This window comes from Schistocerca cancellata, unplaced genomic scaffold (assembly GCF_023864275.1).
Source record: "Schistocerca cancellata isolate TAMUIC-IGC-003103 unplaced genomic scaffold, iqSchCanc2.1 HiC_scaffold_1096, whole genome shotgun sequence".
Classification (NCBI taxonomy): domain Eukaryota; kingdom Metazoa; phylum Arthropoda; class Insecta; order Orthoptera; family Acrididae; genus Schistocerca; species Schistocerca cancellata.
This window is the reverse complement of record NW_026047095.1, coordinates 351,659-640,016: the sequence shown is the minus strand read 5'-3', so window position 1 is coordinate 640,016 and position 288,358 is coordinate 351,659. Positions and strand designations below refer to the sequence as shown.

Genomic DNA, 288,358 nt, shown 5'->3' with positions numbered 1-288,358 from the left:
ACCGACACTCTGCTGCAATGTGGGCAGTGAAAGAGGTTGGTATTGCTCCGTTAAACAATGGTTTCACCCGGCAAGGTCATTTTTTTCTTCCAGTTTCATTGACTAGTAGCACTTTTAAAAGATACAATAACACAATGTCGAACAAACGGTATGTGTCATTAACAACTAAAGAAAAGATTGACTTAATCGAGGCGAGTGAGAAAGACAAACCCTCTGTGCGCGAAATTATGTTGCATTTCAAATGCAGTAAAACATAAATTTATGAGACTTTAAGAAACAAGGGATGAACATTTCGGGCGAATGGATGAAAGGGAACAGGCAGATGAAAAGAAAGGCGCAGAAGACTGGGAACAAAGAAATTAACGAAATAGTGTGGAAATAGTCGTAAGTGCGCGGGAAAAAAACTTATCTTCATCTGGACCCATGTTGTACAGTGAGGCTCTGAAAGTCGCTAAAGATCTTGCAATTACGGAGTTTAAGGCATCCACAGGATGACGAAATAAATCTCGGGTGAACAGCCTGGTATGAGTGTGCATTTTTTTTTTTTTTTTTGTCATCAGTCTACTGACTGGTTTGATGAGGCCCGCCACAAATTCCTTTCCTGTGCTAACCTCTTCATCTCAGAGTAGCACTTGCAACCTACGTCCTCAATTATTTGCTTGACGTATTCCAATCTCTGTCTTCCTTTACAGTTTTTGCCCTCTACAGCTCCCTCTAGTACCATGGAAGTTGGTTGGTTGGTGTAAGGAGTAAAGGGACCAAACTACAGAGGTCATCGGTCCCACCATGGAAGTCATTCTCTCATGTCTTAGCAGATGACCTAGCATCCTGTCCCTTCTCCTTATCAGTGTTTTCCACATATTCCTTTCCTCTCGGATTCTGCGTAGAATCTCCTCATTCCTTACCTTATCAGTCCACCTAATTTTCAACATTCGTCTATAGCACCACATCTCAAATGCTTCGATTCTCTTCTGTTCTGGTTTTCCCACAGTCCATGTTTCACTACCATACAATGCTGTACTCCAGACGTACATCCTCAGAAATTTCTTCCTCAAATTAAGGTTGCTATTTGATATTAGTAGACTTCTCTTGGCCAGAAATGAATTTTTGCCATAGCGAGTCTGCTTTTGATGTCCTCCTTGCTCCGTCCGACATTGGTTATTTTACTGCCTAGGTAGCAGAATTCCTTAACTTCAATGACTTCGTGACCATCAATCCTGATGTTAAGTTTCTCGCTTTTCTCATTTCTACTACTTCTCATTAACTTCGTCTTTCTCCGATTTACTCTCAAACTATACTGTGTACTCATTAGACGGTTCATTCCGTTCAGCAGATCATTTAACTCTTCTTCACTTTCACTCAGGATAGCAATGTCATCAGTGAATCGTATCATTGATATCCTTTCACCTTGTATTTTAATTCCACTCCTGAACCTTTCTTTTATTTCCATCATTGCTTCCTCGATGTACAGATTGAAGAGTAGGGGCGAAAGGCTACAACCTTGTCTTACACCCATCTTAATACAAGCACTTCGTTCTTGATCGTCCACTCTTATTATTCCCTCTTGGTTGTTGTACATATTGTATATGACCCGTCTCTCTCTATAGCTTACCCCTACTTTTTTCAGAATCTCGAACAGCTTGCACCATTTTATATTGTCGAACGCTTTTTCCAGGTCGACAAATCCTATGAAAGTGTCTTGATTTTTCTTTAGCCTTGCTTCCATTATTAGTCGTAACGTCAGAATTGCCTCTCTCGTCCCTTTACTTTTCCTAAAGCCAAACTGATCGTCTCCTAGCGCATTCTCAATTTTCTTTTCCATTCTTCTGTATATTATTCTTGTAAGCAGCTTCGATGCATGAGCTGTTAAGCTGATTGTGCGATAATTCTCAGCTCTTGCCGTCTTCGGAATTGTGTGTATGATGCTTTTCCGAAAGTCAGATGGTAAATCGCCAGACTCATATATTCTACACACCAACGTGAATAGTCGTTTTATTGCTACTTCCCCCAATGATTTTAGAAATTCTGATGGAATGTTATCTATCCCTTGTGCCCTATTTGACCGTAAGCCCTCCAAAGTTCTTTTAAATTCCGATTCTAATACTGGATCCCTATCTCTTCTAAATCGACTCCTGTCTCTTATTCTATCACATCAGACAAATCTTCACCCTCATAGAGGCTTTCAATGTATTCTTTCCACCTATCTGCTCTCTCCTCTGCATTTAACAGTGGAATTTCCGTTGCACTCTTAATGTTACCACCGTTGCTTTTAATGTCACCAAAGGTTGTTTTGAATTTGCTGTATGCTGAGTCTGTCCTTTCGACAATCATATCTTTTTCGATGTCTTCACATTTTTCCTGCAGCCATTTCGTCTTAGTTTCCCTGCACTTCCTATTTATTTCATTCCTCAGCGACTTTTATTTCTGTATTCCTGATTTTCCCGGAACATGTTTGTACTTCCTCCTTTCATCAATCAACTGAAGTATTTCTTCTGTTACCCATGGTTTCTTCGCAGCTACCTTCTTTGTACCTATGTTTTCCTTCCCAGCTTCTGTGATGGCCCTTTTTAGAGATGTCCATTCCTCTTCAACTGTACTGCCTACTGCGTTATTCCTTATTGCTGTATCTATAGCGTTAGAGAACTTCAAACGTATCTCGTCATTCCTTAGTACTTCCGTATCCCACTTATTTGCGTATTGATTCTTCCTGACTAATGTCTTGAACTTCAGCCTACTCTTCATCACTACTATATTGTGATCTGAGTCTATATCTGCTCCTGGGTACGCCTTACAATCCAGTATCTGATTTCGGAATCTCTGTCTGACCATGATGTAATCTAATTGAAATCTTCCCGTATCTCCCGGCCTTCTCCAAGTATATCTCCTCCTCTTGTGATTCTTGAACAGGGTATTCGCTATAACTAGCTGAAACTTGTTACAGAACTCAATTAGTCCTTCTCCTCTTTCATTCCTTGTCTCAAGCCCATATTCTCCTTCCCCTACAACTGCATTCCAGTCGCCCATGACTATTAGATTTTCGTCCCCCTTTACATACTGCATTACCCTTTCAATATCCTCATACACTTTCTCTATCTGTTCATCTTCAGCTTGCGACGTCGGCATGTGTACCTGAACTATCGTTGTCGGTGTTGGTCTGCTGTCGATTCTGATTAGAACAACCCGGTCACTGAACTGTTCACAGTAACACACCCTCTGCCCTACCTTCCTATTCATAACGAATCCTACACCTGTTATATCATTTTCTGCTGCTGTTGATATTACCCGATACTCATCTGACCAGAAATCCTTGTCTTCCTTCCACTTCATTGACCCATGGTCCATGCTGTGGAGTTCTGACAGGCAATGATCAGCGATTGCCAACTCACTGGGCTCTTGCAATCTAGTGTGCCGTTGATGATCTCGGCATTGGTCCTCAGTGGTACGAATGGTCTGCCCTATGTGTACACTACCGCATTGGCAAGGTATCTGATAAACCCCTGATTTACGTAGACCAAGGCTCTTGGTTTTACTTGGAGGACGGAAGATGGTTTTCACTTTGTATTTATATAAAATGCGTCCAATTTTTCCGGATTAGGCCCCACAAAACGGAATAATAGCCAAGGCCGCCTCCTCCTGAGGTTTATCCTAAGTTTCTTCCGGTGTTGCAGGTGTGGGATGTAGAGCCTACCGAATTCGCCCTTCCTTGTAACTGTTCCTCCGAAACACGGTCTTCAGATGGTCCAATTCTTGTTGGAAGCTGTACCTGTCGGAGATGGTGTGAGCTCTGTGTACAAGAGTTTTGATCACGCCATTATTTTGTGCCGGGTGGTGGCAGCTATCCGCATGTAAGTTAAAATCGGTGTACGTCTTCTTCCTATACAAGCTGTGACCCAAAGTGACGTCAGCTCGTCTTCTAATCAAAACATCTACGAAAGGGAGCATCCCATCCGTTTCGATCCCCATGGTGAACTTAATATTCTCGTGTCTGGAGTTGAGATGTCTGAGGAAGTCTGTCAGTTCATATCTTCCATGTGGCCAGATAACGAAGGTATCATCCACAAATCTGAAGAAACAGGTGAGTTTTAGATGTGCTGATCAAGAGCTTCCTCATCGAAATGTTCCATGTACACATTTGCGACAACTGGTGAGAGTGGACGCCTTTTTTGGAGCCTTATCCAGATAAAAATGGACGCATTTTTCGTAAACACCAAGTGAAAACCATCTTCAGTCCCCCAAGCAAATCCAAGAGCCTTCTTGCTAGTGTCAGGGACAACCTAGGTCTACGTAAATCAGGGGTTTATCAGATACCTTGCCAATGCGGTAGTGTATACATAGTGCAGACCATTCGTATCATTGAGGACCGATGCCGAGAACATCAACGGCATACTAGTCTGCAACAGCCTAGTAAGTCGGCAATCGCTGAGCATTGCCTGTCGGAACTCCACAACATGGATTATCGCCAAACCAAAGTCCTGACAAAGACTTCCAATTACTGGGACTGTGTGATCAAAGAAGCTATAGAGATCAGAGTAAGGGAGCCATAACTAAATCGCGACAGCGGTTACATCCTTAGCAAGGCGTGGGAATCCGCGATCACCTGGATTAAGAAGAAAAAGGATATTTCCCAGAGAGTACCGACTTCGGGGGAGGAGGGAAGAATAACGAGAGCGGTGCCGGCAGACCCTCCCGAACGAGAAGACCTAGGACGCAGCGCCCAGACGGTGGGAGAACGGACGCTGCACCTGAACCGCGCGCGGGGCGCGGACCGCACCGACCGCGCATAGGAAGCGCCTGTGGGGGAGGGGGAGGGGGATTGTCCTATATATAAATGGCGCCGACCCACCGCCGGTCAGTACATCAGCGCACCTGATGATGGCAACGTGGTCGATTGCCGAAATATTGTGTTCTATGCACAATTGAAAAATCACATCCACACTATGGCTGGAGAGTTTCAGAGCTAGGCATAACATTGTGTGGAATGCAGTGTGTGGGGAAGCTAAGGATGTACAAGGAAGTGTGGCAGCAGAATGGAAGACAATACTGTCCAACTTAATTTTGAATTATGACCCTAAAGACGTGTTCTATGCCGATAAAAAGGCACTGTTTTATCGCGCTGTCTTCAAAATCGCTAGTCAAGTAATTCGAGGTAAAAAGTGCATCGACGGAAAAATGTCCAAGGAAAAACTCACTGCACTTCTGCTTAGAAACATGTTAGGGAAAATCGAAAAGCCACTGGTGATTGGAAAGGCGGCAAAACCACGTTGTTTCAAAAACGTAGATGTCAGTAATTTTACAGTCACATGACGATGCAATAAAGAGGCGCGGATGGTGAGTGGTCTCATGGAAGAATGGCTGGGCTCTTTCAATGTCAAAATCAAAAATGGAAATCGTCAAGTTCTCCTTTTCCTAGACAATGCAACCTGCCACCCAAAAGCAATGTTATTAAATGTGAAGTTGGCTTAGTTCCTTCCAGGTTCGACCAGCCTCACACAACCCACGGACCAGGGCGTTATTTACACATTGAGGTGTCATCATGGGTGATTACTGATGCAATCTCTTTCTTTGTGTGTGGAAGAAGACGATAGTGCATTTGCTCTTGCACGGTCAGTTTCTGTCGTCGATGCAGTATATTGGATTGACTTGGCAATAAAGGAAATAAAACCCGAAACTGCCACAAAGTGCTTCAACAAAGTAGGGTTGGGGGGGTCAAGAACTAGACGCTTCTGTGGCCATCGAAGTTCAAGAAAATGGAGCAGCAATTGCTGAATTAATGAAAATGTGAAACATTTCATATTGTGCAGATGATTACATACCAAATGAGGACTTTCTGACAACTCACTCCACTTTCACCTCAGCAACAGATTTAATAGAAATCTGCAACACAGAGGATGATAAAGAAGAAACAAAGGATGACGAAAAGGAGCAAAACGCTGTCCCTAGAAAAATTAATACGCCTGAAGAAGCCATTGCATACATAAACGATGTTATGAAGTTTTCAGCACACACAAATTCTCCCAACTTTTTGGAACTATTGCATAGTGCAAAAAATTGCCTAGAAAAAAACAATTTTGAACGGCATATTAAAACAAGATTCTCTCCTTGATATGTGGCAAATAAAGTGAAATTCAAAGCAAATAAAAATGGGAATATTATGTATGTACATACAATAATAAATGAATTTAAAGTTCGAGTAAAAATATAGAAATGCCATGTTATTTTTCAATTAGGATAATAGTCCAGTGTTGTTTGGTCCAATATACAGTAAATGAACATCTACTGTGCTGGAATGAAGGTACGTGAGTAGAGAACAACCCGGTCACTGAACTGTTCACAGTAACACACCCTCTGCCCTACCTTCCTATTCATAACGAATCCTACACCTGTTATATTTTACTGTTGTTTTGTGCATTGTACCTGACAAATTTTACGTAGCATATTGAGTTTTGTGTGATCCTGAAACTTGTACAATTTGGAAAATTATTTTAGTCCCATGCGATTCCGTTTTGAGCAAGATTTGCTGTATAATTATTAGTAGGGTTATGGGATAGGCAAGTGACTGTCACCTAGAGCCGGCCGCGGTGGTCTATAGGTTCTAGGCGCGCAGTCCGGAACCGCGCGAATGCTACGGTCGCAGGTTCGAATCCTGCCTCGGACATGGATGTGTGTGATGTCTTTAGGTTAGTTAGGTTTAAGTAGTTCTAAGTTCTAGGGGACTGATGACCACAGATGTTAAGTCCCATAGTGCTCAGAGCCATTTGAACCATTTTTTTTTGTCACCTAGAACAATGTAGTCCAGACGTATTAAAATGAGTGGCGTCTGACAAACCCTTCAGCTGCCAGAAATATGTAATAAGCAGCGGTGGCAAGTACGTCGCAAAGAGCCACATCTAATCCACGAATGGGCAACGGACGGCACGTGAGCCAGATCCGGCCAGCGATTGGTTCAGTCCGGCCAGCGGAAAATTAGTGTGTGAGAGAGCGAGGCGCTCTCGCTGTACTCCGCCCTTGACGCATTTTCGGATACGCACCATTCTGTTGTTCAAACTTTTCCAGTATGGCCTCTGTGTAATACAGTCGACATACGCTCAGTTAAAATAATTTAGATTTTTAAACTTGTTTGAACAAAGAAGTGATGGCCTAAATCAGTGTTACAGAAACAGCCCACGGCTGTGCTGTTAGTAATCAAAAGTATTTTTTAGCAAATTTCGTGGGTCTGTTCCTGAACTGGTAGAAATGGAACCCTTATCGGATCACTTTTTTGTCCGTCCGTAAGTTCGCCAGACTGTCCGACTGTTAAAAATTATTTTTCATACGATCTGGTAGATGTATCAAGTTAAAATTTATGTCACATGCTAAAGTGTACAGTCCACTGGCGGTGTACAAAATTGAAGTTTCTAAGTCAATACGGTCAAAATATACGCCCATTTAATTCACGTATTTTGGTACTCGTAAACTCTCTCATCAAAACCTGTAGAATACTTTCCTTTGACATAAATGGTTCAAATGGCTCTGAGCACTATGCGACTTAACTTCTGAGGTCATCAGTCGCCTAGAACTTAGAACTAATTAAACCTAACTAACCTAAGGACATCACACACATCCATGCCCGAGGCAGGATTCGAACCTGTGTACGTAGCGGTCACGCGGTTCCAGACTGAAGCTTCTAAAACCGCATGGCCACACCGGCCGGTCCTTTGACATCGATTCATGGTATTTGGCAAGAAGCAAAGTTTGAAGTGCAGAAAAGGAATTAATCCAAAAGTGTTAATTTATAATTACATCACCTGAAAGAAATTTTTTGTCATTTATTGTCCAACTGTCTGTCTGCCTGTCTGTTAAGACCCCTTATTCTCAAGAACGGCAAGATATATTAGTTGAAATATGTGTCACATTCTAAGGTCTATGGTCCCTTGGCGGTGTAAAAAATGTCCGCTCTTAACTCAAACCAATCAAAAGATGCGACCATTTATGTCGCATATTTTCAGACTCGCAAACCCACTAATCAAAACCCGTAGGGTACTTCTCAATGGCCTGGAATAATGAAATTTGGCAAGAAGAAACGCTTCACAGCACACCAAAATGGAAATATTCGAAACGGTTAATTTGTGATTATGTTACGCGGAACAACTTTTTGTCGTTTGTTATCTGTCCCTATGTCGGTCCATCTCTGAAGTCTCATTATACTCAGGATGGGGCAGACGTATCAAGCTGAAATGTCTGTCACACCATAAGGTCTACGGTCCTTTGGTGCTGTAACGAAGTTAAGTTTTTAAGTAAATGCGATCAAAATATACGGACATTTACTTCACACATTTTGACACTATCAAACTCGCTCCTTAGAATCTATGGGGTAATTCCCGTTTCACAGTATAAGTAACGGAAGATATCAGGAAATTATTAATTTGCAAGCGTATCGCATGGAAACATATTTCGTTTATCGTATGTTATCCGATTTCAAACGCAAAAAAAGTTGTCAATATTGTTGGAAGCTCCCCGAGCGTTATCTGCCAATAACAGGCTAAATACACCTAGATTCTCGATTGGCGGAATCTATAAACTGTCAGTGTACATATATTCGTACGGAATCCTCAAAGCACGATTCCTATGCGTATCTGACCACTTAAGAAGAAAGTTATTGCTGAATATGTTTTTCGTTGATATTATCCCACTAAATTTCAAACTCTTTAATGGTCTGGCTGCGCACAAAAATCGCAAAGTTGACCCTAATAGGTTTTGTTTCTCTGTTCTTTCTCATACTTGTAAAACATAGCAAGTAATGAAACAATATTCACGACGCGTAAATACATGTAAGCATCTGATAATGAGGTGAACATAAAATGAGTGCACTCTCAAAAACGTGGTTTTTGTCGCATTATTTGTTGCCGTGACGTGTCGGGAATGGGGTGCCATTGATAGCGGTGCGTAAACCCCATACACATTACCGTCATGGACGTTGTAGTTCTGACCTTATGTGCTAGGAGCGCTCCTGTCGCGTCGCTGACGAGCCAGCCCGCGAGCTTAGTAACTACGTGAATCAGACCCACAAGTCACCAAATATTCCGTATGAACGATCTAATCTATATGTCAGTTTAGAAATACACCAAAAATGTAGCTGTAACGTAACAGTAACAGAATATGAAAATCGTAAACGACAATGAGGAAAGTTTTGTAGAAATAATTTTAAATCTTCACGGATTCTAACATTCGCCTATAACCTAATGCATCACGTTCTGCTTGTAATTCTATATACGTTCTATGACTGTCAGTACCTAACTGTTTTCTTTTTATGTCGCAATGTGTTTACTGATTTAGTAATAGGCCTATGTTTTTGTATTCCTTGCAAAATTCTCTTTACTTAAGTGGTTTGTCTGTTCATTCGGACACTCTCACTCACACCCACATACAAATAAATATATTGCGTGATGGCCAAAGACGAATTCTTTCAGTGCGGACGCACACCAAGCCTGATCTGTTGCGGCAGTGCAACATGACGAGTGAGGGGTTCACGGATAGGTGACTGTACGCTAAAGTTCGCGTCATGTAAGCAGGCGGCCCAATTTTCAACGGTTGTGCGCATCCTCTTCCACAAGCCACTGGCGGCCAATAATATTCATTCTCTGTCCGAACAGCTAACGGAGAGTTACAGCTAGATAGCAAGAATCTCGCCCCTACATGCTACTCTGTTGCCGAACTTCACGACAACCAAATTATTCATTCAGCTATAAATTTTTTGCTTCCTTTCTTTTCTTGCAGCAATATAGCTGTGAATCTGTATCTTGTAAATGTTTAAGTGCTGTTGAAAGAATATCCAGGTGACAGCAATAAATGTGAAGTGCTTGACAAGCAGGCGAGGCGGAATGTTTACCGCATTTATAACATTTTCAAACGTGAATTTTAAAGCAGTGCTTTTTTTGTTGACATTGGAAAACTCAAGAACAGACTACAGAACCGTGTGGTGTCGGCAAGAGAACTGTAAAGAGAACTGTAAACGAAAGCGTCAGAGCTGTAGGAACTAAAGAGGCAGTTCCTTTCATGTTGCCTGGAAAGAATCGATAACGCAAGGAAACTTGAACACAAATGGATGGTTTGAACAACGATGTTTTAAGGTGCTCCATGTGAATGACGAATGCCCGACATAACAAAAACGTGCTACAGTTATGCAAGCTTCAATGGTAAGCGCTTCGTCAAAGTAAAGAGATTTAAAAGACGTTGGTTCCAGATATCTTAAGAAGAGAGTTTTTAGTTCACAGAAGTGACATAGGTGCAGCACGAACTATGTCCCATATAAAGATTCACGATACAAGAGAAGGAGGTAGTTCCACAGTATATTACCTTGATGAAACATGGATCAATTAGAATCTTTCCAAGAAGATCTTCTGGAAAATGTGTGATGGTGCTGGTGGTTTTAAAGTTCTCATAGGGATAGGTTCTCGAATAATTATTCCGCTAGATGACTCTTCTTCTGGTTTTATTTCTTAGAATAAACTCGTATTTACGTATAAGAAAACAGAAGTGATTACCATTCAGCAATGAACACTGTCAGTTTCGTGACGTGATTTACAATTCTTGTCATACTTTGGTTCGAAGTCATTGTCCGTTGTAATTCAACTGTTACAGAGAAAACATCAAGTACAAACACCAGAAAAGCGGATACTTTTCCCTAAAAATATTAGGCACAGTATAAACCAGTGTCGTGCCGATCTCCTGCAGCTCGTTAATTTATGCTAGTCACGTGACAGAACGTACAAACTTGACTTCCTTTCACGTGTGGGATCACTCCGTTTTGCCTTTACCGACGCGTCACTGTCATTATAGCGCCATGGAATTAATGTGGGCAAAGTTTTTTAAGGCCATGTGGGAGAAAAAAACGAAACATTCAAGAAGCCATATAGTGAATCGCTTGTGCATGAAGCAATACCCGATGAGGTAACAGACAACATCTCACCTGTTGCTTAAGCACAGTCTGTGTGGCGTGCTGAAAAGCTTCAGAGAGAAGAATTTGACAGGGAAGTGATGATTGATGTAAGCCTTGAAACTATCATGGTAGATTTACAATCAGATTGTTCGGAAACAGACTCAAATAGAAGTGGCGATGGTATTACGATGTTAGCTTTGGATCAAAGTAATAATATTTCTTAGTTTTAAAGACTCATGGCTTGAAAAACATGTTATCAACATATTAGTTGGATACAAAATAATGAGAACCTCCTAGCCATTGTGAGTAGGCCATTGTATCCTTCTAATTATGCAGACTATAATGTTCAACATACTGCCCAAGGAGAAGCTAAGCTTGTCCCATCATGTTGTAAGCCTCTGTCATTTTCAAGGCATGAACTGGATAAGACCCTAAAATGACAGTAACTGTTACTTGTCCAGATATAGGTGGTCTTCGATGTTATCGGTCAGATTCACCAGAGTTATTCGCAGATGATGGTTAATTGTTTGCTTGTTCAATGGATTATAGATGCTGTCTCTCACTGTGAAATGGAACATGTTAGTTTACACTGATAATGCCCGTTAATAACTAAAAATATGACAACTTTCTGACCGCTTTTACGATAGTGTTTTACATTAATTTTTTCTGTCACTAATTCTTTTTACGTGAAGTGAATACACTTATCTATAGTCAAACGCACACACACACACACACACATTACACATTTTTTAAAAGTGTATTGAACCGGAGCAGTCGTCAAGCAAATATAATAATTTAGGTTTGTGCTTGAGGTTAATTTTGTTGTGTAATAAATATTTACTTACTACGCAGTTCAAATCGCAATAAATGGTAACTATTGCAAGCAGTTTCAATTTCCTTGTCGTTAGACAATTGTCGTTTTGAGAAAAACTGTACTTCACGTCTTCACAAAGCTGTGTCAGCTGTTATCGCTTCCTGACGACACGCAGATTACATCTGTGGAGCAGTGGACACAACGTCTTCAAGACGTGAATTAATATTTCGCTCATGATGATCGAAATTGATTTTAATACTTATTTTTCCCCTCGTAGATTTGAACGTATAACACTGTGTACCGTAGGCAAACGAGCCTGTTATCTGCAGCAATGCAGTTCGCCAGCTTGAAACTGGCCCTCTCTCTGCGCTACAGTCTGGAGCCGAGAGACCGCTACGGTCGCAGGTTTGAATCCTGCCTCGGTCATGGATGTGAATGTGATATCCTTACGTTAGTTAGGTTTAATTAGTTCTAAGTTCTAGGCGACTGATGACCTCAGAAGTCGCATAGTGCTCAGAGCCATTTGAACCATTTGAACCTCTCTCTGCTGCCGCGCATGCGCAGTTCTCATCTCCTCACGCTTGCTTTCAGCTCCGCCTCTATGCGCGGAAGCGCCGTGCTTGGTGACGCAGGCTAAATTAGAGTGCTGGCAATTTGGATCACAAATTTCAAGCGTGCGGGCATAGCTGAGGCGGTTAAGGTGGCCGCTCGAGTTGATAGGGAGTCATCTCCGTTGCTAGTTCCTCTTCCTTATGGGTGTTTCACGGTCGTGGAAAAAGGGACCGACGGCCTTTGTAGTCTGGTCCCTTCAACCCCCACAAACCATCCAACCTGTACATCCGAATTACCGTCTCCTTTTCCCGCCCTCGACAGTCCATCTCCCGCATCGGCGGCCCGGTTCGGGGCTAACGTTTGTGGTTCGTGTGCCTTCCCTTCTCCCCGAACTAGAGCCCATCCCTTTACCACCTCTATTTGATGTCCTTTCACGTAGCCTCCATGGTGTGCTCCTCGGCCGCAGCTTCGTCTGGACCTCTCACGTGGCCCTACGGACTCCGTCAACCCTGCAGTTCTCCGCTGTTTTCCTCTCGATTCTTCAGGTATTCCGGGGCTCTGAAGTGGTTTACACTGATGGCTAGATGGATGGTCGTCGGGTTGGCTTTGCCTATGCTCACGGCGGTCATATTGAACAGCATTCCTTACACCATGGCTGCAGTGTATTCACTGCAGAGCTGGTGGCCATATCTCGTGCACTTCAGTACGTCCGTCCGTGACCTGGGGCGTCTTTTGTTTTTATGTACTCACTCCTTGAGCAGCCTGAAAGCTTTTTCAGTGCTTCGCTCGTCATCCTTTGGTAGCGTCCATCAAGGAGACCATCTATGCCCTGGAACTGTCCAGTCCTTCAGTGGTGTTCGTCTGGACCGATGGTCACGTCGGAATCCCAGGAAATGAACTCGCCGACAGGCTGGCCAAACAGGCGACACGGAAACCACTTCTGGAGATCGGCATCCCCACAATCGACCTGCTTTCGTTATTACGCTGCAAAGTTTTTCAGCTTTGGTAGGTGGAATGGCAAAATTTCACTACGCACAGCAAACTGCGAGCCATTAAGGGGACCACGAATGTGCGGAGTCCTCGATGAGGACCTCTCGCAGGGACTCCATGGTTCTCTGCCGGTTCCTAATTGGTCATGCCTGGGCGACCCACGGCTAACTCTTGCGCCATGAAGACCCATCTCAATCTCGGTGCGGCACCCCGTTGACAGTGGCCCATATTCTTCTCTTCTGTCCTTCTTTGCGTGCCCTGCAACTTCATCTTCGGTTGCCGGACTCGTTATCTTTGATTTTAGCAGACAAAACCTCATCGGGTGATCTGACTTTACGTTTCATCCGTGAGGGTGGGTTTTATCATTCCATCTCAGTTTTAGAGCATGTCCATTGGTCCTCTGTGTCCTCCACCTTAGTGCTTTTACGGTAGAGGTTTTAATGAGTTGCAGGGTGGCTGGCTGTTCCTTTATATTTTCGTTGTCGGCCAGCTACTGAAATCTGCTTTCTTGTTTTACTCTTTTCAGTTTCTTGCATCTCTCGGTTTTTTCTTATTCTCTTTTGTTCCTATTAGTGTTCGTTGCCTTTCCTTCGTTCTTGTGGTTTCTCCTTTCTTTCCGTTTTGTGTTACATCTATCGTCCGTTTTATTCTCACACTTATGGCATTGTTTTATTAGGAACAAGGGACCGATGACCTCGTAGTTTGGTGCCTTCCCCCTCTACTCTTATTACCCAGCTACTCTCATTACCTACGCTTGCCACATTTATATTATATGGCATATTTTTTTCGTGTTATAATCGCATCGGTTACAAGACTTGTAAGACTGGTGATTAGAGGCGTATTGGTACAGTGTCAAATGGTCCGCAATGAAAACTTTATACGTCGGTGATTTCAGAAACATAATGTATAATTGTTTACAATCCTTGAAATTTTCCGAACAGCTTAGGACCATTGGAAGGAACACTCATTCGAATTACTTCTCCTGTCCATTTTGGCTCAATGTTCAAAAACCACAAACAGCATGCCGTAAAGTGTTACAAAGGCCTATTTGATGCTAATGACATGTTTATGTACTGACTTGCTCCTGACATTTTTAGATGTGATTATAGGTGCAAGGACGAAATCGGTTCTCAGTTTATTGGCTCTGAGTACTATGGGACTTCTGAGGTCATCAGTCCCCTAGAACTTAGAACTACTTAAACCTAACTAACCTAAGGCCTCCCAAACATAAATACTCGAGGCAGGGTTCGAACCTGCGACCGTAGCGGTCGCGCGGCTTCAGACTGTAGAGCCCAGAACTGCTTGGCCACCCCGGCCGGCCTCAGTTTATTTAAGTAGAATGTGACCAAGACACTGACGTGTATAATATATAAAACCATATTCAATATTGTTTCTCTCAATAAAGTTCTTAGGGGTATATGAGCGCATCGTCAACGAGTAAAATTCTGTGACGGTTCATCCACTATTGGATATGGCATCGCAGGACACTCAGCAAGAACATTTGCCACAGTGCTTAAAACGTCGGAGATTTTACGCATTGTCAATGTTGTCACACACCCTTCAAAATTTTATTGATTGTTACATCAACTGCGGAAACTTACCCTTGAAAATAATACTATTAGTCACGGAAAGTAAATCTGTGATTTAGGATTTAGGTTTTCAGCCTTAATTCTGCATTTATGAGAGGGAGTAATGAAAATTCCTTGTGGCAGTGCTTAGCCAGGCTCTAAAATAGCTATAACTTTTAAAATTTTAAAATGTGACGCCTATCTTCTCTTACCTAGTTTGCTAAAACATTAAGACTATCAAGGAAAACTAGAACACTATGTTGTCAGGAGCACAGGCTGTACTTTTGGTGTGGTGTATTGTAAATCGAAAATATTACCTATGAAGTTGTTTACATGTTGTCCACGACACTGTCAAATGTGATTGCTTACTCCATAGTTTAATAACTGACGGTGAAGCTATCCGACAACGTATTACACGGAAAAACCCTAAAAAGCAATGAAGATGGTAACTAAACTACCCTCCACCGGAAGACGACATCAGATAGACGGAAAATTTCGCGATCCCTTCGGATTTTACTTTACTGGAATCCCGTATTACTAATTATAGTTATTCCTGCGAAAACAAACTGTCATATATGCGTTCTTTTTAACTTAACTGATATACCTTTCAGAACTTCTACCAGAGCGAAAGAACTATGCTGCTTTTTCTCTTTGTGGTTCCACCAATGCAGCTTGATAAGTAGCCCATTATACCCATAAGTGCCTCGACTCCGTACTGAATACTAGCGAAGAAAACTCGGATACTGATTACCGATAAGATTTTCAATAATCGCTGTTTAGCTCGGAGACTGTGCTTATGTTTCACAAGGTTCCTAAATTATATTCGTAGTCAGAAATGATAGTTTTCCAATAGCTTTACAAAGAAAAATTTTTGTCTGTGGTCTAAACTGAACATGGATCCTCTGCATGTAGTGGTATACGGTAACAAGCGAGCAAACAAAAGCGGCGGAGGCGGTGGGGGCGGAGGTGCGGCGGCTGCAGCGCGCCAGGATGGCCCTCCACCGCTGCGCCCGCCTCTGCACTCTCCACTTCGGACACGCACTGTTTCTGGCGGTCTTTGGCGACCTCGTCCTCATACCTTGCCTCGCTTATTCCTTGCTAAACATATAGGGTTCGTCTAGAAGCAGTGTTCAGCTAGGGCTGACGTGACTTTGGCTAGCAGTCGCGCTGTGTCGCCACCTGCTGGTCTGCTGGGTGTGTTCCCCGGCGGCCGACCGCTCCGTCAGAGCTGGACTTATTAAGTCCAGGATGCAGCCGATGTTGCACCCCGGAGCGGCTGTGGAGGTCCTTCGGCTCCCAGTCGATACACTGCGCTTCTCCGCCGAGGGATTTTTTGACATAAATCTCCACTTGTTCATGTCTATTGTTAGTACTGCTGTTGCCTATCTCAAAATACTTGTCGCATTTCACAGATACGTGAGTCTATGGGAAGTGTCGCAAATTACCTAACTGCAGACACAGTTCACCTATACAGCGCATGCTGCAGGCCTCATGCTGTCAAGAGCCACACATCGCACTGTATATAGTTCTGCTGGGAAATTAACTACTAGCAACATTTAACCGGGAATAATAGCATTATCTTGAACTGCTGTTATAATTATAATAACAGTGTTTAGGATTATGTGCATTTTAAAAATACAGTGTACTACATTATCTTTTATTAAACTAAAATATAGTAATTCCAAATGGGCACAACTATTTTATTTTAATTTTTTGGCTTATACGCATTATTACAAGTTTACGCCACAATATTATAGGTTATTTGCTAACAAAACTTGCCTCAAAATCGATAACGATGTAAACTCTTAACAAATAACGTCATTCAACAAAATAGTAACACAAGCGGAATATTATCAAAGTCTGACATCCATTCTTTTCAGTTAAGTTTAGTGATAATGTGGCTCACCTAGTCCATGTCATGCTATTCTATATTATGTACCTGAGATTCTTTTTGAATTCAAAGTGTGTCTTTACAGTATATTTCACCACTATGATTCATCTTATTTCTGTAAGTTTAGTGTGTACCCATTCAGTGACACTAGGGTTGTCATACACCCTTGCCGAACGTCGCAGTGTTAGGTTTGTGTATACCACCACCATTTGCTCACAGTACCCTGAAGCAGAGTTACCTAACTATTAATCAGCAGAATTTGGTTGAAAGCGGTCGACTTGGTCCCACTACTGTTTCGTGTCCCACCGATGTCAGCACTGGCTATCCAAAAGTACCTTTACCGTTATGAAGCGACTATACTACTGTAAGAAAACAGTAAGTGGACGTGAAGCGGCAGCACAGCGTGAGGAACGCGCAGTTTGTCCCCCCCCCGCTGCACAGCCACTCTCCCCTCGGCTGACATTGTGCTGAGATTCAGTGGGAGGACCTTCCTTCCACCACTAACTGCTACCTCCGCCCTACCCCCTTCAAATCCCACCCCTGACACCGCCCAACCCGAGAATTCGTTCAGGACATGTGGCTCAGACTTTCCCAATCGGCGGGTAACGACATTTCACTGAATGTCTCTTTATACAGAGTGCTTCACGAAATTTTGTTCTATACGGAGGTCTAACTTTACAAGCTTACAACACAATGAATTTTACTTTTCGGCATGGGATGTGATAATACAGAATCTCTTTCCAGACAATCTGTACATGTCAGCATGAGCTATGGCAGGCCACTGTCAGTTCTGTTTGCTGGTACTTCAAGTTATGACGAAAATCTAGTACAGTTAATACAAGAGAAAAAGGGTCTTGGTCGCTTGGACTATCTCAGAGAAGACACAGCCAACGTAGGCTTATCTGAACTTTATTGTGTAGAGATGTATTATTACTAAATTTCAATTTCTCTGTGTTATATGAATAGAGCTATTAGTAACCGACAGTGATGGTTAATTTTAGTGTCTCGAATAACGTTAGTTATGTTAACAAAATAATGGTTCGAAAAATCAATGCAATAAAATTTTGTTTATCGTCGCTCCTTATATGCAAGTAAACGGAACTATTTTAAAAAATAGGGATGTGTACGCTGAATATGGCCCCGAAGTTCATCAGAGCTACTGGCCCTGTGGCACATAAAAACAACCTTGGCAGGACATGAAGACTGAATTGTACAGCTATCAAACTGTGTAGGTTTCTCAACTGGTTATTGTTTCGTATGTCTTGTTCATTTAATTTTCAGTGGATCTCTGCTACGCTCTTAACACAATTTTCAAATAATTCAACTCAAGTTAGATAATTTTCATTTGAGATATATATATTTCCAGTAGTCACCAGTTGACAATCAGCTTCCAGATAATAAATTGCACAGTAAACACAAATCCACAGACTTCAAGGATTCGATCTTAAATGAAGAAATGGCTGTACTGCAAGATACATATCTAGGGCCAATTCGAAAATATTTTTGCACACAAGCAACAAATACTTTAGCGCCCTTCCTTCCATCACCCACTCCAATCTCTATGCTGGCCGGGGTGGCCGAGCGGTTCTAGGCGCTACAGTCTGGAATCGCGGGACCGCTACCGTCACAGGTTCGAATTCTGCCTCGGGCATGGATGTATGTCATGTCCTTAGGTTAGTTAGGTTTAAGTAGTTCTAAGTTCTAGGGGACTGATGACCTCAGAAGTTAAGTCCCGTAGTGCTCAGAGCCATTTTGAACCAACCTCTACTGCATACTCACTTCATCAAACATTAGTTGCCTTCTTTGGAAATCTCCTCATTTTACTGTTATCATTAATCTAAGTGTCCTCCTCTGAAGCTGAAAGACAGTGGTTATGCTTTCCACACTTGGTGAAATCAACAATTTCAATTGATATATCCTTCAATGAAATAGCGTTGGGTGGAAATATTTGTAACAAAGTGTAAGCCACACAGGACTTATTATTTATTTAATTACTAACTGTGCTGAGCATACGTTGCAAAGTCTGTTTTTGTTTCTAAGGAGGCACACATATGCAATGCAGACACAGTTACATGTACAAAATAAATGAAAGGCAATGATGTTTCGTGCGTGAAATGTCACTCCTTCTCATCATGACCCACAACTCTAGCTGTAGCAGGGTATCTTACTTCTTTTATTCATATAATGTGTGTACTAAATATATTTACCAGATTTGGTTGAAATTGCTCCTAGATTTACTGATTTACGCTTTAATATCACACATTTTTACCCCAAACCCTCATCCAAGGGTGTTCTAGATGTCTTAAAGTTATAGTAAATTGTTCCATATAGCATGTAATACATACGTCAGTTTTAGTAGACGTTCCTTCACGCATTAGATATGATACATCACAGCCATTGCATTCCCCTTCCTCTCCCGAACTCTACGGGTGCCTATCACCAAGAAGCCGAGCGACCCCGAAAACTATTGATTTGATACTTTTAACAGTCGTAATCGAATATTTTTTCACCTGACGTCTTCTCCGTCCAACTACACTCCATCTCTAGGTTTGTTTGGCAAATGTAACCCCACAATATTTTGATACAAATAACTAGTCATTCCCTCTTTCCCCCTCCCTCCCTTCCCAACATTATGGGTGTTAGGTTCTTGTTACCACCACAGGCATGAATACAACAATTCATCAAAGATTCATCATCATCCAATGAAAGGCTTAGATATGCATAGAGGACGATCAAACAGACATTCATTTTTATATGTTTGGTAAATACTTTAATTGAAGTTTTTTGTCATACAGGATATCCCAGGAGGAATGGTCAATATTCAGGGGTATTGCAGGAACTGTCACTTGAAGAAAAAAGGCCTAGTACGCATGGGCTCTAAAAGATATACCTTAAGAACTAAACTGATCTGTTAGAACATTAATAGCCGGTATGTTCACCTTCAGCATGAATAACAAGGGCGACGCATCGTTACATGGAAGCAACGAGGCCTCGGTAGGTCGCTAGATGGATTTAGCACCACGTCGGAAGAAACAAACCACCCAATTCCCGTAAATCCGGGGAGGGAACGATGACCTACGTATGATGCCACGATCAGTCACATCCCAGATGTGTTCGATCATGTTCAGGTGTGGCGATTTGGGCGGCCAGTACATCAACTGGAACTTGTGACTGTATTCCTTGAACCACCAAAACAGGCTCCTGGCCTTGTGACATGGGGTCTTATCTTGTAGAAAAATACCACAGCCACCGGGAAACATGATCGTCTTCAATGGTCTAAGTGCTCTGCACCCAGTGTATCGTATACTCCTAGGCCCTCAAGGTGCTTTGCACGAGCTACGCTGGACCCCTGGTTTTCTATACGAATGTTCCCCATAACATAATGGAACCGCACTACAGATGCAACGAGCTGTTCCCTAGGAAGACGGGGGATTCGCGCCTTCGCATCGGAATGGAATGTTGATGAAGGTATTTGGATTCATTAGTCCACGCAGTGCTTTGCCCTTGCACCAGCGCCCAGTGCCGATGGTCACATGCCCATTTCCGTCACAGTTGCCGGTGTCTTGGTTTTACCATTGGTACATGCATGGCTCGTCGGCTGCCATGGTCCATCGTTAGGAATGTTCGATGCACTGTCTGTTCACATAAGTTTTCACTCTGCCCAGTACTGACGTCTGGTGATAGTTCCGATACAGTCTGTCCTGTTTTACCACTCTCCCCAACCTACGACCTCCGAAATTTGTAATCAGAGGTAGCACCCAACCCCACGAAGTATGACGTGGTATCATCTTGATTTCACCATCCTCACCACACCAGTCCTCGAACACAAGACAATTCGTTCAGTTTACGAAATCTCGTGCCGAGCATCCAGAACACCACAATCTGCCCTCGACCAAACTCAGATAGACAGCACGCCTTTCCCACTCTACACACGGAGAGAACGCTAACTAATACTACATGCACCGTTCGTGTATCTGACTAGCAGTGATTCCTCACCAGGTGACGCAGCTGTAGCCTGGACCGGTTTATATCGATAGCAACTCCGTGGTCTTAACGTTCTGGCTGATCAGAGTATGAGAACTTCTTTATCTTCGATACGGTGAAACAAATCTCTTCAATTGCAAGCTGTTTACTGTAGATGTTTTGAGAGGAGGTACTATAGACCAAAACGAAAAAAAAATCCAATAAACATGAAATATAAATTGCATACCTCAAGAACGTTGAGCACTTGGTCAGTAGAAAAAGCTTGTTTTACAGCAGTGAAGACAAACAAGTGCTGGTAGTTCTGTAGGTATTCACTTTAGAGTTCACGTTTACCGAATATATTTTTCTTGTTTCGTTCCATCCTGTATCATCTGAAAATACGGAAAGCAAAGAGCTTGCCATTGAAGATAGCTATTTCCCACTTTAAAAGATTAAAAAGCGGTCATCGCTCTTAAGGTGTGCATTTAACAGCCCATGTATAGTAGACGTTTTTGCTTCGAGTGATCATTGGGTGGAAATCCATCGTTATAGACAGTTTCAAAATCATATAAAACCTTTGATGCGTATGGAACACTAAATCTGTATCTCGGTCACTATTCACCTGATTCTAAGACATATTGCTTAAAACATTTGTGCAATAGCTATTCTAAACATTGCTGAAATTTCCTTCGAAACATGTACACCGATTCTGGACTTCTAAGCAAAAAGCTTGACATTCGAGGTGCGTTCACATATTCATTTTTATTTTTTGGTAAGAACTTTATTTGTTAATCTCCAGCAGTGTTATCCTCTTCCAAATATTTCCCAATACATACTATACCAGTGCTTTTTCCAATTCCCGAAACACTTTAGGAGCTGTTTCTTCGGGACAGTTTACAGGTCTCTTAACTGTGCATTTTTAATCTCATTCACGCTTGTAAAACCGCCGTCTTTTAAGGCCTGCTATGAAATGTTTATACCGCTTGTCTGCCCTTGGTTTACTCATAACATGCTCACCAAAAGCAATATTTCCTATTTCTAAAAATTTCATAGACATTATTTCATTCTTATAGCAAAATTTAATACAGACTCTCCTATCTAATTTTATACAAAGCAAATAATCGTTGATGCTACCAAAACACATGTAACCTTTCTGACAGCTGACAACAGAGTAAATACCCAATATGCATAACATTGTACACATACTTTTGAGGCGTGTTTATTAAGACAGTAACAAAACAGTAGTGCAAATCGGACTAATACAACACACAAAATTAAAAATTTCTGCTTACTTTTTAAACACTCTTCGTGTTGATGGAATTGTTAAGTTTCAGTGCAGTCCTTGAAAGAAAACTTCTACCTTTTAGTAGAAACACAAAATAAGAACAAGCCTTATATTCTACAGATTGCTTGCATTGTATGGGGTTCGTTTTACGAATAGCAATAGAGGAACATACATTCACATGAACAGGCATTTGGTTGTATGTTTGTAGTAAAATCCTGACTTCCGTTCTTATGTTAATAATATTTACTCTATAATGTTGTGTATCGGAAGAAGCTATCGGATATTGTATTCCTTATACTCTTAATGAATTTGTCTAAAAATAAACCCAGCCGAGACGTATCTGTACACGGCGTCGCCCCAGATTTAAAGCGCGCGCCGCGGCAGGGCTGGCACTACGTTGTGAAACAGCCTGTAGAAGCGCCTTGTGACGTACTGGGATGGCGGAGTGGCGACTCGCTCGCTCGCTCTTCAGTTTACCGACAGACTATATCATGCGATGCCTTGTATATGCACACATAAAACAGATAATTATTTCAGAATTTTACTTGAAAGAGACAGTATGCTTGTTTTAGGTATACTTTAATTTATTGTATTTCAGATACTATTTGAAGTACGTCATCTGAAACGTCCAGGCTGGGAATTTATCAACACCAATGAATTATCTGGGGAGAATTTTCAAGGACAGAAGTAGCTAGTGCCCGTTAACGTTTTAAGTTCTGTATTTGTTTTCCCCTCCTATTTAGGTGTTGTGTCCACACTCTCAGAAATATTTTTGTGTTTAGTGTATGCCTCAATTTCAGTAAACGAGTGGATAGCACCAGGAATTCCACTTCACCGCACTCAGAACAGCGCCACACCCGTGCCGCAGTCCTCGAGAGAAGGCTGTCTTACCACTTACACTTCAGTGAGGTTATACTGGAAGATCGCTTGAAAGACTCATCCGAAAAAAAGATATTGGCGACTGTAACAACGGATACTCTAATTTTTCTTTTACTGGTTACTGAAGCAGCTGTAAGGGCTAAAGTCATGCACGGAGCGGCTCGTGCGTACACGCACGTGTAGCTGCCGCCATCTTGGATTGCTAACCAGCTTGTTGTGTGATGACAAGCGGTCGCCCAGAGGCAAAACGCATCCACAGCTGAGTCGCTGGCAGAACCGCTTAACCAGGGAGGCTGGAACGAGTTGTCAGTCGTTCAGAATGGCGAGTCTCCACATATATGTAATTAAGTGCGGCCACGGTGACGGACACAGTGTAGCGAGTTGGCGTAGCGTTAATGACAATAACACAATGAGATATTCACTCTGCAGCGTAGTGTGCGCTGATATGAAACTTCCTGGCAGATTAAAACTGTGTGCCGGACCGAGAATCGAACCCGGAGCCTTTGCCTTTCGCGGGCAAGTGCTCTACCAACTGAACTACCCAAGTACGACTCACGCCCCGTCCTCACAGCTTTACATCTGCCAGTACCTCGTCTCCTACCTTCCAAACTTTACAGAAGCTCTCCTGCGAATCTTGCAGAACTAGCACTCCTGAAAGAAAGGATATTGCGGAGACATGGTTCAGCCACAGCCTGGGGGATGTATCCAGAATGAAATTTTTCACTCTGCAGTGGAGTGTGCGCTGATATGAAACTTCCTGGCAAATTAAATTTGTGTGAAGGACCGAGACTCGAACTCGGGGCCTTTGTCTTTCGAGTATTTTATGGACGATTGTATTTTACAATCGTACAGGAAATAAAGAAAATGGCAGGTGAAGGCTTCAAGAAATCATTCAAAAAATTCATCGCAGCTGCGCATCCTATCTCATTGAAAAGCTCAACTTTATTTGACACGCTTTTCAATTTCTCAAATCAGATTTGTTGAAACGTAGTTGACTTACACCTTCTAGAGCACGTTGGGTGGCACAAGATACATGCGGATGTGCATTGTTGTGTTGGAACAGCAAGTTCCCTTGCCGGTCTAGGAATGGTAGAACGATGGGTTCGATGACGGTTTGGATGTACCGTGCACTATTCAGTGTCCCCTCGACGATCACCAGTGGTGTACAGCCAGTGTAGGAGATCGCTCCCCACACCATGATGCCGGCTGTTGGCCCTGTGTGCCTCGGTCGTATGCAGTCCTGATTGTGGCGCTCACCTGCACGGCGCCAAACACGCATACGACCATCATTGGCACCAAGGCAGAAGCGACTCTCATCGCTGAAGACGACACGTCTCCATTCGTCCCTCCATTCACGCCTGTCGCGACACCACTGGAGGCGGGCTGCACGATGTTGGGGCGTGAGCGGAAGACGGCCTAACGGTGTGCGGGACCGTAGCCCAGCTTCATGGAGACGGTTGCGAATGGTCCTCGCCGATACCCCAGGAGCAACAGTGTCCCTAATTTGCTGGGAAGTGGCGGTGCGGTCCCCTACGGCACTGCGTAGGATCCTACGGTCTTGGCGTGCATCCGTGCGTCGCTGCGGTCCGGTCCCAGGTCGACGGGCACGTGCACCTTCCGCCGACCACTGGCGACAACATCGATGTACTGTGGAGACCTCACGCCTCACGTGTTGAGCAATTCGGCGGTACGTCCACCCGGCCTCCCGCATGCCCACTATACGCCCTCGCTCAAAGTCCGTCAACTGCACATACGGTTCACGTCCACGCTGTCGCGGCATGCTACCAGTGTTAAAGACTGCGATGGAGCTCCGTATGCCACGGCAAACTGGCTGACACTGACGGCGGCGGTGCACAAATGCTGCGCAGCTAGCGCCATTCGACGGCCAACACCGCGGTTCCTGGTGTGTCCGCTGTGCCGTGCGTGTGATCATTGCTTGTACAGCCCTCTCGCAGTGTCCGGAGCAAGTATGGTGGGTCTGACACACCGGTGTCAATGTGTTCTTTTTTCCATTTCCAGGAGTGTAATATCCGGTCCGTTTGAGAGTGTTCTCACTTACCGAGAATTCTCGTTGCTGCGGCGTGTCTCCTCGTGTATTTTAGTGATGGACATCACCGACATCATCTGGAAATTAATACAGGAAGCTTAGTTGCTTCGCAATACAAGTCAGTTAATAATATATTGGTATCTTATCGAAGAATAGATCCATTTTTAACAATCATATACGGCCTCTTGTTTTGTCTAATGATCCGTATCTAAAGGCTGTAAAATTGTTCGGGTCACACCAACATAGAAGAAATGAAATAGAAGTTGTTGTTGTTGTTGTGGTCTTCAGTCCTGAGATTGGTTTGATGCAGCTCTCAATGCTACTCTATCCTGTGCAAGCTTCTTCATCTCCCAGTACCTACTGCAACCTACATCCTTCTGAATCTGCTTAGTGTATTCATCTCTTGGTCTCCCCCTATGATTTTTACCCTCCACGCTGCCCTCCAATACTAAATTGGTGATTCCTTGATGCCTCAGAACATGTCCCACCAACCGATCCCTTCTTCTGGTCAAGTTGTGCCACAAACTTCTCCCCAATCCTATTCAATACTTCCTCATTAGTTATGTGGTCTACCCATCTAATCTTCTGTTGTAAATAGCCTTTCGCTCCCTGTATTTTACCCCTGCCACCTTTAGAATTTGAAAGAGAGTATTCCAGTCAACATTGTCAAGAGCTTTCTCTAAATCTACAAATGCTAGAAACGTAGGTTTGCCTTTCCTTAATCTTTCTTCTAAGATAAGTCGTAAGGTCAGTATTGCCTCACGTGTTCCAGTATTTCTACGGAATCCAAACTGATCGTCCCCGAGGTCGGCTTCTACTAGTTTTTCCATTCGTCTGTAAAGAATTCGTGTTAGTACTTTGCAGCTGTGGCTTATTAAACTGATTGTTCGGTAATTTTCACATCTGTCAACACCTGCTTTCTTTGGGATTGGAATTATTATATTCTTCTTGAAGTCTGAGGGTATTTCGCCTGTTTCATACATCTTGCTGACCAGATGGTAGAGTTTTGTCAGGACTGGCTCTCCCAAGGCCGTCAGTAGCTCTAATGGAATGTTGTCTACTCCCGGGGCCTTGTTTCGACTTAGGTCTTTCAGTGCTCTGTCAAACTCTTCACGCAGTATCGTATCTCCCATTTCATCTTCATCTACATCCTCTTCCATTTCCATAAAATTGTCCTGAAGTGCATCGCCCTTGTATAGACCCTCTATATACTCCGTCCACCTTTCTGCTTTCCCTTCTTTGCTTAGAACTGGGTTTCCATCTGAGCTCTTGATGTTCATACATGTGGTTCTCTTATCTCCAAAGGTCTCTTTAATTTTCGTGTAGGCAGTATCTATCTTACCCCTAGTGAGATAAGCCTCTACATCCTTACATTTGTCCTCTAGCCATCCCTGCTTAGCCATTTTGCACTTCCTGTCGATCTCATTTTTGAGACGTTTGTATTCCTTTTTGCCTGCTTCATTTACTGCATTTTTATATTTTCTCCTTTCATCAATTAAATTCAATATTTCTTCTGTTACCCAAGGATTTCTACTAACCCTCTTCTTTTTACCTACTTGATCCTCTGCTGCCTTCACTACTTCATCCCTCAGAGCTACCCATTCTTCTTCTACTGTATTTCTTTCCCTCATTCCTTTCAATTGTTCCCTTATGCTCTCCCTGAAAATCTGTACAACCTCTGGTTCTTTCAGTTTATCCAGGTCCCATCTCCTTAAATTCCCACCTTTTTGCAGTTTCTTCAGTTTTAATCTACAGGTCATAACCAATAGATTGTGGTCAGAGTCCACATCTGCCCCTGGAAATGTCTTACAATTTAAAACCTGGTTCCTAAATCTCTGTCTTACCATTATATAATCTATCTGATACCTTTTAGTATCTCCAGGGTTCTTCCATAGATAGAAGTAATCTGTTGAATTATTGAACCATAACACTGACATCGGTTTGTGGTAGGATTATGAAACTATCACGTTCGAACATTACAAAATAACTAGTAGAAAATGCTCTCTTGACAAGCAAAAAGCACAAATTCAGGAAATTTTTTTCTTACGAAACACAGGTGGTTCTTTATTTCCATGAAGTAAAGATGTCTATCGATAGGAGCTTCTAAGTTAAATATCCGTTTTTAGGTTTCCAGAAAGATTTTGACGTCGTTCTTCACAAACGGATTTTATTCAGATGACATGCCCATGGCGTATCGTCTCAGCTGTGAGACATAATTTGTGCTTTCTTTTTAGAAAAGTCATAATTTGTCGTCATAGTCGCGAAGTCGCCCTAGTAAACCAAATTTAGGCCTGAGGTCACGCGCGTTGTAGCTTCTCTATTGTTCTTAATCTATATAGACGATTTAGGAGACAATCTAATCAACCCTGTTAGATTGTTTTCACATGATGCTGTTGCTTACCGCCCGGTAAAGTCAACAGACGATTAAAAAGAGTCGTAATATGGCTAAGACAAGATATCTGAATGGTGCGAGAAGTAGCAATTAACCGCAAGCAATGAAAAGTGTGAGGTTAGGAGTGCTAAAATTTTTGTGTGCTGCACCAACTGTGAATTTGCCGTCTACAAGATATACGGCAATGTACAATACTTTTTTCATCTCAGTAATATTTATTTCACGTAAAACTGCAAAGTGTTTGGAACTGCTTATCAAAGGACGGCCACAATGACGGAAGCAACGAAAGTGTTCAAGATTAGTGGCACTCATCAAATCGAATGCCACGTAATCACATTGGAAGATTTTCTACCTTTGGCCCCTATAAACCAGAGTCACAGTTTCAACACTGTTTTAGTAAGTCCATCCTTTTGGTTGGAGATTTGACAGACTTCGGAACTAGTTGTCGGTGAAGACACAACATTGTTGTTGCAGGTAGTCTGCGAAAATCAGTTTATAGATGCTGACCACTAAGGAATCATGTATACGATTGGCGTTAACCCCTCAGCGTCATTTGAGGGCTCAAGATGGTGTACTGAAGCATCCACAGCTCAAGCTGGATCTCTCCAGAGCCTAAATTCACAATTGTTTACAAATGAACCACAACGAAGACGAAGCACCTACGTTTTCCGAAAAGAAATACTTTCTTTACCTAGAGGAAAAGATTGTTAGAAGGGACAGAAGAAAGGGAAGAAGCCGGAAATAGTATCTGGGACTACATTCAAGAAGCAAGTGTAACCCCAGTTAAGAGAAAAGAAATAAATAAACCAAAGAGGAAACTGATTCTGGTCAAGGAAACAAATGGAATAGAAAGCAAAACTTAAATGTCGACAGATAAAAAATACAGCCTTTTCGCTGTCCAAACTGCTCTGAAAAGTACATTCCATCAACATAAGACTGCATTCATTGTCTAAAGAGCGAGTAGTGCTGGCATGAACACTGCTATTGTTACGTAGGCTCTGGCGGCTTCATTTCTGTTCTCTATTAAACAGAATTCCTTCCGATTGGAATATTATCGCAGGTTTTTGTTCACAAACACCAGAATTATTCATTAAACCATTAAATTAAATATATTGTTTGCTGAGACGCAAGGTACATTACGTGTATGTGTACCGTAAATTAAACTAAGAAGGACAGCTGAACGGCACGTATGTTTTTCCATTTTTAGCGCTCTGTATTTCAGTAAGATCACTATTTTGTCCGTCTGTCTGTCTGTTTGTCCGACTGTTAAAAACTCTTTTTCTCAGCAACGGGTCGACGCATCAAGTTGAAATTAATGCCACGTACTAAGATCTACGATCCCTTGCCAATGTAAAAAGTTGATGCTTCTACGTCATTTACATTATAATATATTTCATTTCTCAGTCGTACGTTTACTATATTTTATTTATTTTTATTGAGTTGTAACACGATCACGTAATGTGCTTGGAATAATAAGGCTTTAGTGATTGGTAGGACAGAGGAGTAAGATGAAATATAAAGCAAAATTGGTCCATTTCCATCAAAATTGATTTTTAATAATGTAATGCGATTGGTGACCTTGAATGACCTCACTGATAAACATGTTGATCTCGTGTTTCAAACTCGGGGAAGGGGATTCAAGCACAGAGTACCCCAAAGCCAATGTAAGACAAGTATTGATCAAGAGACAAAAGATATAACTTTTCAGATTATCAGTGCAGTTATAGAAGCAATTACCAAGTTTTAATACTTAGGACAGTAACGGCAGGGACAGCAGAACAATGTAATAGAGGAAAGAAGTAGCTGAGAGTGCTTTTCACGTGGTAAATAGGGTAATCAAAATTGGGGTTCTTATGAAACAAAAATGCAAATTTTTCAGTTGGTGTGAACAACAAAGTGTCACTTTTGGCAGCATGACGTGAACTTTTAATAAAAAAAAAAAAGTATTTCATAACCTGCGGCCTGTTCAGTGAGCATTAGGCAGATACTTGCTAACAACAACCAGCCGATGTAGTTGAGGCTCTTCTTATTCTTTTTAGTGGTCAAATCGAGGATTGGTTTGCAGTAATTAGGTTGGCGACAGGTAGACTTGACAGGCTCTTAAGCACTATACCAGTGAGATATAGCATAGGAAAAAACCCCAGAGGAAGACGACTTTAGGCTTACAAACGACAAATGAAAATGGATGTTCCCTGTAAGTCCTACACGTGAATGTATAAGAAGGGAGGGAGATGTGAATGTTGAAGGTCTACACCCAATCTAATAACTGCAAAACCAGTCCGCAGAACTGGCCACTACATAGAAGAAAAAGCGTCACAACTAGCACATAGTTATTCCTAAAAAGCATCTCTCAAATGTTCACTGAATAGACTACAGGTTATAAATGATTTTAATGTTAAAAGTTCATGTCTTGCTGCCAAAAGTGACATGTAGTAGTTCATACTGACTGTAAAATTTCTATTTTAGATTCATAAGAACGTCAATTTTGAAAACCGTATTTACCACATAAAGTACTCCAAACCATTTTCTTCCTCTGCTACTTTGTTCTGTCCATCCTTTTACTGCCTTAGGTACTAGGATTTTGTTGTTACTTCTATAAGTGCACTGATAATTCGCTTTTATTTAGCAAGCTTATGGTGGCTTTTCGCCACTGAGTGCTTGCAGCTCTTCTCCTGAACACGAAATGTGACGTCATCATGTTTTCCTGTGGTCCTAAGTCCGCACGCGTGGCACCCATCGTGAGCACACCTTCCGGTGGTTCAATGTTTCCGTTAAAATTATGTGAGCGATGCTTCGGGAAACCTCAGGAACCAACGTGCAGAGACCATCCATGGTAATCCGCCGATCTTCACGCATGCTTTGCTCAACCTTCAACACTGTCTCCTCAGAAATAGACGGTCTCCCGTTCCATTGTTCGTCGTGAATTTCGGTCCGACCAGCTGCAAACTCTTTGCACCACTTACGAACATTTTTGACATCCGTACACGACTCACCATACACTTGCGATGGATTTCAATCGGCCTAGTGCCCTTTGCTTTTAAAAACCGAGTAACTGCATGCAGTTCGCTGTAACAACCAACGGGACCTCCATTCTCAACGGCCGCCAAGCCGAGATTGAGCGCCTCAGCGTGGCGTGCGCACGTTTACACACAGCGTGTGAAGCACTCTTCATAACAGTGTGACCAACTGCCACACAAACAGAGTTCTGTACATATCAAAAAAAATAGGAGACCTTACTTTTGGGATTGAGCGGTTCTAGGCGCTTCAGTCTGGAACCGCGCGACCGCTACGGTCGCAGGTTCGAATCCTGCCTCGGGCATGGATGTGTGTGATGTCCTTAGGTTAGTTAGGTTTAAGTAGTTCTAAGTTCTAGGGGACTGATGACCTGAGATGTTAAGTCTCAAAGTGCTCAGAGCCATTTTTTTACTTTTGGGATTACCCTCGTAAGAGTGTTAGTTGAAAATTAAAATCACCCTCTTCCCTGTCTTGTGTCCAGACAGGCGTAGTACAGTCTGACATTGATGGAAACAGACCAATAATGCATCATACCCTAAGACCCCTACTCCTCTCATCAAAGTGTACCCTTAGTTTAAAGTTGAGGACACTCATTATTTCTCTTAAAGTCACATACACATGACTTGATATTAATATTGAAGTGATGTCAAAGTCAAAGCTACGGATTACATCATTTCATCCTCATCCACTAGCAAGTCGCCGTAGTGGCGTTAAAGAACTTGTGGAGCGGCGGCCGAACCGCCCCGCGAGGGGTCTCATGGCCACAAGTGCCGTACGCTCACTATCACTTCTTCACATACACACACAGACACACACAGGTAGTTCTGCGTTTGCTGTGTCATGATTTTTTTTTCATACTAGTTACAAACGTCTTATCTCTCTGTACGTCATACTTCAAAAATACAATACGCAGCTGTGATCTATGCCTAATGCGAAGTAATCATCCTCTCTCTCTCTTTCTCCCCTCTTTTCTCGTTTGTGCTCAATAATCAATTCTTGTCTATTTTCTGAGAAACTGTAACAAATTTCCCACAAAATAACCCTCTAAAACCTCTCTTCATTTAAATTAAAATGTTTCCCTCATTAAATCTGACCTCACCTCTGTTTCCGCTTGTCATTAAATATCACATGTCCTGAGTCTATGACCGCATCTCGTGGTCGCGCGGTAGCGTTCTCGCTTCCCACGCCCGGGTTCCTGGGTTCGATTCCCCGCGGGGTCAGGGATTTTCTCTGCCTCGTGATGGCTGGGTGTTGTGTGCTGTCCTTAGGTTAGTTAGGTTTAAGTAGTTCTAAGTTCTGGGGGACTGATGACCATAGATGTTAAGTCCCATAGTGCTCAGAGCCATTTGTACCTAAGTCTATACTTCACACCGTACTCGTTACAAACATGTGATCTCCCTGTAAATTTTCATTCTTAATTCAGAAGTGCTATATACAACTCTGCTCTATCCCTCATGAAAGTAATCATTTATTCCCTCCTTCTCTCCCTCTCTTCGTATTTCTCTCTCTATCTCTCACTTAACATGCATACATACATTCATACACACACACACACACACACACACACACACACACGTAACGTATCTGTATTTCACATGCCAAATATAATATCCTCAAAAAGCATATATGTGATCAGTAATCAGTTTTTGTGTATTTTCAAACATTTCTGCATTTAAATTAAAATATTTCCCTCATTAAATCTGATCACACTCATGTATTCGCCCACATCCACTTATGTGTTTCAACCAAATATAATCTCTCAGAGACTATAAGTACTCAGATCTCGCAGGCTCTTACGTTAGTTACTCAGGGACCTGTCAGCGCAGCATTCGCTTGCTGCTGCGAGGCAGGGAGAGAGGTCCAGTCCAGAGAGAGAGGGGGAGGAGGGATATCTCTGCACATCTCAGCAGTAAGACACAGCCCAGCTACAGCCCAGCTAAGGGACAGACACACACTCGCTAACGCGGTGTTGTGTGGCGCAAACAGACGGTGGAGAATGTACTAAGGGTAACAAAAAAGAACTGATACACAAATTATGATAGATATGAAATTTATTGATAGATTTTTCAAATAATGTTATTACATACAATGTATTCAAATTCAGTGGTTTACCTTATGGTAACAGTGATGCCAAGTCAGAAGCTAATCCTTACAGTTTTCTCACGTTTTTTTTTTTTTTTCAAGTAAACGTGCATTTAACTTCTCCTTGGAATACAACAATAATATATTACTGTTTGCTGATGTGAAGAATTCATGCTACTACCTGCAATCGTTAACAAGTTATTTATGTACTCTAATACGCACGACATATATTGGTATTATCAGTGCCCTAGAACATTAATAGATTAACATGTTCTTAATGGAGTGTTTTGTAATATTATGCAGCGGTGGAACTGGGAACACTTGAACTTCACTCTCGTCAGCTACAGTTTTCCATTCATAATCTGTATACTGGATGATGTAGACCTTTAAAAGACATATTAATTCTGTTATTGGAAAACATGAACATATTTGAGCTTTGCAGGTAATGATACATTAGCACAGTAGTTTATTTGCATGTGGAATATATTTACACTACTGGCCATTAAAATTGCTATACCAAGAATAAATGCAGATGATAAACGGCTATTCATTGGACAAATATATTATACTAGAACTGACATCTGATTATATTTTCACGCGATTTGGGGGCATAGATCCTGAGAAATCAGTACCCAGAACAACCACCTCTGGCCGTAATAACGGCCTTGATACGCCTGGGCATTGAGTCAAACAGAGCTTGGGTGGCGTGTACAGGTACAGCTGTCCAAGCAGCTTCAACGAGATACCACAGTTCATCAAGAGTAGTGACTGGCGTATTATGACGAGCCAGTTTCTCGGCTACCATTGAACAGACGTTTTCAATTGGTGAGAAATCTGGAGAATGTGCTGGCCAGGGCAGCAGTCGAACATTTTCTGTATTCAGAAAGGCCCGTACAGGACCAGCAACATGCGGTCGTGCATTATCCTTCTGAAATGTAGGGTTTCGCAGGGATAGAATGAAGGGTAGAGCCACGGGTCGTAACACATCCGAAATGCAACGTCCACTGTTCAAAGTGCCGTCAATGCGAACAAGATGTGACCGAGACGTGTAACCAATGGCACCCCATACCATCACGCCGGGTGATATGCCAGTATGGCGATGACGAATACACGCTTCCAAAGTGCGTTCACCGCGATGTCGCCAAACACGGATGCGACCATCATGATGCTGTAAACAGAACCTGGATTCATCCGAAAAAATGACGTTTTGCCATTCGTGCACCCAGGTTCGACGTTGAGTACAACATCGCAGGCGCTCCTGTCTGTGACGCAGCGTTAAGGGTAACCGCAGCCATGGTCTCCGAGCTGATAGTCCATCCTGCTGCAAACGTCGTCGAACTGTTCGTGCAGATGGTTGTTGTCTTGCAAACGTCCCCATATGTTGACTCAGGGATCGAGACGTGGCTGCAAGATCCGTTACAGCCATGTGGATAAGATGCTTGTCACCTTGACTGCTAGTGATACGAGGCCGTTGGGATCCAGCACGGCGTTCCGTATTACCCTCCTGAACCCACCGATTCCATATTCTGCTAACAGTCATTGTATCTCGACCAACGCGAGCAGCAATGTTGCGATACCATAAACCACAATCGCGATAGGCTACAATCCGACCTTCATCAAAGTCGGAAACGTGATGGTACGCATTTCTCCTCGTTATAAGAGGCATCACAACAACGTTTCGCCAGGCAACGCTTTTTAACTACTGTTTGTGTATGAGAAATCGGTTGGAAACTTTCCTCATGTCAGCACGTTGTAGGTGTCACCACCGGCGCCAACCTTGTGTGATTGCTCTGAAAAGCTAATCATTTGCATATCACAGCATCTTCTTCCTGTCGCTTAAATTTCGCGCCTGTAGCACGTCACCTCCGTGGTGTAGCAATTTTCTACATCTACATCTACATCTACATCTTCATACATACTCTGCAATCCACCATACGGTGCGTGGTGGAGGGTACCTTGTACCACAACTAGCATCTTCTCTCCCTGTTCCACTCCCAAACAGAACGAGGGAAAAATGACTGCCTATGTGCCCCTATACGAGCCCTAATCTCTCTTATTTTATCTTGTGGTTTTTCCGCGAAATGTAAGTTGGCGGCAGTAAACTCGTACTGCAGTCAGCCTCAAATGCTGGTTCTCTAAATTTCCTCAGTAGCGATTCATGAAAAGAACGCCTCCTTTCCTCTAGAGACTCCCACCCGAGTTCCTGAAGAATTCCGTAATAGTCGCGTGATGATCAAACGTACCAGTAACAAATCTAGCAGCCCGCCTCTGAATTGCTTCTATGTGCTCCCTCAATCCGACTTGATAGGGATCCCAAACGCTCGAGCAATACTCAAGAATAGGTCGTATTAGTGTTTTATAAGCGGTCTCCTTTACAGATGAACCACATCTTCCCAAAATTCTACCAATGAACCGAAGATGACTATCCGCCTTCCCCACAACTGCCATTACATGCTTGTCCCACTTTATATCGCTCTGCAATGTTACGCCCAAATATTTAACGTGTCAAGGGCTACACTACTAATGGAGTATACAAACATTACGGGATTCTTTTTTTCGTATTCATCTGCATTAATTTACATTTACCTATATTTAGAGTTAGCTGTCATTATTTACACCAATCACAAATCCTGTCCAAGTTATCTTGTATCCTCCTACAGTCACTCAACGACTACCCCTTCCCGTACACCACAGCATCATCAGCAAACAGCCGCACATTGCTATCCACCCTATCCAAAAGATCATTTATGTAGATAGAAAACAACAGTGGACCTACCACACTTCCCTGGGGCACTCCAGATGATACTCTCACCTCCGATGAACACTCACCATCGAGGACAACGTACAGGTTCTATTACTTAAGAAGTCTTCGAGCCACTCACATATTTTGAAACCAATCCCATATGCTCGTACGTTAGTTAGGAGTCTGCAGTGGGGCACCGAGTCAAACGCTTTCCGGAAGTCAAGGAATATGGCATCCATCTGATACCCTTCATCCATGGTTCGCAAGATATCATGTGAAAAAAGGGCGAGTTGCGTTAAGCAGGAGTGATGCTTTCTAAAGCCGTGCTGATGTATGGACAACAACTTCTCTGTCTCAAGGAAATTTATTATATTCGAACTGAGAATATGTACGAGAATCCTGCAACAAACCGATGTTAAGAGTATTGGTCTGTAATTTTGAGGATCCGTCCTTCTACCCTTCTTATATACAGGCGTAACCTGCGCTTTTTTCCAGTCGCTCGGGACTTTACGTTGGGCAAGAGATTCACGATAAATGCAAGCTAAGTAAGGAGCCAATGCAGTAGAGTACTCTCTGTAAAACCGAATTGAAATCTCATCACGACCTGGCGATTTATTTATTTTCAACCCATTCAGCTGCTTCACAACCCCAGGGATGTCTATCACTATGTCCTCCACACGGGAATCTGTACGAGACTCAAACAGCGGTATGTTTGTACGATCCTCCTCCGTGAAAGATTTCTCAAATGCTAAATTTAAAATTTCAGCTTTCGTTTTGCTGTCTTACGTTGCCAGGCCAGACTGATCAGTGAGCGACTGGATGGAAGCCTTCGACTAGCTTACCGATTTTACGTAATACCAAAATTTCCTTGGGTTTTCAGCAAGATCTTTTGCTAAGGTATGACGATGGTAGTGGTTGAATGCTCCGCGCATCGCTCTTTTTACAGCAGCACGAATCTCTACTAACTTTTGCCTGTCCTCATTCTCCCGATTTTTCTCGTACCGCGAGTGCAACTGCCTTTGCTTCCTGAGCATTCTCCGAATTGCGCTGTTAAACCACGGTGGGTCTTTTCCGGCCGTAACCCACTTTTTCGGCACATACTTGTCCAAAGCTTGATTTACAATGTGTTTAAAATTTGCCCATAATTCTTCCAAATCCATCGTACCGGAAGTAAATGAAGTCGATTCATTTACTAAGTGGGACGCTAACAGCTGCTTATCTGCTCTTTCTAGTAACAATACTCTCCTTGCCTTCTTGGCCCACTTTTTTCGTTTCGTAACCATAGTCGTAATGACAACATTATGATCACTAGTCCCTGTCTCAACACTGACACCGTCGATGAGCTCTGGTCTGTTTGTGGCTACCAGATCTAAAATATTTCCATTACGCATTCGCTGTCGGTTTAGCTGCTCAAGACAATTTTCGGATAATGTGTTCAGAAGTAATTCACACGACAGCTTGTCTGTACCACCTGTAATGAATCCATAGACATCCCAGTCTATACTAGGTAGTTTGAAGTCGCCTCCGACTAATATAGCATGATCCGGGTACTTCTGCGATACAGAATATACACTCCCTTTGAATGATTCTAGAACCGTCGCGGTGGAGCCTGGTGGCCGGTAATAACACCCAACGATTAACTTTATTTCCCCTAGCCCTGTTAAACGTGTCCAGATAACTTCACAATCACACTCTACTTTGACCTCAGTACACATAATATTTTTGTTAACTGCAATGAAGACACCACCTCCTACGGCGTCTAATCTGTCTTTCCGATACACGTTCCAACCCTCACTAAATATTTCAGAATTTCCTATCTCAGGGTTCAGCCAGGTCTCAGTCCCGAGAATAATTTGAGCACCACACGCTTCTTAGAGGGCAGTAAATTCAGGAACTTCATTCCGAACACACTGAAAATTCACTGCTAATATCTTGATAACTGAAGTGTCTTTACACTGAGCACGTCCTGATTTCCCTGCCTGCACGTCGACTGATGAGTGTTCATCAGGACACTTCGCACTACTGCCTAGCCTAAAAAATACCTATGTGCACGCCACAAGTACTCTGCTACCCCGAGTAGCCACTTCTTTTGTATAGTGCACAATGGACAGTAGTGTAGGTACACGTTGTGCATTGCTGTTTACAGGATATAATAATGCTAGTGTAGACCGCTTAAAACAGCCATTGTTATACGACTGAACGGTTATTATAACGCTCTTTTAAAACAAGCACTGTTATATTATTGGACTTTATTATCATAGACTTACATTAGACAGTTTCGTGTGTTTTCCAGCATAACATCCCTTCTTTCCATTAATGTTAACGAACAAAAGTATCTTATTTTGCTGCCCAGACACTATAGTGAGCTTAGAAAGTGGCTGCTCTTTTCAAAAGTCGTTTGGATGAGTACCATTTACTGATGTCATCGGAGAGCGATAGAGGCACGTTCTTATTGTTCACATACATTTCGTATTCTCAATTGTCTTCATCAAAAGGAACGTACAGAGCAGTGAGACATTCATTTTAACAGACTGATTCACCTCTTGCGCGTTGTTGATGAAAACTGTGAGGTATGTGACAAGTAGAAGTATGGGACTCTTAGGGCAGTAAATATTCGCTTTTAAAACCTGAATCCCCACAAACCTATTCTAGACTAGTATCACTGATTTTGAGACGATTTTTAGACAGCTCATCCGTTATTTATAGTCATATAACGTACCACTTTATTGGGACTCATGCTGACAACGACGATGATAACGATGATGATGAAGAAGCTCAGGTGGTTTTCCGCTGCAGAATGTCTGCTGCTTCCCCTTGTTGCAGATTTTTTCGCAGCTGCTCGATCAGGAGACCGGCAGATTAATTAAAATGGAATAAAAGCGAGTATTCAGATATGACGAACAGTTGAAGCACATTGTGCAACAGAAGAAAAGCAAGGAGAGAAGAAGAAAAATAGTTGCGTTTCCCAATTCTGTTCTCTTGCTATTAACTCCTTGCGGAAAATAGATCAGATTCCCAGGAAACGAATCTGCTCACAACTGACCAACGATGTTGAGCGTTCACACGATGAAGGGGAAATGCCTTCTGCGGGTCGGAAGTTCTGCTTTTATAGCCAGAGCATCCTCTTAACTCGGCAGAGATTGTCTGACACTACTGATTATACAGAGCATCAAGTTAAGCCCTAGTTTTTGCATCATACGGTCGTTGAATGAAATACTGCGATCTGATTAATGACATCCACCTTATCATTACCCCAACAACATCCAATTTCTTTACTAGCAGCGTATTTGGGGAAATACTGTTGTCCACTGCGTCATTCATGATGGTGAGCATAGCGGTCTTCTGGTGCCAAGAGGCATAGTGTGGTCGGAAGGACTGATTCACCATACAAGAAAGTCAAAACAACCTTCGGTGAAATGAGAGATAACGGTGTTAACATTAGGAGTCCAACGGTAAATCCACTGTTAAATGTAGAAGAGAGAGTGGGTAGGTGGAAAGTGTACACTGAAGGCCTCTATGAGGCGGAAGATTTGTCTGATGTAATAGCAGAAGGAACAGGAGTCGATTTAGAAGAGATAGGGGATCCACTATTAGAATCAGAACTTAAAAGAGCTTTGGAGGACTTAGGATCTAATAAGATAGAAGTGATAGATAACATTCCACCAGAATTTCCAAAATCATTGCAGGAACTCGGAACAAAACGACTATTCACGTTTGTGTGTAGAATGTATATGGCGATATAGCATCTGAATTTCGGAAAAATATCACCACACAATTCCGAAGACTCCAAGAGCCGACAAGCGCAAGAATCATCGAACAATCAGCTTAACAGTTCGTGCATCCAAGTTGCTGAAAAGAATGATATACAGAATGATGGAAGAGAAAATTGAGGATGTGTTACATGACGATTAGTCTGGCTTTAGCAAAGGTAAGGGCACCAGAGAGGAAATACTGATATTGCGGTTGATGGTGGAAGCGAGAAGAAAGAAAAATCAATACACTTTCATAGGATTTATCGACTTGTAAAAAGTGTTCGACAATGTAAAATGGTGCAAGACGTTTAAAATTCTTAGAAAAATAGGGGTATGCTATAGTGAGTGTGGTGTCACCGCCAGACACCACACTTGCTGGGTGGTAGCCTTTAAATCGGCCGCGGTCCGTCAGTATACGTCGGACCCGCGTGTCGCCACTATCAGTGATTGCAGACCGAGCGCCGCCACACGGCAGGTATAGAGAGACTTCCTAGCACTCGCCCCAGTTGTACAACCTACTTTGCTAGCGATGGTTCACTGACAAAATACGCTGTCATTTGCCGAGACGATAGTTAGCATAGCCTTCAGCTACGTCATTTGCTACGACCTAGCAAGGCGCCATTACCATTTACTATTGATACTGTAATCATGTACCGTCAAGAGCGACGCTCATCATTTATGGATTAAAGTTAAGTATTCCACCAGCTACATCCGTTTTTCTAAAGTCTAATTTCCTTGTCCTGTTCCAGACCTCACGCCAGCCTGCATGAGCTAAAACGCGTGCCTTTCGGCATCCTCTAATAATACGGTGTTGGCTCTCCTGCCAACCCACAACAGTGAGAGATGTGTAATATACAATATGTAAAATAGCCAAGAGGGATTAATAATAAGAGTGGACGACCAAGACAAAGTGCTCAGAATTAAAAGGGTGTAATACAGGGATGTAGTCTTTTACCCTTACTGTTCAGTCTGTACATCGAAGAAGCAATGACGGAAATAAATGGAAGGTCCACGAGTGGCATTAACAATCAAGGTGAAAGAATACTAGTGACACGATTCGCTGATGACGTTGCTAACCTGAGTGAAAGTGAAGGAGAATTACATGATGTGTTGAATGGCATGAATACTAGAGTACATAATTTGGATTGAGAGTAAATCGAAGAAAGACAGAAGTAATGAGAAGTAGCAGAAATGAGAAAAGCGAGAAATTTAACAACGGGTTTCATTGTCACGGAATGGATGAATTTAAGGTATTGTACTACGTTGGTAGTAAAACAACCAATGAAGGAAAGAGCCAAGAGGGCAGTGCAAACTAACACTGGTAAAAGGGCATTTATGGCCAAGAGAAGTCTACTACTTACAAATACAGGCCTGTATTATGACCTTCTGATGAAGAATTTAAAATATTAGTCAAGTAATGGACCCGGTTTTACATACACAGTGTACAGCATGAGACAGGCAAACAGGTGAGTGAGGTAACGTATCTCTCACAAGGCCGCAGCGAGTGCTGAGAGGGCTCTCATTATCCTTGCTTCACAATAAAAGCAAACTACTTCTCTAATAATTATGTGCGCGCATTAAAATGCCGTTAAGACAGTGTTTCCATAGCAATTTCGTTCCTTTACGCGAAGTTCTCACATACAGAAGCGAAATCTATATATTCGTCTCAAAGAGATCCAGGTACCTCGAGAGATTCGGTTGCCGGAAAATCTCACGGAGCTTGTGCTCTGGGGCGGGGTGGGAGCTCAGATAAAACCAGAGAGATAAGAAACCTCCTCAGAAATGCTTACTGATCACATTTGGCATATTTATCATACTCTTACCTGCTGATTCAGTTGGTAGCCAGACTATAGAACTTAAGAATGTGACGGTAGTAACATTTTAGTTAATGCTGAACTACTGGAGGTGCTGTTTTTGCAAAAGATGTACCACAGACACTGTTCCTAACATGCGTCTACATATTTTGCTTGTCATTTAGTTGCTATAATACATTAAAGGAGGGATTCCGTCTTAAATACTTTGATGAGTTGGGAAAGCACATTGGGCCCTGTAAGATTATCCGGTACCACCAATATTTTGACAGTAACACTGAACTCGACTCCCTCGACAGCGGTAATGTGTACATAATATATTGTAAAAGACTGAATAACATACATAGTCGACCTGGAAAATATTGGTACGTAATTGTTTGTGTATATCAAAATGTCAGTTTCTATTCACAAAGTACCATACAGTTGAGGATTCAACATTAGATCTCTAAAAGAAGACTGTCCTACGGTTTTATTGAGAGAATATTTCTGATATAAAAGAGATTTCACATTTAAATCTGACAGGTGATCTATAAGCTTTTACAGAACTGAACGAGATAGTAACAACTAGCTAGAGAAAGAGAGAGAGAGAAAGAGTGTGCTTCACAAGTTCCGAGTACTACTTTTTTTAATCGTACCACTGGTAAAAATTATTTGCTCTTTGATACTATTTATAAGATAGACCGAGAAATATCTAGCCACAGAGTACATACGCGTCGAAATGTTTCTGGGTTAACAAACCTCTCAAATTAAAGAGTCATTAGTCTTAATGATTCATTACTGGTGTTCGCGAAATTACGTTTCGATCGTTATTCCATTAACGAAATTGGAATAATCATTTTGTGCTCTGACAGCTGGCTGGCCTCTTAGTCTTGAGAACTGTTCGCTAACGCGAGTGTAACTCGTTGAATAATGAGAAGTACGTACAGCTTTGCCTCTCAAATGAGTGCCCACAGCTTCCAAAATGCTGTTAGGCCCTTTTATCTCATATTCCAAACCTTTGGTCTGGCTCCCGTCATCACTGATCATAAAGATACTGTATCACGTAGCTTCAGACTTTCATTAAATAGATTCTCGGGCTTCATCATATCTTTAATATGGCTTATTGGTATTAGTGCCTCTGGTCTTTATACCTGTTATATATGGATGGATACGTTAACGACTAGTACGTGGTCCCCTGTGACGATGCGTTTTGTGCTTGTGTTATTTCCATTACTGTCTTTGTTAGAGCCGGCTGCAGTGTTATGCAGATGTATATACACAGGTCACCATATAGTCAGTGGCATCATGGAACTGTTGGAACATATTGATGCATTGCTTACCATGCGAGATTACACTTACAGGTCGGAAATGTATCGCAAAACTCACCATACGGCAGTTGTACTTTTGCTTGCAGTCTTTATATATATTGCTGCACCAGTTAGCTTGTTAGCAGCGTATTTCCTCACACGCGATAAAACAACTGCCATCCATGTGTGTCTACAAGGCTTCGTTACGATCTGGCGAGCTCAGTTCTTTGGCGTTGTTCTGGTACTCAGGAACAGGATGGGGATCGTCTGTGGGCAACTGCTGAGGAGTACCCGGCCCACGGCGAGCACCGAGTCTGAACTGGAGGAGCTGGCGACGCGCGCAGGACAGCCGGGGGCGGCGGGGGCTGCTGGGGCGGCGGGGGCGGAGGTGCGGCGGCTGCAGCGCGCCAGGATGGCCCTCCACCGCTGCGCCCGCCTCTGCAGCCTTCACTTTGGACCCACACTTCTGCTGTCCGTCTTGGGCGATTTCGTCGCCATGACTTGCTGTGCCTACTTGCTCATACTTAGGAGAACTGATGTACATTTCCAGTCAATGGACTGGAGTGTGACAGTACTCCCTAACTGTTGGTGCCTCGCTAACGTCCTGTGTCGCCATCTGTTGGTGTGCTGGGTGTGTTCCTCGGCGGCCGAGCGCGCCGACAGAGCTGGTCTGCTGCTGACCAGGCTGCGGCCGCTGCTGCGTCCCGGGCCAGCAGTGGACGTCCTTCAGCTTCCGGTGGACAGACTGCGAGTTTCCGCCATGGGGTTCTGCGACATCGACCTCAAGATCTTCATAAAAACCATCAGCACAGCCGTCGCCTATCTCGTGATACTTTTACAATTTGATGAATAAGGTAAAATACATGGTCTTCATCTTCGCAGTCTGCCCTCGAGGTGCTGTTTCCGGAAACTGCTCCTAGGCAAGCTTCTTTTTGCAAATAAATTGAGTCATATATTACCTAGAGGTTGTTCTTTAATGACTTGTAACGTTTGTATTATACAGAGGGTTGAGTGAATTATGTGTTTCAAGAGACAGATACCAATAAATGGGGCCCCAAATGTTACGTCTTAAACTTGTGTATTTATAATATTTCCGTCTACAGCTGGTTAATGAATGGAGCTATAACTTTGTTTGCCGGCTGGTGTGGCCGAGCGGTTCTAGCGCTTCAGCCTGAAACCGCGAGACCGCTACATTCGCAGGTTCGAATCCTGCCTCGGACATGGATGTGTGTGATGCCCTTAGGTTAGTTAGGTTTAAGTAGGGCTAAGTATAGAGACTGATGACCTCAGATGTTAAGTCCCATAGCGCTTAGAGCCATTTGAACCATTTTTTGAATTACATTTTCCTGGAGACATATGTCTCAACTTTATCTTAATTAATTGAATATGTTCTGTAACAATTAAAATTAAGTGTTACAGAAAGCACAGAATGCATTAAATGAATAGAAATGTATATATTACCATACTTAAACCTGAAGTGAGCTTTTGTATTAAAGGACAAATCAGAGCTACATTATCCTATTATTGAAGTGTAACCATCTCTGTAACCATAGCTGTTACCGCTCACTTGTGCATTGGGTTTTATCGCTACGCTTGCAGGTAAGCCTGTTCAAATTCCGGTAGAGCGAACTCTTTATTTTGCTGGGAGAGGGAGAAGAGATGCTGGAGTAAAGTTCCAGAGTCCTGTATTAAATTCCAAACCTCTTCGTAGCTCTTCATGGAGTGATGGCACGTGACGCTGTTGATGCTGATCCGCCTTGCGTGTGAGGACGTAAAACTCGGTGGAACCCTTGATGCTTTTCGGATGAGGTGAGTTTCATCGCCTTCCTTCTCTTCATCGATAACCGCACAAACGTAGCAGTATACCATTTAACCACTCATCTCAGTCATCCACATGACACACATACACTGCTGACGCTTCACAACAGGTAGGAGGAAGGCAATGGAAAGACGCCTGCACTAGGACGTTGCCATGAGCGGCTATGCAGGATTCCTGTACTCGCTCCACTGCATTCACTCCCTGAGTATGGAAAGACTTTGACTTTTTTCATTATCCAAGTATGCACTAACTATAAAATGTTACTCCCCAGCTGCTATTAGTCACAATCTCATACACTTCCTCTTTGATATTACGTGTTACTGACGGCACCTTTAATGCAGCAGATGTGAAGAGATGAAGCATATTCATTCACAAAACATCAAATGACATCCAGACAGCATTGAGACACATAATAAATAGTTTAAACAAGTTTCTCTGAGTACTGCAGCATGATACGTCACTTGAATAAAACGTACACAGCACCATCTTCAGAACCCGCTTTGTGCACGCAGTCCCCACTTCTCCTTCCTGTAAGGTGTTGATTATTCGACACACCTACTTCGGATCCGAGCGTGACGACACCACGCCAGGGGATGGCCTGAGGATAGTACTGTCTACCAAAACCGCTAGCCAGCAGGAAAAAATTAAAAAATATAAAAAAAAATGTTGCTGTACACTAGAACATATATTATTCGTAAAGTAAAAACATTGAAAACAACGTTCAAATGATGTTCTCTAATGAGTTAAATTGTGTCAAGTTTACAGTTTCAACCACGAATAAAGCTGCTCTACACTGGGCAGATTCTTATCGTTCTTCTTAAGCATACGAGTAATCATGAGTAAAGACAACTTCTAGGATGCAGCAAGACTTTCAATAAGTTTGGCACAAAATGGGATCCCACTTCGACAAAAGCGATAGCAACTTGAAAAGCTTCACTTTGAAAGGATTTCTTGTAACGACTGTAATGTGATTGTAGCGGTTGGCTCATACTGTGATTATCGCCAGGATTGTACAGCACGTATTCCAAGATATTTACCAGCAGTGAGAATTCCTGTGGTACTGGTTTCACTGTTTGCAGCAGACAGAGTCAGCTGCAGTGGTAATAAAGTGTTTCGTTATTGGGAATCGGCACCTACGTGAAACTTTTGAGCTGCTGGAAAGAATGGATAAATTACTTTTGCGAGTGCCATTCACGAACAGCAAGATTTTACGGAAAACAAAAATAGTGGCTTTTGTAATCATCTTCGGGTTGAAGCTCTTTTCTTCCGTGTTTGCTTTCACAATACGTATGTTTTTGGATAGGGTCCGCTAATACCAAAACACAATTTTTTTGTAACCCAAACATGTTTCACTGCAGTTGCAACATCTTCAGTGGGCTTTATTTTTCATGTGTTAAAGATAAAGAGTGTTCTTTGCTGTTTGTGTACATGTAGCTATTAATTTTTAAAACGTAATTACAGATATTTGAAAAAACACATAAATTACGAATTCATACCTTTTTACAACATGGTGTGGTTTTTCTGATGTGTTGTGTTTCTACAACGACCGTTTTGTTCCACAGTTTGTCATCTGCAACCACTTATATCTTAAAGTAGATAAATTGTCTAAGCCAAAATTACGATTTGAAAACTTGTTATTTCTATGCCTGAAATCATTTAATTTTCTGTGTGTGTGTGTGTGTGTGTGTATTTACACAATGTTTCACTTACATTTTCCTATTAATCATCTTCACCACTGTCTAACACTATATACTTAGTTGCCACTATCACTGTCACTGTAACAGTTTCACTGCTTTACCAGCTGTAAAAACAAACATGGCGGGCAGTGAAACAATTCAGTGTGTAAAAACAAGATATCTGACAGTGGAACAGTTGAAGGTGTTCCTGGCACTTATTCTGAATCTTTCAGAGGTGTCTGTGAGTTTTATTCATTTGTGTGTGTGTGTGTGTGTGTGTGTGTGTGTGTGTGAAAAGGGAGGGAGGGAGGGAGGGAGAGAGGGAGAGAGAGAGAGAGAGAGACAGTAGGTCTTAGAATTTGCGTGCGTGTGTGTGTGTGTGTGTGTGTGTGTGTGTGTGTGTGTGTTTGTGTGTGGGTGGGGGGGGGGCTGGGATGCCGGGGGGTGGGGGGAAGTGAGAGCTCTGTTGGTTGGTCTTGTCTAATAATTCTTTGAGGGCAGAGAACAGAGTGCCATTGCAGAGAGCAGTGTATTCATTTATCACTTGTTTGCCTTCCACTATCGCTTTTTGTATCTGATAGTTTTCTCCAATTATTAGTTTTTATGGGGGACTGTTGCTGCATTTCAGAATTTTCAAATTCGTACTGATGTTTGTTGGGTTATGTTTCTTGTCCATGAGATGTTCAGCAAAAGTGGAATGACAGTTGTTACTTTTTAATGGTCTTCTGTGTTCTGTGTATCTGGTATTAAAGTTTCTACTTGTCTGCCCTATAGAAACTGCTTTGCAGTCCTGGCATCACACAAACACAATAGATGTACTGAACGACAAAATTAAAAACGACACCCAACACACAAAAACGAAAGCCTCCTCATCAACTTAAAAACGCACAGAACCCCCTCATGAGCACACATGGAGAGGAAACACCCACAATGACAAACAGGTGGTTCACTCTCACCTATAACAACAAATCAGTCCACGGAATAGGTAACATTCTCAAAAAACAAGGGGTAAAAATAGCCTACAGGACAGACAACCCAATACAGAGAAAACTAAGGACCACCAACACAATCATAGACAAACACAACACAAGTGGTATTTACCAACTACCATGCCAGGACTGATAAGCAGTTTATATAGGGCATACAAGCAGAAACCCAAAATGGCATCGCACTGATAGTAGTTAAGGCCTGTCCACATAGCGGCTAACTCCATCTTCTCGACTGACGATCGTGGCAATCAGTCGTGTTTACTGAATAACAAACAACATTGCAAGATGTTCCTCCAGTGATCCGTCAGCGGACAAAGTTAGCTTTGCTGCCAAAGGTGTGGCACAATGGCGGTCGGCGGTGTCTGTAACTAAACGCTTGGATAATGTTTTCGGATACTTGGTCGTATCCTCAGTTTATTCCTTAAAATACTCTCTATATTCCTTGGAAGTTTGTCGCAACACTTCTGGGACATATTGTATATTTATATGCAGCACACAGTCGCAATTAAAAACACAAAAAGGTATGAGCAAGTAATCCTAATATTAGCTTATAAAAACGTACAGGTCATATCAGTATGAAAGTGACTACTCTATAGACTGCTATGTTATATGGGCTAAATAGCTGGTGAATGTGATTACTCCACGGAGAACATCACATTAATATCATAAAAATGATATTCATCCAGACTATATTTAACAAATCTGGACTCTTTCCTGTCTACGACTCCTTTTATGTCCATTCAGTCTAGTAGTTATAGCAGTTACTTATTTACCAGACAAATTTTCGGGAACCCTCTTCATAAGTTTGAATCTCTTCTTTACTGTTGTAAGAACATGCACTGCGTTTTCAGGCCACAAATCACCCATCGGGACCATCTGACCGCCGTATCATCCTCAGCTGAGGATGGGGACAGGAGGGGCGCGTGGTCAGCACACCGCTCTCCCGGTCGTTATGATGGTTTTCTTTGACCGGAGTCGGTCGAGTAGCTCCTCAATTGGCATCACGAGGCTGAGTGCACCCCGAAAAATGGCAACAACTCATGGCGGCCCGTATGGTCACCCATCCAGGTGCAGGCCACGCCCGACGATTAACTTCGGCGATCTGACGGGAACCGGTGTATCCACTGCGGCAAGGCCGTTACCCAACCTTGTAAGAACAAGGCGAACAGATATCTGCTATAAAAAGCTGCTGCATATTTCCTGGGCTTTAATTTTCCGGCAAGTGCACGTGAAGTCCTACCCTATACAGCAGGGGCGGGCAGGAATTCTGCACGTGTGCAGTTAACAGGTGTTCTGCGTGCACACAGGGGCAAGCTGGCCACCCGCTTCTCACCCGTCCCCAACATACCGTCTCTCCGCTTCTTCCCCTGTAATGCGTTTTGTTTCCTGGCCTGCTTTATTAAATGAAGGAATAAGGTTAGTAGGAGTGTTTGAAAGTAATCATGGTTTGAAAGAGTACCTATTACCTACGATACGTTCTGTTTAATTATCACAGGTGGAGTTTACAATATGTTTAATGTCTGGAACAAAATTTCTACATACAGACAAACGCAAACAGTTACGTAAAATTTCATTACTGATGTTTGCTCTTAACCGAGACTTATTAATTTTCATAACAGAAAAAAATCTCTCACAAAATTATGTCGAGCCCAACATTGACTATCTTCATGGCTTCACAATGGAGACGTGGAAACTCTTGCTGTGGAAAGTCGTGATAAAAATCTATTACACGTCTTGCCAAAAGGAACTTGTCCCTCAGACGAAAATTACACTGTAGATCTATTAATTCCATTTGCAAACTGAGATGAATATCATCTACAGAAACCAGATTCTCTCGAGAACTATTCAAAACCTTGGGATAAGTAAGATATATCCCCAAATCGCTTGAGAAATTCCTCTTTTATTGCACTAAGAACGGCAACATACTGAAATTTATTATAATGGCGTTCAAAATTAAACTTCCTCTCATCAGCGAGAATACTGTCACATATTATAAATTTCCAATTTTCACGTTTTTCCACAGGGAACAAATGATTCTCCCATTCCTTTTTAAAAGATAGCAAATCTTCAATTCTCCGTTTCCTTGATTCACTCTGCATTTTCCGGTTATTGAAATACAACGTTCACTACGTAGTGGTCGCTTCGCTTCAACGTCCGCAGCTTAAGGTACGTTGTCCAAGACGCGACGCACACTAGCGACTGCGACGGGTCGCTACGTGACGTCAGAAGTTGCTTGCTGGCGTATGCGCAGTTCGAGTTTGGGATGCGACTCGCGACTGCTGCGGCAGCTGCCGCAGCACTGCACCAGTGAGCAGTGTTGCGACGGAAGTCGCACGACACAAAGACGTACGGCTGCCAGAAAGATGTCGAGCCAGTCAAGGAAAACTGAAATGAGCCACTCATAGGATGTGATTCTCTGTGAGCTGGTCTCGCAACATCCTTGCCTTTACGATTTGAAGAACCCTAAATATAGAGACTCTATGTTCAGAGACAGAATTTGGGAAGAAATTGGTGCACAGTTGAAACTGGCAGGTGAGTGAAATATATAATTTTTTCCCATTAATGCAAATTTTTCAGGCCTGTTATGAAAATCAGTATAATCCATGCAGATGTAGAATTAGAATGATGAAAATGAACTTGAAGGTCAATTTTCGCATTACTCTTTTTTGTGACGATAAAAATTGAAAACGGCAAGTACATTATAAAATGAACAATCTAAAGTACAACGAGAAAGTTGCATTTTACAATACCTTCACTTTGAAAGTAAACGGTAGATTGGTGTCTTGATGATACCTTCTAGTTGTGAAAAACCACCACCAGATTGTTGTACAGCTTTCTGTAATCAATAGATGCTCGTTTTTGAGGAAGGCGTTTCTCAACAGATTGCGCAAACAGTATGCTGCAATAAGTAATTTGTCACATTCACTTCAATTCATTGGTAGAAGATGGTGCTCAAAAAACTTGTGCCAAAAGTGCACTACTGTTTTACAAGGCCCTTCTGGTCTGACACAGTTCACAATTGAAATTCGTCTTTTGTAAATCCTCGAGTCATCTTTTGAGTGCAGCTTGGCAAGATTAAATGTTCATGTCATCCATAACGATGTATGCTGTCAGAATATAAGAATATGGAAGTTCATTTGGATGGGAATAAAGACTCAGTCGGCTATGAAAGTTGCCTTAGCTTGTTCCAAAAGTGTCTGCATGGGAGAAACTGACAAGTATAATTTGGGGAAATTTTGTGAACAAGCACGGACATTATTTCTTCCACATTTCTACCAGTGTATACTGTAGACGTTCAGAATGAAAATTCTAGAGATGTTTAAGGTGTAACCCTATCTTGTTGTCAAGAACTTGAAACAATGCAATGATGCAAGCATGCGCTTATTGTTAATAAACTTAGCTTTCATTGGAATTTTAGGTGAAATGTGCAAAAACAGATGGAGGAATATTCGGGACTCGTATCAGAGAAATAAACGAGAAAGAAAGCTTGGAACAGGTTCAGTTGCCTCAGCAAAACCACGAAAATGGGTTCTGCTTGATCACTTGGGTTTAAGAAACCTATATTTCGTGGCATTTTAAATGAAATTGTCAAGAGCATATTGAGAAATATTAGTAACTCACACCGGAGAAATATGACATAAAATGGTTTCATTAGGTCCAAATGTGTCAGCGAAACAAAACAAATGCATTCTCTATCGTGTGATGACCACACGATTCTCGTTGCACGTCGACAGAACTGGCGGCTAGTCGCGACGCTCCCGGAGATATATGAGCCCAAATCTCGGTAACGGAGTTCGATATCATTCTGATCTCAACTTTAAAAATAATTTCGATATGTTAGCTTCTTTTCATTGGCAACGATGTATGACCTAACGTAAACCATACGTAAAGTAGCCAGCGACCACATTTTTCACTGTACACAATTCAAATTTTATGCAGTAGGTTACTTGTAAATTAAGTATCTGGATAACTGTGACGAATATCGGAAAAATAGACACCTCATTATCAAGCTGTGATGTGAAACTGTAAGATACGCAAACATCAATTTTTTGTGCCTTTTACTTTCCTCACAATTGATAGAGAAGTAATATACAGCGAAAAAAACACGCAAAACCGGAAGAGATACTTTTCAATTTTTTAAAGTAAAAGGAGAATCTGTATCGACAAACTAACTCTGGGAGCCGATGTAACTTTGTTGCATTAACATACAGTATTTTTTACAGCAAGAAAATCGGAATTCTTATTTTTCTTATGTATTTGAATCCGCCGCCGCCGACCAGAGCTTGGGAAACGGCGACGACTCCAGTCGTGTTGCGGCCGTGTCGCCGTCTGCCAGGGTGGGAAAAGAGGAGGGGGCAGCGTCGCAATCGCAGCCAACTGTCGCGTCTTGCACAACGTAACTTTAGCCTGGTACTACACTGCCGCAGCCTGCAGGCTGTCGGCACTGTCCCGTTCGACGACTGCACGCGAGCAGCACACGTGCAGCGCTGTGTGCTCATGAGCCGCGTGCAACGTTTGCCCGCCCCTGATATACAGCATGGGGGCACAATTGTTGTGTGTGTGATTTCATACCGTCTGTGGAGGTTGCTGAGGTACTGTTTTCTTCTATGTCTCTTTCTACTAAGTATTTTATCAATTGGTGGAGGACTGAAGCCATTAATGTATGCAGTTTCCTTTCTATTTTTAATTCATTTTCGAAACATGATTTGTTTAGTGGGATAGATATCACGACGAAGTCTACGTCTATGTGCGTGTTATAGGGCGCTGGTTATTGCCAGGTCTTACGTTGTCTGTAAAGCTACTTTCCTGTGCTTTTTAAGTAAATGCTTTTGCTTGCTGGTATTAATAACAAGGATTATGTAATTGACTGAATCTTCTATTAACGTCACTGAAAAATTTAATTTTACTGTAGCCCCAATTTAAATGTTGGAAAATTTGTTTACCTGTCTTGTAGTATCTCTGCACAAACACAGTATATCACCTATTATTATGTCTGCTAGTTGTACTCGCCATTTTTACGGCACGTGAACATGATTAAAAATACGCTGACAAGAAGATAAAGACACCATAGTTACATTTCAGACCATGAAAAGGAGCCAAGGATATCAGTCACATACCGCGAAGAAAGCACTAAAGATATACTATCATTTGCTGAAACGTTTGCTCCAGTATCTTGAACCATTACGTTTGGCCCAATGAATAGTAAATTTCTGCATTACGTTTGGTCCAATGAATAGCAAATATATCCCAGAATACACCAGAATACATTTGAAAATAGACATCATTATCTTTAACTAATTGGAAAAAATATATTGCAAAAAATTTATTCAGTGTATTTTGAAATGCTTCACGTAATTATGAGTAATGCTCAACATTGCACCAAACCTGTAGCAGGTAACTAGCAGGGAGAAGATTGGGCTTCTCAATACAGCGGATCTTATCTCACCGGATGACGTAACTGAGTGATCTTCATACGAGTCATTGAGCGTCAAGGGACAGTTTTGAGTCTCCAAATTGCACTCTCTCAAAGAGTATTCGTCACATAATGGACGTTTCAAGAACAAGATGGTACTGTATTGCAAAATCCACACTTTGGAAGTGAAAAAACTCACTTTCGAAATTTCATTTATAGGTTAGTAGCAGTCGCAAAATAAAACTTGTCTTAAACCACACAAGTTGCCAGTGTACTCGGCTGAATAAAGGAATTTCATTACACAACTGATTAGCAAGTATTGACCGATTGAAGTAGCGCAGCGTATACTGCTGAAGCCAGCCAGGAGGATGCAGCGTGGCGGCGACATCAAACGGAAGACGAGCACTGTAGAGTTGAGGCGGGGCTACCTGGTGGTTTTAATTAAAGTGCAGCTACTCACAGAAGGCCAGTGTGAGTTGTAATTATCCTATGGTCGCGAAACTTAGTCGATATACTAATGCGTTAATGCCGAACCGATTTACGCTGAAAAAATTGTTCACAATTTGGCCACTAGCTGTAAATCAAGCGCTGTGAATACAAGAAAGACGTCAACTTTTTCATATGTGTTGGATTATCAGCGGGTTGTGAGCAGCGAGCGTCAAACAAGTGAAAATGGTGTGAATGTCATAACGTTGACTTCATTACTAACCGCTGCATTTACGATATGTTCATTATAAGCACCCGAGGCGTCGAAGAGTTGCTACACAGTGCGAAGTTTGCACCTGTTGGCCAAAACTGGTATACTTGTTTTCCAGTGAACGTCGTAGAAACTTTAATGTATTAGCATATTTACCAACTTTTGCTGCCATGCGATAATTACAGCCCTTATTGTACCTCCGTGAGTACCAACTCTCCAGCTGCAATTACCAGGTACAAGGTTCTCAACTGCACAGATAGAGCCAGCTTCCTCGTCAATTCGATCGCCTCACGGCAAGAATAACGTCTGGAAAGCTGAAAAGAACACACCAGTAAACAATGGAGCGTGCGCGGAACCGGGCTGCCGAAAATGAAACTCCTCCACCACGACAGTTGCCAATATGACTCACAGGGATGATCCATACATTGACCGTTGCCGCGCTACTCGCTCACTTAGTACTATATAGCGACGCAATTCCTGTGTTAAATCGCCAATGTGAGGGTGGGGGCATACACTAAACTGGCAGTTGTGCACCGGGGAAGAGCTACATGACTCACAGGGAGGATAGATGCGTGGCCAATAGCCGTGTTACTCGCTTGGGCAGAAATCAGCATCGATCCTTTACTATTGAATGGTGACGCAGTTTCCGTGTTAAGTCGTCAGTGTGAGGTTGCGAAGGATACAGTAAACTGACAGTGGTGCACCGGAAAAAAGCTACATGACTAACAGGACGTGATCCATATGTTCACCGTAGCCACATTACTCGCTCAGGTAGAAGTCCGTATCGATCTTTAGTATTGACCAACGACGCAAATTGTATTCAATCGCCAATGTGTGGGTGTGAGGGATACGGTAAAGTTGCGTTGGTGCACCGGGAAAAAGCAACATGACTCATTCACCATAACCGAGTTACTTGCTAGGGGAGAAGACGGCACAGTTCCTTTAGTGTTGAATAGTGACTCAAATTTTGTGTTAAATGGGCAATGTTAGGGTGCGAGGCATACAGTAAACTGGCAGTGGTGAACCGGAAAAAAGGTACATGACTCCCAGGAGAAAATCCATACGTAGACCGTTGCTTCCTTACTCGCTCAGGGAAAAGTCGGCATCGATACTTTAGTATTGAATTGCGATGCAATTTCTGTGTTAAATCCTCATTGTGTGGTTGCTTTAATTTGAGGAAGAAGTTTCTGAGAATGGACATTTGGAGCACAGCATTGTATGGTAGTGAAACATGGAGTGTGAGAAAACCAGAACAGAATAGACTCGAAGTATTTGAGATGTGGTGCTACTGACGTATGTTGAAAATTAAGTGGACTGATAAGGTAAGGAACGAGGAGTTTCTGCATAGAATCGGAGAGGAAAGGAATATGTGGAAAACACTGACAGGGAAAAGGGACAGGATGCTAAGACATCGATTAAGACATTAGGTAATGACTTTCACGGTACTAGAGGGAGCTGTAGAGGCACATTGTGTAGAGGAAGACAGAGATTGAAATACATCCAGCAAATCATTGAGGATATGGGTTGCAACTGCTGCTTTCAGATGAAGTGGTTGACACAGGAGACGAATTTGTGGCTGGCCGCATCAAATGAGTCAGAAGACAGATGACTGAAAAAACAAAAGAGATCTTCAGAATTTCAAAAAGAGAGTGTTGCAGTCAACTCTGTCAAAAGTATTCTCTAAGCATACAAACGCTCTAAACGTAGATTTCCCCTTCCTTAACCTATCTTTTAAGAGATGTTGTGGCGTTAGTATTGACTTGCATGTGCTCAAAGTTCTCCAGAATCCGAACTGATTTTCACCGCGGTCAGCTTTTACCAGTTTTTTCATTCGTTTGTAAAGTTTTAGTTGATCACGATCATGATTTACTGAACAGATAGTTCGGTGATATTCCCACCATGAGCACCTGCTTTCCTCGGTATTGGAATTGTTACGTTTTTCTTCAAGTCTGTGGGTATTTCCGCTGTCTTATATATATCTTGCATAGAAGATGGAAGAGTTTTGTCATGGCTCTCCTAACGTTACCATCAGGTCAGACGAAAAGTCATTTACTCTGGGAAATCGTTTCGGCTTAGGTCCTTCGTTGCTCTCTCAAATTGTTCTTGCAGTATCATGTCTCCCATCTCCTCTTCATCTACATCCTCTTCCATTTCCATAACACTGCCTTCAAGATCATTTACCTCGTATAGAACGTCCATGTACTCCTTGAACCATTCAGCCTTCCCTCTTTTGCTTAGGACTAGTTTTCCTTTGGAGCTCTTGATATTCAGACAATTGCTTTTCTGTTCTCCAAAGGCCTCTTTAATTTCCCTGTAGGCAGTATCTGTGTTTTGCCTAGTGATATATGCTACCAGATCCTCACATTTTTTTCCTTTAGCTTTCCCTGCCTAGCCATTTTATACTTCCTTTCAGTCTGATCTTTTAGACGTTTGTATTTTCTTTCGCCTGCTTCATTTGCTGCATTTTTATATTTTCTCCTTTCATTAGTTGAATTTAATCTATCCTGTGTTATCCAAATATTTCTACTAGTCTTTATCCTTTTACCTATTTGATTCTCTGCTGCCTTCACCATTTCACCTCTTAAAGCTATCTATTCGTCTTCTACTGTAATCCTTTCCCCTGTTCTAGACAGTAGTAGCTCTATGCTCCCTCTGAAACTCGCGACGACCTCCGGTTCATTCAACGTACGCTCCTTAATTTCCTATCTTTTTGGAATTTCTTTAGATTTAATCTATAATTCATAGCCAATAAATTGTGATTAGGCTCCACATCAGCCCCTGGAAATGTCTTATTACTTAAAATCTGGTTAGTTGCTCTATGCTCCCTCTGAAACTCGCGATGACCTCAGGTTTATTCAATGTACGCTGCTTAATTTCCTACCTTTTTTGGAATTTATTTAGATTTAATCTATAATTCATAGCCAATAAATTGTGATTAGGCTCCACATCAGCCCCTGGAAATGTCTTACTACTTAAAATCGGGTTCCAAAATCTCTGTCTCTACATAACAGAATCAAACTGAAACCTTCTGGTGTTTCCAAGTCTCTTCCACAAGTACGACATTCTTTCATGCTCCTTAAAGCTATTATTGGTGATATTTAAATTATGCCCTGTCCAAAATTGTACCAGGCCGCGTGCGCTTAAGACTGTGAAATCGATATCATGTTGGTTTCAGATTTATCAGTACGGCTAAATCGACAAAGAAATCGGAAAAAAAATGCAGGAATAATAACTATTTTTCTCCGTGAATTCTTGATCAGCTAATAACTCCATCGTTGTGCATCAGTATGGAAGCTTGCAGCATCTTGGTTCACACTAAGACATTCTTTATTGTCCTCGTCTACTGCTAGTATTAGTAGCCATACATTTCAGAAGTTTTAAAATACGTGTAAGCTCTAAAAATATTTCATACTCTGTGTATTTTCTAAGCTGCTCCAACACTGTTCTCACCCGTATAAGCTAGTTTTACATAGCTTTTCCACATTTTATTAGGTTCTATTAGGCGATGATGAGATCACGTTCTACATAAGAAGTGAGGTCTAAGGATATCTAAATGTTCTATCATTTAGCTAGTATACAATCCTAGTTGTGTCCTCTGCTATCTGCAAATGAAATATAAGTGAATTTCTTTCATAAGACAATTGTGACTTCTACAGAACTTCTAAAAAATTCCGGCAGGATTCCGTGTAACTACGATTAATATCATTCAAAACAAAGATTAAAAATGTAACAGCTTTCAGTTTACACACAATACTGGTAAAAATAGAAAGACTAGTTAAATCAACTGAAACACTAAAAATTAAGGAGTAAGACATCAGTCCAAGGCTAAACTTATTGCAACCTTTCAGATGAACGACATATATTCGATACCTTGAAAAAAAAAATTAAAACCAAATAGCTGTAAAGTGTGAAGAAATGCTAATGGGACATCACACAACGTACTGGGGGGCGGGGGGGGGGGGGGGGGAAGTTGGCATCGATCTTTTAGTATTGAATAGCGACGCAATTTCTGTGTTAAAAACTCAGTAAGAAGGTATGAGAGATACAGTTAACTGACAGTGGTGCACCGGAAAATAGGTCCATGACTCCCAATAGAAGAATCATAAGTTGACTGTAGCTGCATTACTCGCTCAGGCAGAAGTGGGCATCGATCTTTAGTATTGAGTAGCAACGTAATTTCTATGTTAATTCGTCAGTGTGAGGGGTGAGGGATACAGTAAACTGTCAACGGCCACCGGAAAGAAGCTACATGATGCATATGGAAGATCCATACGTTGACCACAGCCGCGTTACTCGATTGGTGAGAAGTCGGCATCGATCCTTTAGTACTGAATAGCGACGCAATTTCTGTGTTAAATCGTCATTGTGAGGTTACGAGGTATACAGAAAACTGGCTGTTGTGCAAGGGAAAAAGCTACATGACTCCCAGGAGAAGCTCCATACGTAGACCAGAGCCGCGTTACTCGCTCGGGGATGAGTCGGCATCGATCTTTTACCATTGAATAGCGGCCCAATTTATGTGTTAAAACAGCATTGTGGGGGTGCGGGGATACAGCAAACGGTCAGTGGTGCACCAGAAAAGAGGTACAAGAATCCAAAGCGAAAATCCATACGTAGACCGTAGTGGCGTTACTCGCTTGAGGAGAAGTCAGCATCGATCCTGTACTACTGAATAGCGACGCAATTTCTGTGTTTAAACGTCAATGTGAGGGTTCGAGGTATACAGTAAACGGGCAGTTTTGCACAGGAAAAGAGACTCCCAGTAGAATAACCATAAGTTGACTGTAGCTCCGTTACTCGCTCGGGAAGAAGTCGGCATCGATCTTTAGTATTGAATAGCGACGCAGTTCCTGTATTAAATCGTCATTGTGATGGTGCGAGTTACACACTAAACTGGCTGTGGTGTACCGGAGGAAAGCTACATGACTCACATGGAAGATCCATTCGTTGGCCATAGCCACATTACTTGCTCAGGGAGAAGACAGCATCGATCATTTAGTACTGGATAGCGACACCATTACTCTGTTCAACCGTCAGTGTGGGACTACGAGGGACACAGTAATCTGCCAGTGGTGCAAAGGAAAAAAGCAACATGACTCCCAGGAGAAGATCAATACATTGATAGTAGCTGCTTTCCTCGCTCCGGGAAGAAGCCGTTATCGATCCTTTAGTATTGAATAGCGACGCCATTTCTGTGTGAAATCGTTAATGTGAGGGTACGAGGGATATATCGAACTTTCAGTTGTCCACCGGAAAGGAAGGTACATGACTCCCAGGAGATGATCTATACGTAGACCGTATCCGCGTTACTTGCTCTGTGAGAAATCGGCATCGTTCCATTGATATTGAATGGCGACGCAATTACTGTGCTAAATCGTCAATGTGATGGTGCGAAGGATACAGTAAACTGGCAGTTGTAAACAAGAAAAAAGCTACATGACTTAAATGGAAGGCCACTACATTGACTAAAGCCACGTATCTCGCTCAGAGAGAAGTCGGCATTAATCCTTTAGTATTGCATAGCGACGCATTTTCTGTGTGAAATCGTCAATGTATCGGTTCGAGTGATATATCGAACTTTCAGTTGTCCACCGGAAAAAAAGGTACATGACTCCCAGGAGAAGATCTATACGTAGACCGTACCCGCGTTACTTGCTCGGTGAGAAGTCGGCATCGATCCATTAGTATTGAATGGCGACGCTATTTCTGTGTTACATCCTCAATGTGATGGTGCGATGGATAGAGTATACTGTCAGTGGTCAACGTGAAAATTGCTACGTGACTCGCAGGAGAAGGTACATACTGGACCATAGCCGCGTTACTTTCTCGGGTTGAATTCGACATCGATCCTTTAGTATTGAATAGGGTCGCAATGTCTGTGTTAATTCGCCAATATGAGGGTTCGAGGGATACAGAAAACTGAAAGTGTGCACCGGAAGAACGCTACATGTCTCTCAATGAAGATCCACACGTTGATCGTAGAAGCGTTACTCGCTTGGGGAGATGTCGCCATCGATCCTTTACTGTTGAATAGCTACGTAATTTCTGTGTTAAATCATCCATGTGATTGGGCTAGAGCTACTGATAACTGGGAATGGTGCACCGGAAAAAGGTATATGTCCCCCAGGAGAAGATACATATGTTGACCGTTTCAGCAGTTCTCGCTCGGTGATAAGTCGCCATCGATCTTTTAGTACTGAATAGGGAAGCAATTTCTGTGTTAGATCGTTAGTGTGTGATTGTGACGGATACAGTAAACTGGCAGTGCTGCATCTGAAAACAGGTTCATAACTCTCATGGAAGATACATTCATTGAATGTAGCCGCGATACTCGCTCGTGGAGTTGTCGGCATCGATCCTTTAGTAATGAACAGCGACACAATTTCTGTGTTAAATCTTCGATGTGAGGTTTCGCGGAATACAGTAACCTGACAGCCCTGTACCGGAAACCTAAATGACTCCCAGGAGAAGATCGATACATTGACGGTAGCTGCTTTGCTCGCTCGGGGAGAAGTCGGCATCTGTCATTTAGTACTGAATCGCGACGCAATTTCTGTGTTACATCGTCAATGTGAGGTTGCAAAAAATACAGTAAATTGGCGGTGCTGAACCACAGAATTGCTACGTGACTGTAAGGAGAAGTTCAATACTTGACCATAGCCGCATTACATTTACGGTTAGAACACGAAATCCATCATTTAGTGTTGTATAGCGACGCAATTACTGTGTTAAATCGTCAATGTATAGTTACGAGGCATACAGTAAACTGGCATTGGTGCACTGGAAAAACGATACGAAGTGATGTTCCATACTTAGACGGTATCCGCGTTACTCGCTTGGAGACGAGTCGACATCGATCATTTAGTATTCAATAGCGATGCCATTTCTGTGTTAAATCGTCAGTGTGAGTGTTCTAGGTAAACAGTTAACTGGGAGTGGTGTACCAGAAGAAAAGTACATGACTCCCAGGAGGAGATCCATACGTAGAACGTTGCCACGTTATTCGCTCAGGGACAAGTCGCCTTCGATCCTTTAGTATTGAAAGCGAAGCAATCTCTGTGTTAAATCGTCGAAGTGAGGGTGTGTGGGATACAGTAAATTGGCAGTAGGGCACCGGAGAAAAGGTACATGATCCAGAAGGGAAGATCCATACGTAGACCATAGCCGCAGTACTCGCTAAGGCAGATGTCTGAATTGATCCGTAAGTACTTAATAACAAGGCCATTCTAGTGATAAATCATCAATGTGATGGTGTGAGGGATACAGTAAACTGGCAGTGGTGCATGGGAAAAAGGCTACATGACTTACATCGAACATCTATACATTGACTACAGCCATGTATTTCGTTCAGGGAGAAGTCCTAATCGATCCTTATGTATTGAATAGCAACGCAGTTACTGTGTTAAATCGTCAGTGTGAGGCTACGAGGGATAAAGTTAACTGGCGGTGGTGCTCCGGAAAAGAACTACCGGACTCCCAGAAGAAGAGCCATATGTAAACCGTGGCCCCGTTACTCGCTCGAAGAGAAATCGCCATCGATCCTTCACTATTGAATAGCGACGCAATTTCCGTGTTAAATCGTTCATGTGAGGGTGCTGGGGATACAATAAACTGGCAGTGGTGCACCGGAGAAAAGCTACATGAATCTCATGGAAGATCCATACGTTGACTTGCTCAGTGAGATGTCAGCATCAAACCTTAAGTATTGAATAGCGACGGAGTTTCTGTGTTAAATCGTCAATGTGAGGCTGCGAGGGATACAGTAAACTGGCTGTGGTGCACTGGAAAAAGAGCTTCATGACTCCCTGGAGAAAATCCATACATAGACTGTACCCACATTAGTCGCATGGGGAGAGGTCGTCATTGATCCTTTAGTACTGAATAGCGAAGCAAATTCTATGTTAAATCGCCATTGTGAGGGTGTGATGGATACAGTAAACTGGCAGTATTGCACAGGAAAGACGGTACATGACTCACATGGTAGATCTTAGATTGACTGTAGCCACGTTACTCGCTCAGAGAGAAGACGGCATCGATTCTTGTACTGAATAGCGACGCAAATTTTGTATTAAATAGTCACTGTGAGGATGCTAGGCCTACAGCAAACCGGCAGTGGTGCACCGGAAAATAGCAACATGACACACAGTGAACATCCATAGGTGGCCCCCAGCCGCACTACTCGTTCGGTTAGAAGTCGGCGTCGATAGGTTAGTATGGGTAACGACGCAATTTCTGTGTAAATGTGGGTGTGCGAGGGATGCAGTAAACTGGCAGTGGTGCAACGGAAAAAAAACCTACATGACTCTAATGGAAGAGCCATACGTTGTCCGTAGCCACGTATCTCGATCAGTGAGAAGTTAGTATCAAACCTTAAGTATTTAATAGCGACACAGTTAGTGTGTTAAGTTGTCAATGTGAGTGTGCAAGACCTACAGTAAACTGGCAGTGGTGCACTGGAAAAAAGCTACGAAACTCACAGGGAAGATCCATACGTTGAACGCAGCCGTCGTACACCATCGTGGAGAAGTTAGCATCGATTCCTTAGTACTGAAATGCGGTGCAAATTCTGGTTTACATCGTCAATGTGAGGGGGCGAGGGTACACTAAACTGTTAGTGGTGCACCAAAAAAAAAAGGTACATGACTCCCAGTATCAGATCCATACGTAGAACGTAGACATGTTACTCGCTTGTGGAGAAGTCAGCATCGATTCATTAGTATTGAATATCTACGCACTCTCTGTGTTAAATCGGCAATGTGATGATGCGTGGGGTGCAATAAACTGGCAGTGGTGCATTGGAAAACAGCTGTATGACTCCCAGGCGAAGATTAATACGTTGCCTATTGCTTGGTTTCTCGCTCGGAGGGAGTTGTCGTCATCGATGTTTCAGTAATAAATAGCGATGATATTTCTGTGTCAAATCGTTAATGTGAGGGTAAGTGTGATACAATAAACCGGCAGTGGTGCACCGGAAAAACGGAACATGACTCCCAGGAGAAGATCCATACGTTCACTAAAGCCACCTCATTCGCTCTGTGAGAAGTCGACATCGATCCTCTATTATTCAATAGCTAAGTTATTTCGGTTTTAAACCGTCAGTGTGATGATGCGTGGTGTGCAGTAAACTAGCAGTGGTCAATCGGAAAAAAACTACATGACTCCCAGTTGAAGATCCATATGCGTTACTCGCTCGGGAAGAAGACAGCATCGATCCTTTATTGTTGAATAGCGACGCAATTTCTGTATTAAATAGACAATGTGAGGGTGCGATGACACAGTAAAAGTGCAGTGGTTCACCGGAAAAAAAACTACATGACTCTCAGGACAAGATCCATACATTGATCGTAGCTGCTTCAATAGCTTGGGCGAGAATTCAGCATCGATCCTTTATATTTAATAGCGGCGCAATTTCTGTGTTAAATTGCCAATGTGATTGTGCTATGGCTACAGTTAACTGGCAGTGGTGGAACCGGAAATAAGTTATATGAATCCCTGGTGAAGCTACATACGTTGCCTATTGCCGTGGTTCTCGCTCGGTGATAAGTCGGCATCGATCCGTTAGTACTGAATAGTGACGCAATTTTTGAGTTAAATTATCAATGTGAGTGTGTGGTGGTACAGTTAACTGGTTAACTGGGAGTGGTGCACCGAAAGGAAAATGCTTGACTCCCAGGAGAAGATCCTTACATTGATCCTAGCAGAATTACTCGCTCGGGGAGAAGTCGGCATCAATCCTATAGTATTGAATAGCGACACAATATCTGTGTTACATCGTCAATGTGAGAGTGCTAGGGATACAGTAGCCTAGGAGTGGTGCACCAGAAATATGTACATGGCACGCAGGACAAGATCCATACGTTGACAGTAGCCGCGGTTCTTTCTCAGAGATAAGTTTGCATCGATCCTTTAGGGTTGAACGGCAAAGCAATCTCTTTGTTAAATCGTCAATGTGAGGGTCCGAGGGATACAGTAAAGTGGCAGTTGTAAACTGGAAAAATGGTACATGACCCAAATTAGCAGATCAATACATTGACCGTAGCTGCGTAACTAGCTGGGTGGAAGTCTGAATTGATCCTTTAGTATATAATAGCGATGAAATTTATGTGTTTAATCATCAATGTAAGTGGGCGAGGCCAACAGTATATTGGCAGTGGTGCACCCGAAAACAGCTACATGACTATCAGGGGCCGGCCGCGGTGGTCTAGCGGTTCTGGCGCTGCAGTCTGGAGCCGCGGGACTGCTACGGTCGCAGGTTCGAATCCTGCCTCGGGCATGGGTGTGTGTGATGTCCTTAGGTTAGTTAGGTTTAAGTAGTTCTAAGTTCTAGGGGACTTATGACCTAAGATGTTGAGTCCCATAGTGCTCAGAGCCATTTGAACCATTTTGACTATCAGGGAAGATCCATTTGTAGACCGAAATCACATTACTCGATCGGGGAGCCGTCGGCATAGGTCATTTAGAATTTAATGGGGATACTGTGAACTTGAAGTGGAGCACCAGAAAAGAAATACACGACTGTCAAGAGAAGATCAATACGTTGACCATTACCGCATTCCTCGCTATTGGAGCAGTCGGTATTGATCCTATAGAATTTAATAGCCACGCAATTTCTGTGTTAAATCGTCAATGTGGGAGTTCAAGGAATATAGTAAATCGATAGTGGTGCACCAGATAAAAGGTACATGTCTCCAAGGAGAAGATCCATACCTTGACCGTAAACCGCGGTACTTGCGCCGGGAGAGGTCGGCATCGAACCATTAGTAATGAAATGAGACACAATTTCCATGTTAAATCGTCAAAGTGAGGTTTCGGGGGATACAGTAAACTGACAGTTCTGTACATGACTCCCAGGGTATAATCCATAGAAAGACCAAAGTCGCGTTACTTGATTGGTGAGAAATCTCACTCGATCCTTTAGTACTGAATAGCGACGCCATTTCTGCGTTAAATCGTCAATGGGGGGTCGCGAGGGATACAGTAAACTGGCAGTGGTACACCGGAAAGCAGCTACATGACTCCCAGGAGAAGATCCATACGATGACCATAGCCGCGTTTCTCGCTTGGGATATGTCGGCAACATTCCTACAGTATTGAATAGCTACGCAATTTATGTGATAAATCATCGATGTGTGGGTGCGAAGGATGCAGTAAACTGACAGTGGTGCACCGGAAAATAGATACATGTCTCCCAGCAGAAGATCCATACTTTGACCCTAGCCGCTTTACTCGCTCGGGAAGACATCGGCATCAATTCTTTAGTATTGAAGAGCGACGCAATATCTGTGTGAAATAGAGAATGTGAGGGTGTGAGGGATACAGTAAACTCGCAGTGGTGCACCGGAAAAAAGGATACGTGCCTCCCAGGAGAAGATCCACTCATTGATCGATGCTGTTTCATTCTGTCAGGGAGAAGTAAGCATCGATCCTTTAGAATTGAATAGTGACGCAATATCTGTGTTATATTATCAATGTGAGGGTGCGAGGAATGCCGTAACTAGGACTGGTGCGCCGAAAAAAAGAACATGAATTCCAGGAGAAGACCCATACATTGACCGTAGCCGCGGTTCTCGCTCGATGATAAGTTTGAATCGATCCCTTAGTGTAGAGTACCGACGCAATTTCTGTGTTAAATCGTAAATGTGAGGATGTGTGGGATACAGTAAACAGGCAGTGGAGAACCGGAAAAATTACGTGACTCCCAGGAAAAGATAAATATGTTGAGAATGGCCGCGTTATTCGCGCTGGTTTAGGTCGCCTTCGATCCTTTAGTATTGAATAGGCAAGCAACCTCTGTGTTGAATCGTTAATGTGAGGGTGCGAGGGAGACAGTAAACTGGCTGTGGTGCACCGGAAAAACGGTACATGACACCCGAGAGATGTTCCATACTTAGACCGTAGCCACGTCACTCAATGGGGCAGAGGTCTGAATTGATCCCTTAGTATTTATTAACGACGCTCTTTCTGTGATAAATCGTCAATGTGATAGTGCGAGGGATACAGTAAACTGGGAGTGGTGCATGGGAAAAAGGCTACATGACTAACACGGAAGATCCATACATTCACTGTATCCACGATACTCGCTCCAGCAGAAGTCGGTATCGATCCTTTAATGTTGAACAGCGGAGCGATTTCTGTGTTCAATCGTCAATGTGAGGGTGTCAGGGATACAAGAAACTAGCGGTGGACCGCCGGAAAAAAGCTACATGTCTTACATGGAACATCCATACATTAACTATAGGCACGTATTTCGCTCAGGGAGAAGTCGGATTCGATCCTTAAGTGTTGAATAGCGACACCATTTCTGTGTTAAATCGGCAATTGAGCGTGCAAGGCCTACATTAAACTGTCAGTTTTACACCGAATGAAATCTACATGACCAACAGGGAGGATCCATACCTTCAGCAGATCCGCTTAATTCGATTGGGGAGAAGTCGACATCGATCCTTTAGTATCGAATAGCGACGCGATTTTTGTGTTAAATCGTCAATGTGAGGGTGCAGTGATACAGTAAACTGGCAGTGGCGCACCGGAAAAGAACTACATGACTCCCAGGAGAAGATACATACATTGATTCTAGCTGCTTTACTCGCTCGGCAAGAAGTCGGCATCGAGCCTTTAGTATTGAATAGCGACTCAATATCTGTGTTATATCATCAATGTGAAGTTGCAAGGGATAGAGCAAATTGGCAGTGGTGAACCAGAAAATGGCTTGGTGTCTCGCAGGAGAAGATCCATAGTTGACCATAGCCGCGTTACTTTCTCATGTAAAAATCGACATCAATCCTTAGGGGTTGTATAGCGACGGAATAACTGTGTTGAATAGTCAATGGGGCGTTACAAGGCATGCAGTAAACTGGCAGTGGTGCACCGGAAAAACGGTACATGACTCCCAGGATGTAATCCATTCGTGGACTGTAGCCATGTTACATGCTCAGGGCGAAGTCAGCATCGATCCTTTACTATTGCAAAGAGACGAAATTTCTGTTACATCGTCAATGTAAGGATTCGAGGGGTTCAGTAAACTGTTGTGCACCGGAAAATAGGTACTCCCAGGAGAAGAACCATACGTAGACCATAGCCACGCTACTCGCTCAGGGACAAGTCGGCATCGATCCTTTAGAATTGAATAGCGACGCTATTTCTGTGATAAACCGTCAATGTGATGGTGCGAGGGATACAGTAAACTAGCAGTGGAGCACCAGAAGAAGTACATGACTCCCAGAAGCAGAAGCGATGTTGAGCATGGCCACGTATTTCGCTCAGCAAGAAGTCGTCTTCGGTGCTTTAGTATTGAATAGTGAAGCAATGTCTCTGTTAAATCGTTAGTGTGAGGATGCGATGGACACAGTAAATTGGCAGTGGTGCACCGGAAAATAGGTACATGACTCGAAATAGAAGTCTACACCTAGACCGTAGCCACGTTACTCGCTGGGGCAGAAGTCTGAATTGTTCCTTTACTATTTATTAGCGACTCTATTTCTGTGATTAGTCGTCTACAATATTATGATTATTATCCCGAGCGACATGAAAGAAAAATATATAGACCAAGATATTATTACATAAACTGTTATAGTTTAATAAAATGTAAAGTATTGGCTCCTAGAGGATTGTATCACCCTGTTTCGCCTGTACGCACGAAAATCGATAAAAACGAAAAACTATTATTTTTACGAGCGCGCAATGTTCCCCACGCATTGCGTGATGAGGTTGCAAAAACATTACACGATTTGGAATCACAAGGTGTAATCGAACATGTGCAGGCTTCTCTCTGGGCACCACCCTTAGTAATTTTGCCAAAACCTTCTGGAAAATTGAGACTTTGTGTGGACTTCAAGGCAACAGTGAATCCACAACTAATGATTGCAACATTTCCTTTACCCCGCCCGGAAGATCTTTTTGACAAACTGTGCCCAAGCACATATTTTTCGAAGTTGGACCTAGCAAATGCGTACTTGCAAAGAGCGGTGGACGAAGAGTGTGTGTGTGTGTTTGAAGTTTACGGGCGCTAAACAGCGTGGTCATCAGCGCCCAAACGCATAAAAACAGGAACACAGGCAGTGAAGGGACTAAGACAAACAGCGAACAAGGAGAACGGCTAAAAGACACAGACCTGACGCAGCTCCAAATCCTCACATACAGAGGCAAAACAAGAGGAGAAGGAACACACCAAAATGGAAAGGAAACACAAGGAAACGACAACAGAACCCGAAGGGAAACAAGGAGATAATCGTGACTGGCTGACCTCTTACCTAAAACCTGGGTGAGCCAGTCACCCAGCAGCACATTATAACCCTCTCCCTAAAATCCGAGGCAACAAATTGGACAGAACATAAAACGTAAGACCTTAACTACAGTCGTTGCGTCATCTTGTAAAATACAGGGCAAATCCTGTGGCACGGAAACCACCATCCTCTGGTCAGAGAATAAAAGACATTCAAGTAAAATGTGGCGGACAGTAATCTGGACGCCACAAGGACTGCAGATTGGGGGGTCCTCCCGCCGGAGTAAAAAAACCATGCGTTAAGGGACTGTGCCCGATGCGGAGGCGAGTGAGGAGAACCACATCCCGCCTGCATGACTGGTAGGACGTACGCCATGGCCGCGTGGTAACCTTGACCAGACGCAACTTATTTTCACCGACTGCCAGCCACTCCTCTTCCCACTGACGCATAACGCGAAAACGCAGGAGAGAGGCAACAGCATGGAGGGGGACGGCACATTCAACAACGTGAGGGACGGAACATGCATCTTTGGCAGCCACATCCGCCAGTTCGTTTCCCCTAATACCCACGTGCCCCGGCACCCAGCAGAAGGAAACCTCCTTCCCTTGCCGTTGCAGGTGGAGGAGGGCATCATGGATGTTCTGGACGACCGTAGCCGCTGGGTACAAGTGTTGCATAGTCTGAAGGGCACTCAGGGAGTCAGAACAGATGAGGAACTTAAGACTGGGAACACACCTCATCTGCTCCAATGCCCGCAAGATCGCAAACAATTCGGCATGAAAGATGGTAAACGCCGCAGGAAGCCGTAACTTGACGACTCGATCAGGGAAAACAACAGCACAACCAACAGAGTCCCCCAGTTTAGAGCCATCCGTAAATACTGGTACATGGTCGGGATGCTGGTTTTAAATACCATAAAATAAGGAGGTAAAAACAAACGCAGGAGTGCAGCTCCTCCGGTACTCCGACAAGTCTAAAAGGACGCTGGGCCTCTGGAGCAACCAGGGAGGCAGGCGAGTAAAACCTTGTCGTTGGGGTGCCACACGCTCCACACCAAGGGACTCAAGCAAATGCTTGGCACGAATCCCAAATGGTCTCGTTGCCCTGGGACGACTGGAAAAGAGACGTTCCATAGGCGGTCGGGCAACGGTAGGATACGCAGGGGAGGTAGGACAGGCAAGGAATTGACACACCTGTCGCACCATGAGGAGTTTCCGCCAGATGGCGAGCGGCGGTTCCCCTGCCTCAGCACCCAGGCTGGGGATGGGACTGGTACGGAAGGCACCAGTGGCCAGCCTGATACCCTCATGGTGTACTGCATCAAGAATCTTCAGATACGAAGGCCTTGCTGACCCATACACGGTGCAACCATAGTCAAGACGCGATCGGACGAAAGCCCTATAGAACTGCAGCAGACGCGCCCAATCTGCTCCCCAGGACCGATGGCACAGACACTTCAAAATATTCAGTGCCTTCAGGGCCCACACCTTGAGGTCTTTAAGGTGAGGCAACCACGTCAACTTGGAATCAAAAGTGAGGCCCAGGAACCGCACAGTGTCGCAAAAAGGAAGAATGGTGTCCCTCAGACGCAATTCAGGGGAGGTAAAAAGACGTCGAGAACGATTAAAATGAACACACACACATTTGTCTGCAGAAAAGGTAAAACCCATCTGCGCAGTCCATGCCTCTAATCGCTGTATCGTAGGCTGCAACTGCCGACGAGCAGTGACAAGACTGGAGGAAGAACAGAAAACAGCAAAATCGTCCACAAACAAGGAGCATTGGACAGGACTCCGGATAGTGGACGTGATACTGTTAACGGCGATGGCAAAGAGGGTGACACTTAAAACGCTTCCCTGAGGAACACCATTCTCCTGCACATACAAATCAGATAGCACATTACCAACCCTATAACGAAAGAGGCGGTGGGAAAGAAAGGACCGAATGAAGATGGGGAGACGGCCACGAAAGCCCCACTCATGGAGTTGATTGAGGATATGGCGGCGCCAAGTAGTGTCATACGCCTTATGAATGTCAAAGAAGACACCAAGACAATGCTGGTTACGTAGGAAGGCCTGCTGGATGGCCGCTTCCAGCAGGGTCAAGTTGTCTACCGTCGAACGACATCTCCGAAAGCCACACTGAGAGGGGCTAAGGAGCTGCCTGGTCTCGAGCAGCCAAACCAGGCGACGGTTGACCATGCGTTCCAACGTCTTCCCGACACAGCTCGTCAAAGCAATACTGCGATAACTGCTGGGATGCGTTCGGTCCTTCCCCGGTTTGAGGAGAGGAATCAAAATCGCCTCCCTCCACGAGTCAGGGTATGTGCCGGATAACCATATCATATTAAAACAATGCAGGAGAACTTCCTTGGATGGCAGCAACAAGTGCTGCAGCATGCTGTACCGGATTTGATCATGACCAGGCGCAGTATCATGAGCCACAGACAGCGCCGAATCCAGTTCCCACATTGGGAAGGGGCAGTTGTAGGGTTCAGAATTTGGAGACCGGAAGTCCAAGTGACCCCTCTCGATGGCAGTTCGGTAGCGGCAGAAATCTGGATCACAGTTAATAGTGGCGGTATATTCCGCAAAGGGCATGGCCAGTGTCTGGGCAATGTCTCTCGGCGCCGTGAGGAGACATCCCTGATGCAGCAATGCCGTGACAGGCAGTTGGCTGCGTTTCCCGGAAATCCTCCTGAAGGCTTCCCATACTTTCGTAGAATTAGTGGAGCGGGAGATGGAGTTCAAGAACAATTGCCATGACCGTCGTTTGCTCTCTTTAATCACTCGCCGCGCTTTGGCCCTTGCCACCCGAAAGGCCGCAAGATTGTCAGCTGAGGGACGGCACTTGAAGCAGCGCAGAGCTGCACGGCGGGCTCGGATGGCGGAGCGGCACTCAGTGGTCCACCAGGGGACAGGACGCCTCTTGGGATTACCGGATGACCGTGGAATGGACAATTCAGCAGCATGGGAGATCACGGCTGTAACATGGTCTACCCATTCGTGGACGCTGGCACGGTGTTCCAAAACAGCCAGTTGGCTGAAAAGTGTCAGCTCTGCAGAGGTGCCACCGAGGCGGCACTGATAATGCCACAGCCTCATCCAGGAGGCGAATCCAAAGGGGGAAGTGGTCACTAGAATGGAGGTCAGCAACAACCTCTCACAGAGCAGAATCCGTGAGCGCTGGAGAGCAAAAGGAAAGGTCAATAGCCGATGACGACCCGGAAGCAGTACAGAAATGAGTGGGAGCACCAGAGTTGAGGATGCACAGTTCTTCAGACATCATGAGGCTTTCCAGAATGCGACCCCTGGGGCAAGTAGTCGGAGAGCCCCATAAGACATTATGAGCATTGAAGTCCCCCAGCAGAAGAAATGGGCGGGGGAGTTGGCTAATAAGGTCTGTGAGAGCCTCAGAGCCTATCACATCCTGAGGTGGTAAGTAGACTGAACAGACTGTGAGCCTCCGACCCACAAGAAGGTCAACTGCAACTGCTTGCAAGTCTGTAACGAGAGGGAGCTCAGATGAGGGGTGCATGTCACGGACAAAAACCGCAACACCACCCTTTGCCCTTTGCCCCGTCAGATCATCTTTCCGATATACGGTATAGCCGCATAAAGAAGGAGCATCAGTGGCCCGAAAATGTGTCTCTTGGAGACATAAGCACAAAGGGCACTCTCGTACAAGGAGTTGTAATTCGGCCAAATACGTCCTGAACCCATTCAGGTTCCACTGTAATATGGGAGCCAGTGATTAGGGTGTCTGAACTTTCACCCTTCCTCTGTGCTTCGGAGGAGAGCCCGTACCCGCCAGAGGTTTATTCCTGGGGCGAGAAGATCGCCCCCGGTCGACATCAATGTCCATCAGCTCTGATGACGACCCACGGGAGATGTCAGACAGTACAATGGCCTTGTCATTGGACCGACCCTGACTAGTCTCCTCAGGTGGCAAAACCTTCACCTTCGGCGTCTTTGTCTTGGTGGGCTTAGAATGCAGAGCCTTGTCAACAGGGGAGCTTTACTCGCCTGGGCAGAAGGCGCCATAGGGGGAGAGGCAGGAAGTACCCCAATGTCAGCAACCACAGCCTTGTCCGACGTTGCAGGGAGAGCCGCAGGTTGCAAAACAACCGCAGCAGCACAAGTGCAGTGGCAAACGCAGGTATTAGTGCTAACACTAGCAACCTCCGTTTGCGTAGCAACAGTGGCCATTGGTACCGGTTTCTTCAGAGCGGAAGCGAAAGATGTTGTAAACACAGGAGGTTGCATGGCCTTAAAGAGCTTCTTGGCCTCACCATAGGGGATGCGCTTAGATGTTTTAATCTCCTGTATCTTCCGTTCTTCGAGATAGATGGGGCAGACCCGGCTCCAGACAGGGTGACTCCCAGAGCAATTCACGCACTTCACAGGCGATGAACAATCGGCTCCTTCATGGGCAGGCTGACCACATTTACCACAAGTGGCTATCCCATTGCACCCCAACGCAGTATGCCCAAAGCGCTGACATTTAAAACAGCGCATTGGGTTGGGGAAATATGGCCTTACTGCCAGATGTAAGAACCCTGCTTTAACATGCTCTGGGAGTCTCGGGCAACTGAACGTGAGAATAAACGAGTCGGATTTGACTAGGTCCCCATCGACTCGTTTCATAATATGCTGCACGTCAACAATACCGTCATCAGCCCATCAGATTTTAACTCATCTGTGGGGATATCCACCAAGTCCCTACATGTCACAACACCCTTACTATAGTTCAGAGTGGAGTGGAGCTCGGCCTCGATAGCGTACTCTCCGAGACAGGTTGCTTTCCTAAGAGAAGCGACTTGACGGGAACTAGAAGTCTCAACTAACAGAGTCCCATTGCGAAGTCGCTTCACAGATTTAAGTGTTCCTGGAATCCCCTCAAGACCCTTGTGGATGTAAAAGGGAGAAACCCTCTCAAAGCTACCCTCCTTCCGTTTAATAATCAAAAACACGTTCTGATTATCAGCATGTGCTCTGTTACGACAGTCTGATAAATCTCGATCAACACCAAGCGCTGGAGAACTCGCAGCACGAAGTCGCTTCTTCGATGGGGTGTGTTTTCCTACCAGTGGCCCACCAAGCCACTGGTAGGGGGAAATGTAGAGGTCAAAGGGTCCATTGCGGTCCCACGAGCAGCTTGGGAACTAAAGGTCCGCTCAGACAGAGCCCCGCGTGCCTGAGTAAGCCTGATACAACTGGGGTGCGGCAGGTGCCCCAGAGGTTGCACGCTTGCGACTGTTCCATCCCAACAGTCATGCATCTCATAGGCGCGCAGCACACCGTAAGATTGAGGGGTTTTTATAGAGGTTGTCCTTCCTCGCAATCCAGGCGGTCAAGCCAAGATTACCATTCCCCGCAGCACACAACATATCACCGCCGCGCCATACAGTGGTCGCTGAAGCATGTCCGGGGGTTACGGTGACAGGAGACTGGCGGCGCCGACCAGTCCCCAGCTCAGGACCCCGGGGTCGCCAAGCCCGTACTCAGCAAACGAATGCTGAGCCCCTGGGGGGGTGGACGAAGAATCCCAGCACGTTTTGGTGATTAACACACATCTTGGTTTGTATCAATTCAAACGACTGCAATTCGGGTGTGCATCCGCCTCTGCATTGTTTCAGCAATATCTACAAACTGTTTGTGCGTCGGTCCCTACTGCAGCAAACTATCTGGACGATATTGTGATCTCCGGAAAGACGGACGAAGAACATTTAGCCAATCTCAGAATATTACTTGAGGTCTTGCGACAAAATGGTCTTCGCTTACGGAAGGACAAATGTGTGTTTTAGCTCGTGGCTTGTCATACCTGGGACATGTCCTCAATGCCCAAGGCATACATCCCAGTCCCACACACTTCCGTGCCATACAAGACTTGTCTTCGCCGCAGAATTTGAAGCAGCTACAGAGTGTGCTGGGAAAAATCAACTATTATCATAAATATATCCCACACGCCTCTTCCATTTCAGCTCCACTTCAGCGCTTACGCCGTAAAGGTGTTCCGTTCGTCTGGAAGACGGAATGCGAACGCGCCTTTCGTTGGTTGAAATCGGCGTTGCTTTCCAATACTTGCCTTACGCCATTCGATCCCCAGAAGCCCCTTCTGTTCATGGTGGATGCATCGGATTTCGTGATCGGTGCTGTGCTTGCGCACAAAGATGGCTCGCACGATCGCCCTATTGCCTTTGCGTCCAAATTGCTCTTGTCTGCGCAAAGAAATTATTCACAGATCTAGAAAGAAGCATTAGCGTATTTGGCTGTACAAAGTTTCATGACTTCTGGTATGGTCGTCACTTTACCACAATTACAGACCACAAACCTTTGACATCACTTATTTCATCCGAACAAGCCTGTACCTCCACGTACAGCGGAGAAATTCATTCGCTGGTCTATTTTCCTCTCGCAGTACTGCTACGATATCTTGTAACATCGGTCCACTGCTAAGCACGGAAACGCCGACGCGTTGTCCCGTTTGCCTGTTGCTGAGGATAGGGCATTCGATTCCTCCGAAATTGCTTGCATGTTCATTCATTCGGAAACCGATAACTTGGTCGAATCGTTTCCGATTGATTTTCGTCGTGTAGCTACAGCCACAACTGCCGAGCCGGTCCTTGCTACCGTTCTGCGTTTTGTTGCTACGCAACAGCCCTTGTCAAAGTCACGGATTGGGGACCCGTTGGTTCGCCGATGTTTTGTTCACAAGGAGAGACTGTTTTTTTGGCGTGGTGTTTTGCTGTTGCGTTCTGATAATGATCGGTCCAGGGTCGTGGTACCACGTTCGTTACAGTCCACTGTCTTAAAGCTTCTCCACCAAGGACATTGGGGTATAGTGAGAACGAAACAACTTGCTCATCAGCACTGTACTTGGTTCGGAATCGATGCCGCGATTACGGATATGTGCTCTTCTTGCATGGTGTGTGACGAACAACAATCAACACCACCACGGAAATTCTTCGCATGGCCAAAAGACCACTTCCCCTTGGCAACGCTTACACATCGATTTTGCTGGTCCATTCTGGAATGCTCGATGGTTGGTTGTGATAGATTCATTCAGTAATTTTCCTTTTGTTGTCCGGATGTCTTCCTGGACATCATCTGCCACCATACAAGATATATTTTGCATTGAAGGTCTTCCACAGACTATTGTTTCCGACAATGGCCCACAAATCATGCCCACAGAATTTTAGTCATTCTGCAAGGCCAATGATATTCAACATCTGACGTCCGCGCCGTTTTCGCCTCAGTCGAACAGTGCCGCTGAAGGATTGATCAGGACTTTGTAATGGTCGCCTGGTCGTAGATATTGCTAATTGCTATAATCGCACTATTCCACTCCCATTTACGGAGCTTGTTAGCACTTGATGTTAGGTTGGCGCCATTACAATGCATTGTAGTAATCACTGCTGCTTGCTGGATCGCTGCTGTGTCTCGATGTTGATGCTGGCTCTAAATCTGGTTGTCTAGGGTTGAAAACATGAGGTCCCGTGTTTTTTATGTGCTTTTTATGATAAAGAATGAACGAAACCAACAAATATGTAAACTTCAAATATTTATTACTCTCGTGGCCATCTTAATTCCACTGTCCACCAAAGACTATGACACAACACAACTTCCTTTACATGTTATTTGCATTGTTTATCCACCTCAAACAATAACACACTAACACACTGTACCAAAGTGACATTCCGACTGCCTCTCGACCCTTCTTGCTGCTCGTATTTATAACATTGTCAAAGAACTACTAAAAAGAGATATAGTTTACAAGTCACATGTACATCTGTTATCATAATTTGTGCAGAAAGTTATTAATTTGCATCGAGTGACATAATTTAACATGTTATTAAAATGGCAGACAGATTTGTTGACTTGACAGAATAATTCTTTGTTACAAAAAGTCCGTTTTCTGGCAGTTTGTCAATTGACTCCTCTAATTTGCATAAATAAGTAATTAACATGAATTATTAAGAAATACATTGGTTTTCGTCTAAAACAGGATTGATTTCGTGAATACTAAGTGAAACCGCTCCTAGTGAACAAATAGGTTTCACTGGGTGATTTTTATTTAAGGAGATCCAAAATACCTAAGTTGTACACTATTTTTCGTACTTCATATTAATTATTTAAGATGAACTCAGTGTTTTTACATGATGACATTTGCTGTATCAGTGATCAAGTGATATTAACTTTTGTGTGGGTTAGTTATTCAGTATAATTTAATGGGTTGACTGTTTATGGAGACATGTTACGCAATCATTGTTAACATACACAATAACTTTTCTATAATCATAAATACTCGTTAAACTGGTTGAATTTGGAGGGTATCGCATACTTCGGTACAGTAAAGCCTTTAATATGTTCTGTTACAATACCCCCCTCGGGTAATATCATTTACAGAATGTTAATGATATTAGCAGACTAGGACAAATGTGTCAAATTGTTAAAATTTGGGAAAGTACTACTTTAATAATTTTTTTGTTTTACTATGCATAATGTGTATGTATGCAATGACCGTTACACCGTTTCAAAATGACTTTTTCCTGCAAATATTTTAGTTGTGTTGTTTCAAATGCACTTTGTGTTATGTCATTCAGTATGACAGCATAATAAAAATAATTAGTAATATATGAAAGTAAAAAAAAATGTTAATCTTTGCTCCCAGTGAGCGACATGGAAAATGATTAAAAACAGACACAAATATATCACATGCGATTTTAAGATATATCAAAAATATATGTAAATTATTTCAAAGTCAGTTCTCATTGTGTCACAGATTAATCAAGATAATAGAAGGAACATAAATATATTACATAGATGGACAGGTCATATGTCCATAGGAAAATATTGCAACTGTCTGCTCTTTTTGAGCCACATAAAAGAAATGAAAACAAAGAACATAAATATAAGTATGGACATGATATATAAACACAAACGCAAGAGAAGTCACATGTATGAATATAATATGCACTTGCAAAAAAAAGGAAATATTTAAAAAACTTGTCTCCCATTGAGACGCATAGTCAAGACAGTACAAGAACGTATTAATACTAAAATTGGACACTTAAATTGGTCACAACGTAACACAAACATCAAACTTGGTGAACATCTGATTAACTGTAGAAAATTGTACACAAATCTTATGCCTAAGAACACAATAGTCACAAAATGATGGGTCTTGCACAACCATTTTTTCATTGTCTTTTATTTGGTGCAAGTATGTCCCATTTTCAACAATACAAAAGGAAAGTAATAAATGTTTGTCACCTTCTTGCCCGTTGCAAGTAAAGAAGATGTCTCAAAATTTAATATTCAATAGTGACAATATAAATATAAAAACATTCTCTCAGAGATCTGGAACTTCTCCAGGGTCTGTAGGATGAGTGGTAGTTGCTATTAGACACACCCAGTAAAAAACTTTGCTGATAACATGCTTTATGGAAAATGGGTAAGTAACTGTATTCAAACAGGGAAATGTGCTTAACCATGTTTATATGGTTTCAATTCAGTGATGTTTCTTAATCCAAATAACCTTCTTGATCTGGGAAAGATAAGTCTATACGAATTAGGATGTGGGCTTTCTTTTATTTCAAATGGACAAATGTCAATGTTTACTTTAACATATGGACAACCTAGCTCAACATCTTTGTCTATTTCTGTATTTTCAAACAATAGATCATTTTCAATTTCCTTAGTACCTAAGTCTAATGTCTCTTTCCTACACTTAGACGCATCCCTCTCTGTTTGCAAAGCATTGACATTTAAACATAAACCTTTGTTTTCATCTGTTCCTTTTAACACTGTGTTGTCACTTAAACTACTGTTTTCACCCGCTTTTTTATAAAGTCCACTACGGATTCTTGTCCACCATGTAGGATACAAGGTTGCACTTACCTTTGCTAATTCTTTCCAAAAGGCATCTTTGTTTATACAGTATCCATAGTTGTTCCACAAAACTTCTAAAAACTTTTCCCCTTTCTCTTGAAAACACACATTTACATTCCATCCCTTTATAATTTCTTTAATATTATTATTATTACCATTCTCATAGATTAGTGTTTCATAGTTCCCAATAGGCAATAGCTTGTCCTCAGATACACATTCCCTAGTCTGCAGTTCACTTACATTAACCTCATTATGACCCATGTTTGTCACACCACTTACCTTTACCTCATCATCACTTTTCAATTCTACAAATACTTTTATTTCTTCCTCCACACTCTCATCAACAACATCACTTGATTTAGGATCATTATTTAAATGTCCCTCTATTACTTCTTCCTCCTCCTCCGCAACAACCCCATCTTCAGTTTCCCCCCTATGTATCTGAATCTCAGCAATTGAGTCTTTGGCTCCATTAAACACTTCGTCATCCCCCTTCTTATCAAATAAACCCCCCAAAATAGATTCTATTTGTGGTGTGTCTGACTTGATATTAACACCAGTATCTTTTTCAGCCCAACTATGGAACTCTGCAATACCTTCAACTTCTGCACTTTCACTAACTACCTGTGCTTGAACACTGTTTTTATTAACTGTATCACTTTTACTCATAGTATCCCAAACCCTTTTATTAAATTCTAATTTATTCATTCTAACAACATCAGTGTTTTCATGGTACTTACTCTTTACATTGTATCCTCTCCTTTTCCAGTTTCGGTTATGTGTTGTCCTATCATAATATTGTCTAGCCCCAAAACTACGGACATCTAGTGGGACTGTCCACCGTTTCCCGGCTGGTTCCCTCGGTCTGTCCGTTTGTAGTTGTCGTTTTGTTCACCAGTTTCAGCAAACCCCCTTCTATCTTGTTCTCTTACCCAATACCTACTTCTATCATTCCTGTTATCTCTCCTCCATCCTCCCTCCTGTGTATTGTTTCTGAAATCATTTTCATATCTCCTATCTCCCCTATTTGGAGCATTATTTCCAGAATTTTCAACGTCTCTCCTCCCATAATAATCTCTATTTACATTCCTGTTCCACCCCCCATACTGGTTGTTGCCAGAGCCAAAACTTTGGTTATTTTCTCTTTCCAAGGCCCTATCTAATCTATCTACAAATTTCAGGAACTCTTCCATTGAATCGTCTGGTCCATGGACCAATTCCCACTGCAGTCTCTCTGGTAACCTTCTTTTTAAAACATCAATTTGTGTCATAATATCAAAAGAGTTATTCAAGTGAGCAAGCTTTTTCAAAGATCTCTGCAAAATTTTCGCATTCCCACTACTTTCCCTCTATACACTGGTCCATTTAAAAATTCTGACTTTAATCTGGCTTGTATTGATGGTGACCAAAATTTGCAAATAAATTTAGCTTCAAACTCTTCAAAAGTACTCCAAGAATCATTATTCTCATTTGCCCAGGATAGGGCCTCCCCTTCTAGAAACCGTTTTACTAACTTGATTTTTATGTTATCTGACATTCCTACCACAAACATATCCTTACATTGGTGAATAAAGTCAATAGGGTGCAGATTTTCACCAGGAAAGCATTTCACTTGGATGTGCCCATACATTGTATTTTGAGTGTAAATCGTTTGTTTGGACATCAATGCGTCCTCCAATTGTGTACATTTAGTGTGCATATTTTCTACTTTTGTATCTACATTAATGGTATACAGGTTGTATTCTTGTTTAAGGTTTTCTGAAGTTTTGTCTATTCTCTGATCTAATCTTTCAACTTCAGTATCTACTCTGTTGTAGATGACAGCAATGCTGTCTGTGTTAGCTTGTATGTTTTCATTTAAACTTTCAACTTTAACTTGAAATTCTTTTCTGAAGTGTATCAACTGTTCTCTAGTGTCCTTACTGAGGGTAGTTTTAATTTCCTCACACTTCTCATTGAGATGACTACTTAATACATCAAAATTGAACCTTAACTTATCCAGTCTATCTGTGTTTTCTTTCAGTTTCACACTTATTTCTTCACTGGATTGTTTAAGTTGCGAGCTTATTTGAGTTGCAAACCCTGCTAGCCACTGTGTTAAGTTTAATTGTTCACCATCCCCTGGTTCAATTTTTACATTTCCTACGATCTCATCACTCTCAGGTAGAGACATGTTAACTATTAATTATTTTAAATGACAACAACAACAAAATACCTTGCTATATGCTATGATGTCGTGATCGGTGTTCCTGTTGGTTTCTTCACTTCTATTCGGTTTTATTGAAGCTGAGGTCTTGATTGATGACTTCTGTTGACATAATCCAGACGTTAACATTCCGAGCGGTGTGATGATGGTTTTTGGTAGTCGCACAAACACACTTTATTTATTTATTTAATTTTGACATATTTTCACTGTTGCCACACTGCACGAAAAAACTTTTTTTGGAATGCTAAGCACTTACGAAATTTATCGCGGCACTATTATCATCGACGCACCTAAAGATCACGGACAGGCCCCCACTTTTGTAATGGTCGCCTGGTCGCAGATATTGCTAATTGCTATAATCGCACTATTCCACTCCCATTTACGGAGCTTGTTAGCACTTGATATTAGGTTGGCGCCATTACAATGCATTGTAGTAATCACTGCTGCTTGCTGGATCGCTGCTGTGTCTCGATGTTGATGCTGGCTCTAAATCTGGTTGTCTAGGGTTGAAAACATGAGGTCCCGTGTTTTTTATGTGCTTTTGATGATAAAGAATGAACGAAACCAACAAATATGTAAACTTCAAATATTTATTACTCTCGTGGCCATCTTAATTCCACTGTCCACCAAAGACTATGACACAACACAACTTCCTTTACATGTTATTTGCATTGTTTATCCACCTCAAACAATAACACACTAACACACTGTACCAAAGTGACATTCCGACTGCCTCTCGACCCTTCTTGCTGCTCGTATTTATAACATTGTCAAAGAACTACTAAAAAGAGATATAGTTTACAAGTCACATGTACATCTGTTATCATAATTTGTGCAGAAAGTTATTAATTTGCATCGAGTGACATAATTTAACATGTTATTAAAATGGCAGACAGATTTGTTGACTTGACAGAATAATTCTTTGTTACAAAAAGTCCGTTTTCTGGCAGTTTGTCAATTGACTTCTCTAATTTGCATAAATAAGTAATTAACATGAATTATTAAGAAATACATTGGTTTTCGTCTAAAACAGGATTGATTTCGTGAATACTAAGTGAAACCGCTCCTAGTGAACAAATAGGTTTCACTGGGTGATTTTTATTTAAGGAGATCCCAAATTCCTAAGTTGTACACTATTTTTCGTACTTCATATTAATTATTTAAGATGAACTCAGTGTTTTTACATGATGACATTTGCTGTATCAGTGATCAAGTGATATTAACTTTTGTGTGGGTTAGTTATTCAGTATAATTTAATGGGTTGACTGTTTATGGAGACATGTTACGCAATCATTGTTAACATACACAATAACTTTTCTATAATCATAAATACTCGTTAAACTGGTTGAATTTGGAGGGTATCGCATACTTCGGTACAGTAAAGCCTTTAATATGTTCCGTTACAACTTCCAAGTCACAGATTTTGAAGTTGAAAGAGTCGCATTCTCGGGAGGACGCGTTATTGCTCTTTTTGTCCTCGTATCGCTCTCAGCCCCGAGATGGTAGCTCGCCGGCTGAGTTGCTCCACGGTCGCCATCATCGAACCATGATGACTTTGCTACAGTCGCCGCATCCGGTTCCTGTGCAGCGGCAGACACCTGCTTTTGCCCCAGGCGACGTTGTCTACAACCGCCACCATCGAGGTTCACGGCGTTGGCTCGAAGGGCGCACTCTTCGCTGCCTCGGACGCGCTGTGTCTCTGGTTTTGGGGGCCTCTGGTGAGGTGCGCCGGCATCTCAATCAGCTGGGCCTCTGTGGTCGCACGGGATCTGCCGCTCGCCGTCTGGTTTCAGAGACGGTGCTGTCCGGTCAGCGCCCCGGGGACCCATCTACTGGCTCGCCTCAGCACCAGGTATTACCGACGCTGCCGTCCATTTTCCCCATGGCGACGCGCCGCCGACGCCGACGCCGACGCCGCCGCCTGTTCTCCCGCCGGCGACGCCCGTAGTGGACGCGTCGCTGCAGCCGCCGGGCGCCCCATGAGTCACGCGCCGCCGATCGCTCCCCGTGACCAATTGTCCTCCGACATGGAACTCTTGCTCGCTCCGGACCATATGTCGTCTTCGCCAGTCGGGTGCCCCGGCCAGATGGAGGTCAACCCTTCGACCCCTCCTGTCTCTCTACGGGCGCATACATCGCATGTTGGCGTGCACCCTGGAGTAGGTTTTCAGGTGTTCCCTAGCTCCCCGCGGTCCGAATGGCAGGGTGCGAGTGACACAGCCTCGCCTGTTGTTGGGCTTCCCACCTCGTCGCATACGTCAACATGGGGTCCTCCCCACGGCGGGCGGAGACATTATACCACAACCGTCCGCCGATTTGCGGGGGTGGAATGTGGTGTCACCGCCAGACACCACACTTGCTTAGTGGTAGCCTTTAAATCGGCCGCGGTCCGTTAGTATACGTCGGACCCGCGTGTCGCCACTATCAGTGATTGCAGACCGAGCGCCGCCACACGGCAGGTCTAGTCTAGAGAGACTCACTAGCACTCGCCCAGTTGTACAGCCGACTGTGCTAGCGATGGTTCACTGACTAAATACGCTCTCATTTGCAGAGACGACAGTTTAACGTAGCCTTCAGCTACGTCATTTGCTACGAGCTAGCACCGATCCATATTCAGTTACTACGTATCATGAAAGGGTATCTGTGGTCGAGGGGCAGCGTCTTTGATTAATAATCAAAACGTCTTCGTTCCCGGGTTCGATCCCCACCACTGCCAAAATTTGGTAAATAATCAGTATTGGCGGCCGAAGACTTCCGGCATAAGAAGTCAACCTCATTCTGCCAACGGCCTTGTCAAAGAAGGTGGAGGAGCGGATAGAGGTTCAGGGCACTCTCTTGTCCTAGGGATGGGAAATTGTCCCTAAAGGCGGAAGAATCAGCAATGATCAACGACATGAGGATGCAGAAGGCAATGGAAACCACTGCATTAAAGACACGTAACGTGTATCCACAGGACATGTGGCCTGTAATTGAAGAAGTGTCATGATCATCTCTCCATTGGTACAAGATTCCGGAATAGTCCCCCATTCGGATCTCGGGGAGGGGACTGCTAAGAGGGAGGTTACCAAGAGAAAAAGATTGAATAATCTACGAAAGGATAACGTTCGACGAGTCGGGGCGTGGAATGTCAGAAGCTTGAACGTGGTAGGGAAACTAGAAAATCTGAAAAGGAAATGCAAAGGCCCAATCTAGATGTAGTAGGGGTCAGTGAAGTGAAGCGGAAGGAAGACAAGGATTTCTGGTCAGATGAGTATCGGGTAGTATCAACAGCAGCAGAAAATGGTATAACAGGTATAGGATTCGTTATGAATAGGAAGTTAGGGCAGAGGGTGTTTTACTGTGAACAGTTCAGTGACCGGGTTGTTCTCATCAGAATCGACAGCAGACCAACACCGACAACGATAGTTCAGGTATACATGCCGACGTCGCAAGCTGAAGATGAACAGATGGAGAAAGTGTATCAGGATATTGAAAGGGTAACGCAGTATGTAAAGGGGGACGAAAATCTAATAGTCATGGGCGACTGGAATGCCGTTGTAGGGGAAGGAGTAGAAGAAAAGGTTACAGTAGAATATGGACTTGGGTCAAGGAATGAAAGAGGACAAAGACTAATTGAGTTCTGTAACAAGTTTCAGCTAGTAATAGCGAATGCCCTGTTCAAGAATCACAAGAGGAGGAGGTTTACTTGGAAAAGGCCGGGAGATACGGGATGATATCAATTAGATTACATCATGGTCAGACAGAGATTCCGAAATCAGATATTGGATTGTAAGGCGTACCCAGGAGCAGATATAGACTCAGATCACAATATACACTCCTGGAAATGGAAAAAAGAACACATTGACACCGGTGTGTCAGGCCCACCATACTTGCTCCGGACACTGCGAGAGGGCTGTACAAGCAATGATCACACGCACGGCACAGCGGACACACCAGGAACCGCGGTGTTGGCCGTCGAATGGCGCTAGCTGCGCAGCATTTGTGCACCGCCGCCGTCAGTGTCAGCCAGTTTGCCGTGGCATACGGAGCTCCATCGCAGTCTTTAACACTGGTAGCATGCCGCGACAGCGTGGACGTGAACCGTATGTGCAGTTGACGGACTTTGAGCGAAAGCGTATAGTGGGCATGCGGGAGGCCGGGTGGACGTACCGCCGAATTGCTCAACACGTGGGGCGTGAGGTCTCCACAGTACATCGATGTTGCCAGTGGTCGGCGGAAGGTGCACGTGCCCGTCGACCTGGGACCGGACCGCAGCGACGCAGGGATGCACGCCAAGACCGTAGGATCCTACGCAGTGCCGTAGGGGACCGCACCGCCAGTTCACAGCAAATTAGGGACACTGTTGCTTCTGGGGTATCGGCGAGGACCATTCGCAACCGTCTCCATGAAGCTGGGCTACGGTCCCGCACACCGTTAGGCCGTCTTCCGCTCACGCCCCAACATCGTGCAGCCCGCCTCCAGTGGTGTCGCGACAGGCGTGAATGGAGGGACGAATGGAGACGTGTCGTCTTCAGCGATGAGAGTCGCTTCTGCCTTGGTGCCAATGATGGTCGTATGCGTGTTTGGCGCCGTGCAGGTGAGCGCCACAATCAGGACTGCATACGACCGAGGCACACAGGGCCAACACCCGGCATCATGGTGTGGGGAGCGATCTCCTACACTGGCCGTACACCACTGGTGATCGTCGAGGGGACACTGAATAGTGCACGGTACATCCAAACCGTCATCGAACCCATCGTTCTACCATTCCTAGACCGGCAAGGGAACTTGCTGTTCCAACAGGACAATGCACGTCCGCATGTATCCCGTGCCACCCAACGTGCTCTAGAAGGTGTAAGTCAACTACCCTGGCCAGCAAGATCTCCAGATCTGTCCCCCATTGAGCATGTTTGGGACTGGATGAAGCGTCGTCTCACGCGGTCTGCACGTCCAGCACAAACGCTGGTCCAACTGAGGCGCCAGGTGGAAATGGCATGGCAAGCCGTTCAACAGGACTACATCCAGCATCTCTACGATCGTCTCCATGGGAGAATAGCAGCCTGCATTGCTGCGAAAGGTGGATATACACTGTACTAGTGCCGACATTGTGCATGCTCTGTTGCCTGTGTCTATGTGCCTGTGGTTCTGTCAGTGTGATCATGTGATGTATCTGACACCAGGAATGTGTCAATAAAGTTTCCCCTTCCTGGGACAATGAATTCACGGTGTTCTAATGCAATTTCCAGGAGTGTAGTAGTGATGAAGAGTAGGCTGAAGTTCAAGACAAATGGTTCAAATGGCTCTGAGCACTATGGGACTCAACTGCTGTGGTCATAAGTCCCCTAGAACTTAGAACAACTTAAACCTAACTAACCCAAAGACATCACACACAACCATGCCCGAGGCAGGATTCGAACCTGCGACCGTAGCGGTCGCGCGGTTCCAGACTGGAGCGCCGGCAAGTTCAAGACATTAGTCAGGAAGAATCAATAAGCAAGGAAGTGGGATACAGAAGTACTAAGGAATGACGAGATACGTTTGAAGTTCTCTAACGCTGTAGATACAGCAATAAGGAATAGCGCAGTAGGCAGTACAGTTGAAGAGGAATGGACATCTCTAAAAAGACCCATCACAGAAGCTGGGAAGGAAAACATAGGTACAAAGAAGGTAGCTGCGAAGAAACCATGGGTAACAGAAGAAATACTTCAGTTGATTGATGAAAGGAGGAAGTACAAACATGTTCCCGGAAAATCAGGAATACAGAAATATAAGTCGCTGAGGAATGAAATAAATAGGAAGTGCAAGGAAGCTAAGACGAAATGGCTGCAGGAAAAATGTGAAGACATCGAAGATATGGACAGACTCAGCATACAGGAAAGTCAAAACAACCTTTGGTGACATTAAAAGCAACGGTGGTAACATTAAGAGTGCAATGCGAAATCCACTGTTACATGCAGAGGAGGGAGCAGATAGGTGGACAGAATACATTGAAAGGCTCTATGAGGGTGAATATTTGTCTGATGTGATGGAAGAAGAAACAGGAGTCGATTTAGAAGAGATGGGCGATCCAGTATTAGAATCGGAATTTAAAAGAACTTTGGAGGTCTTACGGTCAAATAAGGCAGAAGGGATAGATAACATTCCATCAGAATTTCTAAAATCATTGGGGGAAGTGGCAACAAAACGACTATTCACGTTGGTGTGTAGAATATATGAGCCTGGCGATATACCATCTGACTTTCGGAAAAGCATTATCCACACAATTCCGAAGACGGCAAGAGCTGACAAGTGCGAGAATTATCGCACAATCAGCTTAACAGCTCATGCATCGAAGCTGCTTACAAGAATAATATACAGAAGAATGGAAAAGAAAATAGAGAATGCACTAGGTGACGATCAGTTTGGCTTTAGGAAAAGTAAAGGGACGAGAGAGGCAATTCTGACGTTACGGCTAATAATGGAAGCAAGGCTAAAGAAAAATCAAGACACTTTCATAGGATTTGTCGACCTGGAAAAAGCGTTCGACAATATAAAATGGTGCAAGCTGTTCGAGATTCTGAAACAAGTAGGGGTAAGCTATAGGGAGAGACGGGTCATACACAATATGTACAACAACCAAGAGGGAATGATAAGAGTGGACGATCAAGAACGATGTGCTCGTATTAAGAAGGGTGTAAGACAAGGCTGTAGCCTTTCGCCCGTACTCTTCAATCTGTACATCGAGGAGGCAATGATGGAAATAAAAAAAAGGTTCAGGAGTGGAATTACAATACAAGGTGAAAGGATATCAATGATACGATTCGCTGATGACATTGGTATCCTGAGTGAAAGTGAAGAAGAATTAAATGATCTGCTGAACGGAATGAACAGTCTAATGAGTACACAGTATGGTTTGAGAGTAAATCGGAGAAAGACGAAGGTAATGAGAAGTAGTAGAATTGAGAACAACGAGAAACTTAACATCAGGATTGATGGTCATGAAGTCAATGAAGTTAAGGAATTCTGCTACCTAGGCAGTAAAATAACCAATGACGGACGGAGCAAGGAGGACATCAAAAGCATACTCGCTATGGCAAAAAAGGCATTTCTGGCCAAGAGAAGTCTACTAATATCAAATACCGGCCTTAATTTGAGGAAGAAATTTCTGAGGATGTACGTCTGGAGCACAGCATTGTATGGTAGTGAAACATGGACTGTGGGAAAACCGGAACAGAAGAGAATCGAAGCATTTGAGATGTGGTGCTATAGACGAATGTTGAAAATTAGGTGGACTGATAAGGTAAGGAATGAGGAGGTTCTACGCACAATCGGAGAGGAAAGGAATATGTGGAAAACACTGATAAGCATAAGGGACAGGATGATAGGACATCTGCTAAGACATGAGGGAATGACTTCCATGGTACTACAGGGAGCTGTAGAGGGCGAAAACTGTAGAGGAAGACAGAGATTGGAATACGTCAAGCAAATAATTGAGGACGTAGGTTGCAAGTGCTACTCTGAGATGAAGAGGTTAGCACAGGAAAGGAATTCGTGGCGGGCCGCATCAAACTAGTCAGTAGACCGATGACAAAAAAAAAAAAAAAAAAAAAAAAAAAAAAAGTGTCATGAACAGATAATATTGTGAATCATGTACCGTCAAGAGCGACGTTCATCATTAATGGATTAAAGTTAAGTATCAAACTAGCTACGTCCGCTTTCTGAATTCTAATTCCTTGTATGTTCCAGACCTCACGTCAGTATAGTTCTTCCCTCCTCACGCCAGCGTGCGTGCGCTGAAACGCGTGCATTTCGGCCTCCTTTAGTAACACGGTGTTGGATCTTCTGCCAGCCCAACACTATATATCGATTTTCGGATTGATCAGTTCCAAAAGTTGATTGACTCAGAGCCGGCGCCGTGTGAGGCTTCATGAAAGCCAAGGTGTATCTAACGAAATATTGATTTTGTTACTAAGGTAGACGATAATTATAGAATAAAAAAGGCTTTTTAACAATGTCAAAATACATTTGCTCCTCCATTGTTCTCATTAAAAAAAATTACACTCTATTATGTTGCGGCCGGCCGGTGTGGGCGTGCGGTTCTAAGAGCGTGACCGCTACGGTCGCAGGTTCGAATCCTGCCTTGGGCATGGATGTGTGTGATGTCCTTAGGTTAGTTAGGTTTAAGTAGTTCTAAGTTCTAGGGGACTGATGACCTCAGTAGTTAAGTCCCATAGTGCTCAGAGCCATTTGAACCCTATTATGTCGCGAACAAGGGCTAATTGGTGACTATCCTTTATAACACTGAATGTCTATCAATGAAATAAATTACTGATTTTCATGTTCCATATTTACTTTTAATTAATCCGATTAATTTTTTTGTCAAAATACTTCTGACCGCTGCTATATAATGGTTCAAATGGCTCTGAGCACTATGGGACTCAACTGCTGTGGTCAGAAGTCCCCTAGAACTTAGAAATACTTAAACCTACCTAACTAACCTAAGGACAGCACACACATCCATGCCCGAGGCAGGATTCGAACCTGCGACCGTAGCGGTCGTGCGGTTCCAGACTGTAGCGCCTTTAACCGCTCGGCCACTCCGGCCGGCTGCTATATAATGTACAGGTATCTTATACGGCGCATACTACTGAACACTATAGTTCTATATTGTTGACGTTAGTGGAACAAAGCGGAAGAGGTTATAGTATGCAGACGGTTTTATGATGGAACTGCACTAAGGCGCCTGTAAATGTAATTATGTGTTGGAAATAAAGCGATGGTGCAGTCCACTGTCACGCTCATTTAGGCAACCAAAATTTTATAACATCTGAGATCCCTCCTTATAAAATTTTCCCTAGGGGGAGGGAAGTGTCGCAAATGTAAGGAAGATTCCAACCAATCCATTAACTCAGTCACAAGAAGTTCTCGATCAAGAGCCGGCCGCCTGCTTGGCATGACTTCAGGAGGGACGAGCTAATATTTGAAGTCGACAACGAGCCTCGGACGGTCAACAGCGGCAAGTGAACAGCCTCTCGGTTGCAGGATCCAAAGATGTCAGGCGAGAAAGTAACAGGTGTACCAAATATGGAGGGCGTCACGCGTTAATCGCGTAAACAACAACGCACAGGACACGGGGCAGTTTCATCGCACCTTCCAATAGTAGTGCTGAGTGCCACTAGAAAGAGCGGGACCAGTTACGAGCATATAACGCCGTCTCCACGACAATGTGGTTAGGACTTAGTTTATTTAGCTAGTCTCGGCTGTGGTGGAACGCATTTTGGACTTGGAGAATGTTGAGGTAAGACATCATAGTTTGGGTCTTGTATATAACGGAATGTGCCAGGGGTACTTCCGTGTAATAAAATCACACTGATAGATATTTATGCCCTCCTCCGTTAGCAGCCCTACTGCGTTCCGTGCTCCGTATCGCTCAAAGCTTCGTTTCCAGCCGCGATTGGGGAATCAGCAGGCGGCCCACCACGGTTAAACCCAGCGAGTTCCACCTCACGGGGTGAGCTCTTCTGTCGCGCTAACAACAATAGTCCTTCTTACTCCCTCTCAGGCACGACAACATGTATCTGCCCTTAGTTCAACACTTGTGACAGTTTTTCTGACGCAATAGCTCTATGTGCAGATTTGTGTCCGTTATCACCGAAAGAATGCGGAATAGAAAAAATAAATACTTGTTGGAGGAATGTTTCACTATATTTTCGCTTTGTGGGTGTAAGGGCTATTGTAATTTTATCTTCGTGCACTTATCGCTTATCGTTGGATGGTCCCATTGCTGCAGGATCTATAGCTTCAACACTATCTCCTGACTCGGCTTTTGACAGATGTACTCTTTTACCTGTTGCTACGATCTTATGGATTTTCTTGCTTCTGAAACAATGTAATCTATCATTCAGTTTGTCGTTTCCTACTTTGTAGGTGGTGGTGGTGGGTAGTGTTTAACGTCCCGTCGACAACGGGGTCATTAGAGACGGAGCGCAAGCTCGGGTTAGGGAAGGATTGGGAAGGAAATCGGCCGTGCCCTTTCAAAGGAACCATCCCGGCATTTGAAACGATTTAGGGAAATCACGGATAATCTAAATCAGGATGGCTGGAGACGGGATTGAACCGTCGTCCTCCCGAATGCGAGTCCAGTGTGCTAACCACTGCGCCACCTCGCTCGGTCCTACTTTGTACCCCAAAGCACTGTAGAAATATAGGGCTACGTTGGAAGTTACCTATTAGAACTGTCTATTTTCATTTTCTCGTGTGTTGGTGTTCTGTGAACTCGAGATCAGTTTTTTCCTGTGATAATCTGTGCCCACTGGTCAATACTGTGGAGTAACCACTCCTGGCTCAGATGCAGTGGTTTCTCTTAGCGACGCTACTTGTGGCAGACGGCGGCTTGACCAATAAGAGTTTAACGCGGCTCCTGTGACAAGCATGAACTGTTTTGAAGAAAGAACAAAGGTTCTGAGGAGATCTACTCCGTTTTTGTCTCTGCTGTGGTGTAGAATTCTGGCTGCGCTGCTCCACATAAGTTGAGAGAGAGAGAGGGAAATGTTATGTTGGTGATGACGGTCTGGGTTTGTAGAGGAAAACTTATGAGAAATGCTATCTGCATTTCTCGGCGTACGAGCATCGGAAGATAAGTTTTTACTGGGTGCAAAATCGTAACTTGGCGTCTCACAGTGATCAAAGATGGTCAGGTATGTACTGAGCGTTTGTGAGTATTGAGATGGGACACGCAGATTCGATTAACGTGGACCAGAATCTGTTGTACATGCGGTGTATTCGATTCGTTACAGACTTCTACAAATTCGTTCTCCATTCAGCTAATGATGTGTTTCATTTTCATGAAGACTTTGTGATCCACATTTTTGTCTGGTTTTCATACGGTTCTTGTAACGTTAATTATGATCTTCCATGCGAAATTTTTGTATTTTGGGCACCAATAATTTTATATCTTTCTATATTACTCATGCACCTTTCCATTATTTATTTGTGACTACTTACACATAACAGACCTTTTCAACAAATAATGTGGCTGTGGTCAAATAAATTATTCAGTAATAGCGGTCCTACTGTGATCATATACCTTCAGCACAGCTACTTGCTCGGTACGAATTATTTATTGTTTGAAGAATTTATTCAACCAATGCGAGATTAATTGCACAATTCTTATTAGTAATCTTACTGGTTCCAGAAAGTAACCTTTCCTCGAGATCTTCGTTGCAGCAACTGCTACGCCCCCTTATAATGTTGTTGGAGTATTCACTATTTCCAAGTTCTTCAAGAAATATACTTAAGATCATGTCTATAGCTCAGGCATGCTCAGTGCACATGTTTTGCTTACCAGGTGATATATGTTGAATGTTTACAGCGTTAAATGATAGTTCTCCTATTAGGAAGATTAGTCATTAAAGTGGACAAACCATCCCTTACGCACAGTATAACCACTGCGCGACGTGGTAACGCTGTAACAGTACTTTCGCGGGTCAACATTCGTAGAGACAAAAGAGAGTATTAGTTAGGGCAACTGTCAGTAGGTATTTTTATGAGTTTCAGATGAGTTATTATCTCAAGCACCTTCGAAAGTATTGCAGAATTCTATACATCGTGCAAAACATCTAAACAGATAGAAACTGTGATTGAAACACAGCCACCTGCAAGATGGCCGACCACAGCAGGCTACACCGTTCGCACATTGCTGCAGCGAAGATCGACGCAGAGAGTCAGCTGGGGCGACTTTTCGAGTCCAGCGCGAGTTTCCCCACCCACCAGCATTCAAAAGTTGGCCAAAGCAGAGGTAACAGAGTGTCGAAACACCAATAACGAACAAATCTGGAAGGTTATCATTATTGACAATGCAAACTGTAAGTAATGGCTGTAACCAGCAAGAAGGTAGAGTTCTTCATTTCTACAGCACAACTAGCAATGTTGACATTCCTGTCGAAAGTGAGTCAGAGACAATCATGCGAAGAGAAAAGTAGATTGCGTTGGTAGATTCTTGCTGAGTTCTGGGTCACTAGCTCACTCATGTAGTTCCATCGATTTCGAGCCAAAACGTACCCAGAAACTACCAAAGAAATCTACTATAATCCAATTTTCAGGCCTAACTCACTTTTTTCTCACAAAATATGAACATAAGAAATTGAAATTTAATAATTTTTATAAAAGGTGAACGTAAGAAAATAAATAAAATGAATTATGGAGAACGTAATAAATGCTGATATAATATGTATAAAAACAGCTATTCATAAAAATGAGAATTGGATCCATTTTTTAATTGACTAATTAAATTTTTCATTTCTCATTTTCTCTTTCCTTCTAAAAATACTTAAAAATGAAATGCCAGCCACCTGCAAAGATTTCTGTAACTTTTTAAATTTTTTATTCAATTATAGTTAAAAATATTCAGTAAGTATTCTGTGCTGTGCATCATAATTTAAATTTTTCTTACCACACATCGTTACACTGACTACAGTATCTGTAGGAATTTTTTTCATTAAAAGATGCACGAAGTTTCATAGTCGTTTTCTGTGAACTTACAGTATTCTTTCTACGAGTCATGTTAATCACATACATAGGATTGTTCGTTATGAAATCATATGCAGTTATTTCAGTGTCTGATTTGAGTAGTGTAACTCGTTTAAAATAGAGACACGCATTGTATGTTTTGGGAAAATTATTTGCAGGATTAATATTCCACATATCCTGTAGGAAAATTTCATTTCTTCCATTTTTCTAGTATATATTCTGTAGACCAACGTGATCGATTATTAAAGAGTCAAGTAAGTGCTTAATTTTACGATTTGTCTGAAATGTAACAAATACAAAATATGTTATACTAAATTCTGCTAACCTATAGAAATTCGTGATATATAGTTCCAATTTTTCTTTCCACTTAATCAAGCAGCTTCTACAGTTAATAGTTCATAAAAAGATATCGTAATTTTCCGATTATACTGAATATTTTATCGTTGTCCTAACTCATAATTTCGTTCATATTTAACAATTCGTACACGAAATTCCACCGATAATATTATAGTTCTTCTTTCCTTAGGAAATGTACCTTTAATTCCCACTAAAGGATCATTATAATCTTGCCATCTCTCTGTCAGTCCTACCTGGTAAGGATCCCACAATGATCAACAGTCCTCAAGCATCGGTCGAACAAGCGCGTTGTGGATGAAATACGTTTCCTTAAGATTCATTCTATGAATATATGGCTCTCAACTCCTTTTCCAACTATTTGTTTGTGTGAGCGTTGCATTTAAATTCGTTCCGGAGAAATATTGCAAGATATTTTACTGTGGCTGCTATTTCCAGCAATCTCTCATAAGTACTGCAGTTCTACGTAGTGGATTGCTTTTCTTATGTATGCACAATGTGTTACATTTATTTGCATCCAGGGATAACTGCCAGAGCCAGCACCATCCATCAATTCTCTGTACGTCATTCTGCAAATCGTTACAGTCTCCTGGGATTGCTACCTTCTTCTAGGCAACTGCATCATTTGCAAAACCTTTGGACAGCTTTTGACTCGTTCTGCTATATCATTTAATATACCGTACATTGTAGACAGTAGTGGCCCTATTACACTTCCTTGGAGATTCTGTTCCGTTAAGAGCTACGTGTTAAGTTTTGTATGGAAAAAAAATTTAATTATAGTCGCAAATATGGTTCTGTACTCGGCAAGCTGCTATCATTTTTCACTTACCTGCAGTGCTGGACAGTGTAAAATGCTTCCCTAAAGTCAAGGAACACGGCATCAACCTCAACACTATTGACTACAGCGCCGTGGATCTCATGGAGGGACAGAGCGAACTGGGCTCCACTAGGTCTCTGTTTGCGGAACCCTTATTGTTTTTATAGAGGAGATTTGTATTCTCCAAAACGTCATAAAACATGAGTATGTAACGTTTTCCGTAATTCTGAAACATGTTAACATCAATTATATCCATACACATCACAAAATGTGTGCACTCTCCTCTATAAGTTTCTCTGTGTCTACCTACGTTCCTCATGTCCTCCTCAAGTACTGCATCAATTCCTACCAAACTTGTTACATGTATTGGGTACTGTCAGGTGACAATCCCTGTGGGTGTAAGAGCCACTCACCTATCACAGTTCTAGAGATATGACGTCGTAGATAATGGGGTGATTGAAAAACTGTCGGATTATATGTGACCTTTAAATGTGTCACTACTGTACTACAAATTGTATTGACAATAAATTTCGTGGGCTGTATCCATGTATACTGGGAATGCACCTACATAGTTATATCAGGATACCACAAACAGTTCAGTACATATGAACATTACAAACACTGAGATGCGCGAAAAATGTTTAAATTTATTACTTCTTGTTTTACTTACTCCATTCGCAGCACATTTTGCAGACTGTATCTACATATGCCGCTGATGTACCTACACAATTGTATCTCTTTACGACACATAGTTCAAGAGATATGACATAAAAACATTGAGATACATGAAAAAACTCCGCGTCACGTATGAAGTCTTAATGCATTTATTCTTTACGACTAAGACACAACTGCAGTCGAGTTAAGGATATCCATGACATCTGGCAGCGCTTTTGACAGTTTTCAGCTCCAAAGAGCAAACGGCTGGAGGAGTCAACGATAGAGATATGAAATGGCGCTACCGTACAGATGTTTGCAAGATCGCCTTGTAGACATGCGAAGCAGCTGCACCCAGCCTACAGGGACTGTCCGGGGCACTGCAGTTAAACATCTGTTCAATGTACATATTTCTTTATATGGCTGTCTCATTATTTCAAAGGTGTTTTGATGAATACATGGAAATGAAATTTCTTCGATACTTCACTACAAACATAGTTCAGGTTTTGTTTGCGTTTTCATAGAAAATTGGCAGAAGAAGTACCCGGGCAGTGCGGCATTCGTCAGCTACTAGGCTTATAATTATGTGTGTCTGTCCTAAAACAGTTCTTCAATACGGGAATGACTGCCCTTTTTTCCAGGCACTAGTTATCCTCCATCGGTCGAGCGACTTACGATAAAATGCTACAAGTTCTGTGAATCTCAAGCCTTTCCACTACAAAGCAATTCCACTTGAGAGGTCCACGTAAAACGTCCCCTTTGAAAAATTTATACAAGACTGTGCTTAACCTGACAGACTGTGCTTAACCTGACACACAATATTTTTAGCGCAACGCAATCTGACTTCCAATAATCCCTACAAAAGAATGGCCCTGACTAACATTAACCTATACCTTTCACAAATCACTTACTTCACCAAAAATCTTCGTTCCTCGAACTACTGCAATACAGCGAGCGCCACTACTGCCAGCTAAATAAAAGATTCAAACTACGGAAGGCACTAACTACTGATAGGCATAGTTAGCAAATGAAAGATTTTAATAGAGAACAAACAATGTATTTACCTTAATAGTGTTGAAAAATCATAATATACATAGCAGTTCATGACATCCAGTATTGGAAATTTCAAAACTCCGCCATCTCTCTCCCCACATCCACCACTGCTGGCGGCTCACCTCCAACTGCGCAACGCTACGCGCTGTTCACGTCCAGCTGCCTAACACTACAATGGCAGACAACAATGCAAACTAGCACACAGAGCGCTACGTAACGTTGCCAATAAGAAAACATAAAAAGCCTACTTACATAGCCCCCATGCTCCCCACAAAAAATTTTACAAATTGTTTTGGGCAGTGGCCAATACAGATTTGAAAAAATTTTTCATAATTACAGTAAGAAAGATATCAAATGCACACACTTATTGAAACAATGTTGGTCAAAAGCTAAAATTTTCTCACAGTCCATAAAGGCAGTCCAGATTGTTCATCACAGTAAAATTTCAGTGCTTTTTTTTTTTTTTCAAAGTCTGAGCAGTAAAAGACAATGCACACAGAAGTAGTGGATTTCCATGCAGTCTTGAAGAAGTAGTGTTGTCCTTCCAACGGAAAGACAGTACTGACTCTTGACATGCAGACAGGTAATGGGCCACAACTGAGCAAACCCACAGCAGAGTCATTCGACGTTTTGAAGAAGATTGGTAGGTAGGTCATCACAGAGTAGACCCACTTTAATCCTGGTAGAGATTACTGTAATGGTGGGCCACCAAAGGTGCAGACCCACTGCAGTCCTTGTAGAAATAATGGTATTGGTGAGTCAGCAAAGGTGTAGACCCACTGTAGTCCTTGTAGAAATAATGGTATTGGTGGATCATCAAAGGTGCAGACCCACTGTAGTCCATGTAGAGATGGCCAGCAGCCATCTGCTGTGGCTGTGCAGGTGCACAATCACCATCGAAGAGTCTTGCAGAGAAGATAGCAAGTCCATAAATCACCACTTGTGCTCGCACAAAGTTTTTGGAATTGTCCTTAGAAGTCTTGCAGACTATATAGCAAGTCCATAAACCACCACTTGTACACTCACGAAGTTTTTGGAATTGTCCTTAGAACCAGCAATGCTGTTATCCAGTCCCTTGCTGAATTATTAACACACATGCAAACACTAACAGTCCCTACTTCTCACATATTGTCCATATATTATGACCAACAGAAACGTGTGCAGTGAAATGGAACTTACAAGTTACTTAATTTGATGAACTGGTGTCAATTACTATTTTATAACATAAAAATACAATAACAAAGGCACAAAATACATCATTAAAGAACATAACAATACAGATAACATTTGTAGTAATACAGGCTTTGCAAAAGAATAGAAATAGACAAATACATCAGTGTTACAGGAATTATGACATAAGTAAATACATAAAAGATCAGAATAATTATTGAAACATCAACTTCACACATGAGCATTAAAACAAAACAGAATAAATAATGTCTAAGCATATTTACAAGGTAAATAACATATTATTAATGCCAATTATATTTGACGAGAACAGTATTCCTCATCATAGTGAATGTAGCTTAATATTAAAAGAAGAAAAAATTCTATGAAACTACACAGAGACAGGAAGAAAACAAATACGCAAGGGTACACAAACACATAGTGGGATAACACAAAAGGAAAGGACAGGGTTCGTTTTCAGTGTAACATTTGGTACTGCAGTCCAACCCAAAACTTCATTCCATATGTCGTCCCTCTTATTTCAACATTTGCTCCAGCCAAAAAAACATCCTATCCAAGCATGCTTTCTGTATTCTGTTCACATCCTCTTTCAAAAATAGTTTTTCTCCACTGTGCACTACTTTTTTGGCCAAACTATTTTCTTATAGCTTCTTAATGTCTTTCTTCCAATTCATCTTAGTTAGTTTCTTATATAGTCTACCCCTTCTTAAGCTAACTTAAATCTACTGAGCTCAGATGCTAAACTAAGGGACGAGGCAATGCAGCAACACAAAACAATTAACACAAACAGCAATGCAAGCAGCAGTAAAGCTAAATTAACAGATAAAATGCAAAATTACAACTAATATGAGCCAATGTGCAGCAACAAGAAAAATAAATCAGTAGTAAAACTGGCTTAACAGCGTAATACAAAGTCAAATTCAGTAACACTATGCCTGGCAAACAGCAGCAGCAACTGATACCTAAACATGACATAGCTCAAGCAGAAAAAATATTACAGTAAAACCAACAATGCAGATAAGGAAAATGTATATTCACATCTTAATGTCTATGTAATTAAAGTGGTGCAACACAAATTATTCTACAAAAAATTACCAAGTACTTGAAGAGAAAATTATAGATGCAGTTACTGTTATTAGTCCCTTCTTATTGTTCTCTCCATTCCAAGAGCTCCTTTTTCGAAGAATGTGGATCAGAAAATAATTATTTAATAAATCTGTTGACAGAAAGTGTTCACATTAGCAGATGCATTTAAGTTTATTTTATAAAACCAATGCTGCAACACAGCTGAAAAACAGGTATCAAATGAAATAAGCAATTACGCAAACCAAAGCATAAAAACATCATTCAATAGCTATGTGGCATTTCGTAAGTCAGTAGCTCTCAATTCTCGTAGAAAGACACTTGTCATAATCAGGTGTGCAGATGTACGAATATTTCCCATCAATTCATAAGCATTTCAGTAATTAACACAAAGTACGAGTAGTCATATGTTTTCAAGTAATGAGCGTGTCATATTTGCGATGCTTTCTACAAAGGAATGTCAATAGCAAGGTTAATGGTCTCTTTTTTTTTCTCCACTTCTGCCTCTGAAAGGCGCACACACTAATGGCTTTCTTTTGTCAGACGACTACCTCTCAGCTGGGCGCCCAAAACACATTACGTTAAGGTCACTTACCTTTCTTACTGAAATATTTATGACAGCAGTTTCCGCTACAGTGGCAGTCTCATATAAAAAATTTCAACGCTCGAGAATTTACGTTGCAAATGTGTAGAAACAAAATCCTATGAATATAACAGTGTTCAAAACGTTTACGTCGGCATTGTGATGCATTTACACATATACACACATTTCATAACTCTTAAAGTACGATTCTTGGTTTCCAACAACCTTATAAACAAACCAGAGTCCCTAACCACTACTCATTATTCCTTACCTTATTACATATATACATATTTGTCGACACTTCTTCAATATTTCATCACAACAGATATGTAGCATAATCAAATAACTCATATAGCATCAGCTTATTGATCATAAACATACCTCAACAGCATAATACACATAGTCATCGTAATAATAACATCATAACACCTCAGTCAACACCCAAAATCGTCGTAGCTTCCTCCAATAATTAAAAAAAAAATTCTCTGCTCATGTCAAAAGTGTCATCTGCCTCAAACGTACTTTAAAAATCGTGATCCCATACCAAATATATCATTCAAAGTTCTCATAATATCACAATGGGTCTGAAAAGATATGAAAAGTTCACAAAGTACAGACAAAATACAATTTCTTATGTGTGAAGTTATCCAACAGTGTAATTACATAAACATCTGTCACTGCCGTAGTAAAAAGTTTGTCTCTCTCAGTTAAATGATAAGATAGCTGTGTAATTTATGTGTTAGAGGAATATGGTACCGATGTGTAAAGTTGTATAAGCAAATACCATATTAGCTAGGGCTCCTTGTGCTTGCCAAACACATGGTACACAAAGTAGGCGTGTACCCCCCTGAGGATTATTGTAATTATACCCTCAGGTGTTACAGATTACAAGAATGGAATGAAATGTATTACGGAAAACCTTTGTATCATTGTACTTCAAATATCTTTAAAAAATAAATGTTTTAAGTACAAAATTAATCACTCAAATACGTGTACTGTAGCGCTAAATGTGCGTCTTGCTGTAAGATAATCTCTGTGGAAGTGTCGTAGGTATTGTCCTCCGAAAGCTAAGTTCTGCAGAAGTCAATGTACTTACCTCATGATAAACAAAGGTGAAATGCTTTGCGTATAGATATCTTAGTTATTACGCTTATTGTTGTGATGAAGAAATTACTGTGCTGTAACTTATTGTTGTGCTATGGAAACGGCTGTCTCATTGGGGCTATACCACAAAAGTTACTACTAAAACATGTTTTACTTTCCAGAAGAATGCAGAAAAACTGTGCAGATATAAAACAGATACACCGCAAAAGCAACATTGTAAATTGTCACTCATTAGTAGCGTCATGATAAAATCGTGTAGCTGTCACATAAACTAACCACTGTGTCATCTCGTATCTCTCAGAAAGTACTTTAAATCCAGAATGTATTTTCAAGTAAACCAAGATGTTGCATTAGAATCTCATTAGCAGTACTAGTAAATGTTCTAAGTATGTGAGCCTTATAGTCGTTACGTACTCGTGCAACTAGCAAGCAAGAATGAACACACACAATAACACTGTGTCGTCTGTTCGCAATAACAATGCATTCGTAATTTCTGTTTAAATTAGTTCTCTTGGTTCTTGACTGGATATTTAACTTCAAACATTGTAGCGTGATAACAGTTTCTAAGTGTGACAATGCATACTAGAAATGTGAAGTGAAACGTTTTATGGCAAAGACAAAGTTAAAAAGCAGATTATCTCCCAATAAATGGTTTTACATGTGAAATTTGGTGTAGCCCTTTGCTCTTCCTAGTACGCAGAGTTTCAACTTTAATGCAATTATCATGTGGTATACGTCAGTAAAGACTACTGGAATATTTCTCAAGGTTAGCGTCTATGTTATTTTTCTCTGAGCCAGCCGGTGCACGTGGCAGCCTGCGGTGCGAGTCATTGTCTGTTCCTTTGTTGGCGCGCGTCGTTATTGGGATTTGGAGACCTAATTTCTACAAATTCATCGTGACAAGAATACCCTGCTATGTTTGAATCTCGCCAGTTCTGATGCACTTCAAGTCTGTCGTTACGATTATATCGTCGGTCGTCATGTCGGTAGTTCCTGTACTTTCTTTCTTGTCGGTTAAGTGGTGGAGAATTTCTCCCTGAATTATCACTGCACGGTGGACCGTTGCGTCTGAAGTTATTCTGTCTCTCGTGATAATAATAGTTCTGGTTGCCATATTGTCTGTTTCTATGATTGTCTCTGTCATATTCATTACTACGGAAATTCGATTTTTCTCTGTAACTATTACTCTGCCAGTGGTTGTCATATGGGTGGTGTCTTTTTTGGTCATGATTGCGTTGTAAGAATAGACTTGTCGTGTCCTGTTATTGTTTCTGTCATCGTGGAATTGTGACGGATGTGACCTGTAATTGTTGTACTCCTGTTTTCGCGTTCTGCGATTGTCAGTGTCAATTTCCAGTTCTTGTAACAGTCCCTGAAAAGCTTCAATGTCGTCTTTGCAACGTCCTGCTAAAATAATATGTCGTAAATGTTCAGGCAGTTTGATTAAGCAAATGCGGATGAGTTCTGAGGGGCTGTATGGGTTTGAAAGATGCTGATTCTTATGCAACATGTCTTCAAAATATTTCATAAGACTGGAAAATTCAGATTGTTCGAAACGTTTCATCATTATGATGCTATGTTTTACTCGGTCTTGTGTAGCTTGAGACCAATACGCTGAGAGGAAGGCATGATAAAATTCTCCTTCACTGTGACAATCGTGAATGACCAATCGCATTCTTACAGCTGGTTCATTCTCTAAGTAGCCACACATAAATTCTAATCTGTGTTCTAATGACCAGTTGGGAGCAAAACAATGCGAGAATTGATGGAGCCATGCTTGTGGATGAATGTCGTTGGCAGAATTCTTAAACGTTTTGAATTTACGTGTAGTAATGAACAGCTTATAGCCAAAATCATCATGTCGGCGAGTAGCATATCGGTCATTGTTACGTTGTCTTGGCGGTTCCATCTCAAAATTCGGTGTACCTTGCCAATGTCTTTCATAATTTCCGAAGTGCCCTGTGTTATTATTTTGTGGCTGTTCCGTATTTCTATGTCCCTCTTCCTGTATTGGAGGGCGAGTGTCCTCTGAAATACGTAATTCTTGTATTACCTGTGTCAGCTGATCTTGTACTTCCCGGATTTCTCTTTGGTGTTGCGTATTAATTTGATTCAAATTTTGTTTCAGTTTCCTAATTTGTTCGCACTCTTCTGTGTCATTAAAGACTACCGGTTTTGTGTCATTCAGATTATCATCTACCTTCATAGATAAATTATTTAGCTGATCCGAAAGTTCAACTACTTTCTCTGATAATGAACTAATTTCCTCCATGTGTCTTTCTGAACCAATTTTCAGAGTATCTACTGTATCCTTTAAGTTTTCTTGATTTTTGCAAGTTGCGTAACCGAATCGGTATATGCAACTGAGTCAATTTTAGCTTGCAGGGTCTCATGATTTTCATGAACAATGGTTTGCAGTTCTTTTATGGCTGCTCCGTGATTCTGTAATGCATTTTCATGCCGCGAAAAAATAGGTTGAAAATGCTCACAAATTTGTGTTTTTACGTCATTACAGACTTTTTGACATTTCGATTCAATGTTATGTAACTCAGTAGTTAAATCTTCACGTGTTTGTTCAAGTGTGGTGTCTAACTTTTGAAGCTTTTGCTGTGTTTGTCTCTGATTTTGTTCCATTGTGTCTAACTTTTTAAGAGTTTGTTCCACTGTGTCTAACTGTTGCTGTGTTTTTCTCTGGTGTTGTTCCATTGTGTCTAACTTTTGAAGCTTTTGTCCAATTTGTTGCATTAATTGTAATAATAATGCACTGGTGTCTGAAACATGTTCCTCAGTGCTTTTCGGCAGTGAATTGGCACCGGCAACATTCACATTTTGACAAGCAGAAAATGTGCCTAGACTTATTTGAGAAAAGGGTGAGGACGCAAAACCTGAATCTACAGTATTTGCAAGATTGTGTCCTGTCATTTCGGATTCCTCAGGCAAGCTGTTGCCGACCGATCGATCGATAATGCTTCCCTCTTCACTAATAGTTTCACTGTCTGCGCCATTATTTGCCGCCCGCTCCATTTACCTATGAACAATTACCAAATTACTACTTTGAACATTAGTTACTTCATTACACGGTGGCGCTAACACACTGCTTTCGTCTTCACTGTCATTTCTCAGTTTACTTTGGAGCCTAGTATTACGTTTTTCACACGCCATTATTGTCACTATATTTCACTCGATAACACAAAAAGACACAATTTGAAGAGCAAAAATAAGAGAACACATTAACATAGAACTGAAAATAATATCTAGTTAATTGCAAGCGCAGCTGCAAAATACTTGGTGCAAATCTACATGCATGCCACAACTGTTTTACTGTGCAACAATGAAAAACCACAACTACCAAGGAAATTCTCTCTATAAATTATGTGCTAGCAATAAACAAAACCAACACTAAATACACAAACTACAAGAAAAAATCAGAAGATTCCAGTGAGGTATCCTGGCAGGGTCGCCATATAAAACGTCCCCTTTGAAAAATTTATACAAGACTGTGCTTAACCTGACAGACTGTGCTTAACCTGACACACAATATTTTTAGCGCAATGCAATCTGATTTCCAATAATCCCTACAAAAGAATGGCCCTGACTAACATTAACCTATACCTTTCACAAATCACTTACCTCACCAAAAATCTTCGTTCCTCGAACTACTGCAATACAGCGAGCGCCACTACTGCCAGCTAAATAAAAGATTCAAACTACGGAAGGCACTAACTACTGATAGGCATAGTTAGCAAATGAAAGATTTTAATAGAGAACAAACAATGTATTTACCTTAATAGTGTTGAAAAATCATAATATACATAGCAGTTCATGACATCCAGTATTGGAAATTTCAAAACTCCGCCATCTCTCTCCCCACATCCACCACTGCTGGCGGCTCACCTCCAACTGCGCAACGCTACGCGCTGTTCACAGTCAGCTGCCTAACACTACAATGGCAGACAACAATGCAAACTAGCACACAGAGCGCTACGTAACGTTGCCAATAAGAAAACATAAACAGCCTACTTACACACGGTCTGCGCTCGTAGGTAGCACACCGCGCCTTGTACTCGTCCACCGCGTAGCTCATGCGTCGCAGCACCAAGGTACGACACCTGAAGATGGGCGTATAAGAGCCCGAAATCGGTCGTGTGATAATAAATGAACCATTCAACTGTAGCGGTATTTACAACTTCTGGTAAGTTGATTTTATTTGAGGTTCACTATGTAACGCGCCCGGGGGTACGACTGCTGGGGGACCCTTAAGCTCTTCTCTCTTTGACCGTGCGCCCTGTCCAACGCCACGTATCTGGTTTTTCCGCGGCGGTCATGGTATTCTCTGCTCCACACTGCTGCCGCCTTGCATGCAGTTATGTATATACATATTCAGCGGGTTTAGGGGAGCCACTCAACAGTAAACACAACACTGTCTTACGTCTGATATGAAACATTATATTCTGAGACGATAAGAAAATCGCTGGTTGCGCTGTTTACACCATAAGTCGTGTTGATGCCAATTAACTTTCTTGCTAATTTGTTGGCAGGTCATAATTATAATGCCGTTATTATTGTACATTATTCATGACGATGTTGATATCTGTCACTATTGTACTTCACACCGTCACATGTATTGCACAGTCTTTCTCTGGCCGAACGTTCAGTGATAGATACACAGGCAATGATGATAATTATCTGTACTGAACCGACACGACGCGGGTGATTGTTCATGATGCGGAAACCGAAGGCTGAACGAAAGCTCTTACATTCGTCACGTACACACAGATATCAGGTACAAGTCCTTCTTAACACTTGTAGTACTGTAACACTGTTCATAAAGTTAATTTACAGTTCTCAGTTATCACTTGTACCAGAGTGCGTGTAACCGTCGCGACGTGGATGATTGTTGATGATGCGGAAACGCTATGACAGAGCGCATTGCATCTTCTCACGCTCGCTACAAGACACTGGCTCTCTATTGCTCTCCTCTGTGGTAACTGTTTTACTGATTCACATTAGTTTCATTCTGGGAGGTCGAACACGACGCTGATGATTGATGTTGTACATTACGACACGCAAACGGGCGTATACTCAAATAATTCATCGGCTTCACTGCCCATATTTAATTACTTCTTTACGCACTTTTCACTGAATCCACTTCCATGTCTTATTACTACACAATAACAGTACTTGCAGCCTCAATTGAACTTCCATGCAGAGCTACCAGCAACACAACATAGCAGCTTCGTGTCCCGTGCTCCACTCTGCAATGCAGCCTCTCGCAAAGACACTCCGCAACCAAGCCAGCGGTATGACAATACACTGACAACGAGATAGCGTCGTTTGCTAGGAACGTGATGGTCCCGGGTTCAGTTCCCAGTGACCTTCTGAAATTATTTTATGTTACTTTCTTGGATCGGCAACTATTCACCACAGTCCGATCAAAAGAAATATTTTTTCGATTTAATAATCAGTGATAATAAAGGACAAGCCTTCATAATTCTGACAAACAGAAATCATTGCTCTCTTCTTACGTAGACGTTTTGTTTTACTTACTATGGCTGGAAATATTATTCCCTAAACCAACATTTTTCCTCTTCTTTGAGTCTTGATTCATTTTCAGGAAATATAATTTTTAATTGCTCCGAAGTACACAGCTCCCATTTCACTTATCAGAAACTTCCTCCTGCAGCAATTGCCGCGAGATTATTACGATTGTCATCTTGCACCAAAAGTTAATGGAAAAGTGAAGTGCAGAGAGTAATGAGGCGATTTATAGAATCAAGGAATGCTCAGCTTATACCATATAGTACAGAAATGTGATTCTGACAACTGAGAGATGTTTATACCAGATTCAAACGAAGCAGGACTGTTGCTGACAAACAAAGTGGAAGGAAGTCAGAGAAAGCGTATGCACTATTAAGCTAGATTTGGACAGTGAATTTACTTGTTGAATTGATATAAGAACGCTACAAAGTACAATGTGAAATGAAAGGAACTCGTCGATCCACCTGTAAATGTGCTTTGATTGCAAAGACAACGAAACGGGAATACAAATTATGGCTCTTTGAAGTATTTTCGCAGGAGAAAATTCAAACACAGTTCCAAACACATGCCAAAATTAAAACAGAAGTGAGGGACTATGGAACTGAGGAATACCTGAAGACGCTGAATAGAGAAAGGATCGCTGGACGAGACGTGGCATCCCTTAGGTTGTTTTATCAAATACGGGGAACAACTGGTGTTTCTTATAAACAATCCGTCGCTGAGGCAGCGCAACTGGGGACAGGCACTGGTTTTGTTATGCAGTCAACAAAGATGTTCGGAGGAGAGATGCGCAGAGCGATGTTTATGTCTCGTCGATTTCAGCTGGAGTAACTGCGGAACACGCTTTTTGCTCCCATAAGATGACTTCTTTCGAGGCCGAATGATTCCTCTGGAAAAATCTACACTGATCGCGTGAAAGCCATCTTTCTTTATTCGTCCATGACATCCATAGCTCTTTAAAGAGAAGCACTCAGCGTAATGTCTCGTTTCTCCTTTTCACGGTACTCTGCGAAACAGATCTGCGCCGTTGTCAGCTAAACAGAATTCATGTTTATAGAATTTCGGTGTCAACTTGCAATTAGACTGACAGACTTTATGGCTAACAGAGCTCAGTACTCACTTAATAACGTGAAATCTTGGTCAGGAACTATATAGCGGTCTGCTGTATCTCAAGGTAACTTCCTTGTGCAAGTTCTCTACGTTTTTGTATTTGTGTATAATTCATGTAAATTAAACTTATGTAACAAATATTTGTACATGTATTTGTGTATCTTAGCGAATTTCGGCATGCAGTAATTCTGCCAACAGCTGAATGTCATTTCGAGAAGAACAACAGTCGCTGCCAAATGTCGGATACTCTGCTGTTTTACGTCGTGCGACTCTGGAGAAGACATCTAACTGTATCTCTCGTACTGAGAGGTGTGGCATGATCTTTGGCCCCATAACTCAATGCGGCTGATGGAATGAACAAGACAAAAGAGAAAGATCACATTTGATACTCTTAAAGTAGTCCCAGTCAAGTAATTACAGGGTGAAAATACCAACACGTCGTATCCAGACGATTCTACACGCCACATTGTTCCTCATCGTCATTGCCATCGCCATCCCTAGCAGTACTAAGCGTGTCTTACTCCCACAAGCATTTAATGTCTGATGAATATACCAGGTTTGGTTGAAATTGCTCCCAGCATTCTTTGGTTATGTGTTTATGTAAGTCTTTGCATTTCGGCCCATCAGCTATTGAGTTTCTTGACTGCCTTACCACCACAGTAATTTTTTTCTGGCTCCAAGCGATATGTGGGCAAATTTTGGTAGAAATTCCAGCAAGCAATACAGGAATATTTCACTTTCTTTGCATCCACCTCCCCCAACCCCTCTTTCCGATCTGTGGGATGAAGCTTCATCGTGACTGCCCTCAGTAAGTCTAGCGATCCCGAAAATAATGGATTTGATACTAACATCGGTTGTTAGCGAATAATTGTACGTGTCATGTATTTTCGTCACTACCCATCATTATAGAAATTATTTTAGAGACAAAGAGTTTAGTGTTTACAAATTTTAACTGATAAGATTAGATTTACTTTTATTCCAATCGTTCCATAGTGAGGTGGTCCTCCAGGAAGTAGAACATCTCAGAAAAACAATAAGACATGATAAATATTTACAACTAAAACAAGTAAGCTAATGTGCCTTCCACAGTTTCCAAGTGGAAGGATAGGTTTTTTTTTTTTCAATGAACGCTATATGAAAGGATCATTTTACAGTACCCATTTACTAAGATTGCACTGAATTTAAAATTAAAGAAATTTTTTTTTATAAAGTAATAAACATATAAAGGAACTACTAAAATACTTATTTACAATGAACACATTACTGCATTGAAATGGTGCAGAAGTTTAGTGTAATATATATATATATATATATATATATATATATATATATATATATATATATAATCAGTTGCTACTCTTCAGTGGAGTAGAAGGTTTGGCCACCAATAAATCATTTAGGCTTCTCTTAAGCTGAATTTCTTGGTTGTTAAGCTTTTTATGGCTGCCGGCAAGTTAATGAAAAGGTGTGTTTCTGAATAATGCACACCTTTTTGTACAAGAGTAAGTGACTTTAAATCCTTGTGAGGATCATTCTTATTGCTAGTATTGATTCAATGGACTGAGCTGTTGGTTTGAAAAATTGATATATTTTTAATGACAAATTTCATCAAGGAATAAATACATTGGGAATCACTAGTTTGTTCCCTAAACAAGCCTCTGCAGGATGTTCTTGAGTTCACTCCACATGTAACTCTTATAACACGTTTTTGTGCCCGGAGAACTTTTGCTTGGCTTGATGAATTACCCTGAGAAATAACCCCATATGACATTATGGAGTGAAAGTAAGCATAGAATCCCAGCTTTTTCATTTTTATATCCTCTATGTCTGACAGAATTCAAATTGCAATCAGAGATTTCTTTAGACGCTTCAGCAGTTCTGTGTTCTGCTCCCCAAGTTGAATTTATTATCAAGCTGTAATCCCAAGAATTTGACACTGTGCCCTTCTTCTATCTGCTTGTCATCATATGTTAGGCATGTACTCGGGAGACACCCCTTACAAGTTGAAACTGCGGCACTCGTCCCTGCGCTAAGCTTCTATGTATTGACATACTCACCCATATTCTACCCGCATCCATGGTTCAAATGGCTCTGAGCACTATGGGACTTAACACCTGAGGTCATCAGTCCCCTAGAACTTATAACTACTTAAACCTAACTAACCTAAGGACATCACACACATCCATGCCCGAGGCAGGATTCCAATAGGCCGGCTCACACATCCATAGTCGACTGCCCCTCCCCCATCCCCTCCCATACACACACACACACACACACACACACACACACACAGGAACTTTAGCGGGTGTGAGCACAACAGCTGACCAGAGTATCACCGCAATCGGCTGAATGATACAGGAACGCACAGAAGGCGAAGAAACAAATATACGTTTTTGTATATTAGATGTCTTAGAATACTACGTCTGTAACACTTTGAGAGTGTTTGCCTAACAATGAGCAGATGTCGAGCTTCGCCGCTTCCCTTTGGTATCACTCTGTCCTACCACGAATAAAGAATACACTGAGTACTTGATTCTTCCACTGCCTTGGAAATAACTTGTGAGTAACTGCTAATACGGCGCCCCACATGGTTATCGATGAATGTGCTTGTGATTCGGTCTCACCCTGGCCATCGATAAATCACACTGACCCTACGATATTTGTACTTCTATGGAAATAATTGATGGAGTAACTGGTTAATTCCAAGGGCACAGAAATACTGGAGATTACTGGTAAACGGAATACTGGATAACTAAGGCCTAACCGGTGTGGTCAGGAAGCCAGGAGAGGCTCTGCAGGCGATGACGTACCGTTAGCAAAGGCAGTCGCTTTGGTCGTCTTCTGCCATAGCCTATTAACGCCAAATTTCGCCTCACTGTCATAACGGATAGGTTGGTCGTACGTCCCACATCGATTTCTGTGGTTATTTCCCGCATTGTTGCTTCCTGTTAGCACAGACGACTTTGCGCAAACTCCACAGCTCTCGATCGTTAAGTGAAGGTCGTCGGCCTCTGCGTTGTCCGTGGTGAGAGGTAATGCCTGAAATTTGGTACTCTCGGCACACTCTTGGTCCTGTGGATTTCGGAATATTGAATTCCTTAACCATTTCCGAAATGGAATTTCCCATGCGTCTAGCTTCAACTACAATTCCATGTTCAACGTCGGAAACATTTTCACACGAATAATCTGAGTACAAATGTCGGTTCCGCCTGTGAATTGCACCTTTATACATTGTGTACGTGGTACAACGGCCGTCTGTATATTTACTTACTGCCATCGCAAGACTTTTGTCGCCTCATTGTATGAACCTGCATACGTTAACAACAAGAAACAAAGAGAAGATGATTTACTTAATTATGTTTCAGTGTGTGTCATGGCTCACTGCCGAATGCACTGAAGAATGTGAGAGTGAGGGGGGGGGGGGGGGTTGCATCCTCGCCCGCCACTCAGGTTGGACGCGTTCTTCACAGCGGCTACAGGGCAGTACAGCACCTGCTGTTGGGCAATTAGGTGGTACTTGAACGTTGTCCAAATTAGGTGACTAACAAGAAGCGTCAGAGACCAACTCCGCAGAATGGAATCCTTGCAGTTCAGAGAGTGGTGAGGCAACGCAGCATCTGGGTCGGCAGGTAGTAGTTTCTGGCTACCAGTCGCCGCCATAGGAGTAACAACAGTAGGCCGTACCGGTCTCACCTGAATGGATGCCATCGAGTGATCAGGTGGGTTTAGGTGCTGAATCATTGAAACGCAAGATGGCCCATCGGCTTGCCCACCCCTGGCTGGTCCTGGAGGAATCACCTTAAGAAGAAACACTGGAGACATCAGCAGCTGTTTCCGCACCGCCGACGCCATCAGGTGTGCAGGACTGGGAACTACAAGATACACAACTCTCAAACTTATTTCAGGGAAGGATTAGGGAATCCTCATGATCCTGCGTATAACATCTCTTGTGTTGCACTGCAGACAGTGCCAGATCGGTAACAGCAATTTCAGGACTGTCCTGCGAGGGTTCTGGCAGAAATTCAGGAGCTGTAACCTACGCCTCCGCCTGTTATCCATTTCACCTCAAGTAGACGTGGCACTAGTCTCAAGCGAAGATGAAACGAGGTCAGCTAACTGTAGTTTTCGACGCTGTTCAAATGATGGCCATAATGCTGTTACCTGCCTTGAGCCATTAGCTCTAACATGTCCACCTTAAGTTCAGAGAAAGCACATCCCCACTCGTCTGTTATACATCAATGCAGTAACCATCTACACTGAACGGACACCACTAAAACATTGAAACCAGAGTTGATAGGATCAGTGTTCGCGTCGGATATCACTCACATCAACATAAGCGATCAAAATCTCCTTAGGTACATAGTACCATGCTTATGGAACCATCACGATGCTGAAGCAGAACTTGAGAACCATGACACAAAAGGAACCTGTCTACTTGTACGGGATCCAAACGCTCAACGAAAACTACATAGTTGTCAGATTCAAGACAAGCAGATTCCGAATGTGAAATAATGTAGGTGACGTAATGCGTCAAAGGTGGTGAACGACGTTAAATCGGATGCTTTTATAACCATCTACTTCAGGAGCTGTGTCCGACCTCATGGCTGAGTGGTCGGCGCGTGTGACTGTCATGTTGCGGGCCACGTTCGATTCCAGGTGCGCTCAGAGTTTTCGTCGCTTAGGGAATAGGTGCAGTGTTTTCCTCATCATAAGTTACACACGGGTCGCCCAATGTGGTGTCAACTGAAACAGCTTGTAACTCGACGGGGGAATTTGCCCAATTGTGGACTCCTGGCCATCAATGCCATTCGATTATTTTCACTTTATTTTCAGGGGCTTTAAGGGCAGAATGCTTGTGAGAACTTGCAAAATTCGTGTAAGTTTCCTGGCCTTGCCTTCATTCCTTAATTCCTTAATTATCTATCCACACAACTGGAAAGTCATGCGATCCAAAGTGGTGCCAGAGACAGGGAATTGTGAGCTAATGTTCTGAATATCTTGCCCGAAAATTACTTTGAGCGGATAGTTAGAGTGATCAAAATGCCGCGCAGCGTCGATGACTATCAGTGTTACAAGGAACATTAGGCAACGTGGCAAAATACTTATACCTACCAAGTATGGCACGGTATAGATTACACATCATCTGAGCAGCCACCCTCAGATGTTCAGCTCAGAGGAAGACGGTGAGTAAAAGTGTATGAAATTCATAAGCGTCATTCAGTACACCTTAGACCAGTATAGGTCGAGCAAGGTGTTAAGAGGTCGCTCAGGAATCGTGTTGTAAAGTTGGCACAAAAGCAAAGAGACTTTCATCACGGATATAAGCGAAGTCAAAGTCTACTTGACAAACAAAAGCTGAATGCAGCATAAGGAGAGCATTACCAGAAGCGTCCATAGAAACTGAAAGAAAAAATTTGTCAACTGATAACGACGAAAGGCCCTCAGAAGTAATGGTCTCACATAAGGAAGATAAGCCGATCAAGTTCATCTATTCAGTCGCTAAACAATCGTACTGGCAACGAAACGGAAAAAGGGGGAGTACTGAATACGGTCTTCCGACACTGATTCATCGCAGAATTTCGTAACAAGGTTCCTGCTTTTAGTTTTGGCCCAAATGGTCAAATGGCACATACCGAGGTAAGCGTTCGAGGACTAGAAAATCAGCTAATATCATTAAGTAGTGGAAAGGTATCTGGGCCGTGTGAGACGCTACAAAGGTTTTGCGAAAATACTTGCGCTGCTTGTAGCAGCTGTTTATGGTATGTCGTTGGAGCGACGAAGAGTATCAAGCAATTAGGAGAGCACCGGCCATTACCGCTTTCAAGAAATGTCTCAGGACAGACGCGCGTAGTTACACGTCTGCGTCGCTGAAACCTATCTGCTGTAGAACTGAAGGCATGAGAATGATAAGTGGATACAGACCACTGTATTTGAATTTGAGTTATTAGCACAGAATGCAATAAGAATGCATGGTCCATATATTGGTGTGTGAATGGTACACAAATACCTCCCACAGATAGTGCTAGATGGTTTTGAAAGTTATCACCTCATAGATGTACATTTTTCATTAAGAATGAGAAGTGGACAAAAGTCCAGTAAAATCCTGTTCTCACTCTGAATGTGATAGGTATACCATGGCTATATCAACGTATTCCTCTGATGAAAGTGTTGATGATCCTAGTTATGTTGTGACAGATTCAAGTCACAGTGATGTTAATGTTATTCAAGAATCTCGTAATAAAACCAAATAAAGATCTAGAAATGTGGCTCAATAGAAACAAATCAACAGAAAATTTAACCGCAATAGTATACAAGCATATATGTCCACCAGTGAGAATTTAGTTCCAAAACGTAATTCTGAGAGTTTCCAATGCAAAAGGCAATGCACAAAGAGGTTTCCTGAAGATATAAAGAAACATATTCTTGACAGTTTTAATAACTTGGAAGAAAAGAATATACAGAATGCATATTGATAACAATGCAGCCTGTTGCAAGGTATGCATGATACAGATTGTTTTTTAATTATGTAGCTATTGCAGATTTACAAATGAAGATGTGTTTCATGTACTGTATGAATTAAAAATTTTTCAATATAATAATTTAGGAATCGTCCTCATTTAACACAGAGAAGAAAAGAGAAAAACGGTGCAACCAAACCGAGTCCTTACTCCAAAGCACAGATAGGGTTCATTTTACTACAAGGCATGTACTTGACAGTATTCCATTACATTTTGATTGATGTGTAAACATATTAGTGCTCGGTTTCCGGTAGGGACTAGCTGAGACTTCGAGCATCAGACGCGTAAATAATTCCCGTGAAATCATTGTAAATTTACATCTGTTTCGCTGATTGGCTTAATATTCCATATAAGAGACGTTGTACTTTGATACCATAGATAGTTCTCAATTCATTGTTTTCGTTTACACTGTATATACGAATATTAATACAGTTCCGTATAATTTACGCAAGTGCTTTTATTTTGTGCTTTTGATTTTTACTTTCTTTATTAATAATGCGTGTGGTGTAGCCTCTGTTGGGGCTTGCCACTACCGTCCTGTTTTAATAATATTATTCAATTCTTTAAGCTATTTTCGCATTGTTTTATTAGAAAATAAATTTTGATCAACACACTATTATGATCAAAACCAATGCACGACAAATATTATTTCCTCAAAATAAACTGATATGAGCTCACACGTTTACACATCAATATTTTCGTGAGTACCTTGGCACTCACACCCTTTTTTGTATAATACCAGTTCTACATTGTTTTGTTTGTTTATTTATTTATTTATTTTAGGTTCATGTTGGTGCAAAGAAAGTAGTTGCTAGTAAGCAAGCATTCTCTGGTCTTCATGGCATAAAAAAGGGTAGGATTGACAGACCACTGCAGCATAGGATTCACAGTGCTTCCCCGCCTAGGGATCAGAGAGGCTTCTCTGATAATTCAGGATCTAGTAAGAAGCCTCAGTCTCTCATAGCTCAAGTGGAGGATCACATCCCAATCATCACATTATTCTGGAAATACTTCCAAAAGAAAATATTTAAGTTCAGAGTTGACAGTGAAGACTAATAAACAAGGTCTACTGCCCAACCAAGGATTTCAGCCTCACGAGGCTCATCGCCAATCTTCTGCAAAATAGAAGATTCTTCGTTGACTTCCAAGGGCAGCACATCCGATGGAGGCTACAGAAAACTGGCGTCCCCCATGGAAGTTTGTTGGCTCCAGTACTGCTCAGTATATGTACTAAAGACAAACACATAGTCTTGACGACTTTCTTGCATGCTGATAATCGTCCTCTGGCAAGCCAAAGCATAAACTTCTATTCAATATAAATCAGCCTAAAGAGTGCTCTTGAAAATCTCCCAAAATCCTACAGAATAAACCAGCTTAACACAAACCCATCAAAGACACAAGCGTGTGCTTTCCATCTCAGAAATAGTTAAAGAACCAACAAGTTAAGGATGGAATGGTCAGGGGTTAAATTGGCACACTTTGACAGTCCAAAATGACTAGGTATAACACTCAACAGATCTCTAACATTTAAAAAACACTGCACGAATTTCAAATCAATATTGTCCACCACGAACAACCTACTGGGGAAACTGGCCGTATCACAGTGTGGAAGCCAAGCTAAAACCATCCAAACTTTTTCAATGGCATTACGCTACTCCGCTGTAGAGCATGCCTGTCCCGTTTGGTCTAAGTCAGCACATCACAGACAAGTGGATATTGCCATAAACGACACATGCAACTTATAACAGGACGCTGGTAGTCAGCTCCAGTCGACTGGCTGTACCAGTTTTTAGGAATTTCACCACCTAATGTTCGAAGTGAAATAGCATCAAACACTGAAAGAACGAAACTAGAGCCGGAAAAAACGCATCCCATGCATGGGAAACAACCCTACCCACAACGACTAACGTCAAGGGAAAGTTTCCTAACAACATCGGATAAACTAACAACTACTGACTAAAGACACGCTGCAACTATGGAGGACTGAGATGTCCCACCCTCCTGGTTGTGAACGATTTACAGAATCTTTACCCCCTGCTCATGAAGAGAACTGGCCAACCTGGAAGTCCTTGAACAGGCTGAGCTCAGGAGTTGCTTGCATCATATGCTAACCTGGCCAAATGGGGAAACACTGGAGAAAACAAAACCGTACGTGACTGCTGGGAAGAACAGACTGTTCAACATATGCTTCAGTGTCGACTGCGTCCAGCCACCTGTGCGGAAAATGACCTTCACCAGGCAGTGGAAAATATTGATCAAATATTATACACCTGTGTTGATCTGTTTTTAATTGTTTCTGACACGAGAAAAATAATAATAATAAACCATGCTAAATGTCGTCTTTCATTCAACTAAGTTCACAAATATTTGATTACTATCAACTGTAGTGACATTGTCCATACGCTTAACTATCTCACTCCATCACTATTGCGACCTTCCATTAACTACACTACTGGCCATTAAAATTGCTACACCAAGAAGAAATGCAAACGATAAACGGGTATTCATTGGACAAATATATTATACTAGAACTGACATGTGATTACATTTTCACGCAATTTGGATGCATAGATCCTGAGAAATCAGTGCCCAGAACAACCACCTCTAGCCGCAATAACGTCCTTGATACGCCTGGGCATTGAGTCAAACACAGCTTGGATGGCGTGCACAGGTACAGCTGCCCATGCAGCTTCAACACGATACCACAGTCCATCAAGAGTAGTGACCGGTGTATTGTGACGAGCCAATTGCGCAGCCACCATTGACCAGACATTTTCAATTGGTAAGAGATCTGGAGAATGTGGTGGCCAGAGCAGCAGTCGAACAATTTCTGCATCCAGAAAGGCCAGTACAGGACCGGCAACATGCGATTGAGCATTCTCCTGCTGAAATGTAGGGTTTCGCCGGGATCGAATGAGGGGTAGACCCACGGGTCGTAACACATCTGAAATGTAACGTCCACTGTTCAAAGTGCCGGCAATGTGAACAAGAGGTGGCCGAGTCGTGCAACCAATGGCACCCCATACGATCACGCTGGGTGATACGTCAGTATGGCGATGACGAATACACGCTTCCAATGTGCATTCACCGCGATGTCGCCAAACACGGATGCGAAAATCATGATGCTGTAAACAGAACCTGGATTCATCCGAAAAAATTACGTTTTGCCATTCGTGCAACCATGATAGTCGTTGAGTACACCATCGCAGGCGATCCTGTCTGTGATGCAGCGTCAAGGGTAATCGCAGCCATGGTTTCCGTGCTGCTGCAAACGTCGTCGTCCAAATGCTCGTCCCCATCTGTTGACTTCGGGATCGAGACGTGGCTGCACGATCCGTTATAGCCATGCGGATAAGATGCCTGTCATCTCGACTGCTAGTGATACGAGGCCGCTGGGATCAAGCACGGCGTTCCGTATTACTCTCCTGAACCCACCGATCCCATATTCTGCTAACAGTAATTGGATCTTGACCAACGCGACCAGCAATGTCACGGTACGATAAACCACAATCGCGGTAGGCTACAATCCGAACTTTATCAAGGTCGGAAACGTGATGGTACGCATTTCTCCTCCTTACGCGAGGCATCACAACAACGTTTCACCAGGCAACGCCGGTCAACTGCTGTTTGTGTATGAGAAATCTGTTGGAAACTTTCCTCATGTCAGCACGTTGTAGGTGTCGCCACCGGCGCCAACCTTGTGTGAATGCTCTGAAAAGCTAGTCATTTGCATATCACAGCGTCCTCTTCCTGTCGGTTAAATTTCGGGTCTGTAGCACGTCATCTTCGTGGTGCAGCAATTTTAAAGGTCAGTATTGTATATCCACTTCATGACACTAAACACCAAGTTACAGGGTTTCTGCTCAGTATTTATCCTCCCATTCCACCCTGGGCATGAACTCGGCTTTGCTTCCCGTGACAGATGTGTAAATGCACACGCCTCCAGAATGCCTTCTATGACCCTCGTGTCTTCCACGCGAAGTAGCAGGTTCCATCTGTGACCCAACAACTGTGTGCTGACAACCTGGTATGACCAGTTGGCGTGCGCTGCCCTCGGCCACAACCTGGCGATGATTCCGCCGCCTTCCCTCCGACCTTTCCTGCAGGTGGGGCAGGGCTGGCAGACGGCCGCAAAGTGCCCATTGACATCCCGTTACGAGTCGCAGTTGAGGACCTTTTAATTATAAACAATAAACACAGAATAAAATTCTATATACAACTGCCAACAGTAAGGTCCCACTCTAGTATATCTTATCTCCAATTTACGCCTACACAAGTGGAGGTCCACCTCTCAGCCTCAAAGAACTTACATAGATTCTATCATGTCATTAATCCTTAAACTTTTGTCATTTTAACTTATTTGCAACCAATAACTTTACAGTATATACTCGTATTTTGATATGAAAATTCAACTTAATATACCAAAGAATGGAAAATATCAGATGATAAATTTCTCCTTAGGCTCTTTTTGGTGCAGTGACCAGAATAGGCAATGAGTGGTTGTGACATTTTCACTAATGAAGAAATTACCAAACATCAATTGCTTAGTGAACCAGTCACCCTCTCAAAGAGCCTTGTCTGGTAACAGAGCTAATAAGTCTTCATGAAGTTCCCTGCCGAACATTACAGACTCTATCAGCATTTGGATAGCAATAAACTCAAAAAATTGCCTCGATCTGCTCCAAAAATGCATGCACATCTGGCAGTTTTCTAATCATTAACTCTAACGCAATTAAAGCTTATACACGACATCTAGAGTGATGCAGTAGTAGAAAACCAAGACCGACTATCTCGTATAGTGAGATCCAGTCAGAATTCCACTCGAGAGATGTGCAGCACAACAACGTAAGCATGCACTTAAAATCTTCAGGTACAGAACTGTACTATCTCCACCTCTCACAACATGGCTTATCATTGGATGAGATACACTGGTCCCACCCCATACCTTATGGTCTACGATCTGATAAGCTAAAGCTCTGGTTCACCTTTTGTGTTTCTGGAGGGGGCGCTAATCAGCGCTGTTGTTAGACTCGTTCCTTTGCCATTCTTGCAAAACGAAGGTGATGTGTTGTTCCAAAATGATAATGCTGGACTGCGAAACTCAACGTGCTCAGCAAGACGTGCAGCAACTTCCCTGTCCAGCACTATCTTAGGACATGTCTCCAGTCACGCACATATAAGATGTGATGGGGAGAGAAGTGACTCATACGACTTGTGAACCAACAACTCTTATAGAAGTATGTGAACCAGCCGAGTAAGCATGGCATAACGTTTCCAAGGCAATATTCGCCAGCTGTACGATGGACTAGATGACTGAGTCAGAGTCTGCATTGCTTCCTGTGAAGGCCATGCCGTGTACTAATATGGGTGTTTCAGCATGGATCGATACCTGCTTCCTCACCACCTCTTGTGTTACTGATCAGTAAAAATTATCATTTTGTGCATCCTATATGCACTGTTGCTACAATAAATGTTGAGTGAGTAGGGAATCTCTAAAAGGATGTAGTATTTTGTTTTTTGGCAGTGTATATTCAAAGGAATCTCCTCAGTCTATGCACGATGCACTCAGCCCTTGGGAGGCAAACTGAGAAGCTACTCGATTAATAAGTATCGGCTCCGGTCTCGGAAACTGAAACACGGCCGGAAGAGTGGTGTGCTGACCACATGCCCCTCCATATACTCATCCTGTGACGCCTATGGGCTTAGGATGACACGGCGGCCGGTCGGGCCGTTGGGCCTTCATGACCAGTTCGGGAGGAGTTTAGTTTAGATTTTATAATAAAAACAGAATTCTAATGAAGCGTTTATTACCACACTCTTTTGTGATTTCCTTTTTGTTGTGATGGACGTGTTTATTTTGAGAAATTGATGACACAAAGTTATTACTTAAAAATATTTACACCACGATTTCCTGTTTTAGAAACCCATTCAACTTTTGACGCCATCCTTTCTTTCAGGTCTCTGACAGGAACAAGAGTAGAATTATTACCGTAGTTGACTGCCGAATAACAGTTAGATACCACGTGCATTACCTGGTGTGTCTGTTCAACCACAAGTAGCCGAGCGTGATTAGTATCACATTTAAATCAAACGTTTTCGGCTATTCCGCGTTTGTACGCAGACACGCTTAGCTGCGTCAAGCTAACTAAGTTGATACCGGTGTCTTTGTAATTAATGTAGCTTTGCAGAGAGACTGTAGGTCATTTAGTGGTGATGTTTTCAGAATTCATTTGGGTGAATGTATCTGACGGGAAAACAAGGCGGCGAAAATGAATCTGTCTCAGAACATATTTGGATTTACAATAATACTGGCCATTGTTAAATAACACCACAGAAAATACTGGGAATGGCCGCGGCACACGTCGATGTAGCTCTGTGCACGATTTTTCAGATGCGAGACACGCATAGGACCTCTGCCTGAGGAGTAGCACCTATACAGTTATTCGTAAGTTGACCCACGTACGAATTAAACAGTTCCTGGGCGTACTGCTTTACACAAACAGTTTAGTGAAAGAATCGTGTTAAAATGCGGACACCACCGATCTCAGAGGAAATGTAATTCTTGAGTTACGTAACCTTTTCTTCTAAGTACAGGGGAAGATTCTCTGTTGGACAGTGGCGCATGTTCTGAGAGCTGACATACTCTGACTGGCTGAACCAGGCTTCATGACAAGGGAAGAAAAAGTGACGACACAAACGGCCTGATAAACAATTCATTCAGGTACCAACGGCTAATCTCGAAACCCGAAAGTACGACTGGACGCTTTAATTCATTCTCATCACTAACTTCAGCGGGATACTGGTGCAGGTAATTTTTTATTTAGTTTCGACGCTTCCTTAAATCTCGCTTGAACAGATAAACTGAATTGAGACATCATCGGACGTGTTGGTGTTCGAACTCTTTTCGGTTACTTTTTATTGTTTTTGTGGACGTAAACGTTAATTAATGAAACGTAAATAATTATACTCGTTACAGGTCAATGTGTTTTTTGAAAAGTAGTCTTTATAAATCGTTGATATTACGTTAATCTCCGTCCTATCAATGCACAAATATCTTTCCTGGGTAAAATGCCTTCTGTTTTCGTCTATTTCTATCTCTCTTGGCAGTGGCAAGATACAGATATGCTTGCGTTATTTGCCATCTTTTTGCTAATAATAATTGGACAATTTAATTCAAAAATGTGTTTTAATTTTTAAAACAATCTGCCTTTCAGGACTTTTATTCTGTTTGTATTTTGACCATTTAATTTCAGTTGGAGGCGACTTGCATGGCGACCAACAATCGAGTGCCATAAGAGCTTTATAGTTAACTCTGTACGTACTGAACCCTTCACCTTTTGAAAGTCGAACGTGCGTCCGTCCACGAAGTCTGATTACTTTATACAAAGTCGTTTCTTTTGTGCGCATATGAACTACGTACACGATTGTTTGTCACCAAGTGGACTCTATAAGAATCATTTAGAAATAAATGACACGACTTACCGAAAGGCAGAAGCGCTGCGTCGTCAATAATTACACAAAAAAAAGATACAGGGCTTTATTTTGCTAGCTTGCGGAATGAAATTCATTTCTCAAGCTATAAGAGAAAAATACGCACAAACACACACACACTATTGGGTGGGGGGTGGAGGGACAGCGAGTTATCTTAGGTTTAGTGCAGGGAGATTAGGTTAGCTCTCATATGTGCAGCTCAGAAAAGTTGGTGGTGGTGGGAAGGATCAAGATGGCATGGGTTGTGAAGCAGCCATTGAAATCTCCTATGTAGTGCTCTGCTGCATGTTGAGCCATAGGGAGGTCCACGTTGTTTTTGGCAACAGTTTGATGGTGACCATTCTGGTTGATAGCTGTTTGGTTATCATACCAATGTGAAGCACTGTGCAGTAGTTGCAGCAGAACTGGTATATAACATGGCTGCTTTCACTGGTGGTCCACCTCTGAGGGGGTAGTATAAGCCTGTGATGAGACAGGAGTAGGAGGTGTTGTATAGATGGATAGGGTAGGCCCTGCATCTGGCCCACAAGGGGTGGCAGGGGGTTATTGGGGAGTGCATAGGGATGGACAAGGATGTTGTGTATGTTGGGTGGGTGGTAGAAAACCACTTTGGGAGGCATGTAAGTATGTCGTGTAAGATATCCGTCATTCCAGGGTATGATGACAGATTATCATAGCCCTGACAAAGAATGCGATTTATTCGTTCCAGTATCAGGTGGTGTTGGGTAACAAGAGAGATGCTTCTTTGTGGTTGGTTCTTGGGGTGGCGTGTGTGTGTGTGCGTTGGAGCTTATGGACGCTCAACATCAAGGTCATCAGCGCCCTGACACACATTAAAAGGAACGAATGTGGAGAGACCTAACAAATCTGAAAATTACACTCAAAGAAATCAGGAAAAGAAGGAAAATACTACATAAGAAAGTAAAACCGAAGGAAAGGGAAAACATAGCAACAAGAATGCCACACAAAATTGCCATTGGCTGGCCACTTACATAAAATATGGGCGAGCTTGTCACACAGTGAGCAAATTAAGATCCTCTCCCTAAAATCTTTGTAAAAACATTTGACATGGCACAGAGATTTAAAACTTTTACCACATTCGTCCGAGTGTTGCCTAAAAGAGATGGCAGGTCAGCTGGCAAGTCAGCCGCGGCCCGCTGGTCAGAAAATAAAACACAGTCCAATAAAACGTGGCGCACAGTGAACTGAACGCCACAAGCACCACACATTGGAGGGTCCTCCCGCCGGAGCAGGAAGCCATGCGTCATAGGGCTGTGGCCTATTCGAAGCCGCGTGAGGAGAACCTCGTCCCGTCGATGGGACTGAAAGGAAGTACACCACACACGCGTTGTAGGCTTGACTATACGGAGCTTATTGTCAGTCACTTCCATCCACTCTTCCTCCCACCGACGCATGACTCGTGAGCTCAACAGCGAGGTGAGTGCGTGCAAGGGCATAGCACACTGAGATACGTGTGGATCGAGACACGCCTCCTTGGCTGCGAGATCTGCCCTTTCATTCCCAGCAATGCCGACATGCACCGGAACCCAGCAGAAAGCTACAACTTTCCCCAATCGCTGTAGTCGGAGGAGAGCATCCTGGATGGTCTGGACGATTTTATCTGCCGGATACAAATAGTGCAATGAGTGAAGGGCACTGAGTGAATCGGAACAGACAAGAAATTTAAGAGAGGAAGAATGTCTCATCTGATCCAGTGCCCGCAAGATCGCAGACAATTCTGCATCAAAGACAGTAAAAGTCTGAGGCAGTCGGACCTTGAGGACACGATCCAGAAAACAACTGAGCAACCAACGGAATCCCCTTGTTTCGATCCATCCGTAAAAACAGCTACATATTCGTTGTGCTCAGATAAAATGGCAGAAAACGCTGCATTAAAAACGGTGGCAGGAGTGCACCCTCTCTTGTACTGCAATAAATCTAAAATCACTCTGGGCCACTTCAGTAACCAGGGTGGCAGGCGGTTAAAACCCAGGATTTAGGGTTGTACAGATTCCACACCGAGGGACTCTAGCACACGTTGCACACGGATCCCAAACGGCAACGTAGCCCAGGGATGGCGGGAAAAAAGGCGGTCCAGAGGTGGATGGGCAACAAGATGGTGAGCAGGTGAGCTTGGGAGCCGCAAAAGACTTACATGCCTGGCGCACCAGCAGGAGCTGCCGTCGGATGGTAAGTGGTGGTTTGCCAGCCTCAGCACAGAGGCTGGGTACGGGGCTGGTCCGAATAGCACCCGAGGCCAGTCGAATCCCAGCATTGTGAACAGCGTCAAGGATCTGCAAATAAGACGATATTGCTGACCCATATACTGTGCACCCATAGTCCAGCCGTGAGCGCACTAAAGCGCAATAAAACTGAAAGAGACGCGCCCTGTCCGCTCCCCAAGACCTGTGGCTGAGGCACCTGAGGATGTTCAGTGCCTTCAGAGTTGTGGCTTTCAAGTTACGTAGGTGTGGCAGCCATGACAGCCTGGAGTCAAAAATTAGGCCCAGAAAACGCACTGTGTCTGTGAAATGTAGGACAGGATCCCCCATATCCAAGGCAGGCAAAGTAAAAAGACGGCGAGAACGATTAAAATGAACACAAACACACTTATCGGTAGAAAAGCGAAAACCCGTCTTTGCAGCCCACTCCTCTAACCGCCGCACTGTTAGCTGCAACTGATGGCTCTAGGTTGCAATACTGGAGGAGGAACAGAAAATAGCAAAGTCGTCCACAAACAAGGAGCACTGTACTGGACTCCTCACTGTAGACTTTATCTGTTGATGGCTATGGCAAAGAGGGTAACGCTTAAAACACTGGCCTGGGGGACACCGTTCTCTTGCTCAGTGATCATACAGTGTTTTACCAACGCGGGTCCGAAAAAACCGCTGAGACGGGAAAGACCGAATGAAAATGGGGAGGCAGCCACGAAAGCCCCATTGATGCAGTTGTGCAAGTATACAGTGTCTCCAAGTAGTATCATATGCCTTACTGATATCAAAGAAGATACCAACACAGAGATGCTGACGGAGAAAAGCCTGGTGAATAGCCGCATCTAGGAGGGTCAGGTTGTCGACCGTGGACCGAAATTTTAGGAATCCACACTGAAAGCGGCTAAGGAGCTGTCTGGTCTCTAACAACCAGACCAGACGACGGTTAACCATCCGTTCCAGGGTCTTTCCGCCAAAGCTTGTCAAGGCGATACTACGATAACTACTGGGACATGTGCGGTCCTTTCCTGGTTTGAGGAGAGGTATGAGGATTGCCTCCCTCCACGAGGTGGGGAACACTCCTGTCTGCCATATCAGATTAAAACATTCGAAGAGGATTTCCTTTGACGCCGCTGGCAGATGTCGAAGCATGGAGTACCGGATGCGGTCGTAGCCTGGTGCAGTGTCAGAAGTCTCAGTAAGTGCCGATTCAAGTTCCCACATGGAGAAAGGGGAATTGTAGGCCTCAGAACTGTTCGACCGAAAGTCCAAGGTCGCTCTTTTGACAGTCGCATGGTTGCGACGAAAGGCTGGATCCTGGGTTGCAGTGGCAGTACTTTGTGCAAAATGCTCTGCCAGCGTCTAAGCAATGGTTCTGGGTGTCGATTGGAGGCATCCCTAGTTCAGGACTGCAGCTATCAGTAAACGGCTATGTTTGCCTGAAATCCTCTGGATGGCTTCCCATACTTTTGTGGAACAAGTGGAACGATTGATGGAGTCCAGGAACTCCTGCCATGACCTTTTCTTGCTCTCTTTAATGACACGGCGTGCCCAGGCTCTCGCGATTCGAAAGGTGGTAAGATTGACCGCTGTTGGGCGGCGTTTAAATCGGCGAAGAGCCGCACGCCTGTCCCGGATGGTTGAACAGCAATCTTCTGTCCACCAAGGCACAAGGCGCCGCTTAAGAGGGCCAGAAGACTGTGGGATGGAGAGGTCAGCAGCATGATGGATCACAAGTGTGACGTGATCCACTCATTCCTGTACGCTGTTGTGGCGTTCAAAAACAGCCAACCGGGTGTACAGTGGCCAGTTAGCTCTGCCAATCATCTACGATGACGGCCTATGCTCCAGCAATACACCGTCCAGGAGATGAATGCGGATGGGGAAGCGATCGCTGGAATGAAGGTCGTCAATGACCTCCCAATGAACAGAGTTGGTGAGGGTTGGAGAGCAGAAAGATAGGTCAATGGCTGAGAATGACCCAGTAGCAGTAGAGAAATGTGTTGGAGTACCTGTGTTGAGGATGCTCGAAACTTGAGATGTTAGGAGGCTCTCCAAAATTCGACCTCGAGTGCAAAGAGAAGTGGAGCCCCACAGGACATGATGGGCATTGAAGTCTCCCAGGAGGAGAAATGGGCCGGGGAGTTGGTCGATAAGGTCTGTGAGAGCGTCTAAGGTCATTGTATCCAGAGGATGTAAATAAAGCGAGCAAACAGTAAGCCTCCCACGGGAATGAATTTCAACTGCAACTGCTTGCAGGTCAGTATCCAGGGGGAGAGCAGAGGTGTGGTGGTCATTATTGACAAACACGGTAACTCCGCCTTTGGCTCTTTCTCCAGTCAGGTCATCTTTGCGAAACAACATACTGCCCCTTAGTACAGGAGCATCAGAAGGTTTGAAATGCGTTTCCTGTAAACACAAGCACAGGGGGCGTTGCCGCGCTAGGAGGTTCAGTTCCTTCACATGTGCCCGGAACCCATTCATGTTCTACTGTATAATGGGAGCCATCTATCAGGGTGGGAGTACGTTCATTCTCACTTTCTGTCGGGGAGGAGAGCCCACAAGAGGTGGAGGCTCAGTTCGAGATGATTGTCCCAGTCTGACATCAACCTCCATCGCCTCTGAAGAGGAGTCGAGAGAGACGTCAGAGAGAATGACATCAACATCAGCAGACTGTATAACTTCAGTCTCCTTTAGCGGCCGAGTCTTCACCTTTGGCTTTGGCTTCGATTTTCAGGCCTGCGGTGGCATTGGAGCCAAAACAGCAGAAGCAGTAGGGGGTGTAGCAGCGCTGGGCAGTACACAAGACTGGACCTGGGAAGGGCAGGAAGTTCCATGACGTCAGCTACCACGGCCTGGTCAGAAGACCGGGGAGGAGCAGCAGGCTTCACAGGAACTGCAGCAGCACACGTACATTGACAAACACAGGTGCTAGTGCTGACAGTAGCGACCTCCGTTTGTGTAGCGGCATCGGTTTTCAAGCCTGGCTGTTTCAGAACGGAAGAAAAGGGAGCAGCGAACGTGGGCAGCTGCTGGGACTTGAAAATTTTCTTTGCCTTACCGTACGGGATGCGTTTGGTGGTTTTAAGTTCCTGGATCTTCCGTTCCTCAAGAAAACTCTACATTCCCTACTCCACACAGGGTGATCCCCAGAGCACTTGACACACTTGGGAGGAGAGGAGCAACCAATGCCCTCATAGGCGGCTTTACCACATTTCCCGCAAGTGGCTTCCCCTTTACAGTAGTGTGTCCAAAGTATTGGCATTTAAAACACCGCATGTGGTTGGGGTAATAGGGCCGTACACTGAGACGTAGGAAACCTGTCTTCACATGCTCGGGCAATTTGGTGCTGTTAAACGTAAGGATAAACGAGTCAGATTTCATGAGAGCACCATCCACCCGTTTCATAACGTGTTGCACGTCGACAATTCCTTCCCGGGACCATTCAGCCTTCAAGTCGTCTTGGGGAATGTCAATGAGATCTCTGCAAGTCAAAACACCTTTGCTGTAGTTCAAGGTGTTGTGAAATTCAATCGCAAACTCCCCAAGAAATTGTGCCTTATAAGGTTCTGGACTTGCTGGGAGCTAGATGTTTCAACCAGCAAGGTACTATTTCGCAAGCGCTTTACAGACTTTAACGTGCCAGCAATACCTTCTAAGCCCTTCTGTATATAAAATGGCGAAACTTTTCAAAACTCCCATCTTTTCTTTTAATTATGAAAAACACATTCTGCGAAGCAGCATGCGTTCTGTTACTACTACCTGAATCAGGAGGACTGGCTACACGAGCCTTCTTGTGAGATTGGGTGTTAGAACCTACCAGCGGCCCACCCTTTCCGCTGGGAGGAGAAGAAGAAAAGTTCGAGGGTTCCATCTCGGTTTCACGAGTAGCTAGGGAACTAGGAGTCCACCTAGACAGAGCCCCGCGTGCCTAGGTAAGCCGTATACAACTGAGGTTCGGCAGGTTCCCCAGAGGTTGCCCGCTAACGACTGTTCCACTTCAATAGCCAAGCATCTCATCAGCCCGCAGCACACCTTGAGATTGAGGGGTTATTTATAGAGGTTTATTCCATCCTCGCGATCCAGGCAGTCAAGCCAAGATCCCCAATCCCTGAGACACACAACATTCCACCACCGCGCCGCACGGTGGTCGCGGAAGTATGCTCAGAGCTTACGGTAACGGGCGACTGTCGGCGCTTACCAGTTCCCAGCTCAGGAACCCCGGGGTCGCCAAGCCCGTACCCAGCAAATGAATGCTGAGCCCCTGGGGGCTCTTGGGGTGGATGTGAGGTTCAGGTGTACGTGGGGGTATGGCCCAGGAGATCGTTTTGTTATTAGGTCTAGGGAGTATTGGCTCTGTTAGGCCTTCACCATACAGGGTGAGGAAGTTCTCATCACTGCAGATGCATCTGCAGTGGGTGGCCAGTCTTTATGGGTGCATCTTTTGTTGTGGAAGAGGAGGCAGTTGTCAAGGTGCAGGTACTGTTTAGGTTTGGTGGGTTTCATGTGGACTGAGGTGTGAATGGCCACCGTCAAACTGTTGCCAAAAACAAGGTGGACTGCCCAGTGGCAGAACATGCAGCAGAGTACAAACGCGACATTTCAATGGGTGCTTCACAACCCATACCATCAGGATCGTCGGCACCAACGCCAGCTTTTCTGACCTCATAATGGATCCTTCATTCACCTCCCTGGCATAAACATAAGGTAACTCGCTGTTCCCCCACACCCCACCTAATGGTGTGTGCGTGTGTGTGTGTGTGTGTGTGTGTGTGTGTGTGTGTGTGTGTGTGTGTGTGTGTGTGTCTATATCTCCTATAGGTTGAGAAAGGAATTTCTTCCAAAAGCTAGTAAACTAAATCTCTGTACATTTCGTTGTGTATTTGTAGACGACGCAGCACTTCTGCCTTTCAGTGAGTCGCCTTCTTTATGCTTGAATAACTCGTTACCGAACTTCCTGTACATTTTATAAGGAAGTCATTTCCAGTAGCCACAATGTAATCTTTATTTGCTAGTATTTAGATATGTCTGCACAATTTAACGGTTAGGAAGTCTTTTCTGAAAGTATCTGTATAGAGTGTAGCCATGTATGGAAGTGAAACATGGACGATAGACAGTTTAATCAAGAAGAGAATAGAAGCTTTCGAAATGTGGTGTTACAGAAGTATGCTGAAGATTAGATGGGTAGATCAGGTAACTAAAGGGGAGGTACTTAATCGAATTGGGGAGAAGAGCAATTTGTGGCACAACTGGGCTAGAAGAACGGACTGGTTGGTAGGACATTTCTGAAGCATCAAAAGATCACAAATTTAGTATTGGAGGGACGTGTGGTGAATAACAATCATAGACTGACACCAAGAGCTGAATACACTAAGCAGATACAGAAGGATGTAGGTTGCGAATGGCTCAATTGGCTCTGAGCACTATGGGAGTTAACATCTGAGGTCATCAGTCCCCTAGAACTTACAACTACTTAAACCTAACTAACCTAAGGACATCACACACATCCATGCCCGAGGCAGGATTCGAACCTGTGACCGTAGCAGTCGCGTGGTTCCGGACTGAATGTAGGTTGCAGTAATTAGTTCGTGATGAAGAGGCTTGCACGCGGTAGAATAACATGGAGAGCCGCATCAAACCTGTTTTTGGACTCAACACCAACACAACGACAGCAACGTTGCCTGTTTTGGGTTGCAATGCTATTTCCCAGTGAACATGTGGGTGTTGTGAACAGTGACTCTTATTTCCGTATAACTTATCATCAATAACGCTGTTTTCATAAATAACTGTTTCACTTACGTCTAGGTGACGCTGACGATCATATGGCATACAGGAGCCATATGCCAGCTATCTGTTGTTTTGGTCTTCAGTTCGACGACTGGTCTCATGCAGTTCTCCATGCATCTCTTCATCACCGATTAACTATTGCTACCTACATTCGCTTATTCTATTCATCTCTTGAACTCATTCTACGATATTTACCCGCACAGCCCCCCCCCCCTCCCCCCTCTAGTACTAAATTGATGATCCCTAGATGTCTCAGAATGTATGCTACCAAGCTGATCGCCTCTTCTAGTCAGGTTGTGCACAATGTTTTTTATATTCCCAATTCTATTCAGTAGCTCCTCTTTAGTTAGTCCGCAGCTCGTGGTCTTGCAGTAGCATTCTCGCTTCCCGCGTACAGGGTCCCAGGTTTGATTCCCCGCAGGATCAGGGATTTTTCCTGCCGCGCGATGACTGGGTGTTGTTGTATCGTCTTCATCATCATCATTCAACCCCGTTACGGTCGGAGGAAGGCAATGGCAAACCACCTCCATTAGGACCTTACCTCCTCCAGCAGTGCGGGTCTCCCGCATCGTCCCCTATGCTCCTCGTAGTATGGGACCTCATAATCTTCATCATTAGTTACATGATCTACCCATCCAATGCTCAACTTTCTCCTTTAGCACTACATTTCAAAAGCTTCTATTTTTCTCCTCTAAACTGCTCATTGTCCATGTTTCATTTCCATACACGGTTACACTCCCTATAAATAATTTCAGAAAAGACTTCCTAAAACTTAAATGTATAGTATTGGTTAAAAACAGTCTTGGTTGCAATTTTAGGTTTTTTTATTTTTCAACGACTTGATTCGCCTTATTTAGGCAGCTTAAGGTTATCTTTTCTAGACGGACGCGAGAGGCACCAAGATAAGCATAACGCGTTTCCGTTCACAGGAGCGAGTAACAGTAAGTTAGCTACTACCTGAGCCCCCATCTTACTGTTAGTCGCTCCTGTGAACGGAAACACGTTATGCAGATCTTGGTGCCTCTCGTGTCCATCTAGAAAAGATAACCTGAAGATGCCTAAATAAGGCGAAACGCGTCGTTGAAAAATAAAAAAAAAACTAAAATTGCAACCAAGACTGTTTTTAACCAATACTGTTAAACACTGGTTTGCTGTTATGCCACATATGGACTGGAAGAATTTATAAATGTATATTCTCCTCTGCAAAAACACTTTCCTGGTCATTGGCAGCATGCATTTTATATCCTCTTTATTTGAGCCATCGTCAGTTATTTTGCTGTCCAGATAACAGAACTCGTCTAATTGAAGTGTATCGTTTCCACATCCCATTTCCTCAGCAAAACCTGATTTAATTCGATTACATTCCATTATCCTCGTTTTGGCTTTCTTGATCTTCATCTCATATTTCATTTTAAGACACTCTCCATTTCGTGCAACTGCTCTTGCAAGTCCTTCACTGCGTTTAACAGTATTACAATGATACTGGGAGGCCTCAAAGTTTTTATATCTTCTCTCTGGACTTTAATTCTTTCATTCCTATTCGAAATTTTTCATTGATTTCCTTTATTACTTGCTCAATGTACAAAATGAATGACGTCTGAGATAGGCTACAATCTTGTCTCAGTCCCTTCTCAACCACTGCTTGCCTTTCATGCACCTCTACTTTTATAAATGCCGTCGGGTTTCTGTAAGAGTTGTAAATACCCTTTCGCCCCATGTGATTTATCCCAGCTACCTTCAGAATTTCAAAGATACGCTACCAGTGATCATATCCGAGAGCGTTATTAAAATCTACAAATAGTATAAACTTAGATTTGCCTTTTCTTAACGTATCTGCTATGACAAGTCGTAGGGTCAGTATTTCCTCACGTGTTCCTACATTCCAAACTGATCTTCCCATTGGTCAGATTTTACAGATCTTCCATTCCAGTGTACGAGATTCGTATTAGTATTTTGCAACCATGACTTATTAAACTAATAGGTCGGTTGTATTGACACCTATTAGCGCCTTCCTTCACTGAAATTGGAATTGTTATATTCTTCTCGAAGTCCTAGGGTATTTCACCCGTCTCATAGGTCTTGCACAGCATGTGCAAGAGCTCTTTCATGACTGGCTGTGACAGGGCTGGCAGTGGTTCAGATGGAACTTCTACTCTCAGGTCCTTTGTTTAGACTTCCGTTTCTCATTGTTACGTCAAATTCTCCTCGCAGTATCATGTCTACCATCTGGTATTCATCTGTGCCCTCTTCAGCTGTCTGTCGTGAAATAATATTACGTTGCCTTATAATCATGTAAAAATTGGTGATCATGCATCATCTAAGGATTCCAAACAATTAGCACGACAAATTTCATATCATAAAACATTACGGACCACATTTGCTATTCGCACAGCTGAAAATTGCTGGAAAACAGGAAGACGAGAAAGGCCACGTCGTGCAGATATGAGCTTCAAGGACTGGACGTTAGTTAACCGAGGCACTGGAGCGTGCGGTTAACAGGTGGCGTGTGGTGAGCTTTGGCGCGTTTAGCAGGGCAGACGGCCACGCGATCACGCGAGGCTGCGGCCACAGCAGAGCAGGCAATACGAGCTCCAGTCGCGTCCAGCATGGAGGCCCGGGCGATGCTCGCATTGGTCGCGGCGGTCAGCTCCGCCGCCAACCTCGCCTCTGCAAACCTCGCCCTCGCGGTGAGTCTCCACCATCCTGCTTTATTCCACTACGCGATGCTCCTACGTCATCCCCCCGTTTCGAATTTACATTGTTTCTCCCTCCTAAGGCAACGTTGTCATCATCGGAAGTCACGTACTTTGTGACTACCGTAAGCGTGATTCTCGTTCATCTAGGGCAATACCTACTTATTTCGTGTTTCATATTTTTCGACACAAGTTCCTACTAGAGAAATATACTGATCAATGAAACGTCTGTAAGGCACTTACTGTTAGATAATCTTAGTCGAGATAAACATAAAACTATGGTGAAATTGTAGTTGAAGCTCAATAAACCAGAGATATTCTCTGTTCAAGAAACTAAGTAGTAGGAACTGACCAGCTTATAGACGTGATGCTTTGTTACAAAAGTAATGAGTAGGAAATAAAATCAGATTTTGCTGCTCTCTCCCTCTCTCTGCCAGTCGCGGTGGTCTAGCGGTTCTGGCACTGCAGTCCGGAACCGCGGGACTGCTACGGTCGCAGGTTCGAATCCTGCCTCGGGCATGGGTGTGTGTGATGTCCTTAGGTTAGTTAGGTTTAAGTAGTTCTAAGTTCTAGGGGACTTATGACCTAAGATGTTGAGTCCCATAGTGCTCAGAGCCATTTGAACCATTTCCCCCTCTCTCTCTGTCACATATAAACATCGTTAAGGTGTGTTTACGCCTGTGCTGCTTGCCGCTAGTCGTCGTGCGGCTGTAACTCGCCACACACCGAAGTAGAGGCGCCCAGTGTGAACAGTGACGTGAATGGAATCACTAGCATGCACATTGTTAATGTACATTTTTAGCCCCTGCATGCAGTACTTTTCCAGGCTTCTGCTGAGGCCTTCACGACTTCCGTCACGGCTTCGAGGCCTACGAAGTCCCCACCTACGTCACCCCCAGCAGCAATCCGCTACCTCAGCATACATCCAGCGTTTACTAGACTGCGTCATCCGATTCCCTGCTTTTTCGAGAGGCATATGTAACATGTCCCCAAACTGCTGTTGATGAGTCTTTTTTTACGGCGTATTTGGTACTAATGTGTTTGTAAATCGTAATTATGTTCCAGAACGTCGGTGGGGACTTTTTTTTATTAATGATACAATGGACGAAATTTCCAAGTAGCCGTAAGATAACGTTGTGCATTTCTGTAGGAGACGAGATATTATGTGGCAAAAGTATGGTATTAAACGTCACGTCGCGGCCATCAGTCCTTTTTATGAAGGCTATTTGGTTTCGTACATTATCCCAGACAGTTTACTTACCGTTGCATAGGAAACGATGATTGGTAGTCAACTGCATTACATGTCTGATACACGTTTGTATTCCTTAAACCGATAGAACAAAGTTTGTCATTCGTTCAAACGATGTCATTTACAGCCTTATACCACGCGCCTTGTACATCAGTGGACGAGACCTTATTATGTATATTCCGCCAGATGATTTTCCAATTTTGGTCTGGATACTTGAGTTCCATCGTATTTCGCTATTCGTTAGTTGAAAGACGATTCGTTATATATCTGCCAGTTCTTTTGTGTTTGTCCACGATGAATGCATCCAAGTAACTGAGCTCTAAGCAAACCTGTCGGGTATGCTTTAATTTATAATTTATTCTACCTATATGTACAGGTGGTTTCAAACATTCCCGTTGGAGTGTCTTCAATAGTTGGGATGTGATACTATTGTGATTGTTCTCTATCAGTTCAAGTATTCATTCAACAAATAGTGCCGTGTTCATGCGACGTATGTTGATCTACCCCAGTCCTCGCTCTTCAGGTTTTAGGGTGAGATTACCCACAGCCACTCTGAAAATCTCGCCCTGCCAGATGAATCTGCAAATAATTTTCATGACGTTTATTGATATTGCCTTAAGTATTGGAAATATTTGCCCCACATATATAGCTTTGGAGAGCACAGCGCAGTTAATCACTCTGATGTTTTGTATCCAGTTTAAATCTCTGATACTATTTAGAACTAAAGCCCCTTGGATGTTCGCTAAAACATTCCTCCAGTTGAAGGTTGATGTTTTTAATAGGTCTCTGAAAAACGTAACCCCTAACTTTTTGTGTTGGTCAACCAACTTCACCCGCTCTATGTCTACGTGTCGAAAACCGTTGAGATTTAAAAACGAGTTTTTAGTATCATTTATTTTCGCCCCTGTGGCGGTGCAGTAGAGCTCGACCAGTGCTGTCAGTCTTTGGATATCCTCGTAACTTCTAACAACTACTCCGACGGCATAGGTGTAAGCGTTGGTCACTCGATTTTCACCTGAGATCGTTATGTCCCCTGGCTCGTTATTCAATCGACACAGTAAAGTTTCTCAAACCACGATGTATAAAAGCATTGACAGTGGACGTCCTTGCGGAACGCCACTTTTGACCTCTATGGGTTTCGTATAATGATCGTTGATAATAATTCTAGTTTTTATTCCCATCAGGAGATTTACTTAGACAACAATAAAACTTTCTGTCAAACCCATCTGTGTCATTGTGTTCATTCTGTCAAAGCCCTTCGAAAAAACAATGAAGGCCGGACAGGCTGTTGCAGAAGAAGTCGAAAACAGTCCGATTATATCCCTATACTCTCAGACCGTTTTGTGTGTGTGTTGGGGCTTAAGGGCGCTCAACGTCGAGTTCATCAGCGCCCTGACACACATTAAAAGAACGAATGTGGACAGACATAAGAAACTGTAGCATACACGCAAAGAAAGCAGGAAAAGAAGGAAAATGCTACATAAGAAAGTAAAACGTAAGGAAAGGGAAAACACAGCCACAAGAATGCCACAAGAAATTGTCATTGGCTGGCCACTTACATAAAATATGGGCGAGCTTGTCACACAGTGAGCACATTAAGATCCTAAAATCTTTGTAAAAACAGTTGACATGGCACAGAACTTTAAAACTTCAAACCACATTCGTCCGAGTGTTGCCTAAAAGAGATGGCAGGTCCGCTGGCAAGTCAGCTGCGGCCCGCTGGTCAGAAAATAAAACGCAGTCCAATAAAACTTGGCGCACAGTGACCTGGACACTACAAGCACCACACATTGGAGGGTCCTGCCACTGGAGCAGGAAGCCATGCGTCATAGAGCTGTGGCCCATCTGAAGCCGAGTGAGGTGAACCTCGTCCCGTCGACGGGGCTGAAAGGAAGTACACCACACACGCGTTGTGGGCTTCACTATACGGAGCTTATTGTCAGTCACTTCCAGCCACTCAACCTCCAACCGACGCATGACTCGTGAGCTCAACAGCGAGGTGAGTGCGTGCAGGGGGATAGCACACTGAGATACTTGTGGATCGAGACATGCCTCCTTGGCTGCGAGATTTGCCCTTTCATTCCCAGCGATGCCGACATGCCCCGGAACCCAGCAGAAAGCCACTGCCTTCCCAGATCGCTGTAGTTGGAGGAGGGCATCCTGGATGGTCTGGACTATTTTATCTCATGGATACAAACGTTGCAATGAGTGAAGGGCAGTTAGTGAATCGGAACAGACAAGATATTTCGGACAGGAAGAATGTCTCATCTGCTCCAGTTCCCGCGAGATCGCAGACAATTCTGCATCAAAGACAGTAAAAGTCTGAAGCAGTCGGACCTTGAGGACACGATCCGGAAAAACAGCAGAGCAATGAACGGAATCCCCTTGTTTCAACCCATCTGTAAAAACAGCTACATAGTCGTTGTGCTCAGATGAAATGGCATAAAATGCTGTATTAAAAACGGTGGCAGGAGTGCAATCTGTCTTGTACTGCAATAAATCTAAAATCACTCCGGGCCTCTTCAGTAACCAGGGTGGCTGGCGGTTAGAACCCAGGATTTGGGGTTGTACAGACTCCACACTGAAGGACTCTAACTCACGTTGCACACGGATCCCAAATGGCAACGTAGCCCGGGGACAGTGGTGAAAAAAGGCGATCCAGAGGTGGATGAGCAACAAGATGGTAAGCAGGCGAGGTGGGAGCTGCAAGAAAGCCTGGCGCCCCAGAAGGAGCTGCCGCCGGATGGTAAGTGACGGTTCCCCAGTCTCAGCACAGAGTCTGGGTATGGGACTGGTCTGATAAGCACCCATGGCCATTCGAATCCCAGCATGGTGGACAGCTTCAAGGATCTGCAAATAAGACAGCTTCGCTGATCCATAAACTGTGCACCCATCGTCCAGCCGTGAGCGCACAAAAGCTTGATAAAACTATAGAAGACGCACCCTGTCCGCTCCCCAAGACCTGTGGCGGAGGAACTTGAGGATGTTCAGTGGGTTCAGGGTTCTGGATTTCAAGTCGCGTATGTGTGGCAGCCATGCCAACCTGGAGTAAAAAATTAGGCCCAGAAACCGCACTGTGTCTCTAAAATGTAGGACAGTATCCCCAACATACAAGGCAGCCAAAGTAAAAAGACGACATGAGCAATTAAAATGAACACAAACACACTTATCGGCAGAAAACCGAAAACCCGTCTTCGCAGCCCACTCCTCTAACCGCCTCACTGTTAACTGCAACTATGGGACTAAGGGACTTAACTTCTGTGTTCATCAGTCCCCTAGAAACTTGGAACTACTTAAACCTAACTAACGTAAGGACATCACACACATACATGCTCACGGTTGAAACACTGGAGGAGGAACAGAAAACAGCAAAGTCGTCCACAAATAAGGAACACTGTACTGGACTCCTCACTGTAGACGTTATACTGTTGATGGCTATGGCAAAGAGGGTAACACTTAAAACACTGGCCTGAGGGACACCGTTCTTCTGCTCAAAGCAATCAGACAGTGTGTCACAAACTCGGGTCCGAAAAAGCCGCTGAGACAGGAAAGACCGAATGAAAATGGGGAGGGGTCCACGAAAGCCTCATTGATGCAGTTGTGCAAGAATACAGTGTCTCCAAGTAGTATCATATGCCTTACTGATATCAAAGAAGATAATGATACAGTGATTGACCGCTGTTGGACGGCATTTACATTGTCGAAGAGCCGCACGCCTGTCCCAGATGTTTGAATGGCACTCTTCTGTCCGCCGAGGAACAAGGCGCTGCTTAAGAGGACCAAAAGACTTTGGTATGGACAGGTCAGCAGCATGAAGGATCACAAGTGTGATGTGATCCACCCATTCCAGTACGCTGTTGTGGCGTTCAAAGACAACCAACCGACTGAACAGTGGCCAGTAAGCCCTGCCAATTATCCACGATGGCGGCCTCAGCTCGAGCAATGCACCATTCAGGAGATAAATGCGGATGGGGAAGTGATCGCTGGAATGAGGGTCGTCAGTGACCTCCCAGCGAACAGAGTCGGTGAGGGTTGGAGAGCAGAAAGATAGGTCAATGGCTGAGAATGACCCAATAGCAGCAGAGAAATGAGTCAGAGTACCAGTGTTGACGATGCACAACACTTGAGATGTTAGGAGGTTCTCCAAAACTCGACCTCGAGCACAAAGAAAAGTGGAGCCCCACAGGACATGATGGGCATTGAAATCGCCCAGGAGTAGAAATGGGCGGGGGAGTTGTGCGATAAGATCTGTGAGAGCCTCTAAGCTCACTGCATCAAAGAGGAGGTAAATAAAGGGAGCAAATGGTAAGCCTCCAACGTGAATTAATTTCAACTGCAACTGCTTGCAGGTCAGTATCCAGGGCGAGAGCAGAGGAATGGTTGTCATTATTGACAAACACGACGGCTCTGCCTTTGGCCCTTTCCCCAGTCAGATCATCTTTGCGATATAACGTATAACCCATTAGTACAGGAGCATCAGATGGTTTTAAATGCGTTTCCTGTAAACACAAGAAAAGAGGGCATTGCCGTGCTAGGAGGTTCAATTCCTCCACATGTGCCTGGAATCCATTCATGTTCCACTGTATAATGGGAGACATCTATCAGTGTGGGAGTCCCTTCATCCTCACTTTCTGTTGGGGAGGAGAGCCTACAACAGGTGGAGGCTCAGTTTTGGGGCGAGATGATTGCCCCAGTCTGACATCAACCTCCATCACCTCTGACTAGGAGTCGAGATAGACGTCAGAGAGAATGACATCAACATCAGCATACTGTATAACTTCAGTCTTCTTCAGCGGTTGAGTCTTTACCTTTGACTTTGGCTCAGATTTTCTGGCCTGAGGCGGCACTGGAGCCAAAACCTTAGAAGCAGTATGGGCTGTAGCAGCGCTGGGCAGAACACAAGACAGGACTTGGGAAGGGGCAGCATGTCAGCTTACACGGCCTGGGGCCTGGGGGGGGGGGGCAGCTGGCTTCACAGGAACGGCAGCAGCACACGTACATTGACAAACGCAGGTGCTAGTGCTGGCAGTAGCAACCTCCGTTTGCGTAGCAGCATCAGTTTTCAAGACTGGCTGTTTCAGAACGGAAGAAAAGGAGGCAGCGGACATGGGCGGCTGCATGGACTTGTAGATTTTCTTCGCCTCACCATACGGGATGCGTTTTGTGGTTTTAAGATCCTGGATCTTCCATTCCTCAAGGAAATCTCTGCGTTTCCTACTCCACACAGGGTGATTCCCAGAGCAGTTGACACACTTGGGAGGAGAGGAGCAACCAACTCCCTCATGGGCGGCTTTACCACATTTCCCGCAAGTGGATTCCCCTCTACAGCCGAGAGTAGTGTGTCCAAAGTGTTGTCATTTAAAACAGCGCATGGGGTTGGGGTAACCAGGCCATACACTGAGACGTAGGAATCCTGCCTTCACATGCTCTGGCAATTTGGTGCTGTTAAACGTAAGGATAAATGATTTAGACTTCATGAGAGCACCATACACCCGTTTCATAACGTGTTGCACGTCGAAAATTCCTTCCCGGGACCATCCAGCCTTCAGTTCGTCTTGGGGAATGTTAACGAGATCTCTGCAAATCGCAACACCCTTGCTGTAGTTCAAGGCGTTGTGAAATTCAATCGCAAACTTCCCAAGAAACTGTGCCTTGGAAGGTTCTGGACTTGCTGGAAGATAGATGTTTCAACCAACAAGGTTCCATTTCGCAAGCGCTTGACAGATGTTAAGGTGCCAGCAATGCCTTGTAAGCCTTTCTGTATATAAAATGGTGAAACGTTATCGAAAATCGCCTTCTTTCTTTTAATTATGAGAAACACATTCTGCGAAGCAGTTTGCATTCTGTTACTAGTAACTGAATCACGAGGACTGGCTACACGAGCCCTTTTGTTGGATTGGGTGTTAGAACCCACCAGCGGTCCACCCTTTCCGCTGGGAGGAGAAGAATAAAAGTTCGAGGGTTTCATCTCGGTCCCACGAGCAGCTATGTAAGTCCACCTAGACAGAGCCCGCGTGCCTAGATAAGCCATATACAACTGAGGTTCGGCAGTTTCCCCAGAGGTTGCCCGCTAACGACTGTTCCACCTCAACAGCCATGCATCTCATCAGCGCGCAGCACACCTTGAGATTGAGTGGTTGCTTATAGAGGTTTATTCCATCCTCGCGATCCGGGCGGTCAAGCCAAGATCCACATTCCCTGAGACACACAACGTTCCACCGCCGCGCCGCATGGTGGTCGCTGAAGTATGCTCAGAGCTTACGGTGACAGGGGACTGGCGGCGTTTACCAGTTCCCAGTTCAGGAACCCCGGGGTCGCCAAGCCCATACCTAGCAAATGAATGCTGATCCCCTGGGGGCCAGACCGTTTTAAAATTATTCCGACCAGGTAGATGTTTTATGGGAACCAATTACTGTATCCAACACTGGTCTACGTCTGTTTTTAACCACCCTCGCAATTATTTTATAGTCAGCATTCTTTAAAGTAATTGGCTTCGTTTTGGTTATGTGTTTTAGTTCCGTATTTCTCCCTTTAGAAACTAGAACGGTAATGCCCTCTTTTAATTCTTTAGGGATAGGAACTCCCTTCAGTGTTTCGTTAATAACCTCTGCACATTTATCAACAACTATGTGCCAGTATTTTAATTAAAATTCTGTAGCTAAACCATCAGGACCTGGTGACTTTTTGGAGGGTACACTTTTACTGATATCATCTAAAACGTCTGCGCACCTTGTGGCACTATTAAGATCCCTGTTTTGTTCCTTAGTCATGTGATATTCTAAACCACTGGTACGGAGAAGCTCTTTTACAGAGGAAGGGTTATACTGGTTGTCACTGTATGAAATAACATAAAACGTGATGTCCTTTGATACGTCAGAACACGGCAGTCTTCAGCTCGCTTTGTCGCTATAGAAGTTCTTCTTCTGTTTTTCTCATGGTGTATGAGTTGGTAGAGTGTTGTTTTTTCTTCTTCAGCTGCAGTCTGAATACGGGATTTTATTTGCAAACTCTCTGATTGTCTTCTTTTTAGACTAAGTATTTGAGCCTTGGTTTTGTTGACATTTAATCTAACTTCCTCGGTAATCGGTTGGTCATGAAGTTCATGCAAACAACAGTAATGAAATTCCTCCGTTTTTCTAAACCACATCACTTTTTCCCGTCCATAAGATATCAAAGTTGAACGAAGATTCTTTTTTGTACACAGTGTCCACCAGTCAATTGTGGACCTGTATCTACGACGCTGTCGTAGAGAAGCCTGCCACGTTCCTTCGACCTGCTCAGCGAGTGCAATATCGTTCAGCATATCAATATTTAATTTCCATAATGGACACCACCAGTATGTTAGCTTTTTTGGTAGTACAATACTACACCTCACAGCAAGATGACCCAAGAAAGAAGTAGGTATCAGTTCAACTGCACTAATTTTATGTGCTAAATTTGATATGACATATGTGCGGTCTATCAGGCTTTGGGCATTATTGGTAAAGTACGCATATTTTACGGACAATGGGTATTTTATTTCCCAGACGTCCTTCCATTGCAGCTATTGCACTAGGCTCGCCAGTTCGGTGGAGTTACTGAAATTGGGGTGTTGATCTTTCCTGTGTATAGCACACTTCCAATCTCCACCAATAATAACTGCCGCAGGAATTTTTTTAGTAAATAAACAATACTACGTGTAAAAAAATTGGCCCTGTCACGTCGAGCATTGTTTCAGGAAGGAAACATTAACAACATTTACGGTGAAACACGCATCTGTGATTATGATTCCTTCCTTAACGAGGATTGCAGTGCCACATGCCCTTCCTGAGGCAACATTTAAAATTTCTTTGAATCCCGCTATAGAAAATCTTTGGAAACTGACTTCTTGCAATAGCGCCGCCTCTATATTGGACTGATATATAAAATCTTTGGGAGCGGATGTATTTGTGTCGCTCTGTATCTAATTTATGTTTATAGCCGTGATGTTATGTGTTTGATCCACTATAGCAAGTTGATAGTCTATGGGTTACTCCGATTACACCATTCGTTTCGACATTCTTACGTACATTCATGTTATGATTCCGTAATATTCCATTTCATGTGACTTATTCAGAGGAATTTTATAGTTCTCAGTGTCGTCTGCCCAATGCAAACTTATTTGCTTAGGATAGTGGCTTGTTTGGGATCCATTTTCTTCTTTGTTTCCTGAAGGGATCGCTTCTGACTGCTGCATGTATCATCAGCGGTGGTCTTGCTGGAACTCATCTTCAATCTTTCATGAACTCTTCCCATAGCAGCTGTGTCTTTCGCCGGTTAATCTTCGTCCATACTTCGAAACTTCTCCCCTGCAGCTGGTGCCAAGCTTTCCAAAGGCGGATATGCGGTCCTTCCCTTTTTGTTACGTTTCCTGGATTTCCAGGGTGACCTCGACCGCTCTGGAGACGAAGCTGGGGACTTCTCAGAGGGCTCCGACGATGGGGTCGTCCAAGGAAACCTCCCTTTTCCAGCAGATTCACGACTATCTTTCGCCATTCCTTGCAGGGAAATTTATTCCTGCTCTGGAACATCTGATACATTGGAACTACTTTCTTTCTCAGCTTGTGCTCAGTCGTGGTGTCGTTCCCAGCTCTGTTTTCCTTGACCCCCTGATTCATCTGGACGGCTGTGACACCAGTATCTGTCCCGTTTCCAGCTCCTCCTTCGTCTTGCACCCCGTCATTGGTCGTGTGTATTACAGCACTGTCGTGTTGTTCTCCCTCGGCTGACGACTGTGTGGTCCCCAAATCAGATAAAGGTAGTTGTATATTCGAAACGTAAGAGGGACCAGCAGGAGCGACAGTTTCGTTGTCATAAGTGACACTGTTTAGTGCATCATTGGCATTCTTCAGAGTCATGATTTGGATAACTGCAGGTTTAGAGGTGTCCGTAGTGTGGGTATCGAAGTAAGTTGCCCCTGCGCCTCAGAAATCTGTTCCGTCGGTAGCGTATTTGTCATGGCACCCACCTACCTTAACTTAATTCGAAACAGCAGTAATTTGCCACAGCCTGGGGGATGTTTCCAAAATGAGATTTTCACTCTGGAAGAGTGAAAATAGCATTCTGGAAACATCCCCCATTCTGTGGCTAAGCCATGTCTCCGCGACATCCTTTCTTCCAGGAGTGATAGTTGTGCAAGATTCGCAGAAGAGCTTCTGTAAAGTATGGAAGGTAGGCGACAAGGTACTGGCAGAAGTAAAGCTGTGAGGACGGGTCGTGAATCGTGCTTGGGTAGCTCAGATGGCAGAGCACTTGCCCGTGAAAGGCAAAGGTCCTCAGATCGTATGTTCAAATGAATGAGTCAGTTAGCTTTACATGATTTGTAAATGGTCTGGGTAGGTCCAGTGCTTACTTTTAGTGTACATACTGTAAATTCAATAGAGGATTGGTTGTAATCATGTTTAGTTTGACGATCTCCATTTAAAAGAAAATTACGAATGTTCGTTTTCGGATCGACCTTTCAATGTTAGAGTAATAAAGGGCAATGCACAAATATTGTGTGTTCGCTCACAAGAAACACGTTAAAACAAGATATTTTAAAGTTATACAGTTTACAAAAAATGTTTCATAAAGGCATCGATGAATTTTGTCGGTGGGTGTTGATGAGTCATTCAGATGTGGCACTATTGTGTTCACTGATTGACACTTCACTGACACTTTTGATGATAGTTTATTTACAGGGGGACACTGTAATCTCTGTGTGGTGATATGTGGTGTGAACTGACGTGCGTCGCTGGTGTGAATTACCTCTAGTGCGTCTGCAATATGATCCATGGGCGTTCAGCTTTCTTGTCGATTTGCACTGATTGCGAAGTACAGTGACGTCGGTGTATGGCATGTCTGTTCACTCTAACTCACGTTGCACACGGATCCCAAATGGCAACGTAGCCCGGGGACAGTGGTGAAAAAAGGCGATCCAGAGGTGGATGAGCAACAAGATGGTAAGCAGGCGAGGTGGGAGCTGCAAGAAAGCCTGGCGCCCCAGCAGGAGCTGCCGCCGGATGGTAAGTGACGGTTCCCCAGTCTCAGCACAGAGTCTGGGTATGGGACTGGTCTGATAAGCAAGGTAGAGCGTTGCATTGATGGGCAGTCTCACCTGGTGTTCTGCGCCGGGACAGATAATTGTTTGGTAAGGAAGTACACAGGTTTTATGTGGTGCAGGCAGTGAATATTAGGAAACCTATACTTCTTTTGCGTTGACGAAAAGTATGTTTATCCGGCCCTATTTCCGTCTTCGTGTATTTGAGTTTCAGCCATTAATTTTAGTGTTCCTAATTTCCTTGTTTCGTGATCTTCTGTCTCTTGTAAACTATTGTAATTAGGTAAGGAATATAGGTCACTGTGAGTTAATTTGAATTTGAGAGTTGGTTTAGGTTTTGCTTCGGAACGGGGGCTCCGTAGTTGCCTCGGTTCCCTTGAACGGTGTCAGAAGACACAAAACTATTGGGTTCGTGAAGTAAAAGTCACTCATTAAGCTTTGATGGCGCTACAAGGAAGCGATAAGGGTTTCTTTTGCAGTACACAAACCCCATCTGTGTAAAGCCTGCCTGCCACCGCAGGCAGGCTGTGCTCCTGTCAGTTTCTTTGCCATGTCATCTGCTGTCGAAGCCTTGTCGAACATGCCACCACTCTATAGATCATTAGCAAGCTGCGCGGGCCCAGTTGGTACCTGGGAGTTCGACGGTGTGTGTCCGCTGTCCCGTCACCTTTTGTCCGTGATGCGCTCGCCAGGAGCGGTTTTACCGTTTGCGTCCATACCAGCAGTTGGGCCACCCCAGCACCTGGCTCCTTTTGTCCAGTGTTACCTCGAACAGCTCGTTATGCTTGTGCCGGTCATTTGAATACCTGCACCCACTAATGCACTCAGTCTAAAACGTCCATACCTGTAAATGGAATTACATAACCATCGTACATTACACTGATTGTCTATTGAGGATAGATGACAGTGCCTTTTAAGGCAGATGTTCTTGTTTAAATTATTATTTTAGCTTTAATTTTATGAGTACATGTACTTTATGCAGCTCTCATTTCCCCGGACCTCTGTTATGTGGGAGAAATATTTTTATTATGATATGCAGTGTACTCCAATACCAAGGCCCATGCCACATTGTAAATACCTGTCTACGCTACTTGTTGAAGTTGAACATCAACAAACACAAATAAAACAAACGCACTGGCCAGTGTGTTTACTCTACTCTGATTTTACTTACACCCGTTTTTGTTTCTACAACCTCAGAAGCATTCTTCCGATGTGTGGTTCTCTGATTGTGAAAGTTGTGTGGGTGGGAAACACGGTTAGTCATATTTGCTCAGTTGGTAATCCAGCTCTTTCTTGTGGCGATCGCCCTTAACTGTTTCTTTGTTTGGTACCTGCAGACAGATGAATCTTTTGCGTGATACTGTGATGACTGCCCAGTATCACGGCTACCGCAGTGAGATCTTGTTAGTACATTCTCTCAAGCAACAATTTTCGGAACTTCTGTGCCTGTAGTTGTCGTGTTAGCCATCTGTATTTAATCTTACGTGACCAAGTAACTATACCAAACATTCTGACACTAAGTTCCCACAAACTTCTCAGACTTTACCGTGTTCATACGCCATCACGCAGATGAGGCCACCATTATTAATCTTCCGTCTCATTAACCTCAATTAAGAGTTTCACTCTACATTTTCACTGTGCGTTCTTACGTAGTTTACGCTGAGCAAGCCACCAAATTATATTAACATCAACACTTCTAAATAACACGGGAGGCATAAACATTTGTCTCCGTATATAATGCCTAACAAACGACACACTGGTGACATCCTGTACTCCCGCAAATTAAATATTTCTTTACAGTTTGTTGTTCCGAAAACTGTCATCGAATTTGTACAGGTAATCCTTTTATCACGCACCCATATCACTGTGAATATATTTAAAGAGAGATAGCTTTTCTTAAGTAAACTCAGTGGGATTGTTCTATCTTTCACAGGCACAGATAATATGGGTTCACTGAATGGTTTTGTACTTGCTGGTTATCAATTTAACTATTGTTCTTTCTACCACAGCTTAATTCTAATCATTTCATACCAGACTACTACATTTGCTTAGTCTTTAATTTATAAATAACCTATACAATGGACTCCCATTCTCCATTTACTAGTTTACCTTTCCATGTTTTCACTCCAACGTATTTATGTGGCTTACGTGATGTAAGCCAAGTGACTCCCCCGTTTTAATGGATTCCAAATCCACTGCGATCGAGTGTGCTAATCGCCTAATCAGTACAGGTCAGTCATAGGCAGCGAAGAATTTGTTTATTGGAAAAGCGCTAGGATTTTACCAACACTCGTTGGCCAATAACAAATTCTCATTCATTTGCTTTGGTATCTGCAGGCGTCTCGCTCTTCTCTCCTGCCACACGAATGTTACATTGCGCCTCTGCTACGAGGGCTCTATGCTGTTGTCGTTTCCTTGGCGGGAAATCAACTAGTTCCCTTATTCTGTATGGAGCCTGTCTATTCTTCAGTATGGAGATTGGCGGTATCGAAGTGGTGCTATGGGGAGTTCATTAATGACATCCTGAAACTTTTTCAGAAAGACATCCTACGTCACATGCCTTTTGCCACAGTACAGACGGCCAAGGCTCCCTGCGTCCTTCACTGTTCTCTCCAAAGGATTCGAACTGGGCCTAAATCTACAGATGAAGATAGGTTTAACCTTACGTCTCCTTAATGTTCTCTTCGAAATCTCTGATTTATATTGGGGTCCATTATCTGAGAGAACCACTTCGACTGGTCTGACCTGAGTTAGTAAGTCTTTAAGGAATGCTTTGCTAACAGTGCGACCCGTGGCTCTCTGAAGTGGTCAGCATCACTTATATGTGAGTTCTAACACCACTAGACTGCATTTATATCCCACTGGCGTTGTCGGCAAAGGACCCATGAAATCTGTGGCCGCGATATGACGCAATTTCTTGGGTACTATAAGATACATCGGGGCTTGCAAGGATACAGTTGTCGTTTTGCTGATGGCCAATACTTCTCTTATACTACTTTCCATGTTTCTGAAATAACATATCCCCTTCAGTTTCAAAAGACGTTTACAAGCACCAAAGTTTGCATAGCTTAAGTGTATGTACCAAATGAGTTTATTAATAACTTCTTCTGGCATACACACCACCCACAATGACTCGTAGACGTTTGTTCTTTAAAAGAGAATTGCCTTTCTAAGGAGGTAATTTTGGCGTGTATTTGCCTGGGCACGATCCCTCCATTTTTTCTCTATCTCGAGTAAGTTGGGATTTTTATCCTGCACTATCCTTATATTTTGCATCGTGGCAGTGATGAAGTTTTCGAATGCTACCTTTCGGAGGTAGAACAACGAATAATGTTCGTGTTCTATTTCTTCTGCTTCCTGCTCCGTTATGCCTATGGGCCAACGCGACAGTGCAACGACAGCGAAGTTAGTGGAACCTGGCACGTGCACGGTTGAGAATTCATACTCTTGTAGTGTAACAATCCAGTGTGACAGTCTTCCGTAAGTGAGTTTCGCGGTCAGCAGGAATTCAAGGGCTTTATGATCGGTATAAACTTCCGTTTACCTACCGAAAAGGAAATACCTAAATTTTTGAAAGCTCCAAATTATGGCTGGTTCCGTTACAAAACAATATCTTTCGCTCTTCGTCAGAACTCTGCTCCAGAACGCAATAGTTTTATGTACTCTCTTTCCGTCTTGCTCGTACTCCCGGAAAATCATCACCCCTAATCCTATCTTTCTCTATCCGTCGCCATTCAAAAGTCCTGAGACAAATCCGGGTGCGACAGTGTAGGAGCAGCAACAAGTGCTGACTTGAGAGCATGAAACTCACTGGCTGCGCACTCATCCCATACCCTCTGTCATCTGACAGAGGCGGGGTGTGGTCAAAGAAGTGATATAAATGAATTTTTTGTAAAAACTGGTTACTCCTAAGAAGCCCCTTAGTTGTTTTCTAGTTATGGGAGCTGCAAATTCCGCAACAGCTGCCATGCTTTCTGGATCGGGAGAGATCCCATCACTAATTATGACGTGACCAAGAAAGTGCAGCTGACTGCTCGCAGAACACAATTTACTAATATTTGCTGCTACACCACGTTGTTTTAGTCCGCCCAGCTATCCTCCCAGTAGTGTATTATGTCTTTCCTACGTATTCCCAGCTATGAGCACGTCATCGACATAACATGTGATTCTTCCATTGAGGTTTGAGCTCAATATGTTACCAAAACCTCTGATGAATGCTGAAGATGAAATACTTAATCCAAATGACAAACTTTGGAATTGGAAGCACTGTCCATATACAAGAAATGCAGTGTATCTGCGGCACGCAGGATCGAGTTCTATCTGCCAAATGCTTGATCTCATATCCAATGAAGCAAAAACCGTAATCCCATGGAATTTCTGGTGCAGTTCCTCTGACCGCTCAGCGCGATCTGTTTCTGGCACAATAATTGTGTTTATTTGACGCGAGTCTAAAACAAGTCGGATTCCACCATCCTTCTTCTCAACCACTCTTAAAGGTCTATTGTATTCGGATGTCGCCGGTTCAATGACGCCGACGCAGCAATTTTATCTAATTCTAATAAAACCCTGCCCCGGTATGACCATGGAATGACATTGGGTGGAACACGAAAATGTCTATGTTTCTTCACATTAAATCGGTATTGGTATTCTTTTATTACCCTGATTTAGGTAAAAAGACTTCTGCATTGTTGTGCTGTGCCAATTCCAGCCCCTGCTTATCGGTTCCGTGTACGTTCTTTAGTGCTCTTACTTTTGTGTAGAATTCCTCATTATATTCTAGCAATTGCTCTCTCTCTCTGTCATAGAAGCTTCCTTACAAGTTTTCTTTTCACAGTGTATATTGTCCTTTCCTGTCTGCTGGTCCCTAAACTGCAATTTTTGGCAGTTTGCCGGTATTTGTGCCTTTATGGCTTTTTCGTCAAACCTGATAGTGATTTGGTCATTTTCTCTCACTGTTAATTCAGCCCTTCCCAGATCTATTATCGCCTTTTGAGCAGAGAGAAAGTCAACACCGACAATTATGTCTGCTGTTAATTTTGGTATAACAAACAGATTTGAGGTAAGTTTATGTCCTTGGCATTCAAATTCGATTTGTGTCTGTTGTGAAATCTCTTCTGCTCTTCCCCATTAGTTTTGCCTGTCACCTTCAACTTCCGTACTGCTAGTGTTGGTGGATTCACAGAGTTCCTGCATTTGTTACATAGTGAGTCTGATATCGCCGACAGTTCACTCCCACTATCTATTATTGCAGTGCAGTTAATGTCACCTATTTTTATTCGGATCATAGGGTAAATTTCCGTTCTACCTTTTCGTCCTCTCTTCTAACAGCACTTTTCCTACATCTTCATACTTTAATATATACTCCTGGAAATTGAAATAAGAACACCGTGAATTCATTGTCCCAGGAAGAGGAAACTTTATTGACACATTCCTGGGGTCAGATACATCACATGATCACACTGACAGAACCACAGGCACATAGACACAGGCAACAGAGCATGCACAATGTCGGTAATAGTACAGTGTATATCCACCTTTCGCAGCAACGCAGGCTGCTATTCTCCCATGGAGACGATCGTAGAGATGTTGGATGTAGTCCTGTGGAACTGCTTGCCATGCCATTTCCACCTGGCGCCTCAGTTGGACCAGCGTTCGTGCTGCACGTGCAGACCGCGTGAGACGACGCTTCATCCAGTCCCAAACATGCTCAATGGGGGACAGATCCGGAGATCTTGCTGGCCAGGGTAGTTGACTTACACCTTCTAGAGCACGTTGGGTGGCACGGGATACATGCGGACGTGCATTGTCCTGTTGGAACAGCAAGTTCCCTTGCCGGTCTAGGAATGGTAGAACGATGGGTTCGATGACGGTTTGGATGTACCGTGCACTATTCAGTGTCCCCTCGACGATCACCAGTGGTGTACGGCCAGTGTAGGAGATCGCTCCCCACACCATGATGCCGGGTGTTGGCCCTGTGTGCCTCGGTCGTATGCAGTCCTGATTGTGGCGCTCACCTGCACGGCGCCAAACACGCATACGACCATCATTGGCACCAAGGCAGAAGCGACTCTCATCGCTGAAGACGACACGTCTCCATTCGTCCCTCCATTCACGCCTGTCGCGACACCACTGGAGGCGGGCTGCACGATATTTTGGCGTGAGCGGAAGACGGCCTAACGGTGTGCGGGACCGTAGCCCAGCTTCATGGAGACGGTTGCGAATGGTCCTCGCCGATACCCCAGAAGCAACAGTGTCCCTAATTTGCTGGGAAGTGGCGGTGCGGTCCCCTACGGCACTGCGTAGGATCCTACGGTCTTGGCGTGCATCCGTGCGTCGCTGCGGTCCGGTCCCAGGTCGACGGGCACGTGCACCTTCCGCCGACCACTGGCAACATCGATATACTGTGGAGACCTCACGCCCCACGTGTTGAGCAATTCGGCGGTACGTCCTCCCGGCCTCCCGTATGCCCACTATACGCCCTCGCTCAAAGTCCGTCAACTGCACATACGGTTCACGTCCACGCTGTCGCGGCATGCTACCAGTGTTAAAGACTGCGATGGAGCTCCGTATGCCACGGCAAACTGGCTGACACTGACGGCGGCGGTGCACAAATGCTGCGCAGCTAGCGCCATTCGACGGCCAACACCGCGGTTCCTGGTGTGTCCGCTGTGCCGTGCGTGTGATCATTGCTTGTACAGCCCTCTCGCAGTGTCCGGAGCCAGTATGGTGAGTGTGACACACCGGTGTCAATGTGTTCTTTTTTCCATTTCCAGGAGTGTATATCCCTGACCTTATCCATGCTGTTTTCAATCTGTTTCTCTGACTTGCCCTGTCTCTGGCCTAGTCAGTGTTCATTTCCCCCTTCTGCCACCTGCACCTGTACACGTCGAGGATTTGGTGGACGAATGTCGACTCCTTGTCCCTTCTCGGCGCGACCATTTCTTTGCCATACCTTATTGGTATGTGTGCGGTTGCTGTTTCTACTATTGTTCCACTGTCCACTATTGTTCCATGTGAATCCTCTCTGCTTGTGTGTCTGTCTACGATCTCTATTATTTTCCTAAGTGGGATTGCTCCTGGCTTCATTGTTTCGTTGGAAATTTTGCTGTAGTTGTCTGTAGCCATCATTGTTCCAATCCTGGCGTCTAATGATTGTGTTTTGATTATCCCGATTCGGATTCTGGGTTTCTCTTTGATTCCTTTTGTCCGTGTCCTGCTGTTAGTTAAAGGCAAATTCTAATTCTCTGAGCGTGCCTTTAAACAACTCCAAATTGTCACCGCACCTACCGGATAGCGTTTGCTGATAAGTTATTGGTAACTTCATGTAACGTAGTCGAATGATTCCTGCTGGACTGCACGGTTCATCTAAGTATTGGTTCTATTTCGTCATGTTTTCAAAAAAACTTGACCAGACTGGGGAACTCTGAATTTTCGAAATTCCTGCTCATCATCATCTCTTGCTTAATTCGGTCTTGCGTTACTCTAGATCAGTAATTATTGAGAAACGCTGTGCAGAACTCCTCAGATGTCTTACAAGTTCTTGCTATGTTTCTCATCCATTTAGTGGTTGTACCTTCCAAGTACGAGCAGACAAAATCTAATTGGAAACTGAGAGGCCAATGGGGTGGTAAACTCAGATAAAATTGTCCTATAACATGGGGTGTAAAATATTTCCGTCATCTTTATAGTGTTGGAACCTTCTGACTGAAATGAGGAGGTTGAAGTAAACATTTTCTTCCGGTGTTTTAACTACTCTCATTGGTGGGACTTTGCGTCTTTCGCACGCTTCCTCAGGTCCGCATTTCCGGCTCTCTTCACTCCTCATTTCTACAGCGCACTCAGTATTATTCGATAGGTGTGCAGTAATACGAATTTACGGGATGCAGTTGTCCATGCCGAATACGGCGTTATATATTCACCTGGTTTTGCAAATGCGGGGCTGCTGGATTTTGTGTGGTTTATGGCTCTGACCACTATGGGACTTAACATCTGAGGTCATCAGTCCCCTAGAACTTACAACAACTGAAACCTAACTAACCTAAGGACATCACACACATCCATGCCCGTGGCAGGATTCGAACATGCGGCCGTAGCGGTCGCGTGGTTCCAGATTGTAGCGCCTAGAACTGCTCGGCCACCTCGGCCGACGAACATTTGTATTGAGACTATATTTCTTCAGCTAGTTGTTTCATTTCCCTTTTCATGCTTATTCGGAGTTGCCCTAATTCTGCCTTAGGTACTTCATCGACGGTATCTCTTTGGCACACAACTGCGTCTCTTCGACGCACCCTATCCTACTCTGCGATTTATACATTGCCCGTTTTCCTACTTTTGCGGTTTGTAGTGTCTCCTCCTTAGTAACAAGAGCAATAGGTTTCGCGTTTCCTGCTATTTATTTAGCTTCATTAGAAGTTCTTTTCATCTCAGCTACTTCGCGTGCCAATTTGGCTTGCAGTGTAACTACCTCGTCTTCGACGTCTTTTGCTTCCGTCTTAATTTGGGTTAATAACCATGTTAACTTTGTCCATCCTGGCCAGCCGGGGTGGCCGCGTGGTTCTAGGCGCTACAGTCTGGAACCGCGTGACCTCTACGGTCGCAGGTTCGAATCCTGCCTCGGGCATGGATGTGTGTGATGTCCTTAGGTTAGTTAGGTTTAAATAGTTCTAAGTTCTAGGGGACTGATGACCTTAGAAGTTAAGTCCCAAAGTGCTCAGAGCCATTTAAACCATTTGTCCATGCTTTTGTGAATTCCCGACATGTTCCTTTTAATTTCGGTTTTCATACTATTTTCGATTTTTGTCATGTTATTTTGCATTTAGTTTTTCATAGTTTTATTGCCACCATTTATCGCTTTTCTAGTTTCTTGGAGAAACGCCAGTGTATTTTCCATTCCTGCCACGTCAGCATCTTGCACGTTATTTCACGTAATTGGTTCTGAAGAAGCGTGGACCTACCGGTATTGTGTTCTATCAATCCTTTCGTGTCTACTATAAACACTATAACCTTATGCGTCACTGCGTGCCGACGCATTCGATTGTCGGCGGCTGTAGTAATTACGGGAGCTTTTGTGTCCTCGTGGGCTAACTACACAGTGGTTTCTGATGTTTACTACTGCATCCACGTGTTCCCGAGTTTCTTCCTCGCTAGCAGATTCTCCTCCCCTGGCTTGACTGAATCTACCTTCTTCCAAAAATTCCCTGTGATCCGCTTTTATCTCATCGGTTCTCTGCGCACCTAGCATTCTCATTTCTGTCTCGTCCCACAAAATTTTGTTAGTCCCATGTACGTCCGCCATTTCAGTATGAATCCTGTCTACAGCATTTGCTTGTTTCTCTAAATGAGCTTTAGCTCTCGTTACTATGTGGTGTAGGACTAATCGATATTATCCCCTCACGAGCAAATTTCCCCCACACAAATAATTACTAAAGTGTCACTAGCACATATACAAGAAAATAAATTAATAATCACTTAATCTTTCTAAGACAACGTTCTGATCGAGCAGTGATCTGTACAAACACATACATAAAGCACTCCTTAACGTCTATAGCCAGCGACCAGACGCGCAAACGTGGCACTATTTCATACAACTTGAACTAAAGCATTGAAACCAGCGAGCAGATGCTCAAGCATGGCAACAGATGCAGTTATTACAAAATTATCTATAATTACATGCGTGACTCTATGCGTGTGTGCTTAAATTATTCAACCAAGCTTAAATCACAATTAATCTACAAATATTTTATTCACACTGAGATTTCAAATTGCTACAACTATATATTTTGTTGACTGTTTCTCAGGATTCACAGAAACTGATCCTGGAAGGGTTGCCATATCTGTCAGCGTTTTGAAGCTTCCAGAACTTGCCCCACACCCTCCCCCAAATCTGTAGTTTAACTGTCTGCTCATGCCATCCCACTGTCTTTGTCCATACAAAGAAATGATTCTTTTATCCTCGCATAATGGCTGCTCCTCCAGCTTTTGAAGTCTGTGTTATCGGTTTGTATGATTTGTTTGTACAGATTTTTTTCTGTTGTACTGGGTTGAGGGTATCTTGGGGGTTGGTTTGCCTCCAGCTGTTTAAGACAATGATATATGGCTGACTAGAATCTGTTTGTGGCCTGCTGAAGCTCACTGTAGTCTCTTACAGCTATAGAAAGCGCTAGGCTTACTAAGAGTATATCTTTATATCTGTCCGAGTCTCCGTCAGCGTATTTTAGCATTGTCCGTCTTGTGGGCAGCTGGTCTGGGAGTTGGGTGGCACTAGTCGCAATGAGGATGAGAAGGTGGTCCCTTGTGATGGAATCGCCGATGCTAGATTCCGCCATTTCGCCGCTGATGTTGGGGCTGTGCTGCATGTAGGTTAGTGTCTAACGTCCATGAAATCAGATGAAGGTCGGTTGATTTACTGGGAATCTGTTGGTTGATTCTGTTGTCAGTAGGTCGAAGAGTTGGCGTCCGCTATCATTGTATGGTTTGTCAGCTAGCACTTGCAGTGTTGCATTAAAGTTACCCAGTATTAGGATTCCATCAAGTTCCGTTATGTGTCGTAAGCACTGTATTGATAGGGGCATCCCTGGGGATTTTGCATACAAACTATGTTGAGGGTGCGCCTGCTCCGGTCTCTTATTTGGAGTGCGACGCCTTCGATGTTCTGAAGTACTGCCAGTTGAGGGCTTTCTTTTGCTGCTATTGAATCGCGTGTACATATGGCCACTCCGCCGCTGCCGTCTTACATATCTTTCCGAAAAGTGTTGTATTTGAGGAAGTTGGTTTGTTCCTGGCCTTTATCCACGTTTCAATTATTGTAGCAACATGAACATCACACTGATGCGGTGTCTGCATCAGCATTGTACCTTTAGTCCTCACTCTGTGCTTATTGAAAAAGACAATGAAAGGATAGGCTAAACACGGTTGGCGTTGGCGTGTTTGTTGCTGCTAGAAGTAGTTTCACTTGTCGCGAAATTGAAGTAGATACTTCCTGTGAGTTAGTATGGGCAGGCGTCATTGTTGGTAACCAGAATAAAACAATAATTGGATCCATTTACCGACCTCCCAATTCAGATGATAGAGTTGCTGAAAGGTTCAAGGAAAACTTGAGTTTGATTTCAAACACGTACCCGACTCATACGATAAAAGTTGGTGGTGAATTTAATGTATCCTCGATATGTTGGCGAAATTACATGTTTAATTCCGGAGGTACACATCAAATAACATCCGAGATTGTGCTAAACGCATTCTCTGAAAATTATTTCGAGCAGTTAGTTCATGAGCCCATGCGAATAGTAAACGGTTGTAAAAACACACCTGACTTAGCAACAAATAATCCTGAGTTAATAACGAGCACCAAATCCGATTTTGGGATTAGTGTACCCAGGATTGTCGTAGCGAGACTGAATATTGTAATCCCCAAATCCTCGAAATATAAGGGAAAATATACCTATTCAAAAAAGCAGATAAAAATTCACTTGGCGCCTTCCTGAGAGACAATCTCCACTCAAAAATGGTTCAAATGGCTCTGAGCACTATGGGACTTAACATATTAGGTCATCAGTCCCCTAGAACTTAGAACTACTTAAACCTAACTAACCTAAGGACATCACACACATCCATGCCCGAGGCAGGATTCGAACCTGCGTCCGTAGCAGTCCCACGGATTCGGACTGCAGCGCCTAGAACCGCACGACCACCGCGGCCGGCTAATCTCCACTCATTCCAAATTAATAACGTAAGTGTAGACCAGATGTGGCTTTCATTCAAAGAAATGGTATCAGCAGCAGTTGAAAGATTTATACCATACAAATTGACAAATGACGGAGCTGATCCTCCTTATTACACAAAACGGGTTAGAACACCGTTGCAGAAACAATGAAACAAACATGCCAAATTTAAACATACACCAAATCCCCAAGATTGGCCATCTTTTACAGAAGCCCGATGTTTATCGCGGACTTCAATGCGAGATGCTTATAAGAGTTTCCACAACGAAACGCAGTCTCGAAACCTGGCAGAAAATCCAAAGAGATCCTGGTCGTATGTGAAGTATGTTAGCTACAAAAAACAATCAATGCCTTCTCTGCGCGATAGCAATGGATGTACTATCGAAGACAGTGCTACCAAAGCAGATTTACTAAACACAGCCTTCCGAAATGCCTTTACAAAAGAAGACGAAGTAAGTATTCCATAATCCGAATCGAGAGCAGATGCCAACATTATTAGCGTAGAAGTAAATATCTTCGGCGTAGTAAAGCAACTTAAATCACTTAACAAAAGCAAATCTTCTATTCCAGACTGTATACCAATTACGTTCCTTTCGGAGTATGCTGATGCATTAGCTCCATACTTAACAATCACATACAACTGTTCGTTCGACGAAAGATCCGTACCCAAACACTGGAAGGTGACACAGGTCACCCCAATATTCAAGAAAGGTAGTTGGAGTAATCCACTAAATTACAGGCCCATATCGTTAACGTCGATATGCAGCAGGATTTTGGAACATATATTGTGTTCTAACATTATGAATTGCCTCGAAGGAAACGGTCTGTTTACACACAATCAACATGGGTGTAGAAGACATCGTTCCTATGGAACACAGCTAGCTCTTTCTTCACATGAAATGTTGAGTGCTATTGACAAGGGATTTAAGATCTATTCCGTATTTCTGGATTTCCGGAAGGCTTTTGACGCTGTACCACACTCGCGGCTCGTAGTGAAAATGCATGCTTATGGAATATCGTCTCAGTTATGTGACTGGATTTGTGATTCCCTGTCATCGAGTAAGACAGAAGTGATTCTGGCGTTCCCCAAGATAGTGTTATAGGCCCTTTGCTGTTCCTTATCTATTTAAACGATTTGGAAGACAGTCTGAGCAGCCGTCTTCGGTTGTTTCCAGATGACGCTGTCGTTTGTCGACTAATAAGTCCTCAGAAGATCAAAACAAAGTGCAAAACGATTTAGAAAAGATGTCTGAATGGTGTGAAAATTGGCAGTTGACTGTAAATAACTAATGGAGTGAGGTCATCCACATGAGTGCTATAAGGAACTCGTTAAACTTCGGTTACACGATAAACCAGTCTAATCTAAAAACCGCAAATTGAACTAAATACCAAGGTATTGCAGTCACGAACAACTTAAATTGGGTCGGCCACTGTGATCGAGCGGTTCTAGGCACTTCAGTCTGGAACTGCGCGATCACTAAGGTCGCAGGTTCGAATCCTTCCTGGGGCATGGATGTGTGTAGTGACCTTAGGTTAGTTAGGTTTAGGTTGTTCTAGGTTCTAGGCGAATGATGACCTCAGATGTTAAGTCCGATAGTGCTCAGAGCCATTTTAGCCAACTTAAATTGGAAGGAACGCACAGAAAATGTTGTGGGGATGGCTAACCAAAGGCTGAGTTTTATTGGCAGCACACTTATAAAATGTAGCAGATCTACTAAAGAGACTGCCTACACTACACCTGTCCGTCCTCTTTTAGAATACTGCTCAGCGGTGTGAGATCCTTATCAGATAGGACTGACGGACTTCATCGAAAATGTTCAAAGAAAGGCAGCACGTTTTGTATTATCGTGAATTATGGGATAGAGTGTCACAGAAATGATACAGGATTTCGACTGGACATCATTAAAACAAATGCGTTTTTCGTTGCGACTGAACCTTCTCACGATATTCATCACCTACGTTCTCCTCCGAATGCGAAAATATTTTGTTGACACGTACCTACATAGGGAGGAACGATCACCACGATAAAATAAGGGAAATCAGAGCCCGTACGGAAAGATACAGGTGTTCGTTCTTTCCGCGCACTATACGAAATTGGAATAATAGAGAATTGTGAAGGTGGTTCGATGAACCTTCAGCCAGGAACTTAAATGTGATTTGCAGAGTATCCATGTAGATGTAGATGTAGATGTAGATGTAGACGTTGTGCATCAGCCATTGTGGTGGTGGTAACTGGCTAAGGGGGGCTAGAGTGGTTGACGGGGTTGTTTACTTTCTGTGGTGTGTGTGGTGTGTGTATGTGTGTGTGTGTGTGTGTGTGTGTGTGTGTGTTCGTGTGCATTCGCCATTCAGGGTGCTGTTATTCCCTTATCGTTTGTGTATTTTATTTCGTGTTTGCGCACCCTCGTAGTATTTTCCCAGTATTTGTCTTCTAGCGTATCCCAAAGAACTTTGACAGCCTCTCTGCGATCTTGAAGTAGGTGGAACAGTACTGTGGCTGCGATCCGTATGAGGTCTTCTTTGAGCACTATGTGGTGGTAGAGGTAGTCGTCGCTGTCTGGAAGACACGCTAGCTCGTGTATGATCTCGATGGGGGAGTGTATCGACCGCTGCGGCCTTCTTGGGTCTTTCGAGGCATTTGTAGAAGAGGGCAGGGTTGGGACCCTTGCAATTGGAGCATGTTTCTTCTTCCGTTTGGTTGCAGCGGAAGAGGTCATGCTGTCCATAGCATCTTCGACCCTTTGTTTCGTGAACGTATTTGTTGTGTGTGTATGTGAAGGGCACCTACAATATTGCGCTGGTTTAGGGGGAGGGGGCTGCTTGGATGTTGTGCTATGCAGTTTCGTCGTTTATTTTTCTTTCGTCTCTGCGCTATGCTTTGTTTACGTTAAGGCCCCGTGGAAGCAGTTTTTTGAGCACTGAGTCGTCCGATGTGCCTTGATGTATGCTTTTAAATATGACGATCTCCTCCTTTACGGGTCCAGTATTTATGTCTACTCTCTTCCTCCCCCACCGCCGTGTCCAGTCGTCCCGTCACCGGTCCGCGTTGTTGCGCATTCCCTCTTCGGTCCGGAGTACCTCTCTGTGGGCTGGCGATGCGTTTTCGGTCCACTTGGGAAGTAAAACAAATGAAGAGGCTGCAAACAGTGCAGAACAAATCTCTCTGGCTCTGCATCAGCCACGATATTTCAGTACGATGTAGCTTTACGATGAACTCGAGACTTCCGACGCTGAAGTGACGCATCCGCGATTTCGCCACGAGATTCTACTCGTCGGCGCGGACCTGAGATAATCGAATGGTCTGTGAAATGCGACAGCTGCGATGCCAGCTGCTCTCTCTGGAGTTTTCTCCCATTAGAAACGTTCTCAGCCGTTCCTTCTTGAACTTGGTGTGTCAGGCCGAGCGCTGTTATTTCGTCTTCGATCCCATGCACCCGTCTATGTGATTGAATTCCGCCTTCGGGCCCGTGCAGCTCCAGGTTCCGTTGTGGTTCCAGCTGTTCTCTCTGCAGGTCGCTCCCGCTAGAAGCTCCCCGCTACGTGGTGGTGGTGGTGGTTGTTGGTATGTTTAAGGGGGACTAAACAGCGAAGGTCATCAGGCCCCCATTCCAAAAACAGGCGAGCCGAAATTCGGCGGAGCAGGTAAAAACCAAAGGGGGGGAGGAGACGCCCCCCCCCAGGCGCTAAAAGAACACAAATGCAGCAACAAACACTACAGACAAGAAGAGTACAGATGAACACCAGACAGAAAGAAACAGCAGAAAAGAAGATGGCTGGAGACTGGTTGACTGACCACAAGAACAAAAAAAAGGGAAAGAGTCAACCATCCGACGACACACCAGAACAGCAACAAATATTGAGAGAAGTGAGGACAAAAGACACAGAAAGGGAAAGGTGCAGGACCTCCCTAAATGGAACCATAAAAAGGTCTACCACGGATAAAATTTAAAACGTCATCAGCCATGGAGGCATCGTCGCATAAAACCAAAGGCAAAGTGCCCAGGAGATTAAAAGACTCCCGGAGGGTGCGCAGTCGGCGACACTCCAACAAAATGTGGGCGACCGTCAGCCGGGACCCACACTGACACAGGGGGGGGATCCTCCTGACGCACCAGGTAGGTATGGCCGATGCGGAGCCGACACACGACGACAGAGTCCCTGCGAGAAGCCCGCAGGGAGGAGCGCCACACATCGGTCGTCTCCTTGACAGCCACGCCACTCAGCAGTCCACATCCCAAGCACCTTACGGCGCAACACCAGTTGCTGATCGCGAGCCGTGAGGCCGATCTCCAAAGCTGGGGCATCGATCGCCCCTTTGGCCAGCCTGTCAACACGTTCGTTCTCCGGGATGCCAACGTGACCTGGCGTCCAAACAAAGACCACCGAACGACCAGAACGGGTAATGGCGGAAACAGACTCCTGAATAGAGGACACCAGAGGAGAAGAGGTATAGCAGCGGTCGATGGCCTGGAGCCTGCTCAGGGAGTCACTGCAGATAACGATGGACGTACCTGAGCAGAAACGCATATGCTCAAGAGCGCGCAATATGGCCACCAGCTCTGCAGTAAAAATACTGCAGCCAGCCGGCAAGGAGCGCTGCTCAGCATGGGCAGCGTGAGCAAAAGCGTAGGCAGTGCGACCGTCAACCAGGGAACCATCGGTGTAGACAGTCCACAGTCCGAAAATGAGGCGAGGAGCGCAAGAAAACGGCGACGGAGGGCCACAGGCGGAACCGAGTCCTTGGTTCCCTGTGCCAAGTCCAGACAGACGGACGGCCGGGACAAACACCAGGGAGGCGTAGGTGCACGGACCCGGAAGGGAGGCAGAAGAGGGAATGACCCCAGTTCCGACAGCAGGGACTGGACGCGGACAGCTACGGAAAGCCCAGACCTAGGTCGCCGTTCGGGCAGATGGAGGACCATGGCAGGGAAAAGCAGGCGACGATTGGGATGGCCTGGCGAGCAATGCACGTGGACAGCATAGTCGGCGAGCAGTCGATGGCGGCGAATCCGCAGCGGGGGAACCCTGGCCTCCACGAGTAGACTATCCACAGTGGTGTATGGGGTCTAACAACTTCAACACTGAGGGTGATGCAGACCCATAGGCCAGGCTCCCATAATCAAGCTGGGACTGCACAAGGGCTCTGTACAATCGCAGCAGCGTGCTGCGATCTGCACCCCAAGACGTGTGGCTAAGGCAGCGGAGGGCGTTGAGGTGCCGCCAGCATTTTTGCTTCAGCTGAGTAATATGCGGAACCCCTGTGAGCCGGGCATGAAACACGAGTCCCAAGAAGCGGCAAGTGTCCACCACTTCAAGCAGGTGGCCGTCGAGGTAAAGTTCAGGATGAAGGTGGACCGTCCGACGCCTGCAGAAGTGCATAACTCGAGTCTTGGCTGCAGAGAACTGAAAACCATGAGTCAGAGCCCATGATGCTGCCTTGCGAACGGCGACTTGCAGCCTGCGTTCGGCGACTCCCGTAGTCGTGGAGCTAAATGAGATGCAGAAGTCGTCGGCATACAAAGAAGGAGACACTGACGACCCCACGGCTGCAGCCAGACCATTAATGGCCACTAGAAATAAGGAGATGCTCAACACCGAGCCCTGCGGGACCCCATTTTCCTGTATATAAGATGAACTAGATTCGGCACCGATGTGCACCCGGAAAGAGCGGCGCAATAAAAAGGTTTGAAGAAAAGCCGGGAGCCGACCACGAAGACCCCACTCAGACAACGTGGCGAGGATGTGATGCCTCCATGTGGTGTCATACGCCTTCCGCAGATCGAAAAATACTGCAACGAGATGCTGACGTCGGGCAAAGGCCGTACGGATAGCAGATTCCAGCCACACCAAATTGTCCGTGGCAGACCGGCCCCTACGGAAGTCACCCTGGGATGGAGCGAGGAGACCGCGCAACTCAAGGACCCAACACAAACGCCGCCCCACTATACGTTCGAGCAGTTTGCACAAAACGTTGGTGAGGGTAATGGGACGATAGCTGTCCACCGCCAGTGGGTCCGCACCGGGCTTCAAGATGGGGTCAATAACACCCTCTCGCCATTGCGACGGGAACTCGCCCTCGCTCCAAATGCGGATAAAGATGGATAGGATGTGTCTCTGGCAGTCCCTGGAGAGATGCTTAAGCATCTGTGCGTGGATGCAGTCTGGTCCTGGTGCTGTATCAGGGCAATCGGCGAGGGCAGTGAGGAATTCCCTCTCGCTGAAAGGAGCATTGTATGTTTCAGAACGACGCGTGCGGAACGATAACGGCGTCTGCTCGGCTCGCTCCTTGAGAGAGCGAAAGGCGGGGGGATAAGTTGCAGTCGCAGAGCTCTTAGCTAAGTGCGCAGCAAGGTGTTCAGCAATGGCGGCAGCGGCCGTGCAGACAGCGCCGTTCAAGGAGATCCCAGGGACACCCATAGGGGTCTGGTGTCCATAAATCCGCCGTATCCGGGACCACACGAGCGAGGGGGAGACACGGGAGCCCAAGGATGAGACATACCGCTCCCAGCATTCCTGCTTACGCCGTGTAATAAGACGACGGGCGAAGGCACGGAGTCTCTTAAAGGCGATGAGGGTCTCGAGAGACGGGTGCCGCCTATGACGCTGGAGGGCCCGACTACGGTCGCAAATAACCTCAGCAATCTCTGGCGACCACCAGGGTACAGCCTTCCTCCGAGGGAGTCCAGAAGAGCGGGGGATGCCAGCCTCGGCCGCCGAAATGATTGACGTGGTTATGACACGGACCACCTTGTCAATGTCACCCTTTGGGGGAGACTCAACGGTTGCCGCGGAAGTAAAACTTGGCCAGTCAGCCCTGTGGAGAGCCCAGCGGGGCAGGAGCCCAGAAGAATGACACTGGGACAGTGACAAATAGATGGGAAAATGGTCACTACCACACAGGTCAGGATGCACTCTCCAGTGGAGGGATGGGACAAGTCCGGGGGTGCAAAGAGAGAGATCGATGGCCGAGAACGAGCCATGGGCCACACTGAAATGCGTGGGAACACCGGTGTTAAAGAGGCTAAGGTCGAGCTGAGCCAACAAATGCTCCATGGCACGACCGCGGTCATCGGAGACAGTCCCACCCCGTAGAGGGTTGTGGGCATTGAAATCGCCCAGCAACACGAAAGGTGGCGGCAGTTGGGCTATCAGAGTAGCCAGGACATGCTGCGCAACAGCACCATCCGGTGGTAGGTAAATACTGCAGATGGTAATAGCCTGTGGCGTCCACACCCGAACAGCGACAGCCTCTAAAGCTGTTTGTAGAGGTACAAACTCGCTGTGAAGAGAGTTAAGGACATATATGCAGACGCCACCAGACACCCTTTCATAAGCTGCCCAGTTCTTAAAATAACCCCGATAGCCACGGAGGGCGGGGGTTCGCATTGCTGGAAACCAAGTTTCCTGCAGAGCAATGCAAAGGAAAGGATGAAGGCTGATAAGTTGGCGGAGCTCAGCTAGATGGTGGAAGAAACCGCTGCAGTTCCACTAGAGGATGGTATTGGCCATGGATGGGAAAGGCGTGAAGGGACTGGGGAGGCAGGTTACGCCTCCTGGGCCCCTGCTGCTTCTCAGTCACCACCTGGACAACAGCCATCTACTGCATATGAGGGACTGGCGTGAACCATGTCCACAGCGGACGCCAGGATCTCCACCTCATCCTCAGACGCAGAGCTTGTAGGAAGCGGTGGAATGGGTGCCACCGCAATGTCAGTAGCGTTGGGGAGTTCCTACTTCTTCTGCTTCTCGTGCTGTGCCTTTGGTGGTTCAGGCTGGGAGGGCGGCACTGGGTCAGTCTCAGGGACAGACGACGACCGTGTGTCCCGACGACCAGGGACCGGCGGTTGTTTAAGCCACTTGCGGCTGTCAGCCTTGGTACCAGTCGGAACTTGAGAAGGGAGGTCCCCAAGGGACCCCTTCCTTACGAGAGTAGCCGAAGAAGTCTTACGCTTCTCCGGCTGGGAAGGGGGAACTGATGTCCCTGATGGTTTGGGAGGTGTGGCTCCGGAAGTAGATGGAGCAGGAGCAACAGTGGGTTTAGTGCCCCCCACCATCAAGGGGGCAGGTGTGGGGATTCGACTCTGAGAGCTGACTGGAGCGGATGGAACTGTAGCAGGAGTGACAGTTGCGGCATAAGAAGCTGTCATGCGCACTGGATGAAGCCGATCATATTTCCGCTTCGCCTCAGTGTACGTCAGGCGGTCGAGAGTCTTGATTTCCATGATCTTCCGTTCCTTCTGCAGAATCGGACAGCCTGGTGAGCAAGGCGGATGGTGCGCACCACAGTTCACACAGATTGGAGGCGGGGCACAGGGATGATCAGGATGGGATGGTCGACCGCAATCGCGACAGACGAGGTCAGAAGCACAGCGTGAAGACATATGGCCAAACTTCCAACACTTGAAGCACTGCATCGGGGGAGGGATATATGGCTTGACATCACAACGGTATCACCTTGACCTTCTCAGGTAACGTGTCACCCTCAAAGGCCAAGACGAAGGCACCTCTGGTAACTTGACGTTCCCTCGGACCCTGGTGGACGCGCCGGACGAAATGGACACCTCGGCGCTCCAAGTTGGCGCGCAGCTCGTCATCGGACTGTAAAAGGAGATCCGTGTGGAAGATAATGCCCTAGACCATATTCAGACTTTTATGGGGCGTGATAGTGACGGAGACATCCCCCAGCTTAGTACAAGCGAGCAAGGCCCGCGACTCAGCGGAGGATGCCGTTTTTATCAACACCGATCCGGACCGCATCTTGGACAAGCTCTCCACCTCCCCATACTTGTCCTCTAAATGCTCTACAAAGAACTGAGGCTTCACGGATATAAAAGATTCCCCATCAGCTCTGGTACAGACAAGATATCTGGGCGAATACGTCTCACTGTCATTCAATGCCTTTCATTCCTCCCATGGTTTGGCGAGGGGGGGGAACGATTTGGGGTCATTAACGTTACCTTTAAAATGGGCCCTCGAACGCTTAGAGACTGCTGGTGGCTGGCCACCAGCAAGAGAAGATGTGCCACGCTTCATTGTGTGTCATGCACCCTGATGCCACCTACTCCGACCAAGGGCCCTCCCCACGGGCGCCACCCAGCCACAGCAAAGGCCACCTGGCAGGATGGCCATTGCCGGGAGTCCCGATGCCCCATGGAGATGGGCATCTACTCCTTGGCATACGTGGAGAGTTAACGGCGCAGGCATCAGTAGAGCGATCCCTGTGTTGTCAGGGGGCTACAACCAACAGGGTACATGGCGGCCCCACCACAACGGACTGGCTACCGTGCTGGATCTTAGGTGCAAGAAAGTCCAAGGTCGTCGTGGAAGTTAAAAGCAACACTGCAGAGTGCAGTGTAGTAATCGCACCCAGGGACGTATCCTCGCCCAAGAGATGGAAAACGAGCGGGACACCATTGCAACGACGAAAAAGTCGGCTAAAGGTCTCAATGCACGACGGATACAGTGCACCATGTAAGGCGCCCTTCCCCAATTGGCTCGCTCTTCGGAATAATTTAGAAAGATGGAGGTCAAACCCGAGAGGGGACCATCACATGAAGCCGAAACATTTGAAACTCCTTTTAGTCGCCTCTTACGACAGGCAGGAATACCGCGGGCCTATTCTTACCCCCGAACCCGCAGGGGGTGCTCTGCTTTTGATAACTACATCAGCAACGGCACCTGGTCATTCTTTTGGTAACCACATCCAGCAACGCCAACTGGCCATCCCTTTTACAGTGCCAGGGTGAACTTAATACTTGAGTGGAGTGAGTTCAGATGTTCCAGAAAATCATAGAGCATATCACTACTAGCTGTTGTTGGTAAATCGCTGTATGAACCAAAATTTATGTAATTTTATCGTCATGATCATTATGGTGAGAGAACTTCTTGACATATCGAAGCTGTGTGATGCATCTCGAATCATTTCCCCAAACATTTGCTTCCGTGAACCATAAGTTGCCCTTATGGCTTCACTCCCCCCAGTAGACTTACTTCCTATGTAGTTTGCAAAAATAGACACGGATCTCCTGTGGCACTTCTGGAAGAAACGATGTTATGGGGAAAAGGCTGTCTCACAGCTCAGCAGTTGTTTGAACAATGGGTTTTTCTCTGAGGACTAAGCAAGAGCGGCTTTGAAATTTCCTGGGAGATCAAAACTGCGTAACGGATCAGGAACTCAAATTCAGCACACTGAATTTCACACACATTACCTCTTACCTTATAATTCTAGATTCATTCTAGGCTCTCGGAATTTTCATAGTAATAATCTATACTGAACACAATTTTATCATGGCTTTTCATACCGTAGTTCTTTAGATACTTGACTGATGCATTGACTGCTAAACTTACAAAGAATTCCATTGGTCTGTTATGAACCTTAGTAACTTTTTCCGTCAATTCAGCCCTGCAAAGTTCTTTTGCTCACGAATCGAAGCACTCTTCCTGCAGTTATGGAGTGCAGGCATGCGCTAACTGATAAACTCTCAAATAATCCTATGGTTATTCATGTTGCGATGTATACTCTAAAAATAACCGTTTTTTACTCAATGTAAGAATTCTATTTATGTATTTCAATTGCTGAATTTTCGTACAGCCAGTAGTAAGAAAACTTTTCGATTTTCCTATTCAGTCTCAGTAGCACTGCTGTTGTTTTGAGATGTATCCTTGGTACTCTAGTGAAGCGCTCTTGTAATGTGTGTGTTTTTTTTTCTGTTCGGCAGGGTCCATACACTATAGACATGTTAGAGCTTGGCGCCTGCGATGATGGGGAATACCCAGGCATTTTGGTTAACATTTCACAGACTGTAGACGAGGAAACCAATGAAACCACGTACAAAGGAGGCATCACTTTGTACTACGACATGTTTGCGGACGATTTTGAGGTGAGGGTTCAGTGGCAGCTCGCCTCGTTCAGGCGCTCTCCGCGTTGTATTCCTCAACTCTGGAACAAACCAGGTATGTGAGAGGTGACGCCCGCGCTCCTTGCCAGCGATTCCTGGTTTCTGACGTTCCGGGCCTCTGCATATTGAGGAATCGAGCTCGGGAGTACCCTTCTGTTTTGATACAAACTGTGAGTCAGTTAATCCGTTCACCTCTAATACCTGCCGAATCATGTAATATATGGTAATGCTGTTCACACCTGTGTTAACTGCGAGACAGTACGCAACATATGATACAGTCCTGTTTCATAGCTACATTAATTACAAAGGCATGGGCATTACCTCCTCTTTTTAGCCCTCGGGCGGTCGCATTGGTTGACTGAGCCAACCAGTGTTCGTTTTTCACTTTGAAGTCAAAATACGCATTGTTGCAGTACTGGTGGGTCCGCCTATCTTCAAGATGGACCTCTGTCAATTGAACTGTTGCTGCGTTTGTAGCGCTCACACATTGACAGCAACTGCAGCTTATTTTAGTCCTGGTTCTGTTTGGTGTGCAGAGTCAACCACGCGACCTGTGATGTAAGTATTTTTTTATGGTAACTGTGAATACTGTATTTATTTAAGATTAAAATCTTCCACTAGCAACTATATTTTATTTTTATTTATACTTTTAGGGATTTTTCAAAAAGGGGTTACCAGAGGAGGAGATTGAAAGGCTTCTAAAAGAAGATTTGGACGACAACAAGTGTTCTGAATTTGACTGGTCTGACAAGGAAGAAGAACAAATAGTAGTTAGTGATCACAACAGTGAATCAGAAGCAGAAGTAGTTCCTTTAGAGGGAGGAGGACATACATATATCGAAGACGAAATACAACTTAATGAAGATGAAAAAAATGGTGACGATAATTTTGATTTTATGTGTGGGTATTTTGTTGGTAAAAATGGCAAAACTAAGTGGTCCACGGAAAGTGTAGGAGCCAAAACGGCGAAAGCGCCCTCAAAAAATATAAAAAAATTCTACCGGGTCCGAAGAGGTCTGCTAAGGGCATTACACAATAAGTGACAGCAATCAGTAAGATTGTTAGTGCAGATATGATTAATTCACTTGTGGAATACATCAATCAGCAACGCAGTATCACAGGAGAGAGAGAGAGAGAGAGAGAGAGAGATGAAGGAAACTTCTAGGGAAGAGATATATGCTTTCCTTGCAATCTTTATATTGACTGGTTTGAAGGGTGGAAATAAAACAAAAGTTGAAGAACTTTGCAGTAAAGATGGCACTGGTATAAAGATCCATAGTTTGTATATCATACAGACGGTTCTTATTCTCCTCAGGAGCGTGAGATTTGACGACAAATTGACAAGAACACAAAGACGCAAGAGCGACAAATTTGCAGCAATCAGATCATATTTAGATAATTTTGTCACCAATTGTAAGGAAAGATATAGTTTGGAAGAGTTTGTAACCATTGATGAGATGCTCACACGTTTTAGAGGGCGATATGCGTATGTTCAGTACATACCGAACAAACCAGGAAAATACAGCCCGAAATTCTTTGCTATTTGCGATGCCAAAAACATTCCATACAGAATGTGTTGAGCTGTACCGTGGAACGCAACCAAATGGCCCTAACAGTGTGCCAAATAAACCGTACGATATCACGCATCGCCTGGCAGAACCTGTGCTGTGATGAAATCGGAATATTACCTTTTATATTTGGTATACCAGTTATCCACTGTCAGCCTTACTTTTGCAGAGAAACGTCACATGGATTGGAACTCTGAAGAAAAATAAAACGGAAATTCCCCCGGAATTCCTACCTCTGAAATCCAGGAAGATTAGGTCTTCATTGTTTGGATACCAGAAAGATATCACACTGATGTCATATGTGCCCAAAAGAAACAAATGTGCTGTTCTGCTTAACACCATGCACAGTGAAGGCACAGTCGATGAGAATACCAATAAACCGTACATTATCGTGGACTATAACCGACAAAAGGAAGGGTCGATACAGTCGACCTAATGTACAGTAAGCATTCAGTTGCACGAGTAACAAGGAGGTGGACAGTGGCTGAATGGTTCGCCGTACTAAACATCGCTGGTATCATTACCCAAACACTGTTTCACTGCAATGCAGAAAACCCAACAACACCAACGGGGCTGTTTGTGAAACAGTTATCCCAAAAACTTATTAAAGATCATTTAGTTACAGGATCCAACATTTCGATGCTTCCAAATGATCTCAAAATATTTTCGTTGCCTTATAAATAGCAAGAACCTCAAGAACCAGAAGAACCTCCAAACAAAAAGAAGAGTCGCTGCGATGTGTTTGGCAGAGAAAACAATGTTGTCACCACACTTCGTTGTAGTCAGTGTTAAGATGTCTGTATGCAAGAAGCATTCCGCAGTTGGGTGTGAGAAGTGTGCGCGTAACACTACGGATGAGATAGAGGAACAGGATGAGTAAACTTTGTTTTTACGTAGAAACACTATAGTCATGTTCAATAAAGAGAGTATAATCCAATAAAAGCTGTATGAGTAACATATGCTGAGAAAGAATGAAGGTCAAATGTTATTTAACTTGATCCTGTATGTTAGGAGTGCATTGTTAAATGAAAAACTAGATTCCTTAATTAGATTTTAATTGTATCTTTAGAAACAATAAAGGTGAAATATTAAAACTTGTATTTCTATTAATTAAAACACCAAAATAAACTTATTAGTTTTCAGTAGGGAGCATATTATGGTATAACTTTTCACATCTTTAGTGAAAATAATGGATGGTTGACAGAGTCAACCACGCGGCCACTGGTGTTACAAAAATCGATGCGACCACTCGACGGTTAAAATGGACATGTGGCATTTACTGCTGATAGTATTGCAGATCTAACAGAGACAGCTCATTGGCATTTCATGTTTCCAAAACCGAAGATTTATTTAAGAGTAATTAATTTTTGAAACATAGGATTTGCCTGTTTTGCTCATGAAATGGGTTACTGTCATATGCGGAATTTATCGATTCCATACACAATTACGGAAATTCTTCTCGTCGGACAGTGAGAAAACAACTGGTTTCAGTACAGCAATATGAGCACCCAGGAGCACAGATGAAATGTAGCTTTCATTCTGTTCATGTCGTGCACGTCTGCCGAGTGCTGGCTGTATCGAAAAAAGAAATGTGTTTCACGATACAAGAAAAACAAAATACGTTAAAATTTCGCATAGAATGTAGAAGCCACTTGATGAGAGCAACTGAGCTGTACTCAGTAAAGATTTATTTGAGACTAAGTGATTGGATTACTCTCTTTGAAACTGTAATGGTTGCACTGGTAAAAGACAGGGTGTGTACAGACACCAGACGGCAATTCTAAGCGTCGAGGGGCGTGAAAGGGAAGAGAACTGGGTGAGGTGGTGTTGTAGACTATCCTCGCTATTACTGAATCTGTACGTTGAGCAAGCGGTAAACGAAACCAAAGAAAAATGTAGAGAGGTGTTTAGGTTTCAGGCGGAACAAAGAAAAACGCTGAGATTTGCCAATGACATTGCAATTCTGTGACAGACAGCAAAGGACTTTTCAGAGCAGTTGAACGGAGTGGCCAGTATACTGAAAGGAGGATACAAGATAAACATCAACAAAAGCAATAGAGGAAGATAATGAAATGTAGGTAAATTAAATCAAATTACAGTGAAGGAATTAGATTAGGAAACAAGACACTGAAAATAGTAGATGAGTTGTGCTATTTAGGGTGACGAACGAAATAGATATGATATAAAATGTAGACCGGTGATGACAAGAAAAAAGTTTCTGAATAAGAGAAATTTTGGACGGCTAATTTCAATTTAAGAGTTAGGAGGTCTTTTTCTAGAGGTGTTTGTGTGGGTTGTAGGCTTGTATGAATGTCAAACATGGACGATGAACGGTTCAGATAAGGAGAGTGTATAAACGTTGGGAACGTGGTGTTACAGAAGAACGCTGAATATTGGATGGTTAGATCGTGTAACAAATTAGGAGGTACTGAACAGAGTAGGGTAGAAAAGAATTTTGTGAAACAACTTTGTTAAAATATGTAATCAGTTTAAAGAACACACTCTGAGTCATGAAGGAATCACCAGTTAAGTGCTGAACGTAATTTTAGTGAGTAAAATTGTAGATGGAGATGAACAGATGAATAGAGAAAGCAGTTGGAAAGCCATGCGGGTTGCAGTAGTTACTTGGAGATGAAATAGCATGGAGAGTGGCATGTAACATGTCTTCAGATAGAAGACCACAACAACGACAAAAATGTGATTGGTCGTTACTTCAATGAAGGTTCCTTAATGATTTATTACAGGAGAGGATAGCCTAAGCTCCACTGACCGAGTAATGTGATGTTGCAAAACGGATGGAGGAGGTCTAGGAATGTAGAACCAGTTCCTTGGCCATCGTTGAATCATAAATGCAGTGGTAACAAAAGGATATTTAATCAGCAGAATTCATACAACTGTTTTGCACAACGTCCCTGTGGCGTGAGATGACCCTATTGTGTGTATTATGTGTATTGAAGCGGGGACCTACAAACGACGAGAGACTTCGTCCCGCCGTAGCTCTCAGAGGTCCTCAACCCCACAGCAGTCCACCCACCCCTCGGCCACCCGACACCGAACCCAGAGTTACTGTGCGGTTCGGCGCCCAGTGGACCCACCCCGTGAACGTCTCATAATAGACGAATATAACCCCAAATGTTGGCGTGGTAGAGCAATTATGGTGTACGCGTACGTGGAGACAGGGTTTGTACAGAGATCGCCGAATTAGTGTAACTGAGGCAGAGTAAGGAGAACCGAACGCGCATTCGCCGAGGCAGAATGAAAACCTCCTTAAAGGCTGGCCGGCACACCGGACCTCGACACAGACCCACTGGGTGGGGTCGTGTAGGGGACCAGCACCCCTTGGCGCTCGGTAAGCAGTGAGTTAGACTGCACGGCCAGCCGGGAGGGCTGCGATGGCGTTATGTGGCGGTGGAGCACGCAGGAGCTTGAGGCAACAGAGGGACGTCGGACCAGCAGGTGGCCACGACAGAGCACCAGTGTCAGCGCACAACTACTCGCTCGCACCAGGTGCACAGTGGCAGCAGTCTCATTTTTATTTTCTCTATTATTTAATGAGCGTTTTATTAGTGTGAATGCCCACTATTATTATTTGATTTTTATTTATGGTTTGGTTTAGTGATTCCTTTTCATTGTTTCCTCCTTTTATTTGAGTCCTTTTAATTATGTTTGCGGTGGTTATGAAGCCTGTATTGCTTACTGTTCTCCTTATGTTAAAGAATACGGTAATACCATATGCGTTCCGAAGCTGTTGATCTCGTTGAGTCTCCTTGCAGCAATCGTTAAAGATAGTTTATCGCTCTACGGAAATCGATCGGTACAGCCAAGTGCTATGCTGTGTAGTGTGTATGGATGTGGCATCCAACTTAAGTTCATGAAATTATTTAGGTCTTCGGAGAAATATTCTCGACGAATCCTAAAACCGTGTGTAGCAGCAGGTTCGCGCCATCAGACCACACAAAACTTTCGAACGACTTGCGTCTTTATAATCACTAGATATTTCCTTAGAAATGATTGTTATGAACTCTACACACCTGATACTCCTTTTGTTCATTTATATGTATTCATTTTCTTCAATACCATAGAATATAGGTTACTCCCACAATGATGTCTTCCCCCAATCTCCTCTTAATCCTACACAGAACATTTCTCTTCCAATGTCCAACATGGAATAAGCGCCCGAGCGGAAACAATAACGGACGAGTGTCACTAAAATGCAGCAAGTGCCAAAATAAGACTAAAATTAAAGGTGACAGTCCACATAGGCAGTGTGCACGTCAACAGTGTCAAAGTGGAAAGCAGCATGTAAAGAGGAGAACTGCAAGAGAACGTAGGGGAAGGAGTTAAAATGAAACACATAGCTCATGTTTGGAACTGGCCTAGTACAAGAATGAAAAGGAGTGGTCAGCCACTCGTCAACACACTAAAAATTCCAACCTAAAATATTAGGCTAAAGCCCAGAAACATCACAGTACCTTAGAACTTTCTTGACACTCGCCTCGTCATCGGCTAAAATCGAGGGCAGATCCCAACTAATATTAACTTCCGCCCTGACAGAACGATATAAATCACACTCAACTAAAATGTACAGTGATTCGTACGCCACAGGCATCACACAGCGGGGGTTGCTCTCGCCGTAGTAAGATGGCATGCGTAAGAGGACAGTGCCCTATGCGAAGACGTGTAAAGGTCACTTCGTCCCGCCTAGGTGACCGGCAGGAGGAACGCCACGGCTGGACGGTGGGTTTCACCAACCACACCTTATTTTCCCTCACCGCCAGCCATTCCTCCTCCCACAATTGCATAGACTTCCACCGCAGCACAGAAACGACACCTTGCAAAGGAATAGAACATTGTGTCACCTCCAGTAATCGGCAGGCGTCCTTGGCAGCTCGATCAGCTTGTTCATTTCCTCGTATGCCCACATGCTCTGGCACCCAGCAAAAGGACACTTGCTTGCCCTGTCGTTCGAGGGTGTACACTTGGTCCTAAATCAGCTGTTCCAACTTCTCCGCTGGGTACAGGTTCTGCAATGACTGTAATAAGCTCAGTGAGTCAGAGAAAATTAGAAAGTGTTTGCCCTGAGTACACCGTATCTGCTCCAATGCCTTCAGGATCGCGTGAAGTTCTGCGGAAAAAACAGTGTATTCCTGGGGAAGGCGAATCCTGATGACACGATCAGGGAACACTACTGAGCAACCAAGAAAATCCCCCTGTTGGGATCCATCAGTGTAGACTAAAATCATGATGCCTATCGAAAATATTAAAAAACAAAGATTTGAAAGCAAAATCTGATGTACTGTCTTTCTTAAAATTTGCAAAATCTAAATTCTGTCTGGGCCTCTGGAGGAGCCAAGGTGGATATCTGCTCCAACCACGACGTGAAACATTAAAACCGGCCACACACATCTCTAAAATGAAATCCTTTGCACGAATCCCATAGGGCCTTGTTGCTCGTTGCCGGTTGCGGAAAAGCCTTTCCAGTGGAGGCCAAGCAATAGTGTGGTATGCAGGTGTGTATGGTATGGCTAATGTTTTATAGGCCTGGCGCACCATTATTAGATGCCGCCGGAGGTGAAGTGGCGATTCACCTGCCTCTGCACAGAGGCTCGGTATGGGGCTCGTTCTGAACGCCCCAGTGGCAAACCGAATCCCCTCATGGTGCACCACATCCAACAGCTTTAAATAAGTGGGTCTTGTAGACCCATACACCGTGCATCTATAATCAAGCCGGGATACTGATCGGAATGTGCTGGCGGCAGACAACAGCGTTTGCCGCTTATTAACTGTCTAAATTTCATTATCACTCGCTACTTGTCATAAGGTTAAATGTTTGACATTAGCAGTTTGAGTAACTGTTAACAACTCAAGTGACCATGGACTTTCGCTCAACAAAGCCTTCCCTTTAGAACGAGGATTCCTGAGGAAAAACATTGGAAAATCCCGAACAAGGCTCATTAAACCTTATGTTTCCACTCAGTAGTTTCCAAAGGCCGGCCGCGGTGGTCTAGCGGTTCTAGGCGCTCAGTCCGGAAACGCGCGACTGCTACGGTTGCAGGTTCCAATCCTTCCTCGGGCATGGATGTGTGTGATGTCCTTAGGATAGTTAGGTTTAAGTAGTTCTAAGTTCTAGGGGACTGAGGACCACAGATGTTAAGTCCAATAGCGCTCCGAGCCATTTGAACCATTTTGAACCAAGTTTCCAAAACTCTATTAAAGATCTATTGAATCTAATACCGACATAAATTCCTCAAAATTCTCTTCTGAAGCATGAATTACTTTTTTCCTAGACCAATACATCGCGAAAAATGCCTTTTCAATCTCTTTCTACGTCTCGGATGTGGCCACAGGTCACCATCACCCCGAATGAATCCTGGCACATAACTTATTTTCTATGCTTCCGTCCCTACCCTGGATAATATACCTCGAAATCCACGTGTAAACACTACAGGGTTTATTGGTTTCCTGTCGGATGAAATTGTCTGTGTTCAAGCAATCTCTTTTCCATCAACACCACAGCGTAAAAATTGTTGTTGGGCGGCGCTGCTTGCATTCCGTTGTAACTCAATTTTATAGGTTGCGAAGCATGACCATTCCGGTAACAAGCTTCTGGTGTTGAATTCTGCGTACGTTCAACCTCACGCAGTTCATTCCGGCACTCCTTTACTGCACCTTGCATTTGTTCGAGATCTTTGGAAATATTTTCCACAGAATGAACTATTTCGTCTTTCCATTGCTTAAAGTTCGTTCCTAATCCATCTTTAATGTCCTTTAAGTCTTCCTTAATACTCTTAGCAATGCGCAAAATTTCGATCGGCAATTTGTTTACTGCTTCTTGCATCCACACATAGCATCACTTGATTGTCTTTCGCAGATGTCCATTCGTCCAGTTTACTGGAAAATTCCTGTTGTTGTTGCTGAAAATTTTCCCGTATGTGTTTATCACAATCACAATCCATATTTGTTATCGTTTCTGTCAACTCAACCACGGAATTCTTTACTTCCTCCTGTTTCGACTTCATAGTATGCATTTCGTGTGTAACCTGTTGTAGCTCGAAAGGAAATTTCCCTTGGTTCTCGCGTAACTCTTTATCTCTTTTAAGATCAGTTGTTGTTGCGTCACAAACGATTGAATAACCACTGACATACCTGTCTGCTTCTGACATAAGACAGACTGCTTTTGTGCCATGTCTGTTTGCTTTTGTAACGTGGTTTGCACTATAGTTGCCATGTCAGTTCGTTTCTGTGACACATCCTCCTGCTTCTGGGATACAGCTTCTATCCTTACAGACAAAAGTTTTAGTTGCTCTAAAATCTGAGCGATCAGGTTTGTCTCCTGCTGAGAAGAAGATGATATTTCCTCTACAGCAGAATTATCACTCATTTCATGAACGTCTGGAAATTTTTCAAGATCCATCATTACTTGAGATCTAGTTTTTACCATAAAAAATCAGGATATACAAAAAATACCTAACAGGTTTAACACTTAAATACAGTATAACATGAAATTACACCTGACGAGAATGAACATATATTCTCTATATCTACTTCTGCAATACTGAAAAAATGGAAAAATCTAACTACCTCTTCCTCTACAGACTGAGAATATTAATTTCTGTCTACATATAGACGAGATTGAGTAAAGGTTGTGAAATGTTTGTGTGTGCCTGCCTTATTCAGCCTGAAGCAGTGAGAAGTTCTGCGGTGGGGATCGTGACTGCTCTGCTCACCGTACCAAACTCCATCAAAGCTCAGCGTACTTGGAACACACACAATGAAACAAGTAGTACATACACACAATATACAACAACAATTTTTAATTGTAGGCTGTCTTGAAACGGACGCCTATTTAAAGTTCTTACTTTTATTGTCTCCATTATTTAATGAGCGTTTTATTAATGTGATTGCGTATTATTATTGTTTGATTTTTATTTATGGTTTGGTTTAACGATTCCTTTTCACTGTTTGCTCCTTTTATTTAAGTTGAGTCCTTTTAATTATGTTTCGGTGATTATGAAGTCTATATTGCTTACTGTTCTCCCTAAGTATATGAATACGGTAATACGATATGCGTTTCGCAGTAGCAGATCTCGTTGGGTTTCCTTGCTGGAACTTCTCCACCTGCTATCGCTAAAGATAGTTAATCCCTCTACGGAAATCGATCGGTACATCCAACTGGTATGCTGTGTCATGTGTATGGAACGTGGCATCCAACTTAAGTTAATGAAATTATTTAGGTCTTCGGGGAAATGTTCTCGACGAACCCCAAAACCGTGTATAGCTGCAGGTTCGCACCATCAAACCACACAAAACTTCTGAACGACTTGCGTCTATATAATCACTGAATATTTCCTTAGAAATGATTAACGGTTATGAACTCTACACACCTGATACTCCTTTTGTCCTTTTGTACGTATTTATTTTCTTCAGTACAATAAAATGTAGATCACTGCCTTAATGGTGTCTTCCAATAATCATCTCTTAATCCGATATAGAACACCTCTTTCCCAATGTCCAACACGGAATAATTATCTTGTAGCCGGAGCTTAATACAGTTTGTATATCTTTGTAATCGAGTTCGCAAGGTGGTGCTTAAAATCCAGAGAGTACTTAACTCTCGCGCAGGTATTTTACATTTTTTGTTGTATTAATAGCCAAGACCGCCATAGACCGGTCATGCTGTATTGTGACATATCACCCCGGATTACAAGTCTATTAAAAAAGAATTATAATTACTATCATCCTTCGTCAGGCTCTTCATTGGGGCAGATGTCATTCTCGCTTGTCTAACCCCGAAGGCCGGCCCCTCCATGACCTGGAGGATACTTTAGCACTATCAGTCCATGACCACCACGAACCCACCCATATCCCAGTCCGCTCTCCACGAACCGGCCTCTGACCATGAGCCAGTACTCTTGCACCTCACCAATGCTGCCCTTTCATTTGATGCTCGTTCCACTGCGACCCTCACCAATTGGGACAAGTTTGCCAGGGTACTTAATAACACCACTCGACACGACCTCAATTTGAGACCACCGGCCAATATAGTCCGCGCTGTGGATTACCTTACCGCCAAAATACAGATAGCGGTGAAACTCTGCACCTCGAAATTTAACACCCCTGGACGACTTGCCCCCTCTGTTACGAGAGCTGAAGGTGCAGAAGAACCGCTACCGCCGGAAGTGGAAGCAGTTTCGAGACCCTCAGGACAAACGCCAAATGAGACGCCTCCAACGCGAATTCAGCCACCGGCTCGCCGAATGGAGGTCTGAACAGTGGGAGGACAGGATGTCCACTTCCTACTCCACCAAAAAAGTGACTGGGCTGTCATTCGCACCCTGCGGCGTTGTAAGCCAGCGACTGCCCATCCTACTTGCACAGCAGCGGGCTTGTCTTATGATACCCTGCAAATTGTGGAAACGCTGGCAGATGCGTTCGAGGCCCAAAACCGCCCTCTGGTCCAGGACCTTTCTCCGAACGAACTACAGGAAGAACATGAAGTCCTGACAGCTGTTGCTGCTTTCCGCAACCGCCCACCCCAGTCTGCTCCCCTTCTTACGTCCATGGCAGAAATTCAGCGCATCCTTCGACGGAAACGTGGCCGGTCGGCCCCTGGATTGGACGGAATTTCAAATGAACATCTTTGCCACCTTCCCCGCACACCACTCATCTTGTTCACCAAGATTTTAAACTGTTGTCTCACATCTGGCCTTTTCCCCCCTCAGTGGAAACAAGCCAAGCTGATTGCGATCCCCAAGAGGTCCAAGGACCCTACAGTCCCCACCAACAACAGGCCCATCAGCCTCCTAAACACTATGGCGAAGGTCCTTGAATCTGTGATCCTTCACCGACTTTCCCAACCTCTTGCGGCAGCTGGGACGATCCGTCCTGAGCAGTTTGGATTCACTTCGCACCTCTCTGCTGAACTTCAGGTCCTACGGATCACTGAACACATCAGCAAAGGCTTCAACACCGCCAAGTCGACAGCTGCCATTTTTCTGGACTTGCAAAACGCCTACGACAAGATCTGGCAAGACAACCTCGTACACAAGATGCTGACACAGACCCCTATACCGGATATTTATGTCAAGATCGTGGATGACTTCGTCCGTGGCAGGACTTTCCTAGTGGCTCAACGGGGAATGCGTTCTGGCATTCGCCAATTGTCGGCAGGCACTCTGCAAAGATCGATGCTATCTCCCATCCTTTTTAATATCTATGTGAATGATAACGCCGGTCATCCCCGAATGCCACCTTGCACGATACGCTCTGACGACACAGCACTATACACCACTGGCCGCATTACTGACGCCGTCGTCGCCCGCCTCCAGCGACAGGTGGACGCCACTATCACCTGGTGCCGGACAAACAAAATAGCTCTCAATGCCGCCAAAACTACGGCAGTTTACTTCACGAAACGGCGCCCAGTCCTCCGCCGCAATATCTCGATTGCAGGTGTGCAGGTGCCCTGGTCCCCGACAACCACCTATCTCGGGGTCCAGATGGACCACAAGTTGCTCTTCCACTGTCATGCGGAGTATGTCACCAACAAGGGGCAAAAGCTAACCAGGGCTTTGTACCCGCTCTTTCGCAGTAGGGAACTTAACCTGCATACCAAGCTCCGCATTTACCGAACAGTTATCCTGCCTGCCCTCACGTATGGATCTGCTGCATGGGCCACGATTAGTGTCACCAGGATGCGGACATTGCAGCGCCTACAGAACAAGGTGCTCAGGTGGAGTCTGCACGCCCCGCCACTCACGAGAATTGTCACTCTCCACGAGGAAGCTGATATCGTCCCCCTAAAGACGACCATACGCAACAACGCGCGGCGGCTCTATGAGAAAGTGGATGCCTTGCGGGACACTGTCCATGGGTTACGCCACGTTGGGACCACACTTCCACGCCGCTGGCATCGACATCCGGTTCCCCTAACCATCCTAGAGGAATCGGATTCAGACCATGGCTAACGATAGGTCTGGCACGCCCACCACGGACGCATCATTTGGCGGGACTAGCCCCCATTCTACGTCCAATACTTTCCAATCATACCTGCCCACGTTAGGCTAATTTTTTCTGCCTGACTCATGTAGTACTGTCACCGTCAGAGGGTGGTACGGGACTACAAGTCCCACCGCCACACCTCCAAAGTGAATTGCAGTGATGCAGTCACTGCACTGTGGATAATTTTACTGCCTCACCAACACAGTTAGACCGCAATAGACCGGTGATGCTGTATTGTAACATATCACAACAAAAAAAGAAAAAAAAAATCACGAAGACGGTTAGACCGCAATAGACCGGTGATGCTGTATTGTAACATATCACCCCGGACTACAAGTCCATTAAAAAAAAAATTATAATTACTATCATCCTTCGTCAGGCTCTTCATTGGGGCAGATGTCATTCTCGCGTGTCTAACCCCGAAGGCCGGCCCCTCCATGACCTGGAGGATACTTTAGCACTATCAGTCCATGACCACCACGAACCCACCCATATCCCAGTCCGCTCTCCACGAACCGGCCTCTGACCATGAGCCAGTACTCTTGCACCTCACCAATGCTGCCCTTTCATTTGATGCTCGTTCCACTGCGACCCTCACCAATTGGGACAAGTTTGCCAGGGTACTTAATAACACCACTCGACACGACCTCAATTTGAGACCACCGGCCAATATAGTCCGCGCTGTGGATTACCTTACCGCCAAAATACAGATAGCGGTGAAACTCTGCACCTCGAAATTTAACACCCCTGGACGACTTGCCCCCTCTGTTACGAGAGCTGAAGGTGCAGAAGAACCGCTACCGCCGGAAGTGGAAGCAGTTTCGAGACCCTCAGGACAAACGCCAAATGAGACGCCTCCAACGCGAATTCAGCCACCGGCTCGCCGAATGGAGGTCTGAACAGTGGGAGGACAGGATGTCCACTTCCTACTCCACCAAAAAAGTGACTGGGCTGTCATTCGCACCCTGCGGCGTTGTAAGCCAGCGACTGCCCATCCTACTTGCACAGCAGCGGGCTTGTCTTATGATACCCTGCAAATTGTGGAAACGCTGGCAGATGCGTTCGAGGCCCAAAACCGCCCTCTGGTCCAGGACCTTTCTCCGAACGAACTACAGGAAGAACATGAAGTCCTGACAGCTGTTGCTGCTTTCCGCAACCGCCCACCCCAGTCTGCTCCCCTTCTTACGTCCATGGCAGAAATTCAGCGCATCCTTCGACGGAAACGTGGCCGGTCGGCCCCTGGATTGGACGGAATTTCAAATGAACATCTTTGCCACCTTCCCCGCACACCACTCATCTTGTTCACCAAGATTTTAAACTGTTGTCTCACATCTGGCCTTTTCCCCCCTCAGTGGAAACAAGCCAAGCTGATTGCGATCCCCAAGAGGTCCAAGGACCCTACAGTCCCCACCAACAACAGGCCCATCAGCCTCCTAAACACTATGGCGAAGGTCCTTGAATCTGTGATCCTTCACCGACTTTCCCAACCTCTTGCGGCAGCTGGGACGATCCGTCCTGAGCAGTTTGGATTCACTTCGCACCTCTCTGCTGAACTTCAGGTCCTACGGATCACTGAACACATCAGCAAAGGCTTCAACACCGCCAAGTCGACAGCTGCCATTTTTCTGGACTTGCAAAACGCCTACGACAAGATCTGGCAAGACAACCTCGTACACAAGATGCTGACACAGACCCCTATACCGGATATTTATGTCAAGATCGTGGATGACTTCGTCCGTGGCAGGACTTTCCTAGTGGCTCAACGGGGAATGCGTTCTGGCATTCGCCAATTGTCGGCAGGCACTCTGCAAAGATCGATGCTATCTCCCATCCTTTTTAATATCTATGTGAATGATAACGCCGGTCATCCCCGAATGCCACCTTGCACGATACGCTCTGACGACACAGCACTATACACCACTGGCCGCATTACTGACGCCGTCGTCGCCCGCCTCCAGCGACAGGTGGACACTACTATCACCTGGTGCCGGACAAACAAAATAACTCTCAATGCCGCCAAAACTACGGCAGTTTACTTCACGAAACGGCGCCCAGTCCTCTGCCGCATTATCTCGATTGCAGGTGTGCAGGTGCCCTGGTCCCCGACAACCACCTATCACGGGGTCCAGATGGACCACAAGTTGCTCTTCCACTGTCATGCGGAGTATGTCACCAACAAGGGGCAAAAGCTAACCAAGGCTTTGTACCCGCTCTTTCGCAGTAGGGAACTTAACTTGCATACCAAGCTCCGCATTTACCGAACAGTTATCCTGCCTGCCCTCACGTATGGATCTGCTGCATGGACCACGATTAGTGTCACCAGGATGCGGGCATTGCAGCGCCTGCAGAACAAGGTGTTCAGGTGGAGCCTGCACGCCCCGCCACTCACGAGAATTGTCACTCTCCACGAGGAAGCGGATATCGTCCCCCTAAAGACGACCATACGCAACAACGCGCGGCGGCTCTATGAGGAAGTGGATGCCTTGCGGGACACTGTCCATGGGTTACGCCACGTTGGGACCACACTTCCACGCCGCTAGCATCGATATCCCATTCCCCTAACCATCCTAGAGGAATCGGATTCCGACCATGGCTAACGATAGGTCTGGCACGCCCACCACGGACGCATCATTTGGCGGGACTAGCCCCATTCTACGTCCAATACTTTCTAACCACACCCGCCCACGTTAGGCTAAATTTTTCTGCCTGACTCATGTAATACTGTCACCGTGAGAGGGTGGTACGGGACTACAAGTCCCACCGCCACACCTCCAAAGTGAATTGCAGTGACACAGTCACTGCCCTGTGGATAAATTTACTGCCTCACCAACACAGTTAGACCGCAATAGACCGGTGATGCTGTGTAGTAACATATCACATAAAAAAAATTATTATTGCTGCATGGGCCACGATTACGCAACAACGCGCGGCGGCTCTATGAGAAAGTGGTGCCTTGCGGGACACTGTCCATGGGTTACGCCACTTTGGGACCACACTTCCATGCCGCTGGCATCGACATCCGGTTCCTCTGGCACGCCCACCACGGACGCATCATTTGGCGGGACTAGCCCCCATTCTACGTCCAATGCTTTCCAATCATACCTGCCCACGTTAGGCTAAATTTTTCTGCCTGACTCATGTAGTACTGTCACCGTCAGAGGGTGGTACGGGACTACAAGTCCCACCGCCACACCTCCAAAGTGAACTGCAGTGACCCAGTCACTGCCCTGTGTATAAATTTACTGCCCCACCAACACAGTTAGACCGTAATAGACTGGTGATGCTGTATTGTAACATATCACAAAAAAAAATATATTGTTGCAACAGATGAATAGAGTTAGCAGTTGGAGAAGAATGTGGGTTGAAGTAGTTACTTGTGGTCCACAGCAGTCCACCCACCACACCGCCGCACCACACCGAACTCCGAGCTATTGGTCGGCTCGGCCCCCAGCGGACCCACACGAGGAACGTCTCATACCAGACGAGTATAACCCCAAAGGTTGGCGTGGTTATTATGGTGTTTGCGTACGTGGAGACAGTGTTTGCGCATCAATCGCCGACATAGTGTAACTGAGGCGTAATAAGGAGAACCAGCCTTCCATTCGCAGAGGCAGTAAAAATCCACAGTCTACCTGGCACACCGGACCTCGACAGAAATCCACTGGGTGGATTCGTGTAGGAGACTGGCATTCCTTGCTCCTCGGTAAGCAGTGAGTTAGACTGCACGGCTAGCCCAGAGGGCTATGATGACCTTATGTGTTGGCGAGGCACGCAGGAGCTTGAGGCAGCAGGGGGACGGCAGGCCAGCAGGTGGCCACGACAGAGCAGCAGTGTCAGCGCACAAGTACATCAGTCTCAGTGGCACCAGGTGCACAGTGTTAGCAATCTCAGTTGTGCACCAGCCTGTTTGGTATAAACGCAACGATTATCCTGTAGCTAGCTATGAGTCAAGTACTGGAGGCACCGAAGTACAGACTGATAATATACAGCTCACTCCCATGCAGGTGACAACATGCAGTAGAAAGTAGGTGGAAAGCACCAGTGTTGTATATCAGATTGACTGACTCACATTGGGCAATGGAGGCCTTCATGGAATAGGCAAATGTCAATGACAGATACTGCAGAGTCTCGAAGGGCAATATTTTTACCAGCTTCCCTCGGTGTTATTACGAAAAGTCACTCCTTTCAGTCATGTGTAGGGCACAGGCAGCAAGCACCAGGGCCCAGTGTGTCGTAACCATGCTCTCCACAGCACAGAGTGAAAGTTTCTGCCATGCTGACTAAGGACCTTTCTGGCTCCGCCAGCGGGATTTAAAAGGCAGCGGACTGCAAGTTGAGAAACGAGCTTGGTTAGCTGATGGCTGTAAGACTCCTCATCCATTTAGATCATTTGGTCCACAGATCCGCCAGCTTCTGTCATATCTCTGATGACTTGTGTATTTCATAGTACATCTACAATTGTTTTAAATTTTATACGATTTTCGTTCCAGCTCCTCTGGAACGAATCCAGTCCAGGTCTCAATGAGCAATGGCTGATACAGGTAACGACTGGATACTCCATGACCAGCCACAGTGTGTCAAACTGCATGTGGTCTGGAAGAGCATACTTCTTGTGATACAGACATCGTCATTCCTCGGATTTGCTTGGTTGACCTCGGAAGTACCCAGTACAAAACGACATTTCTGTTACTATTGCGATGTGGCATTTTACAGTTGGCATAACTCTCTTCAGTTCAGCAGATTCATAGGGTCAGCACTGTTTACTCTTAGCTGTATATTCGTCGGATGAAGGTCATTCACAGGTCGTCGGATCGTTCGCACAAAAAGAAACAGTCTAAAGATATATCGTCATAAGCCTTAAAAATTGAATTACAGAAGAGAGAGATGAGAATAATCAGCATGTATTATGCTGTCGCATAATGGACGATTACTAAAATTTTTCTGTGAGACATTACAACAAGAAGTAGAAAGTATCAAAGATTTAGTTGACAATGGAAGAACAAGGAATTACAAAGATCGACAGACAGTTCCATGTTTGTGCACATCAAGAAGCACTCTGTGCTAAATTTATAGGCGTGGAGCATTTGGTAGCACTGGTGTTATGAATGCTAAATTTTTTGAAATCGCACTCAGTGTTTCATTGTCGGTTGCAACAGTTTTCGATGGAGCTGCACAAAGAATATGGAGAACTTATATATTACTATAAAGTACGTTGCCGAAGTCAAGGGGCATGACTGGAATATTTTGCGATTTAAAACCCGTTTTTATTGAATATATGAAGGAAAAATGAGTGTTAGGAACGCAAATTAGAACATCCGGAAAGGATTGTCGACCTTGCATTTTAAGTGGACGTGACTGCACAGTGTCCACAATAAGAAACTATAATGTGAGACGCATTTGCTTACATGGGGACGCACTTAAAAAGAAAATTGTATTGCAGCGCATTGTAGGAGGAACAAATCCTGACAAAAACTAAGTATATATCACTCTTCACTGATATTAAAGAATGTGTGAGGTTTGAATAATTCTTTGTGTCCTTGAAAGAATTGGAAAAATATTTCTCTAAATGTATTGAGGAATTTTCCATCCCACATCTGTTTTCGATCTGTTTTCTTCATTGTTTTCCATTTCAGTTGACAGTGCACCTGTGCATGTCCAGAAGTAACTGATTGACCCACGTATTTCCTGTTGTAAAGGCAACTCCTTTGATGTTAAAACTGTACAGGATGTGTACATAGTTTCCCTCAGGTAGGGTTTCTGTATCCCCATCGTGAAGTTGAAAATGTGCTACAGCTACAATATTTTGACCATCATATGTGTGAAACTAAATAACTCACGATTACATAGAAAAGACAGTGTGAAACTCTGAGAAATTGTCTGCATCTGTCGGTATGATAACATTCTTCAGTCGGCCATAAATAATTAAATAACCTTGAAAATCTGTTTTGTTTGTGATCTGTTATACTGAGAAATGTGAGGTATAAAACGAAGTCATTTGCTGTACGACTTAATCGTCATTTAAATGCAGCATGTTTGCCGTTTCCCCCCTCCTGACACAAAGACAATGTGGGGCAGTAGCGTGGCAAATGTACAGCCCAGCTGAGCGTTTGTAGCTAGAGAGCGCAGGCTCTAGCTTAGTTATAGATCACTAGCTCAATCATACCACCCGAGCTAGTTCATTCTGAAGAGCTAATGGTAGATCAATATGTAAATCATGTAATTCTTTTGGAAATACTATATCTGCTTTAAAAATATATCCACTTTTAACAGTATCTGATATTTCACTAATTTTTGTACAGTCAAAACGATTCTGTTCTTCTCATTCAAATCCACCAAATAGTAAGTATTGACTTATAGCATAAGTATATAAATAATTTGCATCTAACTATGCTGGATAATTTGTTATCTTTTTAATATGAAAACCCTTTTTGTATTTTTGTTTGCTTTAATGCATCTTTTACAATGCTGTGATATTCTTCCTCTTATTAATTTTTAAACATTAAAATCGTAATGTAATAATGTAATAAATCAAGTGGTTGTTTAGTAATTTTCAAAATTGCATCCCTAGATCATACTGGTGCAGTAAAATACCAAGATGGATCAAGACCATATGCTTTATACAAGTTCTTCAAAAGTTTTCCAATACATCAGACAATAATAAGACATCTGATTTAATATATAGATAATGATATTCATCCAGATTTTTAATATTAAATTTTTCCCTAACTAATATTGGACGTTTATAATTTCCATCACTTATTTCAAAGTCATTCAGTTTACTGTAAAATTCTACCTTTGCTGGTAATTGTGCATCTTCAAATTTGGTCCAAGTATCCATGTACTCATATGGATATACACTTTTTCTGATCACTATATCGAATAATTCTTCTGCGAAAAATGTTTCAATATTTTCCATTTGATCTCATTTCATGAAAGTCTGCCATGTCAAGAAGCCATATATTTAAATGCGTCAATATATTTCATTTTAAAATTTATTGTTGTCTTACCAAAACTAATGTGTCTGTCTTCATTTTTTGATGTTAAATTTGTTTCATTTTATCATAACCAAGTTATTTCACAAACAGATTCGAATCATATCCTGGTTATTTGTGTAAATTAATTACTACAGAATTTAGATGTTTTAAATGCAACTTTCATTTATTACATAATGGAGTTCATACTTTCCAGTCAAATTTTTTGGTGAATAATGACAGTGAAACAATGTACATGTTTTCGACCTTGCATATCATGATTGTTCTTCAGGACTTAATGGTTTTATTTCTTCAGCTTCAGAATAAATCCTTCCAATTTCTGCAACTTCTTTTTCTATACAATTCAATAAATCTTCTATGACAATTTGGGCCTCTATAAAGAACAACATCTTTATTATCTCCGTTTATACATTTATATAATAACAGATCCACTTGATCGAACTTTTGATATTGCATTGTATATGAATTATCTGGATTTGGTTAACAGCTGTCCATTTCAATAGTAAACTCTCAGCATCAGCATAAATAATGAATACAACTTTCTGTACTTGCTGATAATTTTTGAAACTTTAATAGCAATATTCCTCTGACATTTCTACTTTTAATGGTTTGATAAGTAAAAGGCTCATTGTGTGACTATCTAATCCTTATTTATTAGAGAAATGGAGTGTACATCAATAAAAAATAAATTTTATTTCTTCATGTTTATTAATTTGACTTGAAACAAGCCTATATAGATATTTTATACAACAATAGTGTGAATAAATTCCTTCCTTGAACTAAAGAATATTTACATGATTCTCTGTCTTACTTCCCGTAATTTTAAGTGGGTACACTTGATATTTTTCATCACTCTAGACGTTGACAGATACATTTGCTTTGTTTCCAGTTTTTGGAATACGGTCAACCACTACAGGAAACTCAATATTTTCAAGTTTGTGATCAAGATCAACACAAACATTTTTATATTTTGTTACTGTTTCAGAATTTTTATCTAGAGGATATAAACAGACTTTATAGACCACAGATAACATTTCTGATCTAAATTTTTTACATTAATTATTTGTATGAATCTGTGTAAATTTTACATTGAATGTGTTTTTGTGACATAATTGTCGAATTGTATTAGAATACTCACATAGTCATGTTTTGTCCTATATAATTTTTTTTTATTATTGACTAGTGACTGCATCAGACCTTTTGTATCTACTATTCTTCTACACTTTAACTGAATATAGCATTTAGGTTCTTTAAAAATATTATGTAATTATTTATTAAATTGTTTAATTAAAGATTCTGTTTCTTAGACAAATGTTTGCTTCTACTTTACTTTTTATTTTTTCTAAATTTATCTGACTATTAATCAAGCCACCTTTAGGCTGTGTCATAATTCCAAATATGACCATTTATTAAATTTAAAATACCATTAAAGTTATAATTCATGTGTAATAGTTTCGAAACAAATAAACACAATTGACCACAAATTACTTCATCAAAAATTTTATCCTCTCATTATTGTGAGTGCCAGAATGATCAAATTTACTTTAATTAACTACCCTTGGAGTTAGAATACATTTGTCAATCAATAATGTCGTTTTTCCACAACAGCTTGATCATATAACTGCACATCAAATAGAATTTGGTGAAAGTTTACAATGCTTACTGCTTTGATTCCTTTTATCGAGTTCTTATTTTTTGACTCGGATGTATAATTTCTTTAAATAAATTTTTATTAATACACTTGGAATGCAGTCAAGATTCCTTCATTTGCCATAGTAGATTATTTCAGTTAATTGGTGAGTCTTCTATTCTTAGAAAAGGATATCTGTTGCAATAAGAGTAGCTGATAAACATTTTGTTAAATTACTTATATTCTTCTCCAAATATTATATTGAAGAATACTAAACTGTGTTGTAATGGAGAAATGAAAGAAATTCCTATAGGTCAGTACAGTTTAAGAAATTAATCAAAATTATTCATTTCAAAAATGCAAATATCCATATTAAAGCAAACAAAATTTAAAACAGAACTGTTATCAAAAGTGATGTAAAATTATACATGCCTACATATAAGATAGTATTGTTAGTATATTAGGATTTAGTGACCAGGTTGTTGAAGCTAAAGAAAACAGCATTGCTAAAGAAGGTCGTAAAATTATTCGTTTTCAGTTGATTAATATAAATTCGAATTTGATTGATTGATTGTTTCTTCAACATACGATTCTTTTCATACAGAAACTAATGTAATTACTTCATTTAAACCAAATACTGATTTTGGAAGACCAGTATTTTAATAACAACATTATCCTGTAGGTGTTAGTATTTTTCACCCTCTTCAAGATTCAGAAATTGCAATAACTGATGAAAATGACTATCTGACTTACTTTAATGGTGCTTGTGTAACAGTTATTACAATAAAGTCTTAATAAATTTTATCCTTAATAAATCTTGAACTAAACCGATAGTTATCAGCTTTACTCATTTCCTGTGAATGATGTGGGATTTCAAATAAAATTAAAGATGTTGTGATGGGGTGTGCACTTAGCGACATACCCTCCAACTCAAAGTTGAAATATTAAACGTTTTTGCTGATTTCGTTGTCTGGGGGCGGGGATACGTAGTTGCCACATTACAAGCCAAATTCTGCTGAGTCTACAGTGAACAATATGAATATACACATAAATCGAATGGTCAAAGGTTCACTATTTTGTTGTTGTTGTTGTGGTATTCAGTCCATAGACTGGTTTGATGCAGCTCTCCATGCTACTCTATCCTGTGCAAGCTTCTTCATCTCCCAGTACCTACTGAAACCTACATCCTTCTAAATCTGTTTAGTCTAGTCATCCCTTGGCCTTCCTCTCCGATATTTTACCCTCCACTCTACACTCCAATACTAAATTGGCGATCCCTTGATGCCTCAGAATATGCCCTACCAACTGATTCCTCTTCTAGTCAAGTTGTGCCACAAATTTCTCTTGTCTATAATTCTACTCAATACCTCCTCATTAGTTATGTGATCTACCCATCTGATCTTCAGCATCCTTCTGTAGCACCACATTTCGGAAGCTTCTATTCTCTCCTTGTCTAAACTATTTATCATCCAGGTTTCACTTCCATACATGGCTACACTCCATACAAATACTTTCAGAAACGATTTCCTGACACTTAAATCTAAACTCGATGTTAACCAATTTCCCTTCTTCAGAAACGCTTTCCTTGCCATCAGGCTACATTTTATATCCTCTCTACTTCGACCATCATCAGATATTTTGCTCCTGAAGTAGCAAAACTCCTTTACTACTTTAAGTGTCTCATTTCCGAATCTGACACCGGCAGCATCAACTGATTTAATTCGACTACATTCCATTATCCTCGTTTTGCTTTCGTTGATGTTCATCTTACATCCTCCTTTCAAGACATTGTCCATGCCGTTCAACTGCTCTTCCAGGTTCTTAGCTTTCTCTGACAGAATTACAATGTCATCGGCGAACCTCAAAGTTTTTATTTCTTCTCCATGGATTTTTAATATCCACTCCATATTTTTCATTTGTTTCCTTTACTGCTTGCTCAGTTTACATATTGAATAACATCAGGGATAGGCTACAGCCCTGTCTCACTCCCTTCCAAACCACTGCTTCACTTTCATGCCCCTCGACTCTTAAAACTGCCATCTGGTTTCTGTACAAATTGTAAATAGCCTTTCGCTCCCTGTATTTTACCCCTGCCACCTTCAGTATTTGAAAGAGAGTATTCCAGTCAACATTGTCAAAAGCTTTCTCTAAGTCTACAAATGCTAGAAATGTGGGTTTGCCTTTCCTTAATCTATTTTCTAAGATATGTCGTAGGGTCAGTATTGCCTCACTTGTTCCAACATTTCTGCGGAATCCAAACTGATCTTCCATTCGTCTGTAAAGAATTCGTGTGAGTATTTTTCAGCCATGGCTTATTAAAATGATAGTTCGGTAATGTTCACATCTGGCAACCACTGCTATCTTTGGGATTGGAATTATTATATTCCTCGTGAAGTCTTAGGGTATTGCTCTTGATATTGCTCTTGATATTCATGCAAGTCGTCCTGTTTTCTCCAAAGGTATCATTAATTTTCCTGTAGGCAGTATCTATCTTACCCTTAGTGATATGTGCCATTCTTACATTTATCTTATAGCCATCCCTGCTTAGCCATTTTGCACTTCCTGTCGACCTCATTTTTGAGACGTTTGTATTACTTTTCGCCTGCTTCATTTACTGCATTTTTGTATTTTCTCCTTTCATCAATTAAATTAAATATCTCTTCGGTTACCCAAGGATTTTTATCAGCCCTAGTCTTTTTACCTACTTTATCCTCTATCTATACTATCTTAACGACTTTAAATGATGATTACAATAGCAGAAGTACTTTTGACAATGTGGTATATTTCTGCAAAACACTTATTGGTGTCGAAAGTCCAGCAATTGAATAAAATATATCTTGAATAACAGGGAAACAATAGATTCGTACTGCACGTAATCAGTTATGAACGACAACGTAGCTCACGAAATATTCACTTCTAAACGCATATTACTTCTTCAGTGCAGAAACCTCGGAGGCCGGCCGCGGTGGCCGAACGGTTCTAGGTGCTTCAGTCCGGAACCGCGCGACTGCTACGGTCGCAGTTTCGAATCCTGCCTCGGGCATGGATGTGTGTGATGTCTTTAGGTTAGTTAGGTTTAGGTAGATCTAAGTTCCAGGAGACTGATGACCTCTGATGTTAAGTTCCATAGTGCTCAGAGCGATTTGAACCATGTTTTTTTTGAAACCTCGGTAATCACACAAGTTTACAAATCCGCACTCTCAAGTATTTATATCTCACGCGACCATGCGCAAACTGCTCCACACTCAAACTCTCTCTCGCCACCGTGCGTCTCTCACACCATCCTGTCCCAGACTCCCCCATGTCCTGTGCTGTACTCTTCTCCCACTTCCATCAAGTCTCCCCATTCAAGAGCGCTGTGATTGGCTAGAGCGCTCCCATCATGTCTTCAAGACAACACATATTCACAAACAGAATGAAACACATTCGAAGTACTGGATTTGCATTTAAATAACTTGAAATTAAATCAATATTACTACTGCTGGATTATAAACACCCACTAAGATATATTACTAAATACATAAACAAATTCAATAAATAGATATATCAAAGGAAAAGCAAGCAAAATCAGGACAGTAGCCTAGTGTCTCTGTGCTTCCTACAACACGGCAAGTATTTGACCATTTTCTTTTTGAATAGTATATATCGGATATAAGCAAAGACGCAGCTGAACAAATTTATTTTTAAGCATGCTGCTACCGTTTTTTCGTGTAACTGTGGAGTACTTATGGCCTGCCGCGATCGATAGTAGTTGGCCACTTTGACCTCCAATAACTCATGTACTATTTATGTTACTTGCCTGTAATTTATCCCTTTTGAGGTTTACACTAACAGCTTTATAAAGAAATGTCGCTCGATGCAATCGGATGAATTGTTTATATTTTGGAAATTCGTTGCTGGGTATTACTTGTATAACTTACAGTCAGATACGAAACTTTAAATTAATGAAGATTGTGAAAATCTGATTATACCTTCAGAATCAACGTGCTAATAATGGTAATGTACATGTTTTTTTCGAGGTATCATGATTCATGTGGCTACTACTGATTTCTATACAAACTATAAAATGTTTGCCATTAAGGTTTCACAAAGTCCACCATCTTTGGCACTCCCAGCGTGTCTCCTTCATAACCACAACGTCAGCATGGAATTCCAAGCCACACAGCTGGACCAAGTGCTGGGGCAGCACATTATGCTCAGCAAACATTCGACACCACGTGGCTGCTGATGGCCCTCATCCCACTGAGAGACCCCAGCATGGCCACGCCAATACCAAACTTAAAATATTTTCAGGGTGCCACAACTCGCCCGTTACCTAACAATGAGAAAACAAATACTTTAAATGCGCCCAAAAATGATACAGAGATTTAAATCAGTATTGGTAATGGATGGCTTCATACGAATCATGCACAAATATACTCAAACTTTAGAATTGTTATAACTAATCCAGATGGATCAGCATCAGATTTTCCAACAAATGACATAAAATTTAATAAAAAATTGATTGGTAATTATGTGATAAAACCGTTTGATTTTGACCATTAAGAAAGGAAATAATATTTTATCTATAATCGAACTTCATTTTATTTCATCAACAGCTGTGTTATATTTGACTAAATCTGTTACTGATGAAATAAGCTTGGAAGGTCAGATTCTTAATAATGGAGAAATAAGGAGTGAGAAAAATGAGGTAATTTTTTACAGTTTATAGAGAAATTAGGTGCAAAAGAGATATATCAGTAATTTTTTCTAGGTTGTGTAGCTCTGGAGATGCAATTCTTAGACAGCCTGATTATAACATTGCCAGAGTTGAAATTGAAGATACACTTCCTAAGGAAACAGAAATTGTAATAGAATCGTGTACCAGTTGTTAGTAGTAGTAGTAGTAGCAGTAGTAGTTTTCTTATTTATCTTTAGATCTCTTTTTACAAGTATATAGCACATGTCATAGTATTTACAAGTTTAGACCTATTTAAAATAAGCTAATTCGTACACACATACCTTTACAGACTTCTAGTTAGAGACAATCATTAGATTTAATCCTGGTATACAATACTCTTTTTACAAATAACTTATTAAATATATAATTCCACATTGTTCACTCATATCTCACTGGCAGTCACTGCACACAGTATACACACATTCTTTCATAGCATTTTACTAACTACACATACAAACAAACACTTATATGCACGAACACACACACACACACACACACACACACACACACACACACAAACGCACACTGGTGATAGCTAGGCCATTTTCTGTACCGAACCTCCGATTAGCGATTCTGAAAAACTGAGTCAGCATATCTCGATAATTAAGGAGCTATTGAGCTCAGAAAGAAAAAGGGGTGTTAGTATTGTGCCATGCATATCTTGGGGTTTAAGTTTCTCTAGAAAAGGAAAAAAGAAGGAAAAAACATAGTGTGAAGGTGTTATGTGGAATGTTGAATATTTTATAATCATTATTATTATTTATTTGTACAACATTTTTTAGCCTCAGCTTTATCTAAGTAATTCACTAACGTATAAAACGTATTGCATAGCAGGTACTTTTTAGATGCCTTTTTGAAATAAGTGTATTTTAGCAATTTATTTAATCTCTTTTGGTAATTTATTGCACAATTTTATCCCTTGCTAGAAAATGTATAAAAAGTGTTGCATAACAGCTACTTTTTTGATACGTTTTTAAATAAGTGTACTTTTGCAATGTCTTTAATCACTTTTGGTAATTTGTTGCACAGTTTTATCCCTTGCTAGAAAATGCTGTTTTGAGTTTTATGTTTATTTTTTCTTGGCAAATGTAAGTTGAGTCTAACTCTTGTTCCTTGGTCATGGACAGAGCTGTTTCTGCAGTAATTATCAATGCTACTTTTGATATGTACAACTAACTGGTAAATGTATTCACTTGGAGCAGTTAAAATCCCCTGTGTTTTGAACATAAATATGAACCAGCTTATGAGTCAGAACAACTAGAAAATATTCTAAAATGTCAAAAATTTCTGATATTTTTTTATGAACTACAGAATGTAGAAATTGCAGGATTGAGTAGTAAGAAAAATTTTGGACTTTATATCACAAGTTACCATAGCTCTGCAGAATTGGATATGCTTTATTTCGTGTAGGTTACATTTCAGACAAATCGTAAAAATAATCATTTACTATACTCTTCATTATTCGAACACATTCAGCTACAATATATATTCCTGAAATTTTGAAGAAATTAAATATTCCAATGGAGATGTGGAATATTAATGCTCCTCAAAATTTTCTCAGAGCATATGGTGCTGTCTTGATTGTAAACGAGTTATGGGACTCATATCAGTCACTGACATAACTTCATACAACTCCTTAACGAACTATTCTATCTATAAGACTAACATGACTTGGAGAAAGAATACTGCATCGTCCAGAAAACGAATATGAAACTTTGTGCAAATTTTAATGAAAAAATTCCTACAGATATTTTAGCGTATGTAACAATGTCAAACCTCTTAACCGAGTATGTAGACTGAAGGATTTGGGACATTACCTCACGAAGTTATCAAAGCGTCAGTGGTGTGGAGGAGAGCTAACCATTTGACAAAGCTTTTTTATTCTCGCTTCTGTGTGACTCCTCACCATGCCACAGGTGGGCTTAAGAGTGGATTGTGTGTTTCAGCCTAAAATATAGGAGGACTCTGTTACATGAGAGACAGGCCTCCGTGATGTGCTGATGTAAAAAGGAACTGGAGGCCAGAAGCGCTGTCTATAGGAATAACTGAGTGGAAGGTTTTCGATAGTCAACCTTTTGCACTTTTTGAAAATGAATTTTTAAATTAATTTCATGATATTGCATTCACTCTGTGAAAATTTTGGACTTTTTGATACTTTTTTACATTCGCCATAGTTCATTTTATTTATTTTCTTGCATTCAAATTTTATAAAAAATAATAAATTTATGTTGTTAGGTTACTTTTTGAATGAAAAAATAATTATTTTGAAAATTGGTGAATGTGATACAAAAAATATTAATTTTTATTAATTTTCTGAAGAGTTTAAGGTAAAATATAATATTTTAAATTAAATTATGTCAGTTAGACCTGAAAATTGGATTATAATAGCTAGAAAGTGTACATGCTAGGTAAGATCTAGTCAGATTGGTCACGAGGTATGAGTGAGATGGTGAGCTAGAACTGAGTTAAAACTTACACTTTCTAGCTACTAGTGCTATGGCACTCATGACAGGGCATGGCTCATGAACTGAATGCTTGTCCAGCCTCGACCTATCCTCTTGGGATGACCCACTTGCTGAGTATGTGGTGTAGAAGGAGCTCAGGTAAGTAAATATTATATATATATAGAAGGGTTTTGTGGGCGTACGACACTAAGGTCCTCAGCGCCCGTTCAGTATCATAGTGAGACGGGTGTCAAGAAAAAAAAACTCAGAACATTTACATCAGGAATGTAAACGGTTTCCTGCTGTAGATAGATGTAGGCTGCACAAACTAGAACCAGAAGCAAAGTGGCACTTGAAGCTGAGACGCCATTCAATTTCATTCTTTTTTGTATCTTCTGAGATACTGCTGTATTTGCATAAATATTTGCTCCATGCTAAAACATCACATCAGTGATGCTACCAACTTTTCCAGAGAACTGATTAGTATCAGATCCAAGCTACTGTTCAGTAAGGTGAGACAGTATTTACAAAGATTTATCAGGCAAATACACTACTGGATATGTCAGGTTCTGAATCATAGCCCTTGGTACTGTTGCTGGTAGGCCAAAAGTTAGTCCCAAAATGTCACACGAAATACAGCTTATTAATACACTGCTACCTCCAATCATTCTGTTTCCCTACATTGCCCTCCCTTGTAACAACTTGCGATAACCTCCACTGATATGTATAGGGAATGTTCCCAGTGTTGATATGCCTCTAGGAAATATGGTTGCAGTTCAATGATGACCCACGAGAACTTTCCGATCCTGTAGCTACAAACCATAATTGTGTTTTACACTTTCCTGTAGCAATTTGGATCATCCAGATTAGGAGTTCACAAAATCCACTGTGCTAGAGGGAGTTGTAGAGGGCAAAAACTGCAGAGGAAGACAGAGATTGGAATACATGCAGCAAATAATTGAGGATGTAGGCTGCAAGTGCTACTCTGAGATGAAGAGGTTGGCACAGGAGAAGAATTCGTGGCTGGCCTCATCAAACTAGGCAGATCACTGATTACTCAAAAGAAAGGTCCGTCTTCCGATGCCAACGGCCTGTCATTGTACGATTTCGGCCCGGCGATTAGTTGTGCGTAGAGGTGCTCGGAAACAGGGCGAGTGAATGCGTCGTAAGGGAGGATGGCTCTCCTGGTTGAGAACAAGTGGACACGGCCCATTTCCTACCTAGTGCGGACCTTGTTGAAAAGGTTGAGAAACCGTGAGCGCCAGTTCACATATTTCTCTAGATACACACCAAGATAGTTGACTGTACCTGGAAGCCTAAGTGGCGTATCACAGAGGATTACTTGTATATCTTAATCCTCTTGTTCGGGCTTTAGCGTGGAGGTATCTGTGACGTAACAAAGTTATGTGTGTGTGTTTGGAGTTCACGGGCGCTCATCAGCGAGGTTATCAGCACCCTTACAAATGCTGGAATAAATAAATGTGGGTAAAATGCTTAAAAGGACTGTCACACCATGAGAAGTAAATCTACAAAATGACACTTGCTCATTTACTCCCATAACTCTCGAGTTGACCTATAATATTACTCTCTCACTCACCGTAAAAGAACTGAGAAACTGTGAAAAGTACGACAGCGGCATTAAAAAATAAGTAAAACTACAGAGGAGCTAAAATAATGGTGAAGGGAAATGTGACTGGCTGGCCACTTACAAAAACGAAAGTGAGACAGTCACCTTGTTAACACATGTCCTTAATATATTCCGAAACACGTTAGACGTATCACAAAATCTCTGACCCCATTCTTTTGTACATCACTTATAACAGAGGGCACATCTGTCGGTAAATCTCTTGCTGCCCTCTGGTCTGAAAATAAAAGGCTGTCTAATAAAATTTGGTGCACAGTAATCTGTACGCCACAAGCAGCACACATTGGAGGGTCGTCTCGCTAGAGCAAGAGGCATCATAGGGCTGTGGCCTAATACGAAGATGGTGTGGCTGGGAGGAGATACGCTACGACCGCGTTTTGGGCTTTACTGGACGGAGCTTGTTGTCTGTCACTTCCAGTCACTGATCCTCCAATCGACGTATGACTATACCTTAAAACCGAGGTGACAGCATGGAGACGGACGGCCCACTCAACAAACTCGAACTGCCACATTGGCTTTTAATCAGCCCTTTCATTCCACGTAATACCCACATGCCCTGGTACCTTCATATAGCCAAAGGAGGGCCTCCTGGATATTCTGATTTACTTTAGCTGCTGGTTACAAGTGTTGCAGAGAGCGAAGGGCATTCAGGAAATCGGTGCAGATAAAAAAATATTGCACCTGTAATACATTTCGCCTTCTCCAGTGTCTGCAAGACCACCTATAGCTGAGAACACATGAAGCTATCCAACTTTAGGACATATCGTGGGGAAACAACAGAGCAATGGAGTCCCCTAGTTTTAGACCCACCAGTTGTGGTGCTTAGTGAATGTATCATAAAAGAGTGTATTAAAAGCATGTGTACGAAATCTAAAATCACTCTAAGCCCTCTGCAGTACCTAGGGTGGCAAGTGGCTAAATACCGGGATTTGGTTCAAATGGTTCAAATGACTCTGAGCACTATGCGACTTAACTTCTGAGGTCATCAGTCGCCTAGAACTTAGAACTAATTAAACCTAACCAACCTAAGGACATCACACACATCCATGCCCGAGGTAGGATTCGAAGCTGCGACCGTAGCGGGCGCTCGTCTCCAGACTGGAGCGCCTAGAACCACTCGGCCACTCCGGCCGGCACCTGGATTTGGAATAGAACCACACCAAGTGGCGCCAGTTCATACTTCGCACAGATCCAAAGCGAGCTCGTTGAGCTTTGACGATTGATAAAGATGTGTTACATAGCTGGACGAGGAACGTTGAGGTATTCTGGTGAACTGGATGTAGCGAGGAATTTACATGCCATGAGGAGCTACTGCCCGATGGTGAGTGGCAGTTCCCCAGCCTCAGCACAGTCACTGCGTATGGTGCTGGTCCTGTAAGCGACCTTAGTGAGCCTAAGCCCCTCATCGATGATAATGTCAAAAATATTCAGATAAGAGGGCCTTACTCATCCACACACTGTGCTCCCAAAGCCCTATAAAAAGGAGCGGACGCGTCTTGTTCGCTCCCAGCACTTGTGAAGGAGGCACTTAAAGATGTTCAGTGCCTTCTGGGTCCTTGCCTTCAGGACCATTAGGTGGGGTAAACCTCGACAGTATGGAGTCAACAGTGAGACCCAGAAACCTCACTAAGTCTTTAAAAGGGAGAACGGAGTTCCACATACACAACTGACGAAAATTGAGATAAGACGTAAGCGATTAAAATGGATACACACACATACACACACACACACACACACACACACACACACACACACACTTCTCCACTGAAAAATGAAAATTCGTCTTGGCAGCCCACTCCTTTAACTTCCGCACTGCAGCTAAAGGGGATTGTGCGTCTGCCTTGATGCAGAACAACGGTTTTTATTTATTTTGTTATATTTACCAAACTAACTACAGCGACAATATCGTCATCGTCAGTGAATTCCATTCTTTATTCTAAAACACGCAAAAATAGCGTCGTGTGTACTGTTTAGTTCCGATCACTGTATTCTGTAAACAGTTTCATAATACCTTATTTACTTCAATCAGAGCACGGTTTCTATGTTTGTTGCCGTTATTTATGGCATTCTTTCTGCGTTTTTGCTGCCGTTCCTTCGGCACACAGCATGTTATTTGCAATTGTATCCGTGGCTGCTATTAACAAGTATGAAAAAGTGAACTTACATACGTCGTAAGGGCAATCGCAGTAGTGTTGCGGATACAGTTCTCCTGCGCACTAAGTTGTTACGTAATCTGTCATGTACTCACTTTCGCTGGTCGGCTTGCAGTTGCTTTTAAACACGGGATGACATAAATTTTGCATCTTGTTCGTAATTAAAAGATTACGCCAACGTACTGTTCGCGTGCGTCGCAACAATGTATTGCATATTCCGAGAAAGTTCTGAAAATTGTGGCGTGAGTTCTCACCATTTCCGTCCCTTATTGGGACCAAACAGAGCTTGTACATCACATGTGAAGTTCAAGCGGAGTCCTCGAAACACATTCCGACCTCCAATCAGTTGTTGTTTATTGAACTGTCCAGCCAAGTCAATATCAATTGCCTTCAATGCACGATACACAGGAACGCGCCGCCGCAAGCGACGTCGCCATGCACGTCGCCTAGGCATTGCTGTGGCACGTTAATACAGGTAAACGTATTGATATTGACTTGGCTGGACAGTTCAATAAACAACAACTGATTGGAGGTCGGAATGTGTTTCGAGGACTCCGCCTGAACTTCACATGTGATGTACAAGCTCTGTTTGGGGGTAGTACATGGCTGACACTAGCTGTAGTGTGGGGCAACCATTGTGATTATGGTGGCCTTGAAGCCTCTCCAGATGCAAACATTTTATGTTGGAAAACATGGAGTATATCTGAGACAACAGGACTCTTAGCTAAAGTTCCATATGGCACACTTGTTCCATCTATGCCATTTGTGTTGAGTACTAGAAGAAAGAAGAAATTAAATACTGACGAGTACCTGTTTATATGGGCTAAAGTTGGCAATGGAAACTGTAAAATAAAGATTACTGGTGACTGTGTCTGATTCATGGTGATTGTGTGTTTGTGTGTATGTGTGTGTGTGTCTCAGTTCTCTTAGATGCGTAAACAATGTGTTGTTGCAATGTTGAATTTTCACTTATCACGTTTTTCCCTTCCGTTACAACCATTTGTGTAAAATAATTTTCTTCTGTTGTTAGTTTTTGATGTAAACTGTCGCTGTGTTTCGAGGTGTGTAGACCAGTTTCGATATCTGATTTAATTCATTAGCTGTTCTGCGAAACTGGAGTGTGTGCTGTTACTCATCAGAGTTCTCGTGTCCTGTAAATCTTGTTCAGAAGTTTATGCCTGATTGTCCTACATACTGGGCTTGACAGGAGTTGCATGTGAGGTGATATATTCTTGCACTGCTCAATTCGTCTGAGGATACTTTATCTCATTTTAGCCTTCGTTGAACTGTGTCATTTGTTCGTTTTCAATGTTTCGTATTCTGTGTGTTATTTTATTCTTTTATGTTAGTGTGTACCATCTGTTTCTTTTTCCTGATGTGGTGTGGTGTGGTCTGCTGCATTGTTTGTGTGTTCTGGCTGTCTGTTTTCAGATTTTTTGGTTGTGGTTCAGAGTTGGTAACCACTGTGATGATCTTTCATTTTTACCTTGTTATAGAGCTTGTTTTTTGGTGCCTCTTCTCTGTCTATTTTCAGTAACAAATTGTTCGATTATATTTAGTTCCTGTGCCCCTACGTAATTTTCTGGTTTAAAAGATCATCTGTTAATCCTGTGGAGCATGTGTGTTACACTGGTACCCTTTGGGCTGTTGCGTGGTTGGATGAGCTGTGGATGTGTGTTTGTGGATATCGATTTTTTGTAGATTCAAAATTCGTATTCGTTCTTGTTTCTTGTGATTGTAAGTTCCAAGAGATTTTCTTGTTTTCTCCAATGTCAATTGCGAAGTGCATTTTTAGGTGTGCTGTGCTCATGTTGCTGTGTGGCTCATCTACCCTACTTTGTGCATCATCTCTGAGACGGATCATGTTATTCACATATGGATACCAGTACCTTATTTTGTACCCTCTTGTTGTAAATGTGGTTGAATATTACGATCTCTATATGATCCAAGGAACTGTTGGCTAAAGTTACACAGATGGGGGACTGCATGAGTAGCCCTTCTCGTTCCAAATAAGGGTTGTTGCTGAAAGTGAAGTAATTTTGTTCTGTGATTAGCGTAAGGATGGATGGATTTCATTTACTTGCATGTCTACGAATTTCTTGCTTTTTAGGCATTGTTCTAGAATGTTTGTGGTTCCTTTTGTGTGTATATGTATGTACAGTGAATTTAATTTCAAAAAGTGCTAGTTTTCTTGTTGAGGATACGTCTGTGTTCTTGATTTTATGTATTATGTATCCTGTATTTTTGGAGGTTACATTGTTTGCGTATGTCTATGCTTTCTGGAGGGATGTGTTCATGTGTCTCTCTAGTACGTAAGATAGGGCTTTTCTGAAATCAAGCCCTAGTCTGGCGTGGATCCGGGATAAGGGGTTTGTGGATCTAAATTATTGGGTTTTCTCATTGTATTCTGCCTCAGTTATTAAGATTAGAGGTCACCTTTGTCCACCAACGTGACGAGTGCATATGTGGTCTTGTTTTTGTGTGTATACTGTTTATGATTTTCTCATCAGATGTTTTGGATTTATATTTACAGAAGGTTTGTTCTTTCTGATTCTTTATTTCGTTTCCTCTGTTTCTAGTTCTCTAGTTAGACTTGAATTGAAGTCTGGTGTGTTAGTTTTTTCAATTTGTCCTGTGATGTACTCAGTCTCAATAATAAAATTTCCTATAGTCTTGTGTGTTAAGTGGGGGTTCAAATTGTTTTGGAGAACTTTTTCAAGTAACTGCTATTCTTCTTGTTTTGTGAGTGTTACGTTAGTAAAATTAATCAAGCCTTCAAGTAGTATGCGTTGTGCATGTGTCTAAGTTTAAGACGTGTTTCTGTTCATTATTTTATCTCTGTTCCTGTTTCTGAAATTTGTTTCACATTGTAGATACTGCGTTTTTATTTATTCTTTCTATAGTGTCATACAGTATCGAAGAACAAGTGACACTCTTTGCTAGTCCAAAGAGTAATTTGAATCTCACATTCAAATGTTTCTTTTCTGACTACAGATACAAATTTAATTCTTCAGTCAAACACTTTCAGCGGTTTGTTGAGCATGTGTGCTGCAGGTTACACGTTGCTTACATTGATTTTAGTATAATTACGAACAATGCTATTCGCTGAGCAGATTCTGTTGTCTTGATTTTCATGTCTGATGCAGTTTGCACGTTGTTCCCTTACGTTTGTTGAAAAACTTCACTGGCTATGACTAGCATGGCATAGAAACAATCATTTTATCTCGAAACTCGTCCACTAGTCCATGTTTGCACAAAAGCATTAACAAAATATGCCGTAAATAACGGCAACAAATGTAAAAACCATTTTGTGGCATAAATTAAATGAGATATTATGAAACTATTCACAGAACACTATTTCTGGAACTAAACGAAGCATGCGTCATAAAGTTTTAAATGTTTAGAACAATGGAATTTTTACATATCTTTACGTAAGAAAAGAGACCCATTATGGTAGCGGTATTTTCGCTGAAATTAGTCTGGGAAAGAGAATACAACGAATAAAAACAAAAATGTTCCGTCTCAAGGCAGATTAACTACCCATTTATAGTTTTAATGCAAACACAGGCTAATGTAAGAGTTTTGAGATAAAACTCTTGACTCTGCACTGTAAGTTGCAACTGTAGAGGACAAGGGGTTATTTTTAGGAAATATGGTGCGAAATTGGATTTAGTACACTCCTGGAAATTGAAATAAGAACACCGTGAATTCATTGTCCCAGGAAGGGGAAACTTTATTGACACATTCCTGGGGTCAGATTCATCACATGATCACACTGACAGAACCACAGGCACATAGACACAGGCAACAGAGCATTCACAATGTCGGCACTAGTACAGTGTATATCCACCTTTCGCAGCAATGCAGGCTGCTATTCTCCCATGGAGACGATCGTAGAGATGCTGGATGTAGTCCTGTGGAACGGCTTGCCATGCCATTTCCACCTGGCGCCTCAGTTGGACCAGCGTTCGTGCTGGACGTGCAGACCGCGTGAGACGACGCTTCATCCAGTCCCAAACATGCTCAATGGGGGACAGATCCGGAGATCTTGCTGGCCAGGGTAGTTGACTTACACCTTCTAGAGCACGTTGGGTGGCACGGGATACATGCGGACGTGCATTGTCCTGTTGGAACAGCAAGTTCCCTTGCCGGTCTAGGAATGGTAGAACGATGGGTTCGATAACGGTTTGGATGTACCGTGCACTATTCAGTGTCCTCTCGACGATCACCAGTGGTGTACGGCCAGTGTAGGAGATCGCTCCCCACACCATGATGCCGGGTGTTGGCCCTGTGTGCCTCGGTCGTATGCAGTCCTGATTGTGGCGCTCACCTGCACGGCGCCAAACACGCATACGACCATCATTGGCACCAAGGCAGAAGCGACTCTCATCGCTGAAGACGACACGTCTCCATTCGTCCCTCCATCCACGCCTGTCGCGACACCACTGGAGGCGGGCTGCACGATGTTGGGGCGTGAGCGGAAGACGGCCTAACGGTGTGCGGGACCGTAGCCCAGCTTCATGGAGACGGTTGCGAATGGTCCTCGCCGATACCCCAGGAGCAACAGTGTCCCTAATTTGCTGGGAAGTGGCGGTGTGGTCCCCTACGGCACTGCGTAGGATCCTACGGTCTTGGCGTGCATCCGTGCGTCGCTGCGGTCCGGTCCCAGGTCGACGGGCACGTGCACCTTCCGCCGACCACTGGCGACAACATCGATGTACTGTGGAGACCTCACGCCCCACGTGTTGAGCAATTCGGCGGTACGTCCACCCGGCCTCCCGCATGCCCACTATACGCCCTCGCTCAAAGTCCGTCAACTGCACATACGGTTCACGTCCACGCTGTCGTGGCATGCTACCAGTGTTAAAGACTGCGATGGAGCTCCGTATGCCACGGCAAACTGGCTGACACTGACGGCGGCGGTGCACAAATGCTGCGCAGCTAGCGCCATTCGACGGCCAACACCGCGGTTCCTGGTGTGTCCGCTGTGCCGTGAGTGTGATCATTGCTTGTACAGCCCTCTCGCAGTGTCCGGAGCAAGTATGGTGGGTCTGACACACCGGTGTCAATGTGTTCTTTTTTCCATTTCCAGGAGTGTATGTTTCAGTGCGCGATGCGTGAGCCTCATGGTAGACGGCAGCCAAAGGCTGGCCAGAGCGTTATGCAGGTGACACAGTTTTGCAACGAGCGTCGGTATGTGTGTACTTGGGAGGCAGCCATGAACAGCCAGAATGCAGCATTAGCAGAATTACGCAGGCGCGGCGCGCGTGTGGCGCGGTTGCGTTAGCCAACTCTTCGAGAACGTTCTAATATACACGGCACCGCGTAACCGGCGGATTCAGCAGCGGTCTGCACTATTTAAGGGCATCAGAGGTGGGAGTTGGCATCGGTTCGACCGATTGGACTTTCAGTCACTGTGACGTCGTCGTCATCAGTGACGCTGTCCCCGAGGACCAGCCGGCGGAGGGCGGTGCCTGCTGGTGCACCGGTGACTCCCTGCGTAGTCACGAGCCGCAGCGCCTGCAGGAGGCGAGCTAGGCCGGGCCTCGTGCTGTTAACCTCCTACCACCTGCACAGCCGCTTATCGAGCACGGCGTCGCGTTCCCTGGGCTGCGCGCATCAGCATGTCGCCCCGACCATTTCACCCGCTCCGGTCATCCTATTACGCAACTGACAATCACCGTTGCATCACTGGAGGATCAACAGAAAACCGCAAAATTGTCCAAAAATGAGGAGCATTGTACAGGACTCCTTACCATAGATGTGATAGCGTTTATAGCTACTGTAAAGACGGTAACACTTAAAACACTGAATTGAGGAATACCATTCTTCTGCTCAAAAACACATGACAGCTCATCACCATCTCAGGACAAATAATCAGACGGGAAGGACCAGATAAAGATGGAGAGGTGATTATGGAAGCTCCATTGTTCGAGCTGACCTAGAATACTGTGTCTCCAAGTAGTGTTGTACATTTTACGCCTTACTGACAAAAAATGCACCGTGACAGTGATGTCTACGTAGGAAAGCCTGCTGGACAGCCATCTCTATCAGTGTCAGGTCGTCAGCAGTGGATCTAACTATGAATCCATACTGAGAGCGGGTAAGAAGTTGTCTGATCTCCGACATCCAGACTGGATTATGGATAGCTATACAGCTCATTAAGGTGAGCTCCATCCACTACTGTAGATCCTTATCTGATGTAAGAAGTGGTTATCAAACCTGCCTCTGTCTACGAGTTTGGGAAGTGGCCTTTCTCTGTGGGTGTTGTTTGGAGACAACCTTGTTTTATTACTACTGCTATTAGTATACGACTGTGTTTACGTGGAGATTGTTCTGCTGGTATCTCATACGTTTCCAGAACAAATGGAACGCTTTATAGGACCCAGGAACTCTTTGCATCAACTTTTCTGGTTCTCCTTGATGATTCATCGAGCCTTGTCCCTTCGCACTCGAAAGGCTGGGAGATTTTTGGCCGTTGGGCGGCATTTAAACCATGGAAGAGCCACACTTTGAGCCAGACTACTAAATGGCACACATCACTATCCACCAAGCAGCTGGTTGCCTCCGATGGTGACCTGAAGACTTTTGGGTGGAGACGTTAGTAGCATGGTTGGACACTCATGTGATGGGATCGCCCCTCTCCTGGATGCTGTTGCCACATTTAAACACAGTCAGCAGGCTGAACAGCGTCCAGTCAGCTCTGCTGATTATCGATCATGGCTGGGTCCTTTCAGAGATGCATCCAGTATGGCCACTGAAATGATAGTCACCAGTGACTTCCCACTGACCATAGGCCATGAGTTGGAGAACAGGCAGAGAGACTGATGGCTGAGTAGGACCCAGTAACAGCACATAAATAGTGGGAATGCCTGTGTTGAGGATGCACAACTTATGAGATGTCATGAGACACTCTAAAAATTGACGCATGGGGAGAGAAGAGGTCGAACATCACAATACAATGTGGGCATTGAAGCCTCCCAGTAGGAGAAATTGTAGGAGAGTTGTTCTATTAGAACCGTAGAGTCTATTGCTTTTTGTTGAAGTAAATAGATCGTATAATCAGTGATCCTCCAAAATTGCTTGCAGGTCAACAACCAGGGCGAGTGCATAGGAGTTATGTCTATTATTGACAAACCTAGAGACCCGTTGGCCATCTCCCCAATCAGGTCATCTTAATAAGGGGTATAACGCTGCTGTACAGGGGCATTAGACGCTTTAAACTGCATTTGCTATGAACACAGAGGGCGTTCATGTGCTCAGAGTTTCAGTTTTTCACACATATGTCCTGGACCCATTAATGTTCCACTGTAGTATAGGAGCCATTTATCACGTGGGTAGCATGGTTTAAATGGCTCTGAGCACTAAGGGATTTAACATCTATGGTCATCAGTCCCCTAGAACTTAGAACTACTTAAACCTAACTAACCTAAGGGCATCACATAACACCCAGTCATCACGAGGAAGAGAAAATCCCTGACACCGCTGGGAATCGAACCCCGCCACAGGAAGCGAGAACGCTACCGCACGACCACGAGCTGCGGACGTGGGTAGCATTTTAACCCAGTCTTCCCACCTTGGGAGAGGAGCCTGTAGTGGGTGTAGTCTCAGTCTTGATGCGAAATGAGATCAACATCGAGGTCCATCGGCTCTGAATAAGGATTGTGAGATCATGATTGAAGCTGACGTCGTCAGATAACTTACTCCCATCTTTGTCAGTGATTTATGTTTTGCCTTTGGCTTCGCATCTTTTTGCTTGAGGAGTCTTTGGAGCCACAACAACTGAAGTGGTAGTGGCAGTACTAGGTAGTGACCCACACTGAACCTTTGGAGAGCGGGAGAGCTACAGAGCTGTGCAACATTGGCAGTGATGGCTTTCTCTGATGTTCATGTGGAAGGTATGCGCTTTGAAGTAACTGCAGCAGACCAGGTGCAAACAAAGGTGCTATAATTGAGTCGGTGTACGTTTATTCCTGACAACTGCAGCGGGCTGTATGCGGCAGCTTCACACCCCTAACTCAGCCAATAATGTAGCGCGAATTGTAAATGTCTCTATGGCAACGTCTTAGTGATGTCAGCTCTGTAGATTGCTACTGTTTTCGCTTACAGGTGATGGCAGTCTTTAGTTGCAAGCTGGAAACATTGCTGCAGGCTGTCAAAAACCTTTTTATGCTGTTTATGCTACTGTGTACAAGAACCGGCACGCCAGTTGGGAACGATAGAGAAGAGATGGCTGTGAGAAGATGCCAGCCAATGACACACTGACCGTCCCATCCCCAGGACGACAACGCAACAGCAGCGTCCCCTATGTGAAGAGGACATAAGCGTCGCGACCGACTGTTGATGCTCCAGTTGAACAGTAGTTTCAAGATTAGCGAGTTCTATAACAGCATTGACACTAGTTACCTTGCTTGCACTACCTAAGTAGCACAGGCTTGGAATTGTTTATGATGAAGAAAGTTGCTTATTTTGTACGTCGCCCTTTGCTTGCGACACATCAGTGTGATTGAAAAGTTAGGAATTGTCTCATTTAATTTTGCAATAAAACTCATTAACATGACTTGTTCGATTTGATTGTCTAGCAAACCGAGTACGAAGGATTCCTAGACACTCCATATTCGATGACAAGGCTGGAGACATAAAAGTGTAGACTGTAGTGCTGACACTAGCAACCTCCGTCTGAACAGGCTGTTCAAGAGCAGGAGCAAAACGAGTAGCGAATGTTGAAAGCAGCGTGATTTCATAAATATTTTTCGCCTCACCATTCAAGCTCTTATATCTTCCATTCGTTAATACATACTCTGCAGTCCCTACTCTTGGCAGGGTGATCCCAGAGCAATTCACACACTTCAAAGGAGGTGAACAAGCGACTCCTTCGTGGGCAGCCTCACCATATGTGGCACAAGTGGCCTCTCCCTGACACACAAAAGTGGTATGCCCAAAACGCTGGCATTTGAAACAGCGCATGAGGTTGGGGACACAAGACCGCATGCTTAGGTTAGGGAAATCTGTTTTGACATGCTCTGGAAATTTTGTACTGTTAAAAGTAAGTATAAGCGAGCCTCAATTAACTAGATGCACATCCACATTTCTCATTAGGTTTTGGAAGTCAACGTTGCCTTCTTGGGCCCATTTAACTTTACATTCGTTTTTGGGAATGTCCACCATTTCCCTGCACATCACAACACTGTATTTGAAGGTGTCATAGAGTTCAGTTTCTGTGACGCATTCCCCATGGATTTTGGTGGGTTTCTGTAGGTTTTTCTTTTGTTGGGAACTCAGGGTTTCAACCGACAGTGTCCCATTATGCAATACCTAAACAGGTATTAACGTACATGAAATTCCCTCTAAACCCTTCTGGATGTAACAAGCTTGTTGGTACCTACAAAGGCTCCACCCATTGCCCTCGGAGAAGCGGAAAATTTCAAAGTGTCGAACTTGGTACCATGAGCAACTAGGTGGTCAACCCGGATAGAGCAGCAGGTGCCTAGCTAAGCCTTATACATCTGAGATGTGGCAGCTCCCCACAAGGTTGGCCGCTAATGAATGTTCCATCGTAACAGCCTTGCTTCTCACCGACACACAGCACATCTTCAGTTTTTTTATAGAGGTTTTACCATGGTCGCTATCTGTGCGGTTATGCCAAGGTCCTCATTCTCTGTGACACCCGACGGTCCACCAATGTGCTGCATCCTGGTCGCTGAAGCACTTCCAGAGCTTATGGTGACAGAGGACTGGCGGCGCTCACCAGTACCAGCTGAGGAATTCCAGGTCGCCAAACCTGTAGCCAGCTAACGAATGCTGCGCCCCTGAGGGCATTGTTCAAGTTTTTACGAGATCGAGGCCAAGTCCCAGCTGCCTTTTGCTATTTCTATCGCTTCTAAGGATAACGGCGCTGCGTTCGTTGGTGGTTTGGTTTGGTTGTTTGGTGGAGGAGACCAGACAGCGAGGTCATCTGTCTCATCGCATTAAGGAAGGACGGGGAAGGAAGTCGGCCGTGCCCTTTCAAAGGAACCATCTCGGCATTAGCCTGGAACGATTTAGGGAAATCACGGAAAACCTAAATCAGGATGGCCGGACGCGGGATTGAACCGTCGTCCTCCCGAGCGAGTCCAGTGTGCTGTTCGTTGTCAATTAGCTAAATGTGCTACATATAATGAACGAAGTTAAACGGACACTATAGTATCTTGGGAGACTGCTTCCTGAGGTGTGCAGGATTCTTTTGGTCATCGACATGAACACTGTATGTATGATTTGTGTTTTGCAGTTTAATTATTGTGACCGTTTTGGTTCGTAGGCCCATGGTAGCAAGCTTGTGGTGTTGGTCATTTTACCATAATTTATCGAAGACAAGTTCGATGTATAAGAACACCAAAGCTGCGCAGTGTCCAGTGTTCTCCGTTGAAACTTATTTGTCACACAGCAGGTCAGCTTGAAGAGTGGACCATACATGCTTTCCGCAGTCGTATGCGTGGCGGTCTTGCACTACACGCCTGCTCTCCCCAGCCCTACGGCTAGCTGCATTCGTGTTCAGTTCGTGGTGGAGATGTGCGCCGCAGATTCCCTGCCATGAGAGCAGCTTATCTCGTTAGTCTTCTTAATCAGAAATCGGGCTATCATGCCCTAATATGTCTGAAGCTGCAATCACGAGTTGTCGACGGATCCCTTACTTGATTCTCGATACAATCATTAATGACGCAGCCGCAAGAATTGTCGACAGCGGCTGAGCGTCAGTACCACAGCTGTGTGATCTGCATAATTAAGACAGTTAAATAAATATTAAATAAATAAATTGGCCATATTTATCTGTTGCAGAATGGATAGCAGGAGGACTAAAACCGACGTTTGCGTGGGAATACACAAGCATGCGCTCTGGCAAAAACATCACCTTTATTCAAAGACAGCTGAACAAAACAATAAGCTAAACAACTAATAAATGAGCGAGGGTTGCTGTTCTCCATAACACTCTCGGCTGAACTACAAAGAAACATTTACAACTGGGTCTTGGAGAACCCACTACAATTAGTCATTAATTATTAATTATGGGAGTGCCACATAGAAGACTAGATAATAAAATTTACCTTCTACACTCTCATCCATGCTTTTCATTCATTAAATGAGAGGAGAAAAGGATGTATATACTAACATTTGCACGTAGATATATTGAATAACTGAACATGCTTGTGGGAATTCGATAATTACCAAAATCCTTAGCAAGATGTTTGGTGAACTAAAGGTAATATACCTTGTGGCCAGATAAATGTTAAACATGATGATGAAGAGGCTCATGCAGACACACTTCACAGTTATTCATTCCGTGTGAATCTGTTGACTGGGCTGCGATAATTGGATATTCAGTCATTGTCGGAAACACAGTGAGGTAACACTAAACAGAGGTTAAACTTTCTAGAATTCATGCACTCCTGCGTCATACTAGAGTCCGTTGCTATAACATATCATCTAACTGGCCGCAGTAATACGAAACCAGATTTGTCAGCAGCAGCATATCTCTTGAGAAAACAGAAAAAGAGAATCCAGACAAAAAAGAAACGTATAAGGATATCCGAATTGGACATAAATTGATACGTCGCACGTATACAAATAAGCCAAATGATTCCAATTTCAGAAAAAAATTGTTGATTAATTCAAGAAAAAGAGCTTCACAGATGCATTGGTCCGCCTGTGGCCCTTCTGCAAGCAGTTGTTCAGCTTCACAGTCACTGATACGTTTGCTGGATTTCCTCCTGAGGGATATCTCGCTAAATTGTCCAAATGACGCGGTAGATCGTCAAAATCCCGAGGTGTTTGGAGTTCTCATTTGGGGAAAGATCTAGCAATCTTGACGGCCCAAATAGGGTTTAGCAAGCATGAAGAAAAGCAATAGAAGCTCTCGCCATGTGGGGCCGGGAGTTATCTTGCTGAAATATAAGCCTAGTATGGATTGCCAGTGGGGCAATAGAACAAGGCGTAGAATATCGTCGACATACTGATTAGCTATACGTATGCCGCCAGTGACAGCCCAACGGGTCCTGCTATGGAAGGATTGCCGCCTCAGACCGTCATTCGTTATTGTCGCACCATATCATAGGTAACAATCAGGTTGGTATCCTAACACTGTCCAGTCGTTAGTTAACGGGGTCAGCACAGTTCAAGCTATCTGTTCTTCAAGTTGACCTACTGTGCCATAAAAGATATCGACAGAGGAAATCAGTCACTGAAGACAATTCTGCTACAGTCACTGAGACTCCAGTCGTCCCTGGAGAAGCCCCACACAGTAGTGGGATACCAGCCTTACTCTCGCCCACCATATGACCCGACCACCAGGAGTGATGGTCTAGGATGTCATTTGTTTTCACAGCAGGACCTCTTCGGTTGTCACGCGCGACACTATTACAGCGCAGTGGTACGTCGACGACTTTCTACGTCCCGTTTTGTCGCTCTTCATGGAAAGTTATCCAGTGCCTACATATTAACAAGATAATGCCCTCTCGCACATAGTGAGGGTATTTATTTCTTTTCTTAGTGCTTGCCATACCCTACCTTGCCCAGCATAGTCGTCGTGTCTCTCCCCAAATGAGAACGTCTGGAACATTACGTTAAGGGGCCTCCAACCATTTCACGATTTTGACGATTTAACGACTCAGTTGAACAGAATTTGGGACTATATCCCTCAGAAGGACACCCAACAACTCTATCAATCGATGCCATACCGAATAACTGAATTCACAAAGTCCAGAAGTGGACCAACGCATTGTTGACTTTTTCAATTTGTGAAACACGTTCTGTTGAATAAATTATACATTTGTTGTGAAATAGCAATTGTTTGTTTTTGTGTACATGTAAATAACATCTACCGATTTCCCTCCTATTCGAATAATTCCTTTGTGGTACGTGGAGCGTCCATTTCTTAGAGTGTATAAAACTGTATGTACGTATACGTGCGTGTACACATGTCCTTCTAAACCACTGTATCAGTTTCATTGAAGCTTCTTACACATATCCATTACAGACTATGAAGAACCACTGTGTGCTCTTGTCTCTCAAAGCTGTGGGATTGGGGAGGGGGTGTAAAAGAAGCATAATTCATAACTTATGAACAGCCAGATTATATTCATCCATTATTTGAGAATGGGTGCACTCGCTGACTTTAAACAATCATTGTACATTCCTTCAAACCTTTCCGATATGTTTTCTCGCTCACTCGTCCCCCAAAAAACTGATGAAAGGAAAAAAAGTTTATCGCGTATACATTTTTTTATTCGTGCAGTAAAACTGCTTCATCTGGCATGAGCTTTTAATTTATTGTTTCTTGACCAACAACTCTATTGCGAACACTATTTTCACGTATACCACTCAACATAACTGCAAAATAACACATAGTTCAGTATATATGAAGTCATTAACACTGAGATGAATCAAAAATTTCCGCATCATGCTGACAATTCGATTTGTTAGTGCTTTACCACTCACTCGATTCACGGAACATTTCACAGACAGCGTCCACAAGTGCCACAGGACTTAATCTGGAAAATAATGTCGTTGTCCGACACACTGTTCTGAAGATGTGAAGCCATAAACCTTGAGCTGCATTCAAACGAAACTGCATGGTAAAATTCGTTAGAGATATGAGTGAAATATATGTATATCTACATCTACATCTACATCCATACTCCGCAAGCCACCTGACGGTGTGTGGCGGAGGGTACCTTGAGTACCTCTATCGGTTCTCCCTTCTATTCCAGTCTCGTATTTTTCGTGGAAAGAAGGATTGTCGGTATGCCTCTGTGAGGGCTCTAATCTCTCTGATTTTATCCTCATGGTCTCTTCGCGAGATATACGCAGGAGGGAGCAATATACTGCTTGACTCTTCGGTGAAGGTATGTTCTCGAAACTTTGACAAAAGCCCGTAGCAAGCTACTGAGCGTCTCTCCTGCGGAGTCTTCCACTGGAGTTTATCTTTCATCTCCGTAACGCTTTCGCGATTACTAAATGATCCTGTAACGAAGCGCGCTGCTCTCCGTTGGATCTTCTCTATATCTTCTGTCAACCCTATCTGGTACGGATCCCACACTGCTGAGCAATATTCAAGCAGTGGGCGAACAAGCGTACTGTAACCTACTTCCTTTGTTTTCGGATTGCATTTCCTTAGGATTCTTCCAATGATTCTCAGTCTGGCATCTGCTTTACCGACGATCAACATTATATGATCATTCCATTTTAAATCACTCCTAATGCGTACTCCCAGATAATTTATGGTATTAACTGCTTCCAGTTGCTGACCTGCTATTTTGTAGCTAAATGATAAAGGAACTATCTTTCTGTGCATTCTCAGCACATTACACTTGTCTACATTGAGATTCAATTGCCATTCCCTGCACCATGCGTCAATTCGCTGCAGATCCTCCGGCATTTCAGTACAATTTTCCATTGTTACAACCTTTCGATACACCACAGCATCATCTGCAAAAAGCCTCAGTGAACTTCCGATGTCATCCACCGGGTCATTTATGTATATTGTGAATAGCAACGGTCCTATGACACTCCCCTGCGGCACACCTCCAATCACTCTTACTTCGGAAGACTTCTCTCCATTGAAAATGACATGCTGCGTCCTGTTATCTAGGAACTCCTCAATCCAATCACACAATTGGTCTGATAGTCCTTATGCTCTTACTTTGTTCATTAAACGACTGTGGGGAACTGTATCGCACGCCTTGCGGAAGTCAAGAAACACGGCATCTACCTGTGAACTCGTGTCTATGGCCCTCTGAGTCTCGTGGACGAATAGCGCGAGCTGGGTTTCACATGACCGTCTTTTTCGAAACCCATGCTGATTCCTACAGAGTAGATTTCTAGTCTCCAGAAAAGTCATTATACTCGAACACAATACGTGTTCCAAAATTCTACAGCTGACCGACGTTAGAGATATAGGTCTATTGTTCTGCACATCTGTTCGACGTCCCTTCTTGAAAACGGGGATGACCTGTGCCCTTTTCCAATCCTTATGAACGCTACGCTCTTCTAGAGACCTACGGTACACCGCTGCAAGAAGGGGGGCAAGTTCCTTCGCGTATTCTGTGTAAAATTGAACTGGTATCCCATCAGGTCCAGAGGCCTTTCCTCTTTTGAGCGATTTTAATTGTTTCTCTATCCCTCTGTCGTCTATTTCGATATCTACCATTTTGTCATCTGTGCGACAATCTAGAGAAGGAACTACAGTGCAATCTTCCTCTGTGCAACAACTTTGGAAAAAGACATTTAGTATTTCGGCCTTTAGTCTGTCATCCTCTGTTTCAGTACCATTTTGGTCACAGAGTGTCTGGACATTTTGTTTTGATCCACCTACCGCTTTGACATAAGACCAAAATTTCTTAGGGTTTTCTGCCAAGACAGTATATAGAACTTTACTTTCGAATTCATTGAACGCCTCTCGCATAGCCCTCCTCACACTACATTTCGCTTCGCGTAATTTTTGTTTGTCTGCAAGTCTTTGGCTATGTTTATGTTTGCTGTGAAGTTCCCTTTGCTTCCGCAGCAGTTTGGTTGTTGTACTACGGTGGCTCTTTTCCATCTCTTACGATCTTGCTTGGCACATACTCATCTAACGCATTATGTACGACGGTTTTGAACTTTGTCCACTGATCCTCAACACTATCTGTACTTGAGACAAAACTTTTGTGTTGAGCCAACAGGTACTCTGAAATCTGCTTTTTGTATAAATATGTAATGAAATATGTTAAATATATGTGAAATACGTGTACAAATACAGAGTGACCAGAAAGTCCGTTAATTTGAAAGTGCACAGATTTATGGAATAACTTAGGTAGAGTGGTGAAACTTGTCACACACGCGTAAAATGACATGAGGTTTCATTAAAACTGAAGACGAGTGCTAAAACCGGCCAACGCACGGCGCTGGAGAGTAACATGCCAGTGACACCGCAAGAAATGCGTGTATAATATAAGCTGTAGTGAGAGACGGGGTCAGATGTGCCAGCAAATGCGACATCTTGACCTCACCAGAAAAGGCACTGTTAGCGAAGGTTTACTATCAGAATGGAGAATACGCAACTGCAGCTTTATGATTCTATCGCCATTAGAAGATTTTCGAACTGGTAAAGGTCGCATGAGAGGTGCCGTAGCGAAGAAAATGATCAAGAAGCTCGAGGTTTCGAGCTGTTAAGACGATCGGCCCCGTAACGGGCGATCAGACGCAATCACTACTGCTGCTCGATCAGAAAGAAGTGGAGACTTTAGCGGATTAACACCGGCGTTCCACGCACTATTGTTTGGAGAACACTAAGGCATACCATCCACTGATATTCGTACAAAATCTAGCGTCATCATGAACTCTTTAGCCAACTATTTTGTGAATCAGCGAGTATTTGCAATGTGAACGCTTCACGAAAAGGGGGACGTTGACGATTGGTAGTCTGACGCATAATGGACCGACGAAACCTCTTTCATACACCGAGGGTCAGGCAACAATCAGAACTATAGAATCTGGGCGACGGAAATCCTAGAATTGTCATGGAAACCCAATGAGTGACGAGGAAGTCACGCTGTGGTGTGGATTTACCACATAAATGGTGATCGGACCCTTTTTCTTCTAGGAAATGAGTGATGTTACATTTAAATGTCAGCGTCATGTGTGCGAGGTACGCCAGTATGTTGTAAAATAGCGTCATCAATAGACAGGCTGATAAAGGCTAGCTGCAAGATACGACATTTATGCAGGCTGGGGCATCCCTTATTGATACCCATTTGAAACACATCTTGCTCACGTAGTTTGGCAGGGATCGCGTGCTGAGTCGCAACTTCCATCGTGCTTGGTCTCCCAGTTCCCCAAACCTCAATCCGTGTGATTATTGATTGTGGGGTTACCTGAGGCCTCAAGTCTACAGCGATCGGTCAACCTCGTTAGGGATGCCAGCAGACAACATCCGACGACAGTATCTCACCATAGTTAATGGATATGTTGTACAGTGCTGTTCACAACATTGTTCCTCGACTACAGGTATTCTTAATGAACGACAGGTGACTTACTGAACTTCTTTTGCATCATATGAAGTGCCGTCTGTTTGTCATCTTGCGCACTTTTCTTGGTTTCAATGAAACCCCAAATCATGTCAAGCTTATACATCAACTGTTACATCTCCACATGCGTTATTCCATGAAATATTGAATTTTCGAATGTTAACGGATTTTTGGGTCTCCCTGCATGTTTTAAATTTGTTAAATATGTGACATTTAAGGATGCAGGCAAAGCTGCAGGTAAAAATTTGCTGCTAACCCCTAGGACTGAATCAGCCAAACTTACTATCAGGGCAGGAATAATGTGGAGATAACGTCCAAAGAAAAGGGGGTGGAAGAGATGGCCAGAAAGAGAGGGGAAAGCTGGAAGATGATCATAGATATTGGCGAGGAGGAGATGGGCAGTGAGAAGGTGACGGGAAAATGGATAAAGGGAAGATGAGGAGATGGGTAGAGAGAGGGTAATGGGGTGGTGGACAGAGAAAGGAAGGAGTTGGATGAAGATTGTGGAGGAGGAGTAGGCTTGAGACAGGGGGAGGAGGAGATGGAGAGTGAAAGGAAAGAGGAGGAGATGGACAGAGAAACGGATGAGATAATGGACAGAGAGAGGGACAGGAGGATTTTGACTAGAGATGGGTTGAGGAGGAGACAGAGGGGCAGGACGAGCTGTACTTAGAGAAGGGAGGAAGATATGGGAGGAGGGGATAGCAGTGTATCGATAGAGGGGGAGAAGCAAATGGTCAGAGAGATGGGGCAGTAACACATGAACAGATTGGGGGGGGGGGGGGGCAAGCAGAGACAGTGACACGGGAGTAGCAGTTGGAGGCAGGGAGGGGCCGGGGGTATGAACACAGTGAAGGCGAAGGAAGAGCTCGACAGAGAGAGGAAGAAAGAGGGCATGGAGTAATAGAACTGAAATAAACACGTAGCTGGGTGATTCCAGGAGTTCAAATGGTTCAAATGGCTCTGAGCACTATGGGACTCAACTTCTAAGGGCATCAGTCCCAGGTGTTCAGCTAGTATTTTTATACGAACATTCCTAATGAAAAATGACATTCTATGTCGGAAACTTAATCATCTCTCAGACAGTGATGTTCAGATACCCACATTCAAAATGGTGAAGGCTGACAGAAATAAGTAATTAGAAGTAGTACTGTATGAGAAGGCTTAGCGAAACATGTATTAAACGACTCAAAATAATTTTTGAAATATATCCTGGTAAATATCTTTCGCTGACACAGTGGCAGACTGCTTAGGCAACTGTTTCCCTGTAATGTTAACCTCATCGACATATGAAATTCTCCCTAATCCTAACAAACAATACATATTGGACTGTAGAGCGGTAACCATTGAAATGTCTGTAATTCTAGGACGGTATTAAAGCCTCTAACAATAAGATATGATGTATTTGTATGTAGTAAAACAGAAAGAATTAAAGAAATGACGAAATTTCTTTAAACGCACATCGCAAATGCTATTCATGTGATTTGTGTGACCTGTTCTTTAACTTAAAGAACATTTTTATTGCTCAACCTTTAGGTCTGCAAATTTTCGTAGGGCTTACGAAACGTAATACATTTGTATATTATACAAAATTTCTGGTATTGTTACAGTATAATATTGGCTAAGTAGACATTATTGTCGAATTTGGTCATCTGTTTTATTTCGCTTAAACTTCTTTCTGTATACGTGCTGACTCATATGTAATCGACCTGTTGGATATTATTGAATTATTTATAATAGAACCGTTTTCCATTTCCCTAAGCTCTATACCTGCTGAAATAACGCTACCCATCATCGTCTCCTGCTGTACGAAGTCAATAGATCTTTTTTTCTTGAGGCATTTAACAAATGCTGCTGTCAGTTGGGGAGAGGCTTTAAATTATTAAGTTGTACATCTGTACAGAGTTAAATAGGTTTTCTCTGCAACTTGGAGCTGGAAATCTGGTAATTATAGTCCCAACTTTATCATTCTGATTAATGCCTAGAAATAATAGAAATTGCAGAATAGGGTACAATCTTCTTTGCAATGATTAAAAATGTATGATTCAAATAGAAATCATTTCTGATCTCTAAGTGAGAAATACAACAACATCTTGAAATCCACTGCTTTCTTTTTGATTTAACACAAACTGTTGTACGTTTGGAAGTACATAAATTGTTCTACACGATTCCACTAAATTTTCTCGAAAACTGTCTCGTAGTGGCCTACTTTCAGAAAGTGTTCATGTAACATTCTCTGATGATTTGCTGTGTTATTTTTGCAGATGGAGGTGACGACATACAAGTGGGGCAGTACTGGTGGATGGAATTTTGACTACCGCCTGCAATTCTCCAAACCATTCGAATACCTGAAGACTAACTTGCCCAATGTCTTTGAATCTACTTTCGAGAAAATAGGTATCAAAGAGAAGCCAGTGTCTCCGGCAAGTATTACAGCAGCAGACTGAACTGAGAGTCTTTACACAAGCTTGAAAAATATGAGGGTAGCAACATACTATTTCATAGAATGTAGCATACTGCCACATATAGAAAAGCTGCACGTAATTTTAATTAATAGTATACTTTGTGGAATTGTACGAGGACTAAGTGACTCCAGTATGCCAATAGCTTCACAAACAAATACAAATTACTAAATTGTTGGCGACAACTTTAAAGTAGAGAAGGGATACCAACAGAAAAAAAAACACTTTCACTGAGAACCTGTTTGAACCATCTGAAGTTCGTGTAATCTGTTTTGAAATCAACGTAACAAAATCTAGTCATCAGAGTTTGGTCTTATTATTTTAACTCCCTGTGATTCATAAGTGCAACCTCTAGCCATGAAGTCATTATATAACATATATTTATAATTATAATATTTATAATTGTAATACATTTTCTCATTGAAGACTACGAGAAATGTTGACGACGTACATTATTGTCTTAGGATATTCACACTTTTTTGCATTCTGTTTATCACTCTCTCTCTTTCTATCTCTCATATGCATACACACACACACACACACACACACACACACACACACACGAAGAGAGAGCGAGAGAGAGAGAGAGACAGACAGACAGACAGACAGACAGAAGCATTTTTCAAACAGATGTAATTTAAGTTTGTGTCTGAAGCTAATTTTATAATCTGTTGACTTCTTTACGTTACTGGGCAGGTGATCAAAGATTTTTGCTGTGGAATACTTTACTCCCTTCTGTATTACAATAAGGCTGAGTGATAGGTAGTGTAAGACATTTCTCCTTCTAGTTTTATGTTTTTGTAAGTAGTATTATTTTTAAACTGTAACTTATAACTTCAATAGCTTAGACGATTAAGCAGGTCAGCAGCATGTAACTTCCAGTACAAGTCTTTGGCAATCTAATCACTTACGAATTAAGAACAGTCTCTTCTAGTTACTGATTTACCCTCACCTATTATTTCTAAGGGCAAGGTCAGGTCTTCTACACACAAAAATGCATGTGCTGTATTTATCTAACTTACGTGACATTCTCTTTACTGAAAATTTTTATTAAGTTGACAGAAAAATTTTATTAACTTTACGGATAATGAGTTTTTTTTCTCTAGACTCGATCATAATACTTGTATTGTAGGAGATAAACGCCCGCATCTCGTGGTCGTGCGGTAGCGTTCTCGCTTCCTACGTCCGGGTTCCCGGGTTCGATTCCCGGCGGGGTCAGGGATTTTCTCTGCCTCGTGATGGCTGGGTATTGTGTGCTGTCCTTAGGTTAGTTAGGTTTAAGTAGTTCTAAGTTCTAGGGGACTGATGACCATAGATGTTAAGTCCCATAGTGCTCAGAGCCATTTGAACCATTTTTTAGGAGATAAACGTTTGTGTTTCTTGCGTATATAATGACGGAACATTCTTTGCAGCAAGAATAAGTGTGTACCCAATGCAGATCTCTGTGGTTCACCTCTGCTGAATACTACCCCTTCTCCAGATGTTGTATCGTTCAGGACGTATCCTGTGTCTCTTAATGCATGACTCTGCATCCTTTGAAGTAGAGATGATGGAAGACCGGGAATGCTATGGCCTGCACAGCCAAATGCTTTTGATAAGGCGCAGTCAAAATCAGTTCAAAATTTGTTTACTTTTTCCATTTTTGTTTTATATAATCTGATTCATGAATTGAAAAAGAGCAAATTCTCTCAGAGAGCACATCGAAATATAAATTAAGCGTTACTTTAGTAATTTGAAAAAGGTGTGTTATGGTTTCTGCGCACATAATCCTTTCTAGCGCTTTCGAAGTGCTTCTAAAATGGTCTGAAAATAACATTTGGGAATACAGCTTTCGATAGTGATATATTGCATACGTGACTGAACCCGTATCATATATGTAATACTTTACTCGAGACATCATCAGGTAAGTGCCAGCGCTTTCTTTTGAACGAAGAGTAAAGCGTGAAACCTACGCAGGAGACCTTCTATAAAGTTTGGAAGGTAGGAGACGAGGTACTGGCAGAAGTAGAGCTGTGAGGACGGGGTGTAAGTCGTGCTTGGGTAGCTCAGTTAATGCCAGCACGGTAGCTCAGCGTGCTCGGTCAGAGGGTTAGCCGCCCTCTGTAATAAAGAAACTGAGTTAATAGATCAACAATGAACTTAAAAGGGTGTCTTACGACGTCCGCGCTGATCAGATGCAACGAACGAAAACAAACAAAATGAAATAAAAGAAAAAAGGTTGGTAGAGCACTTGCCCGTGAAAGGAAAATGTCCCGAGTTCGAGTCTCGGTCCGGCACACAGTTTTAATCTGCCAGGAAGTTTCGAAAAGAGATATGGATTGCAGTGCAAGTCAAACAGAGAGAGAGAGAGAGAGAGATGTTGATGGGCAGTGAGAGAGAGTGGCAGTAAAAGTGAAAGAGATAGAAACAGTGGGAGTAAAATATAGGAGTCAGTGTAGCTTAAAAACACGGATGAGTGGACATCATACATAGCCTTTTGGGGTCTGCGCCCTCACAGACCGGCGAATTTTAACAGTTTGGTATAGCAAAGGGAGCATTTTAGACCGAAATTTTAAACACGTGGAAATACTGGAGAAATAAGTTGTAGCCCCGGCTAAGGTGTGGTGGAGACAATGGAAGTGGGAAGAAACCGACAAAAGGAGATAGTGTAAGTGAGAGAGCGGACACTGGCAGTGGGATATACTGTAAATGAAAAAGAGAATAAGAATGCGGTGGGAAAGAGGCATAAAAAGACAGCAGCAGTCAGAGGGAGATGCTGAGTATGAAAGCTTAACTATAAAGAGGAACCGGGAAAAGGAGTTATATTGTTCTGTGTTAAAAGAGCTCGAATACGTTCTCATGCCAACATTTTTGATGAGGGAGGAGGAATGAGGACTGAGGCACCTGGTTCCCCGCTTTCCTGTAGGACTCTTTGGATGCGAATTTTTCTGCTTTGACTGTAGCATTTCTCTTCTCGTCATTAAATACTCCTACGTGGAGTGTTAATACGTCTCAAAATTTTGAATAAATCAGAAAATCTGTGTCGTGTAACTACAGAACTTTTTCTGTTCTCAGGGGACCTACTACATTAATGGATTAATGCCACGAGGAATCAGATTAAAACACTTCGCCATGCTTCCTTACGGGAAGTACAAAGCATATTTAAAGAGTGTGAAGGACGGAGAAAAAGTGATCTGTGTAATGACGATTGGCAAGGTGAACGAAGTTGGATATATCTAAGGTAAGAAACTAATATCTGACGCACTTGCGATCCCAAGAGCACACTTTGTTCACAGTTTGTGGAAAATATAACTTACTTGTCACTGTTGTTGTTGTGGTCTTCAGTCCTGAGACTGGTTTGATGCAGCTCTCCATGCTACTCTATCCTGTGCAAGCTACTTCATCTCCCAGTACCTACTACAACTTACATCCTTCTGAATCGGCTTAGTGTATTCATCTCTTGGTCTCCCCCTACTATTTTTACCCTCCACGCTGCCCTCCAATACTAAATTGGTGATCCCTTGATGCCTCAGAACATGTCCTACCAAACGATCCCTTCTTCTGGTCAAGTTGTGCCACAAACTCCTCTTCTCCCCAATCCTATTCAGTACCTCCTCATTAGTTATGTGATCTACCCATCTAATCTTCAGCATTCTTCTGTAGCACCACATTTCGAAAGCTTCTATTCTCTTCTTGTCCAAACTATTTATCGTCCATGTTTCACTTCCATACATGGCTACACTCCATACAAATACTTTCAGAAATGACTTCCTGACACTTAAATGTATCTCGATGTTAACAAATTTCTCTTCTTCAGAAACGCTTTCCTTGCCATTGCCAGTCTACATTTTATATCCTCTCTACTTCTACCATTATCAGATATTTTGCTCCCCAAATAGCAAAACTCCTTTACTACTTTAAGTGTCTCATTTCCTAATCTAATACCCTCAACATCACCAGACTTAATTCGACTACATTCCATTATCCTCGTTTTGCTTTTGTTGATGTTCATCTTATATCCTCCCTTCAAGACACCATCCATTCCGTTCAACTGCTCTTCCAAGTCCTTTGCTGTCTCTGACAGAATTACAATGTCATCGGCGAACCTCAAAGTTTTTACTTCTTCTCCATGAATTTTAATACCTACTCCGAATTTTTCTTTTGTTTCCTTTACTGCTTGCTCAATATACAGATTGAATAACATCGGGGAGAGGATACAGCCCTGTCTCACTCCCTTCCCCACCACTGCTTCCCTTTCATGCCCCTCGATTCTTATAACTGCCATCTGCTTTCTGTACAAATTGTAAATAGCCTTTCGCTCCCTGTATTTTACCCCTGCCACCTTTAGAATTTGAAAGAGAGTATTCCAGTCAACATTGTCAAAAGCTTTCTCTAAGTCTACAAATGCTAGAAACGTAGGTTCGCCTTTCCTTAATCTTTCTTCTAAGAAAAGTCGTAAGGTCAGTATTGCCTCACGTGTTCCAGTATTTCTACGGAATCCAAACTGATCTTCCCCGAGGTCGGCTTCTACTAGTTTTTCCATTCGTCTGTAAAGAATTCGTGTTAGTATTTTGACTTGTCACTAAATTCTGAATATTCTTACTGCTTCTGCATTCAATAACTTAATTTTGCAAACTACTATACAGGAAGCACGTCCTTAAAGTTCTCCAAATCATTTTTTACTTATTCATGAAACGGCTTTCAGCATGACGTGGAAAATGAATGACGCTAACACACATAACAACAGGTACTTGTTACATCGAAAATGCTAAGAAAATGATGATATATAGTGTGTCTAGAAAGGAAACGATTACACTTTTATGCCAAGTACAGGTAGTTAATTTAACTAACTCTGATTAAGTTATACATGTGAGCATAGTTATAGTCAACAAAAGACGAAAAATAAATCTGAATACATAGCTGTACTCTTCACTGATGTGACGAAAGTCATGGTATAGGGGATATGCACATGTACAGATGGCAATAGTATGCTAGTTGGAGCTAGACGCATGGGACACTCCATCTCGGAAATCGTTGGGGAATTCAATATTCTGAGATCCACAGCCTGAAATTTCAGGTGTTACCTCTCACTACGGACAACGCAGCCTCCAACTGCATTCACGTAACGACCTACAGTGGCGTTTGCGTAGCGTTGTCAGTGCTGACACACTAGCAACACTGCGTGTAATAACCGCAGAGATCGATCAGTTTGGGACGTACGATGAACGTATGCGTTAGGACAGTGTGGAGAAATATGGTGTGAAGGGCTATGGCAGCAGACGACGGACGCGATTCCCTTTGCTGGGCTCTTGACCATATCGGTCTGACACTCCAAGACAGGAAAACCGTAGCCAGGCCAGAAGAGTACCGATTTCAGCTGTTATGAGCTGATGTGCAGACCGCACGAAGCCATGGATCCAAGTTGTCAACAGGCACTGTGCAAGCTGATGATGGGTCCATGATGTGGGCTGTGTTTACGTTTAATGGACTGGCTTGTTACCTCAAATCCAAACTGAAAATTAATTTAACATATACTGGGTGGTATGTTTTTCTAAGGCTCAGGGGTTTTAAGTGATACTTTCCAATATTTGAGGTTGCTTTTGATAAGCATCAGTGCATAATTTATGAAGTTCGATTCATAATTTATTTAACGTTACAATTTGCATTATATTCGTACAAGTTGTTAAAATATATAAGGCTTTTAATAAGTAATGTCAATGATGGACAAAATTATCCATCGACTTTCACATTAAATCCTTCTCTATCCTTGTGGTTTTATTCCATCTGATATTTCCTATAGTTTAACTGGGTCCAAGATGAGCCATGGTCTGGAGAGAGGGGCGTAGCAGTGACATGGTGTCCAGTCAGGCTCCTCTCAGGGAAGAGGGAGAGAGTGGGGTGAAATGGTTCGAATGGCTATGAGCACTATGGGACTTAACATCTGAGGTCAGCCGGCCGGAGTGGCCGTGTGGTTCTAGTCGCTACAGTCTGGAACCAAGCGACCGCTACGGCCGCAGCTTCGAATCCTGCCTCGGGCATGGGTGTGTGTGATGTCCTTAGGTTAGTTAGGTTTAATTAATTCTAAGTTCTAGGCAACTGATGACCTCAAAAGTTAAGTCGCATAGTGCTCAGAGTCATTTGAACCATTTGAAACATCTGAGGTCATCAGTCCCCTAGACTAAGAACTACTTAAACTTAACTAACCTAAGGACATCACACACATCCATGCCCGAACCAGGATTCGAATCTGAGACCGTAGCAGTCGCGCGGTTCCAGACTGAAAGAGTGGGGTGAGGCGCAGCGTCCGCTTGTGGCAGGCACGGGCCACAACCTAAGTATTGTTCGAGCTGGGCGTCTGGGCACTGCATTCTGTCAGCTTTTCTCCTAATGTGGCCCGTGCGATATGGGCTACAGGCTTGCTCCACCAAAGTCGTCTAATGTTCTCGAGCAGAATAGGTTGGTTGGTTTGTGGGATTAAAGGGACCAGACTGCGATGGTCATCGGTCACCTTTTCCAAATACTAAAAACACCCACAGAGAATAAAAACGAGTAACAGAATAGATCACAGTCAACACAGAACAAGAGAGACTTAGACAAAGACCAGACAAGTCAAACTAAAATCTCACAAATGTGTGACGGTGGTTGGCCGACCATAGAAACAAAAAAGGAAAAGCCAGCAACCGAGAAACGCAGTATAAACTCAGATTAAAATCGTAGGCCAATGGCCAGAATCAACACAAACGAACATAACAAACACTCAGAGTAAACGATAAAAACCCCCTGCCCGAATAAAATGCAAAACTAAGCGAACCATAACAGGGTCATCAGATAAAAGGGCAGGGAGCGTATCAGGCAGCGCAAATGTCTGCCTGACCACAGCTAAAAGGGAGCAGGCCAACAAAATGTGGGCCACTGTCAAAGCCGTCCCACAGCGACATAGAGGAAGGTCCTCCCGGCGCAGTAAATAACTGTGTGTCAGCCGGGAGTGGCCAATGCGGAGCTGACAAAGGACGACTGAGTCCCTGCGGTTGGCTCGCATGGATGACCGCCACACAGTCGTCGTCTCCTTGATGGCACAGGGTTTATTGGGCGTGATCCGATCGCGCAATTCTGCGCCCCAAAGCGCAAAAACTTTTCGGCGGAGGACTGCCCGCAAGTCAGTCTCTGGGAGGCCAACAATCCAGAGATGGCTGTCTCGTGGCCTCTTTCGCCAGGCGGTCAACATGTTCATTGCCCGGGATACCGACATGACCGGGGGTCCACACAAAGACCACAGAGCGGCCGCAACGGGCAAGAGAATGCAGGGACTCGTGGATAGCCATCACCAGACGAGAACGAGGGAAACACTGGTCGACAGCTCGTAAACTGCTCACGGAATTGCTACAGATGACGAAGGACTCATCTGAGCGGATATACTCTAGGGCACGAAAGATCGCGACCAGCTCAGCAGTAAAAACGCCGCAGCCAGCTGGCAATGAATGTTGTTCATAGTGATCCCCTAGAGTCAGAGCATAGCTGACAAAACCAGCAACCATCGAGCCATCGGTGTAAACAACTCCAGAGCCCTGATACATGGCCAGGATGGAATAAAAGTGGCATCGGAAGGCCTCTGGAGGGACTGAGTCCTTCGGGCTCTGTGCCAAATCGAGCCGAAGGCAAGGGCGAGGCACACACCGTGGGGGCGTGTGCACAGGTACCTGGAAAGGAGGTGGAATAGGGAATAACCCAACCCAGAGAGGAGCTCTTTGATGCGTACGGCGATCGGACAACCCGATCGGGGCCGACGTTCTGGCAGATGGACGACTGACTGCGGGAACAGGACACGGTAATTTGGATGCCCGGGCAAGCTGAAAACATGGGCAGCATAAGCATCCAGTAATTGTTGGCGTCGTAACCGCAGTGGAGGGACACCTGCCTCCACTAGTAAGCTGTCCACAGGGCTGGTGCGGAAAGCACCAGTGGCAAAGCGTATCCCGCTGTGGAGAATTCGGTCCACCACCCGCAATGCAGATGGGGATGCTGAGCCATAAGCCAGGCTCCCATATTCCAGATGGGACTGGATTAACGCCTGGTAGAGCCGCAACAGGGTAGATCGGTCGGCGCCCCAGCGGGTGTGGCTCAAGCATCTCAGAGCGTTTAGATGCCGCCAACACGCCTGTTTAAGCTGCCGGATATGAGGCAGCCAAGTCAGCCGGGCATCGAAAACTACACCCAAAGACCTGTGGGTCTCAACCACAGCAAGGAATTCGACGGCAAGATAAAGCCGCGGCTCAGGATGGACTGTTCGGCGCCGGCAGAAATGCATGACGCGTGTCTTGGCAGCCGAAAACTGAAAACCATCCGCTACAGCCCTGTAGCTGACGTTCAACAGCCGCAATGCCAGTAGAGCTGTAGTAAAGGCAGAAGTCGTCAGCATAAAGGGAAGCGGAGACTGAATTTCCCACGGCCGCAGCGAGCCCGTTAATGGCTATTAAAAACAGGCAGACACTTAAAGCAGAGCCCTGTGGCAAACCGGTCTCCTGGACGTGGGAGGAACTATATGAGGCCGCGACTTGCACGCGGAAGGTACTAGACGACAGAAAATTGCGGATAAAAATCAGCAGAGGACCCCGAAGACCCCCTTCCATGAAGCGTAGAAAGGATGTGATGACGCCATGTCGTATTGTAAGCCCTCCACAAGCCGAAAAAGACAGCGACCAGGTGCTGACGGCGGGCAAAGGCAGTACGGATGGCCGACTCCAGGCTCACCAGATTGTCGGTGGCGGAACGGCCTTGATGGAACCCACCCTGAGACAGAGCCAGAAGGCCCCGAGGCTCCAGTACCCGTTGCAAGCGCCGGCTCAACATCCGTTCAAGCAACTTGCAAAGAACGTTGGTGAGGCTAATGGGACGGTAGCTGTCCACCTGCAGAGGGTTATTTCCAGGTTTGAAAAAGGGGGTGACAATGCTTTCCCGCCATTGCGACAGAAACTCCCCCTCGACCCAAATACGGTTGTAAAGGTCGAGGAGGCGTCGCTGGCAGTCCATTGAAAGGTGTTTCAGCATCTGACAGTGGATGCCATCTGGCCCACAAGCGGTATCAGGGCAAGCGGCTAGGGCACTGAAAAATTCCCACTCACTGAATGGAGCATTGTAAGATTCAGAAGTGTGGGTGCAAAACGAAAGGCTCCGACGTTCCAACCGCTCTTCAATGGAGCAGAAGGCATGGGGGTAATTCGCAGAAGCGGAACTGATAGCAAAATGTTCTGCTAAGCGGTTTGCAATGACGTCGGAGTCAGTACAAACTGCTCCATTCAGTGAGAGGTGGTGGTGGTTGTTGGGATGTTTAAGGGGGACTAAACAGGTAAGGTCATCAGTCCCCCATTCCAAAAACAGGCGAGACATAAAGTCATGGAGCAGATAAAATCCCAAGGGGAAGGAGACTCCCCCCCTCCAGGCACTAAAGAACACAAATTAGGCAACGAACACTAAAAAAAGGAGAGTACAGACGAACACCAGACAGAAAGAAACACAAGAAAAGAAGATGGCCGGAGACTGGTGGACTGACCACATGAACAAAAAAAGGGAAAGAGTCAACCATCCAACGACACACCAAAACAGCAACAAATATTGAGAGACGCGAGGAAAAAAGACACAGAAAGGGAAAGGTGCAGGACCCCCCTAAATGCAACCATAAAAAGGACTACCACGGATAAAAAGTAAAACATTGTCAGCCATGGAGGCATCGTCGCATAAAATCAAAGGAAAAGTGCCCGGAAGGTTAAAAGACTGCCGGAGGGACACTCCAATAAAATGTGGGCGACCGTCAGCCGGGACCCACACCGACACAGGGGGGGATCCTCCTGACGCAAGAGATGGCCGTGCGTCAGGTATGTATGGCCGATGCGGAGCCGACACAGGTTAACAGAGTCCCTGCGAGAAGACTGCAGGGAGGAGCGCCACACATCGGTCGTCTACTTGACAGCCCGCAGTTTATTAGGCGCTGTCATGCATCGCCACTCAGCAGACCACATCCCAAGCACCTTACGGCGCAACACCAGCTGCTGATCGCGAGCCGTGAGGCCGATTTCCAAAGCTGGGGCGTCGATCGCCCCTTTGGCCAGCCTGTCAACACGTTCGTTCCCTGGGATGCCAACATGACCTGGCGTCCAAACCAAGACCACCGAACGACCAGAACGGGCAATGGCGGAAACAGACTCCTGAATAGAGGACACCAGAAGGGAAGAGGGATAGCAGCGGTCAATGGCCTGAAGGCTGCTCAGGGAGTCACTGCAGATGACGATGGACCTACCTGAGCACAAACGCATATGCTCAAGAGCGCGCAATATGGCCACCAGCTCTGCAGTAAAAATACTGCAGCCAGCCGGCAAGGAGCGCTGCTCAACATGGGCAGCGTGAGTAAAAGCGTAGGCAGTGCGACCATCAACCAGGGAACCATCAGTGTAGACAGTCTCACATTCCGAAAATGAGGCGAGGAGCGCTAGAAAACGGCGACGGAGGGCCACAGGCGGAACCGAGTCTTTGGGTCCCTGTGCCAAGTCCAGACGGACAGACGGACGGGACAAACACCAGGGAGGCGTAGGTGCACGGACCCGGATGGGAGGCAGAAGAGGGAACGACCCCAGTTCTGACAGCAGGGACTGGACGCGGACAGCTGCAGAAAGCCCAGACCTAGGTCGCCGTTCGGGCAGATGGAGGACCATGGCAGGGAAAAGCAGGCGACGATTGGGATGGCCTGGCGAGCAATGCACGTGGATAGCTTAGTCGGCGAGCAGGCGATGGCGGCGAATCCGCAGCGGGGGAACCCTGGCCTCCACCAGTAGACTATCCACGGGGCTTGTACAAGAAGCGCCAGTTGCAAGCCGAACCCCACAGTGGTGTATGGGGTCCAACAACTTCAACACTGAGGGTGATGCAGACCCATAGGCCAGGCTCCCATAATCAAGCTGGGACTGCACAAGGGCTCTGTACAATCGCAGCAGCGTGCAGCGATCTGCACCCCAAGACGTGTGGGTAAGGCAGCAGAGGGCGTTGAGGTGCCGCCAGTATTTTTGCTTCAGCTGAGTGATATGAGGAACCCCTGTGAGCTGGGCATCAAACACGAGTCCCAAGAAGCGGAAAGTGTCCACCACTTCAAGCAGGTGGCCATCGAGGTAAAGTTCAGGATGAGGGTGGAACGTCCGACGCCTGCAGAAGTGCATAACTCGGATCTTGGCTGCAGAGAACTGAAAACCATGAGTCAGAGCCCATGATGCTGCCTTGCGAACGGCGACTTGCAGCCTGCGTTCGGCGCCTCCCGTAGTCGTGGAGCTAAATGAGATGCAGAAGTCGTCGGCATACAGAGAAGGAGACACCGACGACCCCACGGCTGCAGCCAGACCATTATTGGCCACTAGAAATAAGGAGACGCTCAACCCCGATCCCTGCGGGACCCCATTTTCCTGTATATAAGATGAACTAGAGGCGGCACCGACTTGCACCCGGAAAGAGCGGCGCAATAAAAAGGTTTGAAGAAGAGCCGGGAGCCGACCACGAAGACCCCACTCATACAACGTGGCGAGGATGTGATGCCTCCATGTGGTGTCATACGCCTTCTGCAGATCGAAAAATACAGCAACGAGATGCTGACGTCGGGCAAAGGCCGTACGGATAGCAGATTCCAGCTGCACCAAATTGTTCGTGGCAGACCGGCCCCGACGGAAGCCACCCTGGGATGGAGCAAGGAGACCGCACAACTCAAGGACGCAACAGAAACGCCGCCCCACCATACATTCGTGCAATTTGCACAAAACGTTGGTGAGGGTAATGGGACGATAGCTGTCCACCGCCAGTGGGTCCGCACCGGGCTTCAAGATGGGGACAATAACACCCTCTCGCCATTGCGACGGGAACACGCCCTCGCTCCAAATGCGGATAAAGATGGATAGGATGTGTCTCTGGCAGTCCCTGGAGATATGCTTCAGCATCTGTGCGTGGATGCAGTCTGGTCCTGGTGCTGTATCAGGGCAATCGGCGAGGGCAGTGAGGAATTCCCTCTCGCTGAAAGGAGCATTGTATGTTTCAGAACGACGCGTGCCGAACGATAACGGCGTCTGCTCGGCTCGCTCCTTGAGAGAGCGAAAGGCGGGGGGATAAGTTGCAGTCGCAGAGCTCTGAGCAAAGTGCGCAGCAAGGTGTTCAGCAATGGCGGCAGCGTCCGTGCAGACAGCGCCGTCCAAGGAGATCCCAGGGACAGCCATAGGGGTCTGGTGTCCATAAATCCGCCGTATCTGGGACCACACGAGTGAGGGGGAGACACGGGAGCCCAAGGATTAGACATACCGCTCCCAGCATTCCTGCTTACGCCGTGTAATAAGACGACGGGCGAAGGCACGGAGCCACTTAAAGGCGATGAGGGTCTCGAGAGACGGGTGCCGCCTATGACGCCGGAGGGCCTGCCTACGGTCGCAAATAGCCTCAGCAATCTCCGGCGACCACCAGGGTACAGCCTTCCTCCGAGGGAGTCCAGAAGAGCGGGGGATGGCAGCCTCGGCCGCCGAAATGATTGACGTGGTTAAGACACGGACCACCTCGTCAATGTCACCCTTTGGGGGAGACTCAACGGTTTCCGCGGAAGTTAAACTTGACCAGTCAGCCCTGTGGAGAGCCCAGCAGGGCAGGCGCCCAGAAGAATGACACTGGGGCAGTGACAAATAGATGGGAAAATGGTCACTACCACACAGGTCAGGATGCACTCTCCAGTGGAGGGATGGGACAAGTCCGGGGGTGCAAAGAGAGAGATCGATGGCCGAGAACGAGCCATGGGCCACACTGAAATGCGTGGGAGCACCGGTGTTCAAGAGGCCAAGGTCGAGCTGAGCCAACAAATGCTCTACGGCACGACCGCGGTCATCGGAGACAGTCCCACCCCATAGAGGGTTGTGGCCATTGAAATCGCCCAGCAACAAAAAACGTGGCGACAGTTGGGCTATCAGAGCAGCCAGGACATGCTGCGCGACAGCACCATGCGGTGGAAGGTAAATACTGCAGACGGTAATAGCCTGTTGCGTCCACACCGGAACAGCGACAGCCTCTAAAGCTGTTTGTAGAGGTACAAACTCGCTGTGAAGAGAGTTAAGGACAGACTCGCTGTGCAGAGTGTGAAGGACATATATGCAGACGCCACCAGACACCCTTTCATAAGCTGCCCGGTTCTTAAAATAACCCCGATAGCCATGGAGCGTGTGGGTTCGCATTGCTGGAAACCAAGTTTCCTGCAGAGCAATGCAAAGGAAAGGTTGAAGGCTGATAAGTTGGCGGAGCTCAGCTAGATGGTGGAAGAAACCGCTGGAGTTCCACTGGAGGATGGTATTGGCCATGGATGGGAAAGGCGTGAAGGGACTGGGGAGGCAGATTACGCCTCCTGGGCCCCTGCTGCTACTGAGTCACCACCTGGACAACAGCCATCTATTGCGTCTGAGGGACTGGCGAGATCCATGTCCTCAGCGGACGCCAAGATCTCCACCTCATCCTCAGACGCAGAGCTTGTAGGAAGCTGCGGAATTGGTGCCACCGCAATGTCGGTAGCCTTGGGGAGTTTCTTCTTCTTCTGCTTCTCGCGCTGTACCTTTGGTGGATCAGGCTGGGAGGGCGGCACTGAGTCAGTCTCAGGGACAGACGATGACCGTGTGTCCCGACGACCAGGGACCGGCGGTTGTTTAAGCCACTTGCGGCTGTCGGCCTTGATACCAGTCGGAACTTGAGAAGGGAGGTCCCCAAGGAACCCCTTCCTTACGAGAGTAGCCGAAGAAGTCTTACGCTTCTCCGGCTGGGAAGGGGGAACTGATGTCCCCAATGGTTGGGGGGGTGTTGTTCCTGAAGTAGATGGAGCAGGAGCAACAGTGGGTTTAGTGCCCCCCACCATCAATGTGGCAGGTGTGGGACTTCGACTCTGAGAGCTGACTTGAGCAGATGGAACTGTAGCAGGAGTGACAGTTGCGGCATAAGAAGCTGTCATGCGCACTGGATGAAGCAGATCATATTTCCGCTTCGCCTCAGTATACGTCAGGCGGTCGAGAGTCTTGATTTCCATGATCTTCCGTTCCTTCTGCAGAATCGGACAGTCTGGCGAGCAAGGCGGATGGTGCGCACCACAGTTCACACAGATTGGAGGCGGGGCACAGGGATGATCAGGATGGGATGGTCGACCGCAATCGCGACAGACGAGGTCAGAGGCACAGCGTGAAGACATATGGCCAAACTTCCAACACTTGAAGCACCGCATCGAGGGAGGGATATATGGCTTGACATCACAACGGTACACCAACATCTTCACCTTCTCAGGTAACGTGTCACCCTCGAAGGCCAAGATGAAGGCACCGGTGGCAACTTGATGATCCCTCAGACCCTGGTGGATGCGCCGGACGAAATGGATACCTCGGTGCTCCAAGTTGGCGCGCAGCTCGTCATCGGACTGTAAAAGGAGATCCCTGTGGAAGATAATGCCCTGGACCATATTCAGACTTTTATGGGGCGTGATAGTGACGGAGACATCCCCCAGCTTAGTACAAGCGAGCAAGGCCCACGACTGGGTGGAGGATGCCGTTTTTATCAACACCGATCCGGACCGCATCTTGGACAAGCCCTCCACCTCCCCATACTTGTCCTCTAAATGCTCTTCAAAGAACTGAGGCTTCACGGATATAAAAGATTCCCCATCAGCTCTGGTACAGACAAGATATCTGGGCGAATACGTCTCACTGTCATCCAATGCCTTTCGTTTCTCCCATGGTGTGGCGAGGGAGGGGAACGATTTGGGGTCATTAACGTTACCTTGAAAATGGGCCCTCGAACGCTTAGAGACTGCTGGTGGCTGGCAGCAAGAGAAGATGTGCCACGCTTCATTGCGTGTTATCCACCCTGATGCCACCTACTCCGACCAAGGGCCCTCCCCACAGGCGCCACCCAGCCACAGCAAAGGCCACCTGGCAGGATGGCCATTGCCGGGAGTCCCGATGCCCTAGGGAGATGGGTATCTACTCCTTGGCATAAGTGGGGAGTTAACGGCGCAGGCATCAGTAGAGCGATCCCTGTGTTGTCAGGGGGCTACAACCAAGAGGGTACATGGCGGCACCACCACAACGGACTGGCTACCGTGCTGGATCTTAGGTGCACGAAAGTCCAAGGTCGTCGTGGCAGTTAAAAGCAACACTGCAGAGTGCAGTGTGGTAATCGTACCCAGGGACGTATCCTCGCCCAAGAGATGGAAAACGAGCGGGACATCATTGCAACGACGAAAAAGCCGGCTAAAGGTCTCAATGCATGACGGATACAGTGCACCATGTAAGGCGCCCTTCCCCAATTGGCTCGCTCTTCGGAATAATTCAGAAAGATGGAGGTCAAACCCGAGAGGGGACCATCACATAAAGCCGAAACATTTGAGACTCCTTTTAGTCCCCTCTTACGACAGGCAGGAATACCGCGGGCCTATTCTAACCCCCGAACCCGCAGGGGGCATTCAGTGTGAGCGCAGGGACGCTGACAGGGGTTCGATAGCCATAGACTCGTCGAATCTTGGCCCAGACCTGCGATGGAGTGACATGGAGACCAATGGTGGACACATACCGCTCCCAGCACTCCTTCTTGCCTTGGCGGATAAGGAGGCGGGCCCGCGCACGCAGTCGTTTTAAGGCGATAAGGTGGTCTATGGATGGATGTCGCTTGTGACGCTGTAGCGCCCGCCGGCGATCTTTAATCGCTTCAGCGATCTCAGGCGGCCACCAAGGCACAGCCCTCCGCCGAGGGGACCCAGAAGAACGGGAAATGGCAGATTCGGTGGCAGTAACGATGCCGGTGGTGACCGATTGAACCACCGCATCAATGTCATCACTTGAGAGAGGCTCAATAGCGGCAGTGGAGGAAAACAAGTCCCAGTCTGCCTTATTTATACCCCATCGGCTGGGGCGCCCAGAAGAGTGACGTTGTGGCAGTGACAGAAGAATCGGAAAGTGGTCACTGCCACACAGGTCGTCATGCACACTCTATTGGACAGACGGAAAGAGGCGAGGGCTACAGATCGAAAGGTCAATGGCAGAGTACGTGCCATGCGCCACGCTGAAGTGTGCGAAGGAACCATCATTTAAGAGTGAAAGATCGAGCTGTGCCAATTAATGCTCAATGGTGGCGCCTCGACTTGTTGCCACTGACCCACCCCACAGAGGGTTATGGGCGTTGAAGTCGCCCAGTAACAAGAAAGGTGACGGCAATTGGGCTAGCAGCGCAGCCAGCTAATGCTGCGCGACATCACCATCCGGTGGAAGGTAAAGACTGCAGACGGTAATAGCCTGTGGCGTCCACACCGTAACAGCGACAGCCTCTAAAGCTGTTTGTAGAGGGACAGACTCGCTGTGAAGAGAGTTAAGGACAAAGTTGCAGACGCCACCAGACACCCTTTCATAAGCTGCTCGGTTCTTATTATAACCCCGATAGCCTCGGAGGGCGGGGGTTCTCATCGCTGGAAACCAAGTTTCCCGAAGAGCAATGCAGAAGAAAAGGTAAAGGCTGATAAGCTGCCAGAGCGCAGCGAGATGGTGGAAGAAACCGCTGCAGTTCCACTGGAGGATGGTATTTTCCATATCTGTGAAAGGCATGACGGGACTGGGAAGCCAGATTACGCCGCTGGGTCACCTGCTGCCTCTGATTGAGCACCTGTGCTAGAGCTATCCATGACGTCTGAGGGACCGGCGAGATCGAGGTCCTCAGCGGACGCTAGAATCTCCACCTCGTACTTGGATTTCTCATGCTGCTCCTTGGGTTTAACTGGGTGGGAGGGCTTCACCGATTCAGTCTCTGGGACTGAGGAGGATCGTGAAGCCCTTCGACCAGCTGATTGTGGGCACTTACGCCACTGTCGGTCGTCGCCTTCCCACTGGTGGAAACCTGGGAAGGGAGGGACCCAAGGGACCCCTTGCGAGCGTGAGAAGCCGAAGAAGTTGGACACTTCTCCGGCTTAGAAGCAGGGACGGACGTCCCTGACGGGGGGGATGGTGTTGCTCCTGAGATAGGTGGCGCAGGAGCAACCCAGTGGGTAGAGCCCCTTATTGGCAAGGGGGCAGGAGGGGTTGTACCACTCATCGATCCGGCTGGAAGTCGCGAAACTGATGGGGCGAGCACAGGTGTTGTAGCAGCGGCGTAGTAAGATGTCATTCTCACGGGATGTAATCAGTCGTATTTCCTTTTGGCCTCAGTATAAGTCGTCCAGGGTCTTATATTCCATGATATTGCATTCATTCTGGAAGATTCTGCAGTCTGGCGAACAAGGTGAATGGTGCTCCCCACAGTTGACACAGATGGGAGGCGGGGCACATGGAGTATCGGGATGAGACGGGCGTCCGCAATCTCGACATGTGAGGCTGGAAGTGCAGCGGGAAGACATATGGCCGAACTTCCAGCACTTGAAGCACCGCATCGGGGGAGGAATATAGGGCCTGACGTCACATCGGTAGACCATCACCTTGACCTTTTCCGGTAACGTATCACCCTCTAAGGCCAAGATGAAGGCACTGGTAGCTATCTGATTTTCCTTCGGACCCCGATGAACGCGCCGGACGAAATGTACACCCCTGCGCTCTAAGTTGGCGCGCAGCTCGTCATCAGACTGCAAAAGAAGGTCCTTATGGTAAATAACTCCCTGGACCATATTTAAACTCTTATGCGGTGTGATCATAACAGCAACATCCCCCAACTTGTCACAAGCAAGCAACCGTCGTGACTGGGCAGAGGATGCCGTTTGGATCAGGATCGATCCAGAGCGCATTTTTGACAAGCCCTCCACCTCCCCAAACTTGTCCTCTAAATGCTCGACGAAGAACTGAGACTTTGTGGAGAGAAAAGACTCCCCATCAGCTCTCGTACAAACTAAGAATCGGGGCGAATAACTATTACCTCCATCCTGAGACTTACGCTCCTCCCACGGCGTGGCCAGAGAGGGGAACGTTTTCGGATTGTACTTTTCAGCGTTAAATTGAGCCCGAGAACGCTTAGAGACTGCTGGCGGCTGGCCGCCAGCGAGAGATGATGTACCACGCTTCATTGCGGATCATCCGCCCTGATTCCACCTACTCCGACCAAGGGCCCTCCCCACGGGCGCCACCCAGCCGCAGCAATAGCCACCTGGCAGGATGTCCATTGCCGGGAGTCCTGATACCCCAGGGAGACGGGCATCTACTCCTTGGCATACGTGGGGAGTTAACGGCGCAGGCATCAGTAGAGCGATCCCTGTGTAGTCAGGGGGCTACAACCAAGATGGTACATGATGACCTTATCACAATGGACTGGCTCCCGAGTTGATTGTCGGGTGTCGAATATCCATGTATATAGGAAGCAAAGATGGAAGTGCAGAATGGAGGGAAGGTATGCTACCCGGAACACACTACAGTCGATGTGGCCGGAAGCTCAGTGTTGGTTCAAATGGCTCTGAGCACTATGGGACTCAACATCTTAGGTCATAAGTCCCCTAGAACTTAGAACTACTTAAACCTAACTAACCTAAGGACATCACACACACCCATGCCCGAGGCAGGATTCGAACCTGCGACCGTAGCAGTCCCGCGGTTCCGGACTGCAGCGCCAGAACCGCTAGACCACCGCGGCCGGCAAGCTCAGTGTAAGTCCAACTTCATGACAATAACGAATTGGCCAGATCTTAGGGCAAGATGTATATACACTCCTAGAAATTGAAATAAGAACACCGTGAATTCATTGTCCCAGGAAGGGGAAACTTTATTGACACATTCCTGGGGTCAGATACATCACATGATCACACTGACAGAACCACAGGCACATAGACACAGGCAACAGAGCATGCACAATGTCGGCACTAGTACAGTGTATATCCACCTTTCGCAGCAATGCAGGCTGCTATTCTCCCATGGAGACGATCGTAGTGATGCTGGATGTAGTCCTGTGGAACGGCTTGCCATGCCATTTGCACCTGGCGCCTCAGTTGGACCAGCGTTCGTGCTGGACGTGCAGACCGCGTGAGACGACGCTTCATCCAGTCCCAAACATGCTCAATGGGGGACAGATCCGGAGATCTTGCTGGCCAGGGTAGTTGACTTACACCTTCTAGAGCACTTTGGGTGACACGGGATACATGCGGGCGTGCATTGTCCTGTTGGAACAGCAAGTTCCCTTGCCGGTCTAGGAATGGTAGAACGATGGGTTCGATGACGGTTTGGATGTACCGTGCACTATTCAGTGTCCCCTCGACGATCACCAGTGGTGTACGGCCAGTGTAGGAGATCGCTCCCCACACCATGATGCCGGGTGTTGGCCCTGTGTGCCTCGGTCGTATGCAGTCCTGATTGTGGCGCTCACCTGCACGGCGCCAAACACGCATACGACCATCATTGGCACCAAGGCAGAAGCGACTCTCATCACTGAAGACGACACGTCTCCATTCGTCCCTCCATTCACGCCTGTCGCGACACCACTGGAGGCGGGCTGCACGATGTTGGGGCGTGAGCGGAAGACGGCCTAACGGTGTGCGGGACCGTAGCCCAGCTTCATGGAGACGGTTGCGAATGGTCCTTGCCGATACCCCAGGAGCAACAGTGTCCCTAATTTGCTGGGAAGTGGCGGTGCGGTCCCCTACGGCACTGCGTAGGATCCTACGGTCTTGGCGTGCATCCGTGCGTCGCTGCGGTCCGGTCCCAGGTCGACGGGCTCGTGCACCTTCCACAGACCACTGGCGACAACATCGATGTACTGTGGAGACCTCACGCCCCACGTGTTGAGCAATTCGGCGGTACGTCCACCCGGCCTCCCGCATGCCCACTATACGCCCTCGCTCAAAGTCCGTCAACTGCACATACGGTTCACGTCCACGCTGTCGTGGCATGCTACCAGTGTTCAAGACTGCGATGGAGCTCCGTATGCCACGGCAAACTGGCTGACACTGACGGCGGCGGTGCACAAATGCTGCGCAGCTAGCGCCATTCGACGGCCAAAACCGCGGTTCCTGGTGTGTCCGCTGTGCCGTGCGTGTGATCATTGCTTGTACAGCCCTCTCGCAGTGTCCGGAGCAAGTATGGTGGGTCTGACACACCGGTGTCAATGTGTTCTTTTTTCCATTTCCAGGAGTGTAGAATGCACCACGTAAGGCGTCCATCCGGAAATGGTACGCACTAACGGAAAATTTTGAAAGGGAATGGTCAGACCCCTTAGGGGACCATCACGTTAAAGGCCGAAACAATTGAGACTCCTTTTAGTCGCCTCTTACGACAGGCAGAAATACCGCGGGCCTATTCTTACCCCCGAACCTGCAGGAGGGTAGAGGCAGCTGTAGTGGGAAAAAACGGTAAAAGCATACTGAGGTTTTAAAACATCCAGCAAATAATTGAGGAAGTAGGTTTCAGGTGATAGTCTGAGACGAAGAGGTTGGCAGAGGAGTGGAATTCGTGGTGGCCGCATAAAACCAATCAGACGACCAATCACTCAAAAAAGAAGAAAAGTAAGCACGCACGGTGTCGGATCGATGCGGACCATTGTGAGATCCACAGCAGTATGTCGAAAGTTCAATTCTACGTTCACACTTTAAATCACATTGAAAGTAATTAAATATGAAATTCAAGACAAGCCTCTTGCTGAGCTTCAGAGGATTAAAACCGATGCAGGTTACGGTGTAGGCTCCCATAAACGTCAATACCAATGAAAGTGAGTGATCAGCTCTGACTATGAAAAACAGAGAAATAAATGGGATAGACTATTTTTTGAAAAAAATCATTCTAGTGTTCAAATTAAGTGGCGTAAGGAAACGACACTTGAATTGTTAGCTCACTGAAAAATATAATATGGTCTTTTGTGTAAGACAGAGGGTTTACGTCTAGTAAACACAGAGATCACTACTGCTGTCTGTCTGTGGGTATATCGATGTAAAATTGGTCGACTGTGAGAGTAACCGGAACTTACGGCAAAGAATGAAACGCGTGGAAAGATTGGCTAAATCACCACTGAGTGCTGTTTGTTCTCATGTCGAAGCGTAGGCTTCAAAAGGTGAACGTTGTCACAGTATTCGCGGTAATCAAGTATGTGTTCTCACTGTGCTACCAAGTGGATACCGCAGTTAAGGTCAGTGTGGCTGACTGCAAGGTAATGGAGTTCATAATATCCTGTAGGTTAAGACGGCGGCAGATTTCCGCTCCAGACTTCACGATCGTCAACAGGGAGCGGACGTGCCGAGAGACTGCCTAACGGTGGGCTAGTGATCAGATCTCTGCTAGCTTCGATACCTGGCCGGACGGCCTATACATCTGAAACACAGTCCTCCAGCAAACCTCAGGTCGGAGACTGGAATGCTCTGACCTCTGCCGCTCCTCCTTGTGGTGGGTGGAGGACAGAGCGCCATCTCAGCTCTGAGACTGGGTTTTAGATTGTGGCGCCAACTCGAGGGCAGAGAGAAAATATGTGTCCCTCTGTGTCAGCGTGCCCATGGAGAAAATTTGAGAAAAAAAAGCTTTTCTCGTCTTTTAACAGTCTATATCATCTTGAAAGTGTCTTAATTATATACTTTATGGGAATCATAAATTTATTCTGACTTCACCATCCCATGGTCCTATACTGGTCCTTGGGTCTACAATGTCCAGTAAAACTGATTCAACAGGGCAAATTCCGTTTTACGATTTTCGACTCAATCGACCGTGACTGCTGTCATTGGGTTTGAAATTTCACCTTTTGTCTGAATATGCCACTGGAGTTCAAATTTAATGATTAATTCTGGTCATAAGGGCTAGTACTGATTCTATTAGTGAATTAGGCACCCTTGACAAGTCAATATATTATACAAGTATTAATGTAAACAAGAAATTGCCACCCACAACCTTTAGCAGCCTGGGGGCTCTAGGAGGGATCATAAAATTGGTCATTGTACGCAAAGTTAAAAGTCATTCACTTTAGGGTTCAAGCTCCATGTAGCTCCAGAGTCTTATTAACGTTTAAAAGTCCCCGAAGCGACGCAGATGACCCCACGACAAGCGATTTATAGTAAGACACATAGTGCCGCAAATATCGGCAAATAAACCAAAAGTAGATGACAGATGTAAAACATGTGACGTCACCAGATGACGTAGGGTATTTTTGAGCGTATGTGTGAAGGGAGGATTGAGCAATGGAATACTTGCATCCGAGGAAGCGATGAGAATTTCGAACACCATTTGTTGATGTGACTTGCTGTAAAAGTAGAAGCTACAAAATTATGGTCCTCCCTGTAACCAAGCTAAAACTGTTTATATTTTATATTATTTCCTTTTATCCATTATTTTTGTTGTTGAAAGACTTTACTTAATACAGAAAATGTGGGTTATTTACTGGTAGCGGCATACTTAGGAAGCTTATACTAATTTACTTGTGATGCAATATGGTAGGTCTCTGTTCTACTGTATGTTATAGTGAATCAGCGGACACTATGAGGCCAATAAATAAAATAATAAACCTTATCTCAGTGTAAACGCATAATTGTCTAAAGCATTGGAAAGAAATGCCGCCCAAAAAACGCAAGATTTGAAAATTGAGCCCCATATGCGGAAGACCTGCATGTAAGCTCCAACTCAATCTGACAGAAATACTTGAATCGCATTGGGATGACCACCTGTGACAGAACAAAGAGCTCACTGCTGCACGCACAACGAGGTATGTCATCTGGTGACGTTGCAAGATAGCCTATGGTGGCGGCAGTTCTCCGTCTGCCAAACCACTAAAAAAGTCGTAACCACCATATCCAAGAGGTGCCACATTTATCTATAACACAAGGAAATCGAACATTAAACGGTGGACCCTGTGTGGATCACCCCTGAGTTGCGCAACTAGACATAAAAGAAATTTAATTACTTCAAACCCACAAAAAAAGTAAATGACATCGTAGGGAGTGAGAGTGGGTGTCGTTGAAAAAATAATAAGAAGGACTTACAGTGTCCCAAAGAGATTGATTAAGTAATATCAAGTTCAAGAGAGAACAAACATATATACAGAAACTTCAACTGTGTAACATTTCACTTGCATGGATTCAGGTTGGCTGGCAGTAGACTTGGGGAACCTAAATGGAATTTACATGTAAATGAGACTGGCTATTGTGAGTGGAAGGATGCCAGTCTAGGTAAGCACACTCTGCTGGATCGTTCCACTGATTGGTCTCTCTCGTCAAGACACAATTAAGCACGCAGTAGAAACTGGGCGTGACTACTGCGAGTACAATGCTGGTATAATGAAAGATAGTCGTGAAAATGATTGATAAGCTTCTGAATTTGCCAAATATGTGCAACGTTACCGATAAAGTCAGTGAAAGACGAGACACGCGTCTGCATGCGGGCACTGCTGAAGTGTCGTACAGTGGAAGATGACCCCACGTCAGCCGGTGATTGTCTCACTTCCACGAAAATATAAAGTTTCACTCAGGTGTACGGACGTCTTTACAACAAACTGCTCTCTCCCTATAAACGGAATAGCTCTAGGGATTGTACTGAGCAACCATCGAGAAGCAAGTCCCTGCTTCTCTATTTTGCTCAAAACCTTCCAAAAAACAGCCGTTCCACCCAATGTTCTGGAATAAACCTATCATGGTCCATCAGTGGTTACCACGCCAATCATGTTTTCTAGCAACAAAACGACTATTCACGTTGGTGTGTAGAATATATGAGTCTGGCGACATACCATCTGACTTTCGGAAAAGCATAATCCACACAATTCCGAAGACGGCAAGAGCTGACAAGTGCGAGAATTATCGCACAATCAACGTAACAGCTCATGCATCGAAGCTACTTACAAGAATAATATACAGAAGAATGGAAAAGAAAATTGAGAATGCGCTAGGTGACGATCAGTTTGGCTTTAGGAAAAGTAAAGGGACGAGAGAGGCAATTCTGACCTTACGGCTAGTAATGGAAGCAAAGCTAAAGAAAAATCAAGAGACTTTCATAGGATTTGTCGACCTGGAAAAAGCGTTCGACAATATAAAATGGTGCAAGCTGTTCGAGATTCTGAAAAATGTAGGGGTAAGCTGTAGGGAGAGACGGGTCATATACAATATGTACAACAACCAAGAGGGAATAATAAGAGTGGACGATCAAGAACGCAGTGCTCGTATTAAGAAGGGTGTAGAACAAGGCTGTAGCCTTTCGCCCCTACTCTTCAATCTGTACATCGAGGAGGCAATGATGGAAATAAAAGAAAGGTTCAGGAGTGGAATTAAAATACAGGGTGAAAGGATATCAATGATACGATTCGCTGATGACATTGCTATTCTCAGTGAAAGTGAAGAAGAATTAAATGACCTGCTGAACGGAATGAACAGTCTAATGAGTACACAGTATGGTTTGAGTGTAAATCGGAGAAAGACGTAGATAATGAGAAGTAGTAGAAATGAGAATAGCGAGAAACTTAACATCAGGATTGATGGTCACGAAGTCAATGAAGTTAAGGAATTCTGTTACCTAGGCAGTAAAATAACCAATGACGGACGGAGCAAGGAGGACATCAAAGGCAGACTCGCTATGGCAAAAAAGGCATTTCTGGCCAAGAGAAGTCTACTACACTCCTGGAAATTGAAATAAGAACACCGTGAATTCATTGTCCCAGGAAGGGGAAACTTTATTGACACATTCCTGGGGTCAGACACATCACATGATCACACTGACAGAACCACAGGCACATAGACACAGGCAACAGAGCATGCACAATGTCGGCACTAGTACAGTGTATATCCACCTTGAGCAGCAATGCAGGCTGCTATTCTCCCATGGAGACGATCGTAGAGATGCTGGATGTAGTCCTGTGGAACAGCTTGCCATGCCATTTCCACCTGGCGCCTCAGTTGGACCAGCGTTCGTGCTGGACGTGCAGACCGCGTGAGACGACGCTTCATCCAGTCCCAAACATGCTCAATGGGGGACAGATCCGGAGATCTTGCTGGCCAGGGTAGTTGACTTACACCTTCTAGAGCACGTTGGGTGGCACGGGATACATGCGGACGTGCATTGTCCTGTTGGAACAGCAAGTTCCCTTGCCGGTCTAGGAATGGTAGAACGATGGGTTCGATGACGGTTTGGACGTACCGTGCACTATTCAGTGTCCCCTCGACGATCACCAGTGGTGTACGGCCAGTGTAGGAGATCGCTCCCCACACCATGATGCCGGGTGTTGGCCCTGTGTGCCTCGGTCGTATGCAGTCCTGATTGTGGCGCTCACCTGCACGGCGCCAAAGACGCATACGACCATCATTGACACCAAGGCAGAAGCGACTCTCATCGCTGAAGACGACACGTCTCCATTCGTCCCTCCATTCACGCCTGTCGCGACACCACTGGAGGCGGGCTGCACGATGTTGGGGCGTGAGCGGAAGACGGCCTAACGGTGTGCGGGACCGTAGCCCAGCTTCATGGAGACGGTTGCGAATGGTCCTCGCCGATACCCCAGGAGCAACAGTGTCCCTAATTTGCTGGGAAGTGGCGATGCGGTCCCCTACGGCACTGCGTAGGATCCTACGGTCTTGGCGTTCATCCGTGCGTCGCTGCGGTCCGGTCCCAGGTCGACGGGCACGTGCACCTTCCGCCGACCACTGGCGACAATATCGATGTACTGTGGAGACCTCACGCCCCTCGTGTTGAGCAATTCGGCGGTACGTCCACCCGGCCTCCCGCATGCCCACTATACGCCCTCGCTCAAAGTCCGTCAACTGCATTTACGGTTCACGTCCACGCTGTCGCGGCATGCTACCAGTGTTAAAGACTGCGATGGAGCTCCGTATGCCACGGCAAACTGGCTGACACTGACGGCGGCGGTGCACAAATGCTGCACAGCTAGCGCCATTCGACGGCCAACACCGCGGTTCCTGGTGTGTCCGCTGTGCCGTGCGTGTGATCATTGCTTGTACAGCCCTCTCGCAGTGTCCGGAGCAAGTATGGTGGGTCTGACACACCGGTGTCAATGTGTTCTTTTTTCCATTTCCAGGAGTGTATTATCAAATACCGGCCTTAATTTGAGGAAGAAATTTCTGAGGTTGTACGTCTGGAGTACAGCATTGTATGGTAGTGAAACATGGACTGTGGGAAAACCGGAACAGAAGAGAATCGAAGCATGCGAGATGTGGTGCTATAGACGAATGTCGAAAATTAGGTGGACTGATAAGGTAAGGAATGAGGAGGTTCTATGCAGAATCGGAGAGGAAAGGTATATGTGGAAAACACTGATAAGGAGAAGGGACGGGATGATAGGACATCTGCTAAGACAGGAGGGAATGACTTCCATGGTACTAGAGGGAGCTGTAGAGGGCAAATACTGTAGAGGAAGACAGAGATTGGAATACGTCAAGCAAATAATTGAGGACGTAGGTTGCAAGTGCTACTCTGAGATGAAGAGGTTAGCACAGGAAAGGAATTCGTGGCGGGCCACATCAAACCAGTCAGTAGAGTGATGACCAAAAAAAATAAATAAATAAATAAATAAAGCAAGAGACCCGATCTTCCTCAACCAATCAGTGCAGTGCAGTACACTTTCTCCTCTCCGAAAGAAACAGTGAACAATGCCTGGAGGTCCTGCAACCAAACCCACGGCGCATTTTGCAGGATGAGGGAAGCTTCATAGTGTAAACAAGCTCAGTCTCGTTCATAAAACGATTTGGTCGGCGCCGTTTTGGCTGGGCGCAGTGGCTTCTAAGAAACGTCACATCCGGAGAAATTCGTATTTCCGTCTGGTAGGGTACGCTGTTCTTGTAATAAACACAATAGCCAGGCACCAGACCAACGCAACTCTATCTGGACCCACACACGGCATAAGACGACCAGACCCCCAAACCACGTCCACTCACTAACAAAGAGGTTAGGCCGATGCCAGGATTCCCGGCGCCATCAGTTTATAAAGAAGTGTCATTTCGCATTCGGCCACGGCAGTCCCACCCTCTTGCTTGGCCGCTAGCGGAATAAGGCCGGCCCCCAGGATGGCCTGATAGGTATTAGCACAGCTGTGGCCTGCCTGAAAGGCATCACCGTCTTTCAACGAGAGAAGTTAAACATTTGTCATCCACTTTTGAGTTATTTCCTTACACTGGCAGCCCCATGGGTCTCATATTGAACTGCTTGTCTCAGCATTATCTGCGCCTCTCTGGAGGTTCTAAACGTAGAAATGAAATGAAATGATCGTATGGCATTGTTGGCCGGGAGGCCCCTTGCGGGGAAGTTCGGCCGCCATATTGCAAGTCCTTTTTAGCTGACGCCACTTAGGCGACTTGCGAGTCAATGTTGATGAAATGATGAGGAAGAACACACAACACCCAGTCATCACGAGGCAGAGAAAAACCCTGACCCTGTTTCAAGTGCGGACGGTTTTCCCTCCCTCTACGTTTCTCGTCAGCACTAGAACGCCTTGGAGCGGCGGAGCTCGAATGTTGGATGTTGTTACCCTGCATGGTTCAGTTCTCGGAATTGCGTCCAGTGTGCTGTCATATAGCAGCGCTTGCTCTCCACGTCAATGCTATGCTTGTTGTGTTGCAATCAAGTACGGACACTGCCCTGATTTTGAAGTACCGTTACTCTTTGCGTGCTGTCGATTATGATTTTCACACACAGTCTGAGCTGGACTCGGTTTATTTACCGTCTGCGTAGAGCAAAAACTTTGAATAATATTAGGACTGCTGTGCAACAATCTGCCTTCTTCAAAAAATTCAGCCGAAATTTTGAGTTTGTATTTAACAACTGTTGTTTATAAACTCACGAGAGTGGATTTTACTGCTTGTAATTACTCTGTTCCGTAAAATCTAATTTTACGGTGCAATTGCTATAACCTGATAAAAAGTATTTCGACAAGGTAATCTAGTTCTTATTGTTTACATATGTTGTCAAGCCATGCTATGCGGATCTGATGCGAAGGTAGGAGTGAAGGAGCTTTACGCCTCTAACGTAGATACAGCATACAAGTCGCTATAGGAAACACGGCCATTCTAGTAGCAGAAACACAGTTAGTAATAACGTTTAGACGAAATCGCTCTTCAAAATTCTGAATATAACTGAACATCTGTATCGTAGTAATACATCGCTTTTCCATATGGAATTAGCTCATCGATCGAGTGTACAAGTTCTGTGTTCCGGAGTCATTAAATAAAGTTAAATTCTTGATATGGAGGATACTGAAAGTAGTTTCTGGTGACTACCGAATTGGTGTTGACAACGCAATAAAGGCCGTGCCTAAAAGGGATAAAGGTGAGCGACTGTTACTCTCTGCAGCATCACATGTCGTGCCCTCAATCAATAGACCACTGTTCTCTAGTTCCATCCTCTCCCTGTCCATAGGTTACCCATTTGCGTAACAACTGATAACAACAGATTCTAACGAACAGACTGAATAAATTTAGTGGGTTCCTATTTTCTGGAAAAGTGGTTTAGATTCCGACACTTCTCTGTGCCTTTTTGCGGTGTCATGTTCACCTATGAACAGCTGTACTTCGCGTGAACGTGTATCGGTGGTGGTGGTGGTGGTGTGTTGGGGCTTATGGGCGCTCAACATCGAGGTTATCAGCACCCTGACACACTTTAAAAGGAACGAATGTGGACAGACCTAATAAAACTGAAGCACTCACTCAAAGAAATCAGGAAAAGAAGGAAAATGCTGCACAAGAAAGTAAAACCTAAGGAAAGGGAAAACATAGCAGCAAGAATGCCACAGGAAATTGTCATTGGCTGGCCACTTACATAAAATATGGGCGATCTGGTCACACAGTGTACAAGTTAAAATCCTCTCAATAAAATCTTTGTAAAAACATTTGACATGGCACAGAACTTTAAAACTTTAACCACATCGGTCCGAGTGTTGCCTAAAAGAGTTGGCAGGTCCGCTGGCAAGTCAGCCGTGGCCCGCTGGGCAGAAAATAAAACGCAATCCAATAAAACGTGGCGCACAGTGACCTGGACGCCGCAAGCACCACACATTGGAGGGTCTTCTCTGAAAGCGGCTAAGGAGCTGTCAGGTCTCTAACAGCCAGACCAGACGACGGTTAACCATCCGTTCCAGGGTCTTTCCGACACAGCTTGTCAAGGCGATACTACGATAACTACTGGGACATGTGCGGCCCTTTCCTGGTTTGAGGAGGGGGATGAAGATTGCCTCCCTCCACGAGGTCGCGAGGTAGGGAACACTCCTGTCTGCCATACGAGATTAAAACATTCAAGGAGGATTCCCTTTGTCGCCGCTGGCAGATGTCGCAGCATGGAGTACGGGATGCGGTCGTAACCTGGTGCAGTGTCAGAAGTCTCATTAAGTGCCGATTCAAGTTCCCACATGGAGAAAGGGGAGTTGTAGGCCTCAGAACTGTTCGACTGAAAGTCCAAGTTCGCTCTTTCGACAGTCGCTCGGTAGCGACGAAACGCTGGGTCCTGGGTTGAATTGGCAGTACTTTGTGCAAAATGCTCTGCCAGCGTCTGATCAATGGCTCTGGGTGTCGTTCGGAAGTATCCCTGGTTCAGGACTGCAGCTACCAGGACTGCAGCTATTGGTAAACGGCTGCGTTTACCGGAAATCCTCCGGATGGCTTCCCATACTTTTGTGGAACAAGTGGAACGGTTGATGGAGTCCAGGAACTCCTGCCATGACCTTTTCTTGCTCTCTTTAATCACACGGCGCGCCTTGGATCTCGCGATTCGAAAGGCGGTATGATTGACCGCTGTTGGGCGGCATTTAAATCGGCGAAGAGCCGCACGCCTGTCCCGGATGGCTGAACGGCACTCTTCTGTCCACCAAGGCATAAGGCGCCGCTTAATAGGGCCAGACGACCGTGGAATGGACAGTCAGCAGCATGATGGATCACAAGTGTGATGTGATCCACCCATTCCTGTACGCTGTTGTGGCGTTCAAAGGCAGCCAACCGAGTGAACAGTGGCCAGTTTGCTCTGCCAATCATCCACGATGGCGGCCTCTGCTCCAGCAATACACCATCCAGGAGATGAATGCGGATGGGGAAGTGATCGCTGGAATGAAGGTCGTCAATGACCTCCCAGTGAACAGAGTCGGTGAGGGTTGGAGAGCAGAAAGATAGGTCAGTGGCTGAGAATGACCCAGTAGCAGTAGAGAAACGAGTCAGAGTACCTGTGTTGAGGATGCACAACACTTGAGATGTTAGAAGGCTCTTCAAAATTCGACCTCGAGCGCAAAGAGAAGTGGAGCCCCACAGGACATGATGGGCATTGAAGTTGCCCAGGAGGAGAAATGGGCGGGGGAGTTGGTCGATAAGATCGTTGAGAGCCTCTAAGTTCACTGCATCCGAGGGGGTAAATAAAGGGAGCAAACGGTAAGCCTCCGACGTGAATGAATTTCAACTGCAACTGCTTGCAGGTCAGTATCCAGGGGGAGAGCAAAGGAGTGGTGGTCATTATTGACAAACACGGCGACTCCACCTTTGGCCCTTTCTCCAGATAGTTCATCTTTGCGATATAACGTATAGCCCCTTAGTACAGATGCATCAGAAGGTTTGAAATGCGTTTCCTGTAAACACAAGCACAGGGGACGTTGCCGTGCTAGGAGGTTAAGTTCCTCCACATGTGCCCGGAATCCAGTCATGTTACATTGTATAATAGGAGCCATCTATCAGGGTGGGAGTACGTTCATTCTCACTTTCTGTCGGGGAGGAGAGCCCACAACAGGTGGAGGCTCAGTTTTGGGGCGAGATGATTGCCCCAATCTGACATCAACCTCCATCGCCTCTGAAGAGGAGTCGAGAGAGACGTTAGAGAGAATGACATCAACATCAGCAGACTGCATAACTTCAGTCTCCTTCAGTGGGCGAGTCTTTACCTTTGGCTTTGGTTTACATTTTCTGGCCTGAGGTGTCATTGGAGCCAAAACATGAGAAGTAGTAGGAGGTGTAGAAGCGCTGGGCAGTGCACAAGACTGGACCCAGGAATGGGCAGGAAGTTCCATGATGTCAGCTACCACGGCCTGGTCAGAAGGCCAGGGGGGAGCAGCAGGCTTCACAGGAACGGCAGCAGCACATGGACATTGACAAACGCAGGTGCTAGTGCTGACAGTAGCAAGCTCCGTTTGTGTAGCGGCATCGATTTTCAAGACTGGCTGTTTCAGAACGGAAGAAAAGGAGGCAGCGAACGTGGGCGGCTGCATGGACTTGTAGATTTTCTTTGCCTCACCATACAGGATGCGTTTAGTAGTTTTATGTTCCTGGATCTTCCGTTCCTCAAGAAAACTCTGCATTCCCTACTCCACACAGGGTGATCCCCAGAGCATTTGACACACTTGGGAGGAGAGGAGCAACTAACTCCCTCATGAGCGGCTTTACCACATTTCCCGCAAGTGACTTCCCCTTTACAGCCGAGAATAGTGTGTCCAAAATGTTGGCATTTTAAACGCATGGGGTTAGGGTAATAAGGCCGTACACTGAGACGTAGGAAACCTGCCTTCTCATGCTCTGGCAATTTGGTGCTTTTAAACGTAAGGATAAATGAGTCAGATTTCATGAGAGCACCATCCACCCGTTTCATAACGTGTTGCACGTCGACAATTCCTTCTCGGGACCATTCAGAATTCAGTTCGTCTTGGGGAATGTGAACGAGATCTCTGCAAGTCACAATACCCTTGCTGTAGTTCAAGGTGTTGTGAAATTCAGTCTCTATCGCAAACTCCCCAAGAAATTGTGCCATCTGAAGGTTCTGGACTTGCTGGAAGCTAGATGTTTCAACCAGCAAGGTGCCATTTCGCAAGCGCTTTACAGACTTTAACGTGCCAGCAATACCTTCTAAGCCCTTCTGTATATAACATGGCGAAACTTTTTCAAAACTCCCATCTTTTCTTTTAATTATGAGCAACACATTCTGCGAAGCAGCATGCGTTCTGTTACTATTACCTGAATCAGGAGGACTGTCTACACGAGCCCTCTTGTTGGATTGGGTGTTAGAACCTACCAGCGGTCCACCCTTACCGCTTGGAGGAGGAGAAAAAAAGTTCGAGGGTTCCATCTCGGTCCCACGAGCAGCTAGGGAACTAGAAGTCCACCTAGACAGAGCCCCACGTGCCTAGTTAAGCCTTATACAACTGAGGTGCGGCAGGTTCCCCAGAGGTTGCCTGCTAACGACTGTTCCACCTCAACAGCCATGCATCTCATCAGCGCACAGCACACCTTGAGATTGAGGGGTTGCTTATAGAGGTTTATTCCATCCTCGCGATCCGGGCGGTCAAGCCAAGATCCCCATTCCCTGAGATACACAACGTTCCAGCGCCGCGCCGCACGGTGGTCGCTGAAGTATGCTCAGAGCTGTAAACTATTTCCTGGGTCTAAGTTAATATGGTGCTTTGCGCGTAGCACGAAAATCAGGTACCACATTCTTCTTAAACTTTCTTGAATTTTCCTTTCCTGTGGTACTGTTACCGGAATTTTCGGAAAGCCTCTCGTGTACCATCGAATGGCTTCACTCTGCTACTACGTATACTGGAAATGTAGGTAGAGAAATGGATCTTAACATTGACCTGGCAAGTCATTTCTATAACCTATGATGGTAAATTATAATTCGTTAAAAACTTCTTGGTTTTTCCTTTTTGGTGAATATGGATTGGTCACCAACACCCAGTGTCCAACTCTATAAGTGGAAGCTGACTTGCTGCAGTCCCGTACGCTGTTGCCTTTCCAGTGTTTTTGCACTTGCTCCTCGTATTCATCCTTCTGGTATTCTTTCTGCAAATTTCTGCGAAACGGGGCTTTTCTTCCACAGATGACCTCGTACGGCGAGTGACCGCTACTAGTAAGGACTTTAGAATAATATGCGTTGATGACAACATAGTTGTAATATGTTTACGAGTCTGCATGTTGGCTGTTAATGTAGTAACTGAAATTCTTCGATAGTGCTTGGAGAACACGTTCCGGACGTCCATTTTATATCGGATCAATCGGATTCGCCCGTATTAAGCGTAGCAAGGTTTCCACCACATCATATTTAAGCAACAAGTTATTCAAGAATGCAGTAGCAATTGAAGCAGCTTGCTGCTGTTCTGTTGTTGTTTTTGTGGTCTTCAGCACGAAGACTGCTTTGATGCAGCTCGCCATGTTACTCTGCAAGCCTCTTCATCTCCGATTAACTACTGCAACTTCCATCCTTCTGTATACACTTGCGTATTCATATCTTGGTCTGCCTCTATGATTTCTAACTCCCACCACCGACCCACTGTTCCCTCTAATACTAAATTGGTAATAACTTGATGACTGAGAGTGTGGCACAACTTTCTTTTCTCCCCAGTTCTGTTCAGTTCCTGCTCGGTAGTTACGTCATCTTTGCATGTAATCTTCAGCATTCTTCTGGAGCACCAGATTTCAAAAGCTTTTATTCTCCCTTGTCTAAACTGTTTACCGTCCATGTTTCATTTCCATGAATGGCTACACTCCATACAAATACTTTTAGCAAGGACTTTCTAACACTTAAATGTATGTTCGTTGGTGACAAATTTGTCTTCTTCAGAAACGGTTTCCTTGCCGTTGCCAGTCTACATTTCATATCTTCTCTACTTTAACCATGATCAGTGATTGTCCTGCCCAAATAACAAAACTTATCTGCCACTTCGATTACCTAATTTCTAATCTAATTCCCTCAACATAACTTGATTTGTTTCGACTAAATTCCGTTACCTTTGTTTTGTTTTAGTTTGCTGTTCATCTTATATCCTTCTTTCAATACACTGCTCTTTACGTTCAACTGGTCTTCCATTTGATTTTCTGCCTCCGACAGAATTGTAATGTCACTGGCAAGCCTAATTGTTTTTATTTCTTCTCCTCGAACTTTAATTTATACTCTAAGAATTTCTTTGTTTTTCTTTACCGATTGCTCATAGTACAGTTTGAATGAAATCCGGGGTAAGCTACAACTCTGTCTCACTCCCCTCTCACCTAGTGCTTTCCTTTCGTGCCCTTCGAATCTTGTAACAGCCGTCTGGTTTCGGTAGAAGTTATAAATAGCCTTTCATTCCCTGTATTTTACCCCTGCTGCCTTCTTAATTTGAAAGAGAATATACCAGTGAAGATTGTTAAAAGCTTTCACTAAGTCTAGAAGTACTAAAAATGCATGTTTGCCATTACTTACCTATATTCTAAGATAAATCGTGGGGTCAGAGTTACCTCTCATGTCCCGGAACCAAAACTAATCTTCCACAAGGTGTCCGCTTCTATCAGTTTTTCCATTCTTCTGTAAAGAAATCTTGTTATATCTTGCAACCGAGATTTATTAAACTGACAATTCGGTAATATTAACACCTGCCAGCACCTTGTTTCTTTGCAATTGGAATTATTGCATTCTATTTGAAGTCTGAGGGTATTTCGTCTGTCCCATTCATCTTGGACACCAAACGGAAGAGTTTCCCAAAGCTATCACTACCTCTGACAGAATGTCGTCTACTCCTGGGGTCTTATTTGGATTTAGCTCTTCAGTGGCCTGTTAAATTCTTCTCGGGGAATCATATCTCCCATGTCATCTTCGTGTACGTTCTATTCCATTTCAATAATATTGACTTCAAATTCATTACGCTTGTGTAGTCTCTCAATATACTCCTTCCACCTTTCCCTTCTTTGCTAAGGATCAGTTTTCCATCTGAGCTCTCGATATTGATATAGCTGGCTCTCTTTTCTCGGAAGGTCTCTTTGATTTTCCTGTAGGAGGCATCTATCTTTCCGCTAGTAATATATGCCTCTACATCATTTCATTTGTCCTCTAGCCATCCTGCTTAGCCATTTTGCATTTCACGCAAATCTCGTTTTTAGATATCTATGTTCCCTTGCGCTTGCTTCATTTGCCAAATTTTTGTATTTTTTCAATTCCTCATTTAAATTCGATATCGCCTGTTTCATCCAAGGATTTCTAGCATGCTTTCTTCTTTTATCTGATTGATCCTTTGTTGCATTCAATATTTAATTTCTCAAAGCTACCGACTCTTCTTCTACTGTACTCATTTCTCCTGTTCTAGCAGATCGCTGCCCAATGTTCCTTCTGAAGCTCACGATGACCTCTGGACTTTCACCACCAACGTTGATTAGTTGTAGACTGTTGGTTATCAGGTTTTAAATTGACCCACTTCTAATGAGTCCTTTTAGCGCTATTGCTGCTAGCTGTTAATTGGTATATTACTTTCGCTATTTTCCACGTTGACCAGTAACGAGAGCTTGTACGTAGGAGTGACACATGTGTATGTTCTTTTAACTGATGACTGTGGTGCGTAGTTCCACATCGCCACTTATATATCCCCGCTAAATTAAAAACTCGTTTGTACAAGGAAAGTTTCATTGCGCTTTACGATTTATACATAAGTTTTATACCGCAGCTCCCACTCAATTTACCACAGTTCTGTACTGACCTCTTCAATAGCTCCTTTACTACGCATAATGCACATTTAACTTATTTCGTGTATTTTTATGTAATTTTTTTGTTTTTCCTTTATTTTAAGTGTAAACCATTAATTCAAATTGTGAAAGGCTGGTCTAGTGTCCCGCGTTCATCTCTTGCTCAATAGATGGCAGCACTTTTTCCACTCTGGTTTACCAGATTGCTACCTCGTTCGCATCCCCTACTCCCTGTTCTGCACTCATAGACAGCACACCGCGCCTAGTACACGTCCACCGCGGCGCTCGGGCGCCATAACACCAAGTGTAGGTATCCTGCTATTATTTGTATACTTCCCTACCCAGGCAGTCTTCCGTAGTACTGTCTGGTGTCACTTTTTGCATCGACATGGATTTCACAGCACCTAGTCCGACCGACGGTTTTGAAATGCTTTAAAAATTTTTTTTTTCAAGTCTTTTGTTTTTTGTGTATGTTGCTGCAAGTGAAAATTATCTCCCGTCTGTTGCTATTTCCAGTAAGAAACCAGAAGACGGGCTTATAAGACCCCAAAACCGGTCGTGTGATAATTAAGCAACTTTACAACTGAAGCGGTACTTTCAACTACTGATATTGTTATGTGTCGACAGAAGTGCCGACACAGTGTTATTTAGAAGGGCCGAATAGGCACGCTAAGCTCACCCAGAATATCGTGAAGTCTGAAACAGGATGCTCAATGAATGCTAATAAGAAAAGTACGTTGCTTTGGGAATACTTAACTTTAATCCATCCTTTTGGTATACATCGTTTATGGTGAATACAAGTAAGACTCTCTCCAGATATGGTTAACTGCGCCTTGCTAGGTCGTAGCTATGGACTTAGCTAAAGGCTATTCTAACTGTCTCTCGGCAAATGAGAGGAAGGCTTCGTACGTCTAGTCGCTAGCAATGTCGTCCGTACAACTGGGTCGAGTGCTAGTCCGTCTTCCTAGACCTGCCATGTGGTGGCGCTAGGTCTGCAAGTACTGACAGTGGCGACACGCGGGTCCGACACGTACTAATGGACCGCGGCCGATTTAAGCTACCACCTAGCAAGTGTGGTGTCTGGCGGTGACACCACAGATATAATGCCCATTTGGGGATGTTCGTCCAACAGGATTGTTTGTCTAGTCTTTCAACCTATTCAGGTCCCATGTCCCTAATTTCCTATCTTTCTCAAATGTCTTCGGATTTAATCTACAGTTCATAACCAAGAAACTGTGGTCACAGTCTACAGCTGTCCCAGGAAATGTCTTACTATTTAAAATCTGGTTCCGCAGTCTTTGTTGTACTGCTACATAATCAATCTGAAACCTTAATGGGCCTCCAGGTCTCTTCCACGTTTACAACTTTAAACGATGATTAATGTTGTGACTTGGCAAGATAGCCAAGCCACTATGATTGGTAGCCGAAAGGCACGCGTTAAGCTCACGCTGGCTGGCTTGAGGTCTGGAACAGGTAAAGTAATTATACTAGCAAAAAAAGGTCTTAGCTGTTGGAATACTTAACTTTAATCCGTAATTGGTGAACATCGGTCTGACGGTACATGCATCACAAGATAAATAGCAAATGATAATGGCGCCTTGCTAGGTCGTAGCAAATGACGTAGCTGAAAGCTATGCTAACTATCGTCTCGTCAAATGAGAGCGTAAATTTGTCAGTGAACCATCTCTAGCAAAGTCGGCTGTACAACTGGGGCGAGTGCTAGGAAGTCTCTCTAGACCTGCCGTGTGGCGGCGCTCGGTCTGCAATCACTGATAGTGGCGACACGCGGGTCCGACGTATACTAGCGGACCGCGGTCGATTTAAAGGCTACCACCTAGCAAGTGTGGTGTCTGGCGGTGACACCACAATTAAATTATGCTCTGTGCAAAGTATTCCAGGTACATACCTCTTTCAATCCTTGTTCATAGTCCATATTCATCTACAATTTTTGCTTCTCTTTCTTTTTCTACTATCGAGTTCCAGAACCCCATTAAATTAAATTTTCGTCTCATTTGACTATGTCAATAATTTCTTTTATCTCCTCATACATTTCTTCTATCTCTTCATTATCTGCAGATCTTGTTGACATATAAACTTGTACTATTGCGGTGGGTGCTAGCATTGTGTCTATCTTGGATATGATACTACTTTTACTATGCTGATCATAGTAGCTCTCGACATTCCTATTTTCTTATTCATTATTAAACCTGATTCTGAATTGTCCCTAACTGTTTGATTTTTTATTTATAACCCTGTATTCACCTGATGTCTGTTCCTCCTGCCACAGAACTTCGATAACTCCCACTGTATCTAACTTTAACCTATTTCCCTTTTTAAATTTTCTAACCAACCAGCACAGTTAAGGGACCTCTCGTCCCGTGCTCCTATCCGTAGAAAGCCAGTTTTGTTTCTCCTTATGATGACATCCTTCTGAGTAGTTCCAGCTCGTAGATATGAATGAGGGACTATGTTATGTGGGGAACACTTTACACCAGAGGATTCATCATCATTTACCCATACAGTAGAGCTGCGTGCCCTTGGGAAAAATTACGGCTTTCAGCCGTTCGCAGTACCAGCACAGCAAAGCTATTTAGTTACAAAGCCAGATCAATTCATCCAGACAGTTGCTTCTGCAACTATTGAAAAGGCTGCTACTCCTCTTCAGGAACCACATGCTTGTCTCATCTTCTGGCAGATACCCCTCCATTGTGGTTGCACTTGCGGTACGACGATCTATATGTTCCAAGTACGCAAGTCACCCTAGCAGTGGCAACGTTCATGTTTCATGGAGGGAGACATAAACCTCGAAAAATGGCCAGTTTTTGTTCATGTGTATTTATTACAAGCTAGAGTTATGTTGAATGGATCTAAAATATTGAGCCGTGTAACTTGAAATATTCTGGACGCCTCTGGCAACTTTTCAAGAGAGATCTTTTCATAGCTGAGATCCATCCACTGTGGACATGGTACGCAATTACGAAGAAAGTGATCCTCATCAAGTTTCCTCACACGCTAGCAAAACTTTTCGGCTACTCTCGTCAGTCATGCTTCAGCTCCGATGACCAGACAAAACATGGTCAAGCGCAACCATTCGATCCACATTTCATAGATATGCAAAACAATCTTTCGTGTGGTGTGAAATGTGGCTGCACCTAAATTCCTGGAAATCCACGTCACCTTTCTGTTGCTTCTGCCAATCACTCACACTCTTCCCAAGCAACTGGAATACTACAGCCGTGCAGCTGAAAGTTTTCTCCGAGGTTCGTAAACAACTGTATAATCGAGTTCGCGCAGCTTAAGGACCCACCTGGTTAATCAGCTAGTGGGATCCTTCAAGCCGACAGCTACTTTAAGGAAGCGTTATCCGTCACTACTTTGGTTCTCTGCCTCTATAGGTAACATCTAAAGTGCGTGGTCGTGTAGATCACCACTAACATTTCCCTGTCTGTAGAAGAGTAATTGTATTCCGCTATGTTTAACTGTTGAGAAGTGTACGACACAGCAAGCTCTGTTCCATCAATAACTGATTCAGAAGTCAAGACACAGCATTAGTACTAGTGTCACAAGGGAGGATACATTCCTTGTCAAACTCTGGAAACACCGATACTGTGTCTTTAACTACGCTTTCTTTAATCCCTGAAAGGCACACGCATACTCCGTCAGCGACTTGCATTTAATCTCTTTCCTTAACAAATGGTTCAACAGTGAGCAACTTGTGTGAAGTCTTTAATACATTTTCGGTAATAATTACAAAAGCCGAGAAAAGATTGTGACTGTTTTGTTGTTTCTGGAGTGGCAAATTCAGAAACTGGCGATCGTAAACAGGCATTGGTTCATTCACGGTCCTCACTGATAATATGGCCCAAGTACCTTACTTAAGTCTGTACAAAACTGCATTGGCGAATACTTGTCGTAATACGTGCTGCTCTTTGCATGTCGAATAATTCCTTTAACTATTTACTTGTTCGTTCATATCTTCCGAAAAAAACTATAATATCATCGAGGCAACGTGCACTTCGTAGGTTTCGGGCCACGCACAACTCCACCAAGCGACCTAGTAGGTGGCAGCCAGTGCGTTTTAAAATGCCCCATACGAACATAAATGCTCTTTTAGTTCTATCTCCGGTACTACCTCCAGATGGTCGTACCCACTACTCAAATCCATTGTGACGAGGTACTTCCATCTGCCTAAGCCCTGAAACATCTCTGTAACAGCGCTGTTGGACAGGTATCAGTGGTACTTCGCACGTTCAAATAATCGTAGTCGCAACAGGAGTGGTATTTCTTCGTGCAGTCCGTCCTCTGTTTTGGGACGAGGGTCACAGGTGCCCCCAATGAACTGTCACTGACTTTCGTTACATCTTCTGCCAGTTGTTGTCTATACATTCCTCCATGTCTGGTTGTAAGTGCTTCGATATATGGTATGGTCTTATAAACAAGAGCATTACTGTCTGTCGGTATGGGATGCTGTATGATTGGAGTCACAGGTAATGGGCCCTGTGCGTTAAACAATTCCTTAAACTGTGATGTAACACTTCGGTAACTTGCCAGTCGCTGCCTTGCAGATGACTCATTTCCCTTTGTGATACAGAATTACTGACAGTGTGCCTGTAGTTGTGGTAGGTTTACGAACCGTCTATATACTCTTCTTCCAAAATATCCAATGTGGTGATCATTCAGCCCTTTGGTAGACTCAGGCTAATCGAAAATGGATATTCCCCATTTAGGCTACTTATGTATACTAGCTTCTGCGTACAAATCAGTTCACAGTATCCAAATGGTCGTTATTCTCCTGTGGTTCAGCTGTGTAAGTCTGTACCCATGGATAAGCAAACAAATTTTTCTGTAGGTTATTATTCGTTTTTCCGCTAAAACCTGCTGTAATTAAATTAAAGAGAATTTTACAGCAGACGGCTTTCGTTTGTGTTCGTAAGACATCTTCCGTAGTTATTCTGCAAATTACATACACATGAATGTATATTATTGGTTGTTTTAGATTAAGAACAGCGTTTGGTTGAAGTGCAAATTATTTACGTTGTTTTTGTCCCTTTTTTTTACTTTTTCGTCAAACCACTGCTTCTTCCCTTCTTATTACCAGTGGTTGACGTTGACTTCCTTCAAGATCAACTGCATGCTGAGAAACATAGGTCTTGAGAGTGAGAGTGAGAGTGAGAAAAATCATACCGGAGAATCATAGAATATCCTAGCCCCACTTGTGGCAACACCTCCATTTGTTCAGAAATAGTCTTAGTCTCAACGCCAATCTTGATGTGTGTTGTCTCCCATGAATCTATGTCATTGGTACTTGCTGCAAGCAATCTATAACGAGGACCTCCTAGTGTCTTTCTCTTCATGGATCTAGAGCGACGACTAATAAATGCGCCCCAGTATCCATTTTTAATGCTCTGTTCCCTGCCACCAACAAAGGCCGACAAGCAGCAGCCCATCGCCGCATCTATCTGTGCAGTATCACATTTAATTGGGAACGCTTCAGACAGCTGATACGCTGCCGTTCATGTTTAACGAGCGCTTCTCGCGTGATCGATTGCTTCATTTCTTAACGCCGTAGTTCCGTGCTTTGTGGTCCACTTGCTTATATTCATAGCAATGTGGCAGAAGACACTGTTTTTGGAGATACCCATCCCGCCCAAACCTGTGACACTTTAGAAAAACGTCACGGCCATCACGGCCCTTGGTCGCTACATCTGCCTCCTCTGAGTGCGTCGCTACTCTCACAACCGCAGCCAGATCTGAACGATTCTCCAGTCTATCCTACCTGACATTTCAGCAGGCATTCCGAGCAAAAATAAATCGATTTTACATTAATATAAACGTCTCTGCGATCTACAATGGCATAAAAATTATACTATGAAATAGAAAGACCAGCTATATGGTAATAATTCTCACTCATCAACCTTCATTCTTAAGTGCAGGATGCAAGATTAGCAAATCAGATTGCAGCGATGCCGATGTGACAAACAGTTGCGACGATGTCGATTGTTGTGAAGACCACGTCTGATTGCCAATTTTAGTGGTGGCGGGTGTCGAGAGGCCACAGCTGTACTCAAGTTATTTCGTGTCAGGTGTCACGAAGCCTCTTCTTAACATCAGCTGTAACTGTCATCCGTAACGTCAGGTTAGTGAGTGTCAAGGGTGGATATGCGTGGCGGCGACGTTACAAGTGTTAGAGGCCGAGCTCCATCGGTTGATGAGTGTTTCAGTCTATGACCGAAGGTGTGAGTGATAAAGTAACACCTGAAACAATATTTTATTAATGTGGTCGCTACAATGTATATTGTCTTGTGGAGCATCAGGATACGAAGTAGGCTGCTCGCTCAGGTGTCAGTGAGGAGTGCTACACACAGCAGTCTGTCAGCTTGCATAGCTTGTGCCAGGTCAGGTGCACTGGCTGACGGGGTGGCAGCACGGGGTGCGGTAGTGGACAGCAGTGGGTGGCAGGTGGACGCGCGACTCTGGGGATGCGGCGGGCCTCAGCGCTCCCGAGAGTGGCCGTGTACTTAGACCACGGCGTCTTCTTCATGGCAGCTGTCATGAAGGCAGAGGACCAGGGCTGCCTCAGCATACACAGTGTACAGTCAGTAATCCAGTGCATGGAGGTGGTACTCAGGCGCCCAGCAGGCAAGTGGGAGATGGCAGCTTGCAATCAGTCGGTTTGAACCAGACCTAGTATGACGGCATCTTCTACCAGGCGGTGACTCGTCGGTGGCGTCAGCGTAGACGTATGAAGTCCACCCAGAGCCAGCAGGCGGATGAAGTACTCAATCAAGCATCAAGCAGCACATCACCATTCACCAACACAGTTAACATGTAACCAGTGAGACCGTCATTCCACCGGTATTGGTGATGTGCACGGAATGACAGTACACTAAGGACGAGATGTCCGAGACGTGGTATTTAAAGCCACACATCGTGTCAGTGCAGCAGGTTGAGATGAGATTTGCCCTCGTTTCGAGAATTAAAATGTGTTTCAGCTCCTAGCATGCAGAATAACATTCTCTATTAAGTGCGACACTGGTACAGAGGATGATGGCATCGTCCCACTGGTGCGTGTAGACTCCCAGACAGTAGCTGCTACATCAGTACAGCAAATAATAGGGAGCTCAGCTTTTGGAAGTGTGGGCTTTTAGGGGTGTGGCTGGGGGCTGTTTCACTGAAGTGACTCTGTCTGGTATGGCCTTGCAGATGGAAGACAGATATCATACGTCTGGCAGCCAGGAGGTATCTTTGGTGGGCAGCCACTCCAGCATTTGGTTAGCCATGTGGTATCAACAAGTTTTGAACCTGGGACTCATTGTAGTCGTCCTTAAGTTAGACCCCTCTTAGTGGCATTGGCTGGAGCCCTACAACCATTACGCCTAGCAGTGGCTTGTGAACTGCCAGTTGCGGTTGATGCAGCTACATACTGAAGCTGCGCAGCCCACATGTAACTTTGAGGTGGTGCTGACTAAGTGCTGATGTCAGCAATTCTCGAAGACAGTGTACTATTTGGGTTTGACTGGCGAGTATTTGTACTTGCTCTGCCCAGCTCTTGGTGACAGGCTCCCACCTTCAGTCACTAAGTTACAAAGAAAGTGCAGTGAAGGACCATTGATACAAAAAAAATTAACTGACTACTGTGGTGAACTGACGTGGCAGTAATACTCCAGACCTGTCAGTAGTATCTCATAGGTAGCTGGCTCGCCTGCATGTTCACGGGTTGTTATGCCTGGACAAAGGTGTGTAGTGGCAACCACAGTGATCACTCGACGTCTGAGGCTTTTCTCGCCTCTGGTATACCCCCCAGAACAGGTAACAACACCAAACACGAACAAAACTAATGAACTCTATTGACCACTCTACCAGTCACAGAAAATTGCAACTCTAAATGATTTACGTAGCTACTGTTTTTGTGTACTCTACACAGTTACAGGGACATCATATCATGTCTTCTGGATCCTCGATTTTTGTTGGCAGTGTATATTATTTTCACGTACATTTACCTTTTATGTTTTTATATTCATATTTCCTTAATACTGACATCGTATTATCTCTTCTGGATTCTCCATTTTTTTGTCGGCAGTGCATATTATTCTCATGTACATTTACCATTTATGTTTGCATATTCATATTTACTTGTTACACAATTTGTTGACTTTATATATGTATACTACGTTCTTTATTTTTTCAGGAATGGGATTGAAGCCGTTGTTTTAAAAGTACGTATTATCAATGTAATCTTTTTTTTTAAATTGTACAAAGTGTTTGTCCTAAATTATACAACACAATCTAAGGAGTGTCTGATATTATATGAGGTGTAGTACCAAAATAAAATACCAATGTGTATGGCATGTAACAATTAATGTTAATATTTTTTGTGTCTTGCTATTGAAATATAATTGCAGAATCTTCACGTCTGTATTTTCTGCCTCGTGCTGAGGTCTTCTTCCAGTCCTTGCTCATACCATGCATACAGTGTGAAGAAGAAATCCTCAGCAAAAATTCCACAACTTAGGATCCGAAGATTATACAACGATAGTGAGACAACAATACACAAGAACTTCTAACAGCATCTACAATTTCCAAGAATACTTGTGTACATATATAGTTGTTCTTAAAAATGGACAAATTTACCGTAGACTATGAAAGGATGGAAGATTTTAGCAATTACTAATTGAAACCATTAATCTTCACACTGCTGTTATGTTTAATAAACTTCCAGGTCTCATTACATGTGAGTGTTGCTCATAAAGTTAAAATGATCACCACTACAAGAATATAAAAGACATATGTCTCCCAACTGTTGATGAGTTGACTGATCCCCTGATTGAGTAACTTCACTGTTTTGTTTCCAGAAGATTATAATACCTCACCAACAACCACATTTTGCCACATTAATGCCTGCTATTGACATTACTCTGCATATGAATAAAGAAAAAGAAATCGAGGGGAATTTTTAACACTAGGTTTTTTTTGTGACTGTTATAAATATCAATTGGAACTACAAGTTTATGTACAGGGAGATTATAATTAAGTTAAACTTTCAAAACGTTGTAAACATAACATCATTGGTAAGAATGACGTCAAATTGCAACGGAATATTATAGAAGAAGGGGGAAAGTGGGACAATTGATCAGTAGATGACGCTGTGTGTGTCAGAATACGTAAATGAAAACACCTGCCACGCGCAAAACCAACTGAAGTTGGTATAAACACGCCGGATGCACGGCCTTTCCCTGTTTTGCGTCTATGACGTTCTCCATGACTCTCTCAACGCAGGATCGCGCTCTGCGTGTAAAGGTGTATTACGAGAATGCTGACTGTGCACACGTCGCTCTGCAGAAGTTCTGGACACTGAAGGGCTTAATGAAAGGCGTTGGTCCGATGACTGCCGTGGGTCTGGAGAAAATGATTCGGAAATTCGTAAACGCTGATTTTTTGGTGTTCAACCTCGTAGAGGGAGGAAACGAATTGTTTCAACGTCAGTGGAAGCAGTGGCCACAGTAATGCAGGAGGAGACGAGTGGTGATGTGCAAACGCATAGTGCACGGAGAATAGCCCGAACATTGGACATACCCGTGAGCACGGTACGTAACATCCTACGAAACAACCATTCTTGTTATCCATTCAAAACTACGTATGTGCACGAGTTGCTTGCAGTTGACCCGCCTTTGGTTTAGAATTTCTTGCTCCCAGGAAGTGGACAATGATTGGCGGTGGTAGATTTCGTGGACTGACGAAAGCTACTTCCATCTGAGAGGATATGTCAACACACAGAACTGTCGAATATGGGCAATGGAGAATCCACACTCAAATCAACCAATACCAGATCATCCTGAAGACGTCTCTGTGTGGGGCGGGTTTACGGCATCATTTATCTTAAGGCCATATTTTTTTCGAGTAGACAGGTGCTTCGAGTCCTGTTACCTGTACCGTCACTGGTAAGCGCTATGAATGTCTTCAGCGCTATCACGTCGTTCCAGCTCTCTAACAGCTTCGATGAGTGGGTGGGATCACTTTCATGCAAGATGGCGTACCTCCAAACATTGAAAATCCATTTAAGTACCGTTTCGGGAATGCTAGAATTATCAGCCGCCATTTCCCTACAGCCTGGCTATCCCGATCACCTGATCTTAATCCATGAGACTTGTTGCTGTGGACTATCTGAAAGATGCTTTTTCAGTGTTCTGATTGCAAATTTAGCTGCATTGAATGCACACATTGCGCAACACATTCTGAAAGTGAACCCGGAAGCACTTCGATTTGCAGTGGAGGATGCAGTTTCTCGATTGCAACTTGTTGCAGAAAACGGTGGACAGATTATTAAACATGTTTCGCGGCCAATCAATAAATCGATTCGATTTTGACTCATGCATTTTATGCGGTTTTTGACCTCAGGACATTTAAAAACAAATGTGATTGGTGCTTTTTAGGCTGTTTTTGGCTTCAGGGCCATTAAAAGCTGATGTGATTGATGCTTTTTATGCAGTTTTTGGCCTCAAGACAATGAAAAAACGACGAGAGTAATGCTTTGTATGCGGCATTTGACCTCAGGACAAAAAACCAATTTTTCCCATCCGATGTGATATGATCTTGCTGTGATGGATTGGCTTACGCCACTAACAGTATCACACATATAGACCCATCCACACTGAGTAGAACAGTTTTTTTAATGCCAAACGTGCACATTAGACATTGTTATATAATTCATTTGTCATTTGTAGCCGACCACTATTAAATTATGATGCTTACAACTTATAGCAACCCAACCATAAAACCCATACTGAACACCCTTTCGCTGCACAAAAAAATAAGGAAAAGTCATTCAACCACGACAGTGATGACAGCTAGTAACAACAAAATTTACACTCTTGAAAGTTTGATTAACAAGAATGTTATGTAAATACAAATGCTTATTATAAAGAAAGGACTCATATGATACGATACGAAACAGAATCTTTAAAGAAAGAATTTTAAAAATTTCATTTATGAAGGTTAAAGCCCAGACCATAAGTTGATCAAAGATAACTTTTATCCTAGAACAGAGTTGTAGCCGCATCGAGCTGTAAGTTCGCTATGACTACAATGTAACTCAGCAATGGATATGTTAACTTCTCTTTTCTCTTGTACTCTTGCAGTAGTAGTACGCACGTTAAGCGCTACTATATTGTTTTAAAACCGACCTTAAGTTTAAAATTTTTACAGTTGGAAGTATTAGTAAGAAGATGGACTGAAGTAAATCATCTTTACCGTTTAGACAGATAACAGGATAGTTGATATATGTGACAGATTGATCTGTGATGGGACTTAGGCTTTGTGATACTTAATAGTCACGAACATCAAAGGACACAGAAAGAGACTGATCGCCGACAATTGGTTGGTTCGTTTGTGGGATTAAAGGGACCAGACTGCGACGGTCATCAGTCCCTTTGTCCAAAACTTAAAAACACCCACACAGCAGAAAAACAAACAATGGAAAAGACGAGAGACGACACAGGACAAGAAATACTTAGACAGAGACCAGACAAAAGGAATTAAAATGACACAGAGTGTGACAGTGGTTGGCCGACCGTAGAGACAAAAAAAGAAAAGACAACCACTAAGAAACACACTAAAAAATCAGACTAAAATCGTAGGCCATAGGCCAGAATCAACACAAAAAGACAAGCACTTAGATTAAGTGATAAAAGCCCCCTGCCTGAATAAAACGCAAAACTAAGCCAGCCATGTCAGTGTCATTTGTTAAAAGGGCAGGGGGCGTGTAAGGCAGCGCGAACGTCTGCCTGAGCACAGCTGAAAGGACGCACTCCAACAAAATGTGGACCAGAGTCAAAATGGATCCGCAGCGACATAGAGGTGGGTCCTCACGGCACAATAAGTGGCCGTGCGTCATCCGTGTGTGCCGAATGCACAAACAGACTCCTTGCGAGAGACCCGCATGGATGACCGCCACACAGTCGTCGTCTCCTTGATACAACGGAGTTTGTTTGGCGTGGTCATGTTGCGCTATTCAGTGTCCCAAAGTTGGAAAACTTTGCGGCGTAAGATCGCTCGCAAATCAGTCTCCGGGAGACCAATTTCCAGAGATGGTTTACTGGTGGCCTGTTTGGCCACGCTGACAACATGTTCATTTTCAGGTATCCCAACATGATCTGGGGTCCACACATAGACCACAGAACGGTCGCAACGGGCAAGAGTGTGGAGAGACTCCTGGACAGCCATCACCAGACAAGAGCGAGGGAAGCACTGGTCGATAGCTCGTAAACTGCTCAGGGAGTCACTACATGTAACGAAGGACTCACCTGAGCAGAAGTGGATATACTCTAGGGCACGAAAGATGGCGACCAGTTCAGTAGTGTAAACACTGCAGCCAGCCGGCAATGAATGTTATTCGTAGCGGTCCCCTAGAATCAGGGTATAACCGACATGACTAGCAACCATCGAACCGTCAGTGTAAACAACGGCAGAGCCCTCATACGTGGCAAGGATGGAAAGAAAGCGGCGGCAGAAGGCCTCTGGAGGGACTAAGTCCTTTGGGCCCTGTGCCAATTCGAGCCGAAGGCAAGGGCGAGGCACACACCACGGGGGTGTACACAGAGGGGCCCAGAAAGGAGGTGGAAGAGGGAAAACTCCAAGCCCAGAGGGAAGCTTTCTGACACGGACCGTGATTATATACCCCGACTGGGCCCGACGTTCTGGGAGATGGACGACCGTCTGTGGGTAAAGAAAATGATAATTAGGATGCCCAGGCAAGCTACAAACATGTGTAGCATAAGCGGCCAGTAAACGTTGGCGCTGTAACCACAGTGAAGTGACACCTGCTTCCACAAGTATGTTGTCCACAGGACTCGTCTGGAAAGCACCAGTGGCAAGTCGGATCCCACTGTGAAGTATTGGGTCCAGCACCTGCAACGCAGTTGGGGATGCTGAACCATAAGCCAGGTTCCCATAATTCAGATGGGACTGGATTAACACCTGGTAGAGCCGTAAGAGGGTAGAGCAGTCGGCGCCCCATCTGGTGTGGCTCAATCATCGCAGAGCATTAAGATGCCGTCGACACATCTTTTTAAGCTGACGAATATGTGGGAGCCAAGTCAACATGGCATCAAAATCCACACCCAAAAAACGATGTGTCTCCACCACAGCAAGAAGTTCGCCGGCAAGATAAAGCTGCGGCTCATGGTGAACTGTTCGTCGTCGGAAGAAATGCATAAGGCAGGTCTTGGCAGCCAAAAATGGAAACCATGCGCTACAGCCCAAGACTGCGCCTTGCTGATAACGCCCTGCAGCTGACGTTCAGCAGCTGCAATGCTAATGGAGCTCTATAAGAGGCAGAAGTCGTCAGCATACAAGGAAGCTGAGACTAACGTTCCCACCGCCGCAGCGACCCCGTTAATGGCAATGAAAACAGGCAGACACTTAGGACAGCCCCTGTCGTACCCTGTTCTCCTGAACTCAGGAGGAACTATGGGATGTCGCGACTTGCACGCGGAAGGTTCAATGCGACAGAAAATTTCATAGGAAAATTGGCAGTGGCCCCCGAAGACCCCAACCATGAAGCGTAGAGAGGATGTGATGTCGCCAAGTCGTATCATACGCCTTCTGCATGTCGAAAAAGACAGCGACGAAGTGCTGACGGTGGGCAAAGACCATACGGATGGCTGACTCCATGCTCACCAGACTGTTGGCGGGAGAGCGGCCTTTACAGAACTCACCCTGAGACAGAGCCAGAAGGCCCCAAGACTCGAGTACCCAGCTCAACATCCGGCTCACCATGTGTTCGAACAACTTGCAAAGAACGTTGGCGAGTCTAATGGGGCAGTAGCTGTCCGCCTCCAATGGGCTCTTGGCAGTCTTCGAAACGGGGATAACAATGCTTTCCCGCCAATGAGACAGAAACTCACCCTCGACCCAGATATGATTGTAAAAGTCGAGGAGGCGACGCTGACAGTCCGCAGAGAGGTATTTCAGCATCTGACAGTGGATGCGATCTGGCCCGGAAGCTGTATCAGGGCAAGCAACTAGGGCACTCTGGAATTCCTACTCAGCGAATAGGACATTGTAGGATTCAGGATAATGGGTGTGAAATGAAAGGCACTGACCTTCCACCTGCTCTTTAATTGAGCGGAAGGCCAGCGAGTAATTCACTGATGCGGAACTGAGAGCAAAATGGTCTGCTAAGCGTTTTGCAATGATGCCGGCAGCAGTAAAAACTGTTCCATTCAGTGACAGCGCAGGGAAACTGACAGGGGTCCGATAGTCATAGAGGTATCTAATCTTGGCTCAGACCTGCGATGGAGAGATACGGAGGCCAATGGTGTAAACATACCGTTCCCAGCAATCCTGCATGTGTTGGCGAATGATGTGGCGGGCACGCGCATGGAGCCGTTTAAAGGCGATGAAGTTTTCTAAAGATGGATGCCGCTTGTAACACTGGAGCGCCCGCCTGCGATCTTTAATCGCCTCAGCGATCTCAGGTGACCACCAAGGCACAGTCCTCAGCCGAGGGGACCCAGAAGTACGGGGAATGGCAGATTCTGCGGCAATAACGATGCCGATGGTGACCAAGTGAACCACCATATCAATGGCTTCATTAGAAAGAGGCTCAGTAGCGACAATGGAGGAGAACAAGTCCCAGTCAGCCTTATTCAAAGCCCATCCGCAAGGGCGCTCAGAAGAGTGACGCTGTGGCAGTTACAGAAATATCGGAAAGTGGTCACAACCACATAGGTCTTCATGCACACTCCATTGGACAGATGGTAAGAGGCTATGGCTGCAGATCGAAAGGTCAATGGCGGAGTACGTGCCATGCGCAACACAGAAATGTGTGAAGGCGCCATCATTTAAAATGGAAAGGTCGAGCTGTACCAATACATGCTCAACGGTGGTGCCTCGACCCATTGCCAGTGACCCACCCACAGAGGGTTATGGGCGTTGAAGTCGACCAGTAACAAGAAAGGTGGCCGCAATGTGGCTATCAGTGCAGCGAGGACATGCTGTGGGACATCACTATCTGGTGGAAGATACAGACTGCAGACAGTAACAGCCTGTGGCGTCCACACCCAAACAGCAACGGCCTCTAAAGGTGTTTGCAGAGGGACAGACTCGCTGTGAAGAGTGTGAAGAACATAGATGCAGACGCCACGAGATACCCTTTCATAAGCTGCCCAGTTCTTATAATAACCGCGACAGCCACAGAGGGCGGGGTTTGCATCATTGGAAATCAAGTTTCATGAAAAGCAATGTGGAAGAAAGGGTGAAGGCTGATAAGTTGTCGGGGCTCAGCTAGATGGTGGGAGAAACCACTGCAGTTCCACTGGAAGATGATATTGGCCATGGCTCAGGAAGGCGTGAAGGAACTGGGGAGGCAGATTACGCCACTGGGTCACTTGCTGCCACTGATTCAGTACCCACACGAGTGACATCCATTGCGTCCGAGGGTCCAGTGAGATCCAGGTCTTCAGTAGACGCCAGAATCTCGAACTCATCCTAAGACGTGGAGCTTGTAGGGAGTGGTGGGACGGGTGTCACCACAGTGTCGTGATTCTTGGGAACCTTCTTCTTTTTCTGCTTCTCGTGCTGTGTGTTTGGTGGTTTAGGCTGGGAGGGCTTCACTGCGTCAGTCTCAGGAACGGACGACGACCGTCAGGCTCTACGATCAGCGACTGGTGGTTCTTTCAGCCACATGCAGGTCTCCGTTTTTCCGCTCGTCGGAACTTGCGAAGGGAGGTCCCCAAGGGACCCCTTCCTGGCGAGAGTAGCCGAAGAAGTCACACGCTTCTCTGGCTGGGAAGTAGGAACTGCTGTTCCCGATGGTTGGGGAGGAGGGAGTTTCTCCTGAAGTAGATGGAGCAGGATCAAGAGGGAGTGAAGTGCCCCCCTCAGTCAAGGGGGCCGGTGGATTCTGACTGATCATAGAACCAACCATACGTGACGACACAAGAGATGGGAGAACCGTTGTTGCAGCAGCTGCGTAGGTCGACGTCATGGGCACAGGATGGAGACTCTCATATTTCCGCTTAGCCTTGGTGTATGTCAGGCAGTCCAGGGTCTTATATTCCATTATCATCCATTTTTACTGGAAAATCCTACAGTCCGGCAGGCAGGGGAAATGGTGTTCTCCTCAGTTAACACAGATAGGAGGCAGGGCACATGGAGGATTGGGAGCAAAGGATGTCCACAATCTCGACACGTGATACTGGAAGTAAATTGGGTTGACATATGCCCAAACTTCCAGCATCTAAAACGCCACATAGGAGATGGGACATATGGCTTCAAATCACAGCGGTAAACCAACACCTTGACTTTTTGGGTAATACATCACCCTCAAAGGCCAAGATGAAGGCACTGGTGGCTACTTGATTATCCCTTGGAATCCGATGGACGCGCCGGACGAAGTGAACATCTCGTCGTTCTAGGTTAGCGTGTAGTTCATCGTCTGACTGCAGAAGAAGATCCCTGTGGAATATAATACCCTGGACCATGTTTAAACTCTTATGAGGTGTGATGATAACTGAAACATCCCCCGGCTTGTCACAAGTGAGCAACCTCCATGACTGGGCAGAGGATGCTGTTTTGATGAGAACTGGGCCAGAAAGCATTTTGGACAAGCCCTCCACCTCCCTGAACTTGCCCTCTTAATGCTCCACAAAAAACTGGGGCTTGGTCGGCATAAATGATTCACCATCAACTCGCGTACAGCCAAGGTACCTGGGTGAATAATCAGCACTGCACTCCCGTGGAGTGGCCAGCGAGGGAAATGATCTTGAATCATATTTCTTTCCATTGAGGTTAGACCTCGATCGCTTGGAGACTGCTGGTGGAGGCCCACCGGCGAGAGATGATGTACCACGCTTGGTGGCGTGTCATCCGACCTGATGCCATCCACTCCGACAAGGGGCTCTCCCCATGGGCGCCACCCAGCCACAGCGGAGACCACCTGGCAGCATGTCCTTTGCCAGGATTCCTGATGCCCCAGAGGGAGAGGCATCTACTCCTCGGAATACGTGGTGAGGTAGCCGCTCAGGCATCAGCAGTGCAATCCCTGTGTAGTCAGGGGGCTACCACCAAGAGGGTACATGACGACCCCACCACAATGGACTAGGTATCGTGCTGGATGTCGGGTGTCGAATATGCATGTGTATCTCGAGGGCGAAGATGTAAGCGCACAATGGAGGGCATGTATGCTACCCGGAACACACTGCAGCAGATGTGGCCGGAAGCTCGGTGTAACGTCAACTCCATGACAATATTGGGTGTGCCAGATCTTGAGGAAAGATGGAAATATAATGCACCACGTAAGGCGTCCTTCCCCAAATGGTACGCACTAACGGAAAGTTTTGAAATGTAGTGGTCAAACCCCTTAGAGGACCATCACATTAAGGCCGAAACGTTGGAGACTCCTTTTAGTCGCCTCTTACGACAGGCAGGAATACCGCGGGCCTACTCTTACCCCCGAACCCGCAGGGAGACATAAACTTAATTATTGGACTTCAGTAGGCAACAGATAAACGCAATCACGAAGAACTTACAATTTCGCCGTGTTGTCAGAAGATATCGTCAATGTCAGAATTGCTGATGCTAACAGACGCAATTCCCTGAATGAAAAATCTTTGTGTGTGCTCAGTGTACGGACAAATAGCTACGCAGAACAATAAACTTTCATTCAACTTTAATTCTTCGATCCGCATACATCATTTAATTGACATTTAAAGTGTATTTGTGGAAGTAACTGGTTCTTCGGATAACATAAATGTGAAAAGTGATTCAGTGACAATTTAACTGTAATCAGCAATAAGTTTACACCGAAATACGACGCATTCTGAACATTACTCAAGGGTATGTTCTCTCTGGAATTACGTCGTTTAGTTGTTGAATACGCGACGTATTGATGCCTTGGCGACGCAATAATAATTAAAAACTCAATAACCTCGCAAAAATATTAATGTGACATCGGCTTGGGCGATGGATTGATTATTCAAGTCATTATATTTTCATTGTTTGAATACCCATTCTCAAACCGGACATAAAAAGTACTGTCAGGAAGTTCGCGTAAACTGAAAACTCTGTCGCGATCACCCGAAGGACTTTTGGTTATCGTTTAAGATCAAGGGAGTCATCGCGTTATCGAATGATGCAGTCAATATACACTCTTGGAAATGGAAAAAAGAACACATTGACACCGGTGTGTCAGACCCACCATACTTGCTCCGGACACTGCGAGAGGACTGTACAAGCAATGATCACATGCACGGCACAGCGGACACACCAGGAACTGCGGTGTTGGCCGTCGAATGGCGCTAGCTGCGCAGCATTTGTGCACCGCCGCCGTCAGTGTCAGCCAGTTTGCCGTGGCATACGGAGCTCCATCGCAGTCTTTAACACTGGTAGCATGCCGCAACAGCGTGGACGTGAACCGTATGTGCAGTTGACGGACTTTGAGCGAGGGCGTATAGTGGGCATGCGGGAGGCCGGGTGGACATACCGCCGAATTGCTCAACACGTGGGGCGTGAGGTCTTCACAGTACATCGATGTTGTCGCCAGTGGTCGGCGGAAGGTGCACGTGCCCGTCGACCTGGGACCGGACCGCAGCGACGCACGGATGCACGCCAAGACCGTAGGATCCTACGCAGTGCCGTAGGGGACCGCACCGCCACTTCCCAGCAAATTAGGGACACTGTTGCTCCTGGGGTATCGGCGAGGACCATTCGCAACCGTCTCCATGAAGCTGGGCTACGGTCCCGCACACCGTTAGGCCGTCTTCCGCTCACGCCCCAACATCATGCAGCCCGCCTCCAATGGTGTCGCGACAGGCGTGAATGGAGGGACGAATGGAGACGTGTTGTCTTCAGCGATGAGAGTCGCTTCTGCCTTGGTGCCAATGATGGTCGTATGCGTGTTTGGCGCCGTGCAGGTGAGCGCCACAATCAGGACTGCATACGACCGAGGCACAAAGGGCCAACACCCGGCATCATGGTGTGGGGAGCGATCTCCTACACTGGCCATACAACACTGGTGATCGTCGAGGGGACACTGAATAGTGCACGGTACATCCAAACCGTCATCGAACCCATCGTTCTACCATTCCTAGACCGGCAAGGGAACTTGCTGTTCCAACAGGACAATGCACGTCCGCATGTATCCCGTGCTACCCAACGTGCTCTAGAAGGTGTAAGTCAACTACCCTGGCCAGCAAGATCTCCGGATCTGTCCCCCATTGAGCATGTTTGGGACTGGATGAAGCGTCGTCTCACGCGGTCTGCACGTCCAGAACGAACGCTGGTCCAACTGAGGCGCCAGGTGGAAATGGCATGGCAAGCCGTTCCACAGGACTACATCCAGCATCTCTACGATCGCCTCCATGGGAGAATAGCAGCCTGCATTGCTGCGAAAGGTGGATATACACTGTACTAGTGCCAACATTGTGCATGCTCTGTTGCCTGTGTCTATGTGCCTGTGATTCTGTCAGTGTGATCATGTGATGTATCTGACCCCAGGAATGTGTCAATAAAGTTTCCTCTTCCTGGGACAATGAATTCACGGTGTTCTTATTTCAATTTCTAGGAGTGTATTTATAAGTAGAGAAGATCTACAGACATGGAACACCATTGCCTTAATTACGAGCAAGGACGGTGCACACACTCCGGCGTGCTGCTCCATCGAGACGTTAATATCAGTTTTGAGAGACAGTATCTGAAAAATCACCGAACTGAGCGTGTAGTCTGCTTTTATAATAGTTACAGATTAGCATTGTCATCATCGACGGACGCCGTTCCACGTCATCTCTACTGGGACAACCATCACTATCGAGCCGAGACAAAACGAGACGTCACAAACGCCGCCTATTGTTACATTTTGTAACTATTTGTTTTTCTTCTACCATAAGTTTTCCCCCTACTCCAATAATGTTCCGTTGAAATTTGACGTCATTGCGGCCAGTGATGCTATCTCTACAGCGGTTTGAAAGTTCAACTTTAATCATAATAACCATATATAATGGACACAATTTCCCTTATTTTATTTCTGCTGTGCAGTCATCAGTGCGAAATGACGTAGCAGAAACTGCGGTTGGCCGATCGCTAGGCTAATAAGGGGTGAACCAGCCACTGTGGAACGCATTATAACGTCAATCTAATGTTATATTGTGGAGTCTGGTCAAGTGACAAGAATTTCACAAATGGAGAGTTTATCTGGCTGGAGCAAAAAGTCATGCATATGGGCTGTGTCATACATGAAGACGAATGTGCAGGACTTCGTCCCGACTTTGTGACTGGGCGGAGGAACGCAACACACAGATAGTTGGCTCCACAGCTCAAAGTTCGTTGTTTTCACCTCCAGACACTCTTCCTCTCGTTTATATATGACCTTCTGGCCCAACAGAGAGTTTACAGACTGTACGAGAATGGCGCATTGTTCAACTCTGTCACTCCAACAGGCCTTCTTCAATACTATATCAGCTATCTCTTTCCCCTTTACTCCCACATGCCCGTGCACCCAGCAATATATCACCACCTTTTCACTTTGTTATAGCGACCAAAAAGTATCCTGTATTTTCTGGGAAGCCTTTTCAGTCAAAGACAATTTTTTGTAGAGACTATAGAATGTTGTAGGAACTGGAGCAGGTAGAAAAACATGTTCTCGTCTTCTCGTCTTATCTGCTTGAATGTTTTTAGAATCGCGCACAGCTCAGTATCGTCGACAATGAACGCATCTGGTGAGTGGTTTCTGATTGAACAACCGAGAGCTTCTGTTTGGTGTGCTCGTTTAAAATTTTACTGAACGTATATCTAAAAATCACTTGCAGAGTGTTTCTTGATTAAGAAAAGTAGTGTAATTATGAAGAGCTGTGGGGACCCTAAAGAAGCCAGGTGATGATTTATTGCACCCATGGCGAAAAGCTTTAATATTGCCCACGCGTATTTCTTTATTCACGTCTCAGATGCTCTCACTGCTCGCGGACTACTATTGAAAAACGCTCCATTGGTGGGAAACGATTGGTATAACATGTCGGCGCACAGGGTGTGGAACACAGTTTGTACGTTTGTATGGTTGTCAGATCATGAAAGCTGCCGTCTGGTTGGACGTGGTGGCTCGGAAGCTTTGGCGCTAGTGTTGACAACCACATGCCCTCATGATAGACTCAGTACCTTACGGTATAATGGTCTAACAGACCTGTACACTGTAGATTCACAGTCAAGCTGGACCAATTAAAAGCTCTACGAAACTGGAGCAGACGTATTCACTCTGTTCCCCAGATCGGTTGTATAACACGCCTTAAAATATTAAGAGCTTTGAAGGTTGCAGGTCTAAAGTCCCTCGGTAGTGGCTCTTCTGATCGAAATTGAAGCCCAATTAATTCACCAACAATTTGAAATGTGTAACACGGGCTGTCTCAATTTAAGTTTTGGAAGATGGAAAGGAATAGGAGACCGATTAACGAACAACACACTTACTTCATTTTCTGACGGACACTGAAATCTGTATTTTATTTCCTCTCTTCCTGTCTCTTAATGGTCATCTGTATCTGGTGGGTACTTGCTGCAAGAGTGGAATGTGAACTGAAAACAGAAAGGTTGTTCGCACAAGAAAAACAGTTAGCAGGACTATTTACTGTAGACGCAATGATACTTATAGCTATTGAAAAAAGGTTAAACTTAAAACACTACCTTCAGGGACATAGTTTTCTTCTGTAGAACGATCTCATAAAACTTCGCTAACTCGATATCTGTAATGTGCAGTCAAATGAAAACGAGACAGACGGAGAAAAGTAAGTAAACCGAATTACTATTTCAGAAGTAATTACCATAACTATAATACACTTTCGTTCATACAACTTCCTCCAAGACATGGGAAGCAGAGATATTGGCTATAACTTTCGTCTTGGTCGTATACAGACGAGGGTCCGTTACCCTCATATCGATACATTTACTTTTCTGTACCATCTCAGAAAGCCTCGATCTCTTCCCGAGCGTTTCCAAAATTTTGGGAGCCTCGAAGAAACACATATGTGGCTGTTGATTTCCTTCAGAATAAGAAGTTCACATTTGTGTACAGTCATGTTCCCGTAGCCACGAAGGCCCTGAGCGTCTGGTACGACAGTGGTATGAATGTATTAACAGTTGTGGTGGTTACTTTGAAATAATAAACAGTTTATTTTTCTTCATCAGTCACGTTTTGATTTGACTACCCCTTATAAAATAGCATGGAGAAAGGAAGGGCCTACAGATGATGTTCGGAAATTCCTGTTACAAACTTCCTGGACTTGTAGAGGGGAGTGAGTACATAATATTTTGAATAGGAATCGTTTTACGACGATTTCAGTTCAGATGTTTAACACATCCATGTCTGCTGAGGGCAAGATAAAAGTCACTGAGTTGCTTGCCCTGGCATGCGATAGGGTACACGGGATTACGTGTATTAAGTGAGACGGTCACATGATGTCACCTACTGTCTGACTTGCGAACTTTAATTTACGAGGCTCCTCTAAAGACAGAGGAAGATCTGCTGCAACGAGGTCTGGCCGCTGCACTACAAACTGAAGAGACAACAAGTGGGATGGAAAGTGTGTACCAGAACATGCTTCGTAGATACAGTGTGTGTAACAACATTCATGGGCGCCAAATCGAGCCGCTGTCGCAATGCATCAGTATTATTCTCTACACACGGTATCCTGGGTTCTTTTTTGTGTTGAAGTAATGTAAGCAAATAATGTTTAATTGTTTAATTGTTAATACAAACAAATTCGCTTAAACGATAAATGGATGATTGCTTGTGGTTCCCTTCGAATTTTTTCCTAATAACTTTACTGCGTTATGCCTAGTTTAGTTGGTTGGGTTGTGTCGGGTGGGGGGGGGGGGGGAGGGGGGAGGAAGACAAGACAGCGAAGTCACCCGTCTCATCTGATTAGAACAGGAAGTCGGTCGAGCCCTTTCGAAGGAACCATCCCGGCATTTGCCTGGAGCGATTTAGGGAAATCACGGATAACCTAAATCAGGACGACCGGACACATCTGAACTGAAACCGTCCTGGAATTAAAACGGTAGGTTTCCGGACAAGTATTCATATTCAAAATGTTATGTACTCACTTCCCTCTACAAGCCCAAGTAGTTTGTAACGGAAATTTTCGTCCACCCTGTAGATGTAGGAACAGGTTCTTGCGGTTTTTTTTTTTTTTTTTTTTGTGCAGGAAATTGGTGTAACCTGTATCATTGACCAGTAGCAGAAGGCAAAAAGTATAACAGTACTTCGGTACCACTTGTATGGTGGACTTGGATTGTAAAGATAAATAGAAATAAAAATATAAATACTTTCTGTAGTGTAAGTTTCTTTTCCTGGCAGGTTTATATCACATACATATTGTATTCACTGAAGTAAGCGAAGATGGTTACTGGAAGGCAAGAAGTAACTAAATAGACATCTATGCATTTTTGTTTTTGGTCACCAGTCATCTCCGAGGTTTTATTGCAGTGAGCCAAAGTTTCCACTCCAGTGCCAAACGTTTGTCTCTGAGAAGTGCCTGCAACCAATGTCCTCAATAATTGTTGCATATATTCCAATTTATTTCTTCCCATTGTTTACACTCTCCACAGTTCCATCAAGTAACATAAAGGTTACTCTTTCGTTCTTAATACATGACCCATCATCCTGTCTCTTATTTTTGTAAAGGTTCTCCACATTCTCCTCTCCTTGGAGATTCTGTGCAGAACTTTCTGTTACATTATCTTATCAGTCTGCCTAATTTTGAACATTCTTCTACAGCACCACACGTCAGATGCATTGATTCTTGTCTTTCAGTTGCCATCATATACCTCCATTAAGTGTGTTTTCCAAACGTACATTCTCATACATTTCTTCCTCATATGAAGGCCAATGTTTGCAATGATTGATACCAGTAGACTCCTTTATGCAAACAGTGCATGCCCTCTTTGCTTTCTCACTATTGTCATTTCTTCTTCTTTTGTCCAGAAATAAGCACGATCTGACAGAAATTAATACTACAGATAATTAGGTTGAAACTATATGGGACATTGTGAAACGGGAGACAAGGAAAAAGTCAGTGTACAATACACCTCAAAAATTAAACTACATAACATCGCTTTCTACATATTGCAATTAAAATAGGGATAAATATTTCATTTGAAGAAGCAAGAGAAGGTATAGAAATGGCATTCCTCAAAATTATAAGCAACTAGAAATAACACCAACATCCTTCACTGAAAACAACAGGAGACAAAAAATTCACAAAAAAATCTCATATGGTGTCGATAAAATTTTAAGCGAAAAATGGTTCAGCTGGATAAGTAACGTCCTTGGTGAAACAGTGTTTATACGCTCACTCAGAAAATATTAAAGGCCTAAAATAATAAAGTGCCCTCATTCGATATTTTCAGGAATGCACAGGAAGAAGGCACAACAACTGTGTACCCTCACCTTCCCAATGTGGTTCAAATGGCTCTGAGCAACATGGGACTTAACATCTGTCGTCATCAGTACTCTAGAACTTAGAACTACTTAAACCTACCTAACCTAAGGACATCACACACATCCATGCCCGAGGCAGGATTCGAACCTGCGGCCGTAGCAGTCAGGCGGTTCCGGACTGAGCGCCTAGAACCGCTAGACCACCGCGGCCGGCCTTTCCCAATGTGTTTAATTGCATACATTAATTGAGTTTTACGTAAGTAATGGTTTTACTATTCACGGTTTTGAATCATACTAAACAAACGGAAAGCAAATATTGTTGTAAAGAGAGAAAATTGTGAGTACTGGAGACAGATCACGAAATGAGTCACCATATCTTGAGTTTGTGGTGATTACTAAATCTTATATATGCGAATCGCCTTCCACTTCACAGTTGTCAAGCAAAATTTGTACTTTTTCAGACAATACCAATCTTATAAAAATTTCATTACAGAGAAACGAAAGCACAGATTTTTAATGATATTTTAAAAGAATTATTAATTGATTTTCTCAAAGTGAGCTTATAACACCGAATATGTAGAACCTTCTGCACTATAGAAAATTTTTGCCGTTTAATATCCTACGATAACTTGTACTGAACTTCTGATTCTTTAAGCTGTATTATGGAAATTATATTTAATACGTAATCGATATAATAGAGTATTTACTTATGCCTATATGTAATTGATTGTCATTGTAATGAAAGTATCGTAAATTGATGGGTAATAGATAATGAAACATTATTTAAATGTATCGATAGAAACGAAGAAATAGCAGTATCTGTGCCATTGTTTACCTTTGCGTATGGAGAGTCTCTGTTCCATTGCGAGCAGAGAGGAAGCAGAGCAGCTTGACTCATGGAAAAGTGTGGAGGTGTTTGTTGGGCGCCCCTGCAGAAGTGGTGCGCAGTTATTTTCGCACCAGTCAAGACCGTTCTTTGCTGTTATATTTCTTAAGATTCTGGAGATTCACTGCTGTAGCAGGCAGGTACCGATTAATTATCCACTTTCCAGCTAATCAGTGTTTCATTTGTATTATCAATATTATTTGTATTAAGTATTATGTGGTACTCTTTACCCCCCTGTAGGGTACATGAGCGATTTCCGTATATTCCACTCATTCGAAAATTATCATTAGTATTTAGCTTATGTATAGCGTAGATTCTTCCTTCAAAGGGGTCAGTTGTACACCTTCCTTCCACTAATAGGTGTCATTTTCTTTCAGTAACAACAGCCTTACTCACAAAAAAATTTCATTTTTTTTTATTTGTTATCAGTCTACTGACTGGTTTGATGTGGCCTGCTACGAATTCCTTTCCTTTGCTAACCTCTTCATCTCAGAGTAGCTCTTGCAACCTACATCCTCAATTACTTGCTTGACGTATTCCAATCTCTGCATTCCTCTACAGTTTTTGCCCTCTACAGTTCCCTCTAGTACCATGGATGTCATTCCCTCATGTCTTAGCAGATGTCCTATCATCCTGTCCCTTCTCCTTATCAGTGTTTTCCACATATTCCTTTCCTCTCCGATTCTGTGTAGAACCTCCTCATTCCTTACCTTATCACTCCATCAAATTTTCAACATTCGTCTATAGCACCACATCTCAAATGCTTCGATTCTCTTCTGTTCCGGTTTTCCCACAGTCCATGTTTCACTACCATACAATGCTGTACTCCAGACGTACATCCTCAGAAATTTCTTCCTCAAATTAAGGCCGGTATTTGATATTAGTAGACTTCTCTTGGCCAGAAATGCCTTTTTTGCCATAGCGAGTCTGCTTTTGATGTCCTCCTTGCTCCGTCCGTCCTTGGTTATTTTACTGCCTAGGTAGTAGAACTCCTTAACTTTATTGACATCGTGACCATCAATCCTGATGTAAAGTTTCTCGTTGTTCTCATTTCTATTACTTCTCATTATCTTCATCTTTCTCCGATTTACTTTCACACCATACTGTGTACACATTAGACTGTTCATTCCGTTCAGCAGATCATTTAATTCTTCTCCAGTTTCACTCAGGATAGCAATGTCATCAGCGAATCGTATCATTGATATCCTTTCACCTTGTATTTTAATTCCACTCCTGAACCTTTCCTTTATTTCCATCATTGCTTCCTCGATGTACAGATTGAAGAGTAGGGGCGAAAGGGTACAGCCTTGTCTTACACCCTTCTTAATACGAGCACTTCGTTCTTGATCGTCCACTCTCATTATTCCCTCTTGGTTGTTGTACATATTGTATATGATCCGGCTCTCCCTTTAGCTTACCCCTACTTTTTTTCAGAAGCTCGAACAGCTTGCACCATTATAAATTGTCGAACGCTTTTTCCAGGTCGACAAATCCTATGAAAGTGTCTTGATTTTTCTTTAGCTTTGCTTCCATTATTAGCCGTAACGTCAGAATTGCCTCTCTCGTCCCTTTACTTTTCCTAAAGCCAAACTGATCGTCACCTAGCGCATTCTCAATTTTCTTTTCCATTCTTCTGTATATTATTCTTGTAAGCAGCTACGATGCATGAGCTGTTAAGCTGATTGTGCGATAATTCTCGCACTTGTCTGCTCTTACCGTCTTCGGAATTGTGTGGATGATGCTTTTCCGAAAGTCAGATGGTATATCGCCACACTCATATATTCTACACATCAACGTGAATAGTCGTTTTGTTGCCACTTCCCCGAATGATTTTAGAAAATCTGATGGAATGTCATCTATCCCTTCTGCCTTATTTGACCGTAAGTCCTCCAAAGCTCTTTTAAATTCCGATTCTAATATTGGTCCCCTATCTCTTCTAAATCGACTCCTGTTTCTTCTTCTATCACATCAGACAAATCTTCACCCTCATAGAGGCTTTCAATGTATTCTTTCCACCTATCTGCACTCTCCTCTGCAATCAACAGTGGAATTCCCGTTGCACTCTTAATGTTACCACCGTTGCTTTTAATGTCACCAAAGGTTGTTTTGACTTTCCTGTATGCTGAGTCTGTTCTTCCGACAATCATATCTTTTTCGATGTCTTCACATTTTTCCTGCAGCCATTTTTTCTCAGCTTCCCAGCACTTCCTATTTATTTCATTCCTCAGCGACTTGTATTTCTGTATTCCTAATTTTCCCGGAACATGTTTGTACTTCCTCCTTTCATCAATCAACTGAAGTATTTCTTCTGTTACCCATGGTTTCTTCGCAGCTACCTTCTTTTTTACCTACGTTTTCCTCCCCAACTTCCGTGATGGCCCTTTTTAGAGATGTCCATTCCTCTTCAACTGAACTGCCTACTGTGCTATTCCTTATTGCTGTATCTATAGCGTTAGAGAACTTCAAACTTATCTCGTCATTCCTTAGTACTTCCGTATCCCACTTCTTTGCGTATTGATCCTTCCTGACTAATGTCTTGAACTACAGCCTACTCTTCATCACTACTATATTGTGATCTGAGTCTATATCTGCTCCTGAAATCAGTATCTGATTTCGGAATCTCTGTCTGACCATGATGTAATGTTATTGAAATCTTCCCGTATCTCCCGGCCTTTTCCAAGTATACCTCCTCCTCTTGTGATTCTTGAACAGGGTATTCGCTATTACTAGCTGAAACTTGTTACAGAACTCAATTACTCTTTCTCCTCTTTCATTCCTTGTCCCAAGCCCATATTCTCCTATAACCTTTTCTTCTACTCCTTCCCCTACAACAGCATTCCAGTCGCCCATCACTATTAGATTTTCGTCCCCCTTTACATACTTCATTACCCTTTCAATATCCTCATACACTCTCTCTATCCGTTCATCTTCAGCTTGCGCCGTCGACATGTATACCTGAACTATCGTTGTCGGTGTTGGTCTGCTGTCGATTCTGATTAGAACAACCCAGTTACTGAACTGTTCACATTAACACACCCTCTGCCCTACCTTCCTATTCATAACGAATCCTACACCTGTTATACCATTTTCTGCTGCTGTTTATATTACCCGATACTCATCTGACCAGAAATCCTTGTCTTCCTTCCACTTCACTTCACTGACCTCTACTGTATCTAGACTGAGCCTTTGCATTTCCCTTTTCAGATTTTCTAGTTTCCCTACCACGTTCAAGCTTCTGATATTCGATGCCCTGATTCGTAGAACGTTATCCTTTCGTTGATTATTCAATCTTTTTCTCAGGGTAACCTCCTCCTTGGCAGTCCCCTCCCGGAGATCCAAATGCGGGACTATTCCGGAATCTTTTGACAATGGAGAGATCATCATGACACTTCCTCAATTACCGGCCACATGTCCTGTGGATACACGTTACGTGTCTTTAATGCAGTGGTTTCCATTGCCTTCTGCATCCTCATGTCTTTGATCATTGCTGATTCTTCCACCTTTACGGGCAATTCCCCACCCCTAGGACAAGAGTGTGCCCTGAACCTCTATCCGCTCCTCCGCGCTCTTTGACAAGGCCGTTGACAGAATGAGGCTGACTTCTTATGACGGAAGTCTTCGGCCGCCAATGCTGATTATTTATCAAAGTTTAGGCAGTGGCGGGGATCGTACCCGAGCCCGAAGACGTTTCGATTATGAATCAAAGACGCTACCCCTAGACCATGGGTACATATTCATATGCAATCCCCGATGTTAGTCAATCTGTATACTGAGCAAGCAGTAAAAGAAACAAAAGAAAAATTCGGTGTTGGAATTAAAATCCAAGGAGAGGAAATGAAAACTTTGAGGTTCGCCGATGACATTGTAATTCTGTCAGATACAGCAAAGGACCTGAAAGAGCAGCTGAACGGAATGGACAGTGTCTTGAAAGGAGGATATAAGATGAACATCAACAAAAGCAAAACGAGGATAATGGAATGTAGTCGAATTAAAACGGGTGATACTACGGGAATTAGATAAGGAAATGAGACGCTTAAAGTAGTAAAGGAGTTTTGCTATTTGGGGAGCAAAATAACTAATGCTGGTCGAAGCAGAGAATATATAAAATGTAGACTGGCAATGGCAAGGAAAGCGTTTCTGAAGAAGAGAACTTCGTTAACATCGAGTATAGATTTAAGTATCAGGAAGTCGTTTCTGAAAGTATTTGTATGAAGTGTAGCCATGTATGGAACAAACATGGACGATAAATAGTTTAGACAAGAAGAGAATAGAAGCTTTCGAAATGTGGTGTTACAGAAGAATGCGGAAGATTAGATGGGTAGATCACATAACTAATGTGGAGGTATAGAATAGAATTGTAGAGAAGAGAAATTTGTGGCACAACTTGACTAGAAGAAGGGATCGGATGGTAGGGCATATGCTGAGGCATCAAGGGATCACCAATTTCGTATTGGAAGGCAGCGTGGAGGGTAAAAATCGTAGAGGGAGACAAAGAGATGAATACACTAAACAGATTCAGAACGATGTAGGTTGCAGTAGGTACTGGAAGATGAAGAAGCTAGCACAGGATAGAGTAGCATGGAGAGTTACATCAAACCAGTCTCTAGACTGAAGACCACAACAGCAACAATATGCAATCACGGTCAGTTACATTGCAGCCTGGTAGTCCGATTAGGAAGGGGGAGGTTACCCATGGCTAAGATAATGACAAGATCATACCCATTTGGCACGAATTTTGCATTGAGCAGATTCCTATCGAACTAAATCCTTCTGTTACGAATAAAACTGCTCATGCACGTCAGGGTAAATAGTGGAAATAAGCCACAAAATATTTAAATTTGCACTAATCAGTAAAAACGGCCGCATGATGGACACTAATGAAACTGATAATTCGGTTGTAATTACTGGGGAACAATCAGTAGAGTAAAGGGGAACTCTGGCAGCAGAGCCCCTTGATGAGTAACCGGCGGCTAGCATCACAAACGCTACCGCTGAAAGACATTACAAGAGGAAAATATAATTCCTGGCATTGACAGATGCTACAGAATTCGGAATAAAAATCAATACTGAATCCAGTGACGGTGGATATGACTACACCGTAAGAATGAACCAGAGTTTGAGTCAAAGCCAAAAATAGCTTGAAGTATAAACCATTTGTTGAATATATAGATCAGTACAATTAATGCTCTCTTCAAATCAGTTACTGCTAAAACTGGTGCTCAGTCGGAATCAATAAAAGCTCAATCAGAATCAATAAAAACTCAATCCAAATTAATCAACGTGCAATCCAAAGCAATCAAGATTGTGAACAGTAGTATTTGAGTTGTTAACACGACATTAGGTGATATCAAGAAAGACATAATTGTCATGAATAACGAAATCAGTCATCTGAAGCAGGATATGACAGAGGTACAGTTAAAAATAGGAAGCATAAATAGGTTTTTCGAGATGGAGGCACAGAGAATCGAACAGAAACTGAAACACACAGTTGATACAGTAATTGAAAATAAAGTAACTGATAAGTTTGAATTACCTCGAAAAGACGATACGGAAGAGGCTATGAAATTGCTAACCTTTAGTATCAGATTTTGACACTACAGTGAAGAAACAGCTGACTAAGTGTGAAGAGGAGGAAAGGGAAGTGGAAAAGTTTTCGAAGACCACTTGTTAAGTAGTTACAAAAGTAACCGAACTAGAAAACCAGCACTATGTTTCATGCCATGCATATAACACTGATATCTTAGCGAAGGGGAATGTTCGATCCAATCATAAAAACAGGATTGATGGCACGCTACCGACTTCATTAACAATTGAAATGCGTATTGTCTGAATCGTGGATGGATAAGAGAAAAATTAACGCTGTAAGCGACGTGCTAGAGGGCAAGGCTAAAAGATGGTACTGAAATCTTGATATTGTGAACCTGGGCATTCAAGAATTTAAGAATGTGTTCTTGAAAGAATATTGGTCATGCCAGAGGCAGGAGAGTGAATGGTGCGATTTCGTAGTGTCAAAACCCAACGACGAGAACTCTCGCTCCTTGATGAAAGAATTTTGTGAAAACCTAATCCACGAATTTGCGTAATCGAAGATGCTAAATTGGAGAACAGCGGAATTTGTAATAGTCTTGTTAATAGCAACAATTACCACAACAGCAAAAACTGTAATAACAATAATCATGGCAATAATTGTAACCACCACCATGGTACCAATAACTCACACCACCATAACAATAACATAGTGGGAGCAACAACATTACAAATTATGGAGGCCAGTATCACGTTAAAGTGGTATGTAGTTCTCAGGATGAGAGATGATGTTTGGTTTGTGGGGCGCTCAACGGCGTGGTTATCAGCGCCCGTACAATTACCTAATCTTTTGCTCAGTCCAATTTCGCCACTTTCCTGGATGATGATGAAATGATGAGGCCAACACAAACACCCAGTCATCTCGAGGCAGGTGAAAATCCCTGATCCCGCCGGGAATCGAACCCGGGACCCCGTGCTCGGGAAGCGAGAACGCTACCGCGAGACCACGAGCGGCGGACAGTTCTCAGGATGCAGGGAGGAACAAAATCAGCTATTGGGACACCTGGATAGAAATGGATCTGTCGTACTTAATCACGTAAACCATGAGCCGCACCGGCCTGGGGCCCATCGGCCGTGGAAAGTCGTTAGGGGCCCAAAAGAAAGCGTACGCAACGTTGCTATGATAGATCCGGATGGATAAATCGGCTGTAGGAGAATGTGCAAGAAGACAGAGCGTGTAACACACTCGCAGTAACGATAACTGAAGATGAAACGGCAGTCGACAAAGCGATCACTGTCTGTAATAGTGATGAAAATAGAATACCGGTCAACGAGGAAGAGGCAGCCGTTATTAAAACCATTCCGCTGCCAAAGGATCCTGTACAGTGTGATTCGCCAGCGGAATTAAAGAAGCCGATATTGGATAAAACTTCCACTATCGCGCGGTGCAACGCGGAACGCGAGGAGGTGTGGCTAGGTTAGTTCGTTCGGATATGCGACGACCTGAAGAGCTACATAGTATTATATGGGAGGTGTGCTAATGGAAGAGCGAAGAAAATTTCTCCCTCCTTAACACACATGAAGTTAGCAGTTACGAAGAAACTGGAAGCTCTGTACTGAAGAGGCAAGCTTGCCCAAATGTTGTAATATTTGATGTAGCCAGACCCAAAGGCGCTGGTCCTAAAGAAAACAGAGGCCAGATATCTGAAGAGGGGTAAGACGAGTTTCCCGTTGATGACCGGATACGACTAATTGACCGCCAGGTAGATTACGACATCTACGAGGTTAAGGCTGACGTCATACAGTCAACAGAAAGTGGTATGGGTTGCGTGAGCAAGAAAGAAGAATTAGAAGCAGAAACAGCACATTTCTCCAAGCAATTTCGAAGATGATAACCATCTTTCCGAAGAAAATTTACCTGACTTGACAGATAGCGAATTGTTGGTTATACAAAGTTCGTTAATTGAAGAAATTGATAAAAGGGTTTCAGTGTTGGGGTCGAAACAGCTTCAACAATCTCAGGACAAGAGGATAGAAATAATGAATGTCGAAGAGCAGAAAAGTGAAAAACCACCAGATAAACCACTATTGGTATCGCAGCCGGAGGGGTTTTTCTGGAACGACCTTGATATGTACAAGGACTCGTTACTGGAAAACTAAGAACTAGACACAGATAAGTGTAGGCAAGTAACGCTGCCCGTCAATATGCATGACCTAAAAATGCACATTTAATAGATACTGGGGCAAGGATAAAAGCTGTTTTCGGAAAAACTTTCGATTTCTTAAAGGAAAGACCAGGAGTAGTAGTAAGGCTCGTAATGTGAGTTAAAATAATCGGTGCAACCGGAAAGAGCAGCAAACCTATATCCAATCAAATATTTGGCTGTTTCGAAATTCAAGGGGAACAATTTGAACATGAATTTATCGCCATGCCAGATTTTAGCACCGAGATAATAATGGGCTTAGACTGGCTATTGGAATACGACGCAGTAACTGACTGCAACAATAAAACAATGATGTTTATTTCAAAAGATAAGGCTGAAATTAGTGTGAGTTTTAATGAAGCAGGCGGTGAGGTGAGATGTCGGTACCAACTCATTCACACAGTTACTTGGCCTGATGAGATTGGTTTAACAGAAATATGGGAGCGTATTGTCACCACAATCACAGGGCGTGAGGCACATAGATAAACGCATTTGAAAAGTTTGTTAATGGTTTGATGCACGAATCTACAGGAATCACACTGGAGGAAATCATATTAGACCACAAGTGTAAGAGTTTGGTGGAAGATATAACTGATTTCCCTCCGCGAGGTACTATTGACACTGAGGTCAAGAAAGAACGTTTACGAAATCTGATGAAAAAGAAAGATGATGAGCCAATACGGCATCATGACGGGAAGGGCGGTTTGCTGAATTTGCTATTGGCGATCTCGTTCTCGTTGAAGCCAACGAGAAATTAAGAAAGACTGATAATAAAACTTCAAAATTTAAATTCATTTATAATGGACCATTTATGATTGTTAGTATACATCACAACAACGCTTACTGTTTAGCTTTTCCTAATTCCAACAAGCTGTTAGGTGTACGTAACTTTGTTGACTTGAAGTAGTATCAATGAAGAACTGATTAACCTGAGAGAGAATTTCCAGTGAAGATTTAATTATTAGCGTAATTTTCGAAATTTATTCCAAATTTATTTCGTGGATCAGACTGTCGTCAACGAATTTGAAGAAGTACGACTATAACGAGAAATTGAGATAAAAGCGTAAATCTTCTGGAAGCAACTTCATTCACTTAAAGTAACGTAAAATATCACTGGCAAAACTAATAACTAAAGATACAGCAGAAATTAAGAGTGCGCTATTTCATTTATTCTGTAATTAGCTTAGCGAGTGACAGTGGCGTGTTGGTGTATATTTAATTGTTGTTATTTTGAAAGAAAATTCAGTTGTTTATTTGCTTGAAGTAAATTCACTTCAATCTTTCAATACTCAAAAGAAAATTCCTTGCCTTTTTCTAAATTTTGCGTTACGTTTCTCTGAGTTTACTGAAAGTAATTTTTTACATAACGAAGTTTAAGATAAGCAACTTAATTATTACTGACTCCATTTAACTTTACTTTTCAACTTCAGTATCTCAGAATAAGTAACTCCAGAGCCAATGTTTTCATATTCACGTTTTTTTCTCATGAAATGTTGTGTTGAGGAAAAGCGTGAGAACCTTCTAATGCCACGCCAGTGATTATTTGCTTAAATTTCCTTTATTTTGAGATTCTGGAGATGCATTACCCTAGCGGGCAGGTGACCACGTAATTACCCCTTTTTTAGCTGATCAGTGTTTTCTCTGTATTATCAACATATTTGTATTACATATCACATGGTATCCTTTTCCCCTTTTTGTTGGTACGTAAGCAGTTGGACTATATTCCACCCATTTCAAAATTATCATCAAAATTTAGTTTAAGTTTAGAATAGATTCTTCCTTCAGAAGAATCTGTAGTAAGGTTGCCTCCAACTGACTGGTGTTATTTTCCTTCGGTTTCCCACTGGAAAATTTTATCAGATGTATGCGATCACTGTTAGTTGTATAGCAAACCATTAGGCCGATTAGGAAGGAGGAGGTTACAAGCTCTCCATAGATTTTGAGCAAAGATGTTCTACTCAGTACTGTATACTAACAGATTCGTACTAACAACGGAGTCTGTAAGAATGTTACAATTATTTGGGTGTACACATAGATGAGAATTTAGACTGGATGGGACATATTACTGACTGCTCAAACAACTATGTTCAGCTAATTTTGTTCTTCGTATAGTTGTGATCTTGGAAACAAACAAATCTGCCTTCTGACATTCTTTGCATATTTCGTCACAATACAGTATTAAGTGATTCTTTACTCGGGTAGCTCATCTCTTCGAAAAAAAGTATCGATTTCAGCAAAGCGATCAGTGTAAACGATATGTCATCATGTAACCAGTTCTTCTTCAAGAATTTAGACTTTTAACGGCACCAAATCAATGCACATATTCGCTAATGAAATTCTTCATAAATAATCTGATATCCATACCAACAGGAGTGGAGTAAGAAAAACCTTTATTAGCCATTATAAAAAGGGTCAGAGGCGTTGAAGGTGAATCAATTTGCATGATAAAATCTTCTCGGGTTGGCAGCCGAGGAAATGTATCATTCCCCAGTAACGTTTCAGCAAGTTTCTTACTCGCCATCATCAGGCGAAGTATCGGGTTCACGTCTCGTCCGTGTTTTTATAGCCGCTGGAGCAAGGGCTTCTTAGCATCGTCGGCGCCTGCCCCGTGCAAATCAGGTACACGGCGGGGCCGGGGGAGCACGGGATGTGTGTGTGGATGGGGGGGGGGGGGGGTGTCCGGCTCTGGGTCCCGGCGTCTCGTCTCAGTGAGGCCTGTTCACTTCAACACCCGCCATCGTCCTCCCTCCATCGATGCGCTCTCGCCGTATTCTTGCTAATGTTGCGTCCCTCTGACTCGTATCTCCACTGCCTCTTTAATGATTTTATAATAGACTCCCAGAAACGTTTCGTTCCGCGCAGCATCTTGACTTTTTCAAATTAAAACGTGTGCTCTTTACTGAGGCAATTCTCAGCTACCGCGGACTTTTTGTCCTAGATGAACGCTTCTCACTTGTTCAGAAATGCGATGTGTGATGTAACGCTGTGTCTGTCAAACAGGTTTCCAAATTCACAGGAAAAATGCTATATACGCCCGGTGTTCTTAGACCCAAGTTGTCCTTCATCGAGCCCAGCATATTCGTGATTTTTACTGGATGACGGAAGATGGTATTCACCTTGTTCTTCTCCAGTACCCTGGCAATCATCGCCGTGGGCGGCCCTGCATAGGGGAGGAACGCCAAGTCCTTGTTGTCTTCTTCCTGAACGTCCACCTTCTTCATCTTGCGCATCGTGAGAGCGCGTCTAATCTACGTTTCAGTGTAGCCATTCTTCTGGAAGGTGCTGCATCTCAGTAAGTAGGCTGTCCTTGTCGTATGTATCATGAGTTCTGCTGAAAAACTGCTGCAATGGACAGTTTTGAGGGTCTATTGAACAGAACACGCCCGCACTACACAAAGGAAGCAACTGTTCGGGTACACTTGATATGAACGTGGAATTCTGCATAATGGCGCCCTCATGGTTTTTATCCTCTTTTTCTTGGATTGGAGGGAAGCCTCTTTGGAGTCAGTGACTAACTGGCTCTAGAAATCGAATGTAGATCAGGAAACGTTCGTCCTCGCATACGGGGAAGGAAAAGGAGAGTAAGGTATTGCAAAACTGTGAAACATCCACGGCCAGGTTCCTGCTTTAATACGGTTGTTAAAGGTAGCAGTAACACAGAGTTCGCGAAACCTTAAGTGAGTTGCAACGAATTACTGAATTCTGATTGGAATACGTATCACAAGGATAGATTATACGGCAATGGCGTCGTCTTCATTGCCATAGAGATTTACAAACATGTAGTTGGGATATCGCAGATTCCAAATGTGAAATAATGTAGGTATCGTCAAGTGTCAGGGTAGGTGAACGACGTTAAATAGGTTAAATCGAATGCTTTTATAGACCACCTGCTTCAGGACCTGTGTCCGCCCTCCTAGTTGAATGGTCGGCGCGTTTGACTGCCATGTAGCGGACCACGTTCGATTCCAGAAGGGGTCAGAGTTTTCGTCACCGAGGGACTAGGTTTTCCTCACCATAATCTATATGCAGGTCGCCCAACGTGGTGTCATATGAAAGGGCTAGCAACTTGGCGGCCGAATTTGCTCATCAATACCATTCGATCATTTTCATTACATTTTCAGGAGCTTTAAGGGCAGAACTCTTGTAAGAACTTGCAAAATACTAAGAGTAAATTTCCTGAGCTTGCTTTCATTGTAGAGGGAGAACTAAATTGTCTGTCTCTACAACTCTGAAGCCAAGCGATCCAAATTTGTGCCGGAGACATGGAATTGCGAGCAATTCTTCTGAATATCTTGCCTGAAAATTGCTTTGAACGGATAGCTACAGAACTGAGTTGTGAGGGAAACGTCTTATAGCTTCTAGCAACAGAGCGGAACTTTTGGTATCAATTAGCGTGGAGGAGTGGATGAGTGATCACAATGCCGCACAGCGTTGACGATCAGTGTTAGAAGGAACGTTAACGAAGATAGGAAAATATTTTTACTTACCAAGAGTGGCAGGATACAGATAACTCTGAGGAATACGGTGAGTAAAAATGTATAAAATTCGTAACCGTCGTTCAGTACTCCTTAGACCAGTAAATGCCGAGCAAGGTGTTAAGAGATAGCTCAACAATCGTCTTGGAAAGTTACTACGAAAGCAAAAAGTCCATCATATATCAACTGATATGACGAAGGGCCCTCAGAAATTATGGTCTCAGGTAAGGAAGGTAAGCGGAACACAGTCATCTGTCCAGTCACTAAATGATCATACTGGCGACCAACGGTGAAAGACGAAGTACCGAATTCAGTCCCTCGATAGTGATTCGTCGCGGAATTTCGTGACAAGGTTTCTACTTTTAGTTTTGTCACAGATGTTCGGCTGGCC

The 288,358-nt window shown here is 44.1% G+C and overlaps 1 protein-coding gene across 2 annotated transcripts; it reads left to right on the top strand.

Annotated features, from left to right (window-relative positions):
• The first annotated feature begins 129,423 nt into the window (after positions 1–129,423).
• On the top strand, positions 129,424–259,170 carry LOC126154581 (uncharacterized). 2 transcript variants are annotated; one of them, XM_049916157.1, is made up of 6 exons: positions 129,424–129,563; positions 163,311–163,472; positions 214,944–215,102; positions 218,196–218,361; positions 258,647–258,674; positions 258,861–259,170. In XM_049916157.1, exons 1-4 carry the CDS (start codon positions 129,483–129,485, stop codon positions 218,358–218,360), a joined length of 567 nt encoding a protein of 188 aa, XP_049772114.1. In that variant the 5' UTR covers positions 129,424–129,482; the 3' UTR covers position 218,361; positions 258,647–258,674; positions 258,861–259,170. The 2 variants fall into 2 exon arrangements, with proteins under 2 accessions (XP_049772114.1, XP_049772113.1); XM_049916156.1 differs by lacking the exon at positions 258,861–259,170 and having other exon boundaries at positions 258,647–258,854.
• The last annotated feature ends 29,188 nt before the right edge of the window (positions 259,171–288,358 follow it).

Excerpts from the sequence above, each read along its gene's own strand:
- LOC126154581 (XM_049916157.1), top strand. The coding sequence starts at position 129,483 with ATGGAGGCCCGGGCGATGCTCGCATTGGTCGCGGCGGTCAGCTCCGCC. Across the intron at positions 129,564-163,310 it reads CTGCAAACCTCGCCCTCGCG|GGTCCATACACTATAGACAT; the intron begins GTGAGTCTCCAC and ends TCTGTTCGGCAG. Across the intron at positions 163,473-214,943 it reads TGTTTGCGGACGATTTTGAG|ATGGAGGTGACGACATACAA; the intron begins GTGAGGGTTCAG and ends TTATTTTTGCAG.